At 39.8% G+C, this 237,500-nt stretch overlaps 3 protein-coding genes across 11 annotated transcripts in view; 2 read left to right on the top strand and 1 right to left on the bottom strand.

Annotated features, from left to right (window-relative positions):
• Positions 1 to 3,932: 3,932 nt before the first annotated feature.
• wizb (WIZ zinc finger b) lies at positions 3,933 to 174,651 on the bottom strand. Of its 5 annotated transcripts, none has more exons than XM_061885421.1 (19): positions 174,381 to 174,651; positions 173,815 to 173,974; positions 160,243 to 160,435; positions 160,052 to 160,127; positions 156,151 to 156,281; positions 154,802 to 156,070; positions 148,034 to 148,495; positions 144,115 to 144,507; positions 97,222 to 97,359; positions 88,075 to 88,581; positions 87,570 to 88,007; positions 78,746 to 79,243; positions 74,084 to 74,617; positions 72,614 to 72,825; positions 59,350 to 59,662; positions 47,155 to 47,320; positions 46,588 to 46,867; positions 35,202 to 35,326; positions 3,933 to 6,893 (listed from the first exon to the last, which is right to left on the bottom strand). In XM_061885421.1, exons 2-18 carry the CDS (start codon positions 173,902 to 173,904, stop codon positions 35,222 to 35,224), a joined length of 5,805 nt encoding a protein of 1,934 aa, XP_061741405.1. In that variant the 5' UTR covers positions 173,905 to 173,974; positions 174,381 to 174,651; the 3' UTR covers positions 3,933 to 6,893; positions 35,202 to 35,221. The 5 variants fall into 5 exon arrangements, with proteins under 5 accessions (XP_061741405.1, XP_061741407.1, XP_061741406.1 ...); XM_061885423.1 differs by lacking the exon at positions 3,933 to 6,893 and having other exon boundaries at positions 30,712 to 35,326; positions 74,084 to 74,286; positions 74,353 to 74,617; XM_061885422.1 differs by lacking the exon at positions 3,933 to 6,893 and having other exon boundaries at positions 30,712 to 35,326; positions 174,377 to 174,651.
• Positions 174,652 to 183,258: 8,607 nt separating this feature from the next.
• Positions 183,259 to 196,261, top strand: trappc5 (trafficking protein particle complex subunit 5). Of its 4 annotated transcripts, none has more exons than XM_061885414.1 (3): positions 183,259 to 183,415; positions 190,530 to 190,802; positions 195,754 to 196,261. In XM_061885414.1, exons 2-3 carry the CDS (start codon positions 190,533 to 190,535, stop codon positions 196,048 to 196,050), a joined length of 567 nt encoding a protein of 188 aa, XP_061741398.1. In that variant the 5' UTR covers positions 183,259 to 183,415; positions 190,530 to 190,532; the 3' UTR covers positions 196,051 to 196,261. The 4 variants fall into 4 exon arrangements, with proteins under 4 accessions (XP_061741398.1, XP_061741399.1, XP_061741400.1 ...); XM_061885415.1 differs by having other exon boundaries at positions 183,261 to 183,410; XM_061885416.1 differs by having other exon boundaries at positions 183,339 to 183,415; positions 190,503 to 190,802.
• Positions 196,262 to 201,994: 5,733 nt separating this feature from the next.
• mcoln1b (mucolipin TRP cation channel 1b) overlaps positions 201,995 to 237,500 on the top strand; it is a 68,555-nt gene continuing 33,049 nt past the window's right edge. Inside the window, exons 1-5 of one of the 2 annotated variants that reach the window (XM_061885413.1) lie at positions 201,995 to 202,313; positions 224,807 to 225,036; positions 225,894 to 226,055; positions 228,807 to 228,963; positions 231,555 to 231,636. In XM_061885413.1, coding sequence (XP_061741397.1) covers positions 202,277 to 202,313; positions 224,807 to 225,036; positions 225,894 to 226,055; positions 228,807 to 228,963; positions 231,555 to 231,636 — 668 coding nt within the window. In that variant the 5' untranslated portion in view covers positions 201,995 to 202,276. The remainder of the gene's footprint in view (positions 202,314 to 224,806; positions 225,037 to 225,893; positions 226,056 to 228,806; positions 228,964 to 231,554; positions 231,637 to 237,500) is intronic. The other variant, XM_061885411.1, reaches the window with a different exon arrangement.

Genomic DNA, 237,500 nt, shown 5'->3' with positions numbered 1-237,500 from the left:
TCTTTTAGTAGTAAGTAAACAAACAAAGGCTCTGACATACGCAGTAACATATTGTGTCATTTATCATTCTGTTATTTTGTCAACATTATCAAGGACAAGTGGTAGAAAATGGATTAATAATCTACTTGTTCATTTACTGTTAATATCTGCTTACTTTCTCTTTTAACGTGTTCTATCTACACTTCGGTTAAAATGTAATAATCACTTATTCTTCTGTTGTTTGATACTTTACATTAGTTTTGGATGATATCACACATTTGGTTATCAATCCGATACCAAGCAGTTACAGGATCATACATTGGTCATACTCAAAGTCCTCATGTGTCCAGGGACATATTTCCTGAGTTTATAAACATGATATGAATTTGAAAAACACTAAAAAAGATTTTGTGATGCTAAAAAATATGTCTGTAATCATAGTAGTATCGACTAGATACGCTCCTGTACTTGGTATCATTACAGTGGATGTTTGGTGTACATCCACCAATGAGTTTGTTTACATTTTGACGCCGGTTAGCTACGGAGTGTAGTGAAGCATGTTTAGCTATTACTCGTCCTAAAGGGATGATACTTGTAAGAAACTTACTTTGTCGCCATGGAGGTGAGGATTAGTGATTTGGAAGTAGCTAAAACACTGCCAACTGCGGATGGACGTTAGCCGCTAACTAGCTAGCCATGTCTTAAAGCACCTCTTCCTGAGGGCGTTTCAGTGTTATAACTTCACCTTTATCTTGCGTCCATTCTCCCTTTTCTGTCCACACACTGTGTCTGCTTGTAAGTACTCTGTGTGTGTGCGCTGCCGAACATGCTCCTCTGCAATGTCTTGACGTGATGACGACACGTTGTCATGCCCGTGAAAAAAAAGGTGGGGGGGAAACCGGTACTTTTTAGAGGCGGTATAGTATCGAATATGATTCATTAGTATAGCGGTACTATTCCAGTACCGCTATACGGTACAACCCTAATCTCTACTATGAATTTACATTGGAGTGAGGAGATGATGACCCATTGACTTCCTTACAATGTGATAAAATACCGAAGCATAAATACAACTGGAGCGTGTAACTGGTGAGTCTATAAAGTGTCTCCAAATCGCTGATAAAATACTGGATAGGACCAAAATAGCTTAACAGGAAGGTTGAGGAGGAGGACACACGACTGAATAAATAATCTAAACCAGATCTTATAAGCGAAACGGTATGTGTGTGTGTGTGTGTGTGTGTGGTCAAAGTACACACTCCAGTCTCTTCTTCTACTTGTGGAGTTGATGAATCCAAAAATGCACTAAATACAAATGTCGGGCGATTTGCCTCATGAAACTCACGCAGTCATTGATAAGTAGAACATGTTAGCAAATACTTTTTTAATTGTCTACAGTTGATCCCTGTGGATTCTTTTAAAAGCAAGTTGCAAAGAAAACGGTTTAATGACATTAAAGACCACCGTGCTGTTTTCGATTTATAGAGTTAAAAAGTTAAAGTACCAAAGATTATCACACACACACTAGGTGTGGTTAAATTATTCTCTGCATTTGACCCATCACCCTCGATCACCCCCTGGGAGGTGAGGGTGAGCAGTGAGCAGCAGCGGTGGCCAGGCCCGGGAATCAATTTGGTGATTTAAAGTTAAGTACCAGTGATTATCACACACACATTAGGTGTGGCGAAATTATTCTCTGCATTTGACCCATCACCCTTGATCACCCCCTGGGAGGTGAGGGTGAGCAGTGAGCAGCAGCGGTGGCCACGCCCGGGAATCAATTTGGTGATTTAAAGTTAAGTACCAGTGATTATCACACACAGATTAGGTGTGGCGAAATTATTCTCTGCATTTGACCCATCACCCTCGATCACCCCCTGGGAGGTAAGGGGAGCAGTGATCAGCAGCGGTGGCCACGCCCGGGAATCAATTTGGTGATTTAAAGTTAAGTACCAGTGATTATCACACACAGATTAGGTGTGGTGAAATTATTCCCTGCATTTGACCCATCACCCTCGATCCCCCCCTGGGAGTTGAGGGGAGCAGTGAGCAGCAGTGGTGGCCGTGCTCGGGAATCATTTTGGGGATTTAACCCCCAATTCCATCCCTGAATGCTGAGTGCCAAGCAGGGAGGTAATGGCTCCCATTTTTATAGTCTTTGGTATGACTCGGCCGTGGTTTGAACTCACAACCCACTGATCTCAGGCCGGACACTCTAACCACAAGGCCACTGAGTAGGTTATATAACTTTGTTCGATATGATTGAAGTTGTCGTTTTGACGTCAGTACATTGTTTGGTGTTACACTGAAATGTTTTCACTCAGAAACAGTGACAAGTTCCCCAGGAAGAGAGAAGTCGTGGGTGACTTTACTGTAAGAGCCTGTGGTGATGGACGACCTCTTGGAAGCTTCCAGGCAGATTCTTTCTGCTCAGTGTCTCAGTCTCAGTCTGACTCAGAATAAAAGCTGGATGGAAACTGAGATTGCCGTGTGGGAGAGCGTCCAAAGTAGTTTTTAATACATCTTATCAATTCAACGAGGGCTCCCAGCGAAAATAGCAGGTTAGAGTGCTACCTCCATGCTCATTTCTAAAAGCTGCACGGACTGTGGCTGAGCAGCATTCTCCCGTTCCACTGAAGTTTGGCGTTGAGCGTCTTGTGTCATGACCTGTGTCATGGTTTTTATTTTTGTTTGCCTAGGTTTATTTCTGTTCCCAGCGCTTTTAGCCTCCCTTCTTTACTTTCAATCAATCAATCAATGTTTATTTATATAGCCCTAAATCACAAGTGTCTCAAAGGGCTGCACAAGCCACAACGACATTCTCGGTTCAGAGCCCACAAAAAGGCAAGGAAAAACTCACAACCCGGTGGGACATCAATGTGAATGACTATGAGAAACCTTGGAGAGGACCGCAGATGTGGGTGACCCCCCCTCTGGGGGAGACCGGATGCAATGGACCCCGAGTGGGTATAACATAATATTATGAAAGTCCAGTCCATAGTGGATCTAACATAATAGCAAGAGTGGGCCAGCAGGAGACCATCCCGAGCGGAGACGGGTCAGCAGCGTAGAGATGTCCGCAAACGATGCACAAGCGAGCGGTCCACCCCCGGGTCCCGACTCTGGACAGCCAGCACTTTATCCATGGCCATCGGATTTGTGCACCCCCTCCTCTTTTCCAAATGCTAGGAGCACTGAGTCTACACACCGGAATCTGTTGGTTTTATTAGTGTCCCTACCTGCTGCCTACACTAATCATCCCCCGTTATATACCCGTCTCGCCGTCCACTTGGCGCGGGTTCGTTGTTTGCCATTGGCGACTGTTTGTGATGAGTCCTTATGCTACGACCTAGTTGATGCTACACTAAGTGTGCCTTCACGACTCCTACTTTGTTGGCCTTGTGATTAGAGTGTCAGCCCTGATATCGGTAGGTTGTGAGTTCAAACGCCGGCCGAGTCATATCAAAGACTACAAAAATGGGACCCATTCCCTCCCTGCTTGGAACTCTACATCAAGGGTTGGAAATGGGTGTTAAATCATCAAAAATGATTCCCGGGCGCGGCCACTGCTGCTGCCGATTGCTGGTGCCCACTGCTCCCCTCACCTCCCAAGGGTGATCAACGGTAATGGGTCAAATGCAGAGAATGATTTTGCCATACCTAGTGTGTGTGTGTGCGTGTGACAATCATTGGTACTTTAACTTTAACTTAACAGAAGGAACCCGCCAGCCAGAGATTCCACAAACGGTGGAGGAATTGGTACAATGGAATCGCCGATTGTTAAACGCTATTTGCCAGAGGACGACAAGACATAGTCCCGGTCCCGATTTACTATGTTTGGTGTTACGTCGTGGTCGCATTTTATAGCGTGGATCCTTCTCCCAAGACGCAGACGGAAACTCCGGAGGCAAAGTGCAAGTAACACAGTGATTTATTCTCATAAATCAGGCAGGAAATGCAGATAAACAAAACAAGCGTGCCTATAGCACGGTAAGCAAAGCTAAGAAAATGGGTAGCACGAAAACTTGGCATATAAACAAGCATAGGAATCAAAAAGGTAGACATCCTAACTGTTGCGTAGTGCAATCTAGACAGCCAGACTGACTGTGGCGAAAAACAGGAATAAGTAGCTCTCTGATTAGTGCCTGGAAGCAGGTGAGTGTCCCGAACACTAATCAGAGGCAGGTGAATGGTAATTAAAACCATACAAACCAAAGAGCGCTAAAAAAAAAGAACTGAAGGAGTCAAAAACTAAACAAAACTTGATCCGGGCAACGGCTCATGTCAGTACCCCCCCTTGAGGACAGATTCCAGATGTCCCCTGAAAACACAAAGAACAAGTTCAAGAGTCACAGGAGGGCAGGGCAAGCGACCAGCCTGGTGGCGGCTTGTGCAACAGACCAGCTGGACGTTGCGGTAGCGGCGATGCTGTAGACGAGGGCGGAGCTGTGGGACAGCTCGTCGGAGACGAGGATGATGACGGCACCAGGGGACAGCCCACCGGAAATGAAGAAGATGGTGGCGCCGTGGGACGGCCCGCCGAAGATAATAATATCATTGTGAGAGATACAGGCGGCTGGGCTGGAAGCGTGTCCGTATCTTGAACCGCAGGCACCAGGAAGGAGGTCGACGTGGAGCAAGCACTGGAGGTCGCCGTATAGCTGGCATAGGAGGAGAGGATGGCATTCGCAGGCCCACCACTGAGCGGGATTGTTCTTTTAGATCAAGCTCCCTCAGCACCCTATGGTACCAGCCATCCGTCCACGCTGGGCTGTACTTCTCCAGCGGGTCCCCTGTGCGTATAGCCACTGGGGCAGGAAGTGGAGCCGAAGCCAAGAGCGCCCCCATTGGTGGAGAGACAGGCAGAGGAGGCCGAGCAGGAAGTGGCCGCTTCGCTGGCTGCAGCTGTGCCACCCGACTAGCACATCTCCCAGCACTAGCCTACCCCACATGAAGCGGACACCAGACGCTTCTTGTAATATCAGGAACAGTTGCGAATGGTGGGAGGGGGGAGGTTAGGAGGTGGGTAGACTCTTCCTCCCTTATGTCCCTGTCCATGAAGTCTGTTAAAACTGTCGATGAGACAAGGAAGATAAATCCTGTGAAGTGGGCAGAGCCAGAGTCATTGGGGGCGTAACTTGAGTCCTGGACGGCAGGGACTGAACCGGTGATCTTGTCTGTAAAAAAAAATAAAAATCTGGGGATTCCGCTATCGTTAACTGAATGTCTTGAGCAGGAGGCTGACAGAATGGTTGTGAAAAAAAGTCTTGCAGCCCAACATAATTACACTGCGTAGGGAGAGTGACGACATCGGAAGGCGCCGGAGGAGTGACCTCATCGGCACGGGTATCCTATTGGCTAACAGCCCAGTCAGTAAAATGTTTGGCAAAGTGTTGCATAGAATTACCACACATCTGCGGCAAGGAAGACTGAGCTGTTTGCGGGTTGCTTTGGTCCGGAGGAGGAGCTGGAGGGGTCGGCGCGTCTTGGCAGCTAGTCAAAGCCTCCAAGGTGGCTTCCGTGTTCGCTGAAACGTCTGGTAGGGGGGGTGCGGCAATGTCCCCGGGCCAGACGGAATCGATGGGGACCAGCAAACCTTTGGGGCCCCACAACATGTTGTTGTTCTCATCTGGAGAACAGCGGAGCGTCTCCACTTAAATCGCCTTTAGCACCATCCACGTACCTTGGTCAAACTCGTCGAAGTCCGTTGCGGGAGAACTATATGCTGCTGGCTGTCTACTGTTAAAGCGTGGTCACATTTTACTGCGTGGATCGTTCTCCCAAGATGCCGACGGAAACTCCGGGAAGCAAAGCTAAGGAAATGTTTAACGCGAAAGCTCAGTATGTAAACAGACATAGGAATCAAAAAGGTAGACGTCGTAACTTTTGCATAGCACAAACAAGACAGCCAGACTGAGTGTGCCGAAAAACAGGAATAAATGGCTCTCTGATTAGTGCCAGGTGAGCGTCCAGAACACTAATCAGAGGCAAGTGAAACTAATCAGCACCCATGGCAGTCAAAACCACACAAACCCCAAAGTGCTGAATACAGAACTGTGGGACCTTTAAAAAAACAATAACAGTTTCACAAAGTGCTGCACAGAAGTTGAGTCATACATACGAGGAGCATCAATAATATAACTTTAAAAAGATAAATACATAACATACATCAAAGAAAATAAAATATACTGAAATCACACAACTCTCATGCTGGTTTAAAAGACAAAATATAAAAATATATTTTAAATGTAATTTAAAATTCAATAAAGAGTGAGCCGTCCGAATAGCAAGAAGGCTATTGTCCCAAAGTTTTGGAGCCGCAGCAGAAAATGCACGATCACCTCTGGATCTTAAACAGGTTTTTGAGACGACAAAAAGAAACTGATCAGCTGACCTCAGAGACCTTGTGGGGGTGTGCATTGGTAAAAGGTTGCTGACTATAAGGTTATTTTTTCAAAGGCTAAAGCAGTCACCTTCGACTAAATAACCATCCCTTATCTCAAGCTCCGCCTACCTGGGCATCCAAGTTTTCCAGGGCTCCGGGGTCTGTCCCTGCAAATTAAGGCTCTGCTGCCACCTGTTTCTGGACCCCGCCAAATTAACATGTGGTGGCACACTGCATAGACCCACGTTTTGGAGCCATCTGTTCCTCCTCCAAGTTTACCCAAGTCTCCTAGTGGGGGCGGGTATGGTAGGACTGGCAGCTGGGTAACTGGAGAGGCCGCCCGCCTCTTCACCCGGGGGGGAACCTTCAGCGCCACGTCCAGACTCCCGTTCAGTGAGTCCGCTGCCAATGCCATGTCCAGTCTTGCTTCCAGTGGGTCCGCCACCGACGCCACGTTCAGCCTCGTTTTCAGTTTGCACGTGTTTTAATACAAAACCCAAAACCAGTGAAGTTGGCACGTTGTGTGAGTCTGTAAATAAAAACAGAATACATTACAAATCCTATATTTAAAGTTTGAACTGAGAAACTTAGTTTTTTAGAATTTAATGGCAGCAACACATTGCAAAAAAGTTGTCACGGGGGCATTTTTACCACTGTGTTACATGGCCTTTCCTTTTAACAACACTCCGTAAACTTTTGGGAACTGAGGAGATCAATTTTTTAAGCTTTTCAGGTGGAATTATTTCCCATTTTTGCTTGATGTAAAGTTTAAGTTGTTCAAAACTCCGGGGTCTCCGTTGTGGTATTTTAGGCTTCGTAATGCACCACACATTTTCAATTAGGGACAGGTCTGGACTACAGGCAGGCCAGTCTAGTACCCGCACTCTTTTACTATAAAGCCACGCTGCTGTAACACGTGGCTTGGCATTGTCTTGCTGAAATAAGCAGGGGCTTCCATGATAACGTTGCTTGGATGGCAACATATGTTGCTCCATAACCTGTATGTACCTTTCAGCATTAACGGTGCCTTCACAGATGTGTAAGTTACAGATGCCTTGGACCCTAATACACCCCCATACCATCACAGAGGCTGGCTTTTCAAGTTTGCTCCTATAACTATCCAGATGTCTCTTTCCCTCTTTGTTCCAGAGGACACAACGTCCACACTTTCCAAAATCAATTTGAAATGTGGACTCGTCAGACCACAAAACACTTTTCCACTTTGCATCAGTGCATCTTAGATGAGCTCGGGCCCAGCGTTTCTGGGTGTTGTTGATAAATGGCTTTGGCTTTGCATAGCAGAGTTTTAACTTGCACTTACAGATGTAGCGACCAACTGTAGTTACTGACAGTGGTTTTCTGAGGTGTTCCTGAGACCATGTGGCGATATCCTTTACACACTGATCTTGCTTTTTGATGCAGTACCGCCTGAGGAATCGAAGGTCCGTAATATCATAACTAACGTGCAGTGTTTTTCCAGATTCTCTGAACCTTTTGATGATATTACAGACCGTAGATGGTGAAATCCCTAAATTCCTTGCAATAACTGGTTGAGAAATGTTGTTCTTAAACTGTTGGACAATTTGCTGACGCTTTTGTTGACAATGTGGTGAACCTCGCCCCATCCTTGTTTGTGAATTACTTAGCATTTCATGGAAACTGCTTTTATACCCAATCATGGCACCCACCTGTTCACAATTAGCCTGTTCACATTTGGCATGATTCAAATAAGTGTTGGATGAGCATTCCTCAACTTTCTCAGTCTTTTTTGCCACTTGTGCCAGCTTTTTTGCAACATGTTGCAGGCGTTATATTTCAAATGAGGTAATATTTGCAAAAAATAAAGTTGACCAGTTAGAACATTAAGTATCTTGTCTTTGCAGTCTATTCAATTGAATATAAGTTGAAAAGGATTTGCGAATCATTGTATTCTGTTTTTATTTACCATTTACACAACGTGCCAACTTCACTGGTTTTGGGGGTTTTGTACATGCCAACCTTCAGCAGATCAGGCCCATAATCCAATACTTGTTTATTTTCACTAATACCAGACCAATATGGAGTATGGTAGAAAATGTCTGTATATCGTCCTTTAGCTGTTGAGACTCAGAGTATTTTCAACGAGTGCACTTACTTGGGATGCTCATGTGGTACCGCAGGGGTCTTTTGATTTAATCTTCAAGGGTAGACCTCTTCCTGCCCAAAAGAGCTTCATTGAAGACGAGTTACTTACTAACCTAATATACAGAAAGTTTACATACACTTGTAAAGAACATAATGTCATGGCTGTCTTGAGTTTCCAATCCTTTCTACAAGCCTTGTTTTTTTTTGATAGAGTGATTGGAGCACATACTTGTGGGTCACAGAAAACATTCATGAAGTTTGCTTCTTTTATGAATTTATTATGGGTCAAAAGTATACATACAGCAATGTTAATATTTGCTTACATGTCCCTTGGCAAGTTTCACTGCAATAAGGCACTTTTGGTAGCCATCTACAAGCTTCTGCTTGAATTTTTGCCCACTCCTCTTGAAAAAATGGGTGCAGTTCAGTTAAATGTGTTGGTTTTGACATGGACTTGTTTCTTCAGCATTGTCCACACGTTTAAGTCAGGACTTTGGGAAGGCCATTCTAAAACCTTCATTCTAGCCTGATTTAGCCATTACTTTAGCACTTTTGATGTGTGTTTGGGGTCATTGTCCTGTTGGAACACCCAACTGCGCCCAAGACCCAACCTCCGGGCTGATGATTTTAGGTTGTGCTGAAGAATTTGGAGGTTATCCTCCTTTTTCATTGTCCCATTTACTGTCTGTAAAGCACCAGTTCCATTGGCAGCAAAACAGTGCCAGAGCATAATACCACCGCCATGCTTGACGGTAGGAATTATGTTCCTGGGATTAAAGGCCTCACCTTTTCTCCTCCAAACATATTGCTGGGTATTGCGGCCAAACAGCTCCATTTTTTTCCATCTGACATCACATGGACAAAGATAAGACCTTCAAATGTAACAAAAATGGAGCTGTTTGGCCACAATACCCAGCAATATGTTTGGAGGAGAAAAGGTGAGGCCTTTATCCCAGGAACATAATTCCTACCGTCAAGCATGGCGGTGGTAGTATTATGCTGTTGGCTTGTTTTGCTGTCTGGTGCTTTAAATGGGACAATGAAAAAGGAGGATTACCTCCAAATTAGTCAGAACAACCTAGAATATTCAGGCTGGAGTTTGGGTCTTGGGCGCAGTTGGGTGTTCCAACAAGACAGTGACCCCAAACAGACCAAACAGTGGCCTAATGGTTAGAGTGTCCGCCCTGAGATCGGTAGGTCGTGAGTCCAAATCCCGGCCGAGTCATACCAAAGACTATAAAAACGGGACCCATTACCTCCCTGCTTGGCACTCAGCATCAAGAGTTGGAATTGGGGCTTAAATCACCATAAATGATTCCCGGGCGCGGCACCGCTACTGCTCACTGCTCCCCTCACCTCCCAGGGTGTGATCAAGGGTGATGGGTCAAATGCAGAGAATAATTTCGCCACATCTAGTATGTGTGTGACAATCATTGGTACGTTGTACTTTAACCAAACACATGTCAAAAGTGGTAAAGGAATGGCTTAATCAGACTTGAATGAAGGTTTTAGAATGGCTTTCCCAAAGTCCTGACTTAAACATGTGGACAATGCTGAAGAAACAAGTCCATGTCAAAAATCCAACAAATTCAGCTGAACTGCACCAATTTTGTCAAGAGGAGTGGCCAAAAATTCAACCAGAAGCTTGTGGATGACTACCAAAAGCGCCTTATTGCAGTGAAACTTGCCAAGGGACATGTAAGCAAATATTAACATTGCTGTATGTATACTTTTGACCCAGCACATTTGCTCACATTTTCTGTCGACCCATAATAAATTCATAAAGGAACCAAACTTCATGATTGTTTTTTGTGACCAACAAGTATGTGCTCCAATCACTCTATCACAAAAAAATACAAGTTGTAGAATTTATCGGAAGCTCAAGACAACCATGACATTATGCCGCGATATGGTTCTGAACCACATTTTAGTTCGCCACAACAATTTTCCGGACTATCTGGCTTTTAACACCATTAGGCACGAGTAATTTAAAGACAACGGTTTATCTCAATTTCTTCCACCTGCCAAATGGGCATTATCATAATGTTCTGGTTCGGGGAGCGAAAAGCTTCGGACGTGCGGCTTGTTTTGCTGGCTGGACACTCCCCGATAAAAGCAGGGGGAGCAGCAAAAGGGAGAGATCAATATAAATGTTCTGTGTGGACGGTCAGGAGCTGAGAGTAAACAATGAGGCTCGAAAGCAAACATATGGAAGCAGACAGGAAATGAGATTCGTCAAGACAGATTATTATCCTTCCTTGCACGTGAATAAATAAAGAAGTCGACTGCTCGCGGGTTATGTAATGAGGGACTTGGAGGAACCAGCTGGTTTGGAACAATCTCAATCAGGTCGTTGAAGAGCGACCCCGAGCATTTTGGGTTTACTTTCATCTAGTGTTGTCCCCCTGCGATGAGGTGGCAGCTTGTCCAGGGTGGAAACCACCTTCCGCCTGAATGCAGCTGAGATAGGCTCCAGAACAGCCTGGTCCTGATTCCACAGCGTCAAGGCCATTCGAGGGAGTCAAATCGGAGATTAGGATGTGTATTTTCCGTAAGCAGACAAAACAATGACTTGTCTGATCTATTCGTCCATGCTGGGTGCTCGCAAATTCAATTAAATTTTCTTTTTCAGCAAGCTTCTCCATGATGGATAGTGTTGTCCCCATACCAATATTTTAGTATCGGTACTGGTACCAAAATGTATTTAGATTATTTTCTGAATAAGGGGGACCACAAAAAATGGCCTTATTGGCTTTATTGGAATAAAAAATCTTAGGGTACATTAATAAAATAGTGAACATATTGGACAACTTGTCTTTTAGTAGTAAGTAAACAAACAAAGGCTGCCAATTAGTCTGCTGACATATGCAGTAACATATTTTGTCATTTATCTACCTATTTTTTTGTCAACATTATGAGGGACAAACTGTAAAAATGTATTATTAATTGTTCTGCCCTCACTATACGTGTTGAGGTTATACAGCTTGGCAGACAGCTAACAAACAATCCAAGACGTAGGGCTGGGAGATATGGCCTTTTTTTTACAAACCCTGTTTCCATATGAGTTGGGAAATTGTGTTAGATGTAAATATAAACAGAATACAATAAATTGCAAATCATGTTCAACCCATATTCAGTTGAAAATGCTACAAAGACAACATATTTGATGTTCAAACTGATAAACATTTTTTTTTGTGTGCAAAATAATCATTAACTTTAGAATTTGATGCCAGCAACGCGTGACAAAGAAGTTGGGAAAGGTGGCAATAAATACTGATAAACTTGATTAATGCTCATCAAACACTTATTTGGAACATCCTACAGGTGTGCAGGCTAATTGGGAACCGTTGGGTGCCAGGATTGGGTATAAAAGCAGCTTCCATGAAATGCTAAGTAATTTACAAACAAGGACGGTGCGAGGGTCACCACTTTGTAAGCAAATTGTCGAACAGTTTTAGAACAACATTTATCAACGAGCTATTGCAAGGAATTTAGGGATTTCACCATCTACGGTCTGTAAAATCATCAAAAAGTTCAGAGAATCTGGAGAAATCACTGCACGTAAGCGATGATATTACGGACCTTTGAGCCCTCAGGCGGCATTGCATCAAAAACCGACATCAGTGTGTAAAGGATATCACCACATGGGCTCAGGGACACTTCATAAAACCACTGTCAGTAACTACAGTTGGTTGCTACATCTGTAAAACTCTGCTATGCAAAGCAAAACCTATTTATCAACAACACCAAGGAACGCCGCTGGCTTCGCTGGGCCCGAGCTCATCTAAGATGGACTGATGCAAAATGGAAAAGTGTGGCCTGACGAGTCCACATTTCAAATTATATTTGAAAATTGTGGACGCAAAATTCAAAAGCCAGCATCTGTGATGGTTTGGGGGTGCATTAGTGCCCAAGGCATGGGTAACTTACACATCTGTGAAGGCACCGCTAATGCTGAAAGGTCCATACAGGTTTTGGAACAACATATGTTGTCATCCAAGCAATGTTATCATGGACGCCCCTGCTTATTTCAGCAAGACAATGCCAAGCCACGTGTTACAACAGCGTGGTTTTGTAGTAAAAGAGTGAGGGTACTTTCCTGCAGTCCAGACCTGTCTCCCATCGAAAATGTGTGGCGCATTATGAAGCGTAAAATACGACAGCAGAGACCCCAGACTGTTGAACGACTGAAGCTCTACATAAAACAAGAATCAGAAAGAATTCCACTTTCAAAGCTTCAACAATTAGTTTCCTCAGTTCCCATACGTTTATTGGGTGTTGTTAAAAGAAAAGGTGATGTAACACAGTGGTGAACATGTCCTTTCCCAACTACTTTGGCACATGTTGCAGCCATGAAATTCTAAGTTAATTATTTGCAAAAAAAAAATAAAGTTTATGAGTTTGAACATCATATATGTTGTCTTTGTAGTGCATTCAACTGAATATGGGTTGAAAAGGATTTGCAAATCATTGTATTCTGTTTATATTTACATCTAACACAATTTCCCAACTCATATGGAAACGAGGTTTGTAATATCGCAATATTTTTTAGGCCATATCGCGATACACGATTTATATCTCGATATTTTGCATTAACCTTGAATGAACACTTGTTGCATATACTCACAGCAGTATGATGATTCTATGTGTCTACATTAAAACATTATTCTTTATACTGCATTGATTTATGCTCTTTTTAAACTTCCATGCAGAGAGGGAAATCACAACTAAAAAAAAAAAAAAAATGTTCATACGGTGTTGATCTGGAAATGTTTGCCTCAACATTTTGATGGTATGGCATCGAATTGAGATGTTGACATGCGGAGTGTCAGGCTCGGACAAAGGAATGAACTCAGATGCAGAGTATGGATACTTAGTAGCGCTTTTATTTTGACGGCTCTTTCACCTCCAGAGTCAGAGTAATACAATATCTACAAATAACAAAAACGGTCGGCGAAAAAGGTTCCCAAAAAGGGAATAACCGAGAATCACTCCTAAAAAGGAAGAAAATGCAAAAACAAAGATGAACTATAATTTGCGCCGTAGCTGCTATGAAACCTATTAAAATAAAACGCTCCAACAGGATGAATATAACAATGACTATGAACCTTTCTACACTTAATCTTGATTTAATATTGGTAAACAAAAAAATCACTCAAAAAAATTTGAGGAAAGAAAGATTGGTAGGAAAAAAATAATAACCCACCACTTCCGTTGAAAAAAAACTAAATAACAAAATTCACTCTACTGAGGAGGAGAAAAAGTCAAACTCAAAATAGCAGCGTGGGAAATCAGGATCCAGGAAAATAAGCGTGGAACGAGGCAAGGCATGGACTTAGACATGGAAGCGAGACAGGCACGAAAACTCGAGACAATCTGGCACAGACAAAACACTTGACAAATTACGATTGTCTGTTCGACATATATTTCCACTTGAAGCCAAACAATGGAACCCCTGCTGTTTTCCTTGGGAATTAATTATTTTTTCATTTGTTACCAGATTCTCACCTTCTCTCTCTAGTATTACCACTCTGCTAGCATCACAGCTAACGTTACCCATGCTGCTGCCGTTTTAAGTCCTCAAGACATTCATTAAAACTAGACTGACCATACGTCCTGTCCTCTTTTCCCCGGACATGTCCTCTTTTGCGGGACTGTCCGGGGTGTCCGGGCGGGGTTTCTTAAATGCCTCAAATGTCCGGCGTTTTGTTTCAAGGTTGCGTGTATTTTCAAAGCACGTACAGGATTAAGAAGGGGTTGAAAACAAAACAAATTGTGAAGGTGTGCACACGATTACAGGCAGGAAATTATTGTATTTTTATTTTTTTTCAATTTTTTTTTGTCCTTTCCATCAACTTGGGCAAATCCTAGTGTTGATGTAGATCAGGGGTCGGCAACCTTTACCACTCAAAGAGCCATTTTGACCCGTTTCACAAAGTAAAAAAAACAATGGGAGCCACTAAACTCTTTTGAAATTTATAATGAAACAACACTGCATACAGAGTTTTTTTTTTTTTTTGCTTTGTGTTATGTATAAACCAGAGGTCTCAGACACGCGGTCCGCAAATGATCCCCCGGGAAGAGCTAGACGAAGTGGCTGGAGATAGGGAAGTCTGGGCTTCCCTGCTTAGGCTGCTGCCCCCGCGACCCGACCTCGGATAAGCGGAAGATGATGGATGGATGGATGGATGAATTTAATGTTAGCGCGGCCCGCGAGTTTTGTATGAATGCATCTTGACAGCATCACACTTGACAACCCTCCCAATCCTTCCGGGAGACTACCGAATTTCAGAGTGACTATTCTCTTGAATATCAGCTTATTCTCTCCCAGACAATAATAATAAAAGCGTGCTATCGTGGCACTACTAATAGCGCCCTCTATAACCTGTGCAATCAGCTTGCCAGCCCAGTCAGGGAAAGGGTTCTGGGTATTTGTTCTGTTGTGTTTATGTTGTGTTACGGTTGGGATGTTCTCCCGAAATGTGTTTGTCATTCTTGTTTGGTGTGGGTTCACAGTGTGACGCATTTTAGTAAGAGTGTTAAAGTAGTTTATATCACAACATTCAGTGTGACCTGTATGGGTGTTGAACAATTATGCCTTGCAGTCACTGACGTGTATTAACAAAGACCACATCACATACTACATGTGACCAGCTGGCACGCAGGTAGCACTGGGTAAAAGCGGGCGCGACGACAAGTTTAAGAGGACGTTAAAGGCAGGCGTTGCTATCACAGCACGTCGTCTATATTGTTGTCAGGGTGAAAATCGGAGAAAGCTTATCCTGGGAGAGGCACTGAAATCTGGAGGCCTCCTGGAATAATCGGGGGTGTCGGCAAGTATGCAGCTGAGCCACATCAGAGTGATCAAAGAGCCGCATGCGGCTCCGGAGCCGCGGGTTGCCGACCCCAGATGTAGATGAACATATCTGGGGAACACATACTCTTGTTGCCTTTTATGTATTTGACTTTATTGAATAGACTTATATTAATGTTTGGCGCAGGTGGACCGGAGTAAGAGGGGAGAGAAAAAATAAGAAAAAGGAAGATAGAGGGGGAAATTATGGGGAAAAAAGGGGGATAAGACAAAGTGGATTGTAAACACAACTGGATAGAGTTTATTATCGATGAAAAATCTTTGGATTTTTCTTCACCAACAGCTAAATAATGGAACGGATTTTATGCATTCAAAATCATAAATAATCAGCTAAGAATATGTCTTCTTGTCTTACTTAAGGATTGTGAATGATAAACAACACATTTATTTTAAATTTTCCAGTACGACTGATCCAATAATATGGTAAAAGCGACGTAGAATCTATGGAAATTACCAAAGGTGTTTGGAGCGGAATATTCAAAATGGCCTAAATTTGTGACATTTTGCGATGTTTAGACGGTATTTTCACATACTTTGCGGCTTGTAAACACAATTGGATATAGTTTATTATCGATGGAAAATCTGTGGATTTTTCTTGACTGACGGCTAAATAATGGAATGGATTTTATGCATTCAAAATCGTAAATAAGTAGCTAAGAATATGTGTTATTTTCTTACTTAAGGATTGTGAATGATAAACAAAACATTTATTTCCAATTTTCCAGTACGACTGATCTAAAAATATGGTAAAAGTGACGTAAAATCTATGGAAATTACCGAAGGTGTTTGGAGCAGAATATTGAAAATGGGCTGAATATGTGACATTTTGTGATGTTCAAACGGTATTTTCACATACTTTGCGGATTGTAAACACAATTGGATAAAGTTTATTATCGATGGAAAATCCGTGGATTTTTCTTGACTGACGGCTAAATAATGGAATGGATTTTATGCATTCAAAATCGTAAAAAGGTAGCTAAGAATATGTGTTATTTTCTTACTTAAGGATTATAATTGATAAACAACACATTTATTTCCAATTTTCCAGTACAACTGATCTAATAATATGGTAAAAGTGACGTAGAATCTATGGAAATTACCGAAGGTGTTTGGGGCAGAATTTTGAAAATGGGCTGAATTTGTGACATTTTGTGATGTTTACACGGTATTTTTTTTTTACATACTTTGCGGATTGTAAACACAATTGGATATAGTTTATTATCGATGGACAACCTTTGGATTTTTCGTCAGCGACGGCTAAATAATGGATTGGATTTTATGCATACAAAATCGTAATCAATTAGCTAAGAATATGTATTCTTGTCTTACTTAAGGATTGTAAAAGATAAACAACACATTTATTTTCAATTTTCCAGTACGACTGATCTAATAATACGGTAAAAGTGACATAGAATCAATGGAAATTACCGAAGGTGTTTGGAGCGGAATATTCCAAATGGCCTAAATTCGTGACATTTTGTGAAAATACTATTTGTATTTTCACATACTTTGCGGATTGTAAACACTATTGGATATAGTTTATTATCCATGGAAAACCGATGGATTTTTCTTCAGAGACGGCTAAATAATGGATTGGATTTTATGCATACAAAATGGTAAATATTTAGCTAAGAATATGTAATCTTGTCTTACTTAAGGATTGTAAAAGATAAACAGCACATTTATTTCCAATTTTCCAGTATGACTGATCTAATAATATGGCAAAAGTGACATAGAATCAATGGAAATTACCGAAGGTGTTTGGAGCGGAATATTCCAAATGGGCTGAATTTGTGACATTTTGTGATGTTTAAATGGTATTTTCACACACTTTGTGGATTGTAAACATAGCTAGATATGTTTTTAATGGATACAACAAAACACAATTCAGCATATCAATACAACGTGTTTGTCCACTCTCCTGCTACTTTAAGACATAATGTTCGTACTTTTAGATGTTTCAGCGCGTCACATCCCCGAGAAAGTCAACAAGTTCCATTATTGATGAGAATCTAATTGCCTTCGTGAAAGCCAAACGATCAATAGGAATTGATCAGCGGGAGCTTTTGCATAAAGGCAGCAGAAGCATGAGCTCATTTTGGGCCTTAAAGTAAAGAAGAGGCAGGGATACGTCACATCTAATATTGTTTTCTTTTCTCCCCGGTCTTGCCACTAATTAAATCAACCATTGTCGCACAACAACAGACTTTCCAGCCGGGAAACGAAGGTCATCTCATCCAACCCAGAAGCAGGTGGAGGAACGTATTGTTTACCTCCTAGAACATGGTCAGGAGTTGCACGAACTAGGACTCTTCCAGTCCTTTCAGACAAACAAAGTGGAGACACAATGTGCTCCGACTGCACCCGGGGACGTTTACGATCTGAGGACACTTCAATTGCTACAAAAACGTTTTATTAACGATAAATGTAAACAAAGAGTGACAAGGTTTTTTAATAGCGTTCACAAGTTGATTGTTCGGGAAACTGCACCTTTTTTTTTGGAATGTTGCCTATCGTTCACAAGCATTATGAGACCCTTGACCAGGCCTGGGCAATTATTTTGACTCGGGGGCCACATTTATAGAAAAAAATGTGTCTGGGGGCTGGTATTTCTATTTTTAGTAACACTAATACAAAACCTCACAATAATGTCTGATTGAATGCTAAAAACGTTATGACAGACCGCCTTGAAAACCGTAATGGAATTTTAAATTTTTCTATAAAGGATACAACACTGAATATTAACAAAATATGAACGTCACACGCCCTTTAGATCGACATATTTTGCAATCAAGTGAAACGCAACAAAAATGCAACAGTGAAATATGAACGCGAAGGGTACAAAAACCCCCCACCTACAATCTGATGTATCGGATATATTACTAAGCTTTAGAACTTTGTTGTGAAAATCTCCTCTGCGTCTGTGGAAACACTTCCCGCCCACAAAACTTGGTGCCTCGTCTGACCAGCTGTGATTACTTTACCATAGTAACTGCAAACTCCGTTTCCATATGAGTTGGGAAATTGTGTTAGATGTAAATATAAACAGAATACAATGATTTGCAAATCCTTTTCAACCCATATTCAATTAAATGCACTACAAAGACAAGATACTTGATGTTCAAATTCATAAACTTTTTTATTTTTTTGCAAATAGCGATGAGGTGGCGACTTGTCCAGGGTATACCCCGCCTTCCGCCCGATTGAAGCTGAGATAGGCGCCAGCACCCCCCGCGACCCCAAAAGGGAATAAGCGGTAGGAAATGGATGGAATTAACTTAGAATTTCATGGCTGCAATCAATCAATCAATCAATGTTTATTTATATAGCCCCAAATCACAAATGTCTCAAAGGACTGCACAAATCATTACGACTACAACATCCTCGGAAGAACCCACAAAAGGGCAAGGAAAACTCACACCCAGTGGGCAGGGAGAATTCACATCCAGTGGGACGCCAGAGACAATGCTGACTATGAGAAACCTTGGAGAGGACCTCAGATGTGGGCAACCCCCCCCCCTCTAGGGGACCGAAAGCAATGGATGTCGAGCGGGTCTAACATGATACTGTGAAAGTTCAATCCATAGTGGCTCCAAGACAGCAGCGAGAGTCCCGTCCACAGGAAACCATCTCAAGCGGATCAGCAGCGTAGAGATGTCCCCAACCGATACACAGGCGAGTGGTCCATCCTGGGTCCCGACAAGCGGTCCATCCTGGGTCTCGACTCTGGACAGCCAGTACTTCATCCATGGTCATCGGACCGGACCCCCTCCACAAGGGAGGGGGGGACATAGGAGAAAGAAAAGAAGCGGCAGATCAACTGGTCTAAAAAGGAGGTCTATTTAAAGGCTAGAGTATACAGATGAGTTTTAAGGTGAGACTTAAATGCTTCTACTGAGGTAGCATCTCGAACTGTTACCGGGAGGGCATTCCAGAGTACTGGAGCCCGAACGGAAAACGCTCTATAGCCCGCAGACTTTTTTTGAGCTCTAGGAATCACTAATAAGCCGGAGTCTTTTGAACGCAGATTTCTTGCCGGGACATACGGTACAATACAATCGGCAAGATAGGCTGGAGCTAGACCGTGTAGTATTTTATACGTAAGTAGTAAAACCTTAAAGTCACATCTTAAGTGCACAGGAAGCCAGTGCAGGTGAGCCAGTACAGGCGTAATGTGATCAAACTTTCTTGTTCTTGTCAAAAGTCTAGCAGCCGCATTTTGTACCAACTGTAATCTTTTAATGCTAGACATGGGGAGACCCGAAAATAATACGTTACAGTAATCGAGACGAGACGTAACAAACACGTGCCAAAGTAGTTGGGAAAGGGCATGTTCACCACTGTGTTACATCACCTTTTCTTTTAACAACACTCAATAAACGTTTGGGAACTGAGGAAACTAATTGTTGAAGCTTTGAAAGTGGAATTCTTTCCCATTCCTAATTTATGTAGAGCTTCAACAGTCCGGGGTCTCCGCTGTTGTATTTTACGCTTCATAATGCGCCACACATTTTCGATGGGAGACAGGCCTGGACTGGAGGCGGGCCAGGAAAGTACCCGCACGCTGTTGTAACACGTGCTGAATGTGGCTCGGCATTGTCTTGCTGAAATAAGCAGGGGCGTCCATGAAAAAGATGGCAGCATATGTTGTTCCAAAACCTGTATGTACCTTTCAGCATTAATGGTGCCTTCACAGATGTGTAAGTTACCCATGCCTTGGGCACTAATGCACCCCCATACCATCACAGATGCTGGCTTTTTAACTTTGGGTCGATAACAGTCTGGATAGTTCGCTTCCCCTTTGGTCCGGATGACACGATGTCGAATATTTCCAAAAACAATTTGAAATGTGGACTCGTCAGACCACAGAACACTTTTCCACTTTGCATCAATCAATCAATGTTTATTTATATAGCCCTAAATCACTAGTGTATCGATCATCAGCATCAGTCCATCTTAGATGATCTCGGGCCCAGATAAGCCGGCGGCATTTCTGGATGTTGTTGATAAATGGCTTTTGCTTTGCATAGTAGAGCTTTAACTTGCACTTACAGATGTAGCGACCAACTGTATTTAGTGACAGTGGTTTTCTGAAGTGTTCCTGAACCCATGTGGTGATATCCTTTAGAGATTGATGTTGGTTTTTGATACAATGCCGTCCGAGCAATCGAAGGTCACGGTCATTCAATGTTGGTTTCCGGCCATGCCGCTTACATGGAGTGATTTCTCCAGACTCTCTGAACCTTTTGATGATATTATGGACCGTAGATGTTGAAATCCCTAAATTTCTTGCAATTGCACTTTGAGAAACGTTGTTCTTAAACTGTTTGACTATTTGCTCACGCAGTTGTGGACAAAGGGTTGTACCTCGCCCCATCCTTTCTTGTGAATTACTTAGCATTTCATGGAAGCTGTTTTTATACCCAATCATGGCACTCACCTGTTCCCAATTAGCCTGCATACCTGTGGGATGTTCCAAATAAGTGTTTGATGAGCATTCCTCAGCTTTATCAGTATTTATTTCCACCTTTCCCAACTTCTTTGTAACGTGTTGCTGGCATCAAATTCTAAATTTAATGATTATTCGCAAAAAACTTTTTTCCTCAGTTTGAACATCAAATATGTTGTCTTTGTAGCATATTCAACTGAATATGGGTTGAAAATGATTTGCAAATCATTGTATTCTGTTTATATTTACATCTAACACAATTTCCCAACTCATATGGAAACGGGGTTTGTAATTAGATGACCATAGTAACTAATTAGATTAGCATAGTAACGATTTAGATGACCATAGTAACTGGTATATCATGCATAAGCACAGATTCCAACCATTGAAAAACTTTGAATAGTTCAAGACTTACGGTCAGTAGAAAACATGAGTGCACATTAATGGCAGCTACACTTTAAATCTTAAAGATCTAAAAAAAATAAATATTTGGGAATGTCCGGCGGGCCAGATTGAAAAGCTCAATAGGTCGCATGTGGCCTTAATTTGCCCAGGTCTGCCCTTGACGATGGATTTTTATTTAATGCATTCTAAATATTAAATAAAAGTCAATGGGAGGTCCGCTACTACGACCATAAAACCCGATAAAAATCATCCAAAAAGCACCAACAATACTTTTTTATATTTGGCGACTTCAATATTGACAAGAAATAGTGATATTGTTATTATAAGTGCTAACGCAGACCGACTAGTTATAGAGGCGATGGATCACGAGCCAGTGTGCCCTGCTTAAGTTAAGTTAAAGTGCCAATGATTGTCACAATTTGTCCTCTGCATTTGACCCATCCCCTTGATCACCCCTGGAAAGTGAGGGGAGCAGTGAACAGCAGCGGTGCCGCGCCAAGGAATCATTTATGGTGATTAAAACCCCAATTCCAACTCTTGATGCTGAGTGCCAAGCAGGGAGGTAATGGGTCCCATTTTTTTATAGTCTTTGGTATGACTCGGCCGGGGTTTGAACTCACAATCTACCGATCTCAGGGCGGACACTCTAACCACTAGGCCTCGTGGTCCTCTCTTCCTTGCTCGTCAAACTTTATTCTGGTTCATAAATAAGTTTGCTTATCGCCCAAACCGCTTCCACAGCGGATGCCATCTCCTCTGCACTGCACCCGAGCTTAGAACATCTGGAAGGAAAGGACACACACACCTGCGAATTTGTTTCTGGACTTTGGCGCAATCATCCCGAAGCACATGGTGAGCAAACTGGGGGTACTAAATCCCCCTTGGATTCAGTACCCCCCAATGCAACTGGCTGCTAGACTTCCTCACAGACAGACCCCAGTCTGTGAGAGTGGGCGACAACCTGTCCAGTGCCATCTCCCTGAGCACCGGCTCCCCCCATTGCTGCGTCCTGAGTCCATGGTCATGTTGATGACCCATGACTGCTGCGCCAGGACCACTACGAACCACATTGTGAAGTATGCGGACGACACGACAGTAGTGGGTCTCATTCGTGACAACAACGACATGGACTACAAGGAGGAAGTGAAACATCCGGTTGACTGGTACAGAACCAACAACCTGGTCCTGAACGTCGACAAGGCAAAGGAAATCATCGTCGATTTAAGGAGGCACCAGTCCAGCCACACTCCACTCTTCATCAACGGCACAGCAGTGGAAATGGTAAGCAGCACCAAGTTCCTGACGATATGACCTGGTCCCTACACACTGGTGCTCTTGTAAAAAGAGCTCAGCAGCGCATGCACTTATTGAATCGGATGAAAAGAGCACAGCTCCCTCCCATTCTACAGAGTTTTTATTGATTGATTGGAACTTCATTGATTGATTGATTGATTGATACTTTTATTAGTAGATTGCACAGTACAGTACATATTCCGTACAATTGACCACTAAATGGTAACACCCGAATAAGTTTTTCAACTTGTTTAAGTCGGGGTCCACGTTAATCAATTCATGGTATATGGTGCTCAGAGGCACTATAGAGAGCCTACTGACCAAACGCATCCCTGTCTGGACTGGAGTCTGCATTGGCTCGGACTGGAAGTCTCTCCAGTGAGTGGTGAGGATGGGGGAAAAGATCATCAGGACTTCTCTTCGTCCTATCCGGGAAATCACAAAAAGCTGCTGCCTGACCAGAGCTCTGTCATGATCTGTGGTTTGGATCATGTTTTATGTTATTTTCTGTTTAAGACTCCATTAGTTCCTCTTTGCACTTCCTTGTTTGTTTTGTGTCCATGGTTGCTCATTGTGTTCACCCGTCTCTGATTAGTGCTCACCCGCTCACCTGCTTTCCAAGCACTAATCAGAGGCAGTATTTAAACTTGTCTTTGTTTGGGCGGCATAGCTCGGTTGGTAGAGTGGCCGTGCCAGTAACTTGAGAGTTGCAGGTTCGATTCCCGCTTCTGCCACCCTAGTCACCGCCGTTGTGTCCTTGGGCAAGACACTTTACCCACCTGCTCCCAGTGCCACCCACACTGGTTTAAAATGTAACTTAGATATTGGGTTCACTATGTAAACCGCTTTGAGTCACTAGAGAAAAGCGCTATATAAATATAATTCACTTCACTTCACTTTGTCAGTCGGTCTGGTGACATTGCGAGTTTTTTACGCCAAAGTTCATGCTGCTCTTTTCAAGCCACAGGGAGTGTTGCTTGTTTTATGTATATAGTTTACGTCAGGCGTCACCAACGCGGTACCCGCTGGCCTGTTCTAAAAATAGCTGAAATAGCAGCACTTACCAGTGAGCTGCCTCTGTTTTTTTATATTTTATTTATTTACTAGCAAGCTGGTCTCGCTTTTCTCGACATTTTTAATTCTAAGAGAGACAAAACTCAAATAGAATTTGAAAATCCAAGAAAATATTTTAAAGACTCGGTCTTCACTTGTTTAAATAAATTCATTTATTTTTTTTACTTTGATTCTTATAACTTTCAGTAAGACAATTTTAGAGAAAAAAATACAACCTTAAGAATGATTTTAGGATTTTTAAACACATATACCTTTTTACCTTTTAAATTCCTTTCTCTTCTTTCCTGACAATTTAAATCAATGTTCAAGTATTTTTATTGTAAAGAATAATAAATACATTTTAATTTAATTCTTCATTTTAGCTTCTGTTTTTTGAACGAAGAATATTTGTGAAATATTTCTTCAAACTTATAATTAAAAATCAAAACAATTATTCTGGCAAATCTACAAAATCTTTAGAATCAAATTTATATCTTATTTCAAAGTCTTTTGAATTTCTTTTAACATTTTTGTTCTAGAAAATCTAGAAGAAATAATGATTTGTCTTTGTTAGAAATATAGCTTGGCCCAATTTGTTATATATTCTAACAAAGTGCAGATTGGATTTTAACGTATTCAAAACATGTCATCAAAATTCTAAAATTAATCTTAATCAGGAAAAATGACTAATGATGTTCCATAAATTCTTTTTTTAAGTTTTTCAAAAAGAATCAAATTAGTTAGTTTTTCTCTTCATTTTTTTCGGTTGAATTTTAAATTTTAAAGAGTCGAAATTGAACATTAGCTACGTTTCAAAATTAAATTTTCATTTTTTTTTCCTGTTTTCTCTTCTTTTAAACCCTTCAATTAAGTGTTTTTTCCCCTCATTTATTCTCTACAAAAAAACTTCCGTAAAAGGAAAAAAAATGTGTACGGCGGAATGACAGACAGAAATGCACATTTATATATATATATATATATATGTATATATATATATATATATATATGTATACATATATATATATATATATATATATATATATATATATATATATATATATATATATATATATATATATATATATATATTCATTAAAGGTAAATTGAGCAAATTGGCTATTTCTGGCAATTTATTTAAGTGTGTATCAAACTGGTAGCCCTTCGCATTAATCAGTACCCAAGAAGTCGCTCTTGGTTTCAAAAAGGTTGGTGACCCCTGCTTTACGTTAAAGTGTTAGTTTTGTTTGCTGCACCAAGTTTGTGCCTTCGCCTTGTTGAGCGTCTTTTGTTTGTACCCCTTTTTTGAGTACTCAAAGATTAAATCATGTTTTTAACTTCAAGCCGGTCTAATCCATTTGCATCACGGGAGATTAAACCTCGCAGCAAACTGCGACCCCCCCGTCATGACAGGCTCAGAAAATCTGCAAAGACTCCTCCCACCCCCACCAAGGACTGTTTTCACTGCTGGACTCTAGGAAGTAACAGCTTTTTCCCTCAGGCAGTAAGGCTCTTGAACGCATCATAATAATCCTCTCAATTCCCCCCAAAATGGATTAACTGGCTGGAATACAAAGACAATATAACATACATCCATAAACGTGGATGCATATGCAAAAGTGCAATATATTTATCCGTACAGTAATCTATTTATTTATATCTGCACCTTATTGCTCTTTTATCCTGCACTACCATGACCTAATGCAACCAAATTTCATTCTTATCTGTACTGTAAAGGTGAAATTTTAATGACAATACAAAGGAAGTCTATGTCTAAATCATGCCTCTCACCTGAATAGTAGAAGGATGAGGACGTATTCCGACAAGTTGGTACACTTTGACAGGCGATTTAGACCCGGAGATGGCAAGAATGACACAAAAAGACGCTTGATTATGAGACATTCTTCATCCAAAGGGGAATATATGAACGGCATGGCAGTCGGCATCTTAATGACAGCAGACATTGTGCAGTAAGTGATGTTTTATTATGTCTGCGGGCTCTCATGAAGTCTGCAGTGAGTATTAATCAGTCATGTTGCTGGAAAAAAAAAGCTTTTGAAATGAATGTGCCGCATATGCTTAATAAGATTTAAATATTATAAATGTTACTACTTTACATATATACTTACATCATGTATATATTACATATTATTGACAGGCTGTAAGACCAAAAACAAACAAATACATAAATAAACAATCGGGGGGTAAAGTGACATATTAAAAAAAATTAAAAAATAAAAATTATAATTAAGTCAGATTTATGTACAAAAAAATGGCTAAAATATGATATTAACATACAGTATTTTCATGGATCGCTTTTACAAAAGCACATTTTTGTGCTAAATAAAGTGGTCGATACCAATAAATACGAAATAATTAATTGGAATTTCTCTGGAGTTGGTTGATACTACAGGGAAAATATTTTTATTTTAATAAAAATGTTTTGTCACAATATAAAACAAACAGGGCTTGTATTGCAATACCGATTCTTTGAATTTAAATTTCATAATTATTGAATAATAATAAAATAAATTTGCCTCCCATGTATGACATGGGGAAACAGTTTTTATTCAATTATTATTTTTTGATGACTTAATGCTACAATATAAAACAAACATGGCTCGTATCGCTGATACTGCTACCGATACTTTGACTTGAAATGTCTCATAATTACTAAATAATATTAAAAGTGAATTTGCTTCTTTTTAGTTGATTATGACTGTAATAATAAAAATGTTTTTTTTTATCCATTTATTGCAACAAAATAAAACAAACAGGGCTTGTATTGACGATACTGCTACCGATACTTTGACCTGAAATGTCTTATAATTACTGAATAATATTAAAAGTGAATTTGCTTCTTGTTAGTTGATTATGACTTTAATAATAAAAATGTTTTCTTTATTCACTTAATGCAACAAAATAAAACAAACAGGGCTTGTATTGTCGATACTGATAACGACATTTTGATTTGAAATATCCCCATTATTGAATAATATTAAAAGTTAATTAGCTTCTTGTTAGTTGATTACGACTGTAATAATACAGGGAAAATTTTATCTATAAAACAAATATTTTATGACCTAGAGAAATAAAATAAAATAACAGTATTGCCGATGCTGATACCAATATTTTAAATTGAAATGTCATAGTTATTGAATAATATTAAAAGTGAATTAGCGTCTTGTTAGTTGATTACGACTGTAATAATACAGAGAACATATTATATATAAATACAAATATTTTAGGACCTAAAGCAATTAAATAAAACAACAGTATTGCCGATATTGATTGAACTTTCACAGTATCATGTTAGACCCGCTCGACATCCATTGCTTTCCTCCTCTCCAAGGTTCTCATAGTCATCATTGTCACCGACGTCCCACTGGGTCATTATTGTCACCGATGTCCCGCTGGGTGTGAATTTTCCTTGCCCTTATGTGGACCTACCGAGGATGTCGTAGTGGTTTGTGCAGCCCTTTGAGACACTAATGATTTAGGGCTATATAAGTAAACATTGATTGATTGATTGAATACTTTGACTTGAGATATCATAATTATTGAATAATAATAAAAGTGAATTTGACTGTAGTTACTTAATTATGACTGTACTAATACAGGGACAATATTTAATTAAAAATGCAAATGCTTTTTTTAATGCAACAAAATAAAACAAGGCATGTATTGTTGATACTGATACCGATGCTTTAGCCTGAAATGTCATAATTATTGAATAATAATACAAGTGAATGAGCCTTTTGTGAGTTGATTATGACTGTAATACTACAGGGAAATATTTAGTTGAACTAAACATGTTTTATGAATGAATGCAACAAAATAAAACAAACAAGGCTTGTATTGCCGATACTGATACCAATACTTTGATTTGAAATATCATAGCTATTGAATAATAACAAAAGTGACTGAGCTTGTTGTGAGTTGATTATGACTGTAGTAAAACAGGGAATCTATTCTACTCAAATAAAACCATTTTTATGACTTAAAGCAAGTAGATAAAACAACAGTATCGCCGATATTGATACCATTATTTGATCTTGAAATGTCATCATTTTTTAAATAATAATTCAAGTTAATGTACCTGTAGTTAGTTGATTATGATTGTAATAATACAGGGCAAATTTTTAATTTGAAAGAATTTTTTTTATTTTTTATTTTATTTAATGCAACAAAATAAAATAAAAAACAGGGCTTATATTGCCAATACTGATACCGATACTTTGACTTGAAATATCATAATTATTGAATAATATTAATAGTTCATTTGTTTCTTGTTAGTTGATTATGACTGTAACGATACAGGAAAATACTTAGTTAAAATAAAATGTTTTATATATAATTTAATGCAACAAAAAACAAAAAAAAAGGGTTAATAATACCAAGACTGATACCGATGCTTTGACTTGAAATATCATAATTATTGAATAATATTAGTAGTTAATTTGTTTCTTGTTAGTTGATTATGACTGTAATGATACGGGGAAATACTTAGTTAGAATATATATTTTTAATATTTTAATGCAACAACAACAAAAAAACAAAAAAAAGGGCTTGTATTGTCAATACTGATACCGATACTTTAACTTTAAATACATTAATTATTGAATAATAAGACTGAACGAGCTTTTTGTGAGTTTTTTATGACTGAAATAATCGAGGGAAACAATTCTATTCAAATAAAAATATTTTTATGACTTAAAGCAACAAAATAAAAGAAACAGGGCTTTTATCGTCGATACTGATATCAATATTCTGACTTGAAATGTCATAATTATTGAATATTGTTATCAGTTCATTTGCCTGTAGTTAATTAATCATCACTTCAATACACAGGGAAACTATTGTCTTAAAAAAATTTTTTATTTATTAATAAATTCAAAAATAGAAAACAAACAGGGCTTGTATCGCCGATATATTGACTGAGAGATATTTAAATTATTGTATAATACTAAATGTGAGTTTACCCCGATTAAGTTAATCATGGTTATAATCACATATTTGATTCAAATACGTAACTCAATACAACAACATAAAACAAAACAAGCAGCATAAGGTGTCATTCTTGTACAATATTGGGATCTTTCCAAAGACGAAGCAATACAGCAGAGTCGCCACACACGTGACTAAACGGCGTCCTCTGCTGGACAACACGGGAATGACAGGACGTGTGTCTAAGATGCTGAAAGGAACAACACACTATCACCTAAATCGCCATCTTTGAACCCAAGATGGCGTCTTGTGGTTTTTTGACGCCTTATAAAATTAAAATGTTCATGTGGAATGATGTTTATGATTTTGAAAAAATAAACCAAAGTACGCAAGTCTGTACCCAAAGAAAACTCTACAACGCTGATTGGGATTGAGATTGGAACCCTCAACCTCCTAATAGTGAGGTCACCATGCGGCCCGATTAATATAAATAAAGAAAAACAATGTATAATGTAAGTAGATATATAACATATATGTAAATATATACAAAAAAATATATATTATATTCAATATAATGCATATTATATTGTATGTATGTATATATATATATATATATATATATATATATACACACACAATATATATGTAAATATATAAAATGTAAGTATAGAGCCCACAGACTCCATAATATATCATGTAACATAATATATATTATATATATATACTATATATATATATATAAAAAATATATTATGTACACATAATATATATATTTTACATAAATAAATATACAAAATATATATACACATATTAAATATAAAGAAAAACAAAAGAAAATCCATAACATTATTTAAATCCTCAAAGCAGTTCTAAATATATACTATATGATAATATAGTAATATTATATATATTTATATGTATACGTATACATATATATATATATATATATATATATATATATTAGTAAATGCCATGTCTGTTCATGTTTTTGTTTAGTTATGTTCTGCTTTGCTAAAGACTCCATTGTTTCTTGTTTTTCCACTTCCTTGTTTGTCTTATTACCACTCCAACCAATTAGTTTTCACCTTGTCCCCATGTCACGCACCTGTTTACACCAATCACCATAGTATTATTTAAGCCACAGTTACCAGGTAGTCAATCAATCAATCAATCAATGTTTATTTATATAGCCCCAAATCACAAATGTCTCAAAGGACTGCACAAATCATTACAACTACAACATCCTCGGAAGAACCCACAAAAGGGCAAGGAAAACACACCCAGTGGGCAGGGAGAATTCACATCCAGTGGGACGCCAGTGACAATGCTGACTATGAGAAACCTTGGAGAGGACCTCAGATGTGGGCAACCCCCCCCCTCTAAGGGACCGAAAGCAATGGATGTTGAGTCTGGCAACACCACCTCCTTCCCACGTCTACCACCTGTTATGCCTTCCATGCCCCTTGTCGTTTTCCAAGTAAGTTTTGTTTGTTATTCTTGCCATTGTGCAAGTGTTTTGTTTTATGTTCATGGTTTTGTTTCATAGCCAAGTTCTGTACCTTCATTGTGAGCACTTTTTGTTTGTTCCTGTTTTTAGTTAGTGTTAAAATAAAGAACAACTCTTGAAAGTAAATATATAAAATATAATATAAATTAAATGTAAGTATAAAAATATAATATATAATATATATTATAAATATACTATAAATACAAATATATAATATACACACATAATATACATATTTTATATAAATAAATATACAAAATATATACACACATATTTAATATAAAGAAAAACAAAATACAATCCATAACATGATTAAAATTCTCAACGCTGTTTTAATTAAATTAATGTGCAACAAATTTAAAAAAACTATTAAAAAACAAAATATACATAAAATATTACATAATATATAATGGTATAAAAAATATAGTATAGATATGCAATAGACAGTATATATAGATAACATATGATATATATATACATTATAAATACATATATATACATATACATACACATACATATATACATATGTAAATATATATACAGTACATATATATATATAAATACACATATATGAATACATTCTAAAAAAAATAAAGGATAATCGGCAATACTAGTTCTAAAATTACATGGTATCTGATCGAAACCAAAATCAGTAGTATCGCCCACACGTGTGTTTTGCAATAATAACGAGACAACAATTCCGCGTCTGAAACGGAAGTCACATTTATTGTTTTGTTCTGCAGTTGATTCACCTAAAACTTTGTATACAGTACTTTTTTTTTTCTCTTAGACATATCTTCTCCCATCATGACTTTTGTCTCTCTCACACACACACACACGCACGCACGCACGCACGCACCAGTCAAACTTTTTCTGCAAGTTTCTCCTTTGATCCCAGGATGCCACCTTGACAAAGTAGACCCAAGTCATGAGGGTCAGAAAAATCGTGCCAAGGCCGAATTGAGGCAACGAACTGGTGTTTGTTGAAGACCTTTCACCCAGGAGGCTTCTTTCCCTCTAAAGACCGCGTGTCACTTTAAGAAAGAAAACAAAAACGAGGCTGAAGAAAACTGTGGCATCATGTAGTCCTTCACCGCCATTATCCAACTGATATCCAAGTGTGGGGTCATTTTGGTCTTATAGCACCAAATATGGTCAACGTTCTTCCTGTGATGTTTGTATTTTTTCTTAAATGCGGTAGATGGCGGATGACCATTGTGAAACAGCAACACAGTATCAGTGCATTGTCAATACGGGTAGTGAGTGTGCCACACGCTCACTGAAGCCCCCATCACTACAATTCATATATGTCAGAATATGGTAGAAAGGTCTTCAACAAAGGTCTTCTAACCCTAACAGTCCCACATTCACACACATTTTCTTTTTGCCATGCCAGTCTGAAGACTACAATTCCCATTTTTGTCCAACTCCGACCCAATCTGCTGACCTCATGTGAACGTCGGCATGAAAAGATCGGAATTAACAACAACAAAAAAAATTAAATTGAGTCTTATGCCCTGCAATGTGAACGTGATCCGAGCAGGCTTCATCCCTTCACGCGCACACACCAGATAGGACAGCTCTGGTCTGGGAGGACGGTGTGGGACGGACAATTGGTGTGACTTTTCAGGGATGCTAATCGACAACAGATTTGTGCGACACGGGAACGTTTGGCTTTCGGGATTAACTAGGGTGATTTCATTTTCGCATCAGCCTACAACCGGCCAAGGTAATTCCAGATTCTGTACTACAGTGCGTCACTTTTGGCACATTCTGATGTGTTACTCCCCCTATTCCAAAATTGGAATAAAGTCCTTTTCATCCTCAAAATTCTACACACAATTCCCCATAATGACAACGTGAAGAGTTTATTCTTTTAAATGTTGCAAAAAAAACAAAACACAAAAAAATCACATTACTCAATTCTGAGTTGTTGCATACTTTTGTAATATTTTTTGTTTATATTTTATAAAAATAAACAACATTTATTTAGTATATTTTTATAATGCATTTTATGTTTTATATATTATATATATAGATATATATTAGTTTCTATATTTATATACAATATATATTTCATTTTATATACTTATATATTTTATTTTATATATTTACATATAATATGTATTTTATGTTATATACTTATATATTTTATTTTATATATATACATTCAATATATATTTTATTTTATATATTTACACAGGATATATAAACCCCGTTTCCATATGAGTTGGGAAATTGTGTTAGATGTAAATATAAACGGAAAACAATGATTTGCAAGTCATTTTCAACCCATATGCAGTTGAATATGCTACAAAGACAACATATTTGATGTTCAAACTCATAAACTGTATTTTTTTTGCAAATAATTATTAACTTAGAATTTCATGGCTGCAACACGTGCCAAAGTAGTTGGGAAAGGGCATGTTCACCACTGTGTTACATCACCTTTTCTTTTAACAACACTCAATAAACGTTTGGTAACAGAGGAAACTAATTGTTGAAGCTTTGAAAGTGGAAATCTTTCTCATTCTTGCATTATGTACAGCATAAGTTGTTCAACAGTATATTGTTGTCGTATTTTACGCTTCATAATGCGCCACACATTTTCGATGGGAGACATGTCTGTACTGCAGGCAAACCAGGAAAGTACCCGCACTCTTTTACTACGAAGCCACGCTGTTGTAACACGTGGCTTGGCATTGTCTCGCTGAAATAGGTAGGAGCGTCCATGATAACGTTGCTTGGATGACAACATATGTTGCTCCAAAACCTGTATGGACCATTCAGCATTAATGGTGCCTTCACAGATGTGTAAGTTACCCATGCCTTGGGCACTAATACACCCCCATACCATCACAGATGCTGGCTTTTTAACTTTGCGCCTATAACAATCCGGATGGTTATTTTCCTCTTTGTTCTGGAGGACACCACGTCCACAGTTTCCAAATATAATTTGAAATGTGGACTCGTCAGACCACAGAACACTTTTCCACTTTGCATCAGTCCATCTTAGATGAGCTCGGGCCAAGAGAAGCCGGCGGCGTTTCTGGTTGTTGTTGAAAAATGGCTTTCGCTTTGCATAGTAGAGTTTTAACTTGCATTTACAGATGTAGCGACAAACTGTAGTTACTGACAGTGGTTTTCTGAAGTGTTCCTGAGCCCATGTGGTGATATCCTTTACACACTGATGTCGGTTTTTGATGCAGTACCGCCTGAGGGATCAAAGGTCCGTAATATCATCGCTTACGTGCAGTGATATCTCCAGATTCTCTGAACTTTTTGATTATTTTATGGACTGTAGATGGTAAAATCCCTAAATTCCTTGCAATACCTCCTTGAGAAATGTTGTTCTAAAACTGTTCCACAATTTGCTTACAAATTCATGACCCTTGCCCCATCCTTGTTTGTGAATGACTTAGCATTTCATGGAAGCTGCTTTTATACCCAATCATGGCACCCACCTGTTCCCAATTAGCCTGCACACCTGTGGGATGTTCCAAATAAGTGTTTGATGAGCATTCCTCAACTTTATCAGTATTTATTGCCAACTTTCCCAACTTCTTTGTCACGTGTTGCTGGCATCAAATTCTAAAGTGATTGATTATTTGCACAAAAAAAAATATTTATCAGTTTGAACATCAAATATGTTGTCTATGTAGCATATTCAACTGAATATGGGTTGAAAATGATTTGCAAATCATCGTATTGCGTTTATATTTATATTTATATTTACATCTAACACAATTTCCCAACTCATATGGAAGCGGGGTTTGTATATTAGATGTTGTTTATTTACATATTATATATATTATATATTTACACGTAATATACACAGTTTTTCTTTATTTATATTATTCAGGGCTGCATGGATGCCCCACTACCAGGAGATTAGATTAGGTCAAGGTTCAAATCTCAACCAATTAAAGCCTCAAGTCTTTTTGAACACAATGCCACAAATGTGATTTTTTTTTTCATTTTTTATTTAAAAATTTTTTTTTCAAACCCCCTAAAAAGTTTTCCCCTTGTCATTACGGGGTATTGCAGGGGTGTCAAACTCAAATACAGAGCGGGCCAACATTTTAAACAGAACAAAGCCGCGGGCCAAGGTTGAAAAAATGAACCTTTTCATATGGATCCAAACAAGTTTTGCATTAAATATTGAACAAGCAAGGCTTATATAACTTTATAGTGACATGCAAAATCCAGTTTCAAATAATAATAATAATTAAAAAAAAAAAAATCAATGGCATATCAAATAAAATTTAAATAAAAATGTTATGCCTTTTTTTTTTTTTTGCAATCTTCTGGGGTAAATATAATTTTTTTTCCCACATGCTAATAATAAATTTGAAAATAAAATAACAATAATGAATGAACGAAACATTCGAGCCTTGAAGTAGCAAGAGAAAATGCATGAATAAAACGTTAATTATTGGTCAGTTTGCTGGAAGTTTCTCGGAAGAGTTAGTGCTGCAAGGGGTTCTGGGTATTTGTTCTCTTGTGTTACGGTGCGGATGTTCACCCGAAATGTGTTTGTCATTCTTGTTTAGTGTGGGTTCACAGTGTGGCGCATATTTGTAACAGTGTTAAAGTTGTTTGTATGGCCACCCTCAGTGTGACCTGTATGGCTGTTGACCAAGTATAACTTGCATTCACTTGTGCGTGTGTGTAAAAGCCACAAATATTATGTGACACACTGTTAGTATGGAGGATAAGCGGACGTGACGACAGGTTGTAGAGAACGCTAAAGGCAGTGCCTTAAATGCACGCCCCCAATATAGTTGTCAAGGTGGAAATCGGTAGAAATTCGGGAGAATGGTTGCCCCGGGAGATTTTTGGGAGGGGCACTGAACTTTGGGAGTCTACCAGGAAAATTAGGAGGGTTGGCAAGTATAAGTATTAGCGGTGAATGCAGTGTTACAGCTCTAATGCTAAATTGATGTTGCCTCAAGGGCCAAATTAAATTACACCTTATTTATTTTTTAATCCTGCACTACAACGAGCTAATGCAACAAAATTTGGTTCTTATTTGTACTGTAAAGTTCAAATTTGAGTGACAACAAAGAGGAAGTCTAAGTGTAAATAAAACCTATGCCTTGTTTTTAGTGAATAAAAGGTATGGCGGCACTTGGACAGCCAAGCGTGTTCTGAGGCGGTACTTGGTGGAAAAAAGTTTGATAAATACCTGGGTCCTTCACCGTCCTCTCAGCCGAGAGCTGTCCTATCCGGTCCGTTCCAGCATCTATTTACCCTTTGCGGCTTTCCCACACATTCAGTCAACAACACCCTGACCAGCACCAACGTTTCCTCCTGGAGAGACAAACGCTTTGTAAATGTTCCAAGATTCACTTTGCATGACTGCAAGTACAGAAAATGCACAAAGATGAAAAAGTAAGTCACGATTTAAAAAAAAAAAAAAAAAAGGAATTAAGATCACTTCTTTTTTTTTTGCTAATAGAGGCTGCTAATGGCTCTACCAGCGTACAAGGAGTTATAGCGTATGTTTGTATATTCCTTACATGGAGACGAGCAGTCACTTGGAAAAAGGGCCAACCTTATTACTTCATTGTTCCAAGTAGGCGGCCGCCCGACGTCAGAGCGCTCTCGGACTGCCAGCTGACGGTTCTACAGTTTGGAATGAAGTCCAGTTCATGTTGGAACGGGAGTCATTGGCCGGTAAAAGTCCCGTGACGCCTTACTTAGGTCCCACAAAGCAGGAACGCTTCAGTCCGCCGCTGTGCGGCTTCCTCCGTGATGCCGATCCGACGTCGGCGGCGTTTACAGAGGCGTGGAAGTGAACTGACTCTTTGGCACAGCCTAACCAACGCATACAATCAGGAGGCCACGCTGGGAGTCCCAAAGACGTCCTGTCAAGCAGTTTTACTTCTTTCAAAACAAAAGCACAAGATTATGACGACGGAGTCAAATTACTGCCAAAAATCCGCAAACGTACTCACGCCCAACGATTCCCATGTAAAAAAAATCCAACAATTTTCTTCAACTAAAAATACAGTTTGCAAGTAAAAAACAAAAATGTTTTCAATGAAAAATATATGTACCGGTATATATACCGGTACATACATACATACATACATATATATATATATATATAAAAACGATTCGCAAGTATATATATATATATATATATATATATATATATATATATATATATAAGTATGTATATATATATATAAGTATGTATATATATATATATATATGTATATATATATATATATAAAACGATTCGCAAGTAAAAAAAAAACCATTTTCTTTAATATGATTCGCACATTTAAAAAATACATTTCAAAAATCCACAAACGTACTGATGCCTAACGATTCCCATGTAAAAAAAAAAAAAGATTCAATTAATAATACGATTCGCAAGTAAAAAAGAAAAGTGTTTTCACTGAAAAAAATACTATTTGCAAGCAATATATATATATATATATATATATATATATATATATATATATATATATATATATATATATATATATATATATATCCAAAAAAAATAAAATATTCGCAAGTAAAAAAAACAACTATTTTCTTTAATTAAAAATATTATTCGCACATTTAAAAAACATATTTTAAAAATCCACAAACGTACTGATGCCCAACAATTCCCATGTACAAAAAAATAAAAAATGTCTTCAATTAATAATACATTTTGCAAGTAAAAAAGAAAAATGTTTTCAATGAAAAAAAAAACTATTTGCAAGCAAGTAAAAAAATCATTCTATATAAAAAAAACTATTCACAAGTAAAAACAAAATATTTTCTTCAATTAAAAATAAGATTCGTAAGTAAAAAAACAAAAACGTTTTTAATGAAAAAAAAACTTTGCAAGCAAATTTAAGAAGAAAAGGATTTGCAAGTGAAAAAAAATTTTTTTTCCATTAAAAATACGGTTCGCAAGTTTAAAAAAAAAAAATGATTTAATTAAAAATACGATTTGCAATTAAAAAACAAAAATGTTTTCAATGAAAAAAAAACTTTGCAAGCAAATAAAAATAAATTCTATTTAGAAAAAAAAATGATTCGGAAGTGAAAAAAATATATTCTTCAATTAAAAATATGATTCGCAAGTAAAATAAAAAAACTATTTCCTTCAATTAAAAGTACGATTCACAAGTAAAAAACAAAAATGTTTTCAATGAAAAAAAAATTATTTGCAAGAAAAAAAAAAAAAATTCTATTTATAAAAAAAACGATTCGCAAGTAAAAAAGGAATTTCTTCAATTAAAAATACGATTCGCAAATAAATAAAAAAATTCAATTTAAAATATGATTTGCAATCAATTAAAAATATATATATTTCAACTTAAAAAAAAAAAAGATTCACACGTAAAAATGTTTTTTCTTCAATTGAAAATACGATTCTCAGGTTAAAAAAAAGGTTTTCATTTAAAAAAAAAACGATTTGCAAGCAAAATAAACAAATATTTTTCAATAAACAAACGATTCTAGGTTTAAAAAAATAAAATAAAATTTCAATTAAAAAAAAAAGATCCACTAAGAAAAAAAAAAGCTATTTTCTTCAATTACATTTATTTTTCTGTAAGTAAATAAACAATTCACAATTTCAGAAGAAATTCACAAGATAAAAAGCAATTTTCTTCAATTAAAAAAAAGATTCGGCAGTAAAAAAAAACTATTTGCAATTTCATACTTCCGAATCTTTTAATTGAAATTTTTTTTTTTTTATAATCGAAGAAAATAGTTTTTATAATTGTGAATTGTTTTTTTTTTGTTTTTATGTAAAAAATAGTTACTACAGAATCTTTTTTTTAATTGCAAAAAATTATTTTTTTTTAACTTGCAAATCATTTTTTTAATTGAAGAAAGTGTTTTTTTTCTACTTGCAATAATTGGGCGTGAGTAAAAAAAACAAAACCTTTTGTACATTTCTGGAGTTTTAGCAGTAATTTTACTCCACCTGCACATTCTAACAAGCTTAGATATAAAAGCAGAATCAAAACTATTTTTTAACCCTCTAATGCTGAGAGACGAGTCTAATATTTTGGGTTATATAAAATATGACGGTATTAGAAACAGCTCTCACGGTGACAACAACCACGATAATAAACATAGAAAACATGAGCACGGTTATCTCTAGAAAGGCAGAGTGACTTGTTCTGTTATTGTATCGCCTCAGATTGTGCAGGTGTCCCTAATGTTGTGACCAATCCGCACAAACAGACAGTGTACTCATGGAAAACCTTTATCAATGATCCAGCTTACCACATTCAGGTGCAAAGTAAATAAATAATTTGGGCTCTAGATATATATATATATTCTTAAAAAAAGGCAGGAATATGATGGCAACACGTGAATTTAACGTTAAATTAAAAACATAAAAAAAGAAAAATCAACAAATCTAGATATGGATGTTAAAAAGCGTCGTTAGCAGAAAAGCAGGCAAACAATAATAACGGGGGGCGTGTTTTTTGATTGTATACATGTGTGCATATCAATAAAAAAAGGATCAGTATGTGCTGTATGCTACATTCAAGCAATATCTATACAGGTGGTCCTCGTTTTGTGACGTTCTGTTAAATTAAGAACATAACGGTAAAAGTGTGAAGTTACACATTAGTTAGTAGGGCTGCGAATCTCCGGGTGTCCCACGATTCGATTCAATATCAATTCTTGGGGTCACGATTCGATTCAAAATCGATTTTTTTTTTTCAAATTCAACACGATTCTCGATTTCCCGATTTAAAAGGATTCTCTATTCATTCAATACATAGGATTTCAGCAGAATAGTAGATTTTTGCAAAAATCTTTTATAATTATTTAGGACAATGTTTTATCAACTGATTGCAACAATTCAAATTGGTTTTAACTATTAAACGAACCAAAAATCTGACTTATTTTATCTTTGTGAAAACATTGTACACAGTGTGTTGTCAAGCTGATGAGATGCGATGCAAGTGTAAGCCACTGTGACACTATTGTTCTTTTTTTTTTTTTTTAAATGTCTAATGATAATGTCAATGAGGGATTTTGAATCACTGCTATGCTGAAATTATAATTAATATTGATACTGTTGTTGATAATAATCATTTTTGTTTCACTACTTTTGGTTTGTTCTGTGTCGTGTTTGTGTCTCTTCTCAATTGCTCTGTTTATTGCAGTTCTGAGTGTTGCTGGGTCAGGTTTGGTTTTGGAATTGGATTGCATTGTTATGGTATTGCTGTGTAGTGGTTTGTTGGATTTATTAAAAAAATAATAATAAAATAATCGATTTTTAAAAAATGATAATCGATTCTGAATTGCACAACGTGAAAATCGCGATTCAAATTTGAATCGATTTTTTCCCACACCCCTATTAGTTAGTAGGGCTGCACAAAATAATCCATTCACATGTGAATCGCAGTTCTTATTCAACCGGATTAAAATTGCTATATATAATTGATAAAGAACAAAATACAAAACAAAATAAACACACACACACACATATATATATATACATATATATATATATACATATATATATATATATACACATATATGTATATATGTATATGTGTATATATATATGTGTATATATATATGTATATATATGTATATATACATATATATACGTATATGTATATATATGTATATATATACATATATGTATATACATATACATATATATATACATATACATATGTGTATATGTATATACATATACATATATGTATATACATACATGTATATACATATATATGTATATATACATACATATATACATATATATATATATGTATATAAACATACATATATATACATATATAAATATGCATACATATATACAAATATAAATATGCACACATATATATACATAAATAAATATCCATACATATATACACACATATATAAATATACATACATATATAAATATACATATATACTGTATATATACATAACTAAATATACATACATATGTATATACACACACACACACATATATATATATTTATATATATATATACACACATAAATATGCATTCATATACATATATAAATCTACACACATATATATGTATGTGTATGTGTATATATATATATATATATATATATATATATATATATATATATATATATATATATATATATATATATATATATACACATTATATATACATACATATATAAATATACATACATATATAAATATACATACATATATAAATATAGATACATATACCATATACATACATAAATAAATATACATACATATATACACACATATATAAATATACATACATATATACATATACATATATACTGTATATATACATAACTAAATATACATATGTATATATATACACACACACACACATATATATATATATATATATATATACACATAAATATACATACATATATATTTATACACAAATAAATATACATACATATACACATAAATAAATATACATACATATATACACACATATATACGCACACATATATAAATATACGTACATATATAAATATGCGTACATATACATATATACTGTTTATATATACACATACATATATACTGTATATATCCATATATACACAGATATGTACATATACACACATATATTATATATATACATACATTCATATATACATATATATACATATATATATATATGTATACAATCATATATATTTATACACATAAATAAATATATATACATATACACACATAAATAAATATACATACATATATACACAAATACATACGCACACACATATATATATATACATATATAAATATACATACATATATAAATATACGTACATATACATATATACTGTTTATATACACATACATATATACTGTATATATCCATATATACACAGATAGATACATACATTCATATATACATATATATATGTATACATACACACATATATATATATATACATACATACATACATATATATATATATATATATATATATATACACATATACACATACATACATACATATATATATACATATATATATATATTATATATATATATATACATATATATATACATATATATATACATATATGTATATAAATGCAAATTGTTTTCTAAAAAGTTTCATTATCCATCCATTTTCTACCGCTTATTCCCTTTGGGGTCGCTGGTGCCTATCTCAGCTACAATCGGGCGGAAGGCGTGGTACACCCTGGACAAGTCGCCACCTCATCGCGGGGCCAACACTGAGAACCCACGCATTCACGGGGTGGACATGCAAACTCCACACAAAAGGATCCCAAGCCTGGGATTGAACCCTTACTACTAAGGACCTTCGTATTGTGAGGCAGACGCACTAACCCCTCTGCCACCGTGAAGCTTTGTACCAAATAATTCATTGCAAGAATTGGTTTAAATCGAGGATTGTTTTGAATCGAGAATCGTTAGGGGCCCAAAGATTCACACTCCGATTAGTTATATGCAAGGCACAGCTAAAAACGCTTCTAGTTAATGTTTTGCACTTTGTTACGTCTCCCACGTGCAAGGCAGGCATTTCTGAGGGCAATGCACCAAAGAAAAGGAAAGTCATCACCATAGAAAAATGGAGAGAGAGGGAGAAATGTCTACTTATGTTGAATGCACTTTTGGTCTCAACCGCGGCGACCAGTTTGAGGATAAAATGGCCTTCTTGAGCAAATTGAAAGATGTGCATCCATGAAAGAAACAGCAAGCAAGGGACGGAGATGGACAGCTATTCCGTTTGAATAATCTTATTTAATCATTGTACTGTATTTAGACTTTTTATGACTGTATTTTATGTGCTAAGTGCTCTTTCGTTATGAATTCCCTCTTTCAGTAAAATTCTACTTTTAACGCGTCGCAGGAGGAGAACTACTTCACATACCGAGGACCACCTGTATTTGGGGTCAGTTTGACAGGAAGTTAATTTCCCTTTTCCACTTCTTGCTCCTTCTAAAAAATAAAAAAAAGTCACAAATATTTTTTTTCTTTCGTTAAGTGCTCAGTGTCGATGTCGAAAAAGTGCCATGTTTGTTTAACGCAAAGTGTAAAAAAAAACGTGTCTAAAGTAGCCGTCGCGAGACTGGCTAGAGTTCGAAATCTCATATTTCAGTCAGGACATTTGTGTGGGACTGCTCCCAGCTGGCACAAGACATTGAAACAATGTTGATTATACGTACTTGTCCTTTTAAAACGGACTTCTAAACAACGTTGCAAAATAGTTGTATTTGTAATTTGAGACAACGTTGATGTCTAACGCTGGATCCACGTTGCTGGTTGGGAATTGACTAAAATTCAATGTTCAAATCAATGTCAGAACCCAACATTGATTAAACGTCGTCAAAAAGCATGTTGTTTCAACGTTGTATTTGTGTTGTTAAATATTGGTTAGGAAATGACCAAATTTCAATGATCAAATCAACATCGGAACCCAACATTGATTAAACGTTGTCAAAAAGCATGTTTCAATGTTGTATTTGTGTTGCAGAATATTGGTTGGAAAATGACCAAAGTTTAATGTTAAATCAACGTCACAACCTGACATTTAAAAAATGTCATCAAAAAGCATGTTGTTTCAATGTTGTATTTGTGTTGTAAAAGAATATCAGTTTTAAAATGACCAAATTTCAATGGTTAAAACAACGGCAGAAATCAACATTGATTAACCGTGGTCAAAAAGCATGTTGTTTCAACATTGTAGTTGTGTTGTAGAATATTGGTTGGAAAATGACCAAATTTCAATGGTCAAATCAACGTCAGAAATCAACATTAATTAACCGTTGTCAAAAAGCATGTTGTTTCAACATTATATTTGTGTTGTTGAATGTTGGTTGGAAAATTAACGCATTTCAACGGTCAAATCAACTCCAAAACTCAACATTGAATAAACGTTGTCAAAAAGAATGTTGTTTCAATGTTGTATTTGTGTTGTAGAATATTGGTTGGGAAATGACCAACATTTTATGTTAAATTAATGTCAGAACCTAACATTGAATCAATGTTGTCAAAAAGCATGTTGTTTCAATGTTGTATTTGTGTTGTTTAATATTGGTTGGAAAATTACCAAATTTCAATGGTCAAATCAACGTCAGAACACAACATTGATTAAATGTTGTCAAAAAGCATGTTGTTTCAACGTTGTATTTGTGTAGTTGAATATTGGTTGGAAAAAGAGCAAATTCAATGTTCAAATCAACATCAGAACACAACATTAATTAAACGTTGTCAAAAAGCTTGTTGTTTCAACGTTGTATTTGTGTTGTTGAATATTGGTTGGAAAATTAGCAAAATTTTATGTTAAATCAATGTCACAACCTAACATTGAATCAACGTTGTCAAAAAGCATGTTGTTTCAATGTTGTATTTGTGTTGTTGAATATTGGTTGGAATAAGAGCAAATTCAATGTTCAAATCAACATCAGAACACAACATTAATTAAATGTTGTCAAAAAGCTTGTTGTTTCAATGTTGTATTTGTGTTGTAGAATATTTGTTGGGAAATGACCAACATTTTATGGCAAATTAATGTCAGAACCTAACATTGAATCAATGTTGTCAAAAAGCATGTTGTTTCAACGTTGTATTTGTGTTGTTGAATATTGGTTGGAAAATTACCAAATTCCAATGGTCAAATCAACATCAGAACACAACATTAATTAAACATTGTCAAAAAGCTTGTTGTTTCAATGTTATATTTGTGTTGTTGAATACTGGTTGTAAAATTACCAAAATCTTATGTTAAATCAATGTCACAACCTAAGATTGAATCAACGTTGTCAAAAAGCATGTTGTTTCAATGTTGTATTTGTGTTGTTTAATATTGGTTGGAAAATGACCAAATTCCAATGGTCAAATCAACGTCAGAACACAACATTAATTAAATGTTGTCAAAAAGCATGTTGTTTCAACGTTGTATTTGTGTTGTTGAATGTTGGTTGTAAAATTACCGCATTTCAATGGTAAAATCAACTCCAGAACCCAACATTGAATAAACGTTGTCAAAAAGCATGTTGTTTCAATGTTGTATTTGTGTTGTAGAATATTGGTTGGGAAATGACCAACATTTTATGTTAAATTAATGTCAGAACCTAACATTGAATCAATGTTGTCAAAAAGCATGTTGTTTCAATGTTGTTTTTGTGTTTTTGAATATCGGTTGGAATATGACTAAATTCCAATTGTCCAATCAACGTCAGAACACATTGATTAGATGTTGTCAAAAAGCATGTTGTTTCAACGTTGTATTTGTGTTGTTGAACATTGGTTGGAAAATGAGCAAATTCAATGGTCAAATCAACGTCAGAACACAACATTGATTGAAAGTCATCAAAAATCATGTTCCAATATTATGTTTGAGTAACTCAACATCAGGACCTAATTGAACTAGTTCTCAACGTTGTTTCAATGTCTTGTGCCTGCTGGGTTGCTGCCGGCATGCTCTTACAGCGGAGGTGTCCAAAGTGCTGCCCGGGGGCCACTTTTGGCCTCTAATGTTTAATTAAATGTCGGTATAATCTAAAACACAAGTAATTATTAACGAGAGATATCATTAAAAATCACATTACTATCTTTGTCACCAATTACACGTCAAAAAGGCGGATTTTTTGTTGACATAGCAAAGCATATTGGGTTTTTGTACATCCAACTTTCACGTAGGGATGGGTACCTTTCACATTTGACTCAATAATGGTGCCAATTTTTGGTACTTTTGTGTGTTTTAAAAAAAACGAACATTTTTTCTTTAACACTGTCCAATCGTTTTCTTGTTTTCTTACACTTTCGTGTCTCATTTGAACGTATGATATATTTAACCGCCCAAAAAAATCTGTTTCTCAGCGGTGTGCGGTAATCAATTGTAATACACTTTTCCACCACTTGTGGCAACAATGACAATGTCAGACAGCCAGAAGAAGTCTTAAAGCTGAAGTCTGAGAGACGTTTCTTCAGTGCGGAAATTATGACTAAATTGGTGAAGCTGTATTTTTATTTTATTTTATTGACAGTTTATTTCAGAAACTTATCGGGATTTTTAAAAATTATTATTTTATTAGACATTTATTTATTTTAGCACAACGTAGTTTGTAAATTGTATAAAATAATACAACTAAATTATGTAAACTGTATAACCTACAATTTAAATTCTATTAAATAATTGTCTTAAAAAATTGTAATACACTTCAATGAATATGTAATTTTATGAATCCCTTCTTTTGCAGAATATTTGATTAGTATATATTTTTTTAATTATATAAACATTGTATATAATTTGACAAGGTTTTAAACTTTAAGTAGGTAAGATATAATTATTGAAGATGATTAAAATCAAGAGCAAAATGAGGAATTCAGTGTTAATCTTTGAGTGGGACCCGGGGCACGCCTGAAGTGGAAAAGTTGGGCCATGAGGTCAAAAAGGTTAAGAGCTTGCCTTAGCCAGGAAGTAGTATTTGCCATTAAGTGGATTGTTTGATTGTAATGTGCATTTTTTAATTGAATTATATTTATATAGCCCTTTTTCTCTACTGACTCAAAGCGCTTTACATAGTGAAACTCAATATCTAAGTTACATCTAAACCAGTGTGGGTGGCACTGGGAGCAGGTGGGTAAAGTGTTTTGCCCAAGGACACAACGGCAGTGACTAGGATGGCGGAAGCGGGGATCGAACTTGCAACCCTCAGGTTGCTGGCACGGCTCCTTTACCAACCGAGCTATACCGCATCTTAATTGTAGTTTTGTCTACCAAATTTGGAGGTGCCATGTAAAATCGCTAATGCTCATCTTTAGCATTTGTAGGGCAGATCGAATATAAATTCGCATCGAGCTGGCACATTTTGAAAAGTGGAGCCGTACAGCACTTTTGACCGCCTTCTTCTGGCTTTGTTGGGGCACAGAATGAAAACATTACCTAGTGACAGTCCGGCTTTGACTGCTTGTTTCCCGGCTAAGTTCTTGAGCCAGTGCCGAGTTTGCAACCGGACGTGACATGCGAGAAATACATCGTCATATCAGTATCCCAGTAGTTTCGGTTGGTACCTGTAAAAGTCCTAAATTTGATACCCATCCCTACTTTTGCATGATTCAATTTTACAATTTAACCAAAAGTTTTTGTATGCCGTCTCAAACTAGTCCAAATACCACTGTGGTACTGAATAACTACCGTATCGACGGGCTGTACATCGGATTGGTTTTAGCCTCTTTCACCTGCAAAATCTATCAAAGTGGCCCCCGTATGCTTACATTTTTGGAGAAGTTTGGACACCCCCTGTCTTTCAGAGAGTGCTGATAGAAATGGGTCGGATCAGTTAAAGCAAAAACCGGGAAAAAAGGGGGGCCGATAAAACCTTTAGGTCACCCGGGCAACGGGTTGTGGGGTACAGCAATGTCCACTGGACATTCCAAATAAACAAGGAAAAAGATTAGCTTATCTCTCCTGTGATCACACTTAAGCCCGGAGAACTTGGTCCCCGTGGTAACAGTCTAAACAGCTGCTCCAGAAAGGTGCTCACAAGGCTCCTGGGCCTTGACCGAAAGTGGAAGAGGAGCGTCGCCCCCTCGGAATAAAGCAAAGCAAAAAAAAAAGTGAAAACACGATCACATCACCTGGGCAGGGAGGGGGATGAGATGGGATGGGACTATCTCCCGAGCAAGTTCTGCTGGGGCTGCATGGGAGTTCGGAGCGGCGGAGGGGGGCCCGGCGGAAGTGCCGGGGGCGTGTCGCGAGGCCAGGGCCCGGTGGACCGGGGCCGGCTCGCCAGATCCGGCCGACACCGCTCTGGGTTCGGCGGGCTTGTTGTAGCTCATCTTGAGGATGTGTTGCTGGAGGTGTCGAATCCAGTCCTCCTGCACAGACAGTGGACCGTGGAACTCCACCTCACAGAACCTGCAGAGAGGAATTTTTGTTTTTAAATTTACCAAATAAATAACGCTGGTAACACAAACTGACAATTTAGGATGTGTGATCAAAATACTTTGTCATTTTTAGAGTTGGGAAAATGACTTCAAATTGTCCGGACTATAAGCCGCTACTTTTTTTCAAACGCTTTGAGCCCTGCTGCTTGTTAAAACAGTGCGCTATAATAATGCTTTGTAGGCAACAAATACCGTATTTTCCGGACAATAGAGCCTACACCGGGATATAAGACGCACCTTTTTGCATTTTGAACTCACCGGCACTTTAGGGTGTAGAACTTGCCCACCAGCCTGACCAGTGGGTAGGTGGGTGGCTTTGGCACTAAAGCAGGGACGGTGCTTGTGCGGGGGGGCTGCGGAGAGCCGCTGTCTCCCTCTGTTCCCTCGGCGCAAGTCGGGTGCTTCAGGGGGCGGCGCTCAAACCCTAAGGAAACGGGAGAACGTACAATTGACACATTTCCACCAAGTGGTTCTGTTCAGCTCAGTTGGTCAGAGTATTTTCAACTAAGGTTTATAAATAGTAGGGGGGTAACGGTACGTGTATTCATATTGAACCGTTTCGGTAAGGGGGTTTCGGTTTGGTTCGGAGGTGTACCGAACGAGCTTCCACACGGACACATTAAGTAGCGTACCGCACGTTGTGTAAACAATGCACACAGAGGCACAACACACGGCATGCTAGCAGTGACCATATGTCCTCTTTTCACCGGACATGTCCTCTTTTGCGGGGCTGTCCGGGTGGAGTTTCTTAAATGCTTTAAATGTTCGGCATTTTAAGTTTGGGTTGCGTGTATTTTCAATGTACGTTCAGGATTTAGAAGGGGTTAAAAACAAAAAAAAATTGTGCACGCAGCAGCATTCTTGAGGGAGGGGCAGAGAGAGAGAGAGCGAGAGAGTTATGATAAACGCGCATGCGTCGCCAGGCTCTGCTTTTTAAACATAGATTTATCAGATTTTATTTTTTATTATCTATAGCAGGGGTGTCAAAAGTGTGCCCCGGAGGCAATTTGCGGCCCACAGCTAATGTTTTAAAGGCCCACGCCACATTCTAAAAATACTATTAAAATAAAGAAAAACATAACAAAAGTGAAATAAAAAAAGATTAAAAGTCACATGTAATTTAGAAAAAGTTGCAATGTTGACTAATAAAACAAAGCTGTTTTTTTTCTTTCCAACTGTCATTGCTCAAAACATAATATTGAATTAAAATCCATGTTATTATGAATTATTGACCGATCCAAGGTTCCCATTACTTCACATCAAATATTCCACTAAGAAAAATAATTATGGCGGAAGATTTTGCAAATTAGGTAAAAAAATAACCGAAAAATGTATATTTAGTTTTTTTCTTACTGTACCGAAAATGAACCGAACGGTGACCTCTAAACCGAGGTATGTACCGAACCGATATTTTTGTGTACCGTTACCCCCCTAATAAATTGGGATTAACAAAAGGTTATTAAGTCTTCTTATTCAGATTCAAATGTTCTTTCAGTCACACATTATTTTCGGTATATTAGACACATTCCAGCTAATATGTACAAAATATTGTCGGACTAAAAGAAAATTTGAAAACAAAACATTGAAATGAAAATTATTTTCCGAAAACATTTTATTTTTTATTTTTTTATATATAATAATATTATTATATATTTAAAAAACATAATAATTATTGTTATGAATAGTTTTAATATGAATGAATTAATAAATAATTATGATTATTACCTTTGCCTTATTGGCTACAAGTGTGTACTAACCTCACTAAAATCAAGGCATTGCATTTTCACAAATTGCTATTGATCCTTTAAAGAATAAAATAATCCATCATTAAACTATTATAAAACCTTTACTTACTAGGGTCATCACACGATTCGATTCAGAATCGATTCTTGATTCAAAATCAATATGTTTTCAATAACATCGGTTTCCAGTTCTTGGATTAAATACATGCCTCCATGAAATAGATAAACAACTATGATCAATTTCTATGTTACTTAAAGGAAAACTGCTTTTGCTTGATAAAATTCTAAATGGCTGGACAGGACACATTTTTGAAAAAATATAAAAGTAGATTTTTTTTTTTTTATCTTTTAAAAATCGTTTTTTGACACCCCTATTACAAAACCCCAAACCAGTGAAGTTGGCACTTTGTGTAATTCGTAAATAAAAACAAAATACAATGACTTGCATAGACCGCAAAGACAACATGTTTAATGTTTCAACAGAGAAACTTATTTTTTTAATTTATTTTGCAAATAATAATTAATTTTGAATTTAATGGCAGCAACATTTTACCACTGTGTTACATGGCCTTTCCTTTTAAAAACACACAGTTAACGTAACCGTAACTGAGGAGACCAATTTTTAAAGCTTTGCAGGTGGAATTATTTCCCATTCTTGTTCAATGTACAGCTTAAGTTGTTCAACAGTCCGGGGTCTCCGTTGTGGTATTTTAGGCTACATAATGCGCTACACATTTTCAATGGGAGACAAGTCTGGACTACAGGCAGGCCAGTCTAGTTCCCGCACTATTTTACTATGAAGCCACGCAGTTGTAACACGTGCAAAATGTGGTTTGGCATTGTCTTGCTGAAATAAGCAGGAGCGTCCATGATAATGTTGCTTGGATGGCAACATATGTTGCTCCAAATCCTGTAAGTACCTGTCAGCATTAGTGGTGCCTTCACAGATGTGTTAGTTACCCATGTCTTGAGGACAAATACACCTCCATACCATCACATACCCCCAACCAAACCTAACCCCCCGCCCCAATCCCCGGATTGTAAATAATGTAAATAATTCAATGTATATACTCGATGATTAACTTGTGTGATGACTGTATAATGCTGATAGTATATATTTGTACCATGAATTGATTAACGTGGACCCCGACTTAAACAAGTTGGAAAAACTCCTTCGGGTGTTACCATTTAGTGGTCAATTGTACAGAATATATACTGTTCTGTGCAATCTACTAATAAAAGTTTTAATCAACCAATTTCAACTTTGCGCCTATAACAGTCCGGATGATTCTTTCCCTCTTTGTTCCAGAGGACACAATGTCCACGGTTTCCAAAAACAATTTGAAAAGTGGACTCCTCAGACCATAGAACACTTTTCCACTTTGCATCAGTCCATCTTAGATGAGCTCAGGCCCAGTGAAGCGTTTCTGGGTGTTGTTGATAAATGGCTTTGGCTTGGCATAGTAGAGTTTTAACTTGCACTTACAGATGTAGCGACCAACTGCAGTTACTGTTGGCGGTTTTTCTGAAGTGTTCCTGAGCCCATGTGGTGATATCCTTCACACCGATGTCGCTTTTTGACGCGGTACCGCCTGAGGGATCGAAGGTCACAGGCATTCAATGTTGCTTTTGCTCCAACTACATAATGTAATAAAAGAGAATAAGGAACTTGTTGAAATATTATGTTGATATAAGAGTAGCCACCATAAAAAATTAAATATTTACAGTTAATACATGCGATCGGTATCTGTATTGGTATCGGCCAACCTCACTCACGGATGATTGGAATTGGCAGCATAAAACCCTGGTCCGAACATCCCTAGTTTTAGTATCCGACTAACAACTTAGAATTCTATTAATTCATGATAAAATATGGAGCTACAGTATATCGTAAAAACTAGATATATCATCCTGCCTTCATTCCCACAGACATGCCAATGTTAGGCCTACATAGTCACCTTCATAGCTGTGTTCCACCAACATGGCCCACGGGTCCAACAAGCCAATGTAATGTCTTCACTTTCTCTTCCATCATGTACTAAATACTGTACATTTAGGAATGCAAAAAAAACATTTAATAGTTTACATATCTGTTTCAGATATTGTTTGGGAATTTATGATCCCATCAAAGTGCAACCAGTCATAACGCCACAAAAATTCCAAGCATTTTTGTTGCAGTTGGCAATCATCCGTGGATTCTTCTACAAAAAGTGGCAAAGGAGGATAAAAAGTAGACATTTGAAGATAACATGAAGAATTTGCTTTCCCAGTCATACACACACACACACACACACACACATAGCACTCCTCTCTACTCATTGTTGTACAAACCCTGTTTCCATATGAGTTGAGAAATTGTGTTAGATGTAAATATAAACGGAATACAATGATTTGCAAATCATTTTCAACACATATTCAGTTGAATATGCTACAAAGACAACATATTTGATGTTCAAACTGATAAACATTTTATTCTTTGCAAATAATCATTATCTTTACAATTTGATGCCAGCAACACGTGACAAAGAAGTTGGGAAAGTTGCAAAAAAACTGATAAAGTTAAGGAATACTCATCAAACACTTATTTGGAACATCCCACAGGTGTGCAGGCTAATTGGGAACAGGTGGGTGCCATGATTGGGTATAAAAAGCAGCTTCAATGAAATGCTAAGTAATTCACAAACAAGGATGGGGCGAGGGTCACCACTTTGTAAGCAAATTGTTGAACAGTTTTAGAACAACATTTCTCAACGAGCTATTGCAAGGAATCTAGGGATTTTACCATCTACGGTCCATAAAATCATCAAAGGGTTCAGAGAATCTGGAGAAATCACTGCACGTAAGCGATGATATTGCGGACCTTTGATCGCTCAGGCGGTACTGCATCAAAAACCGACATCAGTATGTCAAGGATATCACCACATGGGCTCAGGGAGACTTCATAAAACCACTGTCAGTAACTACAGTTGGTTGCTACACCTGTAAGTGCAAGTTAAAACTCTGCTATGCAAAGCAAAACCCATTTAGCAACACCACCAAGGAACGCCGCTGGCTTTGCTGGGTCTGAGCTCGTCTAAGATGGACTGATGCAAAGTGGAAAAGTGTTCTGTGGTCTGACGAGTCCAAATTTCAAATTATATTTGGAAACTGTGGACGTGGTGTCCTCCGGAACAAAAAGGAAATCAACCATCCGGATTGTTAGAGACGCAAAGTTCAAAAGCCAGCATCTGTGATGGTATGGGGGTGTATTAGTGCCCAAGGCATGGATAACTTACACATCTGTGAAGGCACCATTAATGCTGAATGGTCCATACAGGTTTTGGAGCAACATATGTTGTCATCCAAGCAACATTATCATGGATGCCCCTGCTTATTTCAGCAAGACAATGCCAAGCCACGTGTTACAAAAGCGTGGTTTTGTAGTAAAAGAGTACAGGTACTTTCCTGCAGTGCAGACCTGTCTCCCATCGAAAATGTGTGGTGCATTATGAAGCGTAAAATACGACAGCGTAAAATACGACGTACGTAGTCTGTTGAACGACTAAAGCTCTACATAAAACAAGAATGAGAAAGAATTCCACTTTCAAAGCTTCAACAAATAGTTTCCTCAGTTCCCAAACGTTTATTGAGTGTTGTTAAAAGAAAAGGTGATGTAACACAGAGGTGAACATGCCCTTTCCCAACTAGTTTGGCACGTGTTGCAGCCATGAAATTCTAAGTTAATTATTATTTGTAAAAAAAAAATAAAGCTTATAAGTTTGAACATCAAGTATGTTGTCTTTGTAGCATACCCAACTGAAGATGGGTTGAAAAGGATTTGCAAATCATTGTATTCCGTTTATATTTATTTCTAACACAATTTCCCAACTCATATGGAAACAGGGTTTGTATTTGTAAGTGCAATGCTTTGCAGCCAGTAGCAAAGCCTTTGAACGAGCATAGGTATGGGCAGCATTTGCGACATTTAATTTGCAGGAAAGGAGTGAGTTTAGGGTTCAATTGTCCATTCTCGTTCTATTCTCTGTCACTCTTTTTTTTGGACATTGCTACTTGTCGTAGTTTTGAAGCAATGCATGATGAGATTCCGGATGTTGTGTGTCAGTGTATTAACATGCCGGCTGAAATAAACACAGGCTGAGAAATAGCTCCGTGCCTGCTTACTTTATGGGTGGTAGAGAAACCTATGGATAAAGGAGACATATATAATAGTCTCATTCTTGGTGTGTGTGCAGTTGTGCACTCTCCAGAAGCCTGAGATGTTATAATGTGACTGCTGTTCATATGGCAGAAAAGTGGACGTGACGACAGGCTGTCCTTACTCAGGTCCTGCTGGAAATCGGGAGAAATTTGGGAGAATGGTTGTCCCGGGAGATTTTCGGGACAGGCACTGAAATTCGTGGGTCTCCCGGAAAATTTGTGAAGGTTGGCAAGTATGCTTATATTTATTTTGTCACAAATGAATCCCGCATAACAAAACCCTCCCCTCTCCCGTCCATATAACCCACCAATACAAATCCTGCACAACACACTCAGTCTCACAGCCCCAAGTGCAGATCACCTTCCCAAAGTTAATACGGCACATATTTTCCCTCAAAGTCCCTAAAGTTACATACGTGACATGCGCATAGCGGCACGCACGTACGGCCAAGCGCGATCAAATGTTTGGAAGCCGCAGCGTACTCACGGTACCGCGCATCCAACTCAAAGTCTTCCTGGTAAGTCTCTGTTCGTCCCAGTTCTCCACAGGCCAATTGGTAAGTCCACAAAACGGTCTAAAATATGGGGCTCCTTCCATGAAGTAGGAAAAACGCTGTGGCTGATAGGTGCCCCAGGTGGTGTGCGACGTCAATTTCCGCTTCCGCCCGCTCTGATAGCACCGGATGCCTTTTATATCCCCAAATTCTATTAAGTTACATTTTTAATATTAGCATGATTATTGAATACGCCTGTAACAGTTCATAATATTAGGTAAATGGATGACATGAGTATATATACACTTCTTTTCCCAGCTGAGCACAAGTTAATTGTGTAATATTTATTTTATATATATATATATATATATATATATATATATGTATATATATATATATATATATATATTAATAAACACACACACACACACACACACACACACACACGCACACACACACACACACACACACACAAACACACACACACACACATCGATGGACCTCTATGGCCATTACAAAGTTGCAAAGAACAATAACAACAACAACACACTACACACGACATACAAACAGTCGGGGACACAGTTACCACCCTGGTCACAGTCTTTGTCAAAAACACTGCGGCCTTCTAAAAAATTTTAAAAATGGAAAAAGATGGTGGGAAAATATATATTTGTTGCCTTAATTTGATTTCTGTAGGAGGACAAACAAGACACAAACCTCCCTAATTTTTAGAAGGTCCACTGTTTAAAAGGTCTGTGTTTATGCTTCACCGATGGGAGTATTTGGGGAATGCCGTTTTGTCCTACTAATTTCGGCAGTAGTGATTTGTTTACATGTACAGTTTGTACAACTTTCTCCGAGGCTGCCACAGTAAGACGTGTTTTATGCCACTCCTTCTTTGTCTCATTTTGTCCACCAAACATTTTATGCTGTGCAAACAAAGGTCAGCTTTTATTGATGTTATTGACTTGTGTGGAGTGTTAATCAGGCATATTTGGTCAGTGAATGACTGCAAGCTAATCAATGATAACATGCTATTTAGGCTGGCTGTATGTACATATTGTATCATTATGCCTCCTTTTGTAGCTATATTTGAGTTCATTTAATTTCCTTTATTTATGTCCTCTGTGTATTTAATTTATATTTGCATGTATGGGTGGGCGATATATCGATATACTCAATTTATCGCGGGTTTGTCTTTGTGCGATATAGAAAATGACTATATCGTGATATTCGAGTATACGTTCTCACGCAGTTGCTTTTAGCTGCCGGCATTACACTAAAGGCTCTTCTCACTCTTTCTTGTCTCTCCTTCTCACAGACAACAAGCACACCTTATTACGTACGTCACATATGTATACACCCTCGCTGAGCAGAAAGGTAGCAGCATGGGTAACGTTATCTGCGGTGCGAGTGGTAATACGAGAGAAAGAAGGTGCGAATCTGGGAAGAATTAATTCCCAAGAAAAACAGCAGGGGTCTATTGCCTGGCAGTTGTTTGGCTTCAAGTGGGAATATGTCGAATAGACAACTGTAATTTGTCAAGTGTGGGGCAAAAGCGTTGCTGCAAAAAGTAGCATTACAGCTTGTATGTAGCATCATTTGAAAAGTCACCTGCTAGAAAATGAGGAATGCTTGAAACTCTGCATGTCAACATCTCCATTCGGTGCCACACCAACAAAATGCCGAGGCAAACATTTCAAAATCAACACTGTGTGAAAAAAATAGTGAACAACATAAGGAGATAACGTCCGCTGTAACCTACCACACAGTGATTTGATTTCCTATTATGCAGCTCATTTGTATTTGACAGATATTGAGATATCTGTTGTGTATTTGTTATTTTCCTGTTTTCTCCATATTGCTTTTGTGTTAATTCTCCTCTATCCATTAGTTCCAACGAGGCACACTTGCAACTACTCACTCCCCGGGACTATATAAGTTCTTCACAGCCAGCTGCTCCTCGCCGGTTAATTTTTTGACACCTGTGCTCTACACTCGCTCATGCCTGACTTGCATCCAAGATACTCGGTACATGCTTTCTCTTTTTATCATCATTCCTGACTTCTGGTGTTTTTGTTCCTTAGTTCCACAGTAATTGAGAGAAGTTTTCGTTGGAACCTTTTGCTGACCACCTAGAGTTCCCCTTCTGTTTAGTTCTTTCCATGGAGAGCACTTTTGCCCCATGGCCTTGAGTTATCCCTTTTTGTACTTATTAAAGACTATCTATTTTTGTGATTCAACCTTGCCTACCGTCTCTGCATCCTGGGGTCAAATCCCAGCTCAAGGCTTAACAATATCTTGTGTGACATCATGCACAAAAGGGCACTTTATTGGTTTTAAACTATTGTAGTGGCGTTCTGTACAAAAAGTGCACTTTAATTTAGTGTTGTTTTGATATGTCATCTTAGTGACATCATGCACAAAAGTGCACTAATAGCTTGTTGTAAAATGTCTCTGACAATCTTGCACTTTCTGGTTTGAAATTACATGAATGTTTGTTCCACTGCTTAATAAATACAGTTTTGGTCAATTGACTTAGTTGTAATTCCCCTCTCTGGATGAAAGTTTAAAATGATCATATATTAATGCAGTATGAAGAAGAATGTTTGAATGTAGACACATAGAATCATCATACTACTGTGATTACATGCATCAAGTGTTCATTCGAGGCTAAGGCAAAATATGGAGATATATATCGTGTATCGTGACATGGCCAAAAAATATAAAGATATTAAAAAAAGCCATATCGCCCAGCCCTATTTGCATGTATCATGACACATTGTCTGTACGTAATATTGGCTGCATTTCTGATAATTGTTTGCGTGCCATGTTGTTCCAGACCACAGCAAACATTACCCAGCTTGCAAAGATTTTATTAAATCCATTAGAACAGTGTTTTTTAACCTTTTTTTAAGCAAAGGCACATTTCTTGTGTTGAAAAAAATCCGGTGGCACACCACCAGCAGGAATCATTAAAAAACGAAACTCAGTGGACAGTATAGTTGTTGTCGCAATTGTTGGATATGACTTTAAACCATAACAAGCATGCATCACTATAGGTCTTGTCTCAAAGTATGTGTAGTGTCACCACCTGTCACATCACACCCTGACTTATTTAGAGTTTTTTGCTGTTTTCCTGTGTGTAGTGTTTTAGTCTTTGTCTTGCACTCCTATTTTGATGGCCTTTTCTCTATTTGTGGTATTATCCTGTCACAGTTTCTTGTCTTCCTTTGAGAGATATTTCCCGCATCTACTTTGTTTTAGCAATCAAGAATATTTTGGTTGTTTTTATCCTTCTTAATGGGGACATTGTTGATTGTCATGTCATGTTCGGATGTACATTGTGGGCGCCGTCTTTGCTCCACAGTAAGTCTTTGCTGTTGTCCAGCATTCTGTTTTTGTTTACTTTCTAGCCAGTTCAGTTTTAGTTTCGTTCGCCATAGCCTTCCCTAAGCTTCAATGGCTTTTCTTAGGGGCGGTCACCTTTTGTATATTTTTGGTTTAAGCATTAGACACCTTTTTGCCAGCACATTGCCTCCCGCTGTTTCTGACATCTACAAAGCAGTTAGCTACCGGCTGCCACCTACTGATATGGAAGAGTACTATACGGTTACTCTGCATGGCTCTAGACAGCACCGACACCCAACAACAACAACACATAATTTGTAGACTATAATTATTAAATTGCAAAAAATATTTTTAACCCAAATAGGTGAAATTAGATAATAGGCCACGGCACATTAGAAGATGAAAGCCTGCCGTTTCCTTTAACTTGGACACACACACATCTATACCTTTGGCCATTCTAAGACAGCAATGTCCAGGAGTTATCTCACACTCTGAGAAGTTTTACCAATGCTTTCCAATGTTGTATAAATGTGTAGAAGGAAATATTACATTTCAACATTTCTGTCAACAGAGATTTGCATCAGCCTGCGACTCAGTCATTTTGATAGTAGGCTAATATATCTAATATAGACACTTACATCATGTGTTGTCTTCATTATAACACTTATATAAGACTTTTAAAGTTCTTTTGATAGTAGGCTAATATAGACACATCATATGTTGCATTTATTATAACAATTATATAAGACTTTCAAAGTCATTTTGATAGTAGGTTCATACAACTAATATAGACACATCACGTGTTGTCTTCATTATAACAATTATATAAGACTTTTAAAGTCGTTTTAATAGTAGGGTAATATAGCTAATATAGACACTTGCACCATGTTTGCCTTCATTATAACACTTAAAGAAAACTTTTATAGTCATTTTGATAGTAAGCTAATTTTGCTAATACAGAGACTTACATTATGTGTTGTCTTCATTATAACACTTAAATAAGACTTTTAAAGCCATTTTGATAAGTCATCTGATACAACTAATACAGACACTTACATCGTGTGTTGCATTCAATATAACACTTATATAAGACTTTTAAAGTCATTTTTTATAGTAGGCTAATACAGCTAATATAAACACTTAGTTAATGTGTTGTCTTCATTATAAGAATTATATCCATCCATCCATTTTCTACCGCTTGTCCCTTTTGGGGTCGTGGGGGGTGCTGGAGCCTATCTAAGCTGAATTCCGCCGGAAGGCGGTGTACACCCTGGACAAGTCGCCTCTCATCACAGAGCCAACACAGATGGACAAACAACATTCACACTCACATTCACACACTAGGGCCAATTTAGTGTTGCCAATCAACCTATCCCCAGGTGCATGTCTTTGGATGTGGGAGAAAGCCGGAGTACCCGGAGGGAACCCACGCAGTCACGGGGAGAACATGCAAACTCCAAACAGAACTTTCCTCCAGAAGATCCTTTTCTTTGTCCATGTGATGTCAGATGAAACAAAAATTGAGTTGTTTGGCCACAATACCCAGCAATAAGCGCCCCCCGTGACCCCAAAAGGGAATAAGCGGTAGAAAATGGATGGATGGATGGATGTTTGGAGGAGAAAAGGTGAGGTCTTTAAACCCAGGAACACCACACCTACCGTCAAGCATGGTGGTGGTAGTATTATGCTATGGACCTTTTTTGCTGCCAATGGAACTGGTGCTTTACAGAGAGTAAATGGGACAATGAAAAAGGAGGATTACCTCTAAATCTTCAGGATAACCTAAAATCATCAGCCTGGAGGTCAGGTCTTGGGCACAGTTGGGTATTCCAACAAACACAATGACCACACACACACCTCAAAAGTGGAAAAGGAATGGCTAAATCAGGCTACAATGAAGGTTTTAGAATGGCCTTCCCAAAGTCCTGACTTAAACGTGCGGACAATGCTGAAGAAACAAGTCCATGTCAGAAAACCAACACATTTAGCTGAACTGCACCAATTTTATCAAGAGGAGTGGTCAAAAATTTAGCCATAAACTTGTGGATGGCTACCAAAAGCGCCTTATTGCAGTGAAACTTGCCAAGGGACATGTAACCAAATCTTAACATTGTTGTATGTATACTTTTGACCCAGCAAAAAGTCAAAAAGTTTAGACTCCACTGTTTTATGGTATGTTGTTTTGTTTTTGTTGCGCCCTAAAAAGTGTTTATACTGTAAGTGTTGTACTTCTCAGGCACCGGCTGTTTAATTGTATCACACATTTTAGTTTCAGTTTTCATTAACAAACCTGGAGGTGCTTAAATCGCCATGTAAAATCGCTAATGCTAATCAGTAGCACGTCAATAGCAGAGCCAACATATATTAGCATCAAGTGAATGCATTTTTGAAAAGGTTGAGCCTTCCTTACTTACGTTGAGCGTTTTTTTGAGTCCATTTCTTTGCTGGCATTGAAAATTACAATATTTCCTAGAGGGAGTTCGGCTGATTTCGCTCTCAGTGCTGCTTGAGTGACTACCTAGTGTCGATGTGCAAAGATACGGTCAAGAGCCGGGCGTGCACAGGTACTGAAACATGGATTTTGCGAGAACCGTTGGGTATGCAGCCCTAAGTGTCATACTAACAAGTATATAAGAATCAAATCTGCGATATAGTGAAAGTTGACGTACCTCTGGGCAGACGAACGTTGAGCTCGCTGCGAGCCACCTGTGCTTGAAGTGGGAGGCCAATGGCGAGGTGCGAGGGGTTGGGACTGCTGCTGACAGGCCCGGCGTGAGTGGCCCCGAGGCCGGGGCTCGCTTCCTCTTCTGTGGTCTCTGAAGAACCCTGGCCGAGCTCGCGGCTCAGCGGCCGCACCAGGTTGACCGCCAAAGCTGAAGACCACTGGGGGGAGGACGTGGACGACGAAGAGGAGGCCTTCTGCGGCGAGATGGGGAAGCGATGATCTGGATCCGTCGACGCAGGGAGAGGTGAGCTGCTCTTCTGCAACACATGGAGACGCTCAGTTATACCTTGAGCAACCTTGGAGGAAAGGAGGAACAAATCAATTCACACGAGGCAACCCAAAGAAAGAAAGAAAGCGCCACATTTCCTTAAAGTAATGCAGCACTGTTCAGTTAGCAAAGTCGGATTTGGGACAGTGCAGGCTTGTTCTTCATAAAGGTTTTTGAGCAGCTCTTTGTGTGATCCCTCAACTAGGACCTGTTTGTCTTGGGAGTTCCTACCAGGGGGCATGGAAGCCCCCGGACAACATACCTCCTAGGATCATAGAGACACGCAAACTCCTCCGCCATGTTGGTAGCTCAGAAAGGAGTTGGAGTGTGTATATTGTACATATTACATAGTGTTATGAAGGTGTCTGTTACTACATTGTATATATCTACTTGCACTGTGTATATAAAACTTATTACATATTGTTATGAAGTTGTCTGTTACTACAGTATATATATATATATATATATATATATATATATATATATATATATATATATATATATATATATACATACATACATATATATATATATGTCTTAATTAGATTATCCAGAGAATAGTGCTCGATACCGTGGTAGAGCGCAATATATGTATGTGTGGGAAAAAAAATCAAAGGCCTACTTCTTCTCTACAGAACTGTTTCATGAGTACCTTGAAGGTAGAAAAGTGCTACACAAGTACAACCCATTTATCATTTATATATATATATATATATATATATATATATATATATATATATATATATTAGGGGTGGGCAAATTAATGCGTTAATTACGAGTTAATTCATCAATCTATTAACGCCGACAATTATTTTAACGCGCATTTGCGTATGTTGTTTACATGCTTTTATTTTGTCAACGCCTTTTCTTAACAAGATGGCGTCGCCCGGACGGGCTTCGGCATCGAGGAGCTCTTGGTAAAGATGAAACATTTGGCAAAAATACCGGACAATTCTGCAAATTTCATGGCTGGCTTACAGCGTGGTCACTCCGGGATAACTTACGACCGCCAGACAATTCTGAATGTGGATGATCGGGCCGTTTTGGACTGATAGACGCGTGCTTGCTAGACCGGCTAGCTAGCATGGGAATACTTTGCCGGCTACATCCAGCGGCCTGTGAAGCAGCGGAGTATATGTGTTGTCTGTCTATTTATCAATAATGCAGACGAGGAGTGTTGGCTGAGTTCTTAACGTTTACTTTCAGAGCGTGCATATCACAACATACAAGATGCCGTCATGGCGACACACAACCTTTACCGGGCTACCGCGCATGCTCGTCACTCCTGTTGCATGCTGGGTAGGGTAGTTCTTTTTTTCCCTGGCTCATAACATCACAATGTAGTACCATATATATGATGCGTTCAGTTTATCAAAGCACAAAGCAAACAATCGAAAAATTCCCATCATATCAATTCCTAGATATGGTCATAATTATTTTAAGTGCACTACGCAGAATAAACACAACATTATTAATATTGCTACTACAGATAATTGGATCAAATATTCCCTAAAACAGCCCACTACCTATAATATAGGTTTTTTAAACATAAGATCCCTGATAAAAAAAAATGTTTCTGCTGTTACCTCAGAAATTGCCTGTTCAGATGTTATGATTGTGGCTCAGAGATTTGTATGTAGATTATATTTATTTTCCATAACAAACAGGATAACTTAAATACCCTGGCAGTGGCAATAAGCTTAAATGTTTGTATTTACATTTTTTGAGTTGATTTTCATAAAATATGCTATTTAACTGCTACTGTTTAACAAGGACTGATTTAAATTGTGTTTGCACAACAAATGTTTTGGCCCTTTTGTTCATGTGGGAGAATATTCCAATAAAGGTGCACCACACTCTACTTTTGAATTCATTATTGGGCTTTGCGTATAAAATGCAGTTAATCGCGATTAATCGGAGAAATAGTGCGATTAACTTCAATTAAAAAATGTAATCGTTGCCCAGCCCTAATATATATATATATATATATATGCATATATATATAGTGAGAGTAAAAAGTATTTGATCCCTTGCTGATTTTGTTGGTTTGCCCACTAATAAAGACATGATCATTCTATATTTTTAATGGTAGATGTATTTAAACATGGTGAGATAGAATATTAAAAAGGAAATCCAGAAAATAACTTTAAGGAATATATTTTAATTGATTTGTATTTCATTGAGGGAAAAAAGTATTTTATCCCCTAGTGTGCATTAGGATTTCTGGCTTTCACAGAGCAGTTAGACACTCCCAATCAACTTGGGAATTGAAGACTGAATTGAAGACACCTCTTCTAACTAATCACCTGTGTAAAAGACACCTGATCAGAGACTCAGACAGATTCCAAGCTCTCCAACATGGGTAAGACAAAAGAACTCTCTCAGGACCTCAGAGACAGGATTGTTGACCTGCACAAATCTTGAATGGGCTACAAAAACATTAGCTAGATGCTGGGAATCAAAGTAACAACCATTGGTGCAACTGTTAGAACATTTAAAAAGTATAACATGACCATCAACAGACCTCGATCTGGTGCTCCACAGAAGATTTCACCTCGTGGGGTTGCAATGATCATGAGACCTGTGAGAAATCGTCCTGCAACCACTCAGCACGAGTTAGTGAATGACCTCAAGGCAGCTGGGACCACAGTCACCAGGAAAACAGTTGGCAACACTTTGCGACGGAATGGGTTAAAATCCTGCAGTGCCCGAAAAGTACCCCTGCTTAAGAAGGCACATGTGGAGGCCCGCCTAAAGTATGCCAATGATCACCTCAAAGATGCACAAAGTGATTGGGAGAAGGTTCTATGGTCAGACGAGACCAAAATTGAACTATTTGGCCTAAACTCTACACGTCGTGTGTGGAGAAAGAAAATGCTGCCTATGACCCAAAGAACACTGTGCCCACCATCAAGCATGGAGGTGGAAGCATTATGTTTTGGGGGTGTTTCTCTGCCAAGGGCACAGGGCTACTACACCGCATCAGTGGGAAGATGGATGGAGCCATGTACCGAGCAGTCTTGAGGGACAACCTCCTCCCCTCTGCCAGGAAGCTGAAAATGGGCCGTGGTTGGGTCTTCCAACATGACAACGATCCAAAGCATACAGCAAAGGCAACAAAGGAGTGGCTCAAGAAGAACCATATTAAGGCCATGGAGTGGCCCAGCCAGTCGCCGGACCTCAATCCTATTGAAAATCTATGGAGGGAGCTGAAGGTCCGAGTTGCCAAGCGACAGCCCACCAACCTGAATGATCTCGAGAGGATCTGCAAAGAAGAGTGGGCCAAAATTCCCCCTGATATGTGTGCTAACCTTGTGGTTAACTACCACAAACATCTGACCGCTGTGCTTGCAAACAAAGGCTTTGCCACCAAGTATTAACTGCTTTTGTCTAGAGGGATCAAATACTTATTTCCCTCAATGAAATACAAATTAATTAAAATATATTCTTGAAAGGTATGTCCTGGATTTTCGTTTTGATATTCTGTCTCTCCATGTTAGAATACATTTACCATTAAAAGTGTAGAATGATCATTAGTGGGCAAACCAACAAAATCAGCAAGGGATCAAATACTTTTTGCTCTCACTTGTGTATATATATATATATATATATATATATATATAGATAGATAGATAGATAGATAGATAGTACTTTATTGATTCCTTCAGGAGAGTTCCTTCAGGAAAATTAAATTTCCAGCAGCAGTGTACAGAGTTGAGATCAATTTAAAGAAAAAAGTAAATAATGGGGGTTTAAATAATAATAATAATATATATATATATATATATATATATATATATATATATATATATATATATAAGTACCAATGATTGTCACACACACACTAGGTGTGGTGAAATTATTCTCTACAGAACTGTTTCAAGAGGGGTTCCCTCAATCATCAGGAGATTTTATATATACATATATATATATATATATATATATATATATATATATATATATATATATATGTCTTAATTAGATTATCCAGAGAATAGTGCTTTACCATGGTAGAGCGCAATATATGTATGTGTGGGGAAAAAAAATCAAAAGGCCTACTTCTTCTCTACAGAACTGTTTGATGAGGGGTTCCCTCAATCATCAGGAGATTTTATATCTATCTATCTATATATATATATATATATATATATATATACATATATATATATATACATATATATATATATATATATATATATATATATATATATATATATATATATATATATATATATATATATATTTACATACATATATTTGGGACGGCGTGGCACAGTGGGAGAGTGGCCGTGCGCAACTGGAGGGTCCCTTTTTCAATCCCCACCTAGTACCAACCTTGTCACGTCCGTTGTGTCCTGAACAAGACACTTCACCCTTGCTCCTGATGGGTGCTGGTTAGCGCCTTGCATGGCAGCTCCCTCCATTAGTGTGTGAATGGGTAAATGTGGAAGTAGTGTCAAAAGCGCTTTGAGTACCTTGAAGGTAGAAAAGTGCTATACAAGTACAACCCATTTATCATATATATATATATATATATATATATATATATATATATATATATGTTAAAAGTACCAATGATTGTCACACACACACTAGGTGTGGTTAAATTATTCCCTGCATTTGACCCATCACCCTTGATCACCCCCTGGGAGGTGAGGGGAGCAGTGAGCAGCAGCGGTGGCTCTGCCCGGGAATCATTTTTGGTGATTTAACCCCCAATTCCAACCCTTGATGCTAAGTGCCAAGCAGGGAAGTAATGGGTCCCATTTTTATAGTCTTCGGTATGACTCGGTCGGGGTTTGAACTCACGACCTACCGATTTCAGGGCGGACACTCTAACCAAAGCCATTGAGTAAGTTATTGTTATGAAGGTGTCTGTTACTACATTATATATATTTACTTGCAGTGTATATATTGTATATATTACATATTGTTATGAAGGTGTCAGTTACTACAATATATATACATTTGCAGTGTGTATATTGTACATATTACATATTGTTATGAAGGTGTCAGTTACTACATTATATATATATAGCTGAAGCTTAGAGGTGACAGAGCTTTCGCTACTGCTGCTCCCAAGCTCTGGAACGACCTACCTCTGAGTGTTAGACAAGCCTCCTCTCTTCCTGTTTTTAAATCTCTCTTAAAAACATACTTTTATTCCTTGGCTTTTAACACTAAGTGATATCCATCCTGCAATAGCGCCCCCTTATACACCTGCTGTGAACCTGTTTTTATGTTGTATTTATTTATTTTTTATCATGTTCTGTTTGTGTTGTGTTGTTTGCTTGGTCTTTGTATTATCTTTTAACCTGTCCATTGTACAGCACTTTGAGCACTTTGGTTACCCCTGTGGTAAATTTTAAATGTGCTTTATAAATAAATTTGATTTTATTTGATTTGATTTATATACTTGGTGTGTATATTGTACATATTACATATTGTTATGAAGGTGTCTGTTACTACATAATATATATACTTGCAGTGTGTATTTAAAATGTTTGATGGAGGGTTTTGAAGATGTTTTAAAGGCTTTGAAGGCTACAACAGTGACTTCCTTTTACTGCATCTTCTAAGTGTTTTTTATCATCTTTAAAATTGTAAAAAAAGAAAAAAAAAGACATGCATTCTTTTCTCTTATAATGATTGTGAAAGATAGGCAAAATAAAAAAATAAAAAAGCGCAGTTCCCTTTAAAGCTTTTTAGTAGAGGAGTTTATGTTGCCGATTCCGATCAGCCAGGAGTGATATCGGCCGATACCAATACTCATACCGATCACAAGTATCAACCGTAAGTTTTTTTTATGGTGCGTGCTTTTGACAGTAAAACAATATGAAAACAATATTTAAACTAGTTTCGTATTCCCTTTTATTATACACAATGTTTCATACCTAAAATTATGCTAAAAAGTTGGAGAACCCCTGTTCTAGACTGCTCTAATTTCCTGTCAATAGCCGCTCACTTCCTCTTGGGTGTTGTTAAAGCGGGCTTTGCGGTTAGCTGAACTATTGACATGCCCGCTCCTAGCCCCTCGTCCTCCAGTGATAACGCTCAGGGTTTCCCGCAGTGCTTTGTTGTTAAGGCGGCCGCGGAGCACCTGCGAAAGCATACTGGTGAAAAACCATACGAGTGTCCAGACTGCCATGAAAGATTTGCAAGGAACAGCACACTCAAGTGCCATATGGCCGCTTGTCAGAACGGCCAAAAAGGGACGGAAGAAACAAAGAGCCCCCGCCTAAACTTAAGTCTTAACAAAAAAAAAAAAAAAAAGTCTTAACAAGCTGCTCTGCTTAGTTCTGCGTCTGCCTCTGCCAGTATGTCTCTGCAGCACCCAGCATTGTCCCACCCACAGAACCATCTGATTGGTTACACGCAGAGCGGTAACAGCCAATCAGCAGTGCGTATTTAGAGCGCATGTAACAGCCAATCAGCAGTGTGTATTCAGAGCGCATGTAACGTGGAGCGAGCAGAAAGGTGTTTGGTGAATGGGTTGTACTTGTATAGCGCTTTTCTACCCCTTTTTAAGGAGCCCAAAGCGCTTCGACAGTATTTAAACATTCGCCCATTCACACACACACTCACACACTGACGGCGGGACTTGCCATGCAAGTCGCTCACCAGGACCCATCTGGAGCGAGCAGAAAGGTGTTTAGCAGGTAAGGCAGCGGACTCTCCCCAAATGATAATAAACACCTCCCAGTCAACTATTAGTAACATCACTATGAGCCCGTTGATGTTCTAGAAACATAAGCGGCAGCTCAGCTCGCTCGCACTCCTTGAGGTAAAGGCTAATTAGCTTTTAGCGCAACGTTACCTCACTTTGCGTTGTGTGTGCGTGTGTGTGTATGTGTGTGTGCTATGGACAGCAAAGTCCTGTCTGAGATAAAGACAAGCAATATTGACCTACAGTTAAAACTAAGTTATTGCACATGACCTTGTTCTGTGTTGATTGAGCTGTATCGAAGCAGCAAAAAAGGACATTCTGTTAAATGAAGGGTTTCTGTCTCTGATAGTTGATATAATAATGCATCATAAAGCCTACATGAACTCCATGGTGTTCAAGGATTAATAGTCTCTCCTATTGCTATTGTACAAACCCCGTTTCCATGTGATTTGGGAAATTGTGTTAGATGTAAATACAAACGGAATAAAATGATTTGCAAATCATTTTCAACCCATATTCAGTTGAATATGCTACAAAGACAACATATTTGATGTTCAAACTGATAAACATTTTTTTTTGCAAATAATCATTAACTTATGAATTTGATGCCAGCAACACGTGACAAAGAAGTTGGGAAAGATGGCAATAAATACTGATAAAGTTGACGAATGCTCATCAAACACTTATTTGGAACATCCCACAGGTGTGCAGGCTAATTGGGAACAGGTGGGTGCCATGATTGGGTATTAAACAGCTTCCATGAAATGCTAAGTAATTCACAAACAAGGATGGGGTGAAGGTCACCAATTTGTAAGCAAATTGTCGAACAGTTTTAGAACAACATTTCTCAACGAGCTATTGCAAAGAATTTAGGGATTTTACCATCTACGGTCCGTAAAATCATCAAAAGGTTCTGAGAATCTGGAGAAATCACTGCATCTAAGCGATGATATTACAGACCTTTGATCCCTCAGGCGGTACTGCATCAAAAACCGAAATCTGTGTGTAAATGATATCACCACATGGGCTCAGGAACACTTCATAAAACCACTGTCAGTAACTACAGTTGGTCGCTACATCTGTAAGTGCAAGTAAATCCAGACCTGTCTCCCATCGAAAATGTGTGGAGCATTATGAAGTGTAAAATACGACAACAAGACCCCGGACTGTTCAACAACTTAAGCTGTACATCAAGCAAGAATGGTAAAGAATTCCACTTTCAAAGCTTCAACAATTAGTTTCCTCAGTTCCCAAACATTTATTGAGTGTTGTTAAAAGAAAAGGTGATGTAACACAGTGGTGAATATGCCCTTTCCCAACTATTTTGGCACGTGTTGCAGCCATGAAATTCTAAGTCAATTATTATTTGCAAAAAAAAAAAAGTTTATGAGTTTAAACATCAAATATATTGTCTTTGTAGTGCATTCAATTGAATACGGGTTGAGAAGGATCTGCAAATCATTGTATACCGTTTATATTTACATCTAACACAATTTCCCAACTCATATGGAAACAGGGTTTGTACTATTTTTTCAGCTATAGTTACATTAATCATTAGTAATGTAGCAGCCTAGTTTTAAATGGCAGGGTCCCTGCTATCACATGTTGATAAAAATATAACATTTACATCATAAAAATAAACTACAGGCTTCCCAAATGCTGTAATAAATTAAGCAGAGAACAAAAAAGGGACAAGCGGCAGAAAATGGATGGATGGATGGATGGTGTTGAGCATATGTCAGCATGTGGCCCCACTTTTTACTGTTTTTTTTTTTAAACGCTTATTGCAAACGCTTACTTACAGTAAGTCATTAATTTGACTTTGTAAGTCATTATTTTAGTATCTTGGGTAACTCGGACTGTTTTGTTTTTACTTTACGGAAAGAATATTGATATATATATATATATATATATATATATATATATATGTATATATATATATCATATATTGCCATTGGTAAATGGGTTGTACTTGTATAGCGCTTTTCTACCCCTTTTTAAGGAGCCCAAAGCGCTTTGACAATATTTCCACATTCGCCCATTCACACACACACATTCACACACTGACGGTGGGAGCTGCCATGCAAGGCGCTAACCAGGTCCCATCAGGCGGTGAAGTGTCTTGCCCAAGGACACAACGGACGTGACTAGGATGGTAAAAGGTGGGGATTGAACCAGTAACCCTCAGATTGCTGGCACAGCCACTCAACCAACTTCGCCACGCTGTGCCCATTCCGCAAATGAAGCGGAAAACACAACCCAAAGTTGTAGGCTTCTTCACCGCAGTCTGTAGTCTATTGCCCTCCGAGGCTGTGGTGGCAGCGACGAGGTGGACACAGGCCGAGATAGACCGATGCTTACACCACCCACCACCTTCACTAACAAATTTTCTGGGGGATACAGTGACGCTACTTAAAAGACAAAGAAATGCAGTTTATCTGCAGCAACGGAGGTGATTATTATTAGCTCGGGGGAGTGGCTCTGCACTAATGATTTGCGAAATGCTTATCAGCAGGAAGACTAGAAATGAATAAAGAGGGGATCAGCGTTTGTGATCGACATTAAACGGCATTAACCATGGAGTTTTTCAAGAAAACCAGTTGATACACATTTTTAGTAATAACCTCTTGAGAACCTCTGCAGTGGACAGGCTATTTTTTTTCCATGAAATGTGGAAAAAAGAATGTGTCTGCTCGAGAACATAATTATATATATATATATATATATATCCATCCATTTTCTACCGCTTATTCCCTTTTGGGGTCGCGGGGGGCACTGGCACCTATCTCAGCTACAATCGGGCGGAAGGCGGGGTACACCCTGGACAAGTCGCCACCTCATCGCAGGGCCAACACAGATAGACAACATTCACACTCACATTCACACACTAGGGCCAATTTAGTGTTGCCAATCAACCTATCCCCAGGTGCATGTCTTTCTATATAAAGTCAAAGTTAAAGTACCAATGATTGTCACATGGCGAAATTATTCTCTGCATTTGACCCATCACCCTTGATCACCCCCTGGGAGGTGAGGGGAGCAGTGGGCAGCAGTGGTGCCCCACCCGGGAATCATTTATGGTGATTTAACCCTCAATTCCAACCCTTAATGCTGAGTGCCAAGCAGGGCGGTAACGGGTCAGATTTTTATAAATATATATATATATATAATATATTAATATATAATAAATAATATAAATCATATAATATAATATAATACATAATATATAAATATAATATGTATAAACTAAACGGTTGAAAAGGATGTATGTGCACAGTTGCCTGTGTCTTGCATGTTTTCAATACTGCAGGACTGCGACTGTATTTGAAGCACAAAGCCTCTGACAGGTAATCTGTTCTATTGTGTGTCACATCACAGCTCAAACAAAAGGTGTGACATTGACGCAACTGCACCAGGAATTCAGGAGGGAAGAGAAGAAAAAAAAAAAAAACGTTTTCTTCAATCAACAGCGCGCCATAATTTATGTGAAGATGAAACATAAGCTGCAAGGCACCCTTGGTTGCTATGGCAACTATCGAGTCAATAGCTCACTTCTGTCTGCGCAGTGGGATGTAAAGTCAGTGGATCTGCGAAGCCGTCAAGACAAGGCATCTGAAGTGTTCCAAGACGCACAATGTCTGTCAGGCCACCAGCACGTTGGAGTGTGTGGCGCCTGTTCACAGGCACGGAGAGCCAGTCGAGTCGGTTAGAAGAGCAGCCCGGTGGGTTATGATCTTGGCAGCTCGGTTTGGTCACGGGCCTGCATATGTTTGTCTGCAACCCCCCTCCCCCCAAAAGTCGCAACGCGATGAATGAAACAAAGCCTGGCAGCTCAGCTCACAGAAAAAAACACTTGAGTGGGTGGCGCCGATTCCACCAACAAGCACAAAAGAGACCTCCGCCAGGCTTCATCTCCCACGACACCTGCTGTTAGTACCGTCTGTAATGCTGACCCGTGCTGGCGTGTCCAGACTTTTTTTACCCCCAGGGGTGGCACATGGGTGGGGGTTTACCTAGTTCCGCAGGGGTGGCACCCGTAAAAGCGTCAGTCTAGCCCAGGGGGGCAGCTGGAGCTACCTTAATAACTTACCACCACCAAGTATGGAGTGAATCTTCTCCTAAAGCAATTGCTGACATTAAATAATGCATCCTAAAGCATGGAGCTTTGTATTTAGTGTTAAATGTATGATATTGCAGGTTGTGTAATGTTTTTCTGTCACTTTGGGAAAATGGCTTATGGCCTGAATAGAAAACTTCACCTTTTTTTTTTAATTTTGCCTATTGTTCACAATCATTATGAGAGACAAGACCACAAATATACATTTTTGGTTGCTGTTTTTTTAAATGATAAAAAACGCTTGAAAGATGCGGGTAATGTGGGTCACCGATGTAGCCTTCAAAACCATCTAAAACAACTTCAAAACCCTGCATATATAATGTAGTAACAGACACCTTCATAACAATATGTGATATGTACAATATACACATTGCAAGTATATATATAATGTAGAAACAGACACCTTCATAACATTATGTAATATGTACAATATACACACTGCAAGTATATATATAATGTAGTAACAGACACCTTCATGATAATATGTAATATGTACAATATACACGCTGCAAGAGTATATATATAAATATATATATATATATATATATATATATATATATATATATAATGTAGTAACAGACACCTTCATAACATTATTTAATATGTGCAATATACACACTGCAAGTATATATATAATGTAGCAACAGACAACTTCATAACATTCTGTATATGTACAATATACACAGTGCAATTATATATATATAATGCAGTAACAGACACCTTCATAACATTATGTAATATGTACAATATACACACTGCAATTATATATATATAATGCAGTAACAGACACCTTCATAACAATATGTAATATGTACAATATACACTGCGAGTATATATATAATGTAGTAACAGATACCTTCATAACAATATGTAATATGTACCATATACACACTGCAAGTATATATACATAATGTAGTAACAGACACTTTCATAACAATATTAAATATGTACAATATTTACCGTTTTTGGTCATTTTTATCAATGCCGGAACTAATTCTTCAGTGCATTTATTTATGTTTCCATAGCTGCGTCCGGCAATGTGTGTTCCTACTTCCAGATAGAAAACGTTTGTTTGTGGCAGATTCAGTAAAAACAACAAAGAAGACTATTTTTGGACAAATGAGGCTTGGCAACCTTATCTTTTTGAAGCTGAATATACTGAGGATGAACTGCTGCATCTACAAGCAAGCACAAAGGAAGAGTGGGACGTTGCAGCAGACAGAGTGAGGTGGAAGTGACTCGAAGCTGCAAAATGTAGAATTTGAAGCCAAGCTATTTTGACATAAATGGAGTGCTAACCCAAGTAAACCGGAAAAAACGTCCCTGGCCAGCTGTAACACACAGACAACTGTCCATCGATCATGATAAGCGCAACACGCTACGGGTGTTATTACAACTACAATACATACGCAGTCTGGCTATAAGTGTACAAACAACACATGAAATACAACTTTACAGATACTGTAATAAAATTGTTCATGTTTTTCACTCAGTACAGAATGGTGTTCTATCACAGTGTTGTGCATTACAAACTCAAACGCGTTTCGTGTTGACGTAGAAGCTAGCTTATCTCTTTCCGTAGTTAGCTTCTACGGCTAATAACGAAGCATGCCGATGTGTTACTACGCTAGAAAACTAGTTCCTCAGTGTTCTATCTTACAATAACAATATCACTGCAGCTTGGATCTATTTGATTTTTTTTCACTAATGGCTAAAATAATGGAATGGATTAAGCAAAGAAATCAAACAATGTCCTAACATGATCCATGTTAAGAAACTGTTCAGAGTGTTTACAAAGCACAAGGAAGAAGAATCCTGATAAAGATCTTGAACCTTATTAAAAAAGTAGAAAATTCATAAAGGATGAATAAAAACATCAATGACGTCTGTTTTGTTTGATCAGCCGTTTTACTGCCGTGTTACATACACTGTTTGGAAACAATTAAGGTAAACATTTACAAAATACTTCTGTATAAATAATTAATTTCACAACCTCTATAACCGCGGTTTTTACAGTGCGGCTAATATGTGTAAAATACAGTTTCTTCTAAAATTGAGTGGGTGAGACTTATAGTCTGGAAAATATGGTAACAAAAAAACAAACGCGCAGACAAATCCTCCTGGCGAGGTAAACATTAATCAGACTGTCTGCTCACCCGTTTGGAGGTGGGACGGTTGCCCTGCATGTAGCTACGGTGCATTTCCAACACCTTCTGCGGCCTGCTGCGAATCCACGCACCCAGGGTCTCGATGGGGGAGCCGTTCACACACCACTCAGTCACCCCAAACTGCCTGAGGTGGGCTCGCGCGTGGCTCGCCAAGGCCTTACGGTTCTCGAAGTAAAAGCCACACAGCTCACACCTGGGATCTGAGAAAAGACAAGACAGAAGCATTTAAGCCAGCGGTGTCCAAACTACGGTCCGCCGGCGTCTTCATCTTGGCCCGAGATGAAGCCATATACACACATATATATATATATATATATATACACACATATATATATATATATATATACATATATATATATATATATATATATACACATATATATATATATATATACATATATATATATACACATATATATATATATATATACATATATATATATATATATATATATATATATATATATATATATATATATATATATATATATATATATATATATATACATATATATCATACTTGCCAACCCTCCCGGATTTTCCGTGAGACTCCCGAAATTCAGCGCGTCTCCCGAAAACCTCCCGGAAGAAATTTTCTCCCGAAAATCTCCCAAAATTCAGCAGAGCTGGAGGCCACGCCCCCTCGAGCTCCATGCGGACCTGAGTGGGGACAGCCTGTTTTCACGCCCGCTTTCCCAATATATAAACAGCTCGCCTGCCCAATCACGTTACAATATCTACGGATTTGAATAAAAAAACTGCACACACAAGGAGACGAAGCAGAAGCCATGGCGACGGCGTCTGTAATAGAGTGATTCTATGTTGTCTGTCACCATCTCCTGGTGAATGTTGGGTATAGCGTTATGGGGTTGCTTTTTGATTGGCCAACGATTTATTTGGTGTTGCGCACCTGACGGCAAGTGACTCTCGCCAGTACGCAAATGGCAGAACAAAGGTTACTCAAAAAGTGAAAGGTAAGTGTTGTTGTTTATTTTTTAGTAACCAGCAAGCACAGTACAGTTAGTAGAACAACTGTGTTTTTTTTACTGTGTATTTGATAGGTGCCGTCTGAAATTCAACTATTTGTTTTATTTATATATATATATAATAAAACAAATATTTAGATAGAATTCACTGAAACACATATATATGTATTTATATATATATAAATGAAATATATATAAAATACTCGAGTTGGTGAATTACACTACCCTCTTAACCACGCCCCCCGCCCCAACCACGCCTCCGCCCCCCACCGCCCCCCAAAATCGGAGATTTCAAGGTTGGCAAGTATGATGTATATATTATATATACATATATATATTCATTTTTTTTGCATGCTTTTCGGCCCACCGGCTACAATTTTTAAGGCCAATGCAGCTCTCCAGTCAATAAGTTTGGACACCCCTGATTTAAGCAAGAACAACAAAAAAAAGAGGAAACTGGTTTCTCTCTTACCTTTGCGGATGTGTTTGTCGATGGAGGTTTTTTTTTTCATCGGCAAGTCGGGCGATAGAGGTGAGAAAGTCTTGCGCTGATGCTGGCCACTTTCCGCAGACAGGGCTTCATCCGGCTGTTTGCTTAGTGGGGATATCCTGACGATCTTCGGCGAGGATGGACTACTGGAGGAGCCCGGAGAGCCCAGGCCGTGCTTAGGAAACCTAGACCCTGATGACAGTATGCTGAGAGGGGACTTACGAAACTTGGACTGATAGGGAGACACGCACAAACCCTCGGAACTTCTGGGTGGGTTCCCCCAAGAGGGACTTTTGGCACGCTCCTTCTTCACCCCCTGAGGGCAGACTGTCAAGCCTCGCTTGTGGATGATCTCCCGCAGCGTGTCGATGGGCGACCCGTTGACAGTCCACTCTGTGATGCCCATCTGGCGCAGGTGAGACCGGGCGTGGCTGGAGAGGCCTTTACGGTTCTCAAAGAACTCTCCGCAGAACTCACAGCGGATATCTCGTGTAGGCTCTACTTCACGAGACATGGCTAGGGCGGAACCCAAAAAAAGATAGTCATGAACGTAGTATACAAATACAGTATAAAGCAGTGATTCCCAACCACTGTGTCGCGGCACATCATCAGGGATTTCTTCAATTTCACTTAATTGGTTCGAAATACATTTGTTTCCCTTGCCTTGATTAACAATGCCGGTGTTCATATTTTTAAAAGATTAAAGGCAAAAATCCGTCATTGAGCAGTTTTGATCTTTATGTATGTAAAGCGCTACGATAATATCAACAGAGCACACATAAGGATTCTGTCGCACCACCAAGTCTTGAACAAGTTTGAAGTAAAGGTGTGAGCGTATCAGTCTGATACAGATATTGATGTACGGAGACATCTAGGATGAAAACCGACAATTCTTATCCAACCTATTAAAGCTTGAGAGGTGCTGCAAAGAGGAATGAGCAAAACTGCCCAAAGATAGGTGTGCATCGTATTAAAAAAGTATTAAAAAAGGCTGTAATTGCTGCGAAAGGTCCATCAAAAAGTATTGAGCTAAGGCTGTGAATATTTATATGCCTTTTTTTTTTTTTATACATTTGAAAAAAACCCAACAACAAAAAACAACTTCACGTTGTACTAATTGGGTATTGCGTGTAGAATTTTGAGGACAAAAATGAATGTATTCCATTTTGGTCTCAGGCCATCACGGAGCATGGTTTTATTTGTCGTTTAGCCAAGACACATTTATTTTCATTGAAAAGATCCGAAGGTACACCACCAGCAGATAAAGTAAAAAAAATGAAGTGAAGTGAATTATATTTATATAGCGCTTTTCTCTAGAGACTCAAAGCGCTTTTACATAGTGAAACCCGATATCTAGGCTACATTTAAACCAGTGTGGGTAGCACTGGGAGCAGGTGGGTAAAGTGTCTTGCCCAAGGACACAACGGCAGTGACTAGGATGGCGGAAGCGGGGATCGAACCTGGAACAAAGAAACTCAATAGCCTACATTGTGAACATAAAGTCGTTCTCATCAAATACCAGACGCAATTGTTCGATATGAATTTTAAGCATAATCCTCCATGCATCACAATATTTCCTGTTTTATTTGAGTTTTTTTTGGTGCTTTCATCTGTGTCCTGTTTTAGTTCCTGTCTTGTGCGTTTATTTAGGTGGCTCTTCCTGTTTTGTTGGTTATTCCATGTAGCAGCTTCACGCCGTCCTTTAAGCGCTATTCCCCGCACCTTCTTTGTGTTAGCAACCAAGACTTGCTGATTGTCATGTCATCTACGTACGTACTTTGTGGACTCTGTCTGCTTGGCACGCTGTACGTAAGTCTTTGCTGTCGTCCAGGATTCTGTTTTTGTATATTTTGTAGCCAGTTCTACTAAATATATTAAACCCGTATAGCTCGGTTGGTAGAGTGCCGGTGCCAGGAACCTGAGGGTTCCAGGTTCAATCCTCGCTCCGTCATCCTAGTTACCGCCGTTGTGTCCTTGGGCAAGACACTTTACCCGCATGCTCCCAGTGACACCCACACTTGTTTAAATGTAACCTAGATATTGGGTTTTCACTATGTAAAGCGCTTTGAGTCACTTGAGAAAAGCGCTATATAAATATATAGAAGTCATAAGTGACATGACTTCACTTCACCTACCCAGTGGCCCTGTGGTTAGAGTGTCCGCCCTGAGATCGGTAGGTCGTGAGTTCAATCCCCGGCCGAGTCATACCAAAGACTATAAAAATGGGAACCGTTACCTCCCTGCTTGGCACTCAGCATCAAAGGTTGGAATTGGGGGTTAAATCCCCAAAATGATTCCCGGGAGCGGCCACTGCTGCTGCCCACTGCTCCCCTCACCTCCCAGGGGGTGATCAAGGGCGATGGGTCAAATGCAGAGGACAAATTTCACCAAAACTAATGTGTTTGGGACAATCAATGGTACTTTAACTTCAAGTTTCGTTTTGCACAGCTATCTCTATGTTTCGATGTCTTTTCTTAGCGGCACAACATCTCTAAATCAACGGGCGATCTGCTGCCACCTACTGATATGAAAGTGCAAAATGGTTAATGTGTCGAGCTATACACACCACAGCCTTCAACAGCACATTATTTGCGGACTATAATTATTGGTTTGCTAAAAAATATTTTTTGCGTATTTTGCATCGCCAAGGACTGAGAGGCTACCATGCAAGAAGGAAGTCCTTGCTCCAGAAGCAACACCTAAAGACTCGTCTAACGTTTGCTGCTGATCACATGGACAAAAATAAGACCTTCTGGAGGAAAGTTCTGTGGTCAGATGAAACAAAAATGGAGCTGTTTGGCCACAATACCCAGCAATATGTTTGGAAGAGAAAAGGTGAGGCCGTTAATCCCCGGAACACCATTCCTACCGTCAAGCATGGTGGAGGTAGTATTATGCTCTGGGCCTGATTTGCGGCCAATAGAACTGGTGCTTTACAGAGAGTAAATGGGACAATGAAAAAGGAGAAGCCATCCATCCATTTTCTACCACTTATTCCCTTTTGGGGTGGCGGGGGGGCGCTGGCGCCTATCTCTGCTACAATCGGGTGGAAGGCGGGTTACACCCTGGACAATTCGCCTCCTCATCGCAGGGCCAACACAGATAGACAGACAACATTCACACTCACATTCACACACTAGGGCCAATTTAGTGTTGCCAATCAACCTATCCCCAGGTGCATGTCTTTGGAAGTGGGAGGAAGCCGTAGTACCCGGAGGGAACCCACGCATTCACGGGGAGAACATGCAAACTCCACACAGAAAGATGCCGAGCCTGGGATTGAACCCAGGACTGCAGGACCTTCGTATTGTGAGGCAGACGCACTAACCCCTCTGCCACCGTGAAGCCCTTTGAAAAAGGAGAATTACCTCCAAATTCTTCAGGACAAGCTAAAATCTTCATGACAATTCCTGATTATATTAAACACCCCGCTAGCAGCAAACACCGCCACCCCCCCGTGCTTCGGTTTGTTGGGCGGGGTTGGGGGTGCGGCGGTGTAAAATATAGTCAGTTTTTGTCATGGATGCAAAGGATTCTGGGTATTTGTTGTGTTGAGTTTATGTTGTGTTACTGTGAGGATGTTTTCCCAAAATGTGTTTGTCATTCTTGTTTGGTGTGGCTTCACAGCGTGGCGCATATTAGTAAGAGTGTTAAAATTGTTTATATCACAACCCTCAGTGTACTCTATATCACCCAGTATGCCTTTCAATCTTGTACGGGTGTTTGAGGAAGCTGCATACAGCATGTTGCTGGACTGGCAAACGGTTCGCACATGATGTAGAAAGCGTCAAAGGCAATGGCTTCACAGCATGCCCTTTTTCTCGTTATCTGGATGAGCATCATCGGATATTCGCGAGAACGTTAGCGGCTCCTATTGCCTTCTTTACTTTGTGACACGGGTCAAACTAGCTATTTTAGTGGTAAAGGTCGCCGATTCCGGATATATAACAACGGGCGGGTGGCGGGCGGTTGCGATCCTGATAAAATATTGGTTCGGGTGGATGGCGGGTGGATGACGACTTTAGTGATGCGGTTGCGGATGATATAATTGCCTATCCGCGCATCTCTACCCCAAACACACGTCAAAAGTGGTAAACGAATGGCTAAATCAGGCTAGAATGAAGGTTTAAGAATGGCCTTCCCAAAAGTCCTGACTTAAATGTGTGGACAATGCTGAAGAAACAAGTCCATGTCAGAAAACCAACACATTTAGCTGAACTGCACCAATTGTGTCAAGAGAAGCGGTGAAAAATTCAACTAGAAGCTTGTAGATGGCTACAAAAAAGCGTCTTATTGCAGTGAAACTTGCCAAGGGACATGTAAGCAAATATTAACATTGCTGTATGTATACTTTTGACCCAGCACATGTGCTCACATTTTCAGTAGAGCCATAATAAATTCATAAAATAAACAAACGTCATGAATGTTTTTTGTGACCAACATGTGCTCCAATCACACTTAACCACGACTATACATACTGCTATATAAATAAAGTTAAAACAAAGTGTGGAAAAAGTGAAGCGCTATAAATACTTTCCAGATGTGCTGTATGCAGAATGAAGATTGTGTCAAGTAAATAACTTGCCTTGGCTCAGTGAAGGTTGGGAAACACAAGTGTAAAGGATAAATATATCAAATAGTTACCCAAGTTGAGGGGCAGCCCACTGTCAGAACCGCTCCATCCAGGGCTGACAGGATCGGTGGGAAAACTGCGACGGCCACCGCCTCCAGCTTCAAGAGCCGTGACCTCCAGCTGCACCGGCTCAGGCTTGATCTTGAAGATGAGCGCAGAGGAAGTTGGCGGAGTTGAGCCCGACTTAAACCCAGCAGACTGCGGAGGACTGGGGGAGCTGGTGAAGGGCAGGCGGCTGAGGAGGGACGATGGCGAGGAGCGGGTGGACAGCGGGGAACGCGGCGGACCGGGAGAAGAGGGAGGCGGGCTTTTCAGAGGTTTTAGAGGGAGGGCGCAAGGCAAGCCCCGTCTTTTGATGAGCTCCCTCAGGGTGTCGATGGGGGAACCGTTGACGGACCACTCGGTGATGCCCATTTGACGCAGGTGGGAACGAGCGTGGCTTGATAATCCTTTCCGGTTCTCGAAATACTCCCCGCAGAATTCACAGCCGATTTCCTTTAGAGGATCTCCTAGTGGTTGGAAAATAGATGATATTTGTCTATTACCACACCGATTCAACGTTAACATTTCTTTTGCCAATCTTGAGACCTCCAAATTCGGGAGATGGCGGGGGGAATTGAGGGGGCAGGGTTTGGTGGTAGCAGGGGTGTGTATTGTAGCGTCCCGGAAGAGTTAGTGCTGCAAGGGATTCTGAGTATTTGTTCTGTTGTTTTTATGTAGTGTTACGGTGCAGATGTTCTCCCGAAATGTGTTTGTCATTCTTGTTTGGTGTGGGTTCACAGTGTGGCGCATATTTGTAACAGTGTTAAAGTTGTTTATATGGCCACCCTCAGTGTGACCTGTATGGCTGGTGACCAAGTATGCGTTGCATTCACTTATGTGTGTGTAAAAGCCGCATATACTATGTGACTGGGCCGGCACGCTGTTTGTATGGGGGAAAAGCGGACATGAAGACAGGTTGTAGAGGACGCTGAAAGCAGTGCCTTGAAGGCATGCCTCAAATATTGTTGTCCGGGTGGAAATTTCGGGAGGAATTGCGGAGAATGGTTGCCCCGGGAGATTTTCGGGAGGGGCACTGAAATTCGGGAGTCTCCTGGGAAAATCGGGAGGGTTGGGAAGTATGATTTATAATTATATTTTCCGATGAATAACTACTTTTATATTTTATTTTATTTTTTGCTGCAGCTGTTACATATACTGTAACATTGTAAATGGTAATTGGGATTGGTTATATATTGTATATATCAGGCCTGGGCTATTATTTTGACTCAGGGGCCACATTTAGAGAACAAAATGTGTCTGGGGGCCGGTATATCTATTTTTAGGGACATTAATACAAAACCTTACAATAATGTCTGATTTAATGCTAAAAACGTTATGACAGACCGCCTTAAAAAACGTAATGGAATTTTTTTTTCTATGAACGATAAAACACTGAATATTGACACCCGCTTTCGATCGACATATTTTACAATCAAGTGAAACGCAACAAAAATGCAGCAAACAGTGAAATATGAATGCAAAGGGTACAAAATAAACCCACCTACAATCTGATATATCACTAAGCTTTAGAACTTTGTTATGAAAATCTCCTTCCGCGTCTGTGGAAACGCTTCCCGCCCACACTGCTTGCTTGGTGCCTCATCTGAGCTGCTGTGACGTACATTACCATAGTAACTAATTACATGACCATTGTAAGTAACTAGATTACCATCCATCCATTCATCAGTTTTCTTCTGCTTATCCGAGGTGGGGTCGCGGGGGCAGCAGCCTAAGCAGAGAAGCCCAGACTTCCCAACCCCCAGCCACTTCGTCCAGCTCCTATCCGGGGGATCCCGAGGCGTTCCCAGGACAGCCAGGAGAGATAGTCTTCCCAACGTGTCCTGGGTCTTCCCCGTGGCCTCCTGCCGGTCGAACATGCCCTAAACACCTCCCTAGGGAAGCGTTCGGGTGGTAGTAACTAATTACATTACCAAAGTAACTGGTATATCATCTTAAAGCGCAGATTCCAACCATTGAAATACTTTGTATAGTTCAAGACTTACGGTCATTAGAAAACATCACTGCACATCATAACTGCAGCTACACTTTCCATCTTAGAGGGGAAAAGTATCACCAAACCTATGTAAGCGTCAATATATACCTTGATGTTGCAGAAAAAAGACCATATATTTTTTTAACCGATTTTTCGAACTCTAAATGGGTGAATTTTGGCAAATTAAACGCCTTTCTATTATTCACTCTCAGAGCAATGACGTCACAACGTGACGTCACCAGGGTAGTCAGTCCGCCATTTTCTCAAACACATTACAAACATCGAGTCTAATAAGCTCTGTTATTTTCCGTTTTTTCGAATGTTTTCCGTACCTTGGAGACATCATGCCTCGTCGGTGTGTTGTCGGAGGGTGTAACAATACGATCAGGGACGGATCCAAGTTGACTTACGTGGAGTGTGCTTCGATTAGCACGGCATGCTGTTATTTAGGCTAGCTGTATGTACATTTGTAAATAGATTTGCATCCAGCCTTTCTCTCCACCCACATTTAATGCCAAACACATACCAATCGACGGATTTAAGATGCTCCAGTGTCACAAGATGCGAAAGTCCCGATCGTTTGGTGTGCACATTTTACCGGCGATGCTAAGGCAGACATGGCACAGAGATGTATGTATATCCGGCAGATGCATTTTCAACGATAAAGTCAACGAAATCACAAAGGTGAGTTTTGTTGATGTTATTGACTTATGTGCTAATCAGACATATTTGGTCACGGCATGACGGCTAGCTAATCGATGCTAACATGCTATTTAGGCTAGCTGTATGTACATTTGTAGCTATATTTGCATCCCGCCTTTCTTTCCACCCACATTTAATGCCAAACAAACACTTACCAATCGACGGATTTAAGTTGCTCCAGTGTCACAAGATGCGAAAGTCCCAATCGTTTGGTCTGCACATTTTACGGGCGATGCTAAGGCAGACATGGCACAGAGATGTATGGACATCCTGCAACACTCAATTGAAGGCGATCGCCTAGTAGCGTCAATAGCCATTCGCTCAATAGCTTCAGTTTCTTCTCCAATTTCGTTTTCGCTATCTGCCTCCGTACTCCAACCATCCGTTTCAATACATGCGTAATCTGTTGAATCGCTTAAGCCGCTGAAATCCGAGTCTGAATCGGAGCTAATATCGCTGTCTTGTTGTGCTATCCGCCATGTTGGCATCACTAAATGACGTCACAGGAAAATGGACGATGGATTTGAAGATAGCGAAAATCAGGCACTTTAAAGCCTTTTTTCGGGATATTCCATGATGGGTAAAATTTTGAAAAAAACTTCAAAAAATAAAATAAGCCACTGGGAACTGATTTTTATTGGTTTTAACCCTTCTGAAATTGTGATAATGTTCCCCTTTAAAGATATAAAAAAAAAAAATTATACGGGAATGTCCAGCAGGCCAGATTGAAAAGCTTAACGGTTTGCCCAGTTCTGGTACATATTATATATGACATATGTAAATATTACATAAATGCTATATCTTGGACAGTAAATTTTTTACCTTTTGTTTTCACCCTCTTTTTGTGCTCTTTTCATTTCCATCCTTTGAAACTGAGCTACTGTGTGGATTATTTAAGTTTGTCCAAGTCTAAAAAGCAAAAACAGTTATCTTGTATGACAAATTATCGTGTGTGTTGATTAGAGATGTCCTGATCCCGAACCGTTGGCCCAAATTTGCTTTTTTTAACTGGTCGGCGGATGATGAGCTGTTTACACAGGGAAAGATTGTACTCACTTGAAAAGTTCTTTCAAAATGGATGCAAGCTCTGGAAGTCATAATAACATTTCCATATTTCTTGCTACATATCCCTGTCTTGCCAGAACACCGGCTCGAATTTGAGAGCAGGCTGCAACAAATGTGTCGTGTGAAGCCGCTTCTAAGATACTAATCCTCACCACCACGGTGGAAAATGAACAAACATTTTTTTCCTAGTATTAATATCACTGGAAGATTAGAAGAAGAGGAATGTGTAAGAATGCAACACAGTCGGTTCTAAGATTAACTACATTCCTCCATAAAATAGATAAACAGCTCTAATACATATCTATATTACTTAAAAGAAAACTAGTTTTGTTTGGTAAAATTCTACCCAAATATTTAATAAAGTCAAATACAAATAAGGCTACAAGAGAAGTACCCAACACTTTTGTTTTCTAAAGTAAATATGTACAGCAGATATGATCGTCTACATCAACAATATGATTTGCCTGAGTGGCTGGACAGGGCCGATTAAAAAATAAAAAAATAAAATAAAAAATATATATATAAAAACATTTTTTTAGCGATTTTTGTGTCATGATCCGTGGCCTGGATCATGTTTGGGTATTTTCGGTTAGTTTCGGACTCCCTCAGTTCCTGTTTTGTGCACCCTTGAGTTTGTTTTAGTTACCATGGTTGCTTATTATTTTCACCTGCCTCTTATTGGTGTTCGGGACGCTCACCTGTTCCCCGAGCACTAATCAGAGGCATTATTTAAGCCTGCCTTTGCTGGTCAGTCGGCCTGGCTTCTTTGTTTGCTTATGCTACAGTTACGTGAGTATTCCTTGTCTTTTTGCCTATGCTAAGTGTTAGCGTTTGCTTCGAGTGCGATCGGCACATTTTTCCCCTGGCTTGTTTTCAGCTTTTGGGTACTTGTTTGAGTTCTACAAATAAAGCATGTTCCTACCTGCACAACCTGTCCGGAGTGGTCCGTTTGCATCCCGGGGGAACAAACCTTGCAGCACGTAACATTTTGTATAATTCAAATAAGAATCGCCATTCATTCTAAAATCATTTATTTTTGACACCCCTACTAAAAAGCACATTTAACAATGTACTGTATATAACTGCGGCTTATATATGTAAACATATTATCTCGTAAAATTTAGTGGGTGCGGGTTATCTACTGGTGCACTGTACAGTCCGGAAAACACTGTATTTTAAATGCTTTTATTATTTTACTTATTTCCTTTTTTTATGGTTTGAAATACCATTTCTGTATACTTTGTATGTTTTTGTCATCTATTTTTTTGTGTTGTAGTAGCTTGGCTTTATTCTCAATATACTTTAAAGCAGGGGTGTACCAACTTTCTGACTTACAGGCCGCATTTGGTTAAAAAAAATTGGCTGTGGGTCGAAAGCAGACTACATATAAAGTAACTATATACTGTATATATATATAGTCAAGGAAATAAGGATTTGAACACCCCACTATTTTGCAAGTCCTCCCACTTAGAAATCACGGTGGGTGCATGCTCACTGTACGAGAGATAACCTAAAAAGAAAAATCCAGAAATCACAATCTATGATTTTTTAACAATTGATTTGTGTGATACAGCTGAAAATAAGTATTTGAACACCTGTCTATTAGTTAGAATTCTGACCCTAAAAGACCTGTTAGTCCGCCTTTAAAAGTCCTCCTACATTCCACTGTATTATCCTGAATCAGATGCACCTGTGTGAGGTCGTTAGCTGCATAAAGACACCTGTCCACCCCATACAATCAGTAAGACCCAAACATTCAGCATGGCTAAGAGCAAAGAGCTGTCCAAAGACACCAGAGACAAAATTGTACAACTCCACAAGGATGGAAAGGACTACGGAGAAATTGCCAAGTAGCTTGGTGAAAAAACGTCCACTGTTGGAGCAAACATTAGAAAATGGAAGAAGCTAAACGTGACGGTCAATCTCAATCAGAGTGGAGCCCCATGCAAGATATCACCAGGTGGGGTCTCAATGATGCTAAGAAAGGTGAGGAATCAGCCCAAGACTACACAACAGGACTTGGTCAATGACCTGAAAAGAGCTGGGACCACTGTTTCCATGGTCACTGTTGGTAATACAATAAGACGTCATGGTTTGAAATCATGCATGGCACGGAAGGTTCCCCTGCTTAAACCAGCACATGTTAAAGCCCGTATTAAGTTTGCCAATGACCATTTGGATGATCCAGAGGAGTCATGGGAGAAAGTTTTGTGGACAGATGAGACCAAACACACATAACTCCACTATGTGTGTTTGGAGGAAGAAGAATGATGCGTACCATCCCAAGAACACCATCCCTACTGTGAAGCATGGGGGTGGTAGCATCATGCTTGGGGGTGATTTTCTGCTCATGGGAGAGGACGACTGTACTGTATTAAGGAGAGGATGACTGCAGCCATGTATTGTGAGATTTTGGCCAAAAACCTCCTTCCCTCAGTCAGATCATTGAAGATGAGTCGTGGCTGGATCTTCCAACATGACAATGACGCAAAGCACACAGCCAGGAAAACCAAGAAGTGGCTTCGTAAGAACCACATCAAAGTTCTGGAGTGACCTAGCCAGTCTCCAGACCTAAATCCAATTGAAAATCTTTGGAGGGAGCTGAAAGTCTGTGTTACTCAGGAACAGCCCAGAAACCAGACTGATCTAGAGAAGATCTGTGTGGAAGAGTGGGCCAAAATCCCTCCTGCAGTCTGTGCAAACCTGCTGAAGAACTACAGGAAACGTTTGACCTCTGTAATTGCAAACAAAGGCTACTCTACCAAATAGTAATCATGGTGTTCAAATACTTATTTTCAGCTTTATCACACAAAAAATTGTTAAAAAAATCATAGATTGTGATTTCTGCATTTGCAAAATAGCATGGTGTTCAAATACTGATTTCCTTGACTGTATATATATACACATATGTGTACATATTATATAATTATGATGTATATATAACTAGTAATTAAGATATTAAAAGTGTGTAAAAGTTGGACTCCTACGTCGTTTACTTCCGTGACGACCTTCTTAAAGTTTTGTAATCAATCGGAAATATCAAGCAGCTAAAATGTGTGGAGTTAGTATTTGGTATTTCCCATCATGCTTTGTAATGGATTTAAATAGGTGCATTTTTAATTGTGTTTGGACGTTTTTTTTATAATATCCACAAAGTTCATTGAGCAGGTTGTGTTATGTGTGACCATGTGTGTTGACTTAAAGGGGAACATTATCACCAAACCTATGCAAGCGTCAATATATACCTTGATGTTGCAGAAAAAAGACCATGTATTTTTTTTATCCGATTTCCGAACTCTAAATGGGTGAATTTTGGCAAATTAAACGCCTTTCTGTTTATCGGTATTTTAGCGATGACGTCAGAACGTGACGTCACCGAGGTAACACACCCGCCATATTCATTTTCACATTACAAACACCGGGTCTCAGCTCTGTATTTTCCGTTTTTTCGACTATTTTTTGGAACTTTGGAGACATCATGCCTCGTCGGTGTGTTGTCGGAGGGTGTAACAACACTAACAGGGAGGGATTCAAGTTGCACCACTGGCAAGAAATCTGCCGCCAGACCCCCATTGAATGTACCAAAGTGTCTCCACATTTTACCGGCGGTGCTAAGGCAGACATGGCACAGAGATGTAATGGATAACCTGCAGATGCATTTGCAACGATAAAGTCAACAAAATCACAAAGGTGAATTTTGTTGATGTTGTTGACTTATGTGCTAATCAGACATATTTGGTCACGGCATGACTGCCAGCTAATCGATGCTAACATGCTACGCTAATCGATGCTAACATGCTATTTACGCTAGCTGTATGTACATTTGAAACTAGGTACCCACATTTAATGCGAAACAAACACTTACCAATCGACTGATTTAAGTTGCTCCAGTGTCACAAGATGCAAAAGTCCTGATCGTTTGGTCTGCACATTTTACCGGCGATGCTAATAAGGCAGCCATGCTATGGGCCACTTCATTAGGTACACCCACGCTATGGCCGAATAGCGTCAACAGCTTTTTGCTCAATAGCTTCAATTTCTTCTTCAATTTCGTTTTCGCTATCTGCCTCCATACTCCGTCCATCTGTTTCAATACATGCGTAATCTGTTGAATCGCTTAAGCGGCTGAAATCCGAGTCTGAATCTGAGCTAATGTCGCTATATCTTGCAGTGGTAAGCGCCATGTTGTTTGTATTGGCAGTACTGTATGATGTCACAGGGAAATGGATAGTGGTTTCGAAGATAGCGAAAATAAGGCACTTTAAAGCTTTATTTAGGGATATTCCGGGACCGGTAAAATTTAGAAAAAAAATTCAAAAAATACAACAAGCCACTGGGAACTGATTTTTATTGTTTTTAACCCTTTTGAAATTGTGATAATGTTCCCCTTTAATATGTTGGTTAAATTATTATTTTTTTGCACCATGACTCGGGAAAGTTGTTTGGATTGTGTCATATGACTGAATGCTGTGCTGTATCCCCTTTCACCACAATTCATGGTCATTGACCAGATTAACTCACAATGGCCAAAAGATGGTGACACATTTGCAGCATTCAGATCCTCAGATATTTTGAATTAATATATTTAAAATAAATTTGAAAATACCCCACTGACCAGATTCCTTATTAAACCAATGACTCGCAGGCCAAACTGTTTGCTTTAGAGTAAAAAAACAACAAAAAAACTTTGTATTCTATGGTTTTGCTATGATATATGTACAACTTTTTCAATTTTAGCAGACACATTAGGTATATTTGCACAATTAGGTATCCGATAGGTATAGCCTATACCAGCCTGGATTTTACTCTGTATTGGATCTGAAAAAAAGATCAGTGGAATCGCACATCCCTAATTTACAACAATATTGGTACATTTTAAATTCAATAAGATAAGCTTTATAAAAATATGTTACTGCGTTATCATTTTCGCTAATCTACTCACAAAGTACCAGATCGGGACTCGGAATCGGATCTGAAACCATAAAATTTAATCGGGACATCTCTAGTTTTCCTGATTCCTCTGAACAACTCACTTTGTGGGAGGGCCATGATCTCACCACTGCTGAGGCGGAAGACCTGCATTGAAGACGATTTTAGACGCTTGGCCGGCGGGCCGAAGGACGAGGAGGAAGAGGTAGCTTTGGAAGTGGACCCGCCTCCAGCTGTGGTCACCTTGTAGATTCCGGATGGAGCGGTGGACGCCAGGCTGAGAGGAGGCTTCTTTAGGGAGGAGAGCGTTGCGGCGACGCCTCGTGTTTCAGTGTCGAGTTTGAATTCGCCGGCTTTGTGCTTGAACTCGTCGGTGTCGATGAGCTGGTTCAGGAGTGCGATCGGCGAGCCTTTGGATTCGGAGTACTCCACGCCAAAGTGACGCAGGTGGGCCCTCGCATGGCTGGACAAGCCTTTACGGGTCTCAAACCAGGCGCCGCACAGCTGACAGACGATGTCTTTTTTGGGATCCACCTCCAGGGCTGCATGTGGAGAGCGGGATTTATAGACAAAAGCCAATAAACAATCAATCGAAAAACAGACACTCACTGAGGTTGAGAGGAGCGTCGTTTTCTTGCGGGGCCCAGATGGGTTTAGATGGTGGGTTGGAGAAGTTCGAGGTCAAGCTTTTCATCCCCGCAGCCTTGTGTTCTGCGGAGCGCAAGGGGGAAGACGCGGGCAGTAACGAGGAGATGGGGGCTTTCCTCACTAGCGACAAAGGCGAGCTGGGATGGGCCAGAACCGGAGAGGCACCAGGAGATGGTGTAGAGACGCAGGAGGGTGGCACCGCTTTGACCACTCGGGTCAACACGGAAAGGGATATCGGTTTTACGTCAAAGTTTCCATCCAGGTCCTCACGATTGTGGGAGTCCAGCAGAGAGGCGCTCTTGGGTGACTCCAGGTGAGACGAGCTTCTGTGGCGGTGAACATTGTAATCCTTGGCAGTTTGGTCGCCGCTTTCTGAAGCCCCCTGCGGCTGGTGAGAGCGGGCGTGGCTGGACATGGCGCGTCTGGTCTGGAAGCGAGCTCCACACAAGTCACACTTCAAGTCATGAGCTGGAAGAAGAAAGGCCAGAAGAGTTCATTAAGGATCGTCATTGAATGACCAGGGTACGTTTGCAAATGCTTTGACACCTCGGTTTTTGTATGCTCTGCGTTCAAAAACATTCTCAAGAACCAAAAGGGTTGGTTTCGGTTATTGTAAGGCCACACATTGGGCGTAACAAATTAGTCGGTTTACTCGTCTAACGCTCCGCGTAATTGGGTGTCCAAATAAAGAATCCCTCCAGTTGGTGTCTCAGTCTTTGAAGAATGAATAGTAGTTCTTCAAAGTTGGGACAAGAGATGTCGGACTGCCGATTGTATCAGCTGATAAGTGCTTTAAAATGTAATATCGGGATTTATCGTATCGGTTTTAAAAAAGTAGAATTAATGACTTTTTAAAACGCCGCTGTACAGAGTGGTGCACAGACGTAGGGAAGAGTACAGAGCGCCAATAAACCTTAAAGGCACTGCCTTAGCGGGCCGGCCCAATCACATAATAGTTATAGCTTTTCACACACACAAGTGAATGTACTCATACTTGGTCAACAGCCATACAGGTGACACTGAGGGTGGCCATATAAACAACTTTAACACTGTTAAAAAGATGCGCCACATTGTGAACCCACACAAAACAAGAATGACAAACACATTTCGGGAGAACATCCGCACAGTAACACAAAATGAACACAACAGAACAAATACCCAGAATCCCTTGCAGCACAAACTCTTCCGGGGCGCTACAATATACACCACCCGCTCCCCCCCTACCTCGACCCCGCCCCTCCGAACCCTGCCCACCTCAACCTCCTCATGCGCTCTCAGTGAGAACATGTCCCAAATTCCGAACTGCTTTTTCGAGGCATGTTAAAAAAAAATTATGCACTTTGTGACTTCAATAATAAATATGGCATTTTTTTCTATAACTTCAGTTGATTTATTTTGGAAAAGCTTGTTACATTATTTAATGCATCCAGCGGGGCATCACAGCAAAATTAGGCATAATAATGTGTTAATTCCACGACTGTATATATCGGTATCGGTTGATATCGGTAGTTAAGAGTTTGACAATATCGGAATATTGAATATTGGCAACAAGGCCATTATCGGACATCGCTAGTTGGGACACATTCGGATTTGGTACAAAAAAATCTTTTAATCGTCTTTATCGTGTGTGTGTGTGTGTGTAGTTATTTGTTCAACTACCTTGCTCTGTTCAGTACCCTTTCATAGTTAACCAAAGAAAGGAGTGCCATCTTGCTACTAAATTCTTCGATATTGTCAACAAATATCGACAGTAAAATCCTTTCGCCGACAAATTCATTTGTCAACAATTGCTTTGATTTCACTGACATCCCATCCCAGCCACCAAATAAGCGTGGTGGTCAAGCTAGCTCTGTTCTCAAGAGGTAATAAGCGCCATTTAGCCTTTCTCCAAGAAAAAAAAGCTCTATGCTTGTGTCGTTTTCGGCTGTACGAACCGTTCAAGTGGCGAAAAGGATAAACTTTTCTTCAGAGTTCCTCGGAAGGTTGTCAAGAAGGGCTGACGAGTGGAAGATTTTAGGAAACAAGGAACAAGAACAGTTGTCCGAGGGAGTATAGTCGAAGAATAAATGCGTTTGCAGTGATTACTTTGTTAAAGGTTTGTTTGATATACCTTTAACCTTTAGTACAAAACACGTTTGCTACGGGTGTTTCAAAAACCACAAAATCAACGAGTCCAAATAAAAAAAATCAAATGTGAGTAAAACCTAAAAGAGTTTGGTTTTTACCAAAGACAACAATCATGCCGAAAATGTAATTTCAGTTCTGATGTCTTGTACATGTTAAGAATGGACGATATAAAACACCTTGAGAAAACTAATCTTTCAGCACATACAAAATGTTGACATCTATAGTTATATTTTGATAAACAATCGTAAATAAATCTTTCAGCACATACACAATGTTGATATCTATAGCTATATTTTGATAAACAATCATAAATGAATTTTGCAGCACATACAAAATGTTGACACCTATAGTTATATTGCGATAAACAATCATGAATGAATCTTCCAGCACATACACAATGTTGCTATCTATAGTTATATTTAAAAAAACAATCATAGATGAATCTTACAGCACATACAACATGTTGACCTCTATAGTTATATTTTGATAAACAATTACAAATAAATCTTTCAGCACGTACACAATGTTGACACCTTTAGTTATATTTTGAGAAACAATCATAAATGAATCTTCCAGCACGTACACAATGTTGACATATATAGTTATATTTTAATAAACAATTATAAATGAATATTTCAGCACATACACAATGTTGACATGTATAGTTATATTTTGATAAACAATCATAAATTAATATTTCAGCACATTCAAAATGTTGATATCTATAGTTATATTTTGATAAACAATCATAAATGAATCTTGCAGAACATACAAAATGTTAATATCTATAGTTATATTTTGATAAACAATCATAAATTAATCTTTCAGGTCATACGCAATGTTGATATCTATAGTTATATTTCGACAAACAATCATAAATTAATCTTTCAGCACATACACAATGTTGATATGTATAGTTAGTTTGATAAAAAATCATAAATTTATCTTTCAGCACATACACAATGTTGATATATAGTTATATGTTGATAAACAATCATAAATAAATCTTACAGCACATACCAAATGTTGAAATCTATAGTTATATTTTCATAAAAAATGATAAATAAATATTTCAGCACATACACAATGTTGACACCTATAGTTATATTTTTATAAACAATCATAAATGAACCTTAGAGCATACACAAAATGTTGACATATATACTTATATTGTGATAAACAAACATAAATGAATATTTCAGCACATACACAATGTTGATATCTATAGTTATATTTTGATATAAATTTATAAATAAATCTTCCAGGACTTACAAAATCTTGACATCTATAGTTATATTATGATAAACAATTACAAATAAATTTTTCAGCACATACACAATGTTGACACTTGTAGTTGTATGTTGATAAACAATCATAAATGAAACTTCTAGCACATACAAAATGTTGACATCTATAGTTATATTTTCATAAACAATCATAAATAAATCTTCCAGCACGTACACAATGTTGACACTTATAGTTATATTTTGATAAAAAATCATGAATAAATATTTAGGCACATACACAATGTGGATATCTGTACTTATATTTTGAAAAACAATTATAGATATTTCAGTACATACAAAATGTAGACACCTACAGTTATATTTTGATAAACAATCATAAATGAATATTCCAGCACATTCAAAATGTTGACATCTACAGTTATAATTTGATAAACAATTATAAATAAATCTTCCAGGGTTTACAAAACGTTGACATCTATAGTTATATTGTGATAAACAATTACAAAAAAAAATTCAGCACATACACAATGTTGACACTTGCAGTTATATTTTGAAAAACAATTATAAATATTTCAGTACATACAAAATGTTGACACCTATAGTTATATTTTGATAAACAATCATAAATGAATCTTCCAGCACATACACAATGTTGAAATCTATAGTTATATTTTGATGATTAATCATAAATTAATCTTCCAGCCCATACAAAATGTTGATATCTAAAGTTATATTTTGATAAATAATCATAAACAAATCTTTGAGCATATACACAATGTTGACACCTATAGGTATAATGTGATAAACAATTGTAAAAGAATATTTAGGCACATACATAATGTTGACATCTGTTGTTATATTTTGATAAACAATTAAAAATAAATCTTCCAGGACTTACAAAATGTTGATATATATAGTTATGTTGTGATAAACAATCATGAATTAATATTTCAGCACATACACACCGTTGACACCTTTAGTTATATTTTGATAAACAATCATAAATTAATCTTCCAGGACATACAAAATGTTGACATCTATAGTTAAATTTTGATAAACAATCATAAATGAATCTTCCAGCATTTACACAATGTTGATATCTATAGTTATATTTTGATAAACAATGACAAATTAATCTTCCAGCACATACAAAATGTTGACATTTATAGTTAGAATTTGATAAACAATTACAAATAAATCTTTCAGAACGTACACAATGTTGACACCTATAGTTATATTTTGAGAGACAATTATAAATAAATCTTCAGGACTTATAAAATGTTGACATATATAGTTATATTGTGATAAACAATCACAAATTAATCTTCCAGCACATACACAATGTTGACATCTATAGTTAAATTTTGATGAACAATCATAAATGAATGTTTTAGCGCATACAAAAAGTTGATATCTATTGTTATATGTTGATAAACAATTCTAAATAAATCTTTCAGTACGTACCCAATATAGACACCTAAAAAAACAAAAAACGGAAAATGGATCGTTATCCATTATGTAATTTAATTATTTAAAAAAAAAAAAATCGAAAATGGGTATTAAAACAAGGGGAAATCTAATTTCTCTACTCCCTGTTTAAAGTCTGGACATATGCGTAGACTGCACACCTGGCACAACAACAACACAAGAAGAGCAATGTTTGAATTCTCGATGGAAAACCAATAAATGTCTCCGGACATTAAAAACAGAAGAGAACTCTTGACCACGAAAAAATAGTTTTGATGACACAACTGTTGCTGTTCTTTGTCTTCTTCTTCTGTTGTTTCGGGCCCATCGCAAACGAGGACCTGAAAAAACCCTGGGGATGTGCGATCCAAAGATAAATAAAAAACTTTAGATACGAAATATCGCAATTCATTATGATTTAAGTATGGAAAAATCTTAATTAATTGCGATTAAATATTTCAAACGTTTAACAGCCCTAATTTCAAAAAATAAAACCTAGAAAACGTAAGCCTGATCAGAATTATTGGTAAATGGGTTATACAAACCCTGTTTCCTTATGAGTTGGGAAATTGTGTTAGATGTAAATACAAACAGAATACAATGATTTGCAAATCATTTTCAACCCATATTCAGTTGAATATGCTACAAAGACAACATGTTTGATGTTCAAACTGATAAACATTTTTTTTTGTTGCAAATAATCATTATCTTTAGAATTTGATGCCAGCAACACGTGACAAAGAAGTTGGGAAAGGTGGCAATAAATACTGATAAGTTGAGGAATGCTCATCAATCCACTTATACACAATTTCCCTCTCCAAGGTTTCTCATAGTCATCATTGTCACTGTCACCGAAGTCCCACTGGGTGTACGTTTTCCTTGCCCTTATGTGGGCTCTACTGAGGATGTCGTTGTGTTTTGTGTTGTGGTTTGTGCAGCCCTTCGAGACACTAGTGATTTAGGGCTATATAAATAAACATTGATTGATTGATATGGAACATCCCAGAGGTGTGCAGGCTAATTTGTAACAGTTGGGTGCCATGATTGGGTATAAAAGCAGCTTCCAAGAAAGGCTAAGTGATTCACAAACAAGGATGGGGTGAGGGTCACCAATTTGTAAGCAAATTGTCGAACAGTTTTAGAACAACATTTCTCAAATAGCTATTGCAAGGAATTTAGGGATTTTACCTTCTATGGTCCGTAAAAGCATCAAAAAGTTCAAAGAATCTGGAGAAATCACTGCACGTAAGCGATGATACTACAGACTTTTGGTCCCTCAGGCGGTACTGCATCCAAAACCAACATCAGTGTGTAAAGGATATCACCACATGGGCTCAGGAACACTTCATAAAACCACTGTCAGTAACTACAGTTGGTCGCTATATCTGTAAGTGCAAGTTAAAACTCTACTATGCAAAGCCAAACCCATTTATCAACAATATCCTGAAATGCCGCCGGCTTTGCTGGGCCCGAGCTCACCTAAGATGGACTGATGCAAAGTGGAAAGGTGTTCTGTGGTCTGACGAGTCCACATTTCATATTATATTTGGAAACAGAGGACGTGGTGTCCTCCAGAAGAAAGAGGAAAATAACCATTCGGATTGTTATAGGCGCAAAGTTAAAAAAGCCAGCATCTGTGATGATATGGGGATGTTTTAGTGCCCAAGGCATGGGTAACTTACACATCTGTGAAGGCACCATTAATGCTGAAAGGTCCATACAGGTTTTGGAGCAACATACAGTATGTTGTCATCCAAGCAACGTTATCATGGACGCCCCTGCTTATTTCAGCAAGACTAGTGTTACAACAGCTCCATAAAAAAGAGTGTGGGTACTTTCCTGGCCCACCTGCAGTCCAGACCTGTCTCCCATGTGGCGCATTATGAAGCGTAAAATACGACAGCGGAGACCCCGGACTGTTGAACGACAGAAGCTCTACATAAAACAAGAATGGGAAAGAATTCCACTTTCAAAGCTTCAAGAATTATTTTCTTCAGTTCCCAAACGCTTATTGAGTGTTGTTAAAAGAAAAGGTGATGTAACACAGTGGTGAACATGCCCTTTCCCAACTACTTTGGCACGTGTTGCAGCCATGAAATTCTAAGTTAATCATTATTTGCAAAAAAAAATAAAGTTTATGAGTTTAAACATCAAATATATTGTCTTTGTAGTGCATTCAATTGAATATGGGTTGAAAAGGATTTGCAAATCATTGTATTCCGTTCATAACACAATTTCCCAACTCATATGGAAACGGGGTTTGTACTTGTATAGCGCTTTTCTACCTTCAAGGTACTCAAAGCGCTTTGACGTTATTTCCACTTTCACCCATTCACACACACATTCACACACTGATGGCGGGAGCTGCCATGCAAGGAGGCCCTAACCACCACCCATCAGGAGCAAGGGTGAAGTGTCTTGCTCAAGTACACAATGTCCGTGACTAGGTTGGCAGAAACTGGGGATCGAACCAGGAACCCTCAGTTTGCTGGCACGGCCACTCTCCCAACTGCGCCACTGAATTAAATACAGTAGCTGGACTGATTGATTGATTGAAACTTTTTTTAGTAGATTGCACAGTACAGTACATATTCCGTACATTTCACCACTAAATGGTAACACCCGAATACGTTTTTCAACTTGTTTAAGTCGGGGGTCCACGTTAATCAATTCATGTATTCGTTGGTGGAAATGCGGCTCAAGATCTGACGGCATGTTTCCACCGAATGCTATGATTTGAGAATTTGGAAGAATACACAGGCTGAGCAAACATTGTTACGTTAACTAAAAAAACTAAGCACGTTATCCAACTACCCTGAACCTGTGAAGTGGACTTGAAACCGGTTTCATTTGCACAGTGCAAAACCAAGCTTTAAGTTTCTACCATGGGGAGCGTGGGGTGTGATGGAGACAGCTACACACATAGTGAGGCGTCATACCAGCACGTTAACCTGCAAATGAATTCAACTATGAAGAGAAGTGTACTTTGCTGAGCAGAAACAGTGGGAAGTGACTTGAATGTCATTTGAGAGCAAAGAACGAGACATTGTTTGTACCAGCGCCACTTAAGAAGCCATGGCCGTCTTGACTCTTCTGTCTGACTGGAAACTCACCAAGACAAATGAAGCTATTCTTTGTGTGGTAAAGTAAATAAATCCTAAACTTGTCCACCCGCTTTGAGTCTGTTTCTCCAGACAAAGTTGACTCACTCTTCATTGTTAAAGGGGAACTGCAATTTTTTTGAATTGTGCCTATCCTTCACAGTCATTGTGAGAGATAGGAACCCCCCACCCCCTTAATTTTTTTTTTTTTTATATAGGATTTCAAAGAAGATTAAAAAAAAAACGCTTGGAAGATGCAGGTAATGGGAGTCGGCTTTGTCGCCTTCAAAGTCCTCCATCAACATTTTATATACACACTGCAAGTATATATATAATGTAATAACAGACACCTTCATAACAATATGTAATATGTACAATATACACACTGCAAGTATATATATAATGTAATAACAGACACCTTCATAACAATATGTAATATGTACAATATACACACTGCAAGTATATGTATAATGTAATAACAGACACCTTCATAACAATATGTAATATTTACAATATACACACTACAAGTATATATATAATGTAGTAACAGACACCTTCATAATAATTTGTAATATGTACAATATACACACTGCGAGTATATACATATAACGTAGTAACAGAAACTTTCATAACAATATGTAATATGTACAATATACACACTGCAAGTTAACTAAAATAAATTGCAGCTCATCTTTTATACTTGGCAAACTCAACTCGTGAGCCGGATTAAACCTGTTCACGGGCCATATTTTCGACACCCCTGGTATATATGAACAAACTCTGGTATTTCACTCTACACACCATATCTCCATGTTTCATTCTGGTTTCAGTTCTGTAACATATGAGCCAAATACTCCATACAAACACTATCTGACAAAAATGTTAGCTTTTAGTGCACAATTACCTGCTCCAAGGGTGGTACTGTGAAAAGCTACTGCTTTTGATCTCTTGACACCTTTACGACTTAGCAACCTGCCATTCTGAGCCAAGAAAAGGATCTGAGTGCCTTAAAAAAAGCCATTTATCTACTTTGTATCTTGAGGGACAACAATGGTCTCCTGCTGCTGTGCTGCTATTTGCAACCAAGGCAAGTATGATTTATTATCAACACGGCGAGAGTTGCCATTAGCAAATGTGACCATTTGCTGAAAATCTTCATCACTCACCTTTGGCGTCTGCTTCCTCCCGTGGAGAGAGGCCATCCGCGTCTACGTTGTGCAGACGCGGTTTCTTTGGGCTGGAACTCGGCTCATCGTTAGCCGGGTGCTGTCGTTCTTCATCTTCTTCTTCCGCTGCTTTGACACCTACAACACAAAACACACACACCCCGTCTGTTGACAACTGTTCAGGAATACAATTATGGTGAAAGTAGCCTTAGGGCAGGGGTCGGCAACCCCTTTAGCACCGCCCTAGTGCCTCCCTGGAGCTTTTTCAAAAATGTATGAAAATGGAAAATTGTTTGTTTCAATATGGTTTCTGTAGGAGGACAAACATTTCACAAACCTTCCTAATTGTTAGAAAGCCCACTGTTTAATATGTTTGTGTTTATGCGTCACTGATGTACAACTTTCTCCGATGCTGCCACGGAAAGACGTGTTTTATGACACTCCTTTTGTCTCATTTTGTCCACCAAACGTTTTATGCTGTGCTTGAATGCACAAAGGTGTGCTTTGTTAATGTTATTGACTTGTGTAGAGTGCTAATCAGGCATATTTGGTCACTGCAGTAATGAACTGCAAGCTAATCGATGCTAAAATGCTATTTAGGCCGGCTGTATGTATGAAAATGGAAAAAAATTAGGGGGAAAAATATATTTTTTGTTTTAATATGGTTTCTATAGAAGGACAAACATGACACACACCTAATTGCTGGAAAGCCCACTGTTTAATATGTTTGTGTTCATGCTTCACTGATGAAAGTATTTGGCGTGCGCAGTTTTGTCCTACTAAATTCAGTAGTAGTAGTTTGTTTACATGTACAACTTTCTCCGATGCTGCCACAGAAAAACATGTTTTATGACACTCCTTTTGTCTCATTTTGTCCACCAAACATTTTATGCTGTGCGTGAATGCACAAAGGTGAGCTTTGTTGATGTTATTGACTTGTGTGGAATGCTAATCAGGCATATTCGGTCACTGCAGTATTAGACTGCAAGCTAATCGATGCTAAAATGCTATTTAGGCCGGCTGTATTTATGAAAATGGAAAAAAATTAGGGGGAAAAATATATTTTTTGTTTTAATATGGTTTCTATAGGACAAACATGACACAAACATTTCTAATTGCTGGAAAGCCCACTGTTTAATATGTTTGTGTTTATGCTTCACTGATGAAAGTATTTGGCGAGCGCAGTTTTGTCCTTCTAAATTCAGTAGTAGTAGTTTGTTTACATGTACAACTTTCTCCGATGCTGCCACAGAAAGACGTGTTTTATGACACTCCTTTTGTCTCATTTTGTCCGCCAAACGTTTTATGCCGTGCTTGAATGCACAAAGGTGTGCTTTGTTAATGTTATTGACTTGTGTGGAGTGCTAATCAGGCATATTTGGTCACTGCAGTAATAAACTGCAAGCTAATCGATGCTAAAATGCTATTTAGGCTGGCTGTATGTATGAAAATGGAAAAAAATTACAGGGGAAAATATATATTTTTTGTTTTAATATGGTTTCTATAGAAGGACAAACATGACACAAACCTTTCTAATTGCTGGAAAGCCCACTGTTTAATATGTTTGTGTTTATGCTTCACTGATGAAAGTATTTGGCAAGCGCAGTTTTGTCCTACTAAATTCAGTAGTAGTAGTTTGTTTACATGTACAACTTTCTCCGACACTGCCACAGAAAGACGTGTTTTATGCCCCTGCTTCTTTGTCGCATTTTGTACACCAAACGTTTTATGCTGTGCGTGAATGCACAAAGGTGTGCTTTGTTGATGTCACTGCACTGCTAGACTGTATGCTAATCGATGCTAATGTGCTACTTAGGCTAGCTGCATGTATGAAAATGGAAAAAAAAATAGGGGGAAAAATACATCTTTTGTTTTATTATGGTTTCTGTATGAGGACAAACATGGCATAAACCTTCCTAATTGTAAGAAATTCCACTGTTTAATATGTTTGTGTTTATGCTTTATTGATGAGAGTATTTGGCGAACGTCGTCTTGTCCGACTAATTCCGGCGGTCCTTGAACACACCGTAGTTGTGTGGACGGTGACGCGACAGTTTGTTTACATGTACAACTTTCTCCAACGCTGCCACAGAAAGATTAGTTTTTTGCCTCTTCTTTGTCTCATTTTGTCCACCAAACGTTTTATGCTGTGCTTGAATGCACAAAGGTGAGCTTTGTTGATGGTATTGACTTGTGTGGAGTGCTAATCAGGCATATTTGGTCACTGCACAGCTAGACTGTAAGCTAAATGATGTTATTGTGCTACTTAGGCTAGGTGCATGTATGAAAATGGAAAAAAAAATTGGGGGGAAAAATATATTTTTTATTTTAATATGGTTTCTGAATGAGGACAAACATGACACAAAAATTCCTAATTGTTAGAAATCCCACTGTTTCATATGTTTGTGTTAATTTGTCACTGATGAGAGTATTTGGCGAGCGCCATTTTGTCCGAATAATTTCAGCGGTCCCTGAACTCACCGTAGTTGAGTGGACTGTGAGGCGACAGTTTGTTTACATGTACAACTTTCTCCGACGCTGCCAAAGAAAGACGTGTTTTATGCCACTCCTTCTTTGTCTCATTTTGTACACCAAACGTTTTATGCTGTGCGTGAATGCACAAATGTGAGTTTTGTTAATGTTATTGACTTGTGTGGAGTGCTAATCATGCATAATTGGTCACTGCACTGCTAGACTGTATGCTAATCGATGCTAACGTGCTACTTAGTCTAGCTGCATGTGTGAAAATGGAAAAAAAAAATATGGGGAAAAAAATATATTTTGTTTTAATATGGTTTCTGTGTAAGGACAAACATGGCACAAACCTTCCTATTGTTAGGAATCCCACTGTATAATATGTTTATGTTTATGCTTTATTGATGAGAGTATTTGGCGAACGTCGTTTTGTCCGACTAGTTCCGGCGGTCTTTGAACACACAGTAGTTGTGTGGACGGTGACGCGACAGTTTGTTTGCATGTACAACTCTCTCCAACGCTGCCACAGAAAGATGAGTTTTTTGCCTCTTTTTTGTCTTATTTTGTCCACCAAACGTTTTATGCTGTGCTTGAATGCACAAAGGTGAGCTTTGTTGATGGTATTGACTTGTGTGGAGTGCTAATCAGGCATAGTTGGTCACTGTACTGCTAGACTATAAGCTAATCGATGCTATTGTGCTACTTAGGCTAGGTGCATAAATGAAAATGGAAAAAAAATTAAGGGGAAAAATATATTTTTTGTTTTAATATGGTTTCTGTATGAGGACAAACATGACACACACCTTCCTAACTGTTAGAAAACCCTGCTGTTTAATATGTTTGTGTTTATGCAACACAGAAGCGAGTATTTGGCGAGCCCCGTTTTGTCTGGCTAATTTTGGCGGTCCTTGAACTCACCATAGTTGCGTGGACTGTGATGCAACAGTTTGTTTACATGTTAAACTTTCTCCGACGCTGCCACAGAAGGACGTGGTTTTTGCCTCTTCTTTGTCTCACATTGTCCACCATTGCAAAAGGACTCCAAAGGACCGTATTGAAACTGTAAGGTTTTATTCTTTCTTTATTATTATTCCGCCGCCTCTTCGAAATGTAATTTGACCACCTGATCATGCTTCAAAACTCACCAAATTTCACACACTCATCAGAACTGGCGAAAATTGCCATCTAATAAAAAAATAATACCCCTAAAATAAAAAATGCGCTCTAGCGCCCCCTAGAAAAAAACAAAAACAAAACAGACTGCTTGTAACTTCTGTTAGGAATGTCGTACGGACATGAAACAAAAACCTCTATGTAGGGCTGACTTGGACCAAGATTTCATAATTTTACCTTCTAGGGCAAAAATCAACCAAAATTTTGCAAAAACCCATTCAAAGCAAAATCTTCGCAAAAAATGCTATTTTTGCCTCTTTGCGCTGTAATTTGACCCCCTTAAAATGCTTCAAAACTCACCAAACTTGACACACACATCAGGTCTGGCTAAAATTGAGATCGAATAAAAAACCAAACCCCAAAACTGAAAATTGCGCTCGAGCACAATTTTTGAATAAAACAGAGAAAAAAAATGCTCCTAGGAAGAAAACACAGACAAAACTGCTTGTATCTTCCGGTAGGAATGTCGGAGAGACATAAAACAAAAACCTCTATGTAGGTCTCACTTAGGCCTACATTTCATAGATTGACAACCCCCAGCAAAAATCAACAGGAAGTTTGCAATCTCCCCCTTCAAAACAAAAGTTTTGTAAAAACCCGTCACCTTTCTTTAAACATTATCTCCTCTGAGCGCGTTTGTTGTTTCGGCTTCAAACTCGCACAGGAGAGAGATTGAACCCTTCTGATTAAAAGTTATCCAAAGAGTTTACTGCTCCGGTTTTGATTTTACGCGCCTTCAAAGAACCCCTGCGCAATGTTTCCTAAAATATGTCATTTTTGCCTCATTGAGCTGTAATTTTACCCCCTTAAAATGCTTCAAAGTGCAAGTTAAAGCTCTACTATGCAAAGCGAAAGCCATTTATCAACAACATCCAGAAACGAGAGCTGTAATTTGACCCCCTTAACATGCTTCAAAACTCACCAAATTTTACACACACCAGGACTGGAGAAAATTGCCATCTAATAAAAAAACCAAACCCCAACAATCCAAATTGCGCTCTAGCGCCCCCTAGAAAAAAACACAGACAAAACTGCTTGTAACTTCTGTTAGGAATGTCATAGAGACATGAAACAAAAACCTCTATGTAGGTCTGACTAAGACCAGGGCTTGGGTCGCGGGGGTAGCAGCCAGACCGGACCCGACCACGCTGCTTGCAGCTTTAATTTGTATTTGGTCCAATACGGGTCTTTCACCAATATGGGTTGTGGACCCCTGCCTTAGGGCCACATGGAAAATAGAAAAGCAATTTAAATAACCAGACAGTTCTTCAGATTACGATTAAATAGATTTTTAAAAAGCTTGGATTTCTATTCTATTGCTTTGATTAATCGTTTTGAATGTAACTAAAGGAATTCCCAGGAATTAAAATAGGCGTTTTTAGTTTCAGTTTCTGCAGGGCCGCACCATGTGGGCACGCTTATGAGAATGTGTGATCCGTGTGGCGTCGAACAGCGGAGACCTTTTTAATTTTTATCAATGCACACATGTTAAAAGTCAAATTATAATATTGATGGTGCACATTTATTAGAAATATAAAATGAAGGTTATGCAAGAAAAAAAACATTTTACTCCAGCTATTTTCCCGAAAAAAACGAACGAAGGCTATGACGGGTTTTTCCTTCCAGTTACTCGATAAATCAAACAAACTAAATGATAGAATATTAGATTACTACAATAATCGATAAATAAAGCACTAATTCAAAGTGTGATATTATAAGTAAAAATGTTTGTCTACAATAATTAAGGCGCCTTCTTAAGATTATAAAGCTAATTCTATTCAACTGTATTTTAGACATAGTGCCAGCTGACAATATAAGGCCGCAACGATCAATCGATTAAAATAAAATTTGGATTTATATTCTGCTGCTTGATTGTTTAATAAGTGTAACTAATAAAAATAGACGAAATTGGAACCGCATGGAGTGCCCGGGACTTGAAATTTGTGGACATAGTTTCTTCTGGACCGCTGCAATTCACTTTTTATTTTTATTCATGAACACAAGTTCAATTTGAATGTTGATGATGTGCATTTGTTAGAAAAAAAAAAAAAGGAAAGAAGGTTATGGCAAGCATAAAAATTATTGTTTATTCATGCATATTCCCTAAAATATGCATTGGGTTTTATCCGACTAATCGAACAAACTAATCGCTAAATCACTGAATTAGAAAAATAATGGATAGGTGCAGTTCTAAGTCAGGGAGGGACATTATAAGAAAAAAAGTCGTTTTATATATAATAGGAGGGCGAGACACATCCCCAAAATGGTGAAGTTAACAGTTTTTAATTGTATTTTCTATACAGTGCCAGCTGACAACTCGGGCTGCAACGATTAATCAACTATAAAAATATTTTGATTCATATTTTGTTGCTTTGATTAATTGTTTAATATGTGTAACTATTTAAAATAGATAACCTTGAAACCACATTTAGTGACCAGATATCAGCCAAAAGGAGCAATTTACAGGAGTTATAATGGAGAGAACCTACTATATTAGAAAAAGGCAGCATAAATATGGGTTGCAGAAAGAGCCTTCTGTGTCTAAAAAGAATAAGGCAATAGGGGGTCAAGTCTACACATAATGGCTACATTTATCTAAAACCAAACATAAGCGCTAATAAATCATCTAGGTCAGTGTTTTTCAACCCCTAGTGTGCCGGGAGAAAAAGTCTGGTGTGCCGTGGGAGATTATCTTATTTCACCTATTTGGGATAAAAATATTTCTTGCAAACCAGTAATTATATTCTGCAAATGAAGTGTTGTTGTTGAGTGTTGGTGCTGTCTGGAGCTCGGGAGAATAACCGTGTAATACTCTTCCATATCAGTAGGTGGCAGCCGGTAGCTAATTGCTTTGTAGATGTCAGAAACACTGCGATGAGGTGGCGACTTGTCCAGGGTGTACCCCGCCTTCCGCCTGAATGCAGCTAAGATAGGCTCCAGCGACCCCCCGCGACTCCGAACGGGACAAGCGGTAGAAAAATGGATGGATGGATGGATGTCGGAAACAGCGGGAGGCAGAGTGCAGGTAAAAAGATGTCTAATGCTTGAACCAGAAATAAACAAAAGGTGAGTGCCCCTAAGAAAAGGAATTGAAGTTTAGGGAAGTCGATGCAGAATGAATCTAAAACTTAACTGGCTACAAGGTAAACAAAAACAGAATGCTGGACGACAACAAAGATTTACTGCGGAGCAAAGACGGCGTCCACAATGTACATCCGAACATGACATGGCAATCAACAATGTCCCCACAATGAAGGATAAAAACAACTGAAATAGTCTTGATTGCTAAAACAAAGTAGATGCGGGAAATATCGCTCAAAGGAAGACATGAAACTGCTACAGGAAAATACCAAAACAAGACTAAAAGCCACCAAAATAGGAGCGCAAAACAAGGACTAAAACACTACACAGGAAAACAGCAAAAAACTCCAAATAAGTCAGGACGAGATGTGACAGGTGGTGACAGTACACCTACTTTGAGACAAGAGCTATAGTGATGCATGCTTGTTATGGTTTGAAGTCATATCCAACAATTACGACGACGACTCTTTACTGTCAACTGAGTTTCGTTTTTTTAATGATTTCTGCTGGTGGTGTTCCTCCGGATTTTTTCAACGCAAAACATGTGCCTTGGCTCAAAAAAGGTTGAAAAACACTGATCTAGGTGGAGGGTGGCGAATGATTTAGGATTGTTTTGATGTCAAACAAGCTGGATCCATTGCAGCTACTGAGTCCTCCATGAACTCATCGCTATATTAAAGTAGTCTATTGTCAAATGTCCAACAGTTACAAGCCAACTGGAATTGGATCATGCAACAGGCCGGTATCACACGCGGTAGGTGCAGAAACAAGATGTTGCTATGGCCCAGTTAAAGTCGTTTGGCTGAAAAGGCGGTCCAAAAAACAAAGATTGAATTAGGAGAAGGGGAAGGATTGAATAAACTCGGCTTCTTCAGAAAAACATTTCCGTCCACAACTTATTACTGCAAATAGGACAAACACTTGTAGTAGGGCTGGGCGATATATCGATATACTTGATATATCGCGGCTTTGTCTCTGTGCGATATAGAAAATGACTATATCGTGATATTCGAGTATATGTTCTCACGCAGTGGCTTTTAGCTGCTGGCATTACACTACATGCTCTTCCCACTCCTTCTTTTCTCTCCTTCTCACAGACAGCAAACGCACCTTCTTACATACATCACATACCTCGTGGAGCAGAGAGGTAGCAGCATGGGTAACGTTAGCTGTGGTGCGAGTGGTAATACGAGAAAGAGAGGGTGCAAATCTGGTAACAAATGTAGGAAAAATTAATTCCCAAGAAAAACAGCAGGGAGTCCATCATCTGGCGGTGGTTTGGCTTCAAGCAGTGTTAATTTTGTTGACGAAAAATTTTCGTCATAGTTATCGTCAACGACCTTTTTTTTCTGACTAAAACGAGACAATAACTAAATAAAAAATTATTTACGTGGACTAAGACGATGACGAGGTGTATTGACATATTCGTCAACGAATAAAAACGAGACGAAAATGTCTGCCAGAGACGAGATCCAATCGGAACTCATTTGGTTAGGAAGAGGCGGGAGGAGTTGGGAAGAGAACCAATCAGAGCGACGTGGTAAGGAAGTTACGTAAACGTAGTTTGCGTTTGAGACTGCAGAAGACAACATGTCAACGCCGGGGAGGAAGAGGAGAGAGGACATATGGGGAAATTTTATATTTGACGTCAAAGATAACAAGACGCTGTGTAAGAAATGCAGTGCGAAGATTACGGGGAAAACACAACAAACTTGAAGTGACATTTACAGTCGAATCACCCCGAAATCCACACACAGGTAAGCATTTTCCACAACATACAACTCACTCAACGTTATCCCGTTTATTACACGGCTTACTCGTGAAATACTAAATTTGAGACATGATTTTCATCAAAATACGACTTGTATCGGTGATTTTTCCGCTGTTTTGCTTTGACTTTCAGAAATTGAAGGGAAAGTTTACATATTACCCTTTAGTCGACTATAATCTTATGATATTTCGTCAACTAAAACTAGACTAAAACAATTGAAATAACTAAATGATGACTAAAACTAAATTACATTTTAGTCAAAAGACTATGACTAAAACTAAATCAAATTTTGCCGTCAAAATTAACACTGGCTTCAAGTGGGAATATGTCGAACAGACAACCGTAATTTGTCAAGTGTGGGGCAAAAGCTTTGCTACATAAAGTAGCATTACTGCTAATATGTAGCATCATTTGAACAGTCACCTGTGAGAGAATGAAGAGTGCTTGAAACTCTGCATGTCAACATCTCCATTCGGTGCCACACCAACAAAATGCCAAGGCAACCATTTCCACATCAAAACCGTATGAAAAAAGTCAACAACATAAGGAGATAACGTCCGCAGTAACCTACCACATAGCGATTTGATGTCACATTATGCAGCTCATTTTTTTTTTACAGTTATTGAAATATATTGTGTGACATCATGCACAAAAGTGCACTTTATTTGTTTTTAACTATTGTCGTGGCGTTCTGTACAAAAAGTGCACTTTAATTTAGTGTTGTTTTAAGGGACGGCGTGGCGCGACCCGGGGGTCCCTGGTTCAATTCCCACCTAGTACCAACCTCGTCACGTCCGTTGTGTCCTGAGCAAGACACTTCACCCTTGCTTCTGACGGGTGCTGGTTAGCGTCTTGCATGGCAGCTCCCTCCATCAGTGTGTGAATGTGTGTGTGAATGAGTAAATGTGGAAGTAATGTCAAAGCGCTTTGAGTACCTTGAAGGTAGAAAAGCGCTATACAAGTACAACCCATTTATCATTTATTTGTCATCTTAGTGACATCATGCACAAAAGTGCACTCATAGCTTGTTTTAAAATGTCTCTAACAATCTTGCACTTTCTGTTTTGGAAATGACATGAATGTTTGTGCCACTGCTTCATAACTGTTTAATAAATATACTTGACTTAGTTGTGATTTCCCTCTCTGCATGAAAGTTTAAAATAAGCATAAATTAATGCAGTATGAAGAAGAATGTTTGAATGTAGACACATAGAATCATCATACTGCTGTGATTATACGCATCAAGTGTTCATTCAAGGCTAAGGCAAAATATCGAGATATATATCGTGTATCGTGACATGGCCTAAAAATAGAAATATTAAAAAAAAGCCATATCGCCCAGCCTTAGCTTGTATTTAGTCACGTGACTTTAGAAACGGAAGTAAACTTTGTGGTGGTCGACCAAACTAACATGACGACTGTGCAGCACACAGCACGCAAACTGTCGGAGTACGCAAGGGGCCGAGATCTTACCGTTGCAAGCAGATACGAGCAAAGAAGGAAATTGGTGTCAAGACTCTCTCGGATAAATCGTGCACCGCTTTTGTTGGGGTGAGTTTGCATTTCATGATTTAACTTTACGTCTTCCGAGGGCGCGTCCTTATAGAAAAACTGCAAGCAGCACTTGCTAGCCTTGTTTTTCAATTTCCCATTATGTTAAAGGGGAACATTATCACTAGACCTATGTAAGCATCAATATATACCTTGATGGTGCAGAAAAAAGACCATATATTTTTTTAACCGATTTCCGAACTCTAAATGGGTGAATTTTGGCGAATTAAACGCCTTTCTGTTTATCGCTCTGTGGCGATGACGTTAAAACATGCCGTCACTGAGGTAATACAGCCGCTATTTTCATTTTCAACACATTACAAACACCGGGTCTCAGCTCTGCTATTTTCCGTTTTTTCGACAATTTTCTGGAACCTTGGAGACATCATGCCTCGACAGTGTGTTGTCGGAGGGTGTAACAACACTAACAGGGAGGGATTCAAGTTGCACCACTGGCCCGAAGATGCGAAAGTGTCTGCCGCCAGACCCCCGTTGAATGTGCCGGAGTGTCTCCACATTTTACCGGCGGTGCTAAAGTATACATGGCACAGAGATGTATGGATAACCTGCAGATGCATTTGCAACGATAAAGTCAACAAAATCACAAAGGTGAGTTTTGTTGATGTTGACTGACAGCTAATCGATGCTAACATGCTACGCTAATCGATGCTAACATGCTATTTACCGCCCCTTGCTAAAGCAGACATGGCACAGAGATGTATGGATAACCTGCAGATGCATTTGCAGCTATATTACGTTTCCTTCCACACACATTTAATGCGAAAAAAAAACTTACCAATCGAAGGATTTAAGTTGATCCAGTGTCACAAGATGCCAAAGTCCTGATCGTTTGGTCTGCACATTTTTCGGCCATGCTATGGCTATGAATAGCGTCAATAGCTATTTGCTCAATAGCTTCAGTTTATTTTTCAATAATTTCATACTCCAACCATCTGTTTCAATACATGCGTAATCTGTTGAATCGCTTAAGCCGCTGATATCCGAGTCTGAATCCGAGCTATTGTCGCTATATCTCGCTGTGCTATTCGCCATTGTTTGTTTGTATTGGCAGCACTGTATGACGCCACAGGAAAATGGACAGTGTCTTCGCAGAGAGCGAAAAAAAGGCAATTTAAAGCTTTTTTTAGGGATATTCCGGGATCGGTAAAATTTTGAAAAAAAATTATAAAAATACAACAAGCCACTGGGAACTGATTTCTATTGTTTTTAACCCTTTTGAAAATGTGATAATGTTCCCCTTTAAGCACTCAAAGATAATCGGAGACACCACTGGTGACCTGGCTGGTTGTGAAAGAAAACAAAAAACTAGGTTTTGCTAACATTTGCTGTCTTTTATTTAGACACGCTGAGTTAGTGCTTTACGAAATACCATCCATCCATTTTCTACCGCTTATTCCCTTTTGGGGTCGCGGGGGGCGCTGGCGCCTATCTCAGCTACAATCGGACGGAAGGCGGGGTTCACCCTGGACAAGTCGCCACCTCATCGCAGGGCCAACACACATAGACAGACAACATTCACACTCACATTCACACACTAGGGCCAATTTAGTGTTGCCAATCAACCTATCCCCAGGTGCATGTCTTTGGAAGTGGGAGGAAGCCGGAGTACCCGGAGGGAACCCACGCATTCACGGGGAGAACATGCAAACTCCACACAGAAAGATCCCGAGCCTGGATTTGAACCCAGGACTGCAGGACCTTCGTATTGTGAGGCAGACGCACTAACCCCTCTGCCACCGTGAAGCCCGCTTTACGAAATACTTGTAGCGGAAATGTGTTTCAAGAACTCCAAAACATGAAGTACAAATAATATCAAGAATATACTTAAATAGGAAACACAAAACATTCAAAGGACATCAAACAAAAGTGCGTTCTTAGACTCTGCGACGTTGGACTAGAGTGCAATATTCCAGAGCCACTTTTCTCATTGTCGGTGTGTAAAATCTGGACATACAGTATTTCGCGCTCCTTGATTGCCTCTCAGGGATATCTGAAGAATGTGTTCTCCTTTTTGCAAATTGAACAGTTCTTACACTACAAAAAGTCAGTGTTCAAAAACAAGGGGAAAAAAATACAAAAATGAGGGGTATTTTATTTGAACTAAGCAAAATTATCTGCCAATAGAACAGGAAAATTCAGCTTGTCAAGACTTTCCAAAACAAGTACAATTAAAGCTGCAAGCAGCGATGGACGGGACAGAGTATTTAAACATGTACATACAAAAAAATTACTTTTAAAAAATTATTTTTACTATTACCATTATCATTACAATAATGGTAATAATAGTAATAACAGTTGTAAAGTGGCTTGGGCATTTTATAAGGACGCCTTGCTGCTGAGGTGTTCAGGACATGTACCACCGGTAGGAGAACACGAGGAAGACCCAGGACACGCTGAAGAGACTATGTCTCTCAGCAGGCCTGGGAGCGCCTCGGGATCCCCCGGGAAGAGCTGGTGGAAGTGGCTGAGGAGAGAGAAGTCTGGGCTTCCCTGATTGGGCTGCTGCCCCCGCGACCCAAGCCCGGATAAGCGGTAGAATATAGATGGATGGATTATTACGCAGATAAAAAGTTGTATACACATGTATTATACATCAGTCTCATAGTAATAACAGTTGTAAAGTGGCTTGGGCATTTTATAAGGACGCCTTGCTGTTGAGGTGTTCAGGACATGTACCATTGGTAGGAGACCTTGAGGAAGTTTTTACCCAACTTTTGTTTTGAAGGGGGAATTGCAAACTTACTGTTGATTTTTGCTGGGGGTTGTCAGTGTATGAAATATAGGTGTAAGTGAGACCGACATAGAGGTTTTTTTTCATGTGTCTACGACATTCCTACTGGGAGTTAGAGGCAGTTTTGTCTGTGTTTTCTACCTAGGGGGCGCTAAAGCGCAATTTTGAGTTTTGGGGTTTGGTTTTTTGATTAAATCACAATTTTTGCCAGTCCTGATATGTCCCCAATTTGGTGAGTTTTGAAGCATGTTAAAATTAAAATTACAGCTCAAAGAGGCGGCGGTATAGTAATAAAGAATAAATAATAATAATAAAACGCTAGAAATTCAATAGGGTCCTCTGTCCCTAATTAGCTAACCTCAATGAACCTAAAAATACCTTAAAACAAGTATATTTTCACTAATAACAAGTGCACTTTCCTTGTTGGAAAAAAATACATTTTTTGCTCAATATGTTGAAAAATATTCTGAAATTAAGTAAATTTTAGAGCCATTATCTTGACATAATGATATGTACTCTGCATTACATTTCTTGAAACCAGCAAACTTATACTAAAAACTAATTAATTGTTCTTAAAGGCCTACTGAAATGAGATTTTCTTATTTAAACGGGGATAGCAGGTCCATTCTATGTGTCATACTTGATCATTTAGCGATATTGCCATATTTTTGCTGAAAGGATTTAGTAGAGAACATCGACGATAAAGTTCGCAACTTTAGGTCGCTAATAAAGAAGCCTTGCCTTTACCGGAAGTAGCAGACGATGTGCGCGTGACGTCACTGGTTGTAGGGCTCCTCACATCTGAACATTGTTTACTATAAGCCAGCAGCAGCTAGAGCTATTCGGACCGAGAAAGCGACAATTTCCCCATTCATTTCAGCGAAGATGAAAGATTCGTGGATGAAGAAATTTAGAGTGAAGGCCTAGACAGAAAAAAAAAAAAGGTGAGGGCAGTGAGAGCAATTCAGATGTTTTTAGACACATTTACTGGGATAATTCTGGGAAATCCCTTATCTGCTTATTGTGTTACTAGTGTTTTATTGAGTTAAATAGTACCTTAAAGTCAAAGAGGTGTGGCCACGGCTGTGTTGACGCCAGAGTCTCTGAGAGAAGTCACGGCAGCTGCAGGAGGACGCTGGCTCCGCTGATAAGAGGCGACTTATTTCCACAATTTTCTCACCGAAAACTGCCGGTTGACATGATCCATGTTCACTTGACCGCTCTGATCCATAGTAAAGCTTCACCTCCGGGGATTTTAAACAAGGAAACACCGTGTGTTTGTGTGGCTAAAGGCTAAAAGCTTCCCACTTCCATCTTTCTACTTTGACTTCTCCAATATTAATTGAACAAATTGCAAAAGATTCAGCAACACAGATGTCCAAAATACTGTGTAATTGCGCAATGAAAAGAGACGACTTTTAGCCGTAAGTGGCGCTGGGCTAATATGTCCTCTCCAACCAATAACGTCACAAACACGTGTCATCATTCCGCGACGTTTTCAACAGGAAATTTAAAATTGTAATTTAGTAAACTAAAAAGGCCGTATTGGCATGTGGTGCAATGTTAAGATTTCATCATTGATATATAAACTATCAGAATGCGTGGTCGGTAGTAGTGGGTTTTAGTAGGCCTTTAAAGGCCTACTGAAATTAGATTTTCTTATTTAAACGGGGATAGCAGGTCCATTCTATGTGTCATACTTGATCATTTCGCGATATTGTCATATTTTTGCTGAAAAGATTTAGTAGAGAACATCCACGATAAAGTTTGCAACTTTCGGTGCTGAGAGAAAAGCCCTGCCTCTACCGGAAGTCGCAGACGATGACGTCACACATGTGGAAGCTCCTCACATTGATTTTAATGGGAGCCTCCAACAAAAAGTGCTATGTGGACCGAGAAAACAACAATTTCCCCATTAATTTGAGCGATGATGAAAGATTCGTGTTTGAGGATATTGATAGCGACGGACTAGAAAAATCAAAAAACAAAGAAAAAAACAAGTAAAAAAAAACAACGCGATTGCATTGGGACAGATTCCGATGTTTTTAGACACATTTACTAGGATAATTCTGGGAAATCCCTTATCTTTCTATTGTGTTGCTAGTGTTTTAGTGAGTTAAATAGTACCTGATAGTCGGAGGGGTGTCTCCACGGGTGTGTTAACGCGCAGTGTCTCAGGGGAGACGACGGCAGCTTTATGGACGGCACAAGCTCAGCTTTTCTCCGGTAAGAAGCGACTTTTTAACCACAATTTTCTCACCAAAACCTGCTGGTTGACATTCCGTCCTGATTTATGTTCGCTTGACCGCTCTGATCCATAGTAAAGTTTCACCTCCAGGAATGTTAAACAAGGAATCACCGTGTGTTTGTGTGGCTGAAGGCTAAAGCTTCCCAACTCCATCTTTCTACTTTGACTTCTCCAATATTAATTGAACAAATTGCAAAAGATTCAGCAACACAGATGTCCAAAATACTGTGTAATTATGCGGTTAAAGCAGACGAATTTTAGCTGTGTGTGTGTGCAGCGCTCTTACTTCCTTAAAACCTGTGACGTCTTGCGTACACATCATTACAAGACGTTTTCAAGACGAAACTCCCGGGAAATTTAAAATTGCAATTTAGTAAACTAAAAAGGCCGTGTTGGCATGTGTTGCAATGTTAATATTTCATCATTGATATATAAACTATCAGACTGCGTGGTGGGTAGTAGTGGGTTTCAGTAGGCCTTTAATGGAAAGGCAACAGGCAACCGTTTGTTAATGTCGGGGTCTCCTCGCCGCTCAGGCAAATCATTTTGTCTAAAAATGTATTTTCCCATCGATAAAACGACATTATCGCGCCAAGTGCGTGCTCTTTCCCTCAATTAGTACGCATGTATACAGCCAGGCCCCTGGCAAAAAAAAATGTTTAATTGTAATTTTGAGGAATTTATCTGAATGTGCATGAACTATTTATGTTCAAAATTGTTTGAAATTTTAAATGTTTAAATATTAACTGTCAGTTGACTGTACTGTGCTAACTGTACTACTATATACTGTAAGTATGTGATTTTCTATTGTTTCATTAAAAATAAAACAGCTAAGTAATTTTGGCTGCCATCTGTTTTAATTATGAAACACAATTATGTTAAAATTATGATTTTTTTTCAAGCTTGAAATAAGAAATTATTACTTTAAAAAAGTAGTTTTATACTTGTGAGTGTTGATGACACAGCTTTGCAACATTTGATATTCTAGTTTCAAGCATGTTTTACTCAATATAGGTCATAAAATACTGCAACAAGCTATAATATCTTACTGAGATAATTTAGGACCAAGAACCCTTAAAACAAGTGTAATACTCTAACATTAAATATGCTTAATGAGAAGAATTATCTTATTAGACGGAAAATAAGCAAATATCACCCTTATTTGAGATATTTAATCTTATTTAAATTTCAGTTTTTGCAGTGTACAGCTTTAAACAACGCAAGCATAGGGCATTTTTCTTCGAGAAAGGCAAAATTATACCCAGAACGCTTTGATAACAAGATCGGTTGACTACTACTTCGAGTCTAGCATGTTTAATGAGCCGGATAGAACTTCAGATGAAAACAACATAGCCTGTTTGATTCAAAGCTGAAAATAATGTATTCTGGTAGTTTCTGAATAAGTTAGCAAATGTCTGCTGAATAATGTTAGCGCATCCTACTATGAAAACTTTTTAAAGATCATCCAAATGGCTTGGCCTCTGATCATTGACCTAACTTTCAGCTTCTTCCACATTTTTTCCATTGAATAGAGACCAGAGCTCTGATTGGGCACTTCAGAACTTTGATTTTGGTACCCTTCAAAAAAGTCATTGACCAACTTTGATGTATGTTGTAGGTCATTGTCTTTAAGGAATACCAAACAACGACCCAAACATAAGCTGATAGCAGACTTCTTAAGGTTATTGTTGACAATATCAACAGTTTTTTTGTGGTCCCATGAACCCGAGCAAGGTTCAGCATTCTGCTCCCACCACTATGCTTAACTGTATACAGTTCAGCCCCGCCCTTCCTTCTCCAAACAAAAGAAGCATCTACATACCCAAACAGCCGATGTTTAGTTTCATAAGACCAAAAGAACCAACTTCCAAAACTTGTTTCAGATTCTTTCAGGCAAACGTTAGCCCAGCTTTGATGTGCTGCTGAGAGGGCAAAGGTTTTTGTTGGACGATGGCCATGAAGTCCACACGATAAAGAGCTTTCACAACAATAAGACGTAAAACGTCAAGTCTAGATGATGACAAAATCGCCTTTGAGAAGACAAATAGTTGGAAATGCGAATCCCAGGATCTTTGCAAGTTCTCATAGTAATGCATTTTTGACAACTCCTGAGTTTAAACAGGATTGCTTTTTGTGTGCTTTGCAAAGATGCAACACACAGTTGTTCTAGAGCAGGGGTCTCAAACTCAATTTACCTGGGGGCCACTAGATGCAGAAACTGGGTGAGACTGGGCCGAAAGAAAATATTTCTTAAAAAAATCTAACATGCACTTTTTAATGAGTTCACCTTCTTTGAATGGCTTCCCGCCCTAGCAACATATTAGCCGACTCTCGCGATCATTCCGAGAAACACCCGAATATCAGTGCCCCTCCCGACAATCTCCCAGTGCAATCATTTCCCCGGTTTTCACCCGGACAACAATATTAAGGGCGTGCCGTGATGGCACTGCTTTAAGCGTCCTCTACAACCTGCCTTCTCGTCCGCTTTTCCACCACACAAACAATGTGCTGGCACAGTAACATATTGTGTGAGGCTTCTGCGGACCCATGGAAGCGACTGCAAGACATAGTGGATCAACAACCATACAGGTCACACTGAGGGTGGCCGTGACCCAACAGAACAAATACCCAGAATCTAACGCACCCCTAACTCTTCAGGGCAACAATAGGGGACGGGGGGTGTATATTGTAGCCCGGAAGAGTTAGGGCTACATGGGATTCTGGGTATTTGTTCTGTTGTGTTTATGTCGTGTTAAGGTGCGGATGTTCTCACAAAATGTGTTTGTCCTTCTTGTTTGGTGTGGGTTCACAGTGTGGCGCATATTTGGAACAGTGTTAAAGTTGCTTATACAGCCACTCTCAGTGTGACCTGTGTGGCTGTTGATAAACTATGTCTTGCAGTCGCTTACTGCGTCATTAGAAGCCGAATACAACATGTGGCTGAGCTGTCATGCTGTTTGTACAGATTATAGAAGACGGTAAAGGGAGTGCCTCCACGGTTCTCCTTTATTATGGATGTTAGGGTGAATTTCGGGAAACTGAACATTGGGAGTCTCCCGAAAAAATCGAGGGTATATAAGTATGACGCTGTAAAGCGCCGTTCATACAGAATTTGCGGGCCACACCAACATTAAATTTTCACATCAAGGTGCGGCCCGCAAAATAACGTCTCGCGGGCCGCAATTGGCCCAGGGGCCGCGTGTTTGAGACCATTGTTCTAGAGACTGAGAGGTTCAGAAATGTCAGTACTGTATATCCTCCCCCCTTTAGATAAGCATTGACCATCTTCAATCTGAGGTCCAGACTGACTTTTTGGCATGATAATATCACTTATTAAAAAGATTTAGAAGCTGTTAGGGATGTAACGATTAACAGTATTAATAATAGACCGCGGTTAGTACAGTCAACCCTCATCATATCACGTTTCAATTACTCTGCATTCACTACACCTTAGATATGACGTCACATTCGGCTCATTAAATATGCATCGTGGTCAAGGCAAAATTTGTTCTCAATGGGTACGAGGCACCATTTATCCTTTCTCAGAGAAAAATGGTCCATGCATGTGTTGTTTTTCGGTTGTACGAACCGTAGAAATCGTAAAAGGGAAAAACGTTTCTTCAAGACTTTCCTGGAGAGGAACTCAAGAAGGGCAGAAGAGTGCAAGATTTCAGGAAATGGTTCCAGGGTAGGGTAAGGCGGGGCGATATATCGATATACTCAATATATCGCGGGTTTGTCTCTGTGCGATATAGAAAATGACTATATCTTGATATTCGAGTATACGTTCTCACGCAGTTGCTTTTAGCTGCAGGCATTACACTACGGGCTTTTGTCACTCTTCCTTGTCTCTCCTTCTCAGAGACAGCAAGCGCACTTTCTTACATACGTCACATACTGTATCGTCATACGTCATATACGTACCGTATTTTCCGGACTATAGGTTGCACTTTTTTTCATATACTCCGGAGCCACTTATGTGTGAAAATAATAACACATTACCGTAAAATATCAAATACTATCATTTATCTCATTCACGTAAGAGACTAGCCGGATATCAGCAATCGTCAGACACACGTCAACCAATGAAAATTCGGCGGAGGCAGGTCATGGCAGAAGTGCAATGTGGGAAAAAAAGATGCAACCGGGAGAATGTGCCATGCAACTTTTCTGGATGTCATTGGATGGATCGACAAAGCATGGGCTTCAGTGACGACCCAAACCATCCTGGTTCCATAATTGGAACTGCAACTGACGATGACTCTGACGTAAGCGACATACCGATAGAAGAGGAAGTGGCGCATTGTCTACCTTTGGAGTTGGCAGAGTTGTTTAGAAGCGACACAGAGGAAGAAGATTTCATGGGATTTAGCGATTAGGAGAGACGGATTGTTTGTTTGGTAAAAGAATAGCATGCTCTATATGTTATAGTTATTTGAATGACTCTTACCATAATATGTTACGTTAACATACCAGGCACCTTCTCAGTTGGTTATTTATGAGTCATATAACGTACACTTATTCAGCCTGTTGTTCACTATTCTTTATTTATTTGAAATTGCCTTTCAAATGTCTATTCTTTGTGTTGGGTTTTATCTAATAAATATCCCCCCAAAAATGTGACTTATACTCCAGTGCGACTTATATATGTTTTATTCCTTCTTTATTATGCATTTTCGGCAGGTGCGACTTATACTCTGAAAAATACGGTTTACGCCCTCGCGGAGCAGAGAGGTAGCGGCATGGGTAACGTTAGCTGTGGTGCGAGTGGTAATACGAGAGAAAGTAGGTGAAAATCTAGTAACAAATGAAGGAAGAATTAATTCCCAAGAAAAACAGCAGGGGCTCCATCGTCTGGCGGTGGTTTGGCTTCAAGTGGGAATATGTCGACCAGACAACCGTAATTTGTCAAGTGTAGTGCTAAAGCGTTGCTTCAAAAAGTAGCACTCCTGCTAATATGTAGCATCATTTGAAAAGTCACCTGCTAGAGTATGAAGAGTGCTTACTCCGCATGTCAACATCTCCATTCGGTGCCACACGCCCACAAAATCATAAACAAAAGTGCACTTTATTCGTTTTAAACTATTGTACTGGCGTTCTGTACAAAAAGTGCATATTTCCTGAGTTTATAAATATTATATACATTTTTTTTAAACAAAAGAAGATGTGATGCTAACAAATAATGTAATCGTAGCAGCGACTAGATACACTCCTGTACTTGGTATCATTACAGGGGATGTCAGGTGTACATCCACCAATGGCGTTTGTTTACATTTTAACGCCAGTGAGCTACGGTGTGTAGTGAAGCATGTTTAGCTATTCCATGTCATGCAGGGATGATACATGTAAGAAACATACTTTATTTGTCACCATGGAGACGAGGATAAGTGATTTACATGTAGCTAAAACACTGCAGACTGCGGCTGGACTTTAGCCACTTGCTAGCTAGCCATGTCTTAAAGCACCTCTTCCTGAGGGCGTTTCAGTGTTATAACTTCACCTTTATCTTTACTTTTTCGGCCAAAATGCGTCAGTTCTCTCTTTTCTGTATACACACTGTGTCTGCTTGTAATTGTTCCATGTGTGTGCGCTGCCGAACACGCTCCTGTGCTCGTAATACCAACAATGACACGACCTGACGACGACGACACGGGACGGGGTTGGGGGACCGTTACTTTTTAGAGGCGGTATAGTACCAAATATGATTCATTAGTATTGCGGTACTATACCAATACGGGTACACCGTACAATCCTACCCAGTAGAGTCTTGATACCAATTTCCTTAACCCAGCCACACACAAAGAAGCTGTAGACCTCCATGCTTTTCCAAGTTTTGTCGCGTACAATGGTGTCTGGAGCACAAGATAGATCGACATGTCTGGGAACTCCACCGATGGATTATCCTTGACATCACTCGACAAATATTTTTTTTATATAAAAGGGATGGGTTCCATTGCATAGTCAGATTTTTTTTCTTGTATTTGCTTTTAGCAGGAAGATCTAGGTCCCTTGCGTAATCAAGAGCTGTTTTTCACTTCACCTGACGGAACACAGGCTATTCTCCATATTTTGGGGAAAAATTATGTCCTGTATGTATTGCAGTGCAACATCTGTCCTTTTTTCAATTATTATGTGGTGGTGATCAATAAAAGTGTTTCCGGGTTAAGTGTGGTAATGTTAACCACAGCTAATCTTGGTGCTATCTTCATCACGACTATTTCTGTATTACTTAAAATTAAATTGGTTTTGTTTAAAATAATTCTACCCAAACATTTGATAAAGTCAAATACAAATAAGGCAACAAGAGAAGTATCCAACATTTCTCTTTTCTAAAGTAAATCTGTAGAGCAGATATAGATCATCCACATCAAGGGTCCCCAAACTTTTTGACGAGGAGACATCGAGAGTAAATGGATTACAAAGGAGAGATTAAAAAAAATTATATCCATCCATCCATCCATACATCTTCTTCCGCTTATCCGAGGTCGGGTCGCGGGGGCAGCAGCCTAAGCAGGGAAACCCAGACTTTCCTCTGCCCAGCCACTTCGTCTAGCTCTTCCTGGGGGATCCCAAGGCGTTCCCAGGCCAGCCGGGAGACATAGTCTTCCCAACGTGTCCTGGGTCTTTCCCGTGTCCTCCTACCGGTTGGACATGCCCTAAACACCTCCCTAGGGAGGCGTTCGGGTGGCATCCTGACCAGATGCCCGAACCACCTCATCTGGCTCCTCTCGATGTGGGGAAGCAGCGGCTTTACTTTGAGTTCCTCCCGGATGGCAGAGCTTCTCATCCTATCTCTAAGGGAGAGCCCCACAAAAATTATAATTGTAAAAAATGTTATAAAATATTTTTTTATTTATTTAACTTACCGCGGGCTGGATTTTGGACGCTGGCAGGCTGTAGTTTGGGGACCCCTAATCTGCATCAACAATACAATTTGTCTCAGTGGCTGGACGGGACAGATTGGAAAATAAATAAAAAAATATTAAAATTTCTAATTAAAAAAAAAAAAAAAAATTTGAATTTTTAATTGATAAAGAATCGTTACAAATAGGAATCACAATTAATTACAAAATACATTTTTTGACACGCTTACAAATCATATGTATGAATATATGTGTGTGAAGGTGAGTGTGAACGTTGTCTGTCTATCTGTGTTGGCCCTGCGATGAGGGGCGACTTGTCCAGGGTGTACTCCGCCTTCCGCCTGATTGTAGCTGAGATATGCACCAGCGGCCCCTGCGACCCCAAAGGGAATAAGCGGTAGAAAATGGATGGATGGATGGATGAATATATGTATGATTGTATGTATGTACAAACACATGTATGTGTGTATGCATGTATGTATGAAAATACGACTATATTTATGTACATTTGCATGTATGTATGCATGTATGACTGGATGTATGTATGTATAAATATATGCATGTATGCATGTACTGTATGTATGTATGAATGAAATGTACGGATGTATGTATAAATATATGAATGTACATTTGTATGCATGTATGTATGTATGTATGTATGACTGTACGTATGCATGTATAAATATATGTATGTACGTTTGTACTGTATGTATGTATGCATGTACTGTATGTATGTATGCATGTACTGTATGTATGTACTGTATGTATGTATGTATGAATGTACGTATGTATATATAAATATATGTATGTACGTTTGTATGCATTTATGTATGTATGTTTCTACGTGTGTATGTATATATATATATATATATATATATATATATATATACACACATATATACAGTATACTACAGTATATATATATATATATATATATATATATATATATATATATATATATATATATATGTAAGTTTGTATGTATGTATGCATGTGTGTATGAATATATGACTGTATGAAAATACAGTACAATGGTAAATTGTTATACTTGTATAGCACTTTTTTTACCTTTTTTAAAAAAAAAAGGAACTCAAAGCACTTTGACACTATTTCCACATTCACCCATTCACACACACATTCACACACTGATGGAGGGAGCTGCCATGCAAGGATAACCTAACCAACACCCATCAGGAGCAAGGGTGAAATGTCTTGCTAAAGGACACAACGGACTTGACCAGGTTGGTGGAAGGTGGAGATCGAACCAGGAACCCTCAGGTTGCTGGGACAGCCGGTTCGGAGAGTGGCGCTTTAGGTAAATGGTGAATGGGTTATACTTGTATAGCGCTTTTCTACCTTTTTTAAGGAACTCAAAGCACTTTGACATTATTTCCACATTCACCCATTCACAAACACATTCACACACTGATGGTGGGAGCTGCCATGCGAGGCGCTAACCAGGACCCATCAGGAGCAAGGGTGAAGTGTCTTGCTCAAGGACACAACGGACGTGACTAGGATGGTAGAAGGTGGAGATTGAACTAGGAACCGTCAGGTTGCTGGCACAGCCACTCTCCCAACTGCGCCACGCCATCCCCGTGTATGTATATTTGTATATATGTGTATGTATGTACGTATGTATGTATGCGTATGAGTGTATGTATGTATCTATATATGTTTGTCTCCCAGTATGTGCGAGAGCCAAAGTACGGCCCCAGCAAAACAGCAGGTGCGGCTCCCAGGGAGCAGGGGGCCACTGGCTCCAGCCTGACGAGCCAGTCTTTTGAACGGCTCCTCAAGATCTGGCTCCCCTTCAATAAGCCATAACTCCCATTTCTATTAACATGAAAATTCCGCTCATTTAATAATAATTAAACAGTAATAATAATTAGAGATGTCTGATTATAGCGGCCTACCGATATTATCGGCCGATAAATTCTTTAAAATGTAATATCGGAAGTTATCTCTATTGGTTTCAAAGCTATCGGTATCGGTTTCAAAAAGTACAGAGCGCCAATAAAACTTAAAGGCACTGCCTTCGCATGCCGGCCCAGTCACATAATATATGCGGCTCTTGCAAGGATACTTGGACAACAGCCATACAGGTCACACTGAGGGTGGCCGTATAAACAACTTTAACGTTGTTACAAATATGTGCCACACTGTAAAGCCACAGCAAACAAGAATGACAAACACATTTTGGGAGAACATCCGCACCGTAACACAACAGAACAAATACTCAGGACCCCTTGCAGCACTAACTCCTCTGGGATGCTACAGTATACACCCCCGCTTCCACCAAACCCCGCCCACCTCAACTCAATCTCAACCCCCATAGGCATAATAATGTGTTAATTCCATCCATTTTCTACAGTTTGTCCCTTTTGGGGTCGCTGGAGCCTATCTCAGCTGCATTCGGGCGGAAGGCGGTGTAAACCCTGAACAAGTCGCCACCTCATCGCAGGGCTAACACAGATAGACAGACAACATTCACACACTGGGGCCAATTTCGTATTGCCAATCAACCTATCCCCAGGTGCATGTCTTTGGAGGTGGGAGGAAGCCGAATGACCCACGCAGTCACGGGGAGAACATGCAAACTCCATACAGAAAGAGCCCGAGCCCGGGATTGAACCCAGGACTATTCAGGACCTTCGTATTGTGAGGCAGATGCACTAACCCCTCTTCCACTGTGCTGCTCTGTGTTAATCCCACGATTGTATATATCAGTTGATATCGGAATCGGTAATCAAGAGTTGGACAATAATGAAATATCGGGTATCGGAACGCCTCGGGATCACCTGGGAAGAGCTGGATGAAGTGGCTGGGGAGAGGAAAGTCTGGGCTTCCCTGCTTAAGCTGCTGCCCCCGCGACCCGACCTCGGATAAACGGAGGAAGATGGCTGGATGGATGGATGGATATCGGCAAAAAAAGCCATTATCGGACATCTCTAATAATAATGATTATTTGAAATTGTGATGCCTGCCCAAGACTTTACTTTTGGTGGAAGATGGGAGAAAAAGAATGGCCGAAGTCGCCATTGAAGAAGTGTATGTGCAAGGTGTAATAATGCCAGCTGGGGAATAAACACAAATCATAAGCTGGTTTTGTTTTAAAACTAAAAAGAACATATTGCACTAATCAAAGGACTTAAAGCCCTACTGAAACTCATATTCTACCGACCACGCAGTCTGATAGTTTATATATCAATGATGAAATATTAACATTGCAACACATGCCAATACGGCCTTTTTAGTTTACTAAATTGCAATTTAAAATTTTCCGCGGAGTTTCTCGTTGAAAACGTCGCGGAATGATGACGCGTATAATGACAGGTGTTTGTGACGTTATTGGTTGAGCGGGCATTTTAGTCCAGCACCACTCACGGCTAAAAGTCGTCTCTTTTCATCGCATAATTACACAGTAATTTGGACATCTTTGTTGCTGAAATTTTAGCAATCTGTTCAATTAATAATGGAGACTATAAAGAAGAATGCTGTTGGTGGAAAGCGGTGGATTGCAGCTGCCTTTAGCACCGAGACACAGCCGGTGTTTCTTTGTTTGTTGTGAAGCTTTAGGGAACATGTTTCTCTACCACATGTCAACCAGCAAGTTTTTGGATGAGAAAATTGTGATATCAAGTCGGCTCTTACCGGAGACTTGTGCAGAGTTAGCATCCTCCTGCAGCAGCTGTCATCTTGGCTCCTCCATTGGCTTCTCTCAGAGACACTGGCGGTCACCGCAGCCCTCCGACTTTCAGGTATGACTTTATAATCTCACTAAAACACTATTAACACAATGAGCAGATAAGGGATTTTCCAGAATTATCCTAATAAATGTGTCTAATAACATCTGAATCGCTCCCACTGCACTCGCCTTTTTTCTCTCTCTAGTGCTTCACTCTAACTTTCCTCATCCACGCATCTTTCATCCTCGCACAAATTAATGGGGAAATCGTCGCTTTCTCGGTCCAAATCGCTCTTGCTGCTGGTGGCTATGATTGTAAACAATGTGAGGATGTGAGGAGCCCTAAAACCCATGACGTCACGCGCACATCGTCTTCTACTTCCGGTTCAGGCAAAGCTTTTTTATTAGTGACCAAAAGTTGCGAACTTTATCGTCGATGTTATCTACTAAATCCTTTCAGCAAAAATATGGCAATATCGCAAAATGATCAAGTATGACACATAGAATGGACCTGCTATCCCCGTTTAAATAAGAACATCTCATTTCAGTAGGCCTTTAAAGGCCTACTGAAAACCACTACTACCCACCACGTAGTCTGATAGTTTATATATCAACGATGAAATATTAACATTGCAACACATGCCAATACGGCCTTTTTAGTTTACTAAATTACAATTTTAAATTCCCTGGGAGTTTCGTCTTCGAAACGTTGCGTAATGATGACGTATACGCAAGATGTCAGAGGTTTTTAGGAAGTATGAGCGCTGCACACACACACAGCTGAATGTCGTCTGCTTTAATGGCATAATTATACAGTTTTTTGGACATTTGTGTTGCTGAATCTTTTGCAATTTGTTCAAATAATATTGGAGAAGTCACAGTAGAAAGACTCAATTGGGAAGCTTTATCCTTTAGCCACACAAACACACAGTGATTCCTTGTTTAAAATTCCTGGAGGTGAAACTTTACTATGGATCAGAGCGCGGTCAAGCAAACATGAATCACGACCGAATGTCAACCAGCAGGTTTCGGTGAGAAAATTGTGGTTAAAAAGTCGCTTCTTACCGGAGAAAAGCTGAGCTTGTGCCGTCCATACAGCTGCCGTCGACTCCCCTGAGACATTGGCGTCAAGACACCCGTGGACACACCCCTCCGACTATCAGGTACTATTTAACTCACTAAAACACTAGCAACACAATAGAAAAATAAGGGACTTCCCAGAATTATCCTAGTAAATGTGTCTAAAATCATCGGAATCTATCCCAATGCAATCGCGCATTTTTTTTTTTTTCTAGTCCGTCGCTATCAATATCCTCAAACACGAATCTTTCATCTTCGCTCAAATTAATGGGGAAATTGTAGTTTTCTCGGTCCGAATAGCACTTTTTGTTGGAGGCTCCCATTAAAAACAATGTGAATATGTGAGGAGCCATCAAACATGTGACGTCATCGTCTGCGACTTCCAGTAGAGGCAGGGCTTTTCTCTTAGCACCTTTAAAGGCCTACTGAAATTAGATTTTGTTATTTAAATGGGGATAGCAGGTCCATTCTATGTGTCATACTTGATCATTTCGCGATATTGCCATATTTTTGCTTAAAGGATTTAGTAGAGAACATCCACGATAAAGTTTGCAACTGTCGGTGTTAAGAGAAAAGCCCTGCCTCTACCGGAAGTCGCAGACGATGACGTCACATGTTGATGGCTCCTCACATATTCACTTTGTTTTTAATGGGAGCCTCCAACAAAATCAGCTATTCGGACCGAGAAAATGACAATTTCCCCATTAATTTGAGCGAGGATGAAAGATTTGTGTTTGAGGATATTGATAGCGACGGACTAGAAAAAAAAAAAACGTGATTGCATTGAGACGGATTCTGATGTTTTTAGACACTTTTACTACGATAATTCTGGGAAATCCCTTATCTTTCTATTGTGTTGCTAGTGTTTTAGTGAGTTTAACAGTACCTGATAGTCGGAAGTGTACGTCCACGGGTGTGTTGAAGCCAATGTCTCAGGGGAGTCGACGGCAGCTGTACGGACGGCACAAGCTCAGCTGATATCCGGGAAGTGGCGACTTTTTAACCACAATTTTCTCACCGTTGACATTCGGTTGGGAACCATGTTCGCTTGACCGCGCTCTGATCCATAGTAAAGTTTCAGCTCCGGGAATTTTAAACAAGGAATCACCGTGTGTTTGTGTGGCTAAAGGCTAAAGCTTCCCAACGCCATTTTTCTACTGTGACTTCTCCAATATTAATAGAATAAATTGCAAAAGATTCAGCAACACCGATGTCCAAAATACTGTGTAATTAAAGCAGACGACTTTTAGCTGTGTGTGTGCGCAGCGCTCATACTTCCTAAAAACCCATGACGTCTTGCGTACACGTCATCATTACACGACGTTTTCAAGAAAAAAGTCCCGGGAAATTTTAAATTGCAATTTAGTAAACTAAAAAGGCCGTATTGACATGTGTTGCAATGTTAATATTTGATCATTGATATATAAATTATCAGACTGCGTGGTGGATAGTAGTGGGTTTAAGTAGGCCTTTAAAGGGGAACATTATCAGCAGACCTATGTAAGCGTCAATATATACCTTGATGGTGCAGAAAAAATTTATTTTTTTAACCGATTTCTGAACTCTAAATGGGTGAATTTTGGCGAATGAAACGCCTTTCTGTTTATCGCGCTGGAGGCGATGACGTCAGAATGTGACGTCACCGAGGTAATACAGCCGCCATTTTTATTTTCAACACATTGTAAACATTGGGTCTCAGCTCTGTTATTTTCCGTTTTTCTACTATTTTTTGGAACCTTGGAGACATCATGCCTCGTCGGTGTGTTGTCGGAAGGTGTAACAACACTAACAGGGAGGGATTCAAGTTGCACCACTGGCCCGAAGATACGAAAGTGTCTGCCGCCGGACCCCCATTGAATGTGCCAGTGTCTCCATGTTTTACCGGCGATGACAGACATGACACAGAGATGTATGGATAACCTGCAGATGCATTTGCAATGATAAAGTCAACGAAATCACAAAGGTGAGTTTTGTTGATGTTGACTTATGTGCTAATCAGACATATTTGGTCGCAGCGTGACTGCCAGCTATTCGATGCTAACATGCGACGCTAATCAACGCTAACATGCTATTTACCGGCAGTGCTAAGGCAGACATGGCACAGAGATGTATGGATAACCTGCAGATGCATTTGCAACGATAAAGTCACAGAAATCACAAAGGTGAGTTTTGTTGATGTTGGCTGCCAGCTAATCGATGCTAACATGCTGCGCTAATCGATGCCAACATGCTATTTACCGGCGGTGCTTAAGCAGACATGGCACAGAAATGTATGGATAACCTGCAGATGCATTTGCAACTATATTACGTTTCCTTCCACCCACATTTAATGCGAAAAAAAACAGTTACCAATCGACGGATTTAAGTTGCTCCAGTGTCACAAGATGCGAAAGTCCTGATCGTTTGGTCCGCACATTTTACGGGCAATGTTAACGCAGCTATTCGGCCATGCTATGGCTATGAATAGCGTCAATAGCTATTCGCTCAATAGCTTCAGTTTCTTCTTCAATACTTTCATACTCCAACCATCCGTTTCAATACATGCGTAATCTGTTGAATCACTTAAATCACTGAAATCCGAGTCTGAATCCAAGCTAATGTCGCTATATCTTGCTGTGCTATTCGCCATTGTTTGTTTACATTGGCAGCACTGTATGAAGTCACAGAGAAATGGATAGTCGCATCGCAAATAGCGAAAATCAAGCACTTTAAAGCTTTTTTAGGGATATTCCGGGACCAGTAAAATTTTGAAAAAAACTTCTAAACATACAACAAGCCACTGGGAACTGATTTTCATTGTTTTTAACCCTTTGGAAATTGTGATAATGTTCCCCTTTAAGGGCCATCTTGTGTGACCAAAAAAAAAAAAAAAGCATGAGTCATGAAGACAGACAAAGCTTTTTGGTCTGGTGGGCGGGGCCCCTGGCCGTCATGGAGCCGCCATGTGACACCTGAAGGCGCGGACCAACAACACCATCTTCTCGCGGTCAGCCTCCCCGCACTTCACCCACAACTTTGATCACGTCAAGTTCACACCGTGGCGCCCACTCCGCGCACATCAACGCCGAGTAAAACGGCGAAGACGGGGCAATTTTAGGGAGCCCCACGCACAAAAAGACGTGAAACTACAAAAGAATACATCAACTACGTCATCCGCGACGTGACACTTTTTTTTTACTGGCTATCGCGACGGCGCTCAAGACGCGGCTTGAGTCCGCGCGGTGCATCGCTGAATCGGATTCCACTCACCGGTCTGCGACCGCAGAGCCTCGAACTCGCCGCGGCAGCTGACGGGAGACAGCTTCTCGGCTATTGTTTGGGTCTGCGGGGAGGTGGAAGCAGACATTTTGCCCCCATATGCACCGCGGAGGTAAGGCGTGACCAAGCGGGCGCAGGCGGAGGTTGGGATGAATGAGTGCCGCCACATCCACCGGCATCAACCCTCTCTCTCTCTCTCTCTCTCTCTCTCTCTCTCTCACACACACACAAACACACTCACACACACACACACACACACACACACATATACATACATACGCACACTTTCGTGTAATTCTGACCTTCTTGAGACCTGGCCTACCTCTCTAAGGCTATGTCTACACTAGAGATTAGGGCTGGGCGATATGGCCTTTTCAATCAATCAATCAATCAATCAATGTTTATTTATATAGCCCTAAATCACAAATGTCTCAAAGGGCTGTACAAACCACTACGACTACGACATCCTCGGAAGAACCCACATAAGGGCAAGGAAAACTCACACCCAGTGGGACGCCAGTGACAATGACGACTATGAAAACCTTGGAGAGGACCTCAAATGTGGGCAATCCCCCCTAGGGGACCGAAAGCAATGGATGTCGAGCGGGTCCAACATGATACTGTGAAAGTTCAATCCATAGTGGCTCCAACACACCTGTGAGAGTTCAGCTCAAAGCGGATCCAAGACAGCAGCTAGAGTCCCGTCCACAGGAAACCATCCCAAGCGGAGTCGGATCAGCAGCGTAGAGATGTCCCCAACCGATACACAGGCGAGCGGTCCATCCTGGGTCCCGACGAGCGGTCCATCCTGGGTCCCGACTCTGGACAGCCAGTACTTCATCCATGGTCATCGGACCGGACCCCCTCCACAAGGGAGGGGGGGACAGAGGAGAAAAAGAAGAGAAGCGGCAGATCAACTGGTCTAAAAAGGAGGTCTATTTAAAGGCTAGATCCTTTTTAGGCCATTCTGCCTTACCCTTGAATGAACACTTGATGCATATAATCACAGCAGTATGACGATTCCGATATAGCGGGGCAGCAGCCTAAGCAGGGAAGCCCAGACTTTCCTCTCCAAAGCCACTTCGTCCGGCTCTTCCCGGAGGATCCTGAGGCGTTCCGATATTCAATCCAATCCAATCCACTTTATTCATATAGCACATTCAAACAACAACATGTTTCCAAAGTGCTGCGCAACAATACTAAAAACAACATTCAAATACTATCCTGAGCTTTTGTCCAAGTCTTAATTACCGATTCCGATATCAACCTATATGTCAGGACTTGGACTAATTTTGCTCTCTTGACGCAGAGGGAATACTGGACAAGCCAGGCTTGAGTTCAGGTACATGGTATTTTTTTTATACACTAAATACAAAAATAAGCACACTAAGGGCGCTCACAAGGAGGTATAATACTTGACTACAAAATACAAACAGGAAACACAAACACTTGCACGATGGCATGAATGAACTATGAACAAAAAGACATACTGTAGCACAACAGCAATTAACCATGAACTATAAACAAAAACTTACGTGGACAAAATGATTAGCAGCGTGGCAAGGCATGAAGGTTGGCATGGCAAGGTAGAGTGCAGGCATGTACGAAAAGCAGGCAGGTAGTAGAGTGCAAAGTTCCCAGACCGATGGACAGAAAGTAAATGACTTAAATAGTAACTGTGGAAATGAGAAACAGGTGCGGGACTGAGAGCAGGGGCGTGACAAGGTGGTAACTAATGAGTTACTATTGAAACCAAAATAAAACCAGGAAGTACAAAACGTGTAAAAAGAGTCCAAAAACATGATCAAACATAAAACCAGATTAACAGGCATGACACGATACTGATATATACAATCGTGGAATTAACACAGAGCAGCACGGCGGTAGAGGGGTTAGTGCATCTGCCTCACAATATGAAGGTCCTGTGTAGTCCTGGGTTCAATCCGGGGCTCGGGATCTTTCTGAGTTGGTAGTTTACATGTTCTCCCCCTCTCTGAGCTGCCACCTTATCGTGGTAGAGGAGTTTGCGTGTCCCAATGATCCTAGGAGCTATGTTGTCCGGGGGCTTTATGCCCCCTGGTAGGGTCTCCCAAGGCAAACAGGTTCTAGGTGAGGGATCAGACAAAGAGCAGCTCGAAGACCTCTATGAAGAAGACAAAACATGGACCCAGATTTCCCTCGCCCGGACGCGGGTCACCGGGGCCCCCCTCTGGAGCCAGGCCCGGAGGTGGGGCACGAAGGCGAGTGCCTGGTGGCCGGGCCTGTTCCCATGGGGCCCGGCCGGGCACAGCCCGAAGAGGCAACATGGGTCACCCCTCCAATGGGCTCACCACCCATAGTAGGGGCCATAGAGGTCGGGTGCAATGTGAGCTGGGCGGCAGCCGAAGGCAGGGCACTTGGCGGTCCGATCCTCGGCTACAGAAGCTAGCTCTTGGGACGTGGAACGTCACCTCACTGGGGGGAAGGAGCCTGAGCTAGTGTGCGAAGTAGAGAAGTTCCGGCTGGATATAGTCGAACTCACTTCGATGCACAGCAAGGGCTCTGGAACCACTTCTCTCGAGAGGGACTGGACCCTTTTCCACTCTGGCGTTGCCGACAGTGAGAGGCAACGGGCTGGGGTGGCAATTCTGGTTGCCTCCCGGCTTAAAGCCTGCACGTTGGAGTTCAACCCAGTGGACGAAAGGGTAGCCTCCCTCCGCCTTCGGGTGGGTGGACGGGTCCTGACTGTTGTTTGTGCTTACGCACCAAACAACAGTCACCAAACTCCTGTGGGGAGTGCTCAGAGAGTATGGGGTATCAGACTGTCTTATTGTGGCGGTCCGCTCCCTGTAAGATCATTGCATGAGCTTGGTCCGCATTGCCGGCAGTAAGTCGAACACATTTCCAGTGAGGGTTGGACTCCGCCAAGGCTGTCCTTTGTCACCGATTCTGTTCATAACTTTTATGGACAGAATTTCTAGGCGCAGTCAAGGCGTTGAGGGGTTCCGGTTTGGTGGCCGCAGGATAGGTCTCTGCTTTTTGCAGATGATGTGGTCTTAATGGCTTCATCTGACCGGGATTTTCAGCTCTCACTGGATCGGTTTGCAGCCGAGTGTGAAGCGACCGGAATGAGAATCAGCACCTCTTAGTCCGAGTCCATGGTTCTCGCCCAGAAAAGGGTGGAGTGCCATCACCGGGTTGGGGAGGAGACCCTGCCCAGAGTGGAGGAGTTCAAGTACCTAGGAGTCTTGTTCACGAGTGAGGGAAGAGTGGATCGTGAGATCGACAGGCGGATCGGTGCGGGTTTCTTCAGTAATGCGGACGTTGTACCGATCCGTTGTGGTGAAGAAGGAGCTGAGCCGGAAGGCAAAGCTCTCAATTTACCGGTCGATCTACGTTCCCATCCTCACCTATGGTCATGAGCTTTGGGTCATGACCGAAAGGATAAGATCACGGGTACAAGCGGCCGAAATGAGTTTCCTTCGCCGTGTGGCGGGGCTCTCCATTAGAGATAGGGTGAGAAGCTCTGCCATCCAGGAGGAACTCAAAGTAAAGCCGCTGCTCCTCCACATCGAGAGGAGCCAGATGAGGTGGTTCGGGCATCTGGGCAGGATGCCACCCGAACGCCTCCCTAGGAAGGTGTTTAGGGCACGTCCAACCGGTAGGAGGCCACGGGGAAGACCCAGGACACGTTGGGAAGACTATGTCTCCCGGCTGGCTTGGGAACGCCTCGGGATCCCCCGGGAAGAGCTAGACGAAGTGGCTGGGGAAAGGGAAGTCTGGGTTTCCCTGCTTAGGCTGTTGCCCCCGCGATCCGACCTCGGATAAGCGGAAGAAGATGGATGGATGGATGTTCTCCCCGTGATTGCGTGAGTTCCAATATCCGATATTCTGTTATTGTCCAACTCTTAAGTACCGATTCCGATATCAACCGATACCGATATATATACAATCGTGGAATTAACACAGAGCTGCACGGTGGAACGGGGGTTAGTGCATCTGCCTCACAATACGAAGGTCCTGCGTAGTCCTGGGTTCAATTCCAGGCTCGGGATCTTTCTGTGTGGAGTTTGCATGTTCTCCCCGTGACTGCGTGGGCTCCAATATCCGATATTCCGTTATTGTCCAACTCTTAAGTATCGATTCCGATGTCAACTGATACCGATATATACAATCGTGGAATTAACACAGAGCTGCACGGTGGTAGAGGGGTTAGTGCATCTGCCTCACAATACGAAGGTCCTGCGTAGTCCTGGGTTCAATTCCAGGCTCGGGATCTTTCTGTGTGGAGTTTGCATGTTCTCCCCGTGACTGCGAGGGTTCCAATATTCCGTTCTTGCCAAACTCTTAATTACCGATTGCGATATCAACCGATACATGCAATCGTGGAATTAACACAGAGCAGCATGGTGGAAGAGGGGTTAGGGCATGTGCCTCACAATATGAAGGTCCTGAGTAGTCAGGGTTCAATCCCAGGCTCGTGATCTTTCTGTGTGGAGTTTGCATGTTCTCCCTGTGACTGCGTGGGTTTTGATATTCCGTTATTGTCAAACTCCTAATTATTGATTGCAATATCAACCGATACCGATACATACAATCGTGGAATTAACACAGAGCGCCATGGTGGAAGAGGGGTTAGTGCATGTGCCTCACAATACGAAGGTCCTGAGTAGTCCTGGGTTCAATTTCGGGCTCAGGATCTTTCTGTGTGGAGTTTGCATGTTCTCCCCGTGACTGCGTGGGTTCCCTCCGGGTACTCCGGCTTCCTCCCACCTCCAAAGACATGCACCTGGGGATAGGTTGATTGGCAACACTAAATGGTCCCTAGTGTGTGAATGGGAGTGTGAATGTTGTCTGTCTATCTGTGTTGGCCCTGTGATGAGGTGGCGACTTGTCCAGGGTGTACGCCGCCTTCCGCCCGAATGCAGCTGAGATAGGCTCCGAAAGGGAATAAGCGGTAGAAAATGGATGGATGATGATTCTATGTGTCTACATTAAAATATTCCTGTTCATACTGCATTAATATATGCTCATTTAAACTTTCATGCAGAGAGGGAAATCACAACTAAAAGTGTATTTATTAAACAGTTATTAAGCAGTGACACGAACATTCATGTCATTTCAAAACAAAAAGTACAAGATTGTCAGAGACATTTTAAAACAAGCTGTGAGTGCACTTTTGTGCATGATGTTACTAAGATGACATACACTAAACAACACTAAAAAACTGCACTTTTTGTACATCCATCCATTTTCTACCGCTTGTCCCTTTTGGGGTCGCTGGAGCCTATCTAAGCTGCATTCCGGCGGAAGGCAGCGTACACCCTGGACCAGTGGTTCTCAACCTTTTTTCAGTGATGTACACCCTCTGAAATTTTTTTTGATTCAAGTGACCCCTAATCACAGCAAAATATTTTTGGTTGATAAAGAAGTAAAATACAGAACTATGTCATCAGTTTCTGATTTATTAAATCGTATAACAGTGCAAAATATTGCTCATTTGTAGTGGTCTTTCTTGAACTATTTGGAAAAAAGATATAAATATAACTAAAAACTTGTTGAAAAATAAACAAGTGATTCAATTATAAATAAAGATTTCTACACATGGAAGTAATCATCAACTTAAAGTGCCCTCTTTGGGGATTGTAATAGAGATCCATCTGGATTCATGAACTTCATTCTAAACATTTCTTCACAAAAAAAAAGAAATCTTTAACGTCAATATTTATGGAACATGTCCACAAAAAATTCTAGCTGTCAACACTGAATATTGCATTGTTGCATTTCTTTTCATATTTTATGATTTTACATTCATATTTGGTTGAAGTATTATTCAATACATATATTTATAAACATTTTTTGAATTGTTGATATTTTTAGAATATTTTTTTAAAATCTCACGTTCCCCTTGGCATACCTTTATGTACCCCCAGGTGTATGCGTACCCCCATTTGAGAACCACTGCACTTACCCCTCTTCCACCGTGCTGCCTACTTTTTGTACAGACCACTACAATAGTTTTAAAACAAATAAAGTGCACTTTTGTGCATGATGTCACTAAGATGACATATCAAAACAACACTAAATTAAAGTGCCCTTTTTGTACAGAACGCCACTTGTTCACACCTCCTCATATGGAAGGTACTTTTCCTTGTTGATGTCTCATGAAGGGTGGAAATACAAGAACACGCACACACACACACACACACACACACACACACACACACACACACGCACACACACACACACGCACCCACACACACTAGAGCAAATGACACTCATCATTCCAGCTCATGGGTGAACTTCAAGCACTGAGCCTCCAACATCTGCCATCAATCTTGCGTTTGTGCAATGCTTCAAAAACGCTCATAAATCAACCCATCGCAGTGAAAATGCAGTACCACTGGTATACACCCGGGCACATGCATGGGTTTTATGGCAGGCAGGTGCTCAAGCCAGAAAAAAGGCACCCATCACAAAAAAAATAATAATAATTATTAGTATCAAACTTTTAGAGTAACATATAGGGTTGTACAGTATACCAGTACTAGTATGGTATCACGGTACTAATGAATCAAAAACGGTTTCAAACTCTGTTTGAAAAGTACCGGTTCGTAACGTCGTGACATTGTTGGTTTTACGAGCAGAGGAGCATGTTCGGCAGCGCGCGCACACAGAGTACTTACAAGCAGACACAGTGTGTAGACAGAAAAGGGAGAACGGACGCATTTTGGCTTAAAAAGTAAAGAAAAAGGTGAAGGTCTGCAGTATTTTAGCTACTTCTAAATCAGTAATCCTCGCCTCCATGGCGACAAATAAAGTATGTTTCTTAAAAGTAGCATTATCACTGGAGGACGAGGAATAGCTAAACATGCTTCACTACACACTGTAGGAGGATACAATAGCTCACCAGCATAAAAATGTAAACAAATGCCATGGGTGGATCTACAGCTGACATCCACTGTAATGATACCAATTACAAGAGCGTATCTTCTCGATACTACTATGACTACAATGATATTTTTTATTGCACAAAATCTTTTTTCTTTTTAATTTTTTATTTATATTATATCCATAAACTCAGGAAATAATTAATGAACTTTAAATCTGTAACTACTTGTTATTGGATTGATACCTACATTTGTGATATCATCCAAAAACTAATGTAAAGTATCAAACAACAGAAGAATAAGTTATTATTACATTTTAACAGAAGTGTAGATAGAAGATGTTAAAAGAGAAAATAAGCAGATATTACCAGTAAATGAACAAGTAGATTAATGATCATGTTTTACAGTTTGTCCCTCTATAATAATCCATTTTTACAGTTTGTCCCTCATACTGTTGACATAATAATAGGTAGATAAATGACACAATATGTTACTGCATAATTCAGCAGACTAGTTAGGAGCCTTTGTTTGTTTACTTACTACTAAAAGACAAGTTGTCTAGCATGTTCACTATTTTATTTAAGGACTAAATTGCAATAAGAAACATATGTTTAATGTACCCTAAGATTTTTTGTTAAAATTAAGCCAAGAATGCCATTTTTTGTGGTTGCCTTTATTTAGAAAAGTACCAACATATCGGTATCGAGACAACCCTAATGGTATACCGGTACTAATAAAGTACCACAGTAATAATTCATTTAAAAAAGGTACTATACCGCCTTTGAAAAATACCAGCATGTTTTATTTTTTTCATGGGCATGATATAGGCTCCTTTCCATCGTAGGAACTTTTTTCAGGAGCTTACCCACTTAAATAAGGTTCCCCCTGTGTTTCCACCAAAAACTACCTGGGTAGATTTAGTTCCTTAGGAACCTTTCGGAGTTGCTAGGTGGGACTTTTCCAAGCAACCAGGAAACTTTTCGGGGGCGGGCTGTGCTGTCGAACAGTGATTGGTTGAACACAGATGGGGGCGTTCCTAAAACGTCTCTTGGAATATACGCGGGAACTTCCATCCATACATTTCTACTGCTTGTCCCATATATTATTTATATATTGTAATTTACAGACAAACACTAACATTTATTATTTATTCATTGGTATTTTCAGATGAACACTGACATGTATTATGTATATATTGTTATTTACAGATACACACTGAGATGTATTATTTATACATGTGTATTTACAGACAAACACTGACATTTATTATTTATAGATTGTTATTCACAGATAAACCCGACAGTTATTATTTACATATTGTTATTTATAGATAAGCACTGACATTTATTATTCATATATTGTTATTTACAGATCCATCCATTTTTCTACCGCTTGTCCCGTTCGGGAAAACTGACATTTATCATGTATACCTGTATATTGTTATTTACAGATAAACCTTGACATTTATTCTTTATATATTGTTATTTACAGAAAAACCTCAACATATATTATTCATATGTTGTTATTTACAGATAAACAATAACATTTATTATTTATATATTGTTATTTACAGATTAACAATAACATTTATTATTCATACATTGTTATTTACACATCCATCCATTTTTCTACAGCTTGTCCTGTTGGGGAACACTGATATTTATTACTTATATATTGTTATTTACAGATGAACACCGACATTTATTATTTAAATATTGTTATGTACAGATAAACCCAGTCTGTTTAATGACATGGTATCAGTGTGGAAATGCACTAAACCACTCATCCATACGTCATCAGCCTGATTTCTATAAACTACCATGAACCGTGACATGCGGTGGAAACAAACCACAAACTTCTACAGGAACCTATAGATCCAGATGTTTCAGGAACCAAACGGAGTGGAAAAGGGCCTATCGCTGGTAATATGAGCTGAGGCTTATGTCGCGAGTCAAGCAGAAACAGTGTGGAGGCAGAAGACAGCTGTGGATTGGATTCATGAATATGAGTTTTCTTTGTTAATTTATGATGAACATTTTTGAAAACCCTTATTTTTTTTTCCATTTTCCTGGGAAAATTCCCATACATAATAAAACATGTATGCCCCTTTTCCCTTATAATTCTTACAAGTACTCAACTGTCAGATATTAAAATCATATTTTTGTGGGAGTTGATTAGACAGGCTATTTTTTTTAACAAAGGATAAGTGCTTTGTGGGTTGTGAGGAGGTGTGGCCTGCGGACCTGCAGCGAGGCGGGGTGCGTCGGGGCCGGCTCCGAGATCAGCGACAGATGCGTAGATGGCCCACCAGGGCGCGTTTGGCGAACCACCTGTCACTCTGTAAAAGGGCGGCAGCCGAGAAGAACGAGGCGGGAGAAGTTGGAGTTGAGAGAAAGAAAACCCGAGAACGAGCATGAGCGAGACGGAGACGCGAACTGAAGGCTGAAAAGCGACCGGAACAGCAAGGCGGGCACGAGAGGCAAGTGCTGAAAAGCAGAAGAGTAAGAGATGATTTATTGAAAAATAAATCATTATTTACTACGACAAACGAGCCTTTCATGTCTCTCCTTGGTGGTCCGAAGAACCCCAGGTGCAAGACCTCGACAAGGGTCTATCAGTACATGTGCATATATTTACAAATGTATTTATTATCAAGGCCTGAAAATTAAAATATATACATATAAGTATATAAACATACATATATATATATATATATATATATATATATATATATATATATATATATATATATACATATACATATACATATATACACATATATATATACATATACATATATATATACACATATACATATATATATATATGTTTATATATATATATATATATATATATATATATATATATATATATATATATATATATATATATATATATATATTAGGGGTGGGCAAATTAATGCGTTAATTACAAGTTAACTCATCAATCTATTAACGCCGACAATTATTTTATTGCACATTTGCGTATGTTGTTTACATGCTTTTATTTTGTTAACGCCTTTTCTTAACAAGATGGCGTCTCCCGGATGTACTTCGGCGTCGAGGGGCTGTTGGTAAAGATGGAACATTTGGCAAAAATACCGGACAATTCTGCAAATTTCATGGCTGGCTTACAGCGTGGTCACTCCGGGATCACTTACGACCGCCAGACAATTCTGAATGTGGATGGATCGGGCCGTTTTGGACTGATAGACGCGTGCTTGCTAGACCGGCTAGCTAGCATGGGAATACTTTGCCGGCTACATCCAGCGGCCTGTGAAGCAGCGGAGTATATGTGTTGTCTGTCTATTTATGAATAATGCAGACAAGGAGTGTTGGCTGAGTTCTTAACGTTTGCTTTCAGAGCGTGCATATCACAACATACAAGATGCCGTCATGGCGACACAACCTATACCGGGCTACCGCGCATGCTCGTCACTCCTGTTGCATGCTGGGTAGGGTAGTTCTTTTTTTCCCTGGCTCATAACATCACAAATAGTACGATGTGTTCAGTTTATCAAAGCACAAAGCAAACATTCGGAAAATTCCTATCATATCAATTCCTAGATATGGTCATATTTATTTTAAGTGCACTACGCAGAATAAACACAACATTATTAATATTGCTACTACGGATAATTTGATCAAAAATTCCCTAAAACAGCCCACTACCTATAATATAGTTTTTTTTTAAACATAAGACCCTGATAAAAACAATGTTTCTGCTGTTACCTCAGAAATTGCCTGTTCAGATGTTATGATTGTGGCTCACAGATTTGTATGTAGATTATATTTATTTTCCATAACAAACAGGATAACTTAAATACCCTGGCAGTGGCAATAAGCTTAAATGTTTGTATTTACATTTTTTGAGTTGATTTTCATAAAATATGCTATTTAACTGCTACTGTTTAACAAGTACTGATTTAAATTGTGTTTGCATAACAAATGTTTTGGCGCTTTTGTTCATGTGGGAGAATATTCCAATAAAGGTGCACTACACACTACTTTTGAATTCATTATTGGGCTTTGCGTATACAATGCAGTTAATCGCGATTAATCTGAGAAATTGTGCGATTAACTTCGATTAAAAATTTTAATCGTTGCCCAGCCCTAATACATATATATATATATATATATATATATTTAAGTCTCACCTTAAAACTAATTTGTATACTCTAGCCTTTAAATAGACACCCTTTTTAGACCAGTTGATCTGCCGTTTCTTTTCTTTTCCTCCTATGTCCCACTCTCCCTTGTGGAGTGGGTCCGGTCCGATCCGGTGGCCATGTACTGCTTGCCTGTGTATCGGCTGAGGACATCTCTGCGCTGCTGATCTGACTCCGCTTGGGATGTTTTCCTGCTGGCTCCGCTGTGAACGGGACTCTCGCTGCTGTGTTGGATCCGCTTTGGACTGGACTCTCGCGACTGTGTTGGATCCATTATGGATTGAACTTTCACAGTATCATGTTAGACCCGCTCGACATCCATTGCTTTCCTCCTCTCCAAGGTTCTCATAGTCATCATTGTCACCGACGTCCCACTGGGTGTGAGTTTTCCTTGCCCTTATGTGGGCCTACCGAGGATGTCGTAGTGGTTTGTGTTGTGGTTTGTGCAGCCCTTTGAGACACTAGTGATTTAGGGCTATATAAGTAAACATTGATTGATTGATTGATTGATTGATTGATATATATATATATATATATATATATATATATATATATATCCCAAGCGGATGGTCTCCTGCTTTGTGTTTCTCGCTCGCCAGAAGTGGAACCAGACTTAAAAGCATTAGTAATAACTCTACAGAGCAATGTCAATGAGGTACAAAACAATGTCAAAAATCTCCAAGAACAGATTATAAGAGAAAAAATAATATTTTGATGATATGTTGGCAACACCAAATGGTCCCTGGTGTGTGAATGTATCTGTGTTGGCCCTACCATGAGGTAGCGACTTGTCCTGGGTGTAGCCCGCCTTCTCCACGCCAGGCAACAAATAATACCAGGTTTTCCCGCAGCGCTTTGTTGTTAAGGTGGCCGCCTTAACAACAAAGAGCCACAGCCTAAACTAAAGTCTAAAAAAAAAAATATTGTTTTTTTTTTATTGATTTTTTTTTTTGTCCTGTCCAGCTTCTCAGGGTCAGCATATGACAGCATGTGGCCCCACTTTTAAACCTTTTTTCAAACGCTTATTGCAAACACTTATTTACAGTGAGTCATTAAGATAGATAGATTGATAGATTGATGGATTGATAGATTGATTGATGGATTGATAGATTGATAGATTGATAGTACTTTATTGATTCCGTCAGGAGAGTTCTTCCAGGAAAATTCAAATTCCAGCAGCAGTGTACAGAGTTAAGATCAATTTAAAAAGTAAATAATGGGGGTATAAATGGAAACAAAATAGAAATATATTACAATAAGAATACAAATAAAAATCAACAATGGGGAAAACATTTTTGACTTAGTCATTATTTTGTTTTAGTAAGTCAATATTTACTAAGTCAAAATAATGGTATACTTAGTATCTCAGGTAACTAGGACTATTTTGTGTTTTGTTTTTACTTTACGGAAAAAATATCGAGATGTATATCGTATATTGCCATTCAGCATACGGAACCGGAAAACAACCAAAAATTGTAGGCTTCTTCATGCGACGAAGCCGGCCTACTTCACCACAGTCTGTAGTCTATTGCCCCCCCCCCTGGCAGCGATGAGATGGAGACGTGATGGTGGCGACACGCCAAATTACATCTCGTCCCCCTCCCCCCTGTAGTGACCCCCACCTTAACCAACAAATATTCTGGGGGAAACACTGAACACTGATTTGGAGAACTTCAAGTTGGGGACGGAGACAAGAAGATATCACCAATCTGTGGAATATCAGTGTTTTGGAAAACATCAAAGAGGCACTGGATCAATTCACACATCATCATAATCATCGATCTTGTGCAAGGGCAGTTGACAACAGAGGACAACCAGACAACATGGACGCTTCAACAGAGCAATAAGTGGTCAACTTTTGATATTAACACCATTGATGTGTGCATCTCACTGAATAGAAGAAGCTACAAAGCAAAGGCAAAGGTAAAAAGTCATCATCGTGAAACTTGCCAACAAGAGTTCCAAAATGGCACTGCTGAAACAAGGAAAGAAGCTGAAGGGCACAAATGTGCACTTCACTAAACGCAATGCCAAAATCGCCAAGAAAGCACACGACTTGAGTAAGCAGGGAGGAATTCAGGCGACCTGGGGCGCCAACTGCGAGATCTGCATCAAGCTGAATGTTGGTTCACAAGCTAGAGTACTCGTTGTCAAGGACATTGAAGATCTGGATGAATATCAGAACTCCCAGAGCAACCACAACAACAACTTTTCAAATCGGTCGAGAAATGATGAAGTAGTAACATTTTTAATTAAGAAATGGTATTAAAATTCCTGAAATTTTGGTAAAACTGGGAATTTTTCCAGTTCAAAAAACAACTTTGTTTTTTGTCCTGATTAAGAGGAATGTTTTGATGGCGTAACGGTTGAAGTGGGTTGAAAAATGGGGAAGTCATCGACAGAAAAAAAAAGGGTTTGAAAAAAAGGATTCCTGGAATTTTTTTTGAACTTGGAAAAATTATAGTTGGAATGTCCGTGATATGTGGAATATGTTGTTAGCTTTCACTGTTATGCAGATGACACCCAACTCTACATGCCCCTAAAGCTGACCAACACACTGGACTGTATTCAGCTGGAGGCGTGTCTTAATGAAATTAAACAATGGATGTCCGCTAATTTTTTGCAACTAAACGCCAAAAAAACGGAAATGCTGATTATCGGTCCTGCTAGACACCGACCTCTATTTAATAATACAACTGTAACATTTGAAAACCAAATAATAAAACAAAGTGACTTGGTAAAAAATCTGGGTATTATTTTCGACCCAACTCTCTCCTTTGAGTCACACATTAAAAGCGTTACTAAAACGGCCTTCTTTCATCTCCGTAATATCGCTAAAATTCGCTCCATTTTGTCCACTAAAGACGCTGAGATCATTATCCATGCGTTTGTTACGTCCCGTCTCGATTACTGTAACGTATTATTTTCGGGTCTCCCCATGTCTAGCATTAAAAGATTACAGTTGGTACAAAATGCGGCTGCTAGACTTTTGACAAGAACAAGAAAGTTTGATCACATTACGCCTGTACTGGCTCACCTGCACTGGCTTCCTGTGCACTTAAGATGTGACTTTAAAGATTTTACTACTTACGTATAAAATACTACACGGTCTAGCTCCATCCTATCTTGCTGATTGTAATGTACCATATGTCACGGCAAGAAATCTGCGTTCAAAAGTCTCCGGCTTTTTAGTGATTCCCAGAGCCCAAAAAAAGTCTGCGGGCTTTAGAGTGTTTTCCGTTCGGGCTCCAGTACTCTGGAATGCCCTCCCGGTAACAGTCGAAATGCCACCTCAGTAGAAGCATTTAAGTCTCACCTTAAAACTCATTTGTATACTCTAGCCTTTAAATAGACCTCCTTTTTAGACCAGTTGATCTGCCGCTTCTTTTCTTTTTCTCCTATGCCCCCCCCTCCCTCGTGGAGGGTGTCCGGTCCAATGACCATGGATGAAGTACTGGCTGTCCAGAGTCGGGACCCAGGATGGACCGCTCGCCTGTGTATCGGTTGGGGACATCTCTACGCTGCTGATCCGCCTCCGCTTGGGACGGTTTCTTGTGGACGGGACTTTCGCTGCTGTCTTGGATCCGCTTTGAACTGAACTCTCACGGCTGTGTTGGAGCCACTATGGATTGAACTTTCACAGTATCATGTTAGACCTGCTCGACATCCATTGCTTTCGGTCCCCTAGAGGAAGGGTGCCCACATTTGAGGTCCTCTCCAAGGTTTCTCATAGTCATCATTGTCACTGGCGTCCCACTGGGTGTGAGTTTTCCTTGCCCTTATGTGGGTTCTTCCGAAGATGTCGTAGTCGTAATGGTTTGTACAGTGCTTTGAGACATTTGTGATTTGGAGCTATATAAATAAACATTGATTGATTGATTGATTGATTGATTGAAGGTAGAATGGTTTGAATCAGTTGAAAAATGTGAAAATGGTGGAAGTTTGAAAAATGGCCAATTTATTCTTATATTTACAACAAAGTTGTAAAGCTTAGTGATACATCAGATTATAGGCAGGTTTTTTTAACCCTTCGCGTTGATGTCTTGCCGTTGTATTTTGTTGCGTGAAATTACCCTCTGCATTTGACCCATCTCCTTGTTCCAGGTGAGGGGAGCAGTAGGCAGCAGCGGTGGCCGCGCTCGGGAATCGTTTTGGTTATTTAACACCCAATTCCAACCCTTGATGCTGAGTGCCAAGCAGGGAGGTAATGGCTCCTATTTTTATAGTCTTTGGTATGACTCGGCCGGAATTTGCCAACACGTGCCAAAGTAGTTGGGAAAAGGTGATGTAACACAAGTTACATCACCTTTTCTTTTAACAACACTCAATAAACGTTTGGGAACTGAGGAAACTAATTGTTTAAGCTTTGAAAGTGGAATTATTTCCCATTCTTGTTTTTTGTAGAGCTTTAGTCGCTCAACAGTCCGGGGTCTCCGCTGTCGTATTTTACGCTTCATAATGTGCCACACATTTTCGATGGGAGACAGGTCTGGACTGCAGGTGGGCCAGGAAAGTACCCGCGCTCTTTTTTTACGAAGCCACGCTGTTGTATCACTTCTCTTGCTGAAATAAGCAGCGGCGTCCATAATAACATTGCTTGGATGACAACATATGTTGCTCCAAACCTGTATGGACTTTTCAGCATTAATGGTATCTTCACAGATGTGTAAGTTATACACCATAATACACCCCCATATCATCACAGATGCTGGCTTTTGAACTTTGCGCCTATAACAATCAGAATGGTTACTGTATTTTCCTCTTTGTTCTGGATTTCACCGCGTTCTCTGTTTCCAAATATAATTTGGAATGTGGACTCATCAGACCACAGAACACCTTTCCACTTTGCATCAGTCCATCTTAGGTGAGCTTGGGCCCAGCCAAGCCGGCGGCGTTTTAGGATATTGTTGATAAATAGGTTTTGCTTTGCATAGTAGAGTTTTAACTTGCACTTACAGATGTAGCGACCAACTGTAGTTACTGACAATGGTTTTATGAAGTGTTCCTGAGCCCACGTGGTGATATCCTTTACACACTGATGTCGCTTTTTGATGCAGTACCGCCTGAGGGATCAAAAGTCCGTAATATCATTGCTTACGTGCAGTGATTTCTCCAGATTCTCTGAACCTTTTGATGATTTTACGGACCGTAGATGAGAAAATCCCTAAATTCCTTGCAATAGCTCGTTTAGAAATGTTGTTCTAAAGCTGTTCGACAATTTGCTTACAAATTGGTGACCCTCACCCCATCCTTGTTTGTGAATTACTTAGCATTTCATGGAAGCTGTTTTTATACCCAATCATGGCACCCAACTGTTCCCAATTAGCTTGCACACCTGTGGGATGTTCCATATAAGTGCGTGATGAGCATTCCTCAACTTTATCAGTATTTATTGACACCTTTCCCAACTTCTTTGTCACGTGTTGCTGGCATCAAATTCTAAAGTTAATGATTATTTGCAAAAAAAAAAAAATGTTTATCAGTTTGAACATCAAATATGTTGTCTTTGTAGCATATTCAACTGAATATGGGTTGAAAATGATTTGCAAATCATTGTATTCTGTTTATATTTACATCTAACACAATTTCCCAACTCATGTGGAAACGGGGTTTGTATATACAGTATATACATACAGTATATATACAAATACATACATACTGTACATACGTACACACACATATATATACACATATATATACACACATATATATATATGTATATATATATATATATATATATATATATATATATATATATATATATATATATATATAGTGTGTGTTTACATAGATAGATAGAAATACCGGCTACAGACACATTTTTCCCCCTAAATTTGGCCCCCCGAGTGAAAATAATTGCCCAGGCCTGCAGTAGAGCAATCATGTGCCAAAAGTAATTTCCATGATAAAACTTACCTTTGACGCCATTTTCCTCATCGAAAGGTTCAGGAGACAGAGAAGCAGTATTTATCCTCCGCTCACTTGTCACCCCTTCCAGTTTCACCTCAAAAATCCCATCCTCCTCTTCTTCCTCCTCCTCCTCCTCCTCTTCTTCCTCATCTTCCTCCTCATCTTCCTCCGGACCGGAGACAGTACTCCGCGGGGGAGCTGTCGGGATGACGAGGTCAGGCCTGCTGGAGAACAACTTCCTCAGGATGTGGATCGGCGAGACGGTAACGTCCCAGTTGGTGATGCCAAAGTCCCGGAGGTGCGCCCGGGCGTGGCTGGACAGGCCGGCGCGGGTGTCGAAGCCGGCGCTGCAGAACTCGCAGTGCATCACGCTGTATGTGGCTGGATCAAAGTTGGCCACTGAAAAAAAAACAAAAAAAAAAACAGTGTTGGCGCTAAGAATTTTCAAAATGGGGTCCCGGGGACCCATCAAGTCATAAAAATGGGGTCCCATAGTACATTTTTGGGGTCCCACATTTTGATAAGCGTTTTGAAAACAAATGATAAACGTATGCATTGTCCTATTATATCTCACATTCTATATTGTGTTTTGGAAAAAGGTTCTCATAAACGTTACTTAATTCATTAAAAAAATTATACAAAATAAAAACACATTTTTTATGCATATGGAAATGCATTCAGTTATAAATATTCATTCACTTTCTTCTTTCCTTCATGGGTCTCAGACACACAGCCCGCGGGCCAATTGCAGCCCGCGAGACGTTATTTTGCAGCCCCCACCTTAATTTGAACTTTTAATGTTAGTGCGGCCCGCAAATTTTGTATGACTGGCGCTTGATAGCGTTGTGTGCGGAGCTGAAGGAATCTACCAATCAAGGTGTGGTATGTGGCTCTCGAGGGCCGAACATTGACGTCACTTGCGCGATGCAAGCAGAGAACCTCCCCCCCCCATTTTCTCCAGACAGCGATGATTTTTGTTATTTGGGTCCAAAATGGCTCTTTTAATGTTCTGGGTTGCCTACCCCTGCATTAGTGGAAAAGCGGCAAATGAGTGAAAGCGACAAACGTTGCCATGGAGACGAGGGTTTTCTAATGTGCCTGGCTGCATTTGCACTGCGACATCCGTCCGTCAGTAATACCGTCAGTAACTACAGTCCCCGATAACCTGGACAAATTCAAACCGTTATTTATTAATTTTTTTTTATTTTATTTGCATTGCCTCACATTTTTTTGATCCTCATTTTGTTCAATTATATATATATTTTTTGTGTGTTGAAAAAAAATATAAAGAAATTTAAAAATATATTTTTTTAAGAAATCTTTTCTTGCGGGCCAGCCTCACCCAGACCCTGCATCCATCCAGTGGCCCCCAGGTGAATTGAGTTTGAGACCCCTGATCTAAACTTTACCGCTGCCGGTAGTTTTTTCTATATTTTCATTTAATAAGTAGGGGTGCATTTTTTTCAGTATAAAGTGAAGTGAAGTGAATTTTATTTATATAGCGCTTTTCTCTAGTGACTCAAAGCGCTTTACATAGTGAAACCCAATATCTAAGTTCCATTTAAACCAGTTTGGGTGGCACTGGGAGCAGGTGGGTAAAGAGTCTTGCCCAAGGACACAACGTCATTGACTAGAATGGCGGAAGTGGAGATCGAACCTGGAACCCTCAAGTTGCTGGCACGGCCGCTCTACCAACCGAGCTATACCGCCCCATAAAAAGTTCTAAACGTTTTTTTTCGGTCATGAAATGATAAGGGCATACATAAATTATTAATTTAAGCCTTAAATCTCGGGCGGTATAGCTTGGTTGGTAGCGCGGCCTTACCAGCAACTTCGGGGTTTTTTTCATATTATATTCATAAACTCAGGAAATACGTCCCTGGACACATGAGGACTGTGAATATGACTAATGCATGATCCTGTAACTACTTGGTATCGGATCGATACCTAAATGTGAGGTATCATCCAAAACTAATGTGAAGTATCAAAGAAGAGAAGAATAAGTGATTATTACATTTTAAAAGGAAAAGGGTGGAGTGCCGGGTTGGGAAGGACACTCTGCCCCAAGTGGAGGAGTTCAAGTACCACGGAGTCTTGTTCACGAGCGAGGGAAGAGTGGATCGTGAGATCGACAGGCGGATCGGTGCAGCGTCTTCAGTAATGCGGACGCTGTATACATCCGTTTTGGTGAAGCAGAGCCGAAAGGCAAAGCTCTCAATTTACCGGTCGATCTACGTTCCCATCCTCACCTATGATCATGAGCTTTGGGTCGTGACCGAAAGGACAAGATCACGGGTACAAGCGGTCGAAATGAGTTTCCTCCGCCGGGTGGTGGGGCTCTCCCTTAGAGATAGGGTGAGAAGCTCTGCCATCCGGGAGGAACTCAAAGTAAAGCCGCTGCTCCGCCACATGGAGAGGAGCCAGATGAGGTGGTTCGGGCATCTGATCAGGATGCATAGGGAGGCGTTCAGGGCACGTCCAACCGGTAGGAGGCCACGGGGAAGACCCAGGACAAGTTGGGAAGACTATGTCTCCCGGCTGGCCTGGAAACGCCTCGGGATCCCCCGGGAAGAGCTGGACAAAGTGGCTGGGGAGAGGGAAGTCTGTGCTTTCCTGCTTAGGCTGCTGCCCCCGTGACCCGACCTCGGATAAGCGGAAGAAGATGTATGGGTGGATGGATACATACTGTTACTTTACATGCAGTCAGCTTTTGGCCCCTAGCCATATCTTTTTAGCCCAATGCCCCCCTGGCATGGACACCCCTGGTAGGCACAACAGAGTGGCGCCCGTTGGCTCCTTTGTTAGATGACTTTTACTAACGTTTATTTACAATCAAGAATGCATGAATACAAGAAAAGCATGTGTTTTCTTGTCTTACATATGGATTGTAAATAATGGCTAAAATAAAACAATGAAAAAAGTCATCTATTTAGGATAGCACTAAATCTACAAACTTACCCAGAATGCATTGTACAATAGTACTGTATTAGGGTTGTGCAGTATACCGGTACTAGTATAGTATCGCGGTACCTATGAATAAAAAAACGGTACTATACTCTGTTTAAAAAGTACCGCTTCCCCATATATTTTTTTTACAGGCATGACGTTGCGTCGTCACACCGTGACATTGTTGGTTTTACGAACAGAGGAGCATGTTCGGCAGCGCGCACACACAGAGTACCTACAAGCAGACACAGTGTGTAGACAGAAAAAGCTTAAAAAGTATAGATAAATGTGAAGTTGTGAACTCAGGAAGAGGTGTTTTAAGACATCGTCCTGTCCCCTTAGCAGAAAAACAGCCCCAAAGCATGATGTTTCCACCCCCATGCTTCACAGTAGGTTTGGTCTTCTTGGGATGCAACTCAGTATTCTCCTTCCTCCAAACACGACGAGTTGAGTTTATACCAAAATGGATACATGGATGATACAGCAGAGGATTGGGAGAATGTCATGTGGTCAGATGAAACCAAAATAGAACTTTTTGGTATAAACTCAACTTGTCGTGTTTGGGGGAAGAAGAATACTGAGTTGCATCCCAAGAACACCATACCTACTGTGAAGCATGGGGGTGGAAACATCGTTCTTTGGGGCTGTTTTTCTGCTAAGGGGACAGGATGATTGATCCGTGTTAAGGAAAGAATGAATGGGGCCATGTGTCGTGAGATTTTGAGCCAAAACCTCCTTCCATCAGTGAGAGCTTTGAATGGTTGACCAAATACTTATTTTCCACCATAATTTACAAATAAATTCTTTAAAATTCCTTCAATGTGAATTCCTGAAATTTTTTTCCACATTCTGTCCCTCACAGTTGAAGTGTACCTATGATGAAAATTACAGACCTCTGTCATCATTTTAAGTGGGAGAACTTGCACAATCGGTAGCTGACTAAATACTTTTTTTTGCCCCACTGTAAATATGTACATACCTTTTTTCTTCTTTTTCTGGTAGGAGAACCTCTTCTCGATTGCGTTGACCTCCTCGGGGGATATGAAGTGGCGCACATTGTAGCTGACGCCCACCCGGTTCAGGTGGCCCCTCACGTGGTTGGCCAGCCCGATGCCGTTATGGAAGCGATCGGGGCAGTAGGGGCACTTCCTCTCCACACTTTTCAGGGACTCGGGAGCCTCCTCGTCGTCTTCGTCGTCATCCAGGATGCCCCCCGCAGAGAGGAACCGCCGCACGCGCTCATCGTCAATGGCGTCTACACCCCCATCATCATCATCATCATCATCATCATCATCATCATCCCCCGCTTCAGGGTCCATTTCTGCAAGAGCGGCAGTAATCCTGTTGCTCCTCCTCAAAACCTTTTGGTTGTTTCCTTCTTGCCGCTCGTCCTCCTTGTGACAGTTCCTCGTGCGCGGCGACAATGTGGCGCTCTGACACTCTGACCACACAAACATTATCAGACATCAGATCAGTGGTTTAGTGGTGCATTTCTACACTAGTTGTCGGGCCGCAGCATTGAAATTGCTGAGTTGTTTGCTTCTATACGTTTAGACGCCCTTTTGAGGCCCTAAACCTGCACGAAAAGTCTCAATTTTTCGGGCATGGCGAAAAAGTTCATATTTTGGGCTTCCCGAAAATGACATCTAGCGCCACCTTTAAAATAAGGAAATCAACATTAGCCACGCCCATCAGTTTCACGTATCGATACGAAAACCGCAGGAGACGTCCGTCAAGTCGGGACGCACTTAAAAGTCTAGGAACCCATACCTGAAAACGGACAGGAAGTCAGCCATCTTGGTTTTAATATTCCATTTTTCGGCGGGAAAAAAGGGGTCGTACTTTTACGAACTTCTCTTAAGGACTTTGGCCAAATGAGTCGCGTTTAAAATGACAAATACTACACATACAGGCAATTTTAAATTGCCAATTAATCTTGCCTACGCCATAAGATGTGGGCGTGGCATGGCGGCAAACTTTGCAACGACGGCTTTTAGCGAAATAAATGAGTCGTACTTTTACGAACTTGTTCTTAGGACTTTGGCCAAATGAGTCGTGGTTAAAATTACAGATTCTACACATATAAACGATTATGAAATGCGAATTAATCTTGCCTACGCCATAAAATGTGGGAGTGGTATGGCGGCAAACTTTGCAACAATGGTTTTCAGCTATTTTTCCGCAAAATAAAGGGGTCGTACTTCTACGAACTTCTCCTAAGGACTTTGGCCAAATGAGTCATGGTTAAAATGACAGATTCTACACACATAGGCGATTATGAAATGCGAATTAATCTTGCCTATACCATAAAATGTGGGCTTGGCATAGCGCCAAACTTTGCAACAACGGTTTTTAGCCATTTTTTGCGAAAAAAAGGAGTCGTACTTTTACGAACTTCTCCTAAGGTCTTTGACCAAATGAGTCGCAATTAAAATGACGGATACTACACATATAAGTGATTATAAATTGCGAATTAATCTTGCCTCCGTCTTTAGATGTGGGCGCGGTATGGCACCAAACTTTCCAACAACGGTTATTAGCCATTTTTCAACAAAAAAAGGGGTCGTACATTTACAAAATTTTAAGGACTTTGGCCAAATGAGTCGCATTTAAAATGACAGATACTACACATATAGGCGATTATAAATTGCAAAAGTATCTTTCCTACGCCATAAGATGTGTGCATGGCATGGCGCCAAACTTTGCAACGACGGTTTTTAGCCATTTTTTTGCTAAAAAAAGGGTTGTACTTTTACGAACTTCTCATAAGGACTTTGGCCAAATGAGTCGCGGGTAAAATGACAGATACTACACATATAGGCGATTATAAATTGTAAATTAATCTTGCCTACGCCATAAGATGTGGCCGTGGCATGGCGCCAAACTTTGCAACAACTGTTTTTAGTTATTTTTGGCGGAAAAAAGGGTTGTACTTATACAAATTTTTCCTAAGGACTTTTGTTAACTGAGTCGTGGTTAAAATGACGGATACCACACATGTAGGTGATGTTAAATTGAGAATTCATCTTGCCTAAGCCATAAGATGTGGGCGTGGCATGGTGCTAAATTTTGCAACAACGGTTTTTAGCCATTATTTTGCAATAAAAAGGGTCGTACTTTTACGAACTTCTCCTTAGGACTTTGGCCTAATTGGTCACATTTAAAATGACAGATACCATACATATAAGCTATCATAAATTGCAAATTTATTTTGCCTACGCCAAAAGATGTGGGCGTGGCATGGCGCCAAACTTTGCACCAACGTTTTTTAGCCATTTTTAGCGAAGACAAAGGGTTGTACTTTTACAAACTTCTCCTAAGGACTTTGGCAAAATGAGTCGCGATTAAAATGACAGATACTAGACATATTGTTGATTATAAATTCCGAATTAATCTTGCCTATGCCATAAAATGTGGGAGTGGTATGGCGCCAAACTTTGCAACAATGGTTTTTAGCCATTTTTACGCAAAATAAAGGGGTCGTACTTCTACGAACTTCTCCTAAGGACTTTGGCCAAATGAGTTGCGGTAACAATGACAGATACTACACATACAGGCAATGTCAAATTGCGAATTAATCTTGCTTATGCCATAAGATGTGGGCGTGGCATGGTGCCAAACTTTGCAACAACGGTTTTTAGCCTTTTTTTTTTTTTGCTAAAAAACGGTCGTACCTTTACGAACTTTTCCAAAGGACTTTGGCCAAATGAGTCAGGGTTAAAATGACATATATCACACACATTGGCGATGTTAAATTGCGAATTGATTTTGCCTACACCATAAGATGCGGGCTTGGTATGGCGCCAAACTTTGCAGCAACATTTTTTAGCCATTTTTAGCGAAAAAAAGGAGTCGTACTTTTACGAACTTCTCCTTAGGTCTTTGACCAAATGAGTCGCAATTAAAATGACAGATACTACACATTTAAGCAATTATAAATTGCGAATTAATCTAGCCTATGTCATTAGATGTGGGCGTGGTATGGCGCCAAACTTTCCAACAACGGTTTTTAGCCATTTTTTAACAAAAAAAGGGTCGTACATTTACAAACTTTTAGGGACTTTGGCCAAATGAGTCATGGTTAAAATGACAGATTCTACACACATTGGCGATTATGAAATGCGAATTAATCTTGCCTATACCATAAAAGGTGGACGTGGCATGGTGCCAAACTTTGCAGTAACGGATTTTAGCCATTTTTAACAAAAAAAAGGAGTCATGCTTTTACAAACTTCTCCTAAGGACTTTGGCCAAATGAATCGCGGTTAAAATGACAGATACTACACATACAGGCGATCTTAGACTTGATTTTGCCTTCACCATAAAATGTGGGCGTGGCATGGCGCCAAACTTTACAACAACGGTTTTTAGCTATTTTTGGCGAAAAAAAAGGGTTGTACTTATACAAATTTTTCCTAAGGACTTTTGCCAAATGAGTCGTGGTTAAAATGACGGACACCACACATATAAGGTGAAGTAAATTGAGAATTCATCTCGCCTAAGCCATAAGATGTGGGCGTGGCATGGTCCTAAATTTTGCAACAACGGTTTTTCGCCATTATTTTGCAATAAAAAAGGTCGTACTTTTACGAACTTCTCCTAAGGACTTTGGCCTAATGGGTCACATTTAAAATGACAGATACCACACATATAGGCGATCATAAATTGCAAATTTATTTTGCCTACACCATAAGATGTGGGCGTGGCATGGCGCCAAACTTTGCAGCAACAGTTTTTAGCCATTTTTTTCGAAAAAAAGGGGTCATACTTTTACGAACTTCTCCTAAGGTCTTTGACCAAATGAGTTGCGATTAAAATGACAGGTACTACACATATAAGCGATTATAAATTGTGAATTAATCTTCCCTACACCATACGATGTGGGCGTGGCATGGCGCCAAACTTTACAACAACGGTTTTTAGCTATTATTGGTGAAAAAAAAGAGTTGTACTTATACAAATTTTTCCTAAGGACTTTTGCCAAATGAGTCGTGGTTAAAATGACGGATACCACACATATAGGTGAAGTAAATTGAGAATTCATCTCGCCTAAGCCATGAGATGTGGGCGTGGCATGGTCCTAAATTTTGCAACAACGGTTTTTAGCCATTATTTTGCAATAAAAAAGGTTTGTACTTTTACGAACTTCTCCTAAGGACTTTGGCCTAATGGGTCACATTTAAAATGACAGATACCACACATATAGGCGATCATAAATTGCAAATTTATTTTGCCTGCACCATAAGATATGGGCGTGGCATGGCGCCAAACTTTGCAGCAACGGTTTTTAGCCATTTTTAGCGAAAAAAAGGAGTCATACTTTTACGAACTTCTCCTAAGGTCTTTGACCAAATGAGTCGCGATTAAAATGATAGGTACTACACATATAAGCGATTATAAATTGTGAATTAATCTTGCCTACACCATAAGATGTGGGCGTGGCATGGCGCCAAACTTTAAAACAACGGTTTTTAGCTATTTTTGGCGAAAAAAAAGGGTTGTACTTATACAAATTTTTCCTAAGGACTTTTGCTAAATGAGTCGTGGTTAAAATGACGGATACCAAACATGTAGGTGATGTTAAATTGAGAATTCATCTCGCCTAAGCCATAAGATGTGGGTGTGGCATGGTGCTAAATTTCGCAACGGTTTTTAGCCATTATTTTGCAATAAAAAGGGTCGTACTTTTACGAACTTTTCCTAAGGACTTTGGCCTAATTGGTCACATTTAAAACGACAGATACCACACATTTAGGCTATCATAAATTGCAAATGTATTTTGCCTACGCCAAAAGATGTGAGCGTGGCATGGCTCCAAACTTTGCACTAACGTTTTTTTTAACCATTTTTAGCAAAGAGAAAGGGTTGTACTTTTACAAACTTCTCCTAAGGACTTTGGCCAAATGTGTCGCGATTAAAATGACAGATACTGGACATATTGTTGATTATAAATTCCGAATTAATCTTGCCTATGCCATAAGATGTGGGCGTGGCATGGCGCCAAACTTTGCAAAGACAGTTTTTAGTCATTTTTCGTGAAAAACAGTGTCATACTTTTACGAACTCCTCCTAAGGACTTTGGCCAAACAAGTCAGGGTTAAAATGACAGATACTATACATACAGGCGATGTTAAGTTTTTAAATATTTTTCATGATTGCTTTTATATTTGCCTTTAAACATTTTAAAGTACATGTAAATTTGTACTGATGCAAGTAAATGAACAGTAGCATCAGAGGGACTCCAGACCTAGGGGTGTCCAAACTTTTTGACATGGGGGCTAAAAATGTGTGGTCAAGGGCCAAAAGCCGACGTAGATAGCCTATGCATATATATGTGTACATATTATATAAATATAATGGATATATAATTAATATACTGCGATGAGGTGGCGACTTGTCCAGGGTGTACCCCGCCTACCGCCCGAATACAGCGGAGAAAGGCTCCAGCGACCCCCCGTGACCCCAAAAATGACAAGCGGTAGAAAATGGATGGATGAATAATTATTTTAATTGAATATTAAGAGTATAAGAAATTTGGTATCCTACCTTGTTTACTTCCATGACGACCTTCTTTAAGTTTTGTAATCAATCAGAAATATCAAGCAGCTAAAATGCGCCAAACACAGATAAGTGTGGAGTGGTTTGCATTTTTCCCATCATGCTTTGTAATGGATTTAAATGGGTGTACATTTTTTTTTCTTATGATGCACTGACTATTTTTGTAATATTCACAAAGTTCCGTGAGCAGGTATTATGTGTGACCATGTGTGTTGACATTTTGTGTTGGTTCGATTTTGTTTTATTTTGCACCATGACTGGGGAAGGTTGTTTGCATTGTCCACTGGATGACGATATAAAATCAACATCAAAATGATCAGACTATTCAAATTAATGCAATCTCAAATTGGCTCAGATTCCTTATTGAACTCGCGTTGTCTCGCGAGCCAAGTTGGAGATTGGACACCCCTGCGCTAGGCCACCACCTCAGACCCAGAGATCATACTTGCCAACCCTCCCGATTTTCCCAGGAGACTCCCGAATTTCTCACGATATCTACCCGGACAAAAATATTAGGGGCGTGCCTTAAAGGCACTGCCTTTAGCGTCCTCTACAACCTGTCGTCACGTCCACTTTTCCTCCATACAAACAGCGTGCCGGCCCAGTCACATTATTATATGCGGCTTTTACACACACACACACACACACACACACACACACACACACACAAGTGAATGCAAGGCATACTTGATCAACAGCCATACGGGTCACACTGAGGGTGGCCATATAAACAACTTTAACACTGTTACTAATATGCGCCACACTGTGAACCCACACCAAAAAAACACATTTCGGGAGAACATCCGCACCGTAACACAACATAAACACAACAGAACAAATACCCAGAAACCCTTGCAGCACTAACTCTTCCGGGACGCTACAATATACACCCCCCGCTACCACCAACGCCCCCATCGCCCGAATTCAGACGTCTCAAGGTTGGCAAGTATGCCAGAGGTGCCTCAAGGCCACATGATTGCAACCCAGCAATTCAGTGTCAATTCGAACTACTTGAACTACGAGAACTACTACTACTTTGAGTAGTAGTAGTGCTTTGAGTACCTTGAAGGTAGAAAAGCGCTATACAAGTACAACCCATTTATCATTTATTTATTTACTACTAGTGAATTGAATTTATTGTAAAAAAATTGGAAATTTAATTGGCCTAGGTACCACTTTATAACCTCACCTGTGTCATATCCAAGCGTGGCGTTTCCTCTCCCTACAACTCTCTCAGAGTCGAGTTCCGCGCTATGTTCATGCTCCGCGTCACTCCCTGGAAGGTCCTCTTCATTCAGCCGGACTCTTTTACCGAACCTCCTGTTTCGGTGAGTCCTGAGAAGCACCTGGTTAGTCTCGTCATCCTTACAGCTACGGTGGGCTTTGGTTTGAGGTGAGTCGGACCGGGTTGCAGAGTCCGACTCACAATTGGAATCCAGCACGGCGTTGAAAACGTAGGACGAACAGCCGGTGTCAGCATCGAGCTGCGTGGTCATGATGGGGTTATTTTCTGAGTGGAGCCGCTTCCCGGTTCCAACCTGACTTGAAGACGAAGCCAAGCATGATAAAGAGTCAGGAGATGAGTTTTTTTTCTTTGTGTGCGTTCTGGTGTGATTTGCGAGCGCCTGTGAGGTTCTGGCGCTGAAGTGACATTGGGCGCAGACATATCGCCGGCGGTACATCACCGCTCGGGGCCGGAATGTGACTCCGAAAGAACCGGGAGGATTTTGAGGTGGATTTGATTCACCAGCAGCTTGGTCTCCATCACACAGAGGCTGTTGTGAAGGCGGGAACACCTTGTCTGGACTGAAACGATGTGGCGTTTGCTGTGCCGCCACCTTGGCGTCCAGTCTCTCTTTTGTTTTCTCGTCTTCATTCAGCTTCTGGATTTCCGCCACGATTTTCTCACGAGACTCCTGGTGTTTTCTTTGGTGGTCCTCCAGCAAAACGCACGTGGGCAGGTCCCATCCGCACTCGTCGCACGGAAAACCGCCCTCTTCGCCCGTTCTGGAGTGCTCCACCATGTGCTCCTGGAGGTGGACCTGCTTTTTAAAGTAAATGCTACATTCCACGCAGGTGAAGATGTCACCGTCCGCAGCCTCTTCGTCTTGGACCAAAATCGGATCGTCCGACTCTCCAAAGCCGCCTTGACTTGGAGGTGACCCGTGAGGACTCCCACTTGCTTGCGTACCGGTTTCAGTCATAGTTTCAAGGCTGGAGAAGGGCATGAGGAGGACCTTCTTCTTTGTGGACATCTGAACAGGAGTGCACAGAGCCCACTGGGCCGGTGGAAGACTCCCAGGGTCGGAATCTCCGGTAAAGGTGTACGCATCCTTCCCACGCTCCTCAATGTCTTTACCCCCGGGGATTTTCTCGACCTCCCTTTTGTCTGCGTCCTCCTCCGTCTTTGGTTCTCCTTGGGCTCCCTGGGATACATCCCAGTCATGGCGGCCTCCCACTGCGATGCAAAACCAGAGGAGTTATGAATGAGAAGGTGTGCGAGAGAAAGCTGGGTAAAGCAGATTTTGCTCTACCTACAGTCTGTCGGGCCAAGCTGACACGCGTTTGGTTCTTCTTTTTTTGTGCTTTCTATACTTCTACGGCACACCTCCTCAGCGGCCGTCTTATCAGTCTTCGGCTCTGCTTCTTTGCTATCTTTGCCAACAGCTCTGGATCGCATCCAAACAGAGAGAAAAAATGTTTTTATGACACTTTCAGCCTGTGAGTATCTTCCAACCCTGACAAACAAGTCAAACCACATTTTGAGTCGACATAAGAAGGTTAGCGTAGCAAGAGACGTGGGACAGGTGGGTGACAAAAACAGTGGAACACGTCAGTTCTTAGGAGCTACAGTTTATGCGATATCAACTTGTGTTACTACGTTCCGTAATCACGTTGTTTTTTGGTTAAATTCCATGTCATAACATTTCGTACATATAGTGTTGTGGTTACATTACGACATTTAGTTTTGTGGTTAGCTAAAGTATACACGTAGTCTCAGAACGCTATACCTACAGGTGGTGCTTGCGTGGCAATGTTCCATTATTTACAACATTTTCTGGTTACGATGATTTATGATTACCCGACGTTGCCTCGTTACACAAAGTTCTGTGGTTTATGATAGTTTATGCAACGAGGGAACGTCGGGTAATCATAAATCATTGTAACCACGAAAAGTCGTAACCATGAAAAATCGTCACGCAAGGACCACCTTTAATGGTTGTGACTTTTTGTGGTTACAATGATTTATGGTTACCAGACATTCCCTCGTTACACAAGTTTTTTTGGTTCGTAGAAGAATATGTATATAGAACAATATGTGGTACTTAAATGCTATACATACAAGTGGTGTTTGCGTGGCGATGTTACATGGTTACGATGTTTCATGGTTACGATGTTTCATGGTTACGATGTTTCGTGGTTACAATGATTTATGGTTTCACAGAGTTCCCCCCGTTAAGTTTTGTGGCTGGTGGAAGAATATGTATGCGGAAGAAAATACGGTACCGTAATGCTATACATTAAGGTGGTCCTTGCGTGATGATGTTTCATGTTTACGACGTTTCCCTGTTACGGTGATTTATGGTTACACATTCTTCCCTCGTTACACAAAGTTTCGTGGTTTGTAGAAGAATATGTATGAAAAAGAAAATATGGTACCGTAATGTTAACATACAGGTGGTGCCTGCGTGACAATGTTTCATGGTTACAATGTTACGATGATTTATGGTTGCACGTTCTTCCCTCATTCCACAAAGTTTCGTGATTTGTGAAAGAATATTTATGAGGAAGAAAATGCGGTACCGTAATGCCATATACACAGGTAGTCTTTGCGTGACGATGTTTCATTGTTACGACGTTTTGTGGTTATAATGACTTATGGTTACACAAATTTCCTCTTTACACAAAGTTCTGTGGTTTGTAGAGGAATATGTATAAGGAAGAATACAATAATAGTTTATGTAACGAGGGAACGTCGGGTAACCATAAATCATTGTAACCTCGAAAAGTCGTCAGCATAAAATCACCTTTAATGGTTGTGACTTTTTGTGGTTACAATGATTTATGATTACCCGACGTTTCCTTGCTACATAAAGTTTTGTGGTTTGTCGAAGAATATGTGTACAGGTGTTTTTGTGTGGCGATGTTTCATGGTTACGATGTTTCGTGGTTTCAATGATTTATGGTTTCACAAAGTTCCCCCGTTACGCAAAGTTTTGTGGTTGGTGGAATAATATGTATGTGGAAGACTACGTAGGATCATAATACTATTTATACGGGCGGTTCTTGCGTGATGATGTTGGATGGTTACAATGATTTATGGTTACCCGATGTTCCCTTGTTACACAAAGTTCTGTGTTCGTAGAAGAATATGTATAAGGAAGAATACGTGGTACCGTAATGCTATACATAAAGGTGGTCCTTGCGTGACGATGTTTCATGGTTACGACATTTCGTGGTTCCATTGATAAAGGTCTATGCAAAGTTTTCTTGTTACACAAAGTTTTGTGGTTAATAGAAGAACATGTTTCCCGACATTTCCTCGTTATCTAAAGTTCTGTGGTTCGTAGAAGAATATGCGGTACCGTAATGCTATACACACGCAGGTGGTCCATTATGTGACAATGTTTCATTCTTGTGACGTTTTGCGGTTACAATGATTTATGGTTACACAAAGTTCTGTGGTTTGTAGAGGAATTTGTATAAGGAAGAAAACCACAATAGTTTATGTAACGAGGAAATGTCGGGTTACCATAAATCATAGTAATCACGAAAAGTCGTAACCATGAAACGCTGTCATGCAAGGACCACCTTTAATGGTTGTGACTTTTTCTTGTTACAATGATTTATGGTTACCTGATGTTCCCTTGTTACACATACTTTTGTGGTTAGGTTGAAGAACATGTATGAGGAGGAATACGCAGTTGGTTCTTGTGTGACGATGTTTAATGGTTACGACGTTTTGTGGTTACAATAATGTATGGTTACACAAAGTTCCCTCGTTACACAAAGTTCTGTGGTTTGTAGAGGAATATGTATGAGGAATAATACCACAATAGTTTATGTAACGAGAGAACGTCAAGTAACCATAAATCATAGTAACCACGAAAAGTCGTAACCATGAAATGCTGTCATGCAAAGACCACCTTTAATGGTTGTGACTTTTTCTGGTTACAACGATTTATGGTTACCTGATGTTCCCTTGTTACACAAAGTTTTGTGGTGGGTAGAAGAATATGTATACAGAACAGTGATACTCTAATGCTATACATACAGGTGGTGTTTGTGTGCCGATGTTTCAAGTTTACGATGTTCTGTGGTAACAATGATTTATGGTTACACAAAGTTCCCTCGTTACACAAAGTTCTGTGGTTTGTAGAAGGATATGTATATGGAAGAATACCACAAAAGTTTATGTAACGAGGGAACGTCGGGTAACCATAAATCATTGTAACCACGAAAAGTCGTAACCATGAAACGTTGTCATGCAAGGACCAGCTTTAATGGTTGGGACTTTTTCTGGTTACAATGATTTATGGTTACCCGATGTTCCCTCGTAACACAAAGTTTTGTGGTTCGTAGAAGAATATGTATACAGAACAGTACGTGATACTTTAAGGCTATATATACAGGTGGTGTTTGTGTGCCGATGTTTCAAGTTTACGATGTTTCGTGGTTACAATGATTTATGTTTTTTACTCAAAGTTTTGTGTTTGTTGGAAGAATATGTATGAGTAAGACTATGTAGCACCATACATTGTTTTATGCAGTATATTGTTGGTGTAAACATACTTAAGCAGAATAAAATAGAGTTTTATTGTCATTATTGCAGTGAACAGGTTCAAAGAACAACGAAATTGGAGCAGATCCCTAAGGTGCATAAGGTCACCCAGGGGGGAAGGGGTCCATACATCTGCGGTCCCTTTGAAGGTTTCTCGTTGATCCCTTTTGGTTGAGTTTTTTCCTACCCTGATTTGGGATCTGAGAGGAAGATGTCGTCTTGGCTTTCGCAGCCCTTTGAGACACTTGTGATTAAGGGCTATATAAATAAACTTTGATTGATTGATTGATACAGGTGGTCCTTTCATGACGATGTTTCATTGTTACGACGTTTCATGGTTACAGTGATTTATGTTAACCAAAAGTTCCCTCGTTAGACAAAGTTCCGTGTCCTCATTCGGTCAAAACTTGGTAACCGTTTTAACTAAGGTCCCGTCCGGGTTTATTTTGAAGTGAGTTTCCGTCTCCGGTTCAGGTAAATGAGCATGTTCGGTCAAAAGAAATTGCGTCTGTGTTTCTACATAATAACAGGACAAAGTTGCATGATTAATGGCATGAGTTAAAGCGTCCACTTCCACAACCCTATAATGCGTGTCCTGATCAGAGTACGGGAGGCGTTAGTTTATGCTTCAAAACACCACAGTACCGCCTTCCTCACCTGGGTCCGGAGGAAGGAGATCCTGGGCTGTGAGCAGCCAGACCGTGAGGGTTAGAAAAATGCTGCAGCTCCTCCTCTGACACATAACAACAGCACACACAAACCACAGAAATCACTTCACAGGCCAACAGTTAAAATCCAGGTGCTAACTAATCAACGACAGGTGGGAGATGTGCAGAGGCGTGTGTTACCATCTACGGCCTCTTTCTCAGAGTCAGAGTCCCAGCTGAGCGAGGAAGGAAAGGCTGAGGAGGGGAATCTTCTCTGTGCGCTGACCTCCGACTCTGCACTGCCCTCGGTCTGCTCTGGGTCCTGGTCTGCGTCCAGGCCCGGTGAGCCCTTGGCAGGCGTCAGGATGTCGCTCACATTGGAAGAACATGAGGACTAGCAGCAAGAATAAGAAAAAAACAATATATTTTTAGCGGTGACAGTGTATTATGGATCGATTATAGTTTATATTTAATGCAGAGCTGTAGCCACTTGAATTACTGTGTTTCAGGTGTTGCTAGCATTTTTTTTTAATTATTATTATTTATTTTATTACAAAACCAGTGAAGTTGGCACATTGTGTAAATGGTAAATAAAAACAGAATACAATAATTTGCAATACCTTTTCAACTTATATTCAATTGAATAGACTGCAAAGACAAGATATTAAATGTTCCAACTGAGAAACTTCATTTTTTTTTGGGCAAATAATAATTAACTTACAACTTAATGGTAGCAACACATTGTCAGAGGGGCATTTTTACCACGGTAATACATGGCCTTTCCTTTTAACAACACTCAGTAAACATTTGGGAACTGAGGAGACCAATTTCTGAAGTGGAATTCTTTCCCATTCTTGCTTGATGTACTGCTTAAGTTGTTCAAAAGTCCGGGGTCTCTCTTGTGGTATTTTACGCTTCATAATGCGCCACACATTTTCAATGGGCTGCGATGAGGTGGCGACTTGTCCAGGGTGTACCCTGCCTTCCGCCCGATTGTAGCTGAGATAGGCGCCGGCGCCCCCCGCGACCCCGAAAGGGAATAAGCGGTAGAAAATGGATGGATGGATGGATTTTCAATGGGAGACAGGTTTGGACTACAGGCAGGCCAGTCTAGTACCTGCACTCTTTTACTATGAAGCCACGCTGTTCTAACACATGGTTTGACATTGTCTTGTTGAAATAAGCAGGGGCGTCCATGATAACGTTGCTTGGATGGCGACATATGTTGTTCCAAAAGCTGTATGTACCTTTCAGAATTAATGGTGCCTTCACAGATGTGTAAGTTACCCATGCCTTGGGCACAAATACACCCCCATATCATCACAGATGCTGGTTTTTCAACTTTGCGCCGAGAACAGTCCGAATGGTTCTTTTTCTCTTTGTTCCGGAAGACACAACGTCAATTTGAAATGTGGACTCGTCAGACCACACAACACTTTTCCACTTTGCATCAGTCAATCTTAGATGACCTCGGGCCAAGCGAAGCCAACAGCGTTTCCGGGTGTTGTTGATAAATGGCTTTGGCTTTGCATAGTAGAGTTTTAACTTGCATGTACAGATGTAGCGACCAACTGTAGTTACTGATAGTGGTTTTCTGAAGTGTTCCTGAGCCCATATGGTGATATCCTTTACACACTGATGCCGATTTTTGATACAGTACCGCCTGAGGGATCCAAGGTCTGTAAAATAGTCGCTTACGTGCAGTGCTTTCGCAAGATTCTCTGAACTGTTTGATGATATTACGGGGCGTAGATGGTGAAATCCCTAAATTCCTTGCAATAGCTGGTAAAGAAACGTTGTTCTTAAACTATTAGTCGATATGCTCAGGCATTTGTTGACTAAGTGGTGACCCTCACCCCATCCTTGTTTGTGAATGACTGAGCATTTCATGGAAGCTGTTTTTATACCCAATCATGGCACCCACCTGTTCCCAATTAGCCTGTTCACCTGTGGGTTGTTCCTAATAAGTGTTTGATGAGCATTCCTCAAGTTTCTCTGTCTTTTTTGCCACTTGTGCCAGCTTTTTTGAAACAAGTTGCAGGCATCAAATCCCAAATGAGCTAATATTTGCAAAAAATAGAGTTTAACAGTTCTAACTTTAAAAATATTGTCTTTGCCGTCTATCCAATATAGGTTGAAAAGGATTTGCAAATCATTATATTCTGTTTTTATTTACCATTTACACAACCTGCCAACTTCATTGGTTTTGGGGTTTGAACATATGGTAGTACTAGGATTCATAATAACGTGGTAAAAGCGTGATCGCTCTCGATACTACGAGGAATATGAGACTGAGGTGTTTTTACGGCGCATTCAAGGGCCACTGAAAAGAGTAGAACGCCACAATGCCTGGCAGAAAAAGAAAAAAAATATATATGATATATTTATATACACATATGTATAATTCCATATGTATATATATATATATATATATATATATATATATATATATATATATATATTAGGGGTGTGGGGGAAAATCGATTAAAATATGAATCGCGATTCTCAAGTTGTGCGATTCAGAATCGATTCTCTTTTTTTTTTTTTAAATCGATTTTTTGGGAGTGATTTTTTTTTTTATCAATCCAACAAAACAATACACAGCAATACCATAACAATGCAATCCAATTCCAAAACCAAACCTGACCCAGCAACACTCAGAACTGCAATAAACAGAGCAATTGAGAGGAGACACAAACACGACACAGAACAAACCAAAAGTAGTGAAACAAAAATGAATATTATCAACAACAGTATCAATATTAATTATAATTTCAGCATAGCAGTGATTAAAAATCCCTCATTGAAATTATCATTAGGCATTTATAAAAATTAAAAAAAAGAACTATAGTGTCACAGTGGCTTACACTTGCATCGCATCTCATAAGCTTGACAACACACTGTGTCCAATGTTTTCACAAAGATAAAATAAGTCATATTTTTGGTTCGTTTAATAGTTAAAACAAATTTACATTATTGCAATCAGTTGATAAAACATTGTCCTTTTTAATTATAAAAGCTTTTTTTTTTTTTTTAAATCTACTACTCTGCTTGCATGTCAGCAGACTGGGGTAGATCCTGCTGAAATCCTATGTATTGAATGAATACAGAATCTTTTTAAATCGGGAAAAAAATCCTTTTTGAATCGAGAATCGTGTTGAATTAAAAAAAAAGAATCGATTTTGAATGGAATCGTGGGACACCCAAAGATTCGCAGCCCTTATATATATATATATATATATATATATATATATATATATATATATATATATATATATATATAAGGGCTGCGAATCTTTATATATATATATATATATATATATATATATATATATATATATATATATATATGTCTTGATTGGATTATCCAGAGAATAGTGCTCGATACCGTGGTAGAGCGCAATATGTAGGTGTGGGGAAAAAAATCACAAGACTACTTCATCTCTACAGATCTGTTTCATGAGGGGTTCCCTCAATCATCAGGAGATTTTAATGGAAGCAATCACATACAATGGTTTATATAGAGCACAGAGTGGGTGGGTACAGGCAGGCGTAGGGTGTGGTGATTGGCTCATGTGTTACCTAGGAGGTGTTTCCGTCTGTGGCGGCATGTTGAAATGATTTCACTGCGCTTGTTGAGGGATGATAGATCTGGATGATGTATAATAAACAGTTTCTCTTTTAAGCATAGGTTGCATCTTTTATTACCACTGTTGTAAGGTGTGCTGGATGCAAGGATTTGCCATGTTATTGAATATTCAACATTATTGTCTTTGAGGTTCCAAATGTGTTTGCTGAGTTCTGTAGAATTCTGCAAAGTCTGGTTTCTAAAGGAGGCGTTGTGATTATTCCATCTTGTTTTGAACGCTCCTTCGGTTAATCCTACGTACGTGTCGGATGTGTTAATGTCCTTGCGTATTACCTTTGCTTGGTAAACGACTGATGTCTGTAAGCACCTTCCGTTGAGAGGGCAATCAGGTTTCTTGCGACAGTTACATTCATTATTGGTTTCAGAGTCGTTTAGTCTGGGGGTAGGCAGTCCTTTTGCAATTGCTTTGTTGTGGTTTGAAATGATTTGTTGCATGTTATTCATACAGCTGTAGCTCAATTTAATGTTGTTCTTGTTGAATATTTTTCTTAGGGTGTTGCCTTTGGGGAAGTGTTTGTCGATCAGAGTGAGGAACTTGCGGCCGATGTTGGTTGAGACGTCTTTGCTGGATGGCGGATTGTACCAGATGATGTTGTTTCGTTTTCTGCTCTTTTTTGGTTGGTTTCCTGGAGTGGGTTCATAGGTGAGGGTGAAGTTGTATCCGCTTTCATCAAGTGCTTTCTGGTACGGGGGGGTTGCTTGGTCGAATTCAGCTTTGCTGGATGACAGCATCGATAGCCTTTTCTTAATTCCGGTAGGTATTCTTTTCGTGGTGGTGGGTGGGTGGTTGCTGTCATGGTGCACGTATTGGAGTGTTGTGTTGGGTTTGTGTTGCGAACTCGTTGGGAGTTTCCTCCTCTCCCAGCTTGCTAGCCTCAACCTGAACCTTGGTATTTACCGTGATGACGGACTGGCAGTGTGCCACGCCTCGCCAAGGAGCAGCGAGAACACCAAGAAGTGCATATGCCAAATCTTCAAAGAAAACGGCCTACGGATCACGATTTAAGCCAACAAGCAAACCGTCAACTTCCTCGACGTCACTTTCAACCTGAGAAATAACAGCTACCAACCATTCACGAAACCCTACACAACACTCCAATACGTGCACCATGACAGCAACCACCCACCCACCACCACGAAAAGAATACCTACCGGAATTAATAAAAGGCTATCGATGCTGTCATCCAGCAAAGCTGAATTCGACCAAGCAACCCCCCTGTACCAGAAAGCACTTGATGAAAGCGGATACAACTTCTCCCTCACCTATGAACCCACTACAGGAAACCAACCAAAAAAGAGCAGAAAACGAAACAACATCATCTGGTACAATCCGCCATTCAGCAAAGACGTCTCAACCAACATCGGCCGCAAGTTCTTCACTCTGATCGACAAACACTTCCCCAAAGGCAACACCCTAAGAAAAATATTCAACAAGAACAACATTAAATTGAGCTACAGCTGTATGAACAACATGCAACAAATCATTTCAAACCACAACAAAGCAATTGCAAAAGGACTGCCTACCCCCAGACTAAACGACTCTGAAACCAATAATGAATGTAACTGTCGCAAGAAACCTGATTGCCCTCTCAACGGAAGGTGCTTACAGACATCAGTCGTTTACCAAGCAAAGGTAATACGCAAGGACATTAACACATCCGACACGTACGTAGGATTAACCGAAGGAGCGTTCAAAACAAGATGGAATAATCACAACGCCTCCTTTAGAAACCAGACTATGCAGAATTCTACAGAACTCAGCAAACACATTTGGAACCTCAAAGACAATAATGTTGAATATTCAAAAACATGGCAAATCCTTGCATCCAGCACACCTTACAACAGTGGTAATAAAAGATGCAACCTATGCTTAAAAGAGAAACTGTTTATTATATATCATCCAGATCTATCATCCCTCAACAAGCGCAGTGAAATCATTTCAACATGCCGCCACAGACGGAAACACCTCCTAGGTAACACATGAGCCAATCACCACACCCTACGCCTGCCTGTACCCACCCACTCTGTGCTCTATATAAACCATTGTATGTGAATGCTTCCATTAAAATCTCCTGATGATTGAGGGAACCCCTCATGAAACAGATCTGTAGAGATGAAGTAGTCTTGTGATTTTTTTCCCCACACCTACATATATATATATATGAAGAGTTCATATGCAAAAGCAGATAAATCCATTTTGACCGATTCTGTATATTAACGATTTTCTGCCTGCTGGTGTTGCCGGTACATATACAAGCATACAATGGTTTATTTAATATCAACATAAGCAAGTCATGAAAGCCTAAACTTTTAAGAAATGCTGATGTAATGAATGGCTTTCAAATAAGAGTGTTTGATGTGGTTTTACGTCAAAAGCAGATATATCCAAATTATGATATGTTGCAAAAACAGATATCTCCAAAATCGTTTTCTTTGCGGTCGTTATTTCGCATAATATTCAAGATAAAGATAGAGAGAAAAACAGAACGTGAAATTTATCGAAAGCCACATTTCAAGGTAACAACTGTTCACATTTCTTTACTTCATTATTTAACAGTTTCGATCCCTTGGTACGTAGAAATCTAGCTGTCCCTGCGAACATTGTTTTTTCGTACTTGCTAACCGGACATGCTTTTTTGGAACTGTGACCTCACATATTTACCTCGTGCTTTTCAGCACCAAATGAAAAAAACAAAAAAACATTGTTGCAATGAAGACAATGTTTTATTAATAAAAACAAGCACAAATGCTCAACCTGGTTTGCCTCTCAAAAACACTCCTGTGCAGATAACAGCTCACTCATCATCGCTATCGGCATTAGCTCCATGCTCGACAACATCGTTTAACGCAGCGGTGTAAAACTTACGGACACGCGTGCTAGCGCCAACATCAAATAACTTCAACAGGTCAGTTTTTTTCGCTGGCTTAACATTGTTCACAGGAGAAGCTTCCAAATTATTCATGCGCGGATAACAACACTGAGTGAGTCCGAGCGCGCTGCCATTTTGTTTGTCACGTGATCCCGTACTGCAGCGCTGGTTGGGCAAACGGATATATCGGCTTTTGTGATAAATGATCCATGGCGCTTATCGGCCTTTGCAATAAATCGCTGAACTAAATGACGTTAAAAGCGGCATTTGTCCGCATTTGCAAACAAATTGATTTTGGTATACCACAATAGAAGTGGTGGACTATATATTACCGAGGCTGGGCTAAACTTTATCAAAATGGCGTTTATCGGTTTTTGCGTATGAACTCTTCATATATATATATATATATATATATATATATATATATATATATATATATATATATATATATATATATATATATATATATATATATATATATATATATATATATATATATATGTAAATATACATATACATATATATACATACATACATACGTATATATACACATACATATATATACATACATGCATTTCATGGAAGCTGTTTTTATACCCAATCATGGCACCCACCTGTTCCCAATTAGCCTGTTCACCTGTGGGTTGTTCCTAATAAGTGTTTGATGAGCCTTCCTCAAGTTTCTCTGTCTTTTTTGCCACTTGTGCCAGCTTTTTTTAAACAAGTTGCAGGCATCAAATCCCAAATGAGCTAATATTTGCAAAAAATAGAGTTTAACAGTTCTAACTTTAAATATATTGTCTTTGCCGTCTATCCAATATAGGTTGAAAAGGATTTGCAAATCATTATATTCTGTTTTTATTTACCATTTACACAACCTGCCAACTTCATTGGTTTTGGGGTTTGAACATATGGTAGTACTAGGATTCATAATAACGTGGTAAAAGCGTGATCGCTCTCGATACTACGAGGAATATGAGACTGAGGTGTTTTTACGGCGCATTCAAGGGCCGCTGAAAAGAGTAGAACGCCACAATGCCTGGCAGAAAAAGAAAAAAAAAATATATGATATATTTATATACACATATGTATAATTCCATATATATATATATATATATATATATATATATATATATATATATATATATATTAGGGGTGTGGGGGAAAATCGATTAGAATATGAATCGCGATTCTCAAGTTGTGCGATTCAGAATCGATTCTCTTTTTTTTTTTTTTAAATCGATTTTTTGGGGGTGATTTTTTTTTTTATCAATCCAACAAAACAATACACAGCAATACCATAACAATGTAATCCAATTCCAAAACCAAACCTGACCCAGCAACACTCAGAACTGCAATAAACAGAGCAATTGAGAGGAGACACAAACACGACACAGAACAAACCAAAAGTAGTGAAACAAAAATGAATATTATCAACAACAGTATCAATATTAATTATAATTTCAGCATAGCAGTGATTAAAAATCCCTCATTGAAATTATCATTAGGCATTTATAAAAATTAAAAAAAAGAACAATAGTGTCACAGTGGCTTACACTTGCATCGCATCTCATAAGCTTGACAACACACTGTGTCCATTGTTTTCACAAAGATAAAATAAGTCATATTTTTGGTTCGTTTAATAGTTAAAACAAATTTACATTATTGCAATCAGTTGATAAAACATTGTCCTTTTTAATTATAAAAGCTTTTTTTTTTTTTTTAAATCTACTACTCTGCTTGCATGTCAGCAGACTGGGGTAGATCCTGCTGAAATCCTATGTATTGAATGAATACAGAATCTTTTTAAATTGGGAAAAAAATCGTTTTTGAATCAAGAATCGTGTTGAATTTAAAAAAAAATCGATTTTGAATGGAATCGTGGGACACCCAAAGATTCGCAGCCCTTATATATATATATATATATATATATATATGTAAATATACACATACATATATATACATACATACATACATACATATATAGATATATATATACACATACATATATATACACATGCATACATACATACATATATAGATATGTATATATACACATACATATATATACATACATACATACATATATATATATATATACATACATATATATACATCAATACATACATATACATACACACATATATATATGTAAATATACACATACATATATATACACACATACACATATATATATATATATATATATATATATACATACATATATATACATAAATACATACATACATATATATATATGTAAATATACACATACATATATATACATACATACATACATATATAGATATGTATATATACACATACATATATATACATACATACATACATACATATACATACATATACATACATATACATACATACATATACATAAATATATATACATACATATACATACATATATATACATACATACACACATATATATACATACATACATATACATAAATATATATACATACACACATACATGCATACATACATACATATACATATATATACATACATACACACATACATACATATACATACAAACATACATACACACATACATATATATATATATAGATATATATATACATATATATATATAGATATATATACAGTATATACAGTACATACATACATATATACAAATTTTTGACCTCTGGGCCCAACTTTTCCACTACAAAGGGGCCCGGGTCCCACTCAAATATTAACACTGAATAAATACATCTAACCTACTCATAGTTTAACAGGATAACAAACTTTTCAAATGATTTGAAACCATGTTTTAATCACAAATTATTCTTCATTTAACGCATAAGCATTAGGCTTAGGTCAGGCTGATTACAAAATAAGTACTAATCAAAGAGACTGGATAAGAAGGGACTAATAGTTAATGAAAAATTAATGTACATACTTTTGATTGATTGATTGATTGATAGATACTTTTATTAGTAGATTGCACAGTACAGTACATATTCCGTACAATTGACCACTAAATGGTAACACCCGAAAAGGTTTTTCAACTTGTTTAAGTCGGGGTCCACGTTAATCAATTCATGGTAGTTAATCAATTCATACAACTATGTAGTGCTAAAATCAACAAAATTAACATCCATCCATCCATGCATTTTCTACCGCTTGTCCCATTTGGGGTTGCCGGGGGTCGCTAGAGCCTAGTTCAGCTGCATTCGGGCAGAAGGCATCGTACACCCTGGACAAGTCGCCACCTCATCGCAGACAAAATTAACAATAAATTAGTTTCTAAACTAAACTGTCAATAAAATTAAAGTCCAAATGAAAATACAGCTTCACCACTTTAGTCATAATTCTTGCACTTAAGAAACTTCTCAATGACTCTAGCTCCAGACTTCTTCTGTTTGTTTGATATTTTCATTACTGCCACAAGTGGTGGAAAAATGTATTACATCTGAGTACCATACGGACCACAGCTGAGAAATGTTATTTTTTGGTGGCCCTCCGGAGCGTGCTCAACAATGGGCCCTATGGTTAAGATAGATTGGCCTATACAATACTGCCATCTGATGTCTTGGAAGTACAACTGCATAGCAAATGAGACTCAAATTAATAAGAAAACAAGATATAGCAACTGCACTGCACAGCACAGTTATCATAATCAGCTCATTTTTAAAATTTTACATAGAAAAAATACTTTTATTAACAACAATTAAAATGTATTAACACACACAAAAGTACAAAAAACTGGTACCGGTATCAATTCCCAGGCACCGGGAATTGATACCATATTGGTTTGAATGTGAAGAGTACCCATACGTAGTTGTCTTTGTGGTTTATAACAGGGGGTCCAATATTTCCACTACAGAGAGGCCCGGAGCTCAATTCACTGTTAACACTGAATTAGTAATCTTAGTCTTGACTCTATTCCTAATCACTAATTGTATCTACAGCGGGGCAAAAAAGTATTTAGTCAGCCACCGATTGTGCAAGTTCTCCCACTTAAAATGATGACAGAGGTCTGTAGTTTTCATCATAGGTACATTTCAACTGTGAGAGACAGAATGTGAAAAAAAATCCAGGAATTCACATTGTAGGAATTTATTTCCAAAATATGGTGGAAAATAAGTATTTGGTCAACCATTCAAAGCGTTCACTGATGGAAGGAGGTTTTGGCTCAAAATCTCACAATACATGACCCCATTCATTCTTTCCTTAACACGGATCAATCGTCCTGTCCCCTTAGCAGAAAAACAGCCCCAAAGCATGATGTTTCCACCCCCATGCTTCACAGTAGGTATGGTGTTCTTGGGATGCAACTCAGTATTCTTCTTCCTCCAAACACGACGAGTTGAGTTTATACCAAAATGGATACATGGATGATACAGCAGAGGATTGGGAGAATGGCATGTGGTTAGATGAAACCAAAATAGAACTTTTTGTATAAACTCAACACGTCGTGTTTGGAGGAAGAAGAATACTGTGAATACGCACTATTGATTGGCTGTTACCGCTCTGCGTGTAACCAATCAGATGGTTGTGTGGGTGGGACAATGCTGGGTGCTGCAGTGACGTACTGACAGAGGCAAAGGCATAACTAAGCGGAACAGCTTGTTAACAATTTAGTTTAGACGCTGCGGGAAACCCTGCATTTTAATGCAATTAACCAAAACCACAAAATGTAACTTGTTTGCTTTAACTGAGGTAGTCAGTAAGTAGACAATGAATATAATGGAGCAAGAAATGCATAAAACCATGTTATGTAAAAACTACTAAATCATTCATACTAACTGAGCTCTAAGTTGTGAAAAAGGTTACAAATGATGCATTACATATAGCTCAGTTGGTAGAGTGGCCACGCCGGCAACTTGAGGGTTCCCGGGTTGGATCCCCGCTTCCGCCATCTTAGTCACTGCCGTTGTGTCCTTGGGCAAGACACTTTACCCACCTGCTCCCAGTGCCACCCACACTGGTTTAAATGGAACTTAGATATTGGGTTTCACAATGTAAAGCGCTTTGAGTCACAAGAGAAAAGCGCTATATAAATATAATTCACTTCACAGAACAAACAAGTCCAATAATGTAACCATTTTAATGCAATTAACCAAAACGACATAATGTAACTTTTTTGCATCGTACACCAGGATTTGGTCCACGTTTTATCCAAAGTTTGTATTTGTCATTTTCCATCCAATGTTCATGTTACCATGAATTGATTAACGTGGACCCCGACTTAAAAAACTTGAAAAAAATTTTCGGGTGCTACCATTTAGTGGTCAATTGTACCTTCCGCCTGAATGCAGCTGAGATAGGCTCCAGCACACCTCAACAACCCCAAAATGGGACAAGCGGTAGAAAATGGATGGATGGATGGATGTACGGAATATGTACTGAACTGTGCAATCTACTAATAAAAGTTTCAATCAATTCATTAAAACGACAACATCCTGGCATGATGAGCGATGCACCGTTGTCCTCTAGGGGGCGACACAGAGCCACGTACACATGACAGCAACCTAACGTAAGGGCTCGTGCAAAGCCAACCGATCAAGCGTGTAGCTGTGAGTTTTCCATGCCCTTATGTGGGCCTACCGAGGATGTCGTAGTGGTTTGTGATGGGGTTTGTGCAGCCCTTTGAGACACTAGTAATTTAGGGCTATATAAGTAAACATTGATTGATTGATTGATTAATAAGGAAACTTATTAGGGTCCGCCAGGCCCATTGCAAAATGACTCCTTTGGGAGTCCTTTTGGGCCAAAAGACCCTATTGAAACTGTAAGGTTTTATTATTATTAGGGCCCGCAAGGCCAAAGGACCTATTGAATTTGTAAGGTTTTATTCTTTCTTTATTATTATTAGGGTCCGCCAGGCCCATTGCAAAAGGACCCCAAAATGGGCCAAAGGACCCTATTGTTCTTGGTGTGTTTTATTCTTTCTTTATTATTAATTGGGTCCGCCAGGCCCATTGCAAAAGGACTCCTTTGGGAGTCCTTTTGCAATGGGCCTGGCGGACCCAAAGGACCCTATTGAAACTGCAAGGTTGTATTATTATTTGCATGGCCCATTGCAAAAGGACTCCAAAGGAGTCCTTTGGCAATGGCCAAAGGACCTATTGAATTTGTAAGGTTTTATTCTTTATTTATTATTATCAGGGTCCGCCAGGCCCTATTGTTCTTTGTGCATTTTATTCTTTCTTTATTATTAATTGGGTCTGCCAGGCCCATTGCCAAATGAGTCCTTTGGCAATGGGCCAAAGGACCCTATTGAAACTGCAAGGTTTTATTATTGTTAGGGCCCGCATGGCCCATTGCCAAAGGACTCCTTTGGAGTCCTTTGAAGCATGTTAAGGGGGTCAAATTAGGGTGCGAAGGTGCGGAATAATAAAGGATAATAATAAAAATCAACAGGAAGTTGGCAATTACTCCTTCAAAATAAAAGTTTTGTAAAAACCCGTCACCTTTTTTCAAACGTTATCTCCTCTGAGCGCGTTTGTCATTTCGGCTTTAAACTCGCACAAGAAAGAGTTTGAACCCTTCTGATTAAAAGTTTTTGAAAGAGTTTTGATTACTGCTCCGGTTTTGATTTTACGCGCCTTCAAAGAACCCCTGAGCAAACTTTCCTAAAAAATGTAATTTTTGCCTCTTTGAGCTGTAATTTGACTCCCTTAAAATGTTTCAAAGTGCAAGTTAAAGCTCTACTATGCAAAGCGAAAGCCATTTATCAACAACATCCAGAAACGGCGATCTGTAATTTGACCCCCTTAACATGCTTCAAAACTCACCAAATTGTACACACACACATCAGGACTGGCAAAAATTGCAATATAATGAAAAACCAAACCCTAAAAATCAAAATTGCGCTCTAGCACCTCCTAGGAAAAAACACAGACAAAACTGCTTCTAACTTCTGTTAGGAATGTCGTAGAGACATGAAACAAAAACTTCTATGTAGGTCTGACTAGGACCAGGGCTTGAGTCGCGGGGGCAGCAGCCAAAGCGGACCCGACCAACGCTGCTTGCAGCTTTAATTTTACTTGTTTCCATTTTATAATTAGCCTATGGAGTCAGTCTGCCGGGAAATATGACAAATATTTCCAAGCGCTTCACCCAAAATGAAAACACAATATTAAAATCCAAGCGTTTTCAAGGTTTTTAAGCACCCGTACAAAACCTGAGTGTATCACCACCGAGATAAGAAAAAGATAAGCAATGCGGGTCTCTCACATTTTCTTTGGGCCCTCTCTCTTTTTAGTTGGTGACATGAGGCTTTACCTGTGTCGGGGCGGAGGGATTTTGTGCGGAGTTCAACGGTGGCGCCACATAGCTGGTCCCTGGGGTCAGGGGTGGCCCTCCCTGCTCCATTGCCCCCCCAGAGAGCAGTATGGAGTCCCGCTTGGCGACCAGCCCGCCTACATGGTGCGCTCCTCCACTTCTGCAGACATGAATCGCACATTGTTATTGTTTTTTTTCACTCCTTTCAAACCCATTCCCAAGTTGAACCGTGGGCTCAAATCGGAGACGAGGCACAGGTTTTGCATGGTTTAGCTCAGTCGGGCACGGTCTTGTCTGACCCATTTTTTTTTCACCAGACTGCTCTCCAGTGTCACTGGACTGGTTACATAAAGATGTGCTTTTATTTCCAGGCCCATGTCCTGCCTGTGTGTGTATGTGTCCCCTCTTAAAGGCTGCAAGAAAACACCCACCACGTCAGAAAAAAAGGTGCTGCAGCTTGTTAGCCTGTGTGTATGTACGCCTTGTTGCCAGGTGGACACAAGAAGCATGCATTTACTGTACACGGTAGCGTTTTTGTGCAAAATCTGCAGTTTCCACATACTCACTGATATCGGCCTGGTTTGGTGGATGGAGGGGAAGGAGCCGCAGCCTAAGCGGCGCTCGTCATAGCAGGACACCGAGGAAGAAGCCCGATGCTCGGTTTGCTCACACGCGACAGTCCGCTCTTTTGGCGTCGCTCCCTGGGCTTTTTGCGGGTGTTTTGCATGGCTTCCTTGCAAGGGGAAAGGCACAGGACTCCATGTTGTCGCGTCTCTGCAGGCACGCCACGGCGGCGGCAGCAGCAGCAGCAGCGGCGGCGTACGTAACGTCACCGGGGAGGTGACGAGAAGTCGGAGTCACCTCCACCTCAACTTTGTGGAGTTTCATTTTTTATTTTTACTCTTTGGCTTTTTTTTCTATATGCACAAAATGCATATCGGTTGTTTGTAGGGATGTAATTATATGGACATTGCACATCGCGATTATTGTGACCAACAATATCACGGTTATTATCATCGCGTTTTAATTACATGTGCTCAATAAGTTCTTATAAAAAAGTGGCATATTTTAAGCAAGTTTTATTTTAGGAATACGAAATAAAATACGAATAAATAAACACGCAATGTACTTTTCTTGACTGAAAAACATTGTTCTGGATTCTCAATAACCAAAAATATTTATTTTTCTTTTAATTTTTCGTGTGTGTGTTTAAATATGTTTCTTTTCCGTTTTTCTTTGTAATGGTTTGAGACTGTTTTTGTTCACTTCCGGATTGAATGACGTCACGCGCGTTCACTTCCTGTCAAGGACAAAAGATGGACTTTTTTTTTTTTGTAAATTTCAACAATTACAAACAGTAAGTCAAACAACAATATAAAACATTATAAATGAAAACAGTGCCAGGGGGTTGTAAATTCAAAATAACAAAAATAGAATACAAAAATGTACATATAATAAACAAAGTGCAAAGCCATAGGCTCATTCGGATTCATTAAACAACTTAAATTTGGAACACGGCATCATCGTTTTCACAGCTTTTTTGTTGTTATAGGTTGAGAGTGTTTTAATGTAAAGTTATTTTCCGTTTTTCTTTGTAATGGTTTGAGACTGTTTTTATTCACTTCCGGTTTGAATGACGTCACGCATGTTCACTTCCTGTTATGGATAAAAGACTGACTTTTAAATGTTGCATATTATATTATAAACAAAAGTTAAAATTAAAAAATTAAAATAAAAATACTACAAAATTCAATGACTGGTTTAGGTCCGTGTGCCTGCCGGTCATTCTGTTTCCAGTTCTTGGACGAAAATGAACAAAGTTGGGCCCGTTTTTTGATTTTTATTATATATGACAGGTTTTAAAACAAACAAAAAAGAGTTGCTTTTCATTGAAATATTGCCATAAAATTTAATTTTTGCTGTTTTCCTTTCATGGATTTAATTTTTTTTTTTTGAAAAATAAAAATCGAATATACGTTCATCCATCCATGCTACCGCTTACTCCCTTTAGTCGCGGGGGGCGCTGGTGCTTTCACGCCAAATGTCTTCCCCCCTACAAAAACCTTCCCCCCAGAAGAAATTTGGCGTGTTGGGGCGGGAGCTTCCGGAAGGAGAGACGCGGAACTACCAAACATTTGGAGTGAATTTGGCGGCGGCGAGAGTGTCTAAATCTGTTTTGGCGGTTGAGCATAAGCTGTTTTGTGACTGGATCGAGATGGAAGGGGATAGTGACGGGATGTATGATGATAGTATGGAAATGGATAGGACTAGAGTGGATAGGACTAGAGTGGAGAGAGGAAAGAAGGGGAGAGGAGGGAGTGAAGGAAAGTCGAGTACTAAAAGAGTGCATGAAGACGAAGAAGAGGTTGATAAGAGGAAAAGGGTTATGATGGATGAATATAAGATAATTTAGAGTTTGCATGTTCTCCCCGTGAATGCGTGGGTTCTTCCCACTTCCAAAGACATGCACCTGGGGATAAGTTGATTGGCAACACTAAATTGGCCCTAGTGTGTGAATGTGAGTGTGAATGTTGTGTGTCTATCTGTGTTGGCCCTGCGATGAGGTGGCGACTTGTCCAGGGTGTACCCCGCCTTCCGCCCGATTGTAGCTGAGATAGGCGCCAGCGACCCCCGCGACCCCGAAAGGGAATAAGCGGTAGAAAATGGATGGATATACATTTAAATCAAACCAAGATATGAATGACATTAGTTTGATGACACTGGTTAAGGGATTAAAGAAGGACATTGGAGAGGTGGAGATAGCGAAGGTGCTCAGGGACGGACGGCTGTTGATTAAATGCAAAAATGGAGAGCAAAAGAACAAAGCAATGCGATTGCAAAAACTGTGCAACAAAATAATAAAGGAAAAAATCGAAGTGGGAGAACGAAAGGGGGCAAGAGGAGCCGTGACAGGAATCCCAAGAGGAGAAAATTTAGATGATCTGAAAAAAGAAATAAAAGGAGGAACTGTCACTATGATGAAAAGAATGATGGCATTTAGGAACGGTGAAAAGACTGAGAGCGAATCCGTGCTAGTGCAATTTGCAGAGGAGGTCCTACCAGAGAGAATCATGATTGGGTATCTAAGCTTCTATGTTAGAGCTTATGTGCCACCCCCAGTACGTTGTTTCAAGTGCCAACGCTATGGGCACATAGCTAGTGTGTGTCATGCTAAGATGAGATGTGGACGGTGTGGAGGAGAGCATGAATATGGACAATGTGGAGAAAATGAACAGGTCAAGTGTTGTAATTGTGGCGGGAATCACACAGCAGCGTATGGGGGCTGCATCATAAGAAAACAGGCAACAGAAGTACAGCAAATCAGAGTTGAAAGAAATATTACATACGCAGAGGCAGTTAAAATAAGAAATCAAGAAAGTGCAGAACAGGACAGAAGTGAAAATAGTTCAAGAAATAAAAAACAAGAGGCAGCAAATACAGGAATTTCTATGGAAAAACTAGTTGTATTCCTGGCTTATGTAATAAATTGTACAGAACAGGCTAGAAACAAGACTGAGAAAATCAAAATAATTGTCAAAGCAGCAGCAAAGTTTTTAAATTTAAAAGAACTATCCTGGGAACAGGTGCAAGGTGAGCTACAGAGAGTAGACGAGACCGAGTCATGTTACCACAATCCAACGCCATGTTAATTGTTCAGTGGAATGCCAGAAGTTTGATAGCAAACGGACAGGAATTAAAGGGATATATTAATAATATGAAAAATAAACCACATATAATATGTATTCAAGAAACATGGCTGAAGCCAAAATTAAACTTTATAATAAAAGGATATATAACGATACGTAAAGATAGGAATGATGGGCAAGGAGGAGGATGTGCCATATTTATTAAGGAAGATATGCATTATTCAATATTAAAAGTAAAACAAGAACTAGAGATAGTAGGAGTAGAAGTATGGAATAATAAAGAAAGATACAAAGTACTAAACTTCTATAATCCATGCAAGAAATTAGAAATTCACCAACTAGAAACAATAATGGAGCACTGGAGTGGCAATATTATTTGGTGTGGTGACTAATGCACATAGTACAATGTGGGGTGAAAGGGATGACTGGAATGGGGATACATTGGAAGCACTTTTGGAGGAAAAAGAACTGGTGTGTGTGAATGATGGGTCGGGAACAAGGTTAGATGTCGTCACGGGTAAAGAAACAGCAATAGATTTAACACTAGTGTCACAAGGGTTAGCAGGAAAGGTGGAGTGGGAAGTAAATAAATACAGCACTATGGGAAGTGATCACTATCCAATCTTCATTCACATAAACATAAATCATAGGACAGAAAGCACTAGGATAGAAGGAAGATGGAAGTATAATCATGGTGACTGGGAGAAATTTAGGGAAATTACCGACATAACTTTAAAGGAAGTAGATATAAATCAAGATATTGAACAATTAAATACAGATATTACAAAGTGCATAATAGAAGCAGCCGAACAGAGCATACCAAGGAATAGTATAGGGAGAAGAAGGAAGATAGTGCCGTGGTGGACACAAGAGTGCACAGATGCAATACAAGAACGGAATAGAGCATTTAGAATATTGAGAAGAACACATCATTTCCAAGACATGATCCAATATAAAAGGCATCAAGCTAGAGTAAGGTATGTTATTAAAAAAACAAGAAAACACCATTGGAGAACTTTTTGTGAAACACTAAATAGAACTACTCCTTTAAGCCAAGTGTGGGGAATGATCAAGAGAATGTCAGGGGTCAGAAAAGAACATAAAAATCATGTGATGAAAGATGGAACGCGGAGTGTGGTAGGAAATAAAGAAAAAGCAGAACTTTTAGCAAAAACCTTTGTTAAAGTACACAGTAATGATAATTTGAGAAATGTAGAAAAACAAAAGAGAGAAGAAGCAATTAGTTTAAATATTGAGGAAATGAAGGAAGACAACGATAATAGTTTTATCAACACTATGGATATGACATTTTCTTTGGATGAAATGGTTCGAATTTTAAAAAAAGTTAAAAATACGACGCCAGGGAAAGACCTGGTGAGTTATCATATGATCAAAAATTTAGGTAGCATCGGCAAAGAAGTGGTCTTGAAATTATATAATAGGATATATGAAGAAGGAAAATTACCAGATGAGTGGAAAACAGCTGTAATAATTCCTATATGCAAGCAAGGGAAAGATCCGGAAGAGGCAGGAAATTATAGGCCGATACCATTGACCTCAAATTTGGGCAAAGTAATGGAAAAAATGATTAATGAAAGATTAATATATTATTTAGAGTCAAAAGAAATTATAAAAAACTACCAAAGTGGTTTTCGCAAAGCAAGAAGCACAAATGACCCAGCAGTGCAGCTGGAAGAGGAAATTAGAAAGGGACAAATAAATAAAGAAAGTATAATTGCGGTATTTTTTGATATAGAGAAAGCGTATGATATGTTGTGGAAACAGGGGTTGCTGATGAAACTAAATAGGATTGGGATTAGAGGAAGAATGTACAGATGGATGAAAGACTTTTTAACAAGTAGAACATTATTAGTAAAAATAGAGAATGAATATAGCAGAGAATACGAAGTGGAAAATGGGACCGCACAAGGGAGTATAATAAGTCCAGTACTATTTTCCATCATGATAAATGAAGTTTTTAGTGAAGTGGAAGGGTTAGTGGAGGTGGCATTGTTTGCTGATGATGGAGTGATGTGGAAGAGAGGTAGAAATACAAATCATATAGAAAAGAAGATTCAAAAAGCGGTAAATAATGTTCAAGACTGGGGGACGGCTTGGGGTTTAAGATTCTCTGTTGGAAAGACAAAAGTCATAAATTTTACGAAGAGGAAAGTACAAAACAAGCTCCAAATAAAACTCTATGGAGAAAACATAAAAGAGGTACAAGTATTTAAATATTTCGGAATATGGTTTGATAAAAATATGAACTGGTCAACCCACATCAGCAAGATAGTGGAGAAAAGTAAAAAGGTGTTAAATATAATGAGGGCTTTGAGGGGTAAAGATTGGGGGGCTGATAGGTTGACATTGAAAACAATATATATCACTTTAATTCTGTCTGTTATCGACTATGGATGTATTATTTATCGATCTGCTTCAAAAACTCTACTTGAGAAAATAGACCGGATCCAGTCGCAGGCGTTATTATGTTGTGGAGCTACTAAATCTACTCCAGTGGCAGCATTACAAGTAGAAATGAATGAAAAACCTTTGGACATGAGGAGAGATCAACTCCCAGCAGTTTATTGGGCAAACTTAAAAGGATCCAAGCAAGGACATCCAACCCGTCAAGTGCTAATAAATTGCCAAGAAAAAGGGAAGAAAAAAATGAATAGTTTTGGGTGGATAATAGGAGATATATGTAAAAAAACCACAAATTGACAATATTAAAGTGAGCCCTACAGTACCAATTCCTGCAATACCACCGTGGATGTATGAAAACCTAAAGGTAGACATGCAGTTACTGAAGAATAGACATTTAAATAGTTACCAAATAGAACAACGGATTGAGGAAATGTTTTTTGATAATATTATGATATACACAGATGCATCAAAAACTATAAATAGTAAAGTAGGAGCTGCTGCAGTTATCCCACAGAGAAATATAGTGTTGAATAAAAGAATTAGTGATAAACTATCTGTTTTTACGGGGGAATTGGTAGCAATTTATATGGCAGTTAACTGGATAGAGGAAAACAAAGCTAGGAAAGTAGTCGTGTGCTCGGACTCCAGCAGTGCATTGACGAGCATAAAAAACATAACATCAGAAACAAGACTAGATATAGTTCATGAAATAGTTCAGGCAATCTACAGAATAAATAAAGCGGGAAGTGTGGTAACATTTCTCTGGGTACCTGCTCATGTAGGAGTTGAGGGAAATGAGTTAGCTGATAGGTACGCAAAACAAGCAACCACTAAAACAGAAGTAAACATGGAGATTAAGCACAGTAAAGAAGAAGTGAAGATCATAATTAAGATAGAACACAATAAAAATTAGCAGGATAATTGGAATAAGGAAACAAAAGGTAGAGAGTTTTACAAAGTCCAGAGGAAAGTAGGTGTAATGAGAGGAGGGGGTAGAAATAGGAAAGAAGAAGACATTATTACTAGAATGAGATTAGGCCGTACATATCTAAATAGTTCACTAAAATTGATAGGCAAACATACTACAGGGCTGTGTGATTTTTGCCACCAGATAGAAAATGTTGACCATGTCTTAATACAATGTAGGAAATATAATAGAGAAAGAGAAATACTGGAAAATAAGTTAGCAAAAGAAAATATTAGGTTAGAAGTGGGAGATATATTAGGATTGCATTCAGAAAACATAGGATATAAAGCAATATACACATATTTAAAAAACACTGGGTTAAGTAAAAGAATATAGAGTAGGGATCCACCTTTGTCCACACTCCATTACAGTAGGTGGCGGTAATGCACACTAGAAGGTTGCTTGCCAACCGCCATAAAAACAAAAGAAGAAGAAGAAGAAATTTGGCGTGATAGCCCCATTAACGCCTGAAGGACCCCAATGAGGGCGTGACAATACCAAGTTTTATGACTCTTAAGGGTTACAACTGCAAAATTAGCGAAGCAAAATAGCTTGAAATGTTAGCATGCTGGAATGCTAATATTTTTTCCTCATCGTTTTTTTTTCCACCAATGACAAACAGCCAATTATAATGTTTTTAAAACAGGCAGCTGTGTGGGCTGCTTTAAGGTTCTTCCGCCCTCATTGGGGTCCTTCAAGCATTAGAGGCTGTCTCACCAAATTTCTTCTGGGGGGAAGGTTTTTGTAGGGGGGGAGAAATTTGACAGTGCCTATCTCAACTACAATCGGGCGGAAGGCAGTGTACACCCTGGACAAGTCGCCATCTCATCGCAGGGCCGAAATGCAAAAATACGTGATGACAATTTGCACCGGAAGCAGTATTTTAGCTTTTCATTTTCAATGTTTTTAGCATAATGCTAACATCTTTGTTCAGCAGGCGTCCTATTGTCGTTTTAAAAAAGTGTCATTTTAAATACATGTTCTACTTTTGTTTAAGAAATGAAGAAGGAAACAATGGCCCAGAATTTGTTTTGTTGCGTTTGGGGGTTCGAGGTGGAGTGACCGTTTTAGGTCAGTGTATGTTTTGGCCTCTTTTTTTTTTTTTTTTTATAAATGGATGTTGAAAAACAAAAAATAATTGGTTTATTTGAAATTTGTTTTAGAATACAAAAAATAAATTAAAACACACAAAGAAACATGATGGGACTTCTTTCATTTCAAGGCTGTAGAGCACATCGTACCGTTTAAAAAAAGAAAATATAAATCCCACAATTATTGTGACCAACAATATCACGGTTATTATCATCGCGTTATTATATGTGCTAAAAAAAAAAAAGGACTTATACACAATGGCATTTTTTTTTTATTGTAATGAAAAATAAATACCTTTTAATTTAATTCTTAATTTTAGCTTCTATTTTTTCGACAAAGAATATTTGTGAAATATTTCTTCAAACTTATTATGATTAGAATTAAAAAAAAATATTCTGGCAAATCTAGAAAATCTGTAGAATCAAATTTAAATCTCATTTCAAAGTCTTTTGAATTTCTTTTAAAATTTTTGTTCTGGAAAATCTAGAAGAAATAATGATTTGTCTTTGTTAGAAATATAGCTTGGTCCAATTAGTTATATATTCTAACAAAGTGCAGATTGGATTTTAACGTATTCAAAACATGTCATCAAAATTCTAAAATTAATCTTAATCAGGAAAAATTACTAATGATGTTCCATAAATATATTTTTTTTAATTTTTTCAAAAAGATTCGAATTAGCTAGTTTTTCCCTTAATTTTTATCGGTTGAATTTTGAATTTTAAAGAGTCGAAATTGAAGATAAACTATGTTTCATACTTAAATTTTCATTTTTTTTTTCGTGTTTTTTCTTCGTTCAATTAAGTATTTTTTTCATCATTTATTCTCTACAAAAAAACTTCCGCAAAAGGAAAACAATGTACAACGGAATGACAGACAGAAATACCCATTTTATATATATATATATATATATATATATATATATATATATATATATATATATATATATATATATATATATATATATATATGTATTTATTAAAGGTAAATTGAGCAAATTTCTGGCAATTTATTTAAGTGTGTATCAAACTGGTAGCCCTTCGCATTAATCAGTACCCAAGAAGTAGCTCTTGGTTTCAGAAAGGTTGGTGACCCCTGCTATAAAAGAAAACAACACATCAATTTCAATGATTCCCTTTTTTTAAACTGTCTTCTCGCGGCCTTTAGTGGTTGTCCAGAGGTAAGACGCTTCGTTTGAAACCAGCAGTACTGTTGGGCATTCGTGTCCATATACTTTACTGGTGAAGCCTGTTGAGCGATAAATATTGGAGAACGTTATGTTTATTTAATGTAATAATAACACGACCTAGGGTTCAGACATATGTGTTTTAGTTTTTAGTCAGATACTGGATTTGATATTCCTTTTGAAGGTGCTGTGTCATGACAAAACAGTAGATGGCGGTATTGAGTTGTCAACACACAGCAAAACGACACGAAGAAGTCGACCGACAGCTCCTCCAGCTACTGTACGGTTAGTTCATCTTAAAAACACATTTCTTACGTCTATATAGTTCATTTATTGTCTTATAAAGACCATAAATGTGGTTTTAAAACAACTGTAATCACACTCCAGAAGTAGCTATTGTGCCATTTCCTGTTTAAGAAGCGGCAGGTAGCTACATAGCTAGCAGCTAGCTGCTGGCATTTAATGTTCCAGCAAAAAAAAAAACCGAACTTCGTTTAAACTGTGGATCAGGACAATTATGCATGTCATGAGAATCATGGTGTTATATATTCTCTGTTTGATGGTAATCTGCAAACATAGCAACTGAGGTCTTTCTTGTGTGGGGACATATGTAATATGATTTATTGTATGTATGTTTACATTATAACAGTAAGTGTTGACCTCACATACAGCAACGGTGTCACTGTCCTTATTTATCACTGTAATAATCCTGATAGCTCCTCCTATTACTCAACAAAGTAATAGCTATGTATTAAAACGACTAATATGTCTAAGAAATTGTGTAAATTTTAATTTATATATTTACATTAAAGGCCTACTGAAATGAGATTTTCTTATTTAAACGGGGATAGCAGGTCCGTTCTATGTGTCATACTTGACCATTTCGCAATATTGCCATATTTTTGCTGAAAGGATTTAGTAGAGAACATCTACGGTAAAGTTCGTAACTTTTGGTCGCTAATAAAAAAGCCTTGCCTGTACGGGAAGTAGCAGACGATGGGTGCGTGACGTCACGGGTTGTAGGGCTCCTCACATTGTTTATAATCATAGCCTCCAGCAGCAAGAACTATTCGGACCGAGAAAGCGACGATTTCCCCATTAATTTGAGCGAAGATGAAAGATTTTGTGGATGAGGAAATTTAGAGTGAAGCACAAAAAAAAAAGAAAGAAAAGGCGACGGCTCCAGGCGGCGACAGTGGGAGCATTTCAGATGTAATTAGACACATTTACTAAGATAATTCTGAAAAATCCCTTATCTGCTTTTTGTGTTAATAGTGTTTTAGTGAGATTATAAAGTCATACCTGAAAGTCGGATGGCTGCGGTGAACGCCAGTGTCTCTGAGAGAAGCCTTTGTGCCAAGATCACAGCTGCCTCTTTGAGCTGCAGGAGGAGGTCGCAATTCCCCTCAAGTCTCTAGAAAGAGCCGACTTAATATCACAATTTTCCAATCCAAAAACTTGCTGGTTGACATAGGGAAACATGTTCGCTTGACCGCTCTGTGTTAAAGCTTCACAACAAACAAAGAAACACTGGCTATGTTTCGGTGTCAAAGGCAGCTGCAATCCACCGCTTTCCACCAACAGCATCCTTATTTGACTTCTCCATTATTAATTGAACAAATTGCAAAAGATTCAGCAACACAGATGTCCAAAATACTGTGTAAGTATGTGATGTAAAGAGACGACTTTTAGCCGTAAGTGGTGCTGGGCTGAAATGTCCTCTCCAACCAATAACGTCACAAACACGCGTCAACATAAGCGTCATCATTCCGCGACGTTTTCAACAGGATACTTCGCGGGAAATTTAAAATTGCAATTTAGTAAACTAAAAAGGCCGTATTGGCATGTGTTGCAATGTTAATATTTCATCATTGATATATAAACTATCAGACTGCGTGGTCGGTAGTAGTGGGTTTCAGTAGGCCTTTAAACCAGTTTTATCAGACAGAGAAAAATAAACAGGAGTGATGCCTCACACATTTAATAAACAATCTTTGTGTCTCACTGACAACTCAGCTTGCGTTCAATTCGACGAGATGACAAAACATCCATCCATTTTCTACCGCTTATTCCCTTTTGGTGTCGCGGTGGGCGCTGGCGCCTATCTCAGCTACAATCGGGCGGAAGGCGGGTTACACCATGGACAAGTCGCCACCTTATCGCAGTGCCAACACAGATAGACAGACAACATTCACACTCACATTCAAACACTAGGGGCCAATTTCGTGTTGCCAATCAACCTATCCCCAGAACATTTGAGCTAGTATTGATATTATTGGAACACTGACACAGTTAGCACTAAACAAACTAAATACTTTATAAACAAGTTGTGGCAACATTCCTGGAGAGCTATGTATTAACACGACTAATATGTCTAGGAAAGTGTGTAAAATTGTATTAACATATTAACATTAAACCAGTATTATCAGACAGGTATTGTAAAGACGATTCTAGTGAATTGAACGCAGGCTGAGTTGTCAGTGAGACACAAAGAGTGTGTATTAGAAGTGTGAGGTATCACTCCTGTTTTTTTTTGTTGGCCAAACTGTTGCACTGAAGTACATGATTGTGGATAAACAAAGCTTGTTTATTTGACTTTATCTTCATTAGTCAGATTGCTTTGTGTTTTACATTGATATAAAAATTAAACACCATGTTTTTTTTTCATGTCACAAAGTTATTACTTTTGTTAATCTTTTAATGATGTATAGTTAAATTCCTGTACGACAAATTCCTGCTCAAACGCGCAACGGCTCTGTCTCAAAACAGCATGTACTTGTACATACATTTATATATTTATACACGAAAAAATACACAATTTAAAAAAATACTTCTCTCCATCAAACTGTAAAAATACAGAAATAAAAGCATCATGTAATGGAAAAAAAAGCTGACTGTTAATACTATTAATGAACAAAAACAGACATTTGGATAAGGTTTACCTATAGCCTTTTTATTAGACATTACAAATGGCATTTTTAAGATGTCAATAAATTTCTCAATCAATCTTAATTCTCACGTGATGGCATCCTCTACCGAGGATGTCGCTGTGGTTTTTGCAGCCCTTTGAGACACTAGTGATTTAGGGCTATATAAATAATCATTGATTGATTTATTGATTAATCATGGTCACACCCCACCCTAATACTGTTTTACCTAACAATTAATAATCGTGATTTTAACATTGCTCAAAATAATCACAATTATTATTTTGGCCATAACCGGGCAGCCATATATATATATATATATATATATATATATATATATATATATATATATATATGTATATTAGGGGTGGGCAAATTAATGCGTTAATTACAAGTTAACTCATCAATCTATTAACGCCGACAATTATTGTATCGCGTATTTGCGTATGTTGTTTACATGCTTTTATTTTGTTAACGCCTTTTCTTATAAAGATGGCGGCGCCCGGACGGGCTTCGGCGTGGAGGGGCTGTTGGTAAAGATGGAACATTTGGCAAAAATACCGGACAATTCTGCAAATTTCATGGCTGGCTTAAAGCGTGGTCACTCCGGGATCACTTACGACCGCCAGACAATTCTGAATGTGGATGATCGGGCCGTTTTGGACTGAATGACGCGTGCTTACTAGATCGGCTAGCAAGCATGGGAATACTTTGCCGGCTACATCCAGCGGCCTGTGAAGCAGCGGAGTATATGTGTTGTCTGTCTATTTATGAATAATGCAGACTTGGAGTTCTGGCTGAGTTCTTAACATTTACTTTCAGAGCGTGCATATCACAACATACAAGATGCCGTCATGGCGACACAACCTATACCGGGCTACCGCGCATGCTCGTCACTCCTGTTGCATGCTGGGTAGGGTAGTTCTTTTTTTTCCCTGGCTCATAACATCACAATATAGTACCATGTATATGATGCGTTCAGTTTATCAAAGCACCAAGCAAACAATCGGAAAATTCCCATCATATCAATTCCTAGACATGGTCATAATTATTTTAAGTGCACTACGCATGATAAGAACAACAATATTAATATTGCTACTACGGATAATTTAGTCAAAAATTCCCTAAAACAGTCCGCTACCTGTAATATAGGTTTTTTAAACATAAGATCCCTGATAAAAAAAAATGTTCCTGCTGTTACCTCAGAAATTGCCTGTTTGGATGTTATGATTGTGACTCAGAGATTTGTATGTAGATTATATTTATTTTCCATAACAAACAGGATAACTTAAATACCCTGGCAGTGGAAATAAGCTTAAATGTTTGTATTTACATTTTATGAGTTGATTTTCATAAAATATGCTATTTAACTCCTACTGTTTAACAAGGACTGATTTGAATTGTGTTTGCACAACAAATGTTTTGGCGCTTTTGTTCATGTGGGAGAATATTCCAATAAAGTTGCACTACACACTACTTTTGAATTCATTATTGGGCTTTGCGTATACAATGCAGTTAATCGCGATTAATCAGAGAAAAAGTGTGATCAACTTCGATTACAATTTTTAATCGTTGCCCAGCCCTAATATATATATATATATATATATATATATATATATATATATATATATATATATATATATATATATATATATATATATATATAAATATTTATATATATTCATGTGATCATTTTATTTTCTGCCATGTTACTTTCTTATTAATTCTTGTGTTGCTTTCGTATGCACAAGTCCATTTTGTACTTGAGGTAGACACATACATGAGGAATGTGTTGTTTGAGTTTTTTAGATAAAACTTAAAAGGTTTCAGTGTAATATTTTGAGCACATCTAAAAATACCACGTTACGTTATGTTATTTAAAGTTATTTTCACCTAAAAAAACATACATTTTTTAAGGTGTGGCGAGCATATTTATGGCGGCGTGCCTTTTATATTAGTTTGTAGTACTACATACAGATTATACAGAATCTGGTCAACTTCTTTTGTTGTCACGTTATCGAACTGCGCAGGCAAGTGACATTGGGGCCTGGTACAGGTTTACACCGGAGTCCGACAAAACTCACATTTTACTGGCAGTGTAAACAGTTAGCTGGGAAAAAATGTTGATTTTGGGCCAATTTGGCCTGCAGTGTAAAACATAGTCTTTGATCAAGTTAAAATACACAGTAAGTGTGAAACACATGTTTTCTGTTTCTTTAACAAGCTTTCCAACCTTTTTAAAATGAGGAAAATATCCAAAAAGTTGTGACGTTTTTAACAAAAAGGCCACATCTAAGAATCATGAACCCCATTGACTTTGTATTAAAGCTGACCATAAATTAGTGCGTTTTCAAACTGGTTTGAAAAAGTCCATGACGTTGTTATTATTTATCAGAGAGAAAGCATACTTATATCGATGATATGTCAAAACATTTGAGGTAGTATTGATGTTATTGGAGCACTGACAAAGTTAGCAGTAAACAAAGTAAATAATTTAGAAACAACTTGTGGCAGAGTTCCTGACACATCACCTGCTGCACGCTAACTCTCAGTCACAGCTGCTGATGGAAGGACGCTATGTTGCACTTTCAATGTGAAACTTCAACAAATGACGGTTTACAATAAATTTAGAAAAGGTTAACGGTGTTACTACCCGTCTGGAATTTTTCCCACGGTTTAATATTATACCATTAAATCCCTAGTGGTGGCTTCACGGTGGCAGAGGGGTTAGTGCATCTGCCTCACAATACGAAGTTCCTGCAGTCCTGGGTTCAAATCCAGGCTCGGGATCTTTCTGTGTGGAGTTTGCATGTTCTCCCCGTGAATGCGTGGGTTCCCTCCGGGTACTCCGGCTTCCTCCCACTTCCAAAGACATGCACCTGGGGATAGGTTGATTGGCAACACTAAATTGGCCCTAGTGTGTGAATGTGGTCTGTCTATCTGTGTTGGCTCTGCGATGAGGTGGCGACTTGTCCAGGGTGTACACCGCCTTCCGCCCGATTGTAGCTGAGATAGGCGCCAGCGCCCCCCGCTACTCCAAAAGGGAATAAGCGGTAGAAAATGGATGGATGGATGGATCCCTAGTGGTGAGTATTGGTGCATAGTGGCGATGAAAACAACGGCAACACAGTTGAATTCTGAAAACATTGGTCCGGTCGCTACTTAGATTGCACAATCTAAGTGACCACTTCCGATATCCAGCCTGCAGCGAATACACACATACTGTATCTATTTTGTTAGAGATCCATCTAGAGCTGGGCGATATGTCCTTTTGTTAATATCGCAATATTTTCAGGCCATATCGCGATACACGATATATATCTCCATATTTTGCCTTAGCCTTGAATGAACACTTGATGCATATAATCACAGCAGTATGATGATTCTATGTGTCTACATTAAAACATTCTTGTTCATACTGCATTAATATATGCTAATTTTAAACTTTCATGCAGAGAGGTAAATCACAACTAAGTCAATTTAGCAATAATGTATTAATTAAACAGTTATTAAGCAGTGGCACAAACATTCATTTCATTTAAAAACAGAAAGTGCAAGAATGTCTGAGACATTTTAAAACAAGCTATTAGTGCAGTTTTGCGCATGATGTCACTACAATAGTTTAAAACTAATAAAGTGCACTTTTGTGCATGATGTCACACAAGATATTTCAATAACTGTCAAATAAAAATAAGCTGCATAATAGGAAATCCAATATTGCTCGTCCTTCGCTATGTGGTAGGCTACTGTGGACATTATCTCCTTTTGTAGTTGAGTATTTTTTTTCATACGGTGTTGATGTGGAAATGGTTGCCTCGGCATTTTGTTGGTGTGGAACGGAATGGAGATGTTGACATGCGGAGTATCCACTCTTCATTCTCTTGCAGGTGACTTTTCAAAAGATGCTACATATTAGCAGTAATCTTACTTTTTGTAGCAGCACTTTTGCCCCACACTTGAAAAATTACGGTGGTCTGTTCGACATATTCCCACTTGAAGCCAAACCACCATCAGACGATGAACCCCGTGCTGTTTTTCTTGGGAATTCATCTCTTCTTCATTTGTTACCAGATTCGCACCTTCTTTCCCTCGTATTACCGCTCACACCACAGCTAACGTTACCCATGCTGCTACCTCTCTGCTCCGCGAGGGCGTTTACGTATGTGACGTATGTAAGAAGGTACGCTTGCTGTCTGTGAGAAGGAGAGACAGGAAAGAGTGAGAAGAGCCTGTAGTGTAATCCACGATATAGTCATTTTCTATATCGCACAGAGACAAACCCGCGATATATCAAGTATATCGATATATCGCCCGGCCCCTAGATCCATCCCATTTTTAACACTCGTGCCAGTGAAAGTTCATGTGTAACAATTGCAAAAATATTGCAGAAACACGTTGGCGATACATTAATCTGCAAATGAATGTGGTTTGTTATCTTGTTGCAGTTTTCCTCACTTCTCCATCTCACTCAGATAATGGACACACGGTTCACCCGAGGGAAATCCACCATCTTGGAGCGCCCCTTGACCAGACCCAAGACGGAAGTCAGCGTGAGCACGTTTGCGTTGCTCTTCTCCGAGATGGTGCAGTACTGCCAGAGCCGAGTGTACTCGGTCACTGAGCTGCAGACGCGCCTGGCCGACATGGGCCAGAGCGTGGGGGCCGGCATGCTGGACGTGCTGGTGATGAGGGAGAAGAACGGCAAACGGGAGACCAAAGTGCTCAACATGCTGCTCTTTATCAAGGTCTGTGCATTGGATGCTTCTAAATGTGTTTGTGCTCATACCGGTACTAATGAATCATTAATGGTACTATACCGGTTTCCTTTTTTTTTCCTTTTGGATGGATATTGATATTTTGTGATATTTTTGTGACCTATCAAAAATCAGGACCCTGAGAGAAAGTACATTACTTGTAAACATTTTTATTTCAAATATAACTTCCTCTGATTATATTCCCCTCAGCTATCAAGGCAGAAAGGAAATGTCAACGACACACATGGAAAACACTCAAAAAATGTAAACAAAATTGTAAACTTTTAATGTATTTTAAATTTTTATGTTATATTTTATACATAATATATATATGTATGTATATGTGTGTGTGTGTATATATATATATATAATGTTTATCTTTATTTTTTATTTCATTTTTTATATTTTTATCATTATAATTATACTGTTTATGTTTTATTATAAAAATTTGATATAATTATATATATTTTTTTACAAATCTGAACTATAATCTTCCTCTGATTATAGTCCCCTCAGCTATTAAGGCAGAAAAGAAAGGTCAACACATGCATGGAAAACACTCCAAAAATATAAACAAAATTGTAAAATCACATTGAACACTTAACAATAAGCTCCTAAAATGAAGGTGCAAAAATAGAAATGTGTAGGAAATTCTTCATAAAGTGTAGGAAAACAGCGCAATGTATTATATTTAGGGCTGAGCGACATGGTCAGAAACTGTATCATGGTAGAAGTGTTTTGTATCGTTCAACATCGATCATTTTTTTATGAACTATAAAATATAAAGAACAGGAGAAACAATATTAAATGTAAACATTTCATGTATTTTAATTTTTATGTTATATATATATATATATATATATATATATATATATATATATATATATATATATATATATATATATATATATATATAAAAAACACCTGCGATGAGGTGGCGACTTGTCCAGGGTGTACGCCGCCTTCCGCCCGATTGTAGCTGAGATAGGCACCACCGCCTCCCGCGACCCCAAAGGGAATAAGTGCTAGAAAATGGAAGGATAGATGGATATATAAAACATGTTTATCTTAATTTTTATTTCATTGTTTATATTATTAATATTATAAATATATTGTATATATTTTCTTATTACATTTGTATATATTTATATATACCGGTATATATTTTTCTACAAATCTGAAATATAACCTTCCTCTGATTATATTCCCCTCAGCTATCAAGGCAGAAAGGAAATGTGAACACATGCATGGAAAACACTCTAAAAATGTAAACAAAATTGTACAATCCTATTGAACACTTAACAATAAGCTCCTAAAATGAGGGTGCAATATAGGGAATATGTAAAAAATGGTTCATAAAGTGTAGGAAAATAGTGCAAAATGTAAACATAGAGAAACCTGAGAAGAACTACTTCCTGCAGGTCCCGTGTCTGGAAGTTACAGCTGTGCTCTAAAGGGTGAGCGCGGCTAAGGTGGTTTGGTATTAGTGGTCTTGCATCATTTACAGACCAAAGTGCTCTGACTCTTTCTGTTTTAAAAACTCTAAAAAACGGCCACACTGTCCAGGTGACTTCTCCTTTATTATCCACAAATGTCTTCATTTTCCCTTTCTCTTCTCGCTCTATGCAAATACTCCACAGAGAAACGAAAAGATGGCGCAACCAAACCTGAAAGTCGATACTGTTACCTGATCGGCTGCTAGCGTGTCTCGTGATCTCCTCCTGTGTTGCTCGGTTACCAGAGAGCGAGTGCCTTTGTTCATGCAACCATATAAACGCCTTCCGTTTCTTTCCAACGGAAGAAGAAAAAAAAATATTTTGTATTGTAACCACAACGTGTAAATGCCGATATGTTTTGTTAGCACCAAATCTATTTGTGGCGGCCCACATTTTATAGGAAGTAAAGTACAGTATTTTCCGGATTATGTGGTGCACTGCCGATGAGTGGTCTATTTTCGATCTTTTTCCATTTATTAAAGAAGTCATATTATTAATTATTTTTTTGTAAATGTAAAAGACTTCCTTGTGGTCTACATAACATGTGATGGTGGTTCTTTGGTTAAAATGTTGCATAGGTGATGTTTTTCAGACCATCTTCAAGTAACTTTCTGACAGTCGCTTCAGCATGCACCATTTTGTGGGCGGTCTTATTTACATGGCTCACCTTCGACAGCGTCTTCTACCAGTCATCTTTGTTGTAGCGGTGTAGCGTGCAATGACGGGAGTGTAAGAAGTGTGAAAAGATGGAGCTAACTGTTTTAATTTGTTTATAATTAATGAGGGTATAATGGAGCAGCATCTCCTCATCTGGAAACAACAACAATGTGTCCCGTGAAAAAAACATCCGACCGGAACTAACTAAAGTTCCTCGGGTGAATAATGTAAACTCACTACACCTGTAGTTTTTAGTGCTTTCATGGCGAGTTATCTGAGAGATATAAGTTAGAATTTTACACTACTTTATATTACAAATGTCAACAGCAAAGGATGAATGTCCAATAACAAGAAGATAGAGAAAAAGAAGATGCTTGTCGACTACAAAGGCGGACAAACGCCATTTTTCAGGATTTATGCAGATCCCAAATACAGAACAGCAGGTACCAGAAAGTAAGAAAAGTTGCTTTTGCATAATATTGCGAAACAAAACGCCAGATAATATGTCTTACCTTATACACACACACCATAATACAACTCCTATAATACAAGTGGTGCGGCTTCATCACTTACCAAAGTCACACTAAAACATTTTGATAGATTTTTGAGTGCCGTGTGTAATGTTCTAAATTTTCAATGGAACATATAAAATGTTGGTGTTGTTGACTTGAGTCATATTTTAGTCTACACGTATCTATTGTGTTTGACTGCCATCTACTGGTCACACTTATCATTACACCATGTACCAAATGTACACAAGGCCAGCTCAGTGTGGCTAGAGCAGGGGTCACCAACGCGGTGCCTGCGGTCACCAGGTAGCCCGGAAGGATTAGAGGAGTTGCCCGCTGACCTGTTCTAAAAATAGCTCAAATAGCAGCACTTACCAGTGAGCTGCCTCTATTTTTTAAATTGTATTTATTTACTAGCAAGCTGGTCTCTTTTTGCTCGACGGTGTTGTAAGCACAATACCAATGGGAGCAATTTGTAAAATGCGCAACCGCATTTTGCAAGTTTGTATAATGCGCAATCTTTCTGCAAATTGCTTCCAGCTATATGTTTGAATAATGTTTGGTGCACATTTTGTAAATCAATGGGCGCAATTTGCAAAATGCGTAAACGCATTTTGCAAATTTGTACAATGCACAATCTTTTTGGCAATTTCGGAAATTGTTTCCAGCTATATATTGATTGTGTTGGAAGTTCTGGTTACTAACCCTAACCCTCGATGCCATCTACGCAGTGTTGGGAGACTGTTTTGCTGTTCTTCTGTTCGATGTAGCTTTCTGTGCAGAATTCCGCAAATTCTTCTTCAGCCGTCCTCAAACCATCCATTTTCAAACAAAATCTCGTCTTAAATCTCGTCTTGCGATACGCAAATTGCTTGCGCACAATGGAAATGACGTATAATTTGAAAAGTGCGAGAGATTGGTGAAATTCTTACATTTTTAATTCTAAGAGAGACAAAACTCAAATAGAATTTGAAAATCCAAGAAAATATTTTTAAAGACTTGGTCTTCAGTTGCTTAAAAACTTTCATTTATTTTTTTACTTTGCTTCTTATTTTTTTAAGAAAGACAATTTTAGAGAAAAAAATACAACCTTAAAAATTATTTTAGGTTTTTTAAACACACACACACATATATATATATATATATATATATATATATATATATATATATATATATATATATATATATATATATATATATATATATATATATATAAATTACACCTTTTTACCTTTTAAATTCCTTCTTTTTCTTTCCTGACAATTTAAATCAATGTTCAAGTAATTTTTTTTTTTTTATTATTGTAAAGAATAATAAATATATTTTAATTTAATTCTTCATTTTAGCTTCTGTTTTTTCGACGAAGAATATTTGTGAAGTATTTCTTCAAGATTATTATGATTACAATTCAAAAACATTATTCTGGCAAATCTAGAAAATCTGTAAAATCAAATTTAAATCTTATTTCAAAGTCTTTTGAATTTCTTTTAAAATTTATGTTCTGGAAAATCTAGAAGAAATAATGACTTGTTTTTGTTAGAAATATAGCTTGGTCCAATTTGTTATATATTCTGACAAAGTGCAGATTGGATTTTTACCTTTTTAAAACATGTCATCAAAAATATATATTTTTTGTGAGAAATCATTAAGATGATCAGTGTTTCCACAAAGGTAAATATCATGAATTGTTAATAATAACAGAGTTTAGGGTAAATTGAGCAAATTGGCTATTTCTGGCAATTTATTTAAGTGTGAATCAAACTGGTAGCCCTTCGCATTAATAAGTACCCAAGTTGTAGCTCTTGGTTTCAAAAATGTTGGTGACCCCTGGGCTAGAGTGTCCGCCCTGACACTGGTAGGTCGTGAGTTCAACCCCTGGCCGAGTCATACCAAAGACTATAAAAATGGGACCCATTCCCTCCCTGCTTCGCACTCAGCATTAAGGGTTGGAATTGGGGGTTAAATCACCAAAAATGATTCCCGAGCGTGGCCACCGCTGCTGCTCACTGCTCCCCTCACCTCCTAGGGGGTGAACATGGGGATGGGACAAATTCAGAGGACAATTTCACCATACCTAGTGTGTGTGTGACTATCGTTGGAACTTTAACTTAAATAAAATTGCTTTGAGGCGGGTAAGCTCAATCAAAATCATTCCGTACGGGTTATAAGGCGCACTGTCAAGTTTTGAGGAAAAAAAAGGATGTTAAGTGCGCCTTGTAGGCCCGTAAAATACGGTAGTGTTTGGTGGCTGTAAAATGTATTAAAGTTTGTCATTTTTAGGTGAACGTATGGAAGTCTTTGTTTGGGAAAGAGGCGGACAAGCTGGAGCAGGCCAACGACGACGACAAGACGTACTATATCATAGAGAAGGAGCCGCTCATCAACGCCTACATCTCCGTGCCCAAGGAGAACAGCAGCTTGAACTGCGCCGCCTTTACCGCGGGCATCGTGGAGGCCATCCTCACGCACAGCGGCTTCCCCGCCAAGGTGACCGCCCACTGGCACAAAGGCACCACACTCATGATCAAGTTTAACGAGTCGGTCATAGCCCGGGACAAGGCTTTGGACGGCAGATAAACCCGAGGGGACTTCTTCCCTTTTTGCAGGTCACGCACCAAAAACAGGTCGGACTTTATTGGAGTAAGACTGTGATATTCTGGATGAATGAAAACATATCTTTCATTCTGTTTTCCACTCTTGTCTAGATTGTGCGTTGATGTCACGCCTGAATTTTGCACAGGGAAAAAAAACATCATTCCTATTACAGATGGTTTTTGTTTCAAAATGATATTCCTGTTTTAGCTTTATTCATCCATCACTCTATTCCATTCATCTGGTAGAAGTGGTAATTATTGATTTAGTCATCATTATCTACACCAGGGGTGTCCAAACTTTTCCACTGAGGGCCACACACTGAGACAGCAAAGCATGCAGAGGCCATTTTCATATTTTTTATTTTTCAAAGCCAATACTATATATATATATATATATATATATATATATATATATATATATATATATATATATATATATATATATATATATATATATATATATATATATATACACACACACACACACACACACACACACATGTATATGTATATGTATTTTTTTTACCCTTTAGGGCTCGTTTCAAGTTTGGTCCCATGGACCGGGAAGGGTCTCAGTCACTGATTTTTTTTAAAGATAAGTAATTTATTATTATCATTCATTTTAATTCAACACTTAAATCTCGAGATCAACTTCAGATGTACCTGTCGATATAGTTTTAAATTGTTTATGCTTATTGCCAGGCTTCACGGTGGCAGAGGGGTTAGTGCGTCTGCCTCACAATACGAAGGTCCTGCAGTCCTGGGTTCAAATCCAGGCTCGGGATCTTTCTGTGTGGAGTTCGCATGTTCTCCCCGTGAATGCGGGGGTTCCCTCCGGGTACTCCGGCTTCCTCCCACTTCCAAAGACATGCACCTGGGGATAGGTTGATTGGCAACACTAAATTGGCCCTAGTGTGTGAATGTGAGTGTGAATGTTGTCTGTCTATCTGTGTTGGCCTTGCGATGAGGTTGCGACTTGTCCAGGGTGTACCCCACCTTCCGCCCGATTGTAGCTGAGATAGGCGCCAGCGCCCCCCACGACCCCGAAAGGGAATAAGCGGTAGAAAATGGATGTTATACAATTTAATACATCAGAAACTGATGACATAGTGCTGTATTTTACTTCTTTGTCTCTTTTTTTTAACCAAAAATGCTTTGCTCTGATTAGGGCAGGGGTCGGGAACCTTTTTGGCTGAGAGAGCCATGAAAGCCAAATATTTCTAAACGTATTTCCGTGAGAGCCATATAATATTTTTTAACACTGAATACAATTAAATGCGGGCATTTTTAAGTAACACCAACACTTTTAGAGTATAATAAGTCTCTTATTCTTTTTAATAACATTGTTATTCTAAAGCAGGGGTCGGCAACACGCGGCTCTAGCCACCCTAGTGGCTCTCTGGAGCTTTTTCAAAAATATATGAAAAATGGAAATGAAGGGAAAAAACAAATTTTTCGTTTCAATTTGGTTTCTGTATAATAATAATGGATTAGATTTATATCGCGCTTTTCTATTGTTATATACTCAAAGCGCTCACAGAGAAGTGGGAACCCATCATTCATTCACACCTGGTGGTGGTAAGCTACATCAGTAGCCACAGCTGCCATGGGGTAGACTTGACGGAAGCATGGCTGCCAGTTTGCGCCTACGGCCCCTCCGACCACCACCAATCATTCATTCATCATTCATTCAACGGTTTCTGTAGGAGGACAAACATGACACAAACCTCCCTAATTGTTATAAAGCATAATGTTTTTTCTAAACATGTTTCACTGATTCGAGTATTTGGCGAGCGCCGTTTTGTCCTAATTTTGGCGGTCCTTGAACTCACCCTAGTTTGTTTACATGCATAACTTTCTCAGACGTGATTTATGCCACTTCTTTTTCTGTCTCATTTTGTCCACCAAACTTATAAAGTTGTGCATGAATGCACAAAGGTGAGTTTTGTTGATGTTATTGACTTATGTGGAGTGCTAATCAGACATATTTGGTCACTGCATGACTGCAACTTAATCGATGCTAACATGCTATTTAGACTAGCTGTATGTACATATTGCATCATTATGCCTCATTTGTAGTTGTATTTGAGCTCATTTAGTTTCCTTTAAATCCTCATCATTCAATTTATATCTCATGACACACTGTCTGTATGTATTATGGCTTTTAATTTTTGGCGGCTTCAGACAGATTTGTTTTTGTATTTTTGGTCCAATATGGCTCTTTCAACATTTTGGGTTGCCGACCCCTGTTCTAAAGCCAACCAATAATAAATATGATATTTCTTACCATTAATGCAACTTGTTGAACAGGTGCGATAGAAAACAGATGGTTGGATTAAAATACATGAGAATGTTTTATAATTTTTTAAGTTATTTTTAACACTGTGATTTCCAGCGGAATTATTCATTACTTATCGTGTTAAGCAATGTCAGCTAAGATTTATCTGAGAGCCAGATGCAGTCATCAAAAGAGCCACATCTGGCTCTAGAGCCATAGGTTCCCTACCCCTGGATTAGGGGGTACTGGAATTAAAAAAAAATTCACAGGGGGTACGTCACTGAAAAAAGGTTGAGAACCACTGGTTTAGTCAGTAGTTCTGTTGTGGATGTACACTGTATGGTGATGAATCCAATGAACATTTGATTTGATTAGACATTAAATTTGCAAAATGGGGTTGCGCATTTTGCAAATTGCGCACCCTATGTGCTTACAACAATGCTATGGAACATTAAACTAGCTAATCGTGGACTAGCTTAATGCTACAACGTGCGCAGCATTTAGCATGGAAAAGTCCGGTTTGTACAACAATTTAACAACCATATTTACCCCGTACTTTATCAACAAGTCACAGACAATGTGCATTCTTATGAGCGACAACTTAAACGTTTATAAAACAACAAAAGAATCGAGAGATATCGTGCGACCCGGGCTAGCTATAGCTAGCAAGTTCCTTTGTTTCCGTAGCATCAAAATATACAGCAAAGAAACTAACTTAACTTTAACTACCATAGCCATTTCGGCAAAATATGTTATAACATATTACTATTCCATTTGAAATAAAATAGCCTTTTTTTACAGAATAAAACGTTTTACTTAGTCTTTAAGTAAAACTAAACAACGTCATGGCAATCATACATAAATGATGTTGGAAACACAAAAGCGCCGATATTTACTGTGAATGTATAGCGTGAGATATTACTTACATTCGAGCAAGTCCGTCGAAGTTCGCTCGTCTGCAGAAAGTGAATTTGAAATGACCGCGAAGTCATGCGCGTACACATTAGGCGCGCGCCCACGTCGATGGAAGAGACATCCGCTTTGTATCCGGGTGGGTGGGCCGATCCTGTGGGTGGCGCGAAATAGGTAGGAGGGGGCCCAAACCAATGTGACAGTTACGCGGGATGTGTGTACTGAAGGCGGACCCGTATAGGAGTATCTTGCTGTGTGGGTATTGTGTTGCTAGTGTTTTAGTGAGATTAAATAGTACCTGAAAGTTGGAGGGGTGTGGCCACGGGTGTGTTGACGCCAGAGTCTCCGAGGGAAGTCACTGCAGATGCAGCAGGACGGAACCTCCGCTGATGTCTCCGGTAAGAGGCGACTTATTACCACAATTTTCTCACCGAAAACTGCCAGTTGACATGTAGTCGTCGCTTGACCGCTCTGATCCATAGTAAAGCTTCATCTTCGGGAATTTTAAACAAGGAAACACCGGCTGTGTTTTTGTGGCTAAAGGCTAAAAGCCTCCCCCCTCCACCTTTCTACTTTGACTTGAACAAATTGCAAAAGATTCAGCAACACAGATGTCTAGAAAACTCTGTAATTATGCGATTAAACAGGACTACTTATAGCTTGAACGGGCTCAGTGGCGTCGGCAGACAGATTTCACTGAGGCACATGCCCCAGTGTTGATCTGCAGTGCCCCAGTAAAAATTTCACCAATAAAAAAAAAAAACGCTTCTGAGTTTTAAGTCTACATAACATAGACAACAGCGCACATACATACCAAGTCTGGTAATTGGTTGCTACTGTATCGTAACAATGAGCACATGGCTAATTAATATGCAAATTTATTCACATGTGGATCGAGACTTCAGTTGAGAGAGAGAGAGATGGGATGATAATCACTGCTGAGGTAGGTAACGTTAGCCAACAACAATTTGTTAATTATATTATTTTGATTTTGATTTTGATTTGATTCAAACCGTAACTCCTAGATGGATATCAGAAAGTTATTCGCCCGCAGCAGGGAAGAAGCAGTGAGGAATGAGAGATGTAAGTGAAGTCCTAGCTAGCTAGGCAACATCATTGTCTTAAGTTGATGCTAAGTTAGCAAACGTTATTCCTTGTATCAAGACAAACATATTCATTTGCTGTACGAGCTGTCGGGGGAATTTCCAATGAACATGAAACATAATGTTGGTTATTGTCTGCTGGTTCTGCATCAATGATGATTTGGAGTAAGCATGTGTGAGTTGAGTGCTTCTCAAATGGTTTATCTTCAGGAAGAAAAACATTTTTCCATATCATCAAGTCGTGAGCCATATTTTTAAATCATTCAAGTTTATTTCACAGAAAAATAGCACAGTAGACTTGTCTTGTTAATCGGTGTGACTTTGACTAAAATAATCTTGTTTTGTCACCAGAAAAATGGCTACAGCTAAAGCATCTGGTTTTGTTTCCAGAAAAAATAGTAACATTTCTGTATTTGTTTTCAGAAAGATGGCTGAAAATATCGGGTTTTGTTGCCCCATTTAGATTTTTTAAAAATATATTGCCATGTCTGTCCTGAGTCCTCCTCCAACTTGTTAGTGGGTTTGCCTTTTGCTAAAATACTCACTAATAGTCACTAGAAAAATGGCTAAAAATATTTGGTTTTGTTGCCACAATTTGATTTTTTTCCTCCCTAAATTTTTTTTTCATGCACACATCTGACTGCGACTCACTGAAAATGACACACAATCCACTTTTATGTCACGACCCAGCAGTTGGGAACCACCGGTCAACTGTATAACAGTTACTGTAATATTTCCATGTCTGACCAGAGTGATTGACCACCTTGCAAAAATGAAAAGGAGACGTTACAGTTTACTTCTCAGAAAATGATTCCCTGAACAGACACACAACAGTTGTTAATTTATTTTACTACTGTGGCTTTATTGTTTTGTGTATATTTTATAGTTTTGTTTTTCTGAAATAGGATTAGCCACATTGCCATAAATGGTAATTAAATAATATAAAAGAACCCAGAGATGTAGGGGTGCTTTATTTTTTGTTTTACTTTTGTAGATGTTAAATTTGCAGATGATTACTGCAATAAATATTTCAAAAAGATTCATTGCTCTTCATTTTTGCTTTTACCAGTAGCAGTTTAGAAGTCTGGAGTAAAAAAGTGCACAAATAGGTCAAATGCATTAGTTTATTTCACGTGGTTAATCAAAGATCCATACAACATAATCTAATATGATTTCATAGTTTAAAGCACTATTTATGTATTTTTTATGATAAATAAGTGCTAAAAATGTTTTTGCTTGAGCGCTTTGCACGCTCACATGAATTATTTGTGCCCCAGTACAGTATTAGGTCTAGTGACGCCCCTGATCGGGCTGGAAAATAATGTCCGCTACAACCGGTGACGTCAAACGCAGGCGTCATCATACCGCAACGTTTTCAACACGACACTTTGCGGGAAATTTAAAATTGCAATTTAGTAAACTAAAAAGGCCGTATTGGCATGTGTCGCAATGTTAATATTTTATCATTGATATGTAAACTATCAGACTGTGTGGTCGGTAGTAGTGGGTTTCAGTAGGCCTTTAAGTCAAAAAATATTCCCACTAAAGAATTAAGTTGCAAAATTATAAGAATAAAACAATGTTTATTACTCATGTATTTTAAATGAGTGCAATTATTATAAAGAAATCTTGAATGTTATTCTTTCCGTGCAGGCAGATTCACAGTTTCCGTGATGTCATTGGTCGTTGTCATTGACAGAAGTCACGTGGTTTCATGACGTGATATCCCGGAAGCTGTGATTTGTTTTTTAACCGTATTTATTGTCGGCTCAGCGCGACGCCGAGTCGCACACATGTATGTCGGTGAGCCGCCATAAGTATGGATATGATAAACATTTTCCTACGTCCCGGCGTGCATCGTGAGGTATTTACCTGCCTTTTGACGCCATTGTGAGCGTCCACCCCGAACCATCACCATGGCATCTTCGAGGTGCATTCAGGACCTCGCCACAGGTTTGTCAAAACAACATTTTCTTCTCTGCTGTCTTTCAATAGGGAGCTTCTGTGATTCACCCCCCCCCCCCCCCCACCACCACCATTATTTTGCTATTAGCATTAAACATGCATTTCTATTGTATACTGTAAATAATCGTTGATTATTGAACGAGTTATGAGATGAAACTAGTTATTTTGTTGTGATTTTGGGTTGGATGTATTTTGCAATTGTATCAAAATTCAAGATGGGTTCGTGTTGTAAAATATCATTCAAACTTAATCCATTGAATAATAAATGTGTTTTTGTACCAAAAAAGGGTACAAACATGGTTTGTTAAAGGAAAAATGTGTGTGTGTGTATGTATATATGTATATGTATATATATATATATATATATCCATCCATCCATCCATTGTCTACAGCTTATATATATATATATATATATATATATCCATCCATCCATCCATCCATTGTCTACCCCCTATTAGGCTTCACGGTGTACATATACATGCATATATGTATATATATATATATATGTATGTATATATATATATATATATATATATACACCATCCATCCATCCATCCATCATCTTCCGCTTATCCGAGGTCGGGTCGCGGGGGCAACAGCCTAAGCAGGGAAACCCAGACTTCCCTCTCCCCAGCCACTTCGTCTAGCTCTTCCCGGGGGATCCCGAGGCGTTCCCAGGCCAGCCGGGAGACATAGTCTTCCCAACGTGTCCTGGGTCTTCCCCGTGGCCTCCTACCGGTTGGACGTGCCCTAAACACCTTCCTAGGGAGGCGTTCGGATGGCATCCTGACCAGATGCCCGAACCACCTCATCTGGCTCCTCTCGATGTGGAGGAGCAGCGGCTTTACTTTGAGTTCCTCCCGGATGGCAGAGCTTCTCACCCTATCTTTAAGGGAGAGCCCCGCCACACTGCGGAGGAAACTCATTTCGGCCGCTTGTACCCGTGATCTTATCCTTTCGGTCATGACCCAAAGCTCATGACCATAGGTGAGGATGGGAACGTAGATCGACCGGTAAATTGAGAGCTTTGCCTTCCGGCTCAGCTCCTTCTTCACCACAACGGATCGGTACAACGTCCGCATTACTGAAGACGCCGCACCGATCCGCCTGTCGATCTCACGATCCACTCTTCCCTCACTCGTGAACAAGACTCCTAGGTACTTGAACTCCTCCACTTGGGGCAGGGTCTCCTCCCCAACCCGGAGATGGCACTCCACCCTTTTCCGGGCGAGAACCATGGACTCGGACTTGGAGGTGCTGATTCTCATTCCGGTCGCTTCACACTCGGCTGCGAACCGATCCAGCGAGAGCTGAAGATCCCGGTCAGATGAAGCCATCAGGACCACATCATCTGCAAAAAGCAGAGACCTAATCCTGCGGTCACCAAACCGGAACCCCTCAACGCCTTGACTGCGCCTAGAAATTCTGTCCATAAAAGTTATGAACAGAATCGGTGACAAAGGACAGCCTTGGCGGAGTCCAACCCTCACTGGAAATGTGTTCGACTTACGGCAATGCGAACCAAGCTCTGGCACTGATCGTACAGGGAGCGGACCGCCACAATAAGACAGTCCGATACCCCATACTCTCTGAGCACTCCCCACAGGACTTCCCGAGGGACACGGTCGAATGCCTTCTCCAAGTCCACAAAGCACATGTAGACTGGTTGGGCAAACTCCCATGCACCCTCAAGAACCCTGCCGAGAGTATAGAGCTGGTCCACAGTTCCACGACCAGGACGAAAACCACACTGTTCCTCCTGAATCCGAGGTTCGACTATCCGACGTAGCCTCCTCTCCAGTACACCTGAATAAACCTTACCGGGAAGGCTGAGGAGTGTGATCCCACGATAGTTGGAACACACCCTCCGGTCCCCCTTCTTAAAGAGAGGAACCACCACCCCGGTCTGCCAATCCAGAGGTACCGCCCCCGATGTCCACGCGATGCTGCAAAGTCTTGTCAACCAAGACAGCCCCACAGCATCCAGAGCCTTAAGGAACTCCGGGCGGATCTCGTCCACCCCTGGGGCCTTGCCACCGAGGAGCTTTTTAACTACCTCAGCGACCTCAGCCCCAGAAATAGGAAAGTCCACCACAGATTCCCCAGGCACTGCTTCCTCATAGGAAGACGTTTTGGTGGGATTGAGGAGGTCTTCGAAGTATTCCTTCCACCTATCCACAACATCCGCAGTCGAGGTCAGCAGAACACCATCCGCACCATACACGGTGTTGATAGTGCACTGCTTCCCCTTCCTGAGGCGGCGGACGGTGGTCCAGAATCGCTTCGAAGCCGTCCGGAAGTCGTTTTCCATGGCTTCCCCGAACTCTTCCCATGTCCGAGTTTTTGCCTCCGCGACCGCTGAAGCTGCACACCGCTTGGCCTGTCGGTACCTGTCCACTGCCTCCGGAGTCCTATGAGCCAAAAGGACCCGATAGGACTCCTTCTTCAGCTTGACGGCATCCCTCACCGCCGGTGTCCACCAAGGGGTTTTAGGATTGCCGCCCCGACAGGCACCAACTACCTTGCGGCCACAGCTCCGATCTGCCGCCTCGACAATAGAGGTGCGGAACATGGTCCACTCGGACTCAATGTCCAGCACCTCCCTCGTGACATGTTCAAAGTTCTTCCGGAGGTGGGAATTGAAACTTTGTCTGACAGGAGACTCTGCCAGACGTTCCCAGCAGACCCTCACAATGCGTTTGGGCCTCCCAGGTCTGTCCGGCATCCTCCCCCACCATCGCAGCCAACTCACCACCAGGTGGTGATCGGTAGAAAGCTCCGCCCCCCTCTTCACCCGAGTGTCCAAAACATGAGGCCGCAAATCCGATGACACAACTACAAAGTCGATCATGGAACTGCGGCCTAGGGTGTCCTGGTGCCAAGTGCACATATGGACACCCTTATGTTTGAACATGGTGTTTGTTATGGACAAACTGTGACGAGCACAAAAGTCCAATAACAAAACACCACTCGGGTTCAGATCCGGGCGGCCATTCTTCCCAATCACGCCTCTCCAGGTTTCACTGTCGTTGCCAACGTGAGCGTTGAAGTCCCCCAGTAGGACAAGGGAATCACCCGGGGGAGCACTTTCCAGTACTCCCTCGAGTGTTCCCAAAAAGGGTGGGTACTCTGAACTGCTGTTTGGTGCGTAAGCACAAACAACAGTCAGGACCCGTCCCCCCACCCGAAGGCGGAGGGAGGCTACCCTTTCGTCCACCGGGTTAAACTCCAACGTACAGGCTTTGAACCGGGGGGAAACAAGAATTGCCACCCCAGCCCGTCGCCTCTCACTGCCGGCAACGCCAGAGTGGAAGAGGGTCCAGTCCCTCTCGAGAGAAGTGGTTCCAGAGCCCTTGCTGTGCGTCGAAGTGAGTCCGACTATATCCAGCCGGAATTTCTCGACTTCGCGCACTAGCTCAGGCTCTTTCCCCCCCAGTGATGTGACGTTCCACGTCCCAAGAGCTAGCTTCTGTAGCCGAGGATCGGACCGCCAAGTGCCCTGCCTTCGGCTGTCACCCAGCTCACAATGCACCCGACCTCTATGGCCCCTGCTATGGGTGGTGAGCCCATTGGAGGGGTGACCCACGTTGCCTCTTCGGGCTGTGCCCGGCCGGGCCCCATGGGAACAGGTCCGGCCACCAGGCGCTCGCCATCGTGCCCCACCTCCGGGCCTGGCTCCAGAGGGGGGCCCCGGTGACCCGCGTCCGGGCGAGGGAAATCTGGGTCCATGGTTTTTCATCTTCATAAAGGTCTTCGAGCTGCTCTTTGTCTGATCCCTCACCTAGAACCTGTTTGCCTTGGGAGACCCTACCAGGGGGCTTTATGCCCCCGGACAACATAGCTCCTAGGATCATTGGGACACGCAAACTCCTCTACCACGATAAGGTTGCAGCTCAGAGAGGAGATATATACATACACATATATATACAAATGTATATATATACACATTTGTATATATATGTGTATGTATATATATATATATATATATTTTTTTATATATTTGTGTTTATATGTATATAAAGTCATGGTCAAAAGTTTACATACACTTGTAAAGAACATAATGTCATGGCTGTCTATAGTTTCCAATAATTTCTACAACTCTTGTTTTTTTGTGATAGAGTGATTGGAGCACATACTTGTTGGTCACAATAAAAATTCATGAAGTTTGGTTCTTTTATGAATGTATTATGGATCTACTGGAAATGTGAGCAAACTTGCTGGGTCAAAAGTATACATACAGCAATGTTAATATTTGCTTACGTGTCCCTTGGCAAGTTTCACTGCAATAAGGCGCTTTTGGTAGCCATCTACAAGCTTCTGCTTGAATTTTTGACCACTCCGCTTGACAAAATTGGTGCAGTTCAGCTAAATGTGTTGGTTTTCTGACATGGACTTGTTTCTTTAGCATTGTCCACATGTTCACAATAAGTTTTAGGTCAGACTTTGTGAAGGAAATTCTCAAAACCTTTAATTCTAGCCTGATTCAGCCATTCCTTTACCACTTTTGAGGTGTTTTTGGGGTCGTTGTGCTGTATGAACACCCAACTGAGCCCAAGACCCAACCTCCGGGCTGATGATTTTATGTTGTCCTGAAGAATTTGTAGGTAATCCTCCTTTTTCATTGTCCCATTTACTCTCTGTAAAGCACCAGTTCCCTTGGCAGCAAAACAGGCCCAGAGCATAATACTACCACCACCATGTCTGATGGTAGGAATGGTGTTCCTGGGATTAAAGGCCTCACCTTTTCTCCTCCAAACATATTGCTGGGTATTGTGACCAAACAGCTCAATTTTTGTTTCATCTGACAAAGATAAGACCTTCTGGAGGAAAGTTCTGTGGTCAGATGAAACACAAAAGGAGCTATTTGGCCACAATAACCAGCAATATGTTTGGACTACAAAAGGTGAGGCCTTTAATCCAATCACCCCAAACACACGTCAAAAGTGGTAAAGGAATGGCTAAATCAGGCTACAATGAAAGTTTTAGAATTACCTTCCCAAAGTCCTGACTTAAACATGTGGACAAGGCTGAAGAAACAAGTCCATGTAAGAAAACCAACATATTCAGCTGAACTGCACCAATTTTGTCAAGAGGAGTGGTCAAAAATTCAAGCAGAAGCTTGTAGATGCCTACCAAAACCGCCTTATTGCAGTGAAACTTGCCAAGGGACATGTAACCAAATATTAACATTGCTGTATGTATACTTTTGACCCAGCAGATGGGGTCATATTTTCAGTAGACCCACAATAAATTCATAAAAGAACCAAACTTCATGAATGTTTTTTGTGACAAACAAATATGTGCTCCAATCACTCTATCACAAAAAAATAAGAGTTGTAGAAATGATTGGAAACTCAAGACAGCCATGACATTATGTTCTTTACAAGTGTATGTAAACTTTTGACCACAACTGTGTGTGTGTGTGTGTGTGTGTGTGTGTGTGTGTGTGTGTGTGTGTGTGTGTGTGTGTGTGTGTGTGTGTGTGTGTGTGTGTGTATATATATATATATATATATATATATATATATATATATATATATATGTATGTATGTATGTTTGTGTCTATGTTTACATATTATAATAATGTAATCAATCAATCAATGTTTATTTATATAGCCCCAAATCACAAATGTCTCAAAGGACTGCACAAATCATTACGACTACAACATCCTCGGAAGAACCCACAAAAGGGCAAGGAAAACTCACACCCAGTGGGCAGGGAGAATTCACATTCAGTGGGACGCCAGCGACAATGCTGACTATGAGAAACCTTGGAGAGGACCTCAGATGTGGGCAACCCCCCCCCTCTAGGGGACCGAAAGCAATGGATGTCGAGCGGGTCCAACATGATACTGCGAAAGTTCAATCCACAGTGGCTCCAAGACAGCAGCGAGAGTCCCGTCCACAGGAAACCATCTCGAGCGGATCAGCAGCGTAGAGATGTCCCCAACCGATACAGGCGAGCGGTCCATCCTGGGTCCCAACGAGCGGTCCATCCTGGGTCTCGACTCTGGACAGCCAGTACTTCATCCATGGTCATCGGACCGGACCCCCTCCACAAGGGAGGGGGGGACATAGGAGAAAGAAAAGAAGCGGCAGATCAACTGGTCTAAAAAGGAGGTCTATTTAAAGGCTAGAGTATACAGATGAGTTTTAAGGTGAGACTTAAATGCTTCTACTGAGGTAGCATCTCGAACTGTTACCGGGAGGGCATTCCAGAGTACTGGAGCCCGAACGGAAAACGCTCTATAGCCCGCAGACTTTTTTTGAGCTCTAGGAATCACTAATAAGCCGGAGTCTTTTGAACGCAGATTTCTTGCCGGGACATACGGTACAATACAATCGGCAAGATAGGCTGGAGCTAGACCGTGTAGTATTTTATACGTAAGTAGTAAAACCTTAAAGTCACATCTTAAGTGCACAGGAAGCCAGTGCAGGTGAGCCAGTACTGGCGTAATATGATCAAACTTTCTTGTTCTTGTCAAAAGTCTAGCAGCCGCATTTTGTACCAACTGTAATCTTTTAATGCTAGACATTGGGAGACCCGAAAATAATACGTTACAGTAATCGAGACGAGACGTAACAAACGCATGGATAATGATCTCGGCGTCTTTAGTGGACAAAATGGAGCGAATTTTAGCGATATTACGGAGATGAAAGAAGGCCGTTTTAGTAACGCTTTTAATGTGTGACTCAAAGGAGAGAGTTGGGTCGAAGATAATACCCAGATTTTTTACAGAGTCACCTTGTTTTATTATTTGGTTGTCAAATGTTAAAGTTGTATTATTAAATAGAGGTCGGTGTCTAGCAGGACCGATAATCAGCATTTCCGTTTTTTTGGCATTAAGTTGCAAAAAGTTAGCGGACATCCATTGTTTAATTTCATTAAGACACGCTTCCAACTGACTACAGTCCGGCGTGTTGGTCAGCTTTAGGGGCATGTAAAGTTGGGTGTCATCAGCATAACAGTGAAAGCTAATACCGTATTTGCGTATGACGTCACCTAGCGGCAGCATGTAGATGCTGAAGAGTACAGGGCCAAGGACCGAACCCTGGGGAACTCCACATGTTACCTTAACATAGTCCGAGGTCACACTGTTATAGGAGACGCACTGCATCCTATCAGTAAGATAAGAGTTAAACCATGACAGGGCTGAGTCTGAAATACCAATTCGTATTTTGATACGCTCTAATAAAATATTATGATCGACGGTATCGAAAGCAGCGCTAAGATCGAGGAGCAGCAACATAGATGACGCATCAGAGTCCATCGTTAGCAATAGATCATTAGTCAGTTTTGCGAGGGCTGTCTCAGTCGAGTGATTTGCCCTGAAACCGGATTGAAAGGTTTCACATAGATTGTTAAACGCTAAGTGCTCATTTAGCTGCTCTGCAACAATTTTTTCGAGGATTTTCGAAATAAAGGGAAGGTGAGACACCGGTCGGTAGTTTACCATGAGGTCTGGATCGAGGTTAGGTCTTTTAAGGAGAGGATGAATAACCGCTTTTTTGAATGCAACGGGAACAGTGCCCGAGGAAAGTGATAAGTTTATAATATTTAGCACTGATGGACCTAATAATACAAAAAGCTCCTTGATAAGTTTCCCAGGAAGTGGGTCAAGTAAACATGTTGTTTGTTTTATTCCATTTACACGTTGTAACAATCCTTCTAATGTTATTTCATCAAAACGAGAGAAACTATTTTGGATATTTGCAGTATCCGCTGTATATACACTCGTATCTGTGTTACTATAACCCCGTTGTAGCTGGGACGCATTGTCTTTAATCTCCTTTCTAATAAGTTCATATATATAATTAATCATTAATTATATCTTAATAATAGGAGTATGTGAAAGTTCGACACCTACCTTGTTTACTTCCGTGATGACCTCCTGAATGTTTTGTAAACAATCAGAAATATCAAGCAGTTCAAATGTAGCAAACATGGATACTTGTGGAGGCAGTGTTTTGTATGTTCCCATCATGTCTTGCAATGGATTTAAATGGGTTTAATTTTGAATTTGTTATAGTAATGGGACATTTTTTAAAGATAATATCCAAAAAGTTCAATGCGTACGATGTGTTATGTGTGACCATGTGTGTTAACATTCTGGTTGATTTTTTTTTTTCTGCACCATTACTAGGAAAGGTTCTTTGGATTGGGTCGTATAGATAAATGATGCGCTTGTAATGTTGAAAAGTACACAGAATGGTCTCTGATCTGAGGTTCATGCATTGTCCACAAGATGGCAACAATTTGCCACCTGTCAGACCCCTGGGTATTTAAATGTGGTATGTAAATACCCTGCACGGCCAGGTTGAAATTGAATTCGTCTCACAGGCCCAATTCAAAATTTCCAACAATTTCATTTGGACACACTTGATCTACACAATGTTTAAACGATTTTTTTGTTGTCTGTTTTTACTTACAATTGTAATAACTAAAGAAGAAAAACTACCATATTTTCTGGTTTAAATAAGCTGCACCCACTAAATTTTGGAAGAAAAAATATTTTTCATATATTAGATGCACCGGACTATAAGCATCCATCCATCCATCCATTTTCTACCGCTTACTCCCTTTCGGGGTCGCGGGGGGCGCTGGCGCCTATCTCAGCTACAATCGGGCGGAAGGCGGGGTACACCCTGGACAAGTCGCCACCTCATCGCAGGGCCAACACAGATAGACAGACAACACTCACACTCACATTCACACACTAGGGCCAATTTAGTGTTGCCAATCAACCTATCCCCAGGTGCATGTCTTTGGAAGTGGGAGGAAGCCGGAGTACCCGGAGGGAACCCACGCATTCACGGGGAGAACATGCAAACTCCACACAGAAAGATCCCGAGCCTGGATTTGAACCCAGGACTGCAGGACCTTCGTATTGTGAGGCAGACGCACTAACCCCTCTGCCACCGTGAAGCCCCGGACTATAAGCAAAATATATAATTGTTTTGAAATGAGTTATTTACACAGAGTATATTCTGTAAATCTTTATTTACATACCTTAAATGTTTTCAAACAATGTCTTTAACACGGCAGTAAAACGGCTGATCAAACAAAACACAAGTCACGGTCATAGAACCGATAGCTGCGTAAGCTAGCTCTCAAATCAGCTTAACAGAGTCCATAACGCCACGGTGACGTTTTGGTGAAATTGTGAAACTGTACCAATACAAAAAGAATGCCATTGTAAGTTAATGATACTAACACAGTCACTCGTAAGTATGAATAGTTTTAGTTGTATTGTTAAACTAACAAACTTTGCTCGGTGTGATGAATGAAGAATCCGTCCGAGTAGAACATGCTATGGACGGCTAGAAGACCGAACGTCACTTCTACTTCCGGATCGTACCTGGATCTAAAGAAAAGAGCAATGCAGCACCTGCAGTGAAAAAATTCGTCCAAAAAATGTCGCCATAGCACAAACATTTAGACACCTACCTATTCAGTGTGTTTGCTTGTTTTGTTTTTTTAAACTATTTACATTATGGCCCTCAGTGAAGACAAATCCATAAATTAGCCGCACTGTTTTATAAGCCACAGGGTTCAAAGAGTAGGAAAAAAGTCACGGCTTATAGTTCGGAATTTACGGTAATATCTTCTACTCTTTTAAGGGTACTCTATTACGCAAAAAACAACATTTCTTACCTATTACCTATTTTTGAGAAAAATGTAAAATCAATCCATGAAGGCATCGCGGAGATATTTATAAAACAGTCTTGCCTTCCTTCATACTTCATCCAAACGAGCCGTTTGGAATTGGCACAGCATTTGTCCTTTTTCCCAATGTTGACGTCAGCAAATATGGTAAAGTTTGACTATGAGAGCTTTGCACGAGTCCGCCATTGTAGTCCGACGCTGTAAGCAACAAGCTCCTTCGTTTTCTCAAACCTTTTGTTGTGGGGCAGACTTGCTCATACATGCACATGAGCATGTATGAGCTGTTGCCATTTCTTATACAAAGTAGTATATCGTTTGGTAGATTCGCTGTGGAAGGACTCAAATATACCACATGGATGGCGGGGAAAAGAAGCTGTCGAAGTGGAGGCTCAAAAACCAAACATCATGAAGAGAGGGTCAGAAAGCAGCTTGAAGATGATCTGTAAGACATCATCTATGCAACATTTAGACCAAATAACCACCTTTATATGTTACGTAGAACACAAGGAAGTGTTTGAAATGTAAAAAATAATTTAAATCATTCAGGTTTTGCCCTCAGAGTCATTCTGTGTCTGAATTTGTAAACATTAACACACACACACAAAAAAACAATTTCAGAAAAGGAAAGTATCAACTTAGTCATTTTAGTATTGACCATAAACTGATACTACTGTTGGTATCAACAACACCCATTTATGGATAGATGTCTACTTGTTAATTTCCTGTTATTTGTTGCTTATTTTTTTTGCTTCAATCCAGTTCTGTCTACACTTCTTTAACCTAAACTAAGCACTTATTCGTTGTTGTTGTTTAAAACTAGCTTAGCAGTTAGCTTAGCTATCAGCACGCCTGCTCCTGGCTTGCCCTCCCTGTGTAACAGGTCTACTGCATAATGATACTTAATGAAGGTGATTATTATTAGCTTTTGGTGAGCGTCTCCACACTGTGTATGGACAGCGGAGACTCATAATTAGCTGCTAGTCCAAAAGTTGGCAACCCAAAATGTTGAAAAAGCCATATTGGACCAAAAATCTGTACGAATCTGCAAAAAATTAAAAGCCCAAGGCAACACATGATGTGTCTATATTAGCTATATTAGCCTACTATCAAAGACTGATGCAAATCTTCGTTGAGAGAAATGTTTTATTTTAATTTTTGTTCTACACATTGGAAATAATTTGTAAAAAGGAGGCTTTTCAGAGGGTGAGATAAATATGTGAAATTACTGGCTTATAAAGTTTAAGGAAACGGCAGACTGTCTTCTTCTAATGGAGTTATTACAATCTTTGCAAGCTGGGTAATGTTTGCTGTGGTCTGGAACAACATGGCAAACAAAAGAATGATGACAAATGCAGCCAATATTACATACAGATAATGTGTCATGAGACATGCAAATATAAATTAAATACACAGAGGACATAAGTAAAGGAAATTAAATGAGCTCAAATATACCTACAAACGAAGCATAATGATGCAATACGTACATACAGCTAGCCTCAATAGCATGTTAGCATCGATTAGCTTGCAGTCATGCACTGACCAAATGTGCCTGATAAGCACGCCGGCAAATCATTAAATCAACAAAGTGCACCTTTGTGCATACGCGCACAGCATATAACATTTGGTGGACAAAATGAGACAAAGAAGGAGTGGCATAAAACACACCTTTCTGTGGCAGTATCGGAGAAAGTTGTTAAGTCAAAGGCCTACTGAAATTAGATTTTCTTATTTAAACGGGGATAGCAGGTCCATTCTATGTGTCATACTTGATCATTTCGCGATATTGCCATATTTTTGCTGAAAGGATTTAGTAGAGAACATCCACGATAAAGTTCGCAACTTTTGGTGCTGATAAAAAAGCCTTGCCTTTACCGGAAGTCGCAGACGATGACGTCACAAGTGTGAGGGTTCCTCACATTGTTTTTAACGGGAGCCTCCAGCAGCAAGAGCTATTCGGACCGAGAAAACGTCAATTTCCCCATTAATTTAAGTGAGGATGAAAGATTCGTGTTTGAGGATATTTATAGCAAAGGACTAGAAAACAGAAAGAAAGAAAAAAAGGCGATTGCATTGGGGCTGATTCAAATGTTTTTAGACACATTTACTACGATAATTCTGGGAAATCCGTTATCTTTCTATTGTGTTGCTAGTGTTTTAGTGAGTTTAATAGTACCTGATAGTCGGAGGGGTTCGTCCACGGCTGTCTTGAGGCCAGTGTCTCAGGGGAGTCGACGGCAGCTGTACGGACGGCGCAAGATCAGCTGATCTCTGGTAAGAGGCGACTTTTTACCACAATTTTCTCACCGAAAACTGCTGGTTGACATTTGGTCGGGATCCATGTTCGCTTAAACGCTCTGATCCATAGGAAAGCTTCACCTCCGGGAATTTTAAACAAGGAAACACCGTGTTTTTGTGTGGCTAAAGGCTAAAGCTTCCCAACTCCATCTTTCTACTTTGACTTCTCCATTATTAATTGAACAAATTGCAAAAGATTCAGCAACACAGATGTCCAAAATACTGTGTAATTATGCCGTTAAAGCAGACGACTTTTAGCCGCGAGTGGTGCAGCGCTAATATTTCCTTACAGTCCGTGACGTCACGCGCATGCGTCATCATTCCGCGACGTTTTCAACAATAAACTCCGCGGGAAATTTAAAATTGCAATTAAGTAAACTAAACCGGCCGTATTGGCATGTGTTGCAATGTTAATATTTCATCATTGATATATAAACTATCAGACTGCGTGGTCGGTAGTAGTGGGTTTCAGTAGGCCTTTAAAGTTAAAGTACCAATGATTGTCACACACACACTAGGTGTGGCAAAATTATTCTCTGCATTTGACCCATCACCCTTGATCACCCCCTGGGAGGTGAGGGGAGGGGTGAGCATTTTTGGTGATTTAACCACCCAATTCCAACTCTTGATGCTAAGTGCCAAGCAGGGAGGTAATGGGTCCCATTTTTATAGTGGTATGACTCGGGCTTTGAACAAACTCACAACCTGTCGATCTCAGGGCGGACATTCTAACCACAAGGCCACTGAGCAGTACACACACACAGCAAAGTACGATGAGTTCAAGGATCGTTGAAATTAGTAGGACAAAACGGTGCTTGCCAAATACTCTCATCATAGAAGCATGTAAAACATAAACAGTGGGATTTTTTAACAATTAGGAAGGTTTATGTCATGTTTGTTCTACTACAGAAACCATATTAAAGCAATAAATATAATTTTTTCTTCGTCTTTTTCCATTTTCACACATCTCTGAAAGAGGTCCAGGGAGCCACTAGGGCGGCGCTAAAGAGCCGCGGGCTGCTGACCCCCGTGCTAGTCGCTTGTCAGCCGGGGGATTAAAAATATGGTAGCCAGAGGGGGTCACGGAATGTGATTAAACAACATAAATCGGTAATGGCGATGCTTATTCACGAAAATTGGCCGATCGATCGGCATATTTGTAGTCTTCATTTAATAATAATAACAAACAAAATGTCTTTAAATGATTAAATGAAACTGTCAGACTTGAGGGCCCTGGCCAGGGTTTACATCCGCCCATGGCATTGTGTACCGAGCAAGCGTTGTCAGTGAGATAGCGGAGTTCCTGCAGGCTCAGGCTGAAGTAGAATGTATGGAATGCGATCTATTATTCCCTTTATTGATTTTTCTGCGCTGACAGATTAGATTGTCCGCGGTTCGAAAGTCCATTTCAGCTGATGATGTCACCAAATCTCTCGGTAAACTAAAGACGTTAATATGGACGAGCTTGGATAAAGTAACTGGATTTAGTCGATGCTGAAAGAGCCAGACAGAGAAGATTAAGCACTTACTAACCGATCATTACAATTGACTCTAGGGCAGGTGTGTCCAAAGTGCGGCTTAGAATAAAATAAATGCGTTATGAATTAGCTATATTAGTTGAAATTACACTTTTTTGTTCAGTCATCTGTAACATTAAAGGGGAACATTATCACAATTTCAAAAGGGTTAAAAACAATAAAAATCAGTTCCCAGTGGCTTGTTGTATTTTTAGAATTTTTAAAAAATGTTTACCGGTCACGGAATATCCCTAAAAAAAAGCTTTAAAATGCTTGATTTTCGCTATTTGCGATGCGACTATCCATTTCCCTGTGACGTCATAAAGTGCTGCCAATGTAAACAAACAATGGCGAATAGCACACCAAGATATAGCGACATTAGCTCGGATTCAGACTTGGATTTCAGCGGCTTAAGCGATTCAACAGATCACGCATGTATTGAAACGGATGGTTGGAGTATGAAAGTATTGAAGAAGAAACTGAAGCTATTGAGCGAATAGCTATTAACGCTATTCATAGCCATAGCATGGCCGAATAGATGCGTTAGCATCGCCGGTAAAATTTGCGGACCAAACGACCAGGACTTTCGCATCTCGTGACACTGGAGCAACTTAAATTCGTCGATTGGTAAGTGTTTTTTCCGCATTAAATGTGGGTGGAATGAAACGTAATATAGTTGCAAATGCATCTGCAGGTTATCCATACATCTCTGTGCCATGTCTGCTTTACCACCGCCGGTAAATAGCATGTTAGCATCGATTAGCGTAGCAAGTTGGCATCGATTAGCTGGCAGTCAACATCAACAAAACTCACCTTTGTGATTTCTGTGACTTTATCGTTGCAAATGCATCTGCAGGTTATCCATACATCTCTGTGCCATGTCTGTCATCGCCGGTAAAATGTGGAGACACTTTGGTACATTCAATGGGGGTCTGGTGGCAGACACTTTCGCATCTTCGGGCCAGTGGTGCAACTTGAATCCCTCCCTGTTAGTGTTGTTACACCCTCCGACAACACACCGACGAGGCATGATGTCTCCAAGGTTCCAAAAAATAATCCAAAAAACGGAAAATAACAGAGCTGAGACCCGGTGTTTGTAATGTGTTGAAAATGAAAATGGTGGCTGTATTACCTCGGAGACGTCATGTTCTGACGTCATCACCACATGAGCGATAAACAGAAAGGCATTTAATTCGCCAAAATTCACCCATTTAGAGTTCGGAAATCGATTAAAAAATATATGGTCTTTTTTCTGCACCATCAAGGTATATATTGACGCTTACATAGGTCTGGTGATAATGTTACCCTTTAAGCAAGGATGTTGATGTTTTGTTCAGGTAGCCTAGCACGGGGGTCAGCAACCCCCTGCTCTTTAGCGCCGACCTAGTGGCAAAAATGGCCCAAAACCGTTGGAATGAAGTTTGGCGGCATACCACGGCCACATTTTATAACGTAGGAAACATTTTTGTCGCAATTTATCATCGCTTAAATGTGTAGTATCTATCATTTTACCGTGACTCATTTGGCCAAAGTTCCTAAGAGGAGTTGGTTAAAGTACATCCAATTTTTTCGGAAAAAATAGCCAGAAAAACATCAGAACGAAGTTTGGCGCCATACCACGCCCACATTTTATGGTGTCGTAAAAATTGTCTGCAATTTATCATCGTCTATATGTGTAGCATGTGTAATTTTAACAGCGACTCATTTGACTAAAGTCCCTAGGAGCAGTTCGTTAAAACACGACCCCTTTTTTTCCAAAAAAATGGCCCAAAACCATCGGAACGAAGTTTGCCACCATACCACGGCCAAATTTTATGGTTTTTGGAAAAAATTGTTCGCACTTTATCATCGCTTATATGTGTAGTATCTGTCATTTTAACTGTGAATCATTTGGTCAAAATCCTGAGGAGGAGATTGTTAAAGTACAACCCTTTTATTTTTCCGAAAAAATGGCCCAACCATCGTAACATAGTTTGGCGCCATACCACGCCCACATCTTATGACATAGGAGTTTTTTGTTCACAATTTATCATTGCTTAGATGCGTAGTATCTGTCATTTTACCGCGACTCAATTGGCCAAAGTCCCTAAGAGGAGTTCGTTAAAGTACGACCCCTTTTTTTCCGAAAAAATGGGCAAAAACCATTGGAACTAAATTTTCCGCCATACCATGCCCACATCTTATGGCGTAGGAAAAAAATGTTCGCAATTTTTCATCGCCTACATGTGTAGTATCTGTCATTTTAACCAAGACTCATTTGGCCAAAGTCCCTAGGAGGAGTTTGTTTAAGTACAACCCCTTCTTTTCCCGGAAAAAATTATCCAAAAACGATCATAAAGAAAGTTTTAATCCATACCGCGCCCACATCTTATGGCATAGGAAAAAAATATTTCCAATTTATCATCACTTATATGTGTAGTAGCCGTAATTGTAACCGCAACTCATTTGGTCGGAGTCCCTAGAAGGAGTTCGTTAAAGTACGACCCCTTTTTTTTTTCAGAAAAAAAGGCCAAAAACCATCGGAGCGAAGTTTGGCGCCATATCACGCCCACATATTATGGTGTAGGAAAAAAACTTTCGCAATTTATCATCGCCCATTTGTGTAGTATCTGTCATTGTAACCGTTTGGTCAAAGTCCCTAGGAGGAGTTTGTAAAAGTACGACTGTTTTTTTTTTATTTCAGAAAAAATGGCCAAAAACCTTTAGAACGAAGTTTGGCGCCATACCACAGCCACATGTTATGGCGTAGGAAAAAATAGTTTGCAATGTATCATCGCCTATATGTGTAATATCTGTCATTTTAACCGTCAATCATTTGGTCGACATCCCTAGGAGTAGTTCGTTAAAGTACGACCCCTTTTTTTCCCCCAAAAATGGCCAAAAACCATTGGAACGAAGTTTGGCGCCATACCACGCCCACATTCTATGGCGTAGGAAAAAATTGGTTTGCAATTCATCATCGCCTATATGTGTATTATCTGTCATTTTGACTCTAAATTATTTGATCTAAGTCCCTAGAAGGAGTTTGTTAAAGTATGACCCCCTTTTTTCCGAAAAAATGGGCAAAAACTATCGGAACGAAGTTTGACGTCATACAACGCCCACATCTTATGGCTTAGAAAACATTTGTTCACAATTTATCATTGCCAAATGTGTAGTATCTGTCATTTTAACCAGGACTCATTTGGCCAAAGTCCCTAGGAGGAGTTCGTTAAAGTGCGACCCCTTTTTTTCTGGAAAAAATGTCCAAAAACTATCATAAAGAAAGTTTGGCGCCATACCGTGCCCACATCTTATGGCGTAGGAAAAAATGATTTCCAATGTATCATTATTTATCTGTGTAGTAGCTGTAATTTTAACCACAACTCTTTTGGTCGAAGTCCCTAGAAGGAGTTCGTAACGTACGACCCCTTTTTTTTTTCAGAAAAAAAGGCCAAAAACCATCGGAACGAAGTTTGGCACCATACCACGCCCACATGTTATGGCGTAGGAAAAAACTGTTCGCAATTTATCATCGCCTATTTGTGTAGTATCTGTCATTTTCACCCCGACTCATTTGGTCAAAGTCCACAGGAGGAGCTTGTAAAAGTACGACCGTTTTTTTTTTTCAGAACAAATGGCCAAAAACCATCACAACGAAGTTTGGCGGCATACCACGGCCACATATTATGGCGTAGGAAAAAATAGCTCGCAATGTATCATCGTCTATATGTGTAGTATCTGTAATTTTAATTGTGAATCATTTGGTCGAAGTCCCTAGGAGGAGTTCATTCAAGTACGACCCCTTTTTTTTTTTTCGAAAAAATGGCCAAAAATCATCGGAACGAAGTTTGCCGTCATACCACGCCCACATCTTATGGATTAGAAAAAATAGTTTGCAATTTATCATCGCCTAAATGTGTAGTATCTATCATTTTAACCGCGACTCATTTGGTCGAAGTCCCTAGGAGGAGTTTGTTAAAGTACGAACCCTGGCAGACAAAAAACTGTTCGTTTCAGGTATAGGTACCTTCGACTTTGATGTGTTGATTTGTTTTTGTTTTAAAAGTTGCTCTATAGAGCCAATTTTGAAAATTAATTTTCAGGACCTCCAAAATATAACATTTTTCGTCATACCTAAGTCGGCTGCAAAATATGGGGACTTTTCGTGCCTGTTAAGGGCCTCATAAAAGCCTCCGAAACTACAAAAAAAACCCCCCAGCAATTTCAATAGGGCCCTTGCGGGACCCTTCATTGCTGCTCGAGCCCTAAATAGAGCAAAAAAAGTATAATTTGGAGGAAACAAAATAGGTTTATACTAATTAATAATAACATGTTTGTTTTGAAATAGATGTATACATTATTATGCCTTTTTAAAGAAAATATATGCATCATCACAGATTATGCAAACGATATGATGACGTCATGCTGACCGCACCCCCACTGCTGCAATCTAGGGGAAACCCTGCACTGCACTGTATATATACATGACAATCAAGGGATAAGTGGTAGAAAATGGATGGATGGAAGTTGGTACACGAACATTTATGTCACTTTGACCTTTATTGAAAGCTCTTCTTGGCAAAAAATGATGGAATCATATGAAAAGTGGGGCATAAGAAAACCAAGTGGGATGTCCGTTAATTGCTATGACTTACTGCAGACCGCTGAAGTATCTGGCTTGTGCAAGCCAATGATACAAAAACAATGAAAACTGAGCATAATTGCCCTGTTGATACTTGTGTATTAGGTCTTTTGCCAGGTTCTTAAGGTAGGGGTGCCCATGACGTCAACGGCGAGCTACCGGTCGATGGCGGAGGGTGTGTCAGTCCGTCGGCAGCCAGGCATTAAAAAAATAGACCTGAAAATAAGCGATCATCAATCTTCACCATGACGTCACTTTCGTCCCTTGATTGACATTCACGGCACCCGAGGGTCTTGTGTGGTGACTCTGGCTGCAGCCAGATCATTATTAAGAAAAAACGACCGACAGGAAGGCGAGAAACACGTTTTTATTTCAACAGACTATCGCCCCGTACCTGCCGTTAAAACCCTGTGTCATGGCTGGCTACACCAGTCTGTGCCTTTTTATGTTTGGTTTTGTTGGTGTTCTTCTGTGTTTAGTGCTTGTTCCTGTTCCTTGGTGGCACTTCCTGTTGTGTTGTTTTTTTCATAACTACTTTACACATGCCTTCAAGCACTTTTCACCTCATTTCTTTTCTGTTGGTGATTAAGACTATTTAAGACAGGGGGCCCATTACGTCGATCGCAAGCTACCGGTCATCGCAGAGGGTGTGTCAGTCGATGTCAAGCCAGGCATTAAAAAGTAGACATAAAAATGAGCAATCATCACTCTTCACCAAGACTTCACTTTCGTCAGTTGTTTGACATTCTCGGCAACCGAGGATCTTGTGAGATGACGCTGGCTACTGCAAGCTCATTATTAAGAAAAAAATCACTTACAGGACGGAGAGAAACACTTTTTATTTGAACAGACTCTTGGGCCGTACCTGCTGTCAAAACTCTAAAGACCGACTGCACAGTTCCTGTCTTCACCATAAAAGACCGGTTTCATCCTGCCTGTGCTAACAAAATAAGAGTCTCAGAAATCTGGCGTGCACAAGCTAGCAAGCTACGGAGTTTGATGCCAATGTATTTCTCCCCCGCCCTCAGCGACCACTCCCTCTCCTCTTTCGCCCACACACTCACTGCTGCGGGCCACACACACATATGCTACTCTCATAACAAAGTGTTTAAAAAGAAGTATGCAAGTTGGACAAATGAGATGCCAAATCCAACCACTTTCATGTGGTATTGGACAGAAAGGAGGACTTTTTTTCTCCTCCATTTGAAAATGTGGACGTTATCTTTACTATTGTCTGATTCCAATCAATGCAAGTCATCAGAATCAGGTAATACACCAACTTATATTCTTGTCTTCATGAAAGAAAGGAATCTATATGTGTTAAACATGCTTGATTTATCATTAAACACCTTTAACTTGTTAACAAAACTATCTCTTTCATATATATATATATATATATATATATATATATATATATATATATATATATATACACACACATTTATATATATATATATGTATATATGTATGTATGTATGTATGTATATGTATATATATATGTGTGTGTGTGTATATATATATGTGTATATATATGTATATATATATGTGTGTGTGTGTGTGAATGTTTGTATGTATTCATGTGTTTGTATATATATATATATATATATATATATATATATATATATATATATATATATATATATATACATATATATATATATATATATATATATATATATATGATTGTAAGATACATCCTCAGATGCACTGGGACACATCCTCAGTGATGTGCCTGAGATCACTGGGGGTTTCGGGTCTTTCAACATCATACCCCCTCCTTCAGGTGACCCAGCCAGGGTTGATCAGACCCCAGTTTGTGTCCCAGTAGCATTGGCCCAAAGTTTACTCCTCCTGAGCCAAAGCCATCTAGAGGCTCTCTCTGCTGCCTCCTTGGTAGCTTTGATGGCTTTCCTTTTCCCATCACCTGTGATGCCAAGTAGTGTAAATACCTTACACAGTGAACTGCCAGCAAAGCCTCTACACCCCACTTCAATGGGCTCACAGCGTGCCCTCCAGCCTCCTCTGCGGCATTGCTCGACTAGCTCCTGGTACTTTGACCGCTTTCGCTCGTTTGCTTCCTCTATGCGATCCTCCCAAGGAACTGTCAGCTCTATCAGTAGCACCTGCCGTGAAGATACTGATGTCAGCAAGATGTCTGGCCTTAACGAAGTTGTGACGTATTCTGGAAACTTGAGCTGCTTGCCCAAGTCCACTGGAAGATCCCAGTCCAATGCTGAGGTGAGGAGACCGGCTGCTGGTTTAGGCTGTGACTGTGGATGCTCTCCAGCCCTGACAAAGGCAATTCTCCTCTTGCCAAGTTGTTGTTTGCTGCTGTTGTTTTTGGCCACGGCTTTAGCTATGGCTTCAGCAACGGTCTTCAGCACTTGGTCATGCCACCAGCGGTTGCGGCCCTCCCCCAGAGCTTTAGAGCAGCTGCTTAGGATGTGCTCCAGCGAGCCTATACTGGAGCACAGCACACATGCTGGAGAGTCATTCATGCCCCAGGGATGGAGATTGGCTGGGCTAGGTAGGACGTCGTAGACAGCTTGAACCAAGAACTTAATGTGCTGAGGTTCAGCCAACCTGATCTCAGACCAGGTCACCCTCCTCTCCAGTGCACCATCCCACCTTATCCATGCTCCTTGCTGCCGCATACCCACCATCCTGCTGGTTCGCTCCTCCTCAACTTCTGCACGTACCTCCTTCAGGACTAGCTGGCGTTTTTCTTTACCCCGTGCCTTCTTATAGTGAGGTTGGGGGAAGGATCCCAGCCCAGCACGGCCTGTAGCCACCGTGCCCACCAGGGTCCTGTATCTCATCCGAGACTCAGCTACCTTCAGGCTTTCCTGAGCCCTCCACTTCCTGCCAGTTCCCACCACGATGCCTGCTAATGCCACTTTAGAGTCCTTGGAGTCACGATAGAGCAAAGCCTCTCGAGTGCGAGAGACCCTGAACTCCTCGTCCAGGCTACTAAAATGGAGCTGGAGCTTGTTGGTCTTCCCATACATTGCTGTACTGCACAGGCTGCGTGGAAAGCCCATCCATCGGCGGAGGTAGCTGCTGATCTTCCTCTCCAGAGTCTCCACTGTTGACAGAGAAACCTCATACAACAATAGAGGCCAGAGACGCCATGCTGGTAAATCCACGCTTTAAACCGGCCAGGTAAGCCAGACTTGTCTACAGCCGATTACCACGTCTCCAGTTCCTTGATGGTCGTTTGGATTGGTGCAGTATCCTTGAGACTACCGTCAAAGATCTTGCCCAGCCTCTTGACCGGTTTCTCGGTGATATATATATATATAGGCGCCGATCTACATTTTTGCCAGGAGGTGCTCGGTGTGTGTGTATTAGTGTTGTTTCAATACCAATATTTTGGTACCGGTACCAAAAGTATTTTGGTACTTTTCTAAATAAAGGGGACCACAAAAAATGTCATTATTGACGTTATTTTAACAAAAATCTTATGGTACATTAATCATGTTTTTTTTTTTTGCAATTTTGTCCTTAAATAAAACAGTGAAAAACGTGTCTTTTAGTAGTAAGTAAACAAACGAAGGCTCCTAATTAGTCTGCTGACATATGCAGTAACATATTGTGTCATTTATCTACCTACTATTTTGTCAACATTATGAGGAACTGGTTGAAAATTATTAATGTACGTGTTAATTTACTGTTAATATCTGCTTTTTTTTGTTTCAACATGTTCTATCTACACTTTTGTTAGAATGTAATAATAATTTATTCTTCTGTTGTTTGATACTTTACGTTAGTTTTGGATGATAGCAAAAATTTGGGTGTCAATCCAATACCAAGTAGTTACAGGATCCTACTCAAAGTCCTCATGTGTCCAGGGACATATTTCCTGAGTATATAAACTTAATACAAATTTAAAAAACGATCAAAGATTTTGTGGTGTTAAAAAAAATCGATGTAATCATAGTCGTATCAACTAGATACGCTATTGTACGTGCTATCATTACAGTGTAGATCCACCAATGGCGTTTGTTTATATTGTAGTCTCCCAGAAGAGTTGGTGCTGCATGGAATTCTAGGAATTTGTTCTGTAGTGTTTATGTTGCAGTCCAAATAATCTTCCAAAATGTGTTTGTCGTTGTTAAGTGTTGTTTCACTATATGGCACATGTTTATGACAGTATTGGCATTGTTCATACTGCCACCCTTTGTGTGACATGTATGGCTGTTGAGTAAGTATCCCCTTCATCCGTTGGTTGGCAGTGTGTTTAAAGTCAAGATGATTGTGTCGTTATTTTAATAATAAAGCCTTGGTTAGATTGTGTCAATTATAGATCTGATTTGTGACTCTTTTATCCTGTGAAACGGACCAAATAAAAGAATGTCTTGGCCATCTTCTCTTTCAGAGAAGGACAGACTTCTTTCCTCCACGGCCGACAACGGGTCTCAGGACCTTCTCGGGGCTAGTCTTGTGAGCGCCGACCTCCGCCGGCTGCAGGAGCAGGAGGAGGAAGAGTCCCTGAGGAGGAAGCTGAAGTATTTCTTCATGAGCCCGTGCGACAAGTACCACGCCAAGGGACGCAAGCCCTTCAAGCTGGGCCTGCAGCTGCTCAAAATCGTCATCGTCACAGTGCAGGTAAGGCCGCATTGGCCGGTTTAGATACTCCAAATCCTTCCTTCATGCTCAGAAAATGTCCTACATGCAACCTATACAGCTAATTTCCGGGCTATATATATTCCTGTGCTTTGAACCCTGCGGTTTAGAAAACAATGCGGCTTATTCATGGATTTTTCTTCGCTGACAGTCAAAATGTACAATGTTTTTTTTTTTTTTAAAAACAAGGAAATATACTGAATAGGTGTTGTTGTTTGGGAGTGATTGATTAGAGATAAAAGTGTTTTGAGTTTAAAGCTCTGTCACAGAACCTATTAATCCCGTAAATTGAGGTACTACTGTATGCAAATAACATTGATTTTATCTAAAGTCCCATCACGGATATTTTGTCGGAGTCTCCCCACTCATCTTTTCGCTGCTGTATTCATTAACTTGATCACTGACTAACTGTTTGGACATGACTAATGAGATATTTTTGTGATCAATCACATGCGTCAAAATGATATTGTAAATGGTAAATGGGTTACACTTGTATAGCGCTTTTCTACCTTCAAGGTACTCAAAGCGCTTTGACACTATTTCCACATTCACCCATTCACACACACATTCACACACTGATGGCGGGAGCTGCCATGCACGACGGCTCTAACCGGGACCTATCAGGAGCAAGGGTGAAGTGTCGTGGTCAAGGACACAACGGATGTGACGAGGTTGGTAGAAGGTGGGGATCGAACCAGGAGCCCTCAGGTTGCTGGCACGGCCACTTTTCCAACCGCTCCACGCCATGACACCGCCTACCACTTTTTGCTGCTCTCTTATTTTGCTTTCAGTCGAGTCTTTCTGTGTTTATCGTTTGTTTTATTCTTCTGGCCTTTCAGCTGGTGCTCTTTGGCCTGAGCAACCAGATGGTTGTGACGTTCAAAGAGGAAAACACAGCGGCGTTCAAACATCTCTTTCTGAGGGGTTACCATGACAACACTCCTCAGGCGGTCCACACGCAAAAGGAACTGTACGGCCACATCAACTTTACCATTGAGCAGGTAGGAACACTTGCTTTGTATTTTTAATTACTTTACTGCAATGGTTTTGCAAAACTATACAATATTATGTCTTTTTAATACTGCCTTTTAAAAAAAAAAAAAAAAAAAATGCATATATTTAGAAAAAAACACTCCCATCTCTTTACTTTGATGCATACGTCCGTACATATATATACACACATACTTGTCAGGACCTTAAAGGGAACTTTAGCCCAAGACAGTGAGTAAAATGATAATATTTAATATAAAGTGAAGGCACACTCACAAGGAGAGGAGAAAAACAAAGGAAGGCGAGTGCAACAGTTAAGGCACAAGTCACGGAACTTCTTTTTTGGAGGGAAATAGACGGTCACTTGTCGGAGCCACTGTGTCAAACATGTTAAAGAACTGGTTTAGCTCATTGGCCCTCTCTTTGTCTCCGTCCACCCCCCTACCCCCCGACGGTTTGAGGCCGGTGATGGTCTGCATACCTCTCCAAACCGCCTTCATGTTGTTGTCCTTCAGCTTCCCTTCCAGCTTCCTCCTGTAGTTCTCCTTGGCCTCCTTTCGTTTGGTCTTCAGCAGCACCTGAACTCTTTTCACCTCTTCCATGTTACCAGCAAATGGATTCAAGACGTAAAAAGGGAAAAAAATAAAGAACATATGCAGGTCAGTTATCATGGGAGGGTGGCCAAACAGTGGCCTCGGTCGCGTGACACCGAAGTCAGCGGGGGAAAGTCGGTCGAAAGTGACGTCGCCGCAGTTGGCGAGGGGGATTCTAGCAGTTATGTGAAGGCTCCAAAACGCAGAAGTCAAAAGTGGCGCTGCTGCTGGCGAGCAGGACACCCGCACTGTGGAAGATGTCGAGAAATAAGTACGGGACGGCGGGCGCCGGACAGGCGCCTCTGTGGCAGATGAACGGGCCGCTGGGCTGCAGGTGAAGGTGAAGTTGTCGGAAGATCCACCAGAAGCAGAGGTGGTGTCGGACCCACTAGAGGCGTGACTGGAAGCGGCGTCGAACCCACTGGAGAAGCTGGTGACATCATCGGACCCACAGGAGGAGCTGGTGACATTGTCGGTCCCACTGGAAGAGCTGGTGACATCTTCGGACCCACTGGAGGAGCTGGTGACATTGTCAGTCCCACTGGAAGAGCTGGTGATATCTTCGGACCCACTGGAGGAGCTGGTGACATTGTCGGTCACACTGGAGGACCTGGTGACATCTTCGGACTCACTGGAAAAACTGGTGCCATTGTCAATCCCACTGGAGGATCTGGTGGCAGCGTCAATCCCACTGGAGAAGCTGGTGGAAGTGTCGATTCCACTGGAGGAGCTGGTGGCAATGTCGGTCCCATTAAAGGAGTTGGTGGCAATGTTAGTCTCCCAGGATGAGCTGGTGGTATTGACAGTCCCACTGGAGACGCTGATGGCATTGTCGGTCCTAATGGAGGAGCTGGTGACATTGTCTGTCCCACTGGAGGAGCTGGTGGCATTGTGAATCCCACTGGAGGAGCTGGTGGCATCGTTGGACCCACTAGAGGAGCTAGTGGCATTGTTGGTCCCACTGGAGGAGCTGGTAGCATTGTCGTTCCAAATGGAGGAGCTGGTGACATTGTTGGTCCCATTGGTGGAGCTGGTGGCATTTTCGGTCCCACTGGAGGAGCTGGTGACATTGTCAATCCCACTGGAGGAGCTAGTGGCATTGTCGGTCCCACTGGAGGAGCTAGTGACATAGTCGGATCCACTGGAGGAGCTGGTTACATTGTCGGTCCCACTGGAGAAGCTGGTGACATTTTCGGACCCACAGGAGGAGCTGGTGACATCTTCGGACACACTGGACGAACTGGTGACATTGTCAATCCCACTGGAGGAGCAGGTGGCAGCGTCAATCCCACTTAAGGAGCTGGTGGCAATGTCGGTCGCACTGGAGGAGCTGGTGGTATTGTCGGTCACACTGGAGACGCTGGTGGCATTGTCTGTCCAAATTTAGGAGCTGGTGAAATTGTCTGTCCCACTGGAGGAGCTGGTGGCAGCGTCAATCCCACTGGAGGAGCCGGTGGCAATGTCGGTCACACTGGAGGAGTTGGTGGTATTGTCGGTCCCACTGGAGACGCTGGTGGCATTGTCTGTCCAAATTTAGGAGCTGGTGACGTTGTCTGTCCCACTGGAGGAGCTGGTGGAACTTTCTGTCCAAATTTAGGGGCTGGTGACATTGTCTGTCCCACTGGAGGAGCTGATGGTACTGTCAATCCCACTGGAGGAGCTGGTGGCATCGTTGTACCCACTAGAGGAGCTGGTGGCATCGTCGGTCCCACTGGAGGAGCTAGTGGCATTGTCTGATCCATTAGAAGCCCCACTGGAGATGGCGTCTACGGCGTTTCTGATGCCGTCCAAAAGAGTCATAAGACTATGACAATACTCCTAATACAATATCGTTTCACTATCTTTATCAAAGATTTTTCCATTTCTACTATCTGTGTCAGGAGGGCTGGCTAGGATTTTATATTAAGTGCTCCGGTCTCTTTCCAAGTCTTTGTTTTTCTGTTTAATTGCAGTGATTCTGAATCTATTAAATAGATGAATATGTGCTGGTTTCAGTTTTCTTAAATATCCATATTTTATGCATATTTTCAATGCCATGTCGGCACTATTAAAATGCATTTTTGATCATAACATTCCCCTGCACTATGATTGAATGGAGGCCTGTTAATGAGTTGTTAGACATAGAAACATGGAATGTCCTTCACCTTCTCATATCCATCGCTCTCACAGTACCTCGCTCTCCCCGAGATCTCTCTGGGACAGTATGCCTACGTACCAGGTGTCGGGGGAAATGGAAGTGCGCTCCTCCTGTGCCAGAGGTACTACAAGAGGGCCACCATCATTCCTGTCAATGAAACCTTCGACATCGATCCTCATATTCTCACTGGTAAGATGGCCTGAATAGTTGTGCAACATAGCAGCGTCACAGTTGGTTTTTATTTGCTATTTTAGTTTACTTTGTTAAATGACTTGAAAGGAGAAAATTGTAATTGTCAAACACATTTTTGCCATGCACCACTCATCATAAACATTATTTTGGATTTAACGGAACCAAGACTATTTCTGCACAAAATATTAACGTCTTATTGTTGTTTTAAAGGTGACGTAGTGTAATATTTAATAAAAATGCATGGCCAATATTTGATTTATAAGGTTCCAATTCGATTATTATTTGCTTCGATTAGATTTGCACTGTGTGTGTGTGTGTGTGTGTGTGTGTGTGTGTGTGTGTGTGTGTATATATATATATATATATATATATATATATATATATATATATATATATATATATATATACACACACACACATATATATATATATATATGTGTGTGTATATATATATATATATATATATATATATATATATATATATATAATATGTGTGTGTGTACATATTATATCAATATAATGGAAATGTAATTGTGGAAGACTTGCCCTTCCGGGTTCTTCGGATCACCGAAATGCCGGGCTCTTTAAGGGTTTATGACAATGTTTTATAATTCAGTAAATTGTCTTTTCTGGGGCTTTTCAGCAATTGTCCCTTCTGTCAGTTTTGCTCTCGCTCGTCCTCCACCACCAATCCCCTCTCCTTCCCGGCTGCTGCCTTTAACAGAGCGAGTGGTGATTAGACAAACACGCCCAGTTGGGCCAGCTACGCACCTGTCGCTGATCTCGAAGCCGGTCCTAGCACACCCCGCTTTGCTGCAGGTCCACAGGCCACGCCCCCACATACCTACACCCCAGACTCAGGCCGGGACGGCAATAATTAATATAATAAATATTAAGAGTATGTGAAAGTTCAACTTATACCTTGTTTACTTCCGTGACAACCTCCTTAAAGTTTTGTAATTAATCAGACATATTAAGCAGCTGTTACAGTGCGGATGTTCTCCCGAAATGTGTTTGTCATTCTTGTTTGGTGTGGGTTCACAGTGTGGCGCATATTAGTAAGAGTGTTAAAGTTGTTTATATCACAACCCTCAGTGTAACCTGTATGGCTGTTGAACAAGTATGCCTTGCAGTCGCTTGCATGTTGAGTCAGCAGTCGCACATTAGACGTGGCAGGCCGGCACTCAGATGGCATAGTATTAAAGCGGACGCGACGACATAGTTGAGAGAAGGTTTAAGGACGCATGCGGCTCCGGAGCCGCGGGTTGCCGACCCCTGGTCTAATCCATCCAACAGGGCATCACAACAAAATTGGGCATAATAATGTGTTCATTTCACAACTGTATATCTCGGTATGCGTTGATATCAGAATCGGTAATTAAGAGTTGGACAATTTCGGATATTGGCAAAAAAGCTATTATCGGACATCTCTAGATGTAAAATTGAAACTGTTATTGTGCAGTGACATTTTTTATAATATCCACAAAGTTCAGTGACCAGTTTATGTGTGACCATGTCTGTTGACATTTTGTGTTAGTTGGATTTTTTAGTTTTTTTGCACTATGACTAAGGAAGGTTATTTGATTTGGATCATACAAGTAAATGCTGCATAATCAGAGCATATTTATTGGCTATTGGTCTGAATCACATTTTCCTCTAGATCCGACGTTATTTTGCGGCCCCCACTTTAATATGAAAGTTTAATGTTAGTGGGGCCCGCAAGTTTTATATGAATGCCGTTTGACAGCGTTGTTATTTGCGTCCAAAATGGCTCTTTCAACGTTCTGGGTTGCCTACTCCTGCATTAGTGGAAAAGCGGGAAATGAGTCAAAGCAACAGAGACGTTGCCATGGAGACGAGGGTTTTCTTACATGCCTGGCTGCAGTCACACCGCGACACCAGTCTGTCAGTAATAACAGACCCTGATAACCTGGACCAATTCAAACCGTTAATTGTTTTGTTTATTGTTGAATTTGCATTGCCTCACACGATGAACACTACATATATTTCTATATGACGCCGGATAACACTCTGTGAGCAGTCACTTTTTTGCGCTCGCTATCCTGGTACTTTCCCGGCTATTATCCACCGACTGCCGTGTTGCTGTAGGGAGGAAAAGTGGAACGACACACATTGCACAAGGGATAGAATTTGAAACGTTATTATACAACTAGACATGCTGAGAAGTATGCAACATTTTTTTTTCAATATATTTTCTTTTGGCCCAGCCTCACCCAAACTCTGCATCCATTGGCCCCCAGGTAAATTGAGTTTGAGACCCCTGCTCTAGAAAGTGTGAAACTGGCAGCATCAGAGTCAGTTTTTTGAAATGCATGCCAACTTCCTGCGGGTAAGATTCCTTAATAAACTCCATGACGTTTTTGCGGGCCAAAGGTCGTTACGCCCCTGACATCTAATAATGTGATCATTATCTTGAGAATCGAGCAACACTTACATGGAAGCCATGAAACTGTTTCAGCCTTATGTTTTAAAGGAAGTGGAGTTTGAGCTTCACATGACGTGGAAAAAGTGACCCAGCTGTGTGGTTTTAACTCAGCCACATGTTCTCTGCTTCCTCATTGATCCAGAGTGCACTGGAGTCAGCCCGCAGACTCACGGTTCCGCTGGAGGAGACGGCGACTACAGGAACTTCACTCTCAACTTTTACAAGTTAGACACCACTTTATGTTTGTATTCGGGCTGCACAATGAATCAAATTTGAATCAAGATCACGATTTTGAATGGCCACGATTCAATGAGGGTGATCAGGCTGATTTTGGCGTATGTCAGTATCAGCCTTTATTTTTTTTTATTTTTAACAACTACAACATAAGTTCTTCAGCCGATACAATATATACACTTATGATACCAGCATTTATTATATAAACAAGTAAAGTTTATACCGGACAATTCTACAAACTTGATGGCTGGCTCACATCGTGGTCACTCCGTGATCACGTACGACCGCCAGACACTTCTGGATGTGGACATATCGGGCCGTTTTGGACTGATAGACGCATGCTTGCTAGACCTGCTAACTAGCATGGGAATACTTTGTCGGCTACATCCAGCGGCCTGTGAAGCAGCGGAGTACAGTAGCATCGGGGGCCGTCTACGGAGCAGACGCCAGCGGTGTGATCGGAAACGCGGATGCCGAGCGGGGCTAAAAACAAAGCAGAAGGCTAATCCCCACAGAACACCACTTCCCTCCATCCTGAAGCCGGATTTAAATGGAAGATGCGAGACTACTGGTCTGGTTAAGGAGTCAGTTAAATTAGAACAAGTTTTTTCTGCTTTGATTGTTTCAGAGTTGGACATGCGTTGTACTGAGGTGGCAAACTATGATGCGTTCAGTTTATCAAAGCAACAAACATCCATCCATCCATTTTTCTACTGCTTATTCCCTTTCGGGGTCGCGGGGGGCGCTGGCGCCTATCTCAGCTACAATCGGGCGGAAGGCAGGGTACACCCTGGACAAGTCGCCACCTCATCGCAGGGCCAACACAGATAGACAGACAACATTCACACTCACATTCACACACTAGGGCCAATTTAGTGTTGCCAATTAACCTATCCCCAGGTGCATGTCTTTGGAAGTGGGAGGAAGCCGGAGTACCCGGAGGGAACCCACGCATTCACGGGGAGAACATGCAAACTCCACACAGAAAGATCCCGAGCCTGGATTTGAACCCAGGACTGCAGGACCTTCGTATTGTGAGGCAGACGCACTAACCCCTCTGCCACTGTGAAGTCCAAGCAACAAACAAACAATCGGAAAATTCCCGTCGTATCAATTCCTAGATATGGTCGTAATTATACTAAATGCACTGGGCATAATAAACACAACATTATTAATATTGCTACTACGGATAATTTGATCAAAAATTCCCTAAAACCGCCCACTACCTATAATATAGGTTTTTTAAACATAAGATCATTGTCTCCCAAAACGTTGTTAGTTAATGAGATCATTAGAGACAACAATCTTAACGTCATCGGTCTCAGCGAAACCTGGCTTAAACCAAACGACTTTTTTGCGCTAAATGAGGCATGTCCTCCTAACTTTACACACGCGCACATTGCCCGTCCCCTTAAAAGGGGTGGGGGGTCGCACTAATATACAACGAAAACTTTAACCATAGTCCTAACATAAATAATAAATATAAATCGTTTGAGGTGCTTACTATGAGGTCTGTCACACCGCTGCCTCTACACCTGGCTGTTATCTACCGCCCCCCAGGGCCCTATTCGGACTTTATCAATGAATTCTCAGAGTTCGTTGCTGATCTAGTGACGCACGCCGATAACATAATTCTAATGGGGGACTTTAATATCCATATGAATACCCCATCGGACCCACCGTGCGTAGCGCTCCAGACTATAATTCATAGCTGTGGTCTTACACAAATAATAAATGAACCCACGCATCGCAACGGTAATACAATAGACCTAGTGCTTGTCAGGGGTATCACCGTTTCCAAAGTTACGATACTCCCGTATACTAAAGTATTGTCCGATCATTACCTTATAAAATTCGAGGTTCAGACGCATGTTCGTCAAACTAATAATAATAATAACTGCTATAACAGCCGCAAAATTAATACGGCCACAACGACAACTCTTGCTGGCCTACTGCCCTCGGTAATGGCACCATTCCCAAAGTATGTGGGCTCTATTGATAACCTCACTAAAAACTTTAACGACGCCCTGCGCGAAACCATTGATAACATAGCACCGCTAAAGTTAAAAAAGGTTCCAAAAAAGCGTACCCCGTGGTTTACAGAAGAAACTAGAGCTCAGAAATTATTATGTAGAAAGCTGGAACGCAAATGGCGCACGACTAAACTTGAGGTGCACCATCAAGCATGGAGTGATGGTTTAATAACATATAAACGCATGCTTACCTTAGCTAAAGCTAAATATTACTCAAATCTCATCCACCATAATAAAAACGATCCTAAATTTTTGTTTAGTACGGTAGCATCGCTAACCCAACAAGGGACCCCGTCCAGTAGCTCCACCCACTCAGCTGATGACTTTATGCAATTCTTTAGTAAGAAAATTGAAGTCATTAGAAAGGAGATTAAAGACAATGTGTCCCAGCTACAACTGGGTTCTATTAACACAGATACGACTGTATATACGGCGAATACTGCCCTCCAGAATAGTTTCTCTCGTTTTGAGGAAATAACATTAGAGGAATTGTTACAACGTGTAAATGGAATAAAACAAACAACATGTTTACTTGACCCTCTTCCTGGGAAACTGATCAAGGAGCTCTTTGTATTATTAGGTCCATCAGTGCTAAATATTATAAACTTATCACTTTCCTCGGGCACTGTTCCCCTAGCATTCAAAAACGCGGTTATTCATCCTCTTCTTAAAAGACCTAACCTCGATCCTGACCTCATGGTAAACTACCGACCGGTGTTTCACCTTCCATTTATTTAAAAAGTCCTCGAAAAAATTGTTGTGGGGCAGTTAAATGAACACTTAGCGTCTAACAATCTATGTGAAACCTTTCATTCCGGTTTCAGGGCAAATCACTCTACGGATACAGCCCTCGCAAAAATGACTAATGATCTATTGCTAACGATGGATTCTGATGCGTCATCTATGTTGCTGCTCCTCGATCTTAGCGCTGCTTTCGATACCGTCGATCATAATATTTTATTAGAACGTATCAAAACACGAATTGGTATGTCAGACTTAGCCCTGTCTTGGTTTAACTCTTATCTTACTGATAGGATGCAGTGCGTCTCCGATAACAATTTGACCTCGGACTATGTTAAGGTAACGTGTGGAGTTCCCCAGTGTTCGGTCCTTGGCCCTGCACTCTTCAGCATCTACATGCTGCCGCTAGGTGACATCATACGCAAATACCGTGGTAGCTTTCACTGTTATGCTGATGACACCCAACTCTACATGCCCCTAAAGCTGACCAACACGCCGGATTGTAGTCAGCAGGAGGCGTTTCTTAATGAAATTAAACAATGGATGTCCGCTAACTTTTTGCAACTCAACGCCAAAAAAACGGAAATGCTGATTATCGGTCCTGCTAGACACCGACCTCTATTTAATAATACAACTCTAACATTTGACAACCAAATAATTAAACAAGGCGACACGGTAAAGAATCTGGGTATTATCTTCGACCCAACTCTCTCCTTTGAGTCACACATTAAAAGCGTTACTAAAACGGCCTTCTTTCATCTCCGTAATATCGCTAAAATTCGCTCCATTCTGTCCACTAAAGGCGCTGAGATCATTATCCATGCGTTTGTTACGTCTCGCCTCGACTACTGTAACGTATTATTTTCGGGTCTCCCCATGTCTAGCATTAAAAGATTACAGTTGGTAGAAAATGTGGCTGCTAGACTTTTGACAAGAACAAGAAAGTTTGATCACATTACGCCTGTACTGGCTCACCTGCACTGGCTTCCTGTGCACTTAAGATGTGACTTTAAGGTTTTACTACTCACATATAAAATACTACATGGTCTAGCTCCATCCTATCTTGACGATTGTATTGTACCATATGTCCCGGCAAGAAATCTGCGTTCAAAGGACTCCGGCTTATTAGTGATTCCCAAAGCCCAAAAAAAGTCTGTGGGCTATAGAGCGTTTTCATTTCGGGCTCCAGTACTCTGGAATGCCCTCCCGGTAACAGTTCAAGATGCCACCTCAGTAGAAGCATTTAAGTCTCACCTTAAAACTCATTTGTATACTCTAGCCTTTAAATAGACTCCCTTTGTAGACCAGTTGATCTGCCGTTTCTTTTCTTTTTTTCTCCTATGTCCCACTCTCCCTTGTGGAGGGGGTCCGGTCCGATCCGGTGGCCATGTACTGCTTGCCTGTGTATCGGCTGGGGACATCTCTGCGCTGCTGATTCGCCTCCGCTTGGGATGTTTTCCTGCTGGCTCCGCTGTGAACGGGACTCTCGCTGCTGTGTCGGATCCGCTTTGGACTGGCATCTCGCGACTGTGTGGATCCAATATGGATTGAACTTTCACAGTATCATGTTAGACCCGCTCGACATCCATTGCTTTCGTCCTCTCCAAGGTTCTCATGGTCATCATTATCACCGACGTCCCACTGGGTCATCATTGTCACCGACGTCCCACTGGGTGTGAGTTTTCCTTGCCCTTATGTGGGCCTACCGAGGATGTGGTAGTGGTTTGTGTTGTGGTTTGTGCAGCCCTTTGAGACACTAGTGTTTTAGGGCTATATAAGTAAACATTGATTGATTGATTGAAAGTAAATACCTTAGTAATAACTACTGCTCACGCATCAACCTTTTTGCCCTGTATTAAAAAGTTCTCTTTTGAGGAGATTCCAATTTATTTATTTTTTAATTTTATTTTTCCGTATATTAGGCGGACTGTCAATTTTTGAGAAAGTTAAATGATTTCAAGTGCGCCTTTTGGTCAGAAAAATGTGTTTTCCCTAAAACTTAGTGGGTTCGGCTATAGTTCGGAAAACACGCTATTTGACTGCCACTATGGATGCGAGGATTGCTGACTTAGCAGCAGGGTAGCACTGCGGAGGGACTTTAGCCGCTAGCGAGAATGCTACATGCATTGAGGACATGTTTGTTTGTGTGCCGCTATCAAATTTGCGGGACACAACTAGAACGTGTCATCACGATATAACGATTGAAAGCTCTTTGCCAAATGTATATCACTTATATCGTCTGTAGGACTAACAAAAGGCATCATGGTTGAGATGTTAGTTGTAATAATGAACAAAAATACAAATATTTGTTTTTAAATAATCTTATTTAGCCTTTTTATTGGACTATTTCATTACACATTCACATGCTTCCCTTACACTGAAAGGTTTACCTGTAACATAATAAAACATTACAATCCCCAAAATCCTTAACTTTATCAATCAATCAATGTTTATTTATATAGCCCTAAATCACAAATGTCTCAAAGGACTGTACAAACCACTACGACTACGACATCCTCGGAAGAACCGACATAAGGCTAAGGAAAACTCACACCCAGTGGGACGCCAGTGACAATGATGACTATGAGAACCTTGGAGAGGACCTCAAATGTGGGCAACCCCCCCCCACCCCCCTCTAGGGGACCGAAAGCAATGGATGTCGAGCGGGTCTAACATGATACTGTGAAAGTTCAATCCATAGTGGCTCCAAGACAGCAGCGAGAGTCCCGTCCACAGGAAACCATAACAAGCGGAGTCGGATCAGCATCGTAGAGATGTCTCCAACCGATACACAGGCGAGCGGTTCATCCTGGGTCCCGACGAGCGGTCCATCCTGGGTCTCGACTCTGGAGAGCCAGTACTTCATCCATGGTCATCGGACCGGACCCCCTCCACAAGGGAGGGGGGGGGACAGAGGAGAAAAAGAAAAGTAGCGGCAGATCAACTGGTCTATAAAGGAGGTCTATTTAAAGACTAGAATATACAAATGAGTTTTAACGTGAGACTTAAATGCTTTCTACTGAGGTAGCATCTCGAACTGTTACCGGGAGGGCATTCCAGAGTACTGGAGCCCGAACGAA

This window comes from Nerophis ophidion, linkage group LG23, assembly GCF_033978795.1.
Source record: "Nerophis ophidion isolate RoL-2023_Sa linkage group LG23, RoL_Noph_v1.0, whole genome shotgun sequence".
NCBI lineage: Eukaryota > Metazoa > Chordata > Actinopteri > Syngnathiformes > Syngnathidae > Nerophis > Nerophis ophidion.
This window is presented reverse-complemented; position numbering and strand designations above follow the sequence as displayed.

Coding starts and splice junctions, on each gene's coding strand:
- wizb (XM_061885421.1), bottom strand. CDS start 173,904: ATGGAGCAGGGAGGGCCACCCCTGACCCCAGGGACCAGCTATGTGGCG. Junction 88,582..97,221: donor GGAGGAAGCAGACGCCAAAG/GTGAGTGATGAA, acceptor TTCTTCTTCCAG/CTCATGACTTGAAGTGTGAC. Junction 35,327..46,587: donor TCATCCCCCTCCCTGCCCAG/GTGATGTGATCG, acceptor TTGTCTCTCCAG/GAGGAAACGTTGGTGCTGGT.
- trappc5 (XM_061885414.1), top strand. CDS start 190,533: ATGGACACACGGTTCACCCGAGGGAAATCCACCATCTTGGAGCGCCCC. Junction 190,803..195,753: donor ACATGCTGCTCTTTATCAAG/GTCTGTGCATTG, acceptor TGTCATTTTTAG/GTGAACGTATGGAAGTCTTT.